The following is a 249,657-nucleotide window of genomic DNA, read 5'->3' as shown; positions in this document are numbered from 1 at the left end:
ATACTAACACTAGGTACAAAAGATACTTAACACTAGGTACATGACATACTTAACACTAACAAGTTGGATCTAACTCATACTGTTCATCTTCTTCAAGACTTGCCCTTGTACAGTATTCTGTGCCCACTCACCTTCAATCAACTCACAGTGTGGTTGCAGAACTATTCAGTTTCTTCCTCTTGAAGTTTCTCCTCAGAAATTCATACTCATCCATGGTTGCATTCATCTCCTACATTTCATCATGTTTATGATAGTAAAATGCCAAAGGATTTGCCATGAAGAAATGTTTGATTCTTCATGGCAAATCCTTTGGCATTTTACTCTAAAAATCCTTTCAACTATTTGGATCCTTTTTGTTTTACTGAAGCAATACATCAGGTCTCTGTGTGGTTTTATAACCTCCCATTTTCCTCAGGAGTTGGAACTTGGTCGCTTACTATAGTGATTTCCTGCTTGTTCTTATGTAGCAATAGTGATAAGAACGGAAGAAGTCTGTCAAGTTTTCGCTGATGTACTGATGTATGTATGTCTTCCGGAATGGAACAAATTGACTCAACTTTCTTGAATCTGTATTCTTCCTCAAAATAATTTTTCAGGAGGAAAAATTTCATGTTGCATTTACTGTGTCAGGGAATGAATTAAATAAATAGTTTCTATGGAAACATATATTTACTGTCAGTATGCCATTGTTCAAAAACCTTAAACCATTTACAATGGATAGATCAAGACTTCAATTAATTGTTATATATGTTTAAGCCAGATTTACTATAGAAGCAAAGGTATTTAAATTGAGCCTCCAAAACAGAGTTTACTGCTGTCAATTAGGGTCTATTGATTTATGACATAGGCCGATACCAACCTTTACATAATCAAGCCTAGCAGAAAGCTCTACTTTTCCTATACTCTAATATGAGCAATGTTTGCTTGTATGTATGTATGCTTGCTTGCACAAATATCTAGAAAATGGCTTCGACAATTTCCTTCAACCGTTAAGATAATTTATTTCTGGCCAAAAAACAAGTTTCATGCAGTTGAAACTGCCAACAAACATCTAATTACGTAAAAAAATGAAATTGAAAGTCAAACATGTTTTGAGTTTCAAATAAGGAACAGAGAGTTCAGTATAAAAAAAACCAGGAAAAAAACGTTCTCTTCTTTAGTTGAAAATGCTGTCAGTAACAGTGAAATATTAAATATTCCAACGTTTTGTGTATAGTGTAAAGTATTGTGTTTCTTGTGCCAGTTTAAACTCTTTCCCATTCAGGTAAGCCTGCTAATCACTAAAAAATTCTAAAAACCTAGACCCTTGTGCTCTATGTTATATACTTAACCTCAAAGTGTAAAGTTTTAGTGATTCTTGTGCACAGAAAAACACTTTTCCATTCAGGTAATCCTGTTTTACAAAACATTCTAGCAATTTATACTTATAGCACCAATCAAAATGTTAATGTTGGTTCCACTCTATACAAAATAATGTGATTTCCACTCTCAGTTTCCTAATGTAATACATCACTGCATTCTATTGTTTTTTCATAAAAAAAAATTAAAATCAATGAAGACAGATGCTTATGCGACTGGACACAACGTATTATGTTGGTATAAATAAGTAATTTAATGCTTGTTTTAAGGGTCAAGTTTTGTCCTGGCAATTTTTAATTTTGAACTTGGAAAACTTTTAATTGTCTTTGAATTTTATTTTGATGGGACGCTGGGCTTGCTAGTGGCGAAGTAGGTAAAATGAGAGTTGCCAAAGTTATTTTGCGTTATTAATAAAAATACCCAAAGATATATTAGATCTTAGATATATATTTGGTAGCTAATCAAAAAGCAGATATATAGATTGCAGGATTGAATTTAGGACTTTCAAATACTGTAGACCGTTTTAATGATATCAGCTACTGTACATTATGACATTGGAGTACTTATGCAAATATGTATCATCAGTGCAAATGCAACCAGCCGCCACATTTGTGCGATATCAGTCCATGGCACGAAACTAACTGTTACTTATGTGTCGCTGGTGTATATTAATAGAAAATTATTTGTTATCATGGTAAAAATATTGCAATTTCCTCAATATATCCCAGACATTTATTTTTTCTGCCACGCTCTGGTCCCCATAGTGACAGTTAATAGAGATTCCCCTGAATATAGTTTGTGTTTTGTATTTATTTTTATTGTAGTTATTATGTAACAAGTAGCCTGGTTTGTAAGGTATACATTACCCCGGAAGTGTCTAAAAAAAATCTAAAACATTTGATCCCAAAGTGAAAATTTCTAATTTCACCAACTACCATTTACTTTGTTCTTGAGTCAATTCTGCAATCCCTGGTTCAAATGGTGTGATTTAAACCCCCGGAGGATGGATATCCTTTAGACCAGTCAGTCAGTCTCTCTTGATAATTTGACAGTTTTGGTTCTGGAATGTCGGTGAATCAACTACACTAGTAGGTTAGGAGTTACTTTCATTTGATTTAACTTAAGGAGTCAAAAGAATCTATTTGTGTTCAAATTAAGTTTACAACCGTACTCTATACAAAAGTTCAAACATAAGAAACTAAATTGTTAGGCTATATACGTGCAAGGATTGTTTCCTTACATATGGCTTGGCTAGTTTATTTTTAACCTTGGGCAAATTAAATAACTACTAACAGATTTAATTACTTGCCATGTGAATTCATGCTGTTTATATTTCAAGGTTATAGCGAAATTCCCTGTAGGGAAGAAGCTAATATCGTTTGTGGCACAGAACGATATGCCCGGGACTGATTTACATTTTCATTTTGATGTCCAGTGCCCAAAACACTTCAAATTTATGTAGTGCCTTTATTTTATATACCTATCTCATCTGTATACATAGCAAGATAGATAGAAATGGGATGTTAACAGGAGTTTTAAATGATCAAAAACTGGTAAAAAAAATTTTTTTGACTTAAAACATTGAAATGCCCAATTTTTACATTAATCTATAATAATATGCAAAATACAATTTAAAAAATTCTGTTATTTGATTTTGTAAATAGATTTTTGTACCTATTAGTGCAAATTATTTACATACATTTCTGGAACTTGTTCAGATTAAGCTGACATTCCGATTACACTTGTTCGGGCTAGTGGGACACACAAGTGAAAAATGTCTCCTTGCTAATGATAAAGTGAAAAGTGAATTGATTAGCTATTTCCCCGTTTACAGGGAGACACAATTTACAGGAATTGGAACATCAAAATACGTTTTTTTACCTATTCTATCTTATAATTTAGTTGTGATATTTTAAACACCATGTGTGATTGGAATCATGACCTAATTTCAATAGAATACTTCATAGCGAGTTGTAATATTTTATTTAATAATAATTTGATCATCACTTGAGATTTTGCTTTTGTGTGTCACACATTTGTTTCCATTTGCTTATGTAACATATCTTGTATAACCACTAACTCCTCATTATTTTAAGCAGATGTTACGTTTTATCATATTGTACCTAGTTAGTATATAACGCCTTAGATTGATTGTTCAGCTTTTAAATCGTCAATTGAAAGATACAGCTCAGGAGGTCGGGGTCACTTATAAAAAATATCCTGAGTGGTTTAAGAAGGAAGTTGAAAAATCATTATAAGTTTTTGATTTAACAAAATTGTATAACTACAGTACTAGAACGGACAATGTTCAATTTGTAAAGAAAAAGTTACAATTTACCCAATAATTACTACTGTTTACTGTGTTGACTGCAAAATAGAATTAGAGACCGCGAATGGAAAGACACCAGATCCTGTTGCAACAGAAATCAAATTTCAATTTCGTCCAGATTTCTGATTACGACTTATTCATTGCGGAGTCCGATTACCGAGTGTGTCAGATGTTTTGAGTTAAACTTGTATTAAAAAAGTTTGCCATTTTAATATAACCATTTGAGTTGTCAAGTCTCCTAGAGATCAGATGTTTCTTAATATAAGCCAGGATAATTATCATTAGCCCCATAGTTAGTTGTACATATGCATTTTACCTCTTAATTTTACTTTGAAACCTGCTAACATCTGTGGAAATCTATGATATGGTAACCCAATTTATATGAAAACATTTATGAAGTTTGAACGAATAATTTATTGTTCATTCATTGATGGAATTAACTGTTGATTTTTACTTTTCAAATGTGAAAGTGATCTTTAAAAAAAAATATACAACATATTAGCTTTTATAATAATCAACTAGTGTTTTGGCTTTGTAATGTCACAGAAAAACACTGTGTTTTACATAAATGTGACCAGTTTGCCTTGAACCTCATGTTGTTTATTTACCATAAGCAGGGTATAGAGAGTTTAAAGGTTTTGGATTATGCTTTGGCAAGGATCTATATACTGACTTTAACCCTATGAGTGTACCTAACATCTGGAGTTATATTAGCTGTAACTTTATTACTTCGATCTTGGTTGAAGATAATCGGTGTATTATTTGTCATTGACTAAAATGTCTCACTAACTGAATGCTCATGGCAATCTCCACCTCCTTAGGAAAAACCTCGGCAACAATGTCATTGAAAATTTACAACAATAAAAAAGTCTGGATTATTTTTTGATTAAATGTAATTTTTTATAACAATATTTTGCATAAATGCATTTATGATTTCGTTTTCAACAGAACTTGTCTAAAATATTCACCTTGTGGTCAAATGTGTACCTGCTTACAACTCCTTACTGGTTATTATCCAACTATGAATAAATTGGTCTAATTAAAAATAATTTATCACAACATATTTTTGTTGAAATTTTTCAACACCCTTAAAGGACATCTAAAATATTACGTTGGATGTACATGTACAAAATGTTAAATGTGATGTTGATATTATAGAGATTGGAGAAGATTGTCCAATAACTGGGCAACAAGCGTTCCAAGAATGAGTCTTTCACAAATGAGATAATGTTCTCAGAAGGCAATAATGTGCTACAGTTGGCCTACTGGGAACTTACCATTTATATCTTTCTTGAAAGGAATGTTTAATCATTTTACTTGGGTCAAAGAAATGATTATAACCATTCATTTGATTAAATGTCATTCATTCACTAAAATCAAGTAGCCTAAGCTAATTAAGTAAAATTATACACCACTACTATGTATTTCTTTACTATCTTAGTACTAAGTAAAGGGTTCCGAATAAAACTATATTTCTACTAAAAATCTGTAAAATATTGTTCTTAATATTGTTATGAACTAAACTTAATTTTTGTGTAAAAATCTTAATCATCCTGCAAAGTATTGACTTCTTTTTGAAATTATATTGCAAATAATATTTTGCACCTCCAAAAATATTTTAAATTACTTTCTGAAAAATACAAAGTTTTAAAATATTTTAATATTTGATACTTGTGTTAAAATCACTGATGAATTTATTTAATGTGAAAGTGATGTAAATTTTTACTTAGTTTTTTCTTAGTTTTTCCAATTTGAAATCTAAGTTTAGTTTACCCAAAATTATTAAAATAAATATATAAACTAACTGTGTTAACGCAATCAGAAATAGAGCATAAAACCGTACCTCACTGCTATTAAATAAATTTTGTTATTCTAGGAGAAACATTTGTCAAAATTAACATGAAACAGTTATTTTATTTTATTGCTCTGTTAAAAGATTTGACAACTCAATTAATAAGCAGTTAGATGATTTAAAGCAAAGTTGTATTACACATTATCAACTTTAAAACCCAAAAAGCATTTGTAGCAAAGCCATCAATTCAGATTTTTCCAGGCAAACTTAAGAAGCAAGATCTTTAATTTGGTACGAGTTTCTAAAAAAATGTAATAGTATTTTTTACTATTCAAATTAGCTTTATAGGGTGAAAATAATAAACAGCGGTTTTTTTGTGTTTTAGTAACCAAAATAGATTATAAATGTGATAGGTATAACATTTTCCCCAATGTTAAATTTTTGGAGGATAAATTGATTGCTTTTAGATTGCTTGTTTATACAGAGTGTCCAGGTGTCAAACTCAAGGAAATGGTGCTATGACTCAATATAAAGAAAAAATCAAGGATAAAGCTTTTGAAAAAAGCTTCGTTTATCAGATATTTGCCATTTTGTATTTTTACAGAAACATTTTATCGACATTTTTAAACCAATCTTCTTGAAACTTGGTACTGTATCTATAATAAGGTTCTATATAATATTAGAATCTAATATCTAATAACAATCTATTTAAAAATATTAAACTTGGTCTAATTAAATATTTTGTATTGGCGTACATCTAAATATTTGTCATTGAAATGGGTGAAAAACGTTAAAAACTACAAAAATGTGTTTAGAAATTTTGTTTGAATACATCAATACAAATTACGAGAATCTGACAAAAAGAGACCCATTAAAAAGTGTGTTAAATGAAGCAAAATACAATTTTTTGTAAATTTCTTTAATCACAACAATGCAATTCAATAAATTTTATGTTTTCTATCACAATCAGCTGAATTAGCTGATCTTGTCTATTTATAGGTATTCATCACAAGTGGCTTTTTATGTACTTCTTAACACACATTTTGATGGACCCCAAATATTTTGTTGTCATATTCTCAATTTTTGGTATTGTTAAATTGAAAATAAAATTGTTTAATTACATTTTTGGCGTTTTTGACCACTTTTATCCATTTATTTAAACAAATTTAAAATTATCTTTTATACCTTAACATACATTAGGTACCCAGTTTATAGTATTAATGAATACAATACAATTTTGTAAATTAAATGAATAATTTTGCATAAATATTTTATCATAATCTTCAAAGATAAAAATGTTACGTATAAAATACAAAATGTTGGTAAACAGAGCTTTTTGAAACAAATCTTGATTTTCCCTTTAATTTGTCCTATAGAATCATTTCCTACGGTTTGGCACTCATGGGATATGTAGATGACAAATATATTCTGGTTTTAAGTGTATTCATAACAAGAATATTATTCATACCAGAAAATCTAAGTACAATCGTTGAGCCAATGTTATCTATACTGAATGTGCATCTAAAAGTAGGTTAAATTTATTTTATGCTACCTTTTTGAAGAAAACAGTCATCCAGTTGGCTTAATCTGCAGGTTAACTGTGACAGTTGTGTTTGTTTATGATTTTGAAGATTAACTTAATCTGTTTGGCATTACTATTTATTGTAAGGGGAGTTTGGCAGTCTACTACTATTTTACTCTAGTTGTCTAATAATAGAGCAACTCTACAGCCAAACTTGCCTCAGTCTGTTCCTACTTCTCAGAAGTGTTTGTGTAAATATACCTGATCGGATATCAAACAGTCAATGTAAGTTTAGTGTTCATTAAAACAAATCGCCATATTTAATTAATTATGTTTACTGCTTTAGAGCAGTTCCAAATTATGTAGTTTTCTTGTCAAGTTTACTATGTTTCATTATTTTAACAGTAATATTTGATTTAATTGAATGCATGCTAGTAGGTAAATAAAAAAGCTAGTTTTTCATAAACAATTAATGGATTAGTTTTTAATTGACAATGCAGTTTCAATTTATTATGTTACAAAATTGTCTCTACATTATTTTGACACATAATTTATGTTCTCAAGATCACTAGTGAATTCTAGTTTCAATATTGATCTAACTAGGGCATTGTCCTCATGGCCATTCAAAGATGATATGGCTAAGAGAAGTAACTATTGATTGGCCTTCTTGGCAAGAAAAATGATGGCTGCAATATTTATACAGTACAGCATTTACTTTGACAACAATTTGCAATTGAGTTTTGTTTTAAACTGCTTCACAGCTAATTTTAACTAATTAATTTGAGTATCTGGTTAAAACCAATAATTCCTTATGAGTCTTGAGGCCTTGAAATGCATCGAGATGTTCATTACTTTACACATTTTTACTTCTCAAAATATTTAAAATCAGGCCAATGATGAATAATTACAAAATCTGGACATAAAAAATCTCTAAAGTAGGCTTCACTTTTTAGATTCACTTTGTAAAACTTTATTATTTTTATTTTGCTTTACATTGAGTTATATTTACTGTAATTCCAAATCAGTATACTGTAACTACTAAACATGTCTACAGTAAAGGAAATTACTGAGTCAAAATTGTTTGAAAGTGAAGTTCCTGAAAAAAATTAACGTAGTGGTATAAAATAGCCAATACAAAGGATTTTTTAACTGGTGGCGTTTTGAGATAATATTTATTCTTATAAAACGTATGAATACAATATAGGTCTACTATTAAATTATTAATTCATAACTGCGAAACTAACTGTTGAATTTAATGACGTTTATTAACGCAAAATCCTAATTAAAATAGTGTTCTTAATAATGAAGTGTTTCCAATACATTTCTTATTTTATTGTATCATCACAATATGTATAATCGTACACAACTTTGAAAGCTCAATTTGGATTACGCAGGATTTCCACTTAAAGTTATGGCGTTGGCAACACGCTTTGGTTAATTATTGTCACTATCTGTGTCACACATTACTGACAATCGTTCTCAGAAATTGTTGTACTCAAATACATGATATGTCAACCACAGTGGAAATCTCGTAAATAACATAATTCAATATGAAACAGAGTATCCATCAATTCTCGTGCATTGCAAAATTGTCGTACATATAGTGTTTTTGTACGGAGGTTGGCATTCCGTTTTACCACGAATTTGTAGGCTTTGCAGTTCGAAAGGCCTCTGACGACCGCAATTAACTTCTCAATCAAAGCACGGAACCGATACACTACATGAATGAACTGGCCGTTATCGGTTCGGAAACAGTCGCAAATTTACGAATTACTGCTTTGAACAGTCCGTCGCTGCTACGGACTGAGTCACCGTCTCTCAAAAGTAAATAATCGTGTTTTTCTCACAATTATGGCACTCGTAAGTGTTGCGGTACGGTACGCATGGGAGATTATCGTGCGTGTTATGGTACATTTGCACCCCTGTTCCCCTCGCCACATTGATTAGATTGGGGTAGCTGCGCACGCGCCTGACCTGTGACGCGACGCTAGCTTGGCCTCATTGGGGTTGCAGTCTTGTCTATCGTCTCGACACCCCCGCCGTCTGATCTCGGTCGTGCATTTTTTCATTTATTTTCAGATATGACTCCCTCACCCCTGAATTGCCCGATTGGGTACGTATTTTGTCCATATTTCGCATGACTGTTAAAAGGTTTTTGTAAGTTCTGGGTTGGTGTTGTAAATGGATATAGGTTATACTCTCCAGTCTCCAATGGTATGGATTTTTATTTTTGGGGACATTGAAAATAATGTGACTTCCGTTCTTGGGTTGATGCAATGATGGCAAAATAATAGTGCTGTTAGGAATTAAAGTTTGTTTTAAATGTTAATGTCATAATGAAATCTTAATTAAATTTATTTCAATGGCCTGAAAAGTGTCAAACTTTACTATTAGTATGGTAGAACACCATATTTTAAAATCTAAGAGCCATAGGGTATTCAATATTTTACACAATTAGGTAGGCCTACTTACTTACATGTTTTCTATAAACACTTTCTTAATAATTTTAGTTTTAAACACTGACTTAAATTTAACCAATATTTAAACTGTTATCATCAATAAAATTATAGAAAATACACAGTTTTAAAGTCATAAAACACTGCCAGCTACTAGCACTTGCATTAAGTATAATTTATATACATTATTATGTTAGTAAAATAATATTTTAACTGTTACCTGTATTCTTTAGGCAGTTTTGAGCTATTTCATTTACTTAACAATTTTACCTGCAATGAACAGTTTTAAACACCTTGCATAACAATGTTTACTTGGATTTTTTTGTCTAGAAAACCAGTTGTGGGTCTATTATTTGTACTACAATTAATTGTACCCAACTTGTCAGAAGGGTTTTTAGATAGTGCTTGATTTCTATAAATCCAGGTACTTTTTTTTTGTTGCTCTAATAGAGCCCAAGCCATAAGTATTCATATTACTTATCACATGTTGTTTTATTTTGTCTGTAGTTAATTTAGTTCATGTAGCTCTTGTAGTCAAGTATGATAAAAAAATCTTACATGAGAGCAAATCCATGGACTTGGAAGTATTTTAGGTATTTGCCTACGCTGTATTCATTCAAAGTTTGTTAATTATTTTTAGGATAAAAGTTTATTTAAATCTGATTTTGCAGAAATTACAAACCAACAAATTAAGTACAACTGAATTGTATTGTAAATTAGTTTTTATACGTAAGGCAACCTTAGTTTTTGGGGTGTCTCTCCGTCAAAATTATTTATTTATGGCTGCTTAGTTAGTTCTTACCCTTAAGGATTCTTAAAAATACATTTTTTCTTGTTAGTTACTCTTAACTAGTACCATAGCACATAATTTAAAATAAGTGCTATCGTCATCATCATGCCAATTGATTGGTTAACATTTAACAATCATCACTGGTGCTGAATTCATCCAGTTGAACAATGATGTCAAATCTGAAATACAGTTGGCATTAGCCGACAGTAAAGGATTAAATTTAATTATATTAGATTCTCTTGAAAACCACCCAGGGAATGGATTAAAGGCGATTACTTTGGTAAACCATTCAAAGTGGCAAGTAATATTGGATTAACTAAAAGGATTAAGTTTGGGTTTCTCTTTCAACCCTCCAACTTTCTCGATGGTTAATGCTGTTACTTGCAATTACGTTTTGTACATCATTCTTTTGTAATTCATATTTATTTTTTAATTTTGTTTTTTAATTAATAAGTTGTGTTCTTCTAATGGCAATAATTGTAACGTAGGCCTACATAAAGATAAAAAATTAATGTCTGAAAATTTTATTTTTGTTTAGCACTATTGTTTTATAATAAGACAAAAAGTAGTACTGTAGGTTTATATTTTTTATTCATCTCGTCTCATTTACATAGTTCTTTAAACTTAAAGGAATACTGTGTTTGTTTTCTTATAATTTCTAAAATTCACAATAATAAAATAAAATACTACTAATTGTTAAATATATTATTCCTGATCAAACTGCAACTTGTGTTAAAATGGACACTATTGGCCCTTCATGTCCTAAGGAATTTTAATTGTAACTGGAACTATTTTCCTTTCATACTGTAACTCAACCTCGATCTATGCCAACTCATCTTCCAAAATCATAAATATTTTACTAGCAATCTTCTCTTGCTTTCAAAGACACCCTTATAAACTATTCATGAGTTTTAAAACTTGAACTAAAAGTCAAACTACTGTACATTCTTATTTATAGTCTGAGTTTTAATGGTCAGATAACTGTAAGTGGAACAAACTGGAAAGAATTTTACAAATATGTAGTTATTTTGAGTGATATTTTGCACATGTGAGTTTAATATAAATTAAACAAAAAATGTTAAGGAACATAAAAACTTCAATTCATAAACATATAATAAACAATATATCTTGATATTTTATTTGTTTTTACCTGGTTTGATCGTAACTTGCTTCAACTCATGGTTACTCAAAATTAATATTATGTTAATTCACTCTAACTATTTATCATTAATGTACATAAAATATTTATTGACCACACTTTGATGAATTGTGAGCTATAGCAACTGTTATGACCCTTCAACTTGGTCAGCAAGAAAAAATGAGGTAGAAAATGGAATTTTAGACACTAGCGCATTCTGTGATGAATAAAAAATTTGCGACAGCTGGTCCATATGGATGAGATTTCTACTTCAGTAACCAATTGTCAATTTCATAGATAAAACGTACTCCCATAGTAGATTTCTCATCATCATGGATCAGCTGAAGAAAATTGTATTGTCAATGTCTGGTGCACTGTAGAGGTCCTGTTTAGTTTACAAGATTTTGTTTCACAAAATTTCCGTAATTTAAAACCTCGTTTAGCCAAATAACGATCTAATCAAAAACAGTACCCTAGTTATAGGCTATAACTAAACAGTAAAGCACAAATCTTGAAATTCACCCTAAAATAATAGAAACAAACATTCTTCAACACTAACGATCAGTGTCACCTTGTCAATGCTAATACGCTCACACTTTTACAACCAATCGAAAGCTAATGCAGGTGAACTTCAAACGCTGTTGTTGTTTAGTCTCTAAACATTGTTAAATTCTGTTTGTTTAGTTAAATTGTAGTAAACACAGCCTGTTTGAGCACTTTATTGTTGTGATGCACCATAAAACCTGGCACTCAACTCACATTGACACATTGAAACACATGTTGCCAACTCCTGCAACGGAAATAACCACTAATGTCCGATGAACTGTGCATCGGACCGTCAAGAATTTTCTTTTTCCGACTTTGCTATTTCGTCTTTGTTTTATTTACGTGTTCTTTGTCCTATAAACTCGTGGTATATTTGTAGAGTTTAGTAAGCAAATCAAACTATATAGCAGAATTTTTTGTTGTGGTATTTTATTAGGTTTAATATTTATTCAATATGGTAGAAATGACTGAAGGTTTATGAAACAAGGAAATGTAAGTTTAATCAAAGCATATGCTATTATTTTAACAAACAAATCGCAAGTAAAAATGGCACAGTTTGAATATTTCTGTGTAGTTTTTTCCAAGCATGCATGTTATAATAGTGTTTTAGTAATTATTTGAAAGGAAGTAGCCTATATTTAGCTTACCTTTTCAGGAGGCTATTTACTCTTTTGATTTTTGTCAAATACTTGTTTGGTCAAGAGTCTGAAGAAATAATTGCATTCTAAACATATAAAACATATGAATTTATATAAATACCCGCACTGCAGCCAACCTCCAGACTAAGAAAAATTTTCATTTGTCTGATTATATTTTTACTAAAATATTTCCTTATTGGCAAAATTAAAAACAACTTGACATTTACTGATTGATAACTTTTGTGTATTTTTCTCCTTTGACATGGCTACTTGTGACCCTGTGTAGTAGTTTTGGTAGTCGCAAGTGTTGAGTCTCCGTCAGTAGATAATAGAAGCTACAGCTGTCAGAGTGTATTGATTTTCCCTTGTTGCCAAGGTAACTTCATCTCACTAACTTTAACATTAAGCTGCTCTCTGCTTATGTGTTCAAATATTTTTTTTTTAATGTTTTAGATCAACGACATTATAAGATGTGTAAAATTTATATATCTAATTTGTTTATCATGTTGGTCAGATGTTGGGAAGAACTGTACTAGTTTATTAATATGCAGTAAATTATATTCTGAATTATACACTATTTATATCTAATTATTTAAAGTGTATTAAAGAGTAGTAGCTTTTTCTATTACCAATTGAGATGGGGATGTCATCTAGGTGCATTTTGAACCCAAATATGAAGGATGATTTAAATATATACATATAAGTTTACTGTAGGTATATATTATAATCATTTATTATAAATATAGATATACAAAAAATATAGTTATTTATATTTAAATAAATAAAAAGTATCCAGACAGTTGTATGCATTTAAAATAATCTGTTATTAAATCACAGAAGTTAATAAATTGTGTAAAAATGTTATATTAGTATTTCATTGATAATTTACATATAAAAATATTATTAATATTATTCATTTAACATTCATCCTTCACTCATCTTCGCCAAAATTCCTCAAGGTGTGTCAACTTCAATATTTAATCAATTTATATATTATATTTATATTTTTTGTGTGTGTGTATATATGTGGTCTTGTATGTGTGAATTGGGAAGTAGATAGGTTATCCTTTTGGGGGTGGGTGATTGGGTGTTGGGAGGGGGGAAGGGTCTACTAATTGTCTAATATAGTATTACATTCACTTACCATTAAGTCCTCCAGCGTATCTATTATTCCAAAATCATTTTTTTCTTTTAAAATAACTTTTTTCCTTCCTCACTTAGTTTAAAAAAATTTATAAATATATATAATACGACTCTCTTCCACACACAGAGGTATTCCTTCTTTGTGGAAGATATGTCGCTAGTTTAAAAAGCTATTTTATATTTTTATGTTTATATTCGATTTTTATATTATTAAAAAACCAAACAATATTGTAAACATTTTTGTATGGGACTAACATGATGTAATTTGTAAATATTTTGGCGGAATAAATGCTATTTTGATTTGATTTTATAGTACTGTATTAGTAATGTAGGTAATCACAAAATTATGTTGTATAGTGGTTACATGTTTATATAATTTTACCATAGGCTATATACATATATTATATTTTATGTGAGTTTTAATCATTCTAATTCAGTAAAAAGTAAAAATATTAATGAAAATTCATAAGTTTTTGTCATCTGAAAAGTTACTTAGATTTAGAACACTGGTGTATTATTGATTTGACTAATGTAGCGGAACAAGCCTTGGAATCATTCCAGATGGCTTCTCAACTGGAATATGTTTTGCCTAAATAATATCTTTGCCAATCCTTCCCAGCTGGTTGGTTGTGATTCTGGTTGCCACATTCTATAAGTGTAATATTGAAATTGTTTCCTTTATACATTTTTCTGGATAAAATGAAGTAATAATTTGAACTTTAAGGTGTGAACAACCATCTGACCATATACAGTTGTGCATACTTAACAATTATATCTTTCTGCTTAACACTTTATAGTAACTTCAAAGTGTTTGTAGTTTTCTAGAACAGTTGACTTTTCAAACTGCCAGTAGACTTTTCTCCTATCGTAAATCTGAAACTTGTTTGGTGTGCGCTTTACTATACAATCAAAATACCACAGGACAAGCTGTAATTTATAGATATATCTTTCTATTTTCTAATAATTGTGAAATAAGTGAGACAAAAATTAAAAGAAAATATCAGTTACTGCACGAATGCCCTCAAGTGTTAACTGGGCATAAATATGGAAATTCTTTTCAGCTTATACAGTGATGATAGATAATCTATGATAAATTTTACAGAATTTTTCGGTGAAGTAACTGGGGCTCTATTAATTGTGCTATTTAAACTTATTTGTTTGCATTTTGAAAAACATTCTGATTGTTTAATCCAAAGTAAAAAATCTCTTTATTTACACAAATTATTACTATTAGTAATATATTCAATATGTAAATATTTATAGACAGTTAACTTTGGAATAAAGTAGTTCAACAAATATCCATTTATTTAAAGGAATTTGTGCCAATAAAAAAATCTTAGGCTGGGTTTCAGCTTTATCAACATTTTGTTTGAACTCAACTTTAACTCTTCTTGAAGGAGGTTCCGTGAAAAAAATTGACTCCAGTGTAATAATTAGGTTTTCATATAAAACAAACCTAGCAGCATTATTTATGTTGCAGAATGACTTGGGTATATCTCTCTCTGTCTGGTATTCCTATGTAAAACTTGTGAAGGTGGTGAGAAGATTTTTATTATTTCACTGATTTCCAACCTCTATGTTGCAGGGAGGTTACCCAGCCAAGCTCAAGAAGGTGCTTATAGTGACTGCCCCTCTGTGGTTTAGAGCTCCGTTTAAAATATTGCGACTGTTTGTACGGGAAAAGCTGCGAGATAGAGTATACACCGTCAGTGTTCCTCAGGTATGTACTTACCTTGCTGACAATGTAGTGTACCTTAAGGATACATTAAGTAGTCAGTGATAAATTAGTAGATTGATAACTAAGAAGTCAAAAGTGATGATTAGATGTAAAAATCCATAATGTAGCATGGAAAGCAACACCATAAAATGTAAAAAAAATATTTTAAATATAAGAAAAGTTGGTACTTTTCTGGTAAAGGGAACATTCATTATTATCGATGATTTTTTTTCGATATATCGATATTTTTGTTTAACGATCCATTGCATATTGACAACTGATCTTGTTTAGGCTAAAATAGTCTATTATATGGATTAAGAAATGAAACTGTTCTAAGCTAACCTAACATAACCAACCAAACTTGCTGTACTATTTAAAAATTCCTTTTGATAACAGAAAAGGCAAGCTAAACATGGAATGTTACACAGCAAGTTTGGTTAGTTATGTTAGGTTATTTTTTTTAGAACAGTTTCATTTCATTATTGTTTGTTGATACTGAACAATATTTATCGTAGTTGTCAGCTGATATGTTTCAATTTGTTAATATCGATATATCAAGAAAAAAAATCATCCATAATAATGAATGTTCCCTTTAACAGGAAAGTACTGAAAAGTTAATTAAGGAAAGCCTGTTATATTGTTGGGAAACAAATCCACCTTGGTTGTAAAGCAGTTCCTCAATAATTAAGACTGATTAGAAAGAGATATCAAAGTATTACCATAGTTTTTTTTTTTTAAAGAACCAGATTGTTGGAAGAGATTGGTTAGCTAGAAAGAACCAGCGATTTTATTGCATGTTAAGGAGAAAAACTTGGAATAATTAGTACTTGTAATGGTTGATTGATTGACTCCTTAGTCCTTAGTATTATTTAACGTGCAATGTAGAGATATAGTGCACAGTAGTTATTAATAAAACCCAGAACTACCTGTTATTACTGGAGAAATATCCGAAGATGACTCCTGCAAATCACATTTGTACAAGCGTACATAACTGAACAAGATCAAGGTAAACTGTGAGTCTAGAGACTGTTACTTCCTCAAATTAATTATTTTCAACAGTCTGATGGTACACGGTACAATTTTGTTTTTGTACATCCAGGGTATAAGTCTACAACTGGCAGACGATCTTTGACTTGTCCTCTAACTTCTATTTCACAAACTGCATCTCTGATGGAGGGAAATGAATGGTTTATTTCCCTCAATTCGGCAAAACTGTGTACGGAGTCTGTATAGATTGTCAGGCATAATGTTCTGGTGGCAATTTATAAGCAATCACCTTTCAAGTGCACCGTAGGCTATATGTTTGATGTGTAGTAGCTGACCAATACACGTTTGCAATAAACGCTGCAAAGTTTTATTTGTGTTTTGTTGGGTCTGACCTAGGGGAGGTACGAATGAGGCATTTAGTTCTAAATTCCTCCGTGCGTGAACAGCGCTGTAGTAGAGAGCACTTTGGCAATGAAGGTTTACTAATCGCAAAAATAGTTCTGTTCATAAAATAAAATTATAAATGCCTCAAATTCAATTTTATTATTTTTTAATTATAAAATTAAACTATCATAACCTAACCGAACTAACCAAATTTGCTGATAAAGAAATAATATAACAAAAGTTTAGTAATCGGAAAAATAATTCTGTTTATTAAATAAAACTAGAAGTTGCTCAATTAAAATTTTATAATGACTTAATAATAAAATTAAACTGTAATAACCGAACCAAACCAACCAAACTTGCTGATAATAAAAACATCTTGGACAAAAAGTTAATGCTACTAGCGGGATTCAAACCCAGGACCTACAGTATATCAGCCCAGTACGCTAACCATTAGACCACCGAGGCCGATGGCTATTGTCCGTTTTGTTACGGTAATGGCGTTCCCTCAGCTAATAAGAAGCCCACAGCTGTCATCGTAGCCTCTTCTATACCTCCCCTGAGTAAATACCATTCAATACATACCTCAAGCAAATTGAGTGGTACATCACTGTAAAACCTAATTGGCCTATGTTTAGTTAGATTTTGATCATTTACTCTTTTTCAATAGAGTTTTTATTTAATGGCTCATTGTGCATGCTACAGAATTAAGCATAGTATGTAGTGGGTTTTACAAAACATTTTTAAGGAGAACTCAAATCTATCGCCACCACTGATGCCTAAATCAAGGCATTAGGTAGAATAACTCTGCATGTTATGTAGCACGGACTTGACAATTTGCACTCAAAGAAACAGAGGAAAAGACAGATTTGAATGCCTACTTGTTGTTTAAAGTGATTGAGGACTTGTCTGTTACAGCTGTCCCTTCACATACCACGAGACTCTCTGCCCAAGCGGCTGGGGGGTACGCTGGAAGTGGCACATCATGATTGGCTGCTGCATTGTCACAAATCCATGGCCAATCACTGCCAGATCAACGGTCTGACCAACGCCCAGGTACGCACAACTATACAGCTTTGGTAGTATTGGATGTTTTTTTTCTTTCACAGTAGCAAATCTGAGTAGCATAGTCAACAATTGCTCCTGGTCTTGCAAGGATTGTTATCCAATACTGTACAAAGGAACGACGTTTTGAGTATCGACTATTCTGATATCATCCCATCAGTAAGATTCAGAATTCATGATGTAGTCCCTTAACTGTTTAATTATTCAAAAATAAGACAACTTTATGTCTACCGTTCAGATGTTGTAGTCAAATTCACTACGTGTTTCGCCTATTCAGGCATCGTCAGGTGATCTCCTAACAAGAATGTTTCATCCATTATAGAGTCGTCAAAAAACATTTAAGTAAATACACAAAATACATAACACACAAAACACATTTATCATTTAAAGTAGGTCTACTATAAACCGGTACGGAGGCAGACTGGACTTGCTGGAAATATGTAACACCAACCCCTTCTCCGTTATCAGTAATTGTACTACAAAGGTCAAACTGGTCAAATCTTAAGCTTAACTGAGCCAGATTGGTTATTGAAGTTGAATCAACAGTCAAAGGCCAAACTGAACTAAACTAACCTAACCACTGTAGGGCAGTGTGAAAGAGTCTTCTTGAATAGACCCTATGTCTTAAAATGTTCATATTTAATACTTATCTATAATATATAGTGTGAATATTTTACCGAATATAGTTATCCGAAATGATATTTTTGATTTATGATATTTATAACAAATGAACCCTCATCATTCTACGACATCTTTAGAAAGAAGTATTCATTACATGGGAATTAAATTGTTCAATAAACTTCCAAATCACTTAAAAAACACAGCAATGAGTCCAGCACAATTTGCAGATAACATTAAGAGTATTTTGATCAGAAAGGCCTATTATAAAGTTGACGATTTTCTAAATGACTCTCAAATGTTATAAGCAGGTCCTGTTACTTCCATAATATTTTATAGGGTAAAAAGTTCCTTCTCCGTGTTAATCTGGTTGATTTTTAAATGTTACATATTTTATATATATATCGTTTTTGTTGTGAAATTTTAAAGAAGACCTTGTTATTGACTAAAATTACATGTTTTGTACATTTTTTATGTTTTATTTATAATTAAATTCTATAAATCTTTTTATTTAGTTTTAAGCTTGACGTTATCTTTTTTATTGAAGTTCGTTCGCTACGCTCACTCACCTGTATGTTGGAGCTCGTTCGCTGCGCTCACTTTCCTTCAGGTTAGCTCGTTCGCTACGCTCACTTGCCTTCAGGTTAGCTCGTTCGCTACGCTCACTCGCCTCCAGGTTGCAAATTAGCTGTTGTCATAAATGTAAAAGAAATAATAGTGCTAGTGCTGCACCCTGTTGGTAATCCTTGTAACTTTAATGCTATTGAACATCACAGAACAGAACCAACTTGTTTAATTGAAACAGCTGTTAAGATTCAATAATTTCATTTCTCATAAGGTTAACATGGGCTTCCAGAAATTCCACGTCAAAAATCGACAAAAACTTGATTTTCAAGGGTTTACTGTTAAATATCTAACTGTCTCATATTCGATGAAATATGTCTAAAACCATCTCATATATGTATAGTATTTGGAAAATAAGTTTCAGGCGGGACAGTGCTATAGTTATTGAGGAGTAGTTGTAATAAAGTGCGTATTTTAGCGTTACCAAGAGAATGACAGATAGACAGACAGACAGACAGACAGACAGACAGACAGAAATTGAGATAAGGTTTGATTCGGTTTCTCTGACCTATGAAATGTAAAAATAACCAAAAAGTTCATTATTCTAAGCAATGTACAGACAAAACTCTAATTTTATTTATATAGATGAACCCTCATCATTCTACGACATCTTTAGAAAGAAGTATTCATTACATGGGAATTAAATTGTTCAATAAACTTCCAAATCACTTAAAAAACACAGCAATGAGTCCAGCACAATTTGCAGATAACATTAAGAGTATTTTGATCAGAAAGGCCTATTATAAAGTTGACGATTTTCTAAATGACTCTCAAATGTTATAAGCAGGTCCTGTTACTTCCATAATATTTTATAGGGTAAAAAGTTCCTTCTCCGTGTTAATCTGGTTGATTTTTAAATGTTACATATTTTATATATATATCGTTTTTGTTGTGAAATTTTAAAGAAGACCTTGTTATTGACTAAAATTACATGTTTTGTACATTTTTTATGTTTTATTTATAATTAAATTCTATAAATCTTTTTATTTAGTTTTAAGCTTGACGTTATCTTTTTTATTAAACCTTTTGACTAGTCTATTTAAAGAGTTCCTCAAATGTTAAAAAACTATTTTCTTTATTATTAATAAATACATTGTAAAAAAGGACATTATATAATATTAGACTATAAGAAGAATGACGAAGCACCTGTGCATTTATCTAAAACCTCTGTACGTTTATGTGCTAATAAACATGATTTGATGATTTGATTTGAACATTTTATCCAATTACATACATTCTCTGTGGAACTCAACCCAAAAAAATTGTTGGCATTTCCCCCCACAATTTCCACGATATCATAGTTACAGAAGGCACCTACTTGTGTGTGTCTTGTGACAGTGGGTTACAATGAGTGTGTGGTTATGTTGCAGGGAGAGAGCGGAGATGTCAACAGTGGATCACCAGTCGTGTCTGAGGAGGACGAGGAAGAATTGGAGATAACAGCACAAACCAACAACTCGTGGCAGCGAGGATCCAACCACAGTGGTAAGCTACAACTCACTTCTTCAAGACAATAATGGGTTTTAAAGCCTATATACCTCCGTCAAATAGTCCAACGATTAAGTTTATTTAGTAGCTTAAACGTTTTGTTGCGAAGACAACATTTACACTTTAAGTCTGCTACCAATGGGTTTTTTCCAACCGAGGGCCATGCCCAACTAATTTAGTATTATGAGCTCTATCTAAATGATTGTTTGTTCACACTGTTTTTATGTTCGTGTTGTGTTAGTTTTAATTTTGTTTTTGACGAGGTGCAATCTTTTGAAATTTCTTCTCAATGAAACATGTAAGCAACTGAGCAATATTAATGGTTTATCGGACTGATGTAAAACTTATTATTGTTCTAACAATATGGTCCAGGCGCCAGAAACATGAATTTTGCAACTTCTTCAAGTTTCAATGAAATGAATTAATGGAATTAAATAACTGCTTTATTGAGACTAAACATAGTAGGTCAGTTAGTTGTAGTGTCTTGGGCTGATAACGTCTGCATTGTCTTATCACTGTGGCCACCAGTGACTTGTCCATTTGACTTATGCTGTAACAGTTAAGAGTACTTCACTGTATTTAGATCAGTGTACATACCTGTAGTCCATTGTGTTGGCCAGTTGAGGTTTAAGCAATATATCAAACATAGAACCATAGACAAATAGAATAAATATATACCGTCAGCTGTGCTGCGGTTAGCATAAGTTATGTCGTCCACCGCTAGGTTTGCCGTGTAGTTACGGCGCACATCAATGCAGCGTCTGCTGGTCGCATGCAGCGGAGTGCGCCGTAACTACACGGAAATCCTAGCGGTGGGCACCGGAACCTTCTTTTGACAGTCTATATTAATTTTATTTGCCTATAGGTAAAAAAAAAATTAAAATGTAGCACGTTTCAAGTGTATCTTTAACATTTAGTCACACTTGCAGTCTCTGCTACTACCAAGCCTAATGGTTGCTCTCTGTTAAGAAAATCTTTCAGTGCCACTGTCAGTTAATATATTTTTTAGGGGTGTGTGATGCATTTTTCTATTCCATGCATCAAATCGCGATTCGATTCAGTGGTGGTCAAAAAACTTTGATTCATGTGGGAATCCAGTATCCATATACAAAAAACTTCTGCAGAAAATCAATGCAATACAGAAGCGTGTTGCTGTTGCGTTTCCTTTTTTGAAGGCGTTCTTATTTAATGAATTCTTTGCATGTAAATGTTGCTTTAATTGTTTTAATTTTTTATTTTGACATTGCAAATGATGAGAAGTTTTGTTAAGTGTAAGCAGTGTGAGACATGTTTTGCTACTGTAAACATAGTCAAAACAAGTCACTCCAAAATCATTCCAAAAATAACACAAGGCGCTTTTTGTATATTTTGTCCCTAGGGCCAAAAATGAGGTTTTGCTGGCTCGAGATAGTTTTTAAGTTCGAGACGAAGTCGATAACTTGTAACGATAGAGAGCTGCAAAACCATTTCGGTCGGTGGTACTCTATTTTTCACCACACTATTAGGCCTACCACAATTCACCACAATAATAATGCGCACTAACAGTCAACACAGCTACAACTTATGGTTATGTTAAGAAATTTGGGGAATCAGCAAAAATATTAATAAATAGTTGCTAGGGAGTGGTGACAATAAAACAACTTTATTGCAATGCTATGGATTATGTATTTAATATGCATTAATGTATTAAGAAATTAAAGCAACACTGAATTTCGGCCCTAGGAATGTAAAAACCTGCTCGGTCCCCAAATTACGACGACAGCTGGCATAGACAGCAATACGAAGTTTTCGGCCTCCAATAAACGTTTGTAAAACGGCTAAAAACATTTTAGTGTGGTGAAAATACATTAATCAAAGGGGGCAATTGCAGTAACAAACTTTTAAAAAAAATTAAATCATTGAAAGGTTCTTTTAAAGTTCGAAATCCAGCCATATATGCTCTTTTTGTCTTAGTCAAACTCAAAATATCAAAATTACTAATACATTTTAATTTACACATTTTACAAATTTTAACTGTTTTATTAACGTTTTTCAGTCTCAACAATAGTTGTGACAGATAAGCAACACACCATTTACTTATTTTTCTAGTGTCATCAAGGGCTGGAATAAAACTACTGGTCATGAATCAACATTTATGTTGCCGGTGAATCATGAAGGATCATTGGGAAATGATGTAGTTATTGCCTTATCAATGATAATTGTCAAACCAATATCCTCACTATCAGCAAATATCACAGAATGAGCTGGTGATAAGCAAATGATAAGTTATCTACCTCTTGCAGCCATTCCCTGTGACAGTTTCTCCTCCAATAGTGTGGGTTTTTGGCTTTGTCGTGTTTGTGCCTGTGTTTTTACTACAGAAAAGTTTCAGTGATAGTTCAAGGTTAATTGTTTGTTGTCTTATCAAAGCTTCATTTTGAGTTGACTTTGTTATTTCATTTAATAATGTGCATCTCAGTTCAACTACAATTCTATTTTCCTTAGTGGCAAACATAAAATAAACAAATGTAGTATCCGTAAAAGAAATATATGAGTAAAGCGGCAAATGTATTGACCTTGAAGGGGAATGCGCGACTTAGCCCGACTAAGAAGAAGAAGTCTTTTTGGGACTTGTTTTCTAAGAAAGTTTTAAAATGTCAACAGTATGATTTGGGTATGTAATTTTAGTTTTAAGCTTAAATCCATGGGACAATACAAGAAGTGTAATGTATTTTTCATAAATCGACCGATACTTGACAAATTGCCAATACAAATATCATTCTCAAGTCTCACTTGCAGGCGCACGTCATTTCGTCATTTGTTATCACCGGTTGTAATCAGTACAGTGGCCTGTTATCATGGCTCGTTTACGTTATTGCCTCATTCTCACTGTTACTTTTTTATTCATCGGGTTTTTCTTCAACTTTTACCAACTTGTCAACTATAATGGTAACAGTATTGTTTTGTATTAAATTGATTGTATGTGAGTAAACAATTTTTGTTCTCATGGTTAGCTTTGGTTTTGCTTTACTCAACATCTGTTTCAGTTAAAGATTCTAAATTTTTATTATTTTTTATGTTACATCTATGCAAACTACATATAAATCTCTTAACTTAATTCAAATTAGGTTTTATGTTTTTTCTTTCATTGGTCTAAAGTCTGAAATAAAATTATTTGTCAGGGCAGGTTTTTTTTTATGAAAATTATAACTTTCCCAATTATTTTATATTTCTAATTTCAACTTGGTGATCTCAGTTTTATGCTAAAAGTAATTTTACTATTATGAATGGTTATTTCTGTGCTTGGCAACTATTTGCAAAATTTCAGGCAGAAATTCGGAAAGTTAATTTTGATCAAATATCTCATTGTTTATGTTTGTTGTTTTGTAAATTACATTTCATTCAGCCTGCCATGGAAACATTCGACAATATAAATTTATTTGAGTTATACACACCACACACACAAAATAGGTATGAACAAACATAATCCAAAGAATCCATCTCAAAAAGGTACAACTCCAAATATGTTACGCCTAAAAAATATTTGGCTTCTATAATGCTAATATGCAGTACATACTGTTAGAACCCCGCTGTGAACTTAAATGATCCCAATAATAGCAAAACTTTGCAATAAACATAATTACGACCTTTACAAACTTACATTTTAAGACTTCTTCTAATGTTTGCTGAATTTAATGTGTTCTGCAAAAGCAAGGAGACTATTGATTAAAAAAAACTGTTCCTGACATCAGGGTAACACCTTTTCCAGGTTCAGGTCAAGTTGGAATTGTTGCTATTGTAATAAAATATTATAACTAAAAGTTGTTAAAACAATAATTAATATAAAGTAATAGTTATGCTCTACTTGGATGGACTTAACTTTACTTAAAAATTTTAGATTATTATCTCCCCATCTTTAAATTTTGCCTCTTAAGTATAAAGCACCATTCATTAGTCAAATTAGTCACAGTTTTTATATAATTAAACTAGTTCTGTTACACAGTTTTTGTTGCTTTACAATTTCAGCACTAATAGCTTCCGAGCCAAAGGTCAGTTGTAAATTGTGGCTTCGGGATGTTAAGCCAGTTATATAACACAGAGTTTAAAACATTAAATTCTGTACTTGGTAGCTTTGTCTTGTGACAGTTAATAATTAGGATAAAAGCTGAGTAACAATTGGGTTCTGAATCACAAAATTGTAGCCATCCCCAGCTATTTTTAGTTTGCAATCTTGTACTAATTGCATACACTTTTGTTAGGGACTGTTATACTGTATATCATTCTACTTAAACCGGTTGCAGTAAGTCCAGATAAGCCAATGGGTGTGATAACGAGGAAAATATGCTTATAACCCCATTTTAAATATGGTAAAACGTATTAAATAGATAAAAGTTTCTCTGGTGGCAAACCTTCACAAGGATTCAACTTATTCTTTGATAGAAACCACTAACCTTCGCGGTTTTGAAGCCATCGTCATGAATAACGTCAAAAATAACCTACGAAGCAAAAAACATTACAAGTGTAACTAAAATATAAGATAAAACCATTTAGCCCACTCCTCCGTTTTCACCAAGAGTAAGACGGGAGGGGTAGCAGAGAAGTATGTAGGTATAAGGAGAAGATAAACTTTGTAGTATGCCGTGCAATAAAAGAATCAGGAACAGCAGGTGCTTAAAACCTGGCTTGTATTTTCCAATTGCAGAATAAATATTAATAAAAAAATACACTCAGCTTTAAGATATAACTATTAACCTATGAAAGGTCGCATCCCTTAAAGATTTGAGAACCAAAAAAAGTAATTCCTATGTGTTAAATGATATAAGGAGAAATCCTGTGAATTTTAATTAGGTTCAATAGTTAACCCTTCCTGGAGGGGCGACTTTTATGGTCTAGGACGAGCAAAAATAAAACAAATAAACAAATTAGTTTTAGATATTTGTGTTTTTTATACCTGTTTACATTAAATAAACACAATCGAACATCTCATATTATCTAAATAATTTTTTACTTGTTTTTATGCACAAAATAAATGGTGGGTATAATCAGAAAAACGTCGGGTATATCCGCCGCGCCGCGTTTTTAAAAGTATGGTCTTGACAAAGAAAGGCAATAAATAAAGAACAATAAGTTATCACTATTTCATGCTAGACAGACAACAACTGTAGCTTTTAGCGACAACAAAGTCAACGTTGTGGTGCGCGTTTAACATCGTGGGGGTCGGGGCAGCGCAAGAAAGGGCGGCCGTGGTAGCCCGAGACATCTGGGTACTGCAAAAACAACAACCAGGCCGTCTGAACATAAGGCGGATATATCCGTCTCCCGTCCGAAACATAACAACCCATATGCGGATATATCCGACACCTGTCCGCGAAGGGTTAAGTTATAAACGGTGTAACCAACAAAACTTGAATTAAACTTGAATAATGAATTTATATGATTTTATTTACATTTGTATACACAGCTTCACTTATAGTTTATTGTTGTTGCAGGCGCTGTCTCGCCGTTGCCTCCACCCAGTTCCGCCAGTTCTGGGTTCTCGGACGATGACTCGCTTCATTGTGACGCACAAGGCCTCTCGATCGAGCAGTTCGTACAAACTGTTCAGACAAAAGGCAGGAGTGGGCTGATCGCCGAGTACCAGGAGATCAAGGCCAGACCTCCAGACGGAACTTTCAACCACGCAAAGTGAGTTAAACATATAGATGAAAAGCTTTTAGCCCCAGTAAGAATTTGACCAATTCCATTAGGATATGCCTATTTTCTTTCTCATTTATTTTATTTTGTATTGTTTAATGCCCTTTTAATGTTTTTTATATTTGGACTCAAAACTTAAAATTCTTCCTTCATAATTTGTTTTCATTTGCAGCAGTAGAATTGTTTATACATTTTTAGTTGTTGGGAATGGTCCAAACCCAATTCTTGTAACAATTTAACATTGACCTTTTGTTAGATTTCTTCAATAATTGTTAGCCCAATGACAAAGGACATTTGGTCCAAATTTAAGTTATGATTATATGTGGGATTGAACCAGCTACTTCTATATATGAGAGCGAGCACTTTAATCACTCAACTGTCCCATAAGACATTTTTGGTGGACTCACCACACACAACAAGGGTGCGTAGGCCAACTAAGTAATGTAATACCTAACATTGTGTAACTCATGAAGAACCCCACAGACAGGTGCTCTCCTCTTGAGTTGCAAACCAGATCTGACTTGCGCAAGATTTTTCAACCTATAGGGCTGTCTATTGGCTGGGGAACGATGTTATGTATCCCTCCAATATTGGTCTCACCTAATGACCTACACATTAACAACATTGTTAGACTGTTACTGTGAGAAATTGCCTGATTATATGAGACATGTGCATTAGTCCAACAGTAAATTCTATATTTAAATCCTGCTTGTTGGCAAACAAGGTTTTATACATTTTTATTTATCTAAAAAAAATACCTAAGGATGCCTGACGCCTAACTTCTGCACTTTTGTAAGAGCCCTATAATTCATTACTCCCTCTTGCACATTTTTTACTTACATTCACTCCATGGTGAAGTATATTGGGGGAGTGAGCTGGTCTAGTTGGTTAGAGCGTGGGACTTCGGTTCCTGAAGTACCGGGTTCAAATCCCACCAAATCACCAATGGATTTTATCTAAGTGATAATGCCGCAACCCCTAGGTCTAGCCTGAAGTAATGTGAAAAACAATCCCGGGCTTGTGCCTAGCAACCTTAGGAAAAAAAAATTGGTGAAGTATATTGATAGATGCTAATGTTGTGTTGTAGGTTACGTGCCAACCAGCCCAAGAACAGGTACACAGATGTTTTATGTTATGACCACAGTAGAGTGCTGCTGTCTCAGATTGACAGTGACCCCACGACTGATTACATCAATGCTAACTTTGTAGACGGGTACAAGCAGAAGAATGCCTTCATCTCCACACAAGGCAAGTGTTTCATTCTACTTAAGACAGATTAGGGGAGGTTTGATGGTGTAACACCTAATTCTAGAATGGTGTTTGCCAAACATTGTAACAACATTGGTGTGTAGTAGTAGCTGTTACTAATTTTAAATTATCCTTTAAGTAACATTTAACTAAATTTTTTGGGAAGGACACCGTTGTGGGAATTTAAAATAAACAGTATCAGCAATCTGACACATACTTTCTCCTATTCGCTTGTCAACAACCGCATTTAAGTAAGCGATGGGAGTAGGCCCTAACTATGACATTTATAGGAAAAATTGCAAAAGTTGCAATACCTTTTAAACCATAATTTTTACAGTAAGAAATGTGGGTTACATTTTGTTTAGAATTATAAGGACAAAAACATACTAATTTTAATCAGAACTGGCTTTATTTAAAAAATTCTGATTTCCCGTTATTTTATGAGTTTTTATGGGAAAATAACTTAAGTTACAATGACTTTTGAACCGTAATTTTTACAGTCTACCTTTTGTAATATTTTCGCTCATGGTTGTGTTATCTGTTACCAGGACCACTGCCCAAGACGACTGGGGACTTCTGGCGGATGGTGTGGGAGCAGCAGACGCTGGTCGTGGTGATGACTACAAGAGTGATGGAGAGAGGGAGGTGTAAGTGTGCGCAGTACTGGGCAGAGGAGGAGGGAGGCACTGCCACACACGGCAACTTCACTGTCACCACTCAGGCCATCGAGCAACACCCTGACTATGTCATCAGCTCACTGCTGCTGCATAACACACAGGTAAACTACTAAACTTTGTAGCTAAAAATAACACATGTAAATATTTTATCTGCAACAACTCTTTGGCCAGAACATTGACAGGTGTTTATGTACTCTGAGGTTGTTCTTCATCCCGGTGAGTGTGCAATACACATTAAGCTAACTAAATGTGTGGCTTAGATGATTGGAGGGCCAACCTCATTAGTATGAAAAGGGACCACCTCAAAAAATTGACAATGATCAATAAAGTAAAGTTAATAACACTACTCTAGAGAAAGAGTACCAACAAAAGTGTTTGGGTTTGAACTTTGATTACTTAGTTGGAATTGGAAGTCAAATGTCAAGAAAGTACTATTAATTGATTGTATGTTCACTTAAAGAATTAAGGGAATTTATGTGATCTGCCAATGTTAAAAATAGATTGTTATGATGTGATACATTTGCATTTCTACTTTAATATGCATATTTATAGAGCTACAAGTGCTAATAATTTAAATTAGATTATAAATTTTCAAAACAAATCAATCAAAATTATATAGAACCAGATAAATATAAAAAGAAAAAGGAATCAAGACAATTTTAGTCTTGTATAGTTGACGTTCTTCTCATGGAAACTTAATCACAAAACATGATTTATACTTGGAAGGAGCAGTAATTTGATCTAACATTGTAATTGGCTTTTGAGACGAGAGAATAGCCATCGCTTATGGGCCTGAACTGGCTAGTACCAGTGTATGAAGTAAAGGACACGGCGCTGATTTAAACTACCTTATTTTATTTTAGGGGTAGCTATTTGGAGACAAACTTACAGACAACCCTCGTATATGAGATAATGAACACAAAAAATGATCTGAACTTTTTGTTGAATTCAATAAGTAATGGGGTACAGTGTAGATAACTTGTTTTAATTAAACTGTTGCTGTATGAAATAAGTTTGATATACTAGGATTTCCGAGTTATACCTGGTTTGTGGATATATTTTTTTCTCTTTTTTTCACATTTTATATTGAAAAATGGCAAGTCAATCAAAGTACAGAGCTCATAAGATAAAATGTAGTGTCCCAAAGTGAGGGATCCTATTTTTGATTAATAAAGCAGCAACTATTTATTGCATCTCATTGTATTGTCATCTGCATTGCAGACGGAGGAGAGCCGAGATGTGAGCCACTATCAGTTCATCTCGTGGCCGGACTACGGAGTGCCGCTGTCAGCCATGGCCATGTTGGACTTCCTGCAGCGAGTGAGACTGTGTCAGGCATCAATGTTGGCAGCACTGGGAGATACGTGGGCGGGACATCCGCGCGGACCACCCATCATCGTACACTGCAGTGCAGGAATCGGCCGCACTGGTGAGTGTTAATCACTGGTTAAACACATACAACAATCCTTGGTATCTGAACCTGTAGATCTTGCTACATGTGTCTGGAAGGTTATTCAAAACCCATCATTAGACTAAAATACCCCCGCCGCAAAAAAATTACTCAAGTTATCGCGTTCACGACACATATATAACTCTATATACATTATAAAAACTAAGTACCCTTTTTATTAAAACTCATTTTATTGAACGACTAGTTTCAACAATAATGCCATAGTCATGTCATGTTGTTTCTATCTTTACATATACAAGAACTATAAACAACACCCAGAAAATTTACCTTACACAATAAACATTAAGAATCCTAATATAATATTTGGAAAAATCCTGCAGTTTAGTTAAATTAAGAAAGATAAATAGTATACACACCATTTAAAAGAGAAGAAATCTAAATTCATCAAAATCTATGAAGTCTGATGATTTTTATTTATTTATTTAACAAACATGTTTATTGTATTTGTTAAGATTAAACAACATGGCTATGGCATTACTGTTGAAACTAGTCGTTGTTCATTAAAATGAGTTTTAAAAAGGGTACTTAGTGTTTTAATAATGTATTTTTATATAAAAATAGTAGCCCTAATCACTAAGATTTTCATATATACATATATAAAAATTTTGAACTAATCGTGTTTTTGGCCTCTGGGGACATCAAAATAAAAAAAGTTAATCGGTCCCTGGCCTAGGTCTTTCCATGCCACCTACGGTAATAGCTACTTCCCTATAGGGAAATTCGCTAACAGTATCCATTTGTTAAGGTGTTTTTGGAATAAATTATAACACACAAACATGGTTTACACAAATCAATTCAAAAACAGAAACGCAAACGATCACAGAAAGAGATAGATCTATCAACTATGAACGAGTACATTGCCACAGGCAAGTCAAGAAGCAGACTGAGCTATGCTATTATTTACTCATATGCCCTCAGGATTGTTGTCTGTGTTAACAACAACGGACGCTCGTCTATTGCAGTGGAGGGAGGAGAATGTATAAAATTTTACCTACGACCGTTTTTTTTTAAGTAGCCGAAATTTTCTACTCGTGTCATTAACACTATCTTCCCGCAATCGCTACGCTAACTGCTATTATGTGATTGAATTAGTATTTTTGTTTTTAAAATATGTGCACTGTCTTTAATATAGTAGGAATCTACTTTAGATTCTACTCTTGAATTTAGGAAATTCCCTTTCTCATAGTAGTGTAACATTTTGAGACCATCATTAACATACACAATATCACGTTTATACAATTTACAATTTCTTACACAAATTAAGATTCTTATACCTGTAGTTTTGTGGCTGGTCGGTGACCTTTGTATCTAGCTTGAAAATCTAATTATGATACCCTACCTCAAGATAGGCTAGAAGTTTCTAGATCTCAAAGCGTTGTGAATCACCTGTTTTAGTAATGGTCAATGGAACTACTGTTGAAAATTGTTTCCAATAACCCTTAAATAACATGTAACAATACTTGTTTTTAAGAACGTTTTCCAATAGTTACCAACAAATCAACAAAGTAGGTTTTAGGGAGTGACAAAATTTCAGCTGGTATTTTTTTTTTTTTATTTAGCACACACACATGCAACTTTATTCAACAGAATACTAATATTTTGCCCTGCTGTTGCGCAGGTACATTCTGTACTCTAGACATCTGTATCTCACGACTGGAGGAGACAGGGACGGTGGACGTGCGGGGAGCCGTGGAGCGGATAAGGTCTCAGAGAGCGTTCTCCATACAGATGCCAGACCAGTACATCTTCTGTCACCTAGCGCTCATAGAGTACGCACTCAGTAAAGGACTCATCTCACAGCCTGACCTGTCAGCCTTCGACAACGGCCACAGCGAGGACTCTGAGTAAAGCACTTTAGTTGGAACATTACAGTTTTGTTATCTAAATATGACAGTAACAAATTATCTTGTTTGTTGATTGGTGAGTTCACTCGCTCATCGTGCTAATTATAATTAACTAATCCTGCTATGTGAAGCAAATCGACTGATTGATTTTATATTGATGGTTTTGTCTCATGGGACTATTTAAAGAAGCTGTAGTTTTTGAAAGAATCTTCGTTTTATATTTATAACAAAATAGGGATAGTAGATAATAGGTTAAATAATGACAAAGTACTTGAAGTATTCAATTGATTAAAAATAGATGAGAAGAATTATTTTATTTATCGAAAATTGTTATAGGTTCAAGGTTCATCATAACACAATACCTACAATACTGAGAAATTAAATTTAAAACAAAAAAATTAAATTTAAAAAATTCAACTTTGCTGCTACATTTTCTTGGTTGTGTTAGGTATGTGTTGCTGCTTAAACCAAAAAAATGTTAATGTGTTAAAAGCAAAAAATGATCCACACGTTTGAATTGTGTTGTATTCCAAATTAAATTTGGTAATTACAAAACTACATTTAAATTTCTTCAATGTTTAACATAGTTCCTAATGAAATGTTTTTTTTTTAATTGCTGTTAATAAGTATGTTTTGTATACCTTTTTCAAAAGAGCTCCTGCATATAACTGTCATTTTTGACAGGCTGTCAGCTTTAATACAGACTACGCCTTCCGAAATGATAACTCAACTGTGTGTCAACAGTGTTAGTGTTATTTTTATACAGCCGCAAAACCTGCTTCAGATATGTCTCTGATGTGCTAATACGTTGTGGCATTTAGCATTGTAGTGACGTGAATTTTTAAATGTAAAATAAAACAGCAGAGAATTTGAATAAACCGAAGTCTTTGTAAAACTTAACATTACTAGTTAAACAGACTGTAGAAGATTTTCTCAACATAGGTTTTGTACAGTTTTTGTCTTATTGATGTATGTGATACATTATTATTTATTGTTTGTTTTACTAATTTATAAAGAATAATATATTATAGGGTTAAGGATAAGTTATGCTTGTCATTTTATTATTTCCCAGCTTTAAATCATAATTTTGTATATAGGTTTCTAATATATGTTATTTTAAATAATTAGTCAATTTATTTTAATTTATTAATATTATAATCTCTTTTTTTACAATTACTGGGATGAGTTTCAGTTTATGTTAATTAATAAATACATCAGAACCTTCATAAAGAACTCTTAAGCGTAAATGATATTCATGCTGGGCTGTAAGGTTGTTCCAAGGGATACTTGTTATAAGGGAAATTCTTGTTTCAAAGGATTTTAGGTTTGTTAAACAAAAGCTTTCAGTTAAACTGATTTGAGGAGATGTAATTTTTTATTTTAAAGAAATTTTTTGTTTGATTGTTCTAGTAATCTGAGAAATTTTGAGATTATGTGATAAGCAAATTCAAAACTTGCTGATGCCAAAGAAATCCATTCATAGTGTCCAACATTTAAAATCATAGAATTAATTTTAGTTATTGAATTAATGATGACATATTGATATTACACAAGAACTGGTGAGGTTTCTTAAAGTGACTTAAACATACCAGTCAGTACATTAGGTTTTTTACAAGGTTATACATTGATTTTTATGTTTAAAACACAGCTGCAGAATTTCTTATGCAACTCTGCTCTCTTAAAATAGGCATAGGAATAAATGATTTAACAGAGAAAACCTGACAAGCTGTCAACATAGTTTTTTGTTGTTAAAACTAAGTATGGTTTACAGAATTTTATTGCTAAGTCATAATTCATTCATCATTTGTTCTTATACTTTATGTTTTAGAATATTACTAAATTCATATAACTCTTTAAAATAATAAAGACTATGATTTTTTTTTTGATTAAGCCTAACAGTTGTATAATGAAGATTTGTGTTTTTCAATTAAATATCAACTAGTAAGCATAATTATTGAACATAACTAATGTAGTGCCATTTGTGTCTGATAAAACCCTTAGTGTCATATAGAAAGGTTTCTGTTTAAAATAGTTTGTTAATTCACACCGACTTTTGTATAGGCCTGCAATTTTTGTATATTAAATGGTTAAGATTGATGACTAGTATCTAGACTGTAAAGAAGTTGTATCATACCAAGATTTGGTATTCAATTCATTATTACTTTAAAAAATATCACTTTAAAATTGTATATGTATTTGGCGAACTACTTTTTTATTAATGTCAGTGATATTTTTGTTTTTACAGATTTCATACTGATTGTAGAATTTGTCTAGGGTTTATTTTTTATGTAAATTGAAGTATTTACAGGTGGTAGATTCTGGTATTCAGGTGACAAGGATGAAGTAGTTGCCAACGTCTTGGATGTCTTCGGCAGTCACCTGAAAACCAGAATCTACCACCTTGAGGAATCGACTGTCAAAGCCTGACACAGAAAATGATGTGTTTTCAGCTTATTAAGTAAATCAGTTTCTTTAGTAAGATGAAGTGTACGACTTGTGGTTTGTTGTGGTGTTTGTTGTTCAATGGTTAAGCCCATGTTTCTCACTATCTCTTTCTCACTCAAGGAATTTGTTAGTGTCTAATTTGATTGTACACCAGGTATTAATTCTTTAATTTTGTCCATTTTCCATTCAATTCTGTGAAGTAGCGAGTAAGGAAAGAGTTATTCCAACTTAAGTCCTGTAACGTAAAACGGTGATGCAAACTAACTTTTTACGAAGAATGCTAGAGACTGGACAAAAACTGATTATTTTTGTACACTAAGTGTCATTAACTCCTTTGTGGGCTATGCCTGATTTGATATATTTGAACTCTATTTTTATATCTAAGATTCCTTATCGGGCATTTCATTGATGCTATGATTTATAAGCTATAAAAGTGCTATAACTACTTCCTATGTTATCAAAGACAGGATTATGCAATTAGTGAATACAAATTTAAAAAAAGAGTGAATACAAAAAGGAAAAGGCTTGCACTAGAATAGTTTAGGAGTTAACATTTTCTTCACAAATTATTTTCTATCTAGTTAATTCAACTTATACTAATAAATAGTTTTTGTAAAATATCTTTCTTTACCAATTGTGAAATTGAGGTATAGTCAATTTAAATGGAACACCATTGTAAATAAACCTTTTGTTTACTGTAAAGTACTGAGTTTGATCAATTACTATTTCTTACTAAAAGGCAGATTTTTTATCGCAGGGCTAGTTATTTTAAAAAAAGCTTTCAACTGTAGTTTTAGAAGTGATCTTGAAGCGATGTAAGTAATGAATTGTTAGGTTTGTCTGATTTCTAAACCCCAGAACTGTGTATACTTGGCCAGTTTATTATAGTTGTATATAACGTGTGCTGCCAGTGTAATATAAAGCTTCATTAATTTAAGGACGGTGTTTTATATACATAAAACTGTACTTTCATTTACCTTTTGTCTTTTATTACCCTATCACAGTTCAATTTCATGTTTATTGCCCTTTAATAAACGTAAATTGTATGTAGCATTTTTTATTTTTTTATTATAAAACAATGATAAGAAAAGGTGTTCCGTAAGAAATATTAAGGCGGAAATTTTGGAAAATGGCAGCATAAAAAAGTAATTGAATTCAAGCTCTCGACTTAATGTTTTCTCTAAATCTAATTATTTCTGAGAGACCTAATGGTGTTTTGCCTCTGGGAACATCAAAATGAAAAAGTAAATTGGTCCTGCCCTGAGTCTAAAGCTTACTATGAGACCTATGGTAATAACTTATTCCCTACATGGGCAATTTGGTAAAGAACAACTTCTTTAACTGAACTCAATTGTAAGCTACAGTACGGTCCATGAGAGTCTGCAGGGAGGAGGCTATTTACTATGTGACTTCAAAGCAGCCAATGAGGACAGTGCGGTGTTGCCAATTCTAATAATACCAGCTGATTTGAAAATATTGTTTAGTATATTTTAATGAGTGTTAAAAAGCAGTGAACGAGTAATGTTGCAACTTCGCGCTAGTCAAGTCTTGGTACTGGCTGACTCCAACTGCAGACTCTCGTCGTCCCTAGTACTGTATAAAACCATTGCTTCCTGCTCTCAACTAGTTCGAAGCCACCCTTCAGCTGAAGGTTCTGACAAATAAAGAAATTTTGTTTAAAGATAAAGATAGCTGCCTGAATTAAATTTATTTCTTTATGAAGAGCCATACAATAATAACTATCAGTAATTTTGCCCTTTGGGTACACCATATCCAGTATGGACCTTAAAAAAACGTTAAAATTTGTTTTTTAGTAATAAGTTTGTTCATTTTAAATGTAAATATAACATACTTAACATTCAATTTTTACTAAATCCTCTTCTTACTTTCCAATAATTAAGAAGTCATTGAAATAACTTAAAAATAAATGTGGTTTCTTACTCAATTTAATGGGGACCATTGGAACACATTCATATCTAAAACACTTCACCAAGGCTGTGTGATAAGAGTAGTCACCACCCACACAACAACCTGATTCTATCTGAAGCGAGTTGCAGACTTCCAGCAGTCCCACTTTAGTTGTGTTGGTGAGAGTGTTTCTTCTGCTTCCGTTATTTGTAGTGATTCTCAGCTGAAATGCATTTGAAAGGTGCCAATATAAATGAGGCAATCCCTTCTTTTTCCTTTGAAACATCGGTTCTCAAATTGATGTTAGAAGGAATGGAATGCAATGCAAACAGAGTAGCTCAGGTATGGTGGTAGGTAATATTTGAAAGCTTAATTTAATTGAAGTTTTAATTTAAAAAAAGTACAAATAGTCCTAAATAAAACTGTATTAGCCACTGTTTTTCTCCCTTTAATGCCAATATTTCATGTCGGAAATTCTAGTTATGTCGCTGATTTTACTACTTTCTTCTGGAAACCTTTGGAGAGGAGAAGTGTCAATTTTAACAAAACTATAACTTAAAAAAAATAGTTTTCTCTCTTAAAATAAGATAGAAAACTCCAGTCACAAAACTAGCACCGTTTGAATTGTCTAAATCAGTTAAAAAACACTTCTTAAGGCCAAATATTTTCAATTCAGTATTACTGTATTATGTTTATTGTGCTGAGGGGGTTCAGTTTAATTCCTAAACAATGCATTTAGTACTTTAGTAATAATACTTTAGCTTAACTTTCACTACCTGATAAGCTTAAGGGATCAAAATAATACAATTTTTTATTACCATGTTCAGAAAAATCTAAATCTTTATTCTTTCATATACGACGGTACACAATTAATTACTTCACAAAACAAAACACAAGTAAGTTTTGAATGGAATTATCAAGGTTGATTTTTGTGGATACTGTATTACATAAATTTAATCAAAGAAAAGAGTTATGGTAGGCAACTGGCAGCACTCTAGGAAAATTTTTGAGTGGAGCGAAGCGAAGCTCTTTGGGATCAACTTCAATGCAATCTTTATAATTCTTAATCCCAATTACGGCTGAACATATTTTAACTTAAGGTTGTTTTGTCAAATGTTTAAATGGTTTACACGTAACCAATTTCAATTTTTGATAATGCCTATATAATTTTAAACTTTAAAGTAACTCAAAGTTTTTAATATTTAAAATTGACCTTGGATTGCAATGTTGGTTAAAAAATAACAACGTTAATGTAAACAAAACAAAGAATCATAGCACCAAGCCATGACCCAAACACAGTAATAAAGGAAAAATTCGGATGATGACCACTGATAAAATAATTCACTGAAAAGTCTTAAGTTTACATTTAAGTTGCAGTTTGGAAAGACCACTGATCGAATAGGTAGATTCATAGGTAAAACATATTTTTTTAGATACAGTACGGTATGTAACAGATTTGATTTACATAGCTAATAGGGAGTGATGAAGGAAAGGACGTAATACAGGTGAGTAGTGCGGAGTGTGGGAAAAGTTTGTGGCATTTAGATAATTGTATGTAAAATACCAAAATGCTATGGGAAGGGGGGAAACAAGTCCATGACGTTGTGAAGGAAGTAGTAAAGGCTGGCAGTGCGGAGTGTGGGAACCATTTGTGGCAGTTATATTAATGTATCTGCAATCCTAAAAACCTATGGTAAGGGAGGGAAACAGGTCCAAGACATAGGAAGTGTTGAAGGAAGTAGTAAAGGCGAACAGTACAGAGTGTGGGAACGCTTTGGGGCAGTTAGATTAATGTATCTCAAATATTAAAATGCTATTGGAAGGGAGGGAAACAGGTCCACGAGGTAGGAAATGGTAAAGGAATTAGTAAAGGCTATAGCAGTGCGGAATAAGGGAACACTTTTGAATTGAATTGAACTTTGGAGCAGTTAGATTAAAGTATCTGCAATCCTAATATTCTATGGGAATGGAGGGAAACAGGTCCACGATGTAGGAAGTGGTGAAGCAGGGAGTAAAGGCTAGCAGTGCGGATTGTGGGAACGCTTTGGGGCAGTTAGATTAATGTATCTAAAATACTAAAATGCTATGGGAAGGAAAGGAAAAAGTTCCACGAAGTAGTAAAGGCTAGCAGTGCAGAGTGTGGGAACATTTGTATTTTGATTATATCTACAAACATTTTTTAATTTATTGCTTTATTAAAAACCATGAAACATGATTGCTCCGCTCAACTGAAACTATCAAAGCTCAGACAATCTGAAACTCATAAACTTAATCTTAATACAAATTAATTAAACATAATCTTCAAGGATATAAATAAAGGGGCAAGGAGTTAAGATTTCATTTGAATTAAAAAAGGTGTATACCTGCTAATACAAAATCCATACAATTGCAGAAGCAAACTAATTTGGGTTAGGGGCCATTTTAGGTGACTCAAAGACATTTTCTCATCTTTACATGTCAAATTTAACATTTGAAAATAAATATTTAAGGACAACACACGCATACACTACACATTTACGGTAGGTAAATTACTTTATAATGGACGCTAACCCATTGGATTTTTAAAGTGTAGACTTCTCATTTGAAGCATTATCTCAATAATCTCAATAAATTTAAATCAATATATAAGAGTTGGAAAAATATACAGCTCTGTGTCCTAAACTTTTTTACCTACGACCGTTTTTTAAAGTAGCCATGTCAGTTCAGTTCTTAGAATTGAAAAGTTCACTTAACAGCTGTTTACTTTCATATTAGCATAGTTTCATTTCATATCAGCATAGTTTTTCTCATATCAACACGGGTAACGGACCAATGAGGTTCAAGGATTGAGAGAAAAGAAGTACAATTGTAATACTTCGAAAATCAGCTGAGCTGATCAGTTGAGAATTTTAATTGTTGATCCGGCTTGTTCCTGTTGATACTCGTATTCTTAACCTAAGTTGGTGGAAGTTAAATGAACAATGAAGGTTGATTTTAAAATATCAGTTAGTGAAAGTGATGTTGACGAGATAGAAATGAGAGCTCAAACTGTTTGTGCTAATCTTTTGCCACCAAAATCAAAACAAATGTACCATATGCAATTACATACCAGCAATTCATTAAATGAACAAAACAAAATAAGGTTAAATTGATAAATGAAAATGTTCTTCTGGTTTATTTTGAGAACCTTTTAACCACTTTTTCACCCAACTCGTTGTGGACCACATATTCGATGCTGATATCTAACTGTAAATTAACTGTTTCACCATATTATTCAGTTGTCCAAAAATATATGCAATATTTCCCTAATTGTACCTGATACAGTATTTATGGTAAGAATGCTGCTAGCAGAACCTATTGCCTGAAAAAGTAACTATTATTTAACAAAGTTTTACAAACACGTAATTACATGAAATCAGCTGATTATACAATAAGTCGGTGCATCACTTTCAGTGACAATGACAATAAAACGAAAACATAACCTCTCTAGGAAGTTATGAGTAGTGATTGTTAGTAATAAAAACCCAGATTTTTAGTAATTAAAAAACGGTCCTAGGTAAAGTAGTGTACGCAACTCGCGTTAATTTTACGGCATTTAGGACATTTTACACATTTTAGGACAATTCTAGGACATTTACGACACTCGTAGAAGTTTTTAAAGTTGCGTAAACTACTATTGCCCTATTACTTTTCATTACTTATTTTTATACTTATTCTTATTACTTTTACCCTCCTTTTTTAATTTTTTTCCCTCGGTAGAAAAAGAGCTACACTAGACCCGAATGCATGTACTAAAAACAACAATTTTTGCTGGAGTATGACAAAAAAGAAAAGAAAACATAACAAAGGCTGAATAAAAATAAATGTAGGTAGCCTACGGTAGTCGTTCAATTTAGCAAAATAATAAACCATTCTATTTTCCTCAATAGTAAACCTTAGCTAAGACACCAATGAGACAAAAAAGTAATAAACATTATCAGCAAACTGACACATACTTTCTCTTAAATAAGCTTGTAAGATAAAGGTTGTTTACAACTTGTATACAACCTTTATCATGGTGGGAGTAGGTAACAATATTATAGGTTAGGTAATAATATTCTACAGGGATAGGTCACAAAAGCTGCAATAGCTTTTGAGCCGTAATTGTTACAGCAATTGCACTATTTTTGTTTAGAATTATAAGGACCATAACACATTAAATTTAATAAAAACCCGCCTTTTCCCTAAAACCCCATATTTTGTTATTTTCTGTTTTTTTTTATGGTAAGTAACATAAGTTACAATAAATTTTGGAACAGTTATTTTTTACGGCGGTGGAATTTTTACAATTTTGTTCAGAATTTAAAGGACTATAACATACTAATTTTTTTATCGAAATCGTTCAGGCCGTTTTAGAGAAAATGCGATTTTTCGGTTATTTTATGTGTATAGAATAATCACCATTAAAAATAAAAATGTTGAAAGAAAAAAATCGCCTGGAGATATAATGAATCAGTACATACATGCCAAATTTCATCAAAATCGGACGACAGGTGTGGTCAGTAGATCTGTACATATCCGCACACACACACACACACACAGACATCACTTCAAAAACAACTTCTTTGGGTTCAGGGGACCCAAAATGGATATATCCACTCAAAACTCAAACTTGAAAATTTTGACGAAACCAATACTTTCTCCATATACTATGTATAGGGGGAGAAAGTAAAAATGGTAAAAAAATGAAAAAAATGGTATAGAGGGAAAAAGTGACCCAAAAACGGATATATCCACTCGAAACTCTAGCTCGAAAATGTTTATGAAAACAATACTTTCTCCATATAGGCTACTATGTATAGGGGGAGAAAGTAAAAATTGTAAAAAAATTGTCTGACAACAGAGCATTCAATTTTAATCAAATCGTAAAAGTAAATATTACACTTCACTTCCCTGTTTGTAGAAATTATGCCAGAGGGAACAATACTACCTAATGAATTAGAAGTATTGCCAAAAAACAATATAATTTTTATGACAAGAGTAAGCTACAAGATTAATTTATCAAATAATCTTTTTTGTAATTGTTATTTTATTGCAATAATTTTATTTTACTTACTACTAATGTTTAATCTTTGAGATTTATATACACGGTACATTCACAGTCTTTGTTTTGTATTACTTCATCTTTGGTCTAAGTATATGTCCCTCCTAGTAACAATTTATTTGAGTTAGTAAAGTTCACATTTTTGTGATGAATCGTGTAAATTGGCTATTTATTTAGTGTTGTCAGGAGGTTGGTGTGAGCCATCTCAATCTGAGAGCCATCTAGATCCATTTAGATTACATAAACATCTATAGATTGTATCTCGATCTTACAGATTGAAGATTCTACGGGAAAGAAATTCACTTTTGCTGATATCCTTGCACAAAGCAAGGCAATCTCCACAGGACTCAGACAAACTGGCATCTCCCCAGGAGACTATGTTGTGCTTTGTTGCAGAAAAAGTTGTCTCGCCTTTGCCGTTGAACTGGGTGTCATGTTTACTGGGGCCATTCCAGTCTTGATTCATATAACATGTGAGTTGAAAATAATCAGTGCAGTTATTGTTCTAGTTTAATATTAGAATTTTCTGATGGCGTGGGGGTCTGGTGAATTTACATAATTACTTATACAATTGCTCAGCAAAAACTGGTCCAGTGCACTAATAAGTTCACAGATGCACTCCCAGTCCCAGTCTCATGCAAAATAGTGGAACAGCCAAAACCATTGTACGAATTAATTCAAAAAGAAACACACCAACAAGGGGAACAAGGGGAAATTGCTCAAAACCGCTTAAAGCCTATTTGGCACTAATTACTCCATTGACCATTACTGAAGTTCATCATTAACTTCCTAGAAATTTACAAGATTTTTTTAATGTCCGCAAGTTTATCATTCAAACATCAACTAATTATGATTTCAGCTGCCAGTGAGATTCACAAGTACACCTCTAAACACTACATAAAGGCAATTTTCTGTGACACTACAGATGTACAAGTAGTGGATCAATCAATAACAGAAATGAATCCAAAACCAATTTTGGTTGCCACAATCGATGTCAATCATTCCATTATGAAAACCTTACTTTCATCCAGTGGTAAATTCTCTGTTTATGAAGTAACGGATATCAAAAAGAAGGTAGTTTTGGTGTTGTTCACCAGTGGAACCACGTCCACTCCTAAGGGAGTTCAGATAACAGATTTGGGTCTCCAGCGAAATGCAAGTTCGTAAGTAATGCACTGATTCTTGTGTTAGCCTTCTTAATTTTTAAAAATTTCACCAAGATTCCATATGTTAATTAATTGATAGTAAGGTCTTACCTTAGCAATCCTATTTTGTTGATCCAAAATGAATTTCAGACCCGAAGGTCCATCATCTAGGTTTATGATCTAGGAGTCTAGGTTTATTAATACCAATAATACCTTACCATCAATTAATCTATCTATCTGTGCGTTTGTATGAGCTAAACTCAAAAACTACTAAACTGATTGGGCTAAACTCAACAAAAATAAAGTTACCGCTCCGAAGATAAATATAGCACTATTACCCCATCGATATTGACCTAGGACTCTGCCCCGCCGGCTTTCAAAATTCTGAGGCGAGGGATTTAAAAGTAAATATTGATTGGTCTCCATGGTAACAAAGCACAATCTCACAAAGTTTAAATGTAAACAAGCATACTGTCAAATAATTTTTTTATTATTTTTTTTTTTTTACAAGTACCTATTTCATTTACAATCTGTTCTATACTGGTACAATAATGTCACAATTCGTCCAGGGTATTCTCCACACAAAGAAGCTAAAGCTTGACCGAGATGCAGTCTAGGTCATAAAGAAATTGAATGCCAGAAATGGCGCGAGCCCCGAGTGCTTAGGTCACACTTCCCTATTATCGATGAGGTTGACTGCCTGGAAATTTAGATGATTTTCTAATTTTCTTTGATATTTTTCGCTTCGTTTCTTTATTTCTTCTCTGATAAATGGTAATTTTGTATCTTGTTGAATAACTTTATTAGACACATACCAAGGTGCTTGTAAAATTTTTCTTAGTGTTTTAGATTGAAATCTTTGAATTATTTCTATATTTGAGTTTGAAGAGGTAAAAGTAATTTGTTTTCAACAGATATTTTGAATTTCGACCAATAAGCCAATCTAGTTTGTTTGTTTTAAAATTTAAATGAAATATTTTGTTCCAAATGTGAGAATGTCATGTAAGTCTTCTATCGAGATGCATACCAAGGTACTTAACTTCGTTTGATTGTGGAAGCATGACAGGGTGATTGGTACCATAGCCATCTCTAATACATTGGTACTCAATATGACAAACATTTTTTGGTGTAAGTACAAAGTAAATGCAGTGCCTGTGATGATGCATATAAAAAGTTCCAAGTCTAAAAATTAGCTTTTCAAAGAATTATTTTATGTTTTTCAAAAATAACTATGTTTTTAAACTGAATACAGCTATTTCCCAATTACCTGTAAATGGATTTGAGTAGATAATGTCATTTTTGTGTTCTACATTAAATTTTGAATAAAAATAATATAAAATGACAGGGGGTCAGTTGTAAAAACTCCATTGTAAATAGATTCAAAGATAAAAATTAAGATGTTTGATAAAAATTTAAAATACTAATTTGATAATTTGATCTATTGCATTTGTTCACACCCTGTATACAAGAAAGTTTCCGAATATGGTAAAAACAGTGCCATTTTATAAGCTTTCCACGCTACACCATTGAGCTTTATGTCTTCATATGTACGCTTTACTGGTTTGAAGACTACAAAACATGGTGTCTTTAACGTTTAAAACATAGAAAGTCGGCATTTATCAAGCAAAAGTTGTATTTTTGTTTCAGCTTGAACAGTAAAAACATTAAAAAGTTCCCTTATTTCTGGTATTCAAACCACTAAAACAAACAAAAGAAAATCTAAACCTCAATTAGTGTAGCATATCGTTGGAAGCTTATAAAGTGGCAAAGTTTTTAACATATTCGGACACTTTCTTGTATACAGGGTGTGAGAAAATGCAATAGACCAATGTTTTTTAAATTTTTATCAAACATCTTAATTTTTATCTTTGAATCTATTTACAATGGAGTTTTTACAACTGATCCCCTGTTATTTTCTGTTATTCTTATTCAAAATTTAATGTAGAACAGGAAAATGACATTATCTACCCAAATCCATTCACAGGTAATTGAGAAATAGCTGTATTAAGTTTAAAAAAAACATCGTTATTTTTGAAAAACATAAAATAATTCTTTGGGAAGCTCATTTTTAGACTTGGAACCTTTTATATGCATCATCACACTGCATTTACTTTGTACTTACACCAAAAAATGTTTGTCACACTGAGTACCAATCACCCTGTATACCCTCAATATAATCAACCTAGCAATATTCAGGTTAAAAAACATAACAAGTGTACACTTAGTGTTTCCCAACCTTTTGTATATGTTCCATTAGTGGTATGGAGGAGCCACTTCAGTGATCTGTGGTGGAATTCTAAGAACAAGCATAGGAACTTGGGGCAAGAGTGCCGCTTAAAGTTTAACCCCCCCAACAAATAGGTTAATGATTAACAATTGAAAATATCGAATTGCCCAGACAGCACACTTTCTCCTCAGGACATCCCACGGATATTGCGACAGGATATGCAAGATATCCCATAGTGGTCCTATGGTCAACTTGGGATATCACAGGATATCCACAGGAATGCCTAATGTCCCCGCCCGGGGATGTCCTACGGATAAGCTCACACGCATATCCATGGGACATCCGAGGTCATCCCAGGGTAGTCCTCAGGACATTCTCAGGACATATGGGACTACTATGGGATGTCCCTGGGATAAAGTGTGGTCTGGGCCTGAACATAAAAAACACAATATAATATAGATTTAGTATGAAAAGCTTAATTATAAGTTTAGTAAATTGATTAAATAGTTAATAAACACAAATTTTGAAGAAAAAAACGAGAAAAAAGTTTTTGGCCCAGACGGGTTTCGAACCTGGTACCTTCGCCTTGTGAGCCTCTTACCTTACCTCCTGAGCTATCTGCGCTTGTTGATTATGGGTGTTTTCAAGTGGTTAAAGAGTAGCTGACAGTTGCAATGGTCGCAATACTTAAAATATTTTTGATACTACAGTATAGGCTATATATGATTCTGTTTAGACCTCAAGTAGTTGAATTGTTTTTCTGGTAGTTGGAGAGGATACTGGTATTTGAATATAGATTATTTAATCACCATTAGATTAGCACTGTAATAATTGATTGTTATATGATTAAAATTAGTTTTTTTTTGTTTTATTAATTTAAAGTTATAATTAAATTCACATTTCACACAACTATGATACAACTCTAGTTTTCCTGAACTCAGTGGTAGTAATATGTCAGTAAAGTAAAGTCAACCCTTGCTAGCCATAGTATTAACAAGACATATTTTCAATCTGGGAAACCTTAAACTTTTAAAATAAATTATAAAACCTCAACATCTTAATGCGTGGGAATCTTATTTTTAGAAAAAAAACAGACCAAAATTATTTGTTAAATAATGAAGACGGCCCAATTATAAATTCGGAATTACTGAAAATAATTACATCAAGAACAACACTGTAACATATCCAAAATTCAAAAGATTAATTTTTCTAATATTATTTTTTATTTTTCCAATATCCTTTAAATCATCTGTTTTAACTTTGTTTAAAATTAATTTATTAAGTAAATATTTACTTTTTGTACTAGTGTAAACACAGCCTGAAGATGGAAACCAAGTTTCTGAAAGCACCAGTGAAAAAAACAAATTATTATATATTGGCCTTGTTGAACATTTAAATTTAGATATACTGTACATTTCATCAGTGGTAGTATTTTTTTTCTTCAGTTTGTTCCCGGGACATTACGGTACATTACAGGATATCCAGTGGATTTTGTACATGTCCCGGGATGTCATGGGACATTCTGGGATATCCTATGGCATTCGTACATATCCCGGGACTTTACAGGATATCCTGAGGTTAACTTACAAATCCCGGGACATTACGGTATATTGTAGGATATCCTGTGGATTTCGTACTCGTCCCGGGATTTTGCGGGATATCCTGAGGATAGCGCACATATCCTGAGACATTCTCAGGACATATGGGACTACTATGGGATGTCCCTGGGATAAAGTGTGCTGTCTGGGTGAAAGTATCGATTAATAATCAATAGGCCTATTTTTAACTATATCAATTATAAAATTAAACTGTCATAACCTAAACTTGCAGATAAGTAAATGAAAAAATCGAATGAAGGTTTTTACTAATCAAATGGATAGTTTCAATCGATATTAGCATAGCCCAATTAAGAAACTGTACCCATAACCTAACTACATTTTATTTTTTCAATTATCATTACCGGTAATGTATCATTCAAAAAATAATAATGTTACAAAAAGTTACATTTGCAGACTCTTGCCCTGTATGTAGCGAAAGAGTGTGCATGTAATGGGGCAAAAGGACGCACATTGTTTAAAAAAGCACGCAAGACATACTGATACAGATTTAATTAGTAAAAACACTCATTCACTTAAATACTACAAAACAATTTAAGTTTAGCACGTTCTTAGCGACAATTAGTTCTTTTTAGCAGTAATCACAAGTGAATTTGCTCCCATCCCCATAAATTGAACAAGAGTCATTCACTTGCATGAAGTGCATTGAATCCAGTCCTCCTTTGGAGGTTCCCCTAGACAGATAGTTTTGGTACCTACTTGATGTCCTTGGTTGTTGAATTGTTTTTTTTTTACCTTTGGATTTCTTAAACGAGGTATGAACACTGAAATAACATGTTTGGGGCATGTGAACTCTTGCCCTAACCTTAATGCGTACTCTTACCCCATGTTCAAAGTTTTTACATGTAATGAGCTGCTGCTCACTGTGGCCATTAATGGAACTAAACTAACATGGCTATAATTAGAGCATTAAATGACCATTTAAAGTGTATAGGATTGAAACGATTGAATTAATTATTGGAATAACGTACATACTAATTCCCAAATTCTTAAATATTATATCAAAATAATGGTACGGTAGAATTATTTTACCTCATTGTGAGATGAACCATCAAACTATGGAGGAATGAAGAGGGTACTGTCTTGCACCGGATGAGACTTAGTGGTACCTCAGAGTAGTAAGTGGTACCAACTAACTCAAGCGCAAAGTAAAAATTTCCGCTTTGGGTACTCGATCTTACCCAGTGCGCACTCTTTCCCCGAGTCTACTTTGTATGGTCGCCATTTCATTGAACAGTACTCTATTATATGTAAGAAATTGTTAGGGCAAGTGTGTCAGCATTAGTTGACGGCCCATTGGCAACTGTGGTGTCAACGTCAACGGTGTTCATTCTTCACTCGGGAATTCATCAATTTTAAAAATACAACCCTCCAAGGGTTATACTGTGGTTGGAAGATGGGTTAGCCAGGTTAGCAAAATAATAAATACCGTACACATAGTCCATCCAAAATTACCTCCACATAACCAAGTGGTACGCACAATATTTTTTCTTTTAAAGCTGCACATCAAGAAAAAAGGTTGGGAAACAAAAATATTCAACACATCCAAAACACCAAACAATTAGTTAAACCAGTTTTACTTACTTTCAGTGCAAAAGGTGCGACGGTCAGAGTTAAGTCACATTTACTGACAAGTCCATTCTCATGGGTCAGCTGCACTATGTCCTTGGTGTCCAGCCTGCTCAAAGGATACTGTCTTGTCCTCAGTGAAGCAAAGGATCCTGCCTCTCAGTTCAAAGCCATTGAAAAATATAAAGTAAGCTTTTAAAAACTTACAACCATTGAGGCATATAGATAAACTGAAATAGCCTAATGTAAATTGATGGATTATGCTCAAACCATTGAATCACTTAAGAAGCTGAAACATCATAGTTATCAATCAAGGTTAAGGGCGTGACATAGAGCACAAGGGCCTAGGTTTTTAGGATTTTTTGAGAGGATAGCGCTTATCTGAATGGGATAGAGTCCAAACTGGCACAGGAAACACAAAACTTTACACTCTACACAATTAATATACGCAAAACTTTGCAGTTTTGTGTTTCCTGTGCCAGTCTGGACTCTTTCCCATTCAGGTAAGCCTTAGTTATCGATCAAATAGACTGCTTAGGCCCCGTTTATGCACCAAGAGCGGGAGTGGGGCGATAGCGGGCCCGCTCCCGCTGTGAAAATTTTGTCAAAATTGTGCAAGCGATAGCGGTAGCGGTTGGTCAACGGAGAATGGAAGGGGGACACAGTCTTGCCAACTCAAACTCTGCCAAATAATTAACACAACTATTTGTCCATTCAAAAAATTGTATCATTCAATTCAAGTGCACGTGCGCGTGGATCAAGTTGGCAACCCTAGCTGCAGCCGCTCCCACTCCCGCCGTGCATAAACAGTCTCATTTGACTCAATGTAGTTGAAAACCACTCTATCCCAAGCAACCGCTGCAATTTCTAACTACACAGCGGTCGAATTAGAAACCGCAGCGGGAGGTCAACCGCTACCGCTATCGCTCTTCGTGCATAAACAGCCCCATTTAACTCAATGGTGTTGAAAATCGCTCCCGCTGTCACTACCGCTCCCGCTCTTGGTGCATAAACGGGGCCTTAAAACCAGTTTGAGTTGTAACAGAACCAGCGTAGTTAGATCAGTACCGGTAACTATATTCTGCTAGCTGATTCACAATGTTCAATCTTTGACTATCGTTAAAGATAGAACTTAGAACTAAATCTTTTCTACGTTAAAGTTGCAACCATTTAAACAATTAAAATGCACATAATAGAATTGAGCCACTGACAGAATGGGCTGCTGTAAATTTATAATTTCTGCAAATTAACTAACACCAGGCCAAGCTGGTAGGCAAAGTTCTTGTAAGCTATAGCATATTGTAAGTGACATTAGCTGATATCACAACAAAAGCTAAAGGAGAAAATGGAGTTTTAGACTGTATCACACTGTGTGTGAGTAGCTTCAGCTTTGTTCTTTTTAATAATAATTTGGTCACAGCTAGCCCATTTATAGGAGTGATGGTTACTTCAAAGTCTTATAACTTACTGAAGGTGGCCAATATTCTACCAGTTTCCAACCCTGGGACTATTATAGTCTTAGTCTCTTTACGTTGTATGAAAACATTGTGAATCAAAATTATTGGTCTCAGTTGTCAACCAAACAGTTGAAAGGGTGAATGGAGCAAGGTATTTTGACTTAGAGAAAGTAAGGGGTGGATGTTCAGCTTTGTGCATTTTACGACGCAAATAGAGATATTTAAAATTAGTTTCTAACAAACGTTTAAACAACTCTAAGATGTAACTAGAATTACTCAAATTTAAGCATAACGTTTTCCTCGGATTTATGATTCATACTATGCGGCTCATTGAGCTACACGGGTTCTCTAGTACTGTAAATTGGCTGATACCTAAATGGTGACGTTTACATACATTGTTGTGCTACGCACCATAAAGCTTTCTATAGGCTATTCATTAACTTAGGCCTACAAAATTCCTTTGGCTACTAAGTTAGCCCACATTGAACTGAAAGTCATTTTTATTTCTTAATAAAGATAATTCCTAATTTGTGTTTTGTTTCTGTCTAATAAGGTAAGTCTTTGTCTTAATCTTATAATTATGAATTATTTTAAGAATAAATAGATTTGGTAAGTTACAATATAAAATTTATTAATGAAATACAAATATGAGATAAGTTATTGGTTGAATTTAGCTACAGGGTAAGTTAACAATGGTAAATTTTCAAAATGGTGGGGGTTCCAAGGTGGATCAAAAGATTCTAGGCTTATATTGGGCTGGTTTCTTCTAAAGTACACTAATTAATATTTAAATAGGCTATGAGCTCTTAATCCAGGGAGGGGTGGTCGTGCCGGTTCGAATGATATATTAGGCTTCTTTAAAATGCAAATAATTTAATTTAGTTATTGTTCTGAAATAAGTTAAGCTAGGTTCATGATGCTATTAATATAGGCTAATAATGTTAATGTCCAAAGAAAGATTCCAAATGGTTTCACTGAATTTAATGAAATAAAATAGAATTTGAAGATTAAATTTTGAATAAAAGTTCAATTTGAAATATGTATATCTTGATGAGTTGAGTTTTTGGGCCTAGTAGGCTGTACTGATTAAATGTCCAATGAAGATTAAATTTGTCCTTAGTTAAATAAGATGGATGATGGTTACCAAATTTGGAGTGTCTGTCTTCTTATAGCCTAAATTGGTACTCTTCAATGCACTTGTCCAATACTTTTGGATGATGAGAAATTTAAAATATAGGTTTTACTTTGGGATTATAAATTTTAGTTTAAATCAAACACAATTTCCAATAGAATGATGTTCACACTGTGAAGAGTTGGCAGGATCTGGGGAGAGGCAATGGTAGAAGCTCAGGAAGTCCATGTCCATTGTTGCAATGATGCACAGCTGGTTAAATTTACATGAATGACACTTGCCACAGTAATTTTGATTTTCTTTGGATAATTTTGAAAAGTAATACTATATTTAAGATGTTATTACTATATTGCAATTTTCTTACAATTATATATTATTCTAAATAAATGATTATTGTTGGTTTTTGATGAGTACTTAATAGGTATGGAGAGAATTTGCATAAATATTTTATTGTAACATGAAATAGGATGATGTTTCTGTGGGGTGATGGGATATTATATAACATTGAACAAAATTTGATAAAATAACACATTAACAAGGAGAAACATATTAAATAACTGATAATACATTATCAGGGGCATTAACAGACATTATGGGAGAAAATACACAAAATAATACAGAAATTAATGTTAATGATGAATGAATGACATGTAATATTACAGTTGTTAGTCAAAGTATCAGGGACGTATTTAACTATCTGCCACCTCTAGGCAGCAATGTTAGCCGCCCCCTCCCCCCACCATCGTCAGCGCGCTCACCGACCACAATAAGATTACCCCAATACATGCCCTGCCAGCTGTTTTTGAAGAAAAGTAATCGGCAATTGCATGCTGCATCAACAAATCTAATAACATTTTGAGCTTCTTTAACAGAAAATTTTGTTTCCCCGTTTGTGTTCTGAAACACGATTCTGTTTTGCATACATGGAATGCAATGTTGTATCCAATCAGAAAATTCAAAATCGTGTATTGCGGCGTGTAAACGGTACACAAAAACGTCCATATACAAGGGTTCTTATAACGTTTTTCATTGATCACTTTTAGTCAGATATACAATCACAAATACTTTTATTCACAAAACTGTTATATTTTAATACTAAATTAATCAAAACAAAAAAAAGTTTGTATAAAAAAGTAAGTGGATCTGACTAAAGGTGTTCAATATGAAAAGCGTTATAAGCATATCCATGACAGATCCTACTTAAAAAGAATAACATACATTTTGAATGAGTTAAGTTGGTAGTTGGTTCACACGTTTCTCCTTGATTTAAACCTAGAAAATAAATTAACAGTCCAAGTTAAGTCCAAGGAGTTCAGCAGTTACTTATTTATTTATTTATTATACATACCAACGGCAGAGCCATTTGATAAAAATCAACAAACAGTTTTCAACTTATAACACAAAATCAATGTGACAATCAATAGAACAATAGAAAAATCAACAATAAATAACAATATAAATAAATAACAATACCCGTAACAATAAATATGAAAATGAATATAATGAATCACAAAAAGTAAAAAATTGCGTAAGGCTGAATAACAACAAAAAATGAATGTTGGTGAGACAATACATCGACAAAAGTTCGATTAAGGAGTTGCATTTTGTTGCGCGCCAAGGACAGTGAGGAACTTTCTTCGAGCTAGTTTGAAGCAAGGTCGAAGAAGAAGTCCACTGCGCCTGACACCGTGTTTCCCAGGCGAAGAATCCTAGCGAGTGGACTGTTGGCGTCATAGGATGTTGACCTGAAGCGCCGGCCAAAAAATGCTCTGAAACGAGTTCTGCCTGAAACCCTGATGTCGATCTCCAGAAGAAGTTCGGGGCAACTGAGAATGCCATTCATAATCTTACTTCTTCAATATTAAGACTGCTAGTTAACAATGTCTTTCTTCAGAAGATTGGCTTCTTAAATAATATGTTGCCCTTTCAAGGCATGAAAATGATCTTTCTGGTGAGCATTTTTATGTAGCTGTGCTTGCAAATATCAATATCTACATAAACTGATTGAGGATCTTCTTCTCAAATTTCTTTAAAAAGCCTTCACAGATGGATTTTGTTAGGTTTTTTACTCGGACATTTGGCTTCAAGTTCGAGTTTAATATCATTTTTGTTCTCATCTTGGCTGGGGGTTTCTTTATTTTTCAAGTCTTGCCTTGACACTTCCAGTACAGGAAACTCATCAAAGAAGCAACATCTGATAAGTGTTGAGATTGATCACCAGCTTCTCTTAGTTTATGTCCATTTACAGATGAGCCTTTACAGATGATCTTTCATTTACAGATGTCAATGTCATACACGCCGCTGCGTAGTAACGTTAACGTAACAAACGATAGCAGGTAGGCCTACACTGTAGTGTAGTCACTTAAACTTAATAGATTTTTATTAATATCATTAATACATTTATGAATATTTAATACAATAATTTTTACTTCATATAATCCTTTACTTTCATTATATTCCTACAATCTACAATTGGCATATTACATTTGTACATAAATGGTTAACACGTTTCCCGGTCTCCCAGTGGTGGAACTGGATGTGTCATACAATTTATGGCTAGCTGACAGGAAAAAATATTACCTAATACATTTTAACTAATATATATGAATATCACTACAACTTTTCTTTACTAAAAAAATTTACATACAAAATTATTACTTTCTTCTATATCATCGTAATTCCTCATCTTTTTGCTAATTTCATTGCACAATAGACTCAATCTGCTAACGTTACTTACCAACTACTGCTAATTAGCCACCACCCCACAATGGGGGTCTGGCGAGCCAAAGGCGAGTCCTTTATAAGATACATTGACTAACAACAATGCATGTAAACGTTACTATTTACGTATCAGCCAATTTACAGTATTTGCTTTTTTGGAAATGCAGCATTGCTTTGTCATTTACATTATTTGTTACCAATGAAGCTGCAAGGTACCCGAATAAAAGCCAGCTTCACTACAAGTAAATTCTACTACACCTAACTTTCCGAAGAGAGATTATATTGACAGCTTTATGTAATTGATAAGGCTAAGACAACTGACATCCGCATGTCCAGGAATTCCAGCTTTAACAGTAACCCCACGACCAATTGCTCAAAACTGTGCTAGAGCATTATTCATTGCCACAAAAATATGCTAAGATGACCGATGTGACGAAGGAAAAAATCAAACTTACACAGCTTAAGGTTGGACTTCCCTTTGAAGTAAGAAAGTGCCGTCTCAACAAACAGATATTTTTTCTCAAATAAAAGCATTGATTTTATCTTCTTTACACTGATGAAATCGCGGAAGTGTTAACCACAAAAGATTCACCAATATACGATTTTAATACTACTTAAGGGTTCTTCCAAAAGAAGAGAAACCAGTTAACATAGTAATAATAACTCCGATAACGTGCGGTATGGGACATATGTTGTAACTAACGCAATAGTCATTATTGTTTTTTCAACGATTGTTCATTAAACAATGCGAAATGCTCAAAATTTGTAAAATTGTACTCTATTTATCGCAGTTAGATGAATGAGCTCAAGCCTTGAAAGTAACTGTCGATTTCGATGGGTTTTACCTAGTTATTTATATTTAGCGGGATTGTTGATTTCTTACACGGGATTTTTGTATATTGATGATGAGACTAAATCTATAAAGGGGAGCAGGTTAGAATAAATCAAAGTGGATAAAGTAAAGAAGACAACATATTCTCAGCCCTGTTTAAGCTCACTTGTCTCCTTGTCTCCTTGTCCAGGCGCTCAATCTTTATTTTTTGGATAGCCCTTTTATATTAATTTTTCTGCACTAACAATTAACTCTGTTATTCTAGGTCAATAGTTGGACTGTGCAATCTAGTATTTTGAATCTTTATGTTAAGGAACCTACACTTGCTTCAGTGGACCTCTCTTCACTCACAGTGGTTGTTGTTGGTGAGCAAAAAAGTCAAGTCATAACATAACCTAATTAGCATAAGTCAATTTTGTCTTAAATTACTTCCTCTGTGCACCTGCACCTTTTTTTCTTTTTTTTTCGAAGTTGAAGGAGGGAGGCCTCGTTGACTAACCCTCCCACACCAGCCAGGGAGGAACTGGCTCCTGGTGGAGACCTACATTACACGGTGTGGAAGACCCTAAATCGAATCAGGGTCGAGGTACCAAAATGCAAAACAAACATGCAGAAATGGGGTCTCTTAATCTTACAAGTTGAAGAAAACATCTTGTGTGCGAGTGGTGCTGTTCAGGATCCTGGCCATCTGCTGATCTGTCCACGCCTAGACCAGTCTTGCACATAGATGATCTTTTACAAGCGAATGACAATTAAAGCCATATCGGTAGCTAATTTTTGGAAAAGTGAAGTCTGATTTCCGGACACGAAAAGTAAGTACCTGCACCTTGATTTGGGTAAGTCTGTAGATTTCTTAAGGTGGGGCAAAGACTAGGAAGCTACAATATAATCTAACTTAGTATCCCATTTCCCAATAGTTACAGTGGAGTTCACTTTCTATAACTTAGAATAACAGTGATTCGATTGGTAGGTAAACAACGAGTACAAGAAACTAAGATGATTATTATTAGTGAATTTCCCATGCGGAATAAGCGATTATCGGTATCATGATATGAACTATAGACCCAGGACTGATTTACTTTTTTCATCCCTAGAGGACAAAAACAACATTTGATTGATCATTGAGCGTCCCCATCGCAATGATTGATAATTGATAATTGATATTTGTTCAAATATTTGTATATACACAGTGTATGTGTGTGTCCACTAACATGATAACTCGAGTAAATTTGGTTAATAAATAATAAGCTTTTGCCTTCTAGACACAGTAACAATAAACTTAAATTTATGATATAAATCAAATCAAATCAATTTATTCATCACAAGAATTCACAATAAAGAGGCTTAATATCAGGAATGAATATGTGACATGTTAGTACAAATCACACATTATAAATAGTTTACACATAAATAAATATATACAAATATTAAGATTACAGTTGATAGGATAAAAATGAATTCATGTCACAAAGTGCAATCAGTTTTTCTAAAAGTTTGTTTTAAAATTATTAAAGCTCAAAGACTGTTCCGTGAAATAAAAGGACAATTTGTTGTAGACTTGCATTGATAATAGGGCCCATGTGAAATAAAGCTAATTTATGGCTTGGAATTTCCAAAAGTTGTTTGTGTCTAGTTTCAATTATGAGTTTTTTACAGTTTTCAAATAAATTAAGGTTGTTTTTTATGAAAAGTGCCAAGTGTAAAATATAAAGAGCAGGAAGGGTCAAAAGTTTGAATTTCTTAAAACTGGATCTACGATTTTCTTGAGCTGTTGCCGGCAATATGACTCTGATGGCCTTGTTTTGTTGTTTAAAGATATATTTTCTAGAAGGTGAATTTGCCCAGCACAACAAACTGTAAGACATAATTGATAAGAAATAACCATGGTATACTAACATCACTGTCTTGTCATTGCAAATTCTTCTAATAATTCAGAGATTAAATATAGCTTTGTCTAGTTTAGCATATAAATGGTCACAGTGGTTATTCCATTTTAAATCTTGAACTGTTAGTCCCAGAAAATCTACTGATTTACATACAGGAAGGTCAATGTTGGTGTAGGGAACTGCAAAAATTAATTCTTTGGACCTGTTTGAGGAGGCGGAACATTCTAATATTTTAGTCTTGGCATGATTACCAACTTAGACCGTTCTTGCTCAACCAGAAACTGATGTTTTGAACAGAGGAAGAGATATTAAGTAATTAAGTGCCAATTCATTTTTGTCTTTACCTTTGACTATTGCTGTTGTGTCATCTGCAAATAAAATTAAATCTGAATTTACATTTCAAAACAAGTTGTTGACATAAACTAAGAACAAGAATGGCCCTACCTTTGGACCTTGGGGATCTCCTAAGTGTAGGTACTTTATTCCAATCAGAAAAAACTGAGTTTCCAATCATGGTATTAATCTTTACTTTTGTAAACCTATTTTGGAGATAGTTGCCAAACCACAGAACAACCTCCCTACTCATACCATAACATTCCAGCTTTTTCAACAAAATTAACAACAAAAAATAACAATAATATAATATTAAATAATATGTAACTTAGATTAATAATGTTGTCCATATAAATGATTTTGAATGATTTTACATGATCCTTTTAACACTTTAATCACTATTTATATTATATATAAAACTTTAATATGAGTTTGCAATCTAGCAAGAGCAGGTTGTGGAAACAAGTGTTATGGGTTTTGAAATTGTAAAAAAATTGCATTTGACACCGGCATGCCAGAGGGAGTGTATTTTAAGGCGAAGATGAATGAAGCCTTAGTTACTTTACTTGCTATTTAAGCTACTTCTGAGTGCATTTTAAATTTGAGAATGAAGAGGATTTGGAATTTACAGCAGGAGCCGTTGCGAGAAAGAGGACGATCAACGAGTTTGTATCACAAGTTTTGAAGGGTAGGATTGGAGTGTATGTGTTGTACGCAATGACAGAAACTGGATTCATTACAACATGGAATAAACACAATCTACTAGATCTGTCCAAAGCCGACTCTTCAGGCTACTTAGCCCCTGGGGTGGAAGTTAAGGTAGGATGTACCTATAGTTTATCACCAGGTAGTTTAGGTTCTATGTGTAAATCGTTCTATTTTCAGTTTTTGCTAGCAACTTATTACATTGTTTAACCAGATTACAGATGAAGAAGGCCGTCTTGTAGAGCCAGGAAGCATAGGAGAAGTAAGGGCCCGAACCCTCTCTACAACCCTGGGCTACTGGGGACAACCTGAACTGGATGCCCAGTCTTTTGACTCTGACGGATTCTTTAAGACTGGAGATGTTGGATATTTTGACAGTGAAGGATTCCTTTACATTTATGGAAGAGTGGGCGAGATTATAACCCTTGGAGAGTCCAAGGTTTGTAACAGAAAAATGCTTGAATCTGAAACCTAATGAAATTGATTGTTTGACACAGTATAAACAAATTATTAGTACATGAACAACACACTTTAGTTAGGGACCCAAAATTACTTATTTACTCTTCAGGCAAAAAAAGTGTTCTTTATAATATTGTTAACATTGTTAGTTAACAGTATGTACTCAAAACTACAACTGCACCAAGTATCACTCTGTCCTCCATCACCCACCAACATTTATCTTTCACTTTACCAAAATATGTGGCTACGGTAATGTCTGAGAAAGTATTTAGCCTTTCCAACAGCTCTTGCATTCCCTGGTGTTATGGCTTTTAGCGCTTATTTACTCCATCCAGAGGTGCTCATCCTCCCAAGTTCGGGAGCACAAATCCCCTCCCCATTTCATACTGCACGTACACGGTGAATTGAATTAAGAGCAATCTTGCGATCCTGAAGACATTGTGTTGTTGCGACAGACAAATGTTAGGTAATTAAGAATGGTCAAAATTGTGTTGCAAGTGTTAATAGAGTGTATGAAATGAAAAACACTATTTTGACTATTTGTAGGAACAATTTTATAATTCTCAATGGTGAAATGTAAAATAAAAATCCCCCCAAAATCGCAGTGGGGTAAGTGCACTGCTATCACCCCCCTTGGACACTTCAGACTCCATCACATTAATCTTATACATAGGGCAGACACAGTTTTAGTAACACTAAAGTCAGTATTTAATATTTATGTTGAACGAATGCTTGCTTAGGAAAGGAATGCTAAAATGTGCTATCTTTGCAGGTTTCAATATCTGAGATAGAAGACCTGTTGAAGACCCACTCTAAAGTGATAGATGCTGGAGTTGTAGCTAAACCCAAGTCTGACTCTTACAAACTGATTGTCTTCATTGTGGTCAAGTCAGGCTGTCAAGTCTCAGGAACAGAAATATCAGAGTATCTCTCAGGTTTGTGTCTTATTTCAGCACTTTATTGAAAATATTGTGTCTGAATAAATTACTGTGATAACTGGACGCGCAGTAGCAAGCCCTTCCATAACAAGATCAGTAACGTAACGGTCTAGTAAATCTGTCATTAATCCTAACTAAGGTTGAACCTGAAGTTCTAATCCAGGTTCATAAATGTCCAGATTGAATGAAATAATTTTATTGCAAAGAAAATCAGAGCTATCACAAGACCATGCTGACTACTCAATCATTGCCATGTGAACTAGCTCTAACCAGACATTAATGCTACAAATTGTCAAACACCAACATTGTTTTTAGCATAGCTATTGTTGAAAAAATCTTTTACAAATTAATCTAAGGCTTTATTTGAGTAAAAACCAACATTACAGAATAACACAAATAAATAAGTTAAATTTGCATAGTAACCAGGGCAGCTGATCAAAGTTGTAATATCAAGGATATTAGAAATCATGACATTCTCCCTTGGTTAAAATTGTGTACCTTGTAGGTATTTTGGAAGTCTTTTCTCCCTGATTGGTCTTTGATAAGTTAATGGTAAATTTGGTACCGTACAGATTGAGTCAAAGGAAAAGATTTACAACTGACCAAGGTTTGTATTTCGTCTGAAAAATTACGTACCCACTTGGAGTAATGGGCAAACATTCCCACAACACGCTTAAGAGATGTCGCATCTTTGGAAGGAGGCATCTCATGGTCTTAATACATATCAAATAACCTAACAGCTTTATTGAACTAAGACAATACTTGGACTTCTTATCGTTCAAAGTGAAATTATACTTTTTAGCTACCTGAAGAAACCTTTGTAAATTCTCGTCATGTTCTGCTTGAGAGCCGCCACAGATGGTTTTATCATCTAAATAAGCATACACACCTTTAAGGTTTTCTTTTGATATTATTATAGATTCTATCACTCTTTGAAAGCAGGCTACACCGTTGGTGACACCAAAGAGGATTCTAGTGAACTGGTTTAGCTTACCATCAGCTTTAAATGCTGTGAAAGGTCTTTCTTCTACAGAAATGGGGTTTTGATGATATGCTGATTTCAAGTCAATAGTAATGACTATGGCATAGCTAGCCACTTTACTTATAATGTCGTCAATCCGGGAGAGTGGGTAAGCATCAAGTAAAGTATATTTATTTATCGTTTGTGAATAGTCAATAACTAGACGTTTCTTATAGTTTTCATTCAGAGTGATTAGTGGCTGAGCTTGCCAGTGTAAAGAAAAAAAAGATTTATTTGTAAAGAAAAAAAGGAAGTTCTAACTAATATTACACATTTAAATATAAATATTCAAATATACTTTTCTCGTAAATACTCTCAAATGACTGGCTCTTTACAAATCTTGGTCTTCAGGCTATAAGAACTTGCATTTACTTCCTTTAACTTGAACTCCAAATTCCATAAGACGCTGTGACAATTTCTCCAATCTATAAAAGGCTTCCTCTCTCGTTGATCTGCTAACCAAAACATCATCTAAATAGGTTACAGTTCCTGGTGATCCGTTTATAATTTGATTGATTACAGCTTGAAATATAGCTGGAGCTGAAGAAAGTCCAGATGGCAGACGTCTTAGTCAAAAAAGACCCTTGTGAGTCGTTAACGTCAACAGAGGTTGTGAATCCTCCGCAACAGCTAATTGCTGATAAGCATTAGTGAGATCCACGACTGAAAAATATGTACAACCAGACAGAGAAGCAAATATATCCTCAGGTTGAGGTAATGGATAATGTTCCGTCTGTAACACCGGATTCAATGTTACTTTGAAGTCTGCGCACAATCGGACACCATTAGTCTTGGGCACTGTAACTAACGGAGTATCCCATTCTGAACTAGAAACTCTGTACGCTATACCATCCTCAACCAACCGATCTAATTCTTGTTCAAATTTTTCCCTTAACGAGTAAGGCACAGGCCTAAATTTGCAAAACTTAGGAACAGCATTGTCCTTGAGAGTGACTTGAGCCTTAACACCTTTTATTTCTCCTGGCCCCCCTTGAAACACTGCATTGTACTTTTTCTTTAACACCTCTACTTCAGCCTCAAGTTTAACACTAGGCAACACAACTTTACAATTAGGTTGCTTCAATTCACATGTTGTAACATTCACTGTATTATAATGTTATATTCACATATTATCATATGTTAAACGTATCATATGTTAGTTGGAGGTAAACAATATCAGTCATGTTGATGTTTCAGTCTTGAGTGGAATGGTAAATAAACTTCTGAGCTTTAAATGTTAAAGCTTCTAATTTTATTTATATTTTCTAACTAAAACATGGTGTCAGGTGTATTTTGAAACCTAGAAGAAATAATGGAAGTATCTGGATTGTTTAGGTTGCCTGAACCTATGAGTTTTGAAGGAAATGTGAGTGAAAATTGGAAAAGATTTCGTCAGAAGTTTGAACTGTACTTAATAGCAACTGGTCATGGTAAGAAACTTAAAGATGAAGTTAAGATTGCGCAGCTGCTTAATCTGTTAGGCGATGATGGCCTAGATGTATATAATACTTTTAAATTTGAAGATAATGACAAAGATAGTTTTGATTGCGTACTTGCTAAGTTTGAATCTTACTGTTGTCCTCTGAAAAATGTCATATTTGAGCGGTTTAAATTCTATAGAATGAAGCAGGAAGATGGTCAAGACTTCAGTAAGTTTGTTATGCAGTTAAAAATAGCAGCTAAATCATGCGAGTTTCTTGAACCTGACAATATGATTAGAGATAGAATTGTCTTAGGCATAAGAGATAAAAGTACTCAAGAGCGTCTATTAAGAGAACCAAAACTTGACTTGAAAAAAGCTATTGATTTCTGTATGATTGTAGAGAGTAGCAAGGATCAATGTAGGACTATTGTAGAGCACAATGAAACCAAGCTTTCGAGGACTAAGTCGGATCCATACAGTGTATGTGTTGTTAATAATGTACCAAATCAAGAACTTTCGCGGAGTGCTGCAAAAGAAAAACAGAATGATCTATGTAGCTTTTGCGGCTACAAACATGTACGGGGTAAATGTCCTGCATATGGCAAAACATGCTCGAAATGTGATGGTAAAAATCATTTTGCAAAGGTTTGTAGGAGCAAAACTATAAAATCTCATGCTGTTACAAACGAGGAACAACACGATGAAGACTCTTGTGTGAGCGATGTTAGTTTAGGCTCGGTAAGCTTAAACATTAGTGGAGTAAAAGGTCAAAGTGAAAAATCGTGGACGGAAAACTTGACTGTTGGTGGTACACAAGTTAAATTTAAACTAGATACAGGTGCAGAGATCAGTGTTTTACCTGCTAGTTATGTACGGAAAATGAACATTACACACGTAAAACGTAGTTCTTATGTACTCTCAGCCTGGGGAGATGAAAAATTCAAAATCAAACCTCTAGGTCTTGTGATATTACAATGTAAAACAATTACAGGTGTAACTGCAGATGTGAATTTTGCTGTAGTGAATGTCGAACATGAACTGCCAATTTTAGGACTGAAAGATTGTGTCAATTTAGGACTCATTAAGAGAGTGTCATCGATATGTTTGAATTTTAAGGATAAGGACGATGTTTTAACCGGCTATAAGCCAGCTTTTGAAGGATTGGGACAGTTTCCAAGCACTCATCATATTCAGCTTAAGGAGGGTGCTATCCCACAACGCAGGTGTAAAACAACGATCCCGGTCACTGAGGAACAGCTGAAACCAACGCTGAATGATGGAGTACAAGACAGGTTAAATACAAGACAACACCTACAGAAAAAATATTATGATCGGTCAGCCAAAGACTTAAGGGTTGTAAGGAATAACGAAAGAGTTGTCTTCAGAAATGAAGGAAGGTGGGAGCAGGGAAAGATTGTTAATCAAGGACCAACTCCAAGAAGTTACTGGGTAGAAGGTGACAATGGGGCTACATTAAGAAGAAATCGCCGCCATCTGAAACCATCACTCACTCAACAAAACAATTCCCAGTCAGTTCCAAGGCAAGACGAGCCAGTACGACTAAGACCTCGTAGAGAAATCAAGCTACCATCAAGATTTCAGAATACAATATAATGGTCTCAAAAGAAGGGAGAAGTTTGGTTGGTTATTGTTTTTAGTTAATTCTTTCAAATTTGTTTGCTGTTTTTTAAAGGGGAAAGATGTATTATAATGTTATATTCACATATTATCATATGTTAAACGTATCATATGTTAGTTGGAGGTAAACAATATCAGTCATGTTGATGTTTCAGTCTTGAGTGGAATGGTAAATAAACTTCTGAGCTTTAAATGTTAAAGCTTCTAATTTTATTTATATTTTCTAACTAAAACATTCACTGTAGACTTAGATTTAGTACCAGTAGTATCATACAAATACAGCATGCCAATCTAAATTTAATTTCGCTAACCATAGTTCCTTCCTAGCAAAATAGGCTGTCTACGACAAGCCTCAACAATCAACAGTAACACTCTAGTTTTTATGTAAAACTCTAACCTCAGCTTGACCTAGAACAGGCACTTCATCGCCTGTGTAAGTTCGCAAATTCATAGAAACAGGCTTTCTAATTCAATATGAGAAAAATGGTCATTAAAAACGTCTGAAGGACAAACTGATACAGCAATATGACCCGCTGTCAATTTCCATCTCCACCAGAACCTTCTCTATAGTTAGCCTTACCTTGTTAGCTGCCATACCACTGTTTAATTCAAAGTTGTACATACACACATTATTTGAAACTTAATTGCAGCTTGAGCTAAGCTCATTTACATTATCTTTGGAGATGTGATGGACTCTATTAGAACCTCTCTTGTTCTTCCTTCCAAGTTTTCTAACTTTACTTTGGTTTCGGCAAGCTTTTAGTAGATGCCCAACTATGTTGCACCCATTGCATTTATCATTTGCATATGGACATTCATTGGCCCTATGTTCAACTGAACAACATCTGTAACAGTTAAACGTAGCATTAATATTAGTCATACCAGCACCATAAGCTGAATTGAACTGACTACCAGTCGGCCTATTTTGATTCACATGTGAAAAATTGGGCTTGGAATTTAAATGACAAATTTTCTGTTTTGGACTGAACAAACTTTTCTGTTTTTCAGCCTGCCCTTTGAGCTCCAAACTATAAGCTTCATCAAATTCTTGATCCTCAGACAATTTTTGCCTTATGACCTCATTACTTATCCCTGTAATAAGCTTGTCTCTAAGGGCCTCTTTTAAGAATGTGCCAAATTTACATGAACTACCGGTACCTAGCTAAATGTTTAATCGCTACAACAAACTCTGAAATACTCTCACTAGATTTTTGCACACGAGAATAAAAAGTGTATCTCTCTGCTACCACCAATTTCTTTGGAGAAAAATAGTTCTCAATTACTTTAATTAACTCTTCATAACTTTTGCTATCTACAGCTACAGGTGAAACTAAGTAAGACTAAATCGTTAAAACTTTTTGGCCTGCAACAGAGTTATTAAAACAGACAGAAACTTTAGTCCTTTTTCTGGATGTTTAGATTTGTCTCCTTCAGGATCTGGTATATTAAAATTAAAAAGAAATAACTACTTTTACTGGACTCACTATCCCTCGGAACGGGGTCCTTTAACTCAACTGCACCATTGTGATATTTTAAAAGAACAAGATAAAATCTAGTGCATTCAACTTATTCTCCATTTCAATCACAACTCAATTATTGTTATTTAAACAAACTTAACAATCAGAACAAAACAAAAGTCTTTAACATTCGGAATTCAACCAACATTATCAAATCAAATGCTGCTTCTTACACAATTAATATAAACATATATTGCAACAACAAAACTGTTTAGCTTACAGTGGGTCAATCCTGACTCTATGTAATTTATATGAAATTTGGTCTAATGGTTGCTTGGATATAGCAAAGATGATTAAGTACGGGTCAGATTAATGAGAGGTTACTGTGTTTATGTGGTTGAATATGGCCTAACCGACGATTTCATCGTAGTTAAGACTTTAAATTGATAATTGTATGTAATTAAGCTTATTGATTGTTATCACTTTTAGAGCCAATATGAAAGTTTTAAAATTGTTAGTTATGCTCTGAATGTTCCCAGAACAAGCCGGAGATGCTTTAGGTCTAGAGGTTCATGAGGTTGAGACGATTCCTAAAACTCCAATCATCAAAGTCAACCGAGAGAAGCTACTCAGCATGGCTGATAAACTCTACACATAATATCATCACTGAATTATCAATATTATAAGTTTATACAGGACTAGCTGTTTGCATGCTCATTGTTCAGGTAAACTTGTATTTATTATTAAAATTTATTTATCACCTATAAAACAGAGTTTTTAAATACCCCTGCTGCAACAAACCTGCAGACAAAGCGAATTTCCTTGTATTCATGTTATGGAGGGAAATGTTAATACTTACAACCATGGAGATCAATCAATGGGGTTTAAAGAGTCTCCATGTAAAGCTACAATAAAATAGAGTTATTTAAAGTATTTTTGGTACACCCTGTCATTGATACACTAAACAAAGACATTATTTGCTATAACAATTTTATAATTTAGTGATGCGTTTGGACGTAAAACATCTACAATTTAAATTAAACATCACTCTTACTTAGATATACAATATACCAACATACTTTTTTATTGAGATATTTTATTACTAAGCAATCAAAAAATATAAAGGCAATTCTAGAACTTTACTTTATGTAAGAAAGAAGTGTAAACATGGACAAAAATCATATCCAAAACACTCACACCAACACCAAGTTTGTCAAGATTGTATGATAAGAATATTCAACACCTTCACAAAAGAGGCAACCTCGACTATGACGGGCTGTCAGCTGCGAACAATACGCTTAATTTGCTAGCATTACAAGCGAGTTGCAGACTTTCGGCAGTCGCAGTTTGGTTTTGTAGGTGAGAGTGGTTACATTCGTACAAGTGCTTCTCAGCTGAAATGCATTTGAAAGGTGCCGAGATCAATGAAGCAATTCCTCGTTTTTCCCTTGAAACATCGGTTCTCAAATTAATGATTGAAGCAATGGAATATAATGCAAACAAAGTAGCTCAGGTATGGCAATATTGTAACATTAGTTGGGTTGATGTAAAATGTTAGCACAACAAACCAATCTATGAATGTCGAGCTTTGTGTGATTAGATCTTTTTTTAACAAACCATCAATCTAAATTACCTACATATGATTGTTTTTCGTGCCATCATTTAAATTCTTATATCCCTTAAAAGGAATATAACTATTACAAATATTTTCTGAAGTGAAGATCACTTAGGATTAATTTCTGTGGAGAAATAAAGTAGGTATAGAAGTTTGATGTTATGCACACGTTAGTGTTGATCGATATATCGCCCCTCCAAGAACTCTGCCTTTAAAATAACAGAGTAGAATGTTACCTACGAACTGGCACCATTTTATTAGTCTAAATTAGTTGATACATTTTCACGTCAACAAATCTAGCACAATATATTTAATTTAATATTATAATTGATCGATTGTTCCCAGATTTCCTCATTCTTTATCAAATGCATTAATTAGGTAATTGATATTACTGTAGACTCTCGCTCATACCGCCTGAGCTGAAGGAGTTTAAGTAATTCAGACTTATGTCATCCCCTAACTGAATCTGAAAAATCTTACTTAAAGTTCAGTAGGTTTCATTTGACAGGTTGTAGTACAATGAATATAAAACTTAATATTCATTGCTTAGTACCAGGTGGTACACACCTCTGTTGAGAGAAGCACATGTGTTGGAGTGTGTGTATCAACAAAGTCTGTGATGTACAGTGGAATTAATACCAACCATAATTTATTGAAACTGTACATAGATATAAAACTGACATAGATATGAAACTGTACATACCTAGATGTACTTGAATAATAGATATTTCACAAATTTACATGTTTAGGATTAAACTAATGAACTAGTGAGTAATTATATAACTCATAAAAAGTGAATATTACACTTCAGTATTTACAGAAATAACACCAAGTAATAATATTTACAGAACCAACTATAAGTTATTTGCACAAACTACTAACTAGCTTAACCTGTCATTACTTTGCTCATGAAATGTTAAGTTAAACCATTGACTGGATTAATAGTCAAAGGTTAAACATAATAATGTGTCTACTTAAGTTAAACTAAGAGAGAACTTCTTAATTTACAACACTAACTGTCCATCAGGAGCTTCGGACTACTCACTCTGAAACCATCTACATCTATATAATATTTTTGGCCAGAAAACAATTCCCGCTGTATCTCATCATTGCACGTCACGTAGGATCACATGCTTAAACCTGATTTTCCAATAGTAGTACTGTCAGATATCCCATAACTTTATTGGAAAGTTGTATGCATCTTAAAGTACGGTAACATAAACGATAAACACCTTGCATGATGTTTTATTTATATTTAATTTTATGTGTCTCTATGGACTTATTTAAAGGTAAGCCTGCTTTCTTGTCAATTTCCTTAATAATTCCTGGCAAATGCCCTATCTTTTTATCAGATACAGTAATTTAATAATAAAAAATTTTAAAATAATTTTATGATTAAAAAATTAATTGTATAATTAAAACGTTAATTTTATAACTAAAAATTTCAATAAATTTAAATTTCCCGAGTTTGCGGGACTCTACTGTAATTTTATAATAAAAAATGTTTAAATTAATTTTATGATAAAAAAATTAATTTTATAATTAAAACGTTAATTTTATAACTAAAAATTTTAATAAATTTAAAGATTTTCAAATTGACGTGAGGGTTTCTCCCACAATCCCCCACTCCTTCGCAGAAAAGGTTCTCATCAGTTCCTGGAAGAGGAAAATGAGACGCCAGTAGGATAACATGGGAACTTTAGAGGCCACCTGGACAGAGCCCTGATGGAATTTCTTGAAAACGCTTCTCATTGCACATCTAGAGCTTAATTACAATCTCCATGCCAATTCCTGAGTTCCTATGGTTATAGTAGTTTTTGAGGTACAGTGATCAATGTCAGTGGTATTTGACTTTTATAATATGCACAAACAAATAACCAACAAAAACAATGTAACATGGGGAGAGGTGGGTGTATTAATTGTCTTAACTATTTTTATTTTGATTGCGATTTTATTGTCTGTCATAGTGCTTGATCACTTGTTATATTTTCTCCTTAAACTTTCAAAAATATCTGTTCAGATTTAATGGAATAAACAATTATATTACTTTTACTTTTTTACTGTTCATTATGTACTTAATCTTTGGTCATTATTGTTTGTTAAAGTTGTTTAGTAGTTGTTTGTAGCTGTACATAGTAGTTGGCTCGTCTCAGAAATATTTTAAAATCGTTGCAAGCCGTTTGGCTTTAGTTATCAGTTTGTCTTTAGTGTTGTCAGGAAGTTGGTGTGAGCCATCTTAATAAGACATTTTACATATACTCATTTTTATTCAGCATAACAGACGTCTATAGGCCTACATTGTATCTCAATCTTACAGATTGAAGATTCTACAGGCAAGACATTCACTTTTGCTGATATCCTTGCGCAAAGCAAGGCAATCTCCACAGGACTCAGACAAACTGGCATCTCTCCAGGAGACTATGTTGTGCTTTGTTGCAGAAAAAGTTGTCTCGCCTTTGCCGTTGAACTGGGTGTCATGTTTACTGGGGCCATTCCAGTCTTGGTTGATGTGAAATGTGAGTTAAATTTAATTGTTAGGGACCCAAACTACAAAGTTATTGGTTGGTTTCTGGTGATTCCTCTTACACGAGCTAAGGGAAAACTCGTCACTAGTACTTATTGTTTAACTTTGAACATTCTAACAGTTTTGCACTCAGAGCCTTGTACAGGATAATTTAAAGATAGAGTGTTCCTTTTTTGCCAAATTTTAATAATAGTTTCTCTGTACTCCCAAATTCAAACCCCAAAAGATATTCCTCATAAAAAAATATTATAACTCCACCGAGGGCCAAATTTTCCACAAGGCCTTTTAGATTCATGCCTACTGCTCAAAGGTTTAGTGTAAAAAGGTGGGACGTTACAAATAATTATAGCAACAACAAAATACAGGAAGAAACAAACAAAAATAATAGGTAAAATTAATTACCTTCAACAGCTTAGAACAAAAACTAAATCTGACCCTGATTTCATTTCTAATTTAATTAGATTAATTTAAAATAATAACATTCCCGAAAAATCAAGAGCCTTTCTCAATGACATCTAATTTAATAGCAAAAACTGCAGCTAATTATTATGTTTTCAGCTGCCAGTGAGATTCACAAGTACATCTCAAAACAAAACATTAAAGCAATTTTCTGTGACAAGACAGAGATACATCTAGTAAATCAATCAATAACAGAAATTAATCCAAAACCAATTTTGGTTGCCGCAATGGATGTCAATGGCACCACTATGAAAAAAATACTTTTGTCCAGTGATACATTTTCAGTTTACGAAGTAACCGATATCAAAAAGAAGGTAGTTTTGGTGTTGTTTACCAGTGGAACCACATCAAGTCCTAAGGGGGTTCAGATAACAGATTTGGGTCTCCAGCGACTTGCATACTCGTAAGTATTCAGTTGAATCTTACTTCTTTGATTGAGTTGATTCTTAACACTTCTCTAATAGACTACTGGTACATACTTAATTTTAAGAGTATCATGTGTAAAATTTGGAAACATCCTTTTCACCTGGACAAGCATGTCAAATAGCTTACATAACATCTTTAAAGACTCTAAAAATGTAGTTTATGAACAAATGTGTGCCAGATTTATAACTTAGATAAAATCCATTGATGAATTGGCGGGATTTTAACCAAGGACCTCAGGACCACTCTACCACTAGACCAGCTCCATGGTCTTATTGTTGGAGCACAGGTCTCCTGTTCCTTAAGGCTGGGTTCACCTCGCACAAATCACACAGTCTTTTATATATGAGATTGAATGACCCAGTGATACAGTGATGGTAGTCTGGCCATTTGACACTATTTGTGTATGTATTTACAATATGAATACATATTTTTGACTCTGATTCCAGTTCTGATACAAGCCATCTTAACTAGTTCCATCCGTCAAGGAAACAAATAAGTACTCGTCTGTCAGGATAGGACAATTTTCATTGTGTTGGAGAATCCCTTCAACTGAAAACCATATACTGATAATAGTTTTGTTCTCGTGCATTGTTCAATCGAATGGACACAAAATGAAAACAAACATGTAACTTTCTACCATTTTTCTACTCAATGATTAAAACATTGTACCTGTGATTTTCAGAAAATTCTCTCCAAGAAAGCACCATTGAAAAAATTTATGATTTAACAGATTTACTCACTTTCAGCTTGGGTGATGAATTTGTTGAGTCTTATTTACTGACAAGTCCATTCTCATGGATCAGCTGCACTATGTCCTTGGTGTCCAGCCTGCTCAAAGGATACTGTCTTGTCCTCAGTGAAGCAAAGGATCCTGCCTCTCAGTTCAAAACCATTGAAAAATATAAAGTAAGCATAAAAACATTTATAGTTATAAAAAAAAAATTAAAAACTTTCAGCAGGAGGGACATTAACACAATATTTTTTTTTCATTAGTTGTTTTAGGCTTTTGAAAGTAACATGAATTTTATATGGGAAAATGTAGTTTTTGGTTTATTACTCAAATACTGAAAGAAATATACATTAGGTGAAAGTGGAAAGTTGGTTATCTTAAGTTCTGTTTTCATCAAAATGTTGCTCTATACAAGACCTTTATAAAAATGTACAATGAGATATATGTTAACACAAGGAAATTTCGACATTCGAACCTGTGACCTTCAGTTCTGGAAAACCCTGTGCTTGGATCATGTTCTAAGTATTTTAAATGGATTGTGCTTTAGGGGGGAATAATTTTATTTCACGCCTCTAAGTGAAAACATACTCCCGTAATAGTATCGTACGGCTGGTCAGCCTCACCCTGTATTAACATGAACATGGGGAAATGATTTGTTAGCGAGTTACGGCTAACCAAACATTAATTTCTCTCAGAATTTGATACTTTAGCGTAAATGAGGGCTTAGAATTTCCTACACGTATGTCGAGAGGTTAGTTCTCTTGGTATGTGACTTAACACATTCAATGAAACAAGTTCCAAAACTCAGGGCCGCCCTGAGGGTAATAGGACGCCCGGGGCGAGATTTTAATTTTTGCACCCTCCCCAAAAAAGGTATTTGAGGGGTTTCAGGTCAATAGACCCAACGTCCGAAATATCGATATCGAACGTTTTGCAAGCATTTTTGTAAAAGTGGTAATAGCACGAGTTGTATATTAAATACCCACCGGTATTTATTTTATGAATAAAACGAAAGCTATAGATTGCTTTTTTTAAGGATAGTCATTGTCTTTGATTACATGTTTACGAGTTTCCCGTAAAATATTCGTTTGCGGTTTGGCAACGATACGTTGTTAAATGTTTTACCTTCCAAAGCCAAAACTGTTAGTTGACAAGTGTAACTATTATATTCAGAGATGATTAACTCTTCATAGGAAATATCAATAGCTATAGGGCCGAGTAATTTTAAACACCTATCTTTAGTGGTAAATTAAGGAGTGGAGAGTGTCTCTCCATATCTTTGGTTTACTCCCTTAAGTGGTTAAGCAAAGCAGGAGATCCAGAAAATGTGGGGTTTATGGAGCTAAATAAAAAATTCATTGATGTTGTAAAGAAGTTGTTAAATATATGATAATTGCACTACTATTTAATTCCTCTAGAATTAACAATTCTATTACATTAGGTCAATGGATGGACTGTATCTTCCAGCAGTATGAATCTTTATGTCAAGGAACCCACGCTATCTTCAGTGGACCTCTCATCACTAACAGTGATAAATGTTGGTGAGCAAATAAAAATGTTGTAGTCAAACTAGCATAAGTGAATATGTTATTGTATTTTGAATGAGAGTATTAATTAATACAGAAAAAAAACTAATAAAAAAGCAAGAATATGATTACGACCATTATGATCTTGTGAGACAGTCATGATGTTGCGGTGATCGCGGGAGATAATCACGTCGTTTGGTTATCTCAAGAGAGCAATGCATTTGACCACCATGATGATTCTGATGTTGTTGTGAAAATGTGGGATGGTCTAACATTAAATTCCCAGGTGAAATACATTTGCTACGTTTCCTTTGAAATTAGGCAATGACACACTCCCATTCAGAGCTGCATTTGTGCTATTTTTTTGATTGATTTCTAGTGGATCATCAGTTGAGTCAGGTGTGAAGGCTACAAAACCACACATATATATTTGAGAGCGGCAAATATAAAAAAATGGCGGTACGGGCTGTAAAATCTTAAAAATAAAAAGAGATGGGGCGTTCTTTTGGTTCCCGAAAAGGGCGGTTGCTTCTTTAGGGGGGCAAATTTTTAATTGAGACCAAAAAGCGGCAATTCGGAAAAGGATGGTTCCCTATACCAGTGTAGGTAGTCTTGTTTAACCACAAAAAGTGACAATAAGAAATTTGGTGTTTCTTTTGGAGATATAGCCTCTGGATCGTTGTTGAACATAATTAAATCTAAGGCTTACCTAACAATCCAATTTATATTGAGAAAAATAATTTGTATAAATTGGATCGTAAGGTAAGCCTTAGATTTAATTATGTTGGTGTTTCTATTTTTCCTCAAGATGGTCTTCTTTCAGGAGGCTCATTCAAACTAAAGGAAGATTCTCCACCGCCAACGCCCACCACGCCTTTGCCATATGATGCCGGATGAAGCCGATGTTTCACGCCTTTATGTTCCGCATGGTCCTTGAGCCGGCCCTGCCCATTAAGTTATGCCTAGTCAGGTTTCTCATGAGAAGCACACCTTACTTGACTTTGGTTGACAGGGTTAGATCTTTCTATCTAAGGTGCCTAGGAGAAAAGGTTGCAGCATATCAGCATTGACTTTTTGACTTTGACTTTATATCATTGACTTTATATCTGCACCTGTGGATATAAATTTATATCTACAGGTGTAGATATAAAGTCAATGATATCAGGAACAGCTATCAGCCATTTTTGCTGAGTTTTGCCCACATAAATAGTGTAATAGGTGAAGGTTCCTCGTGTACGATACATCAACTTTGGGGTTTAAAGAGTTATGTTACATTTTTCCTAAGTTACTTCTGAATGTATTTTAAATTATTTTCAATGATGACTTTGGAATTTGTAGGAGGAGCTGTTGTAAGAAAGAAGACGATTGAAAATTTTAATTCACAAGTTTTGAAGGGTAGGATCGGGGTGCAAGTCTTGTACGGGATGACAGAAATTGGAATCATTACAACATGGAACAAACACAATCTACTAGATCTTTCCAAAGCCGACTCTTCAGGCTACTTAGCTCCTGGAGTGGAAGTGAAGGTAGGGTTAACAGTTAATAGTTGTCTTGCTTTTAGTTTCTAATTCCAAATGTGAAGTTCATACTCATTTTTATATTTCTGCTAATGGCGTTTTATACGTTGTGAAAACAGATTACAGATGAAGAAGGCCACCTAGTAGAACCAGGAAGCGTAGGGGAAGTAAGGACTCGGTCTCTTTCTACAATGCTGGGCTACTGGGGACAACCTGATCTAAATCCTCTGTTGTTTGACTCTGACGGATTCTTCAAGACTGGAGATGCTGGTTATTTTGATAACGAAGGTTTCCTTTATATTTCTGGAAGAGTGAGCGATATTATAACCCAGGGAGCTTCCAAGGTTTGTAATAGAAAAAGGATTAAGTGCATAGGTCCCAGAGTCAAATAAAATTGATTGCCTGTTTCCATTTCAGACTCCTCATTAAAGAATTTGCCTTTTGCTGGTAAATAGAAAGAGTCAAAGAACACAGAATTATTTTCAAGTTAGCACTATCATGATGTACTATAGTAAAATATTTTATACATTCATTTTATAAAACTTGGTAAAAACAAAGTTTTTGGTACATATCATTATCATCATTGGGGGTGACCTTACAGGCGGAAGTTTGTCAGTCCCTCGGGCTGAACTGAACCCTTTGAAAAGACTAAAAACTTCACCTAATGTCTGAATGTGTAATAAACTTGTAGATCTCCTTAATTAGAGTGTCCTGAGGAATCTTCTCTCCCCTCTACAAAAGCAGCCAGCCTTTGATAACTAATCGAGGCCCTCTTTTGTTTAGAGTCTGAAAAATGAAATGCAAGTGAAATGTTCACATCAATATTTTGTAGTTTTTTTTAAATTTAATTTGAAATTTGTTTTGATACTTTTTACTGTGGCATTCATCTATATATTACATTCATTTTATACTTTTGTTAAGTGATCATTCATATCTTGATAATATTTTTATCCATGAAAACAGCTCCAACTTTTATCCCCTGACTTTACATGTAATTTCCCATGTATTTCTGCACTCAATTATTCACAATCATACTTACATTTTACAAAGAACATACACTGTATTAAGAGGGCGTAAGTTGGAATACAGTAGACTCCCTCTTATCCGGACTCCTCGGGACCGAGGCCAGTCCGGATAACGGTTTTTCCGGTTAAACCGACGTCCCCAAAAACTCAATAAAACGGACCGTTTAAATGCATACTGTATACAGTATTTGACTTAAATTTAGGAGATCATTCTATTTAGACATGTGATCACTGGTCATTTCCACGAGAACAGCTATTTCAGTACCGCCCTTTTTCTGCCGATCTAGTCCGGTTACACCGATGTGCTGATAAAACTTGTCCGGTTAAAGAGATGTCATTTCCCCCGAGTGCAGTCCGGTTAAACCGATGTCCGGTTAAAAGGTGTCCGGATAAGAGGGAGTCAACTGTACATGCAAATGTGTGGTATGTATCCAAGCCGACCCCTGTGTCGTTGTGACGTCACAGAAACATGGCAACATGGCAGTGGAATCATATGTTCAACGTGAGCCAGCCCCTGTATAAGCTAGCTCCGATTAGAAACACTGGATTTATGTAGCCAGTCTTATTGTTAAAATATTATTTTCTACGCCAAACAAATGTTTTTTCACAATTGCTAAATATAATTCTACCTTTCAGGTTTCAATATCTGAGATGGAAGACCTGCTAAAGACCCACTCTAAAGTGATAGATGCTGCAGTTGTAGCTAAACCCGACCCGAAGTCTGACTCTTACAAACTGATTGTCTTCATTATGGTCAAGTCAGGCTGTCAAGCCTCAGGAACAGAAATATCAGAGTATCTCTCAGGTTTGTGTCTTATTACCACTATTTTTTTACGATGGATTAATAAACTTAGCTTGAAAGTGTTACCTTTAATATTAAATTACCACGCTTATGAATGAAAAATATCAATTTTATATTAAAAAAATATATTTTACCTATAGCAATAAATTAATGAACAAACTGTGACAACTAATTGTGATTTTATGTAATGTAAATTATTTTCTACTACTTTAGTTTCAAAATTATTATTAGTGTTCTGAATGTTTCCAGAACAAACCGGAGGTGCAGTTAGTCTAGAGGTTCATGAGATTGAGACAATTCCTCGAACTCCGTCCAACAAAATTCACAGGGGCTTGCTGCTTAGCATGGCTGATAAGCTCTGCACATGATGTCATCAATCAAGGAGTTATAAATATTTGTCTTAAGTTTACATAAAAAAGTAATATAAAACATCAAAATAATAGGCTAAGAAAAAGAACTATCCCATGTTATAATAAAATATACCACCGTCACAGCAAAACTGAAGACTAAGAAAATTTCTAAAAAGTAAATCGGTTTCCGCGTTTAGGACTTACCATGAGACCTCCGAGGCTACGGTATTAGCTTATTCCCTGTATGGGAAATTCGCTAATATTCCCTATTGTCTTTCCTTGATTGGATAAGACAATGAACAAACACAAGTTTTCACTTTTTATCTCATAAATTTGCTATGGAAAAGAAAGCCAAACCGAACTTATTTTTAGTTTAACCCTATTTTAAATTCATATTGTTAACCAAATAAATAAATATTTCAAAATAACTTTAGCCACCCATTTTTGTTGGAATGAATTCCCTTTTATGTGCATTCAATAAGGCTGCATTTACGTTATCAAGCACAACTAGTTACCTGCACAACTTCACATTACGCTCTTTCCAATGACACCAAAAACATGTCAATTGGTTCAGTAGTTTCGGAAGAGAAATTGCCACAAAAACCTGCTTGTGTATCGTATAAGTATAGATATTTAAGTTTGAAGTACATGAACCTGCCTCATAATTTACAACAAATATTTTTCAAAATTGATTAAGACTATTTGTAATTAATTTACCTAACTGGTGTGGTGAAGAATTAAAAGGAGGCCGCCAAACAGATAACAGGGATTTATTTTTTATTTTGAAGACAATAAAACTGTATGGATGATGTTTGATATTTTTAGAATAATCAGCAGCTTCAAAATTATTTTAATAAATAATATGAGTAGTTCGCCAGTTTGTAGAAAAGTTGGAGGAAAATTATCAACTGATAGTGGATTTGTGGATGGCTCAGTGCTTAGGTGGAAGTTAATAAGAGGATTGATTCCTTGTGAGTTACATCTCCAATCAAGCATTCTTCCCACTTTTTGTTAATCCTTATTCATTGTGCCTTAAAAAATAATCAGTTTTCAAATAATTTGGATTTTTGTGTTCATATGAGGGGAACGTGATAAAAAATAGCCTTAGGCCTATTGAATCACTAAATAATCCATAGGTTCAAGGAAATTAAAAAGTCAATGAAAAATTTTGATGAAAAAGTTAAAACATGGTCCTACAGGTGTGGATGCTTTTGTCAGTGACTGAGTATTTTGAATTTATCACTTTTTGGCTTAAGTGATCATTCCAACCATAAAGGTTGAATAAATTGGAATTTTTTATATTAAAAATATTATCTGTTAAAAATTTGTCAGTTTTTCACCTCTGATTTAACTTATTATGATCAACATGTTAATTAGACATAAAAGGAAAATTACTTAAGCATTTTTTTCATTGAGTTTTGTATATTTTGAACCATTAAATAACATTGAAAATATTTACAAAAATAATAAACAATGTAAGTGGGTTCATTAGAACCTTTTACTAAAAATATGAATACAAATAGTACAATTAATCTCATATAAATTAAAAATCCTACCTAATAATCACAGATGTCAACAACATTGCACCATTTTTGTGCATTTTGTTATTATTTTGATTGATGCATTTATTGTTTTATTGGCACTTAAACATATAACAACATATAAATAAAGATTTAATAAAAGTTAAAGGTAAAATACTAAGTCTTTTTACATTATATTATGACTTAAAATAATGTACATTATTCACAAAGAGTTGCCCTGAAATATTTAAGTAAATTAAACTATGAAACTAAAGAATCTGTCAATTAAGTAAACATGCCGATAAATAAAACAAAATTTCATGTAAGGTATTAATTTGGAGGTAATCAAATTTAGGGTATTCTATTTCAGTAGATTGCACTTGTAGTGGACAATAATCTAGCTTAAGCCTAAATCAATATTTCAGGTATAAAATATACAATTTTAAATTATGACTAGTATTAAAGAGTCCAGTTTGTATTAAAATATTATTTCATGTAAGGCACTAATATTTATGCATTGAAAAATAACATACCAGAAGTGAGCATAAAACTGTATAATATATTAGTGATATTAGTAGCCATGAAGATGAAATAAAATATTTTTTTCCAATTTACTTTCGGTTCTTATCAGATACCGTACATAAGTCTGTGGTCAAAGAAATGTTTTAAACGATCATTAATTCATAATCATGCTTGTGGAACACCGGACTAAGTTTTAAAATATTTTACAACATTTAGGAATTTAGTACCGTCATGAGCACTAACCTAAAACATCACAAGGGATGGCTGTGAAAATGCTTAGCTGATTGTCTTGGACATAATAATTTAATTAAAAAACATTGTAATGCTCTTTTGACAGTTCATGTTTCAGTCCGTTTTGTACTTGTAACTTGCGTATCCTAGACTGCACGGATTCACACTTGACTTCACTACAGCGGGGGAACTTACTGCCATTGATGTGATGTGCCACTTCTCTGATCACTACTAGATTTCCATTTCTTTCTCGCATGAGCTCGAGTCCTACACACTTCTTGCCATTCAACGGTGTTGATGTTGTCGGATTTCCACCATTAAAAACAGTCAGAGATTTGCGTTGTTTGATGAATGCACCTTCCTTGACGTCCTCTGTTTGAGTAGCAAACCGAGACAGAGCCCTCGCGAAGGATCCGCTACATTCTCTCGGATAGAGCCTTGCCTGTGAACGTTGGTTCTTGGACGCTTCCCACACGTTGTAACACGAAGAGTAGTGTCGGCTATGACTTAATCCCTTGGAGAATTGAAAGTCAAAGGAGTCGTCAAGGGAAATTATACTAGATCTGTCACTCGATGAATCTATTGACATTTCACTAATAGTATCGCTGTTTGAGTCGCTGATGGAAGAATTTTCGGAACTCAGAGAACCATTGATGGACGGAGGAGGCGAGTGTTCTTCCATGTCATTGATTATAAAAACCCTTCTAAATTTATAAACAGACTCCCTGTCTACTTCACAGTTGTGAGAGAACAAGGACCTCTCGTTGCTGCTTCTGGTGAATCGCAGAAACCTTGAAACTGGCATGGTCTGCATTCCATTTGCTCGTGTCATACTTCTAAAGCTATCGCCTTTTGTCAATCTAACTTCACTCGGTTTTTCTCTAACTGTACTGTCGGTCTTCTTTGTGTCTTTTCCTTCACCGTCACTATCCAGTTTCTGCACCAAATTGTTCATACTTGCTTTGAAAGATTTACGTCTTTCGGCGCTCAGACCTTTGTTGATGTTGTCCTCCACAGATGGTTTGGCCGCAGGCAAACTTGTGCAGCTTTCTCTGACTGCTGTTGTTTCCTGACAGGGCTTTGTGTTAGCAACGTTGTCTGGTATGAAGTCTGTTGTCTCGTTGTTGTCAGCAGCTTCCTCGCAGGCTGGGATCGGCCTCTTGCTGGGTACTGGCGTTCTCGGCTTTGTCGGCTTGTTTTCCACAGAGAGGATGATGGAAGACTCACAGGCTTGTCTAGTGAACCACGGATGCTGAAGACACTTCTTAGCAGTCAGTCGGTTACTGTAAAATAATTTCATGATTACAATCAGTTTAAATATATTTTATGTTTGTATATTGCACACTTTAAAGAAGATGGACAATGACTTTACATTTAACTAATCCAAATCTTGTCAAACTTAATTTTTTTTATGTCTTTAAGTTTACATCATGAAACATATTAGGTATATCAGCAAGTTAATATTTTATTTTAAAATACGTTGTCTACCAGCCCTCACGCAGAGTTAAGCCCTCAGTTAAGCTAGTGAGCTCATACCCAACCTTTAAGACTCAGGAACATCATCAACATATTTGATGGAAGAACATCTTCTCTCAAGGTCATTCACATAAATCTCAATGATGACATCTCAAAAGTGTTTGCCACTAAGTTGACAGTAACAACAAAACAAACATAATCACATACCTTGGGTTTTTAACCATAAGCTTCTGCATGAAGTCTTTAGCATCCTCGGAAATATCTTCAAACAGATCATCAGGAAAGTCGAGCCGGCATTGCGCAATGTTGAGAAAGGTTTCTTGTTTGTCGTCGCCTCCGAAGGGAGAACATCCTGTCAGCAAAACGTAAACTAACACTCCAACCGACCTGGAAGCAACAAAGAAATTAACTCATTTACTCCCTCTCTATGAAGTTTACTGAATGAGCTGCATTTTTTCTTAGAAAATCTCACAAATCCTATTTCTTGCCTTTTCAACCATAAGTTACGTTTCCTAATCATGAATGTTTAAATCATGAATCCACTAATGATTCGTTAATTTATCATTTACTTTTCCTCTCTTTGTGTTTGTACAAATTTTATTCCAAATTTAGATTGTTTCAACACAAATGAATTTTGCTCTCTTTTGTTTTGACCCCAATGTACAAAGAAATAATTTAACTTTAAAAATAGATTGGATGGACATAGTAAAAAATACAAGCACAAAAATGGTTTTCGCTAAGGTGGACCAGTTTATAAGCAGTCTAACCTTTAGTCAATGGTCTAACTTACCACATATCTGTAGCCAGGCTGATAGGTTCGTAGTTGAGCACTTCAGGGGCTGAAACAAAATATCAAATGTTAAAATTTGTTCCTAAAAAATTGCTATTTGTGTATTATGAGCGCAAAGTATTGCCGCTCGAGAATTGTAGATGGGACATTTTGACATTCGTTTTAATAGCGGCAATGAATGTGCTCGTTTTCATAAGATTTTTCCTTCCAGTATAATAACCATAACATAACTTATGGATTAACTTTTTAATTGTATATAAAATATAATTTAGATTATGTTTGATCTCTTTTTTAGATTATGTTATTTAAGAACCTGTTATAAGAGTTGTTAATGGCTTATAGGATTAAATCTGTTCTTTGTGTTGGTTGTAACATCATATTGAACTTATTTTTAAACGCTTGATCAGTCCAAACACATTTAAAGTTTACCATTAGATGACTTAATCTAGAACTATAACATCATTTGTTTCAATAAATATAATACATTTTCAAAGATTGAATCAATCAATAATAATCTTTATCCAAGATTTTAGTTAAAATCCCAAATAATAAAGGTTTTTGCAGATTTGAGCAAATATCAATCGTAGGAATAATCTGGCTTATCTAACAACAGCATAATAAACACAAAAGTTACCTTCTTATTTACTTTGACTTTCACATTTACCATTACTGAAGGATATAAATTGAACGGAACTTACCAACATAGTCGGGAGTTCCGAGGATTTCCCGTACGTCTGCTCCCTGACTGAGGTACCGGGAGATCCCAAAGTCACAAAGTTTGACTTCGCAATCCGGGAACTCTCCGGTCAACACCAGGTTCTGAGGCTGCAGCAACAAAACAGATAACGTTATAATGATACAACTTCATAAAAAACAAACAAAAGTTAAAAAGTTTTAAAGAGGAATTTTCACAAAAATTATTAGTTACCCAGGAATTCTAAATTGATCAAACAAAATGATTTTGGTCTTGTTGATCACAGTAAAACCAGTAAACCCACCACAGCCGGGTAGGGTCAACCATGAGTCAGCTTGGACATTAACATAAACTCTCAATTGGGACACAAATCAGAGGGCAGGAAACATTGGGCAGGATGTTTGGGGTGAATGACCCCCTCCATCTACCATCCCACTCCCTTCTGTTGGCTTATAAACATCTGTCTGCATATCTTGAGTGTTGGATACTGTCACCCACTGTATATTAAGTAAATATTTGATCAATTCAAAGACTTTATTTTAATATTGCACAAATATTTTTTCAACCAAGTTATTTTTAAATAGAAAAATTAGCTATGCTGGTCCATATAGTTGGGATGTCTACTATGTAGCCAAAAGTCCAACGTAGTAAAACTACTGAAATCCATGATGCATAACTTTTATTTAAAACACATAATTTGTCAAGCGAGATTCATATAAGTTTTTTAGGTTAACAAGAAACCATCTTTTGATTGTTCCTTTGATTCCAATAGCCATAGCTACTACTATACTGTGCTTAAAGTATCAAAAGCCCAAAGCCCCCAGAAGTTCATAAAGATCACATTTACATGTTTACCCTCACCTATCATGGGTATACTCAGCTAACAATGTTTGATCATTCAAGTTTTATTTTTGAATTTGCAGAGCTGCAGGAAGATTATAACTTACCTTGATAACTTTAACACCTTAGACTCAAAAGATTAGAAAATAAAAGAATTTCTTTTTCCAAGAACATTTAAACAATTTTACCTAGCTACTGAGAGGTGCAACCTTGATGTATTATGTAGAGTGCGAGAATTATAAAAAAGGTGAAGTTCTAGTTTTGTAAAAATTCAAAATACTCTACCTTGATATCAAGATGCGCTACGTTGATGTCATGCAGATAGACGAGTCCATCAAGGATTTGCCTCATCAATCTCACGACTTCTCGCTCACTTGGAACTTCGTCTTTGTCTAACAGCATCTGGAGTTCTCCACCGCGAGCACTGAAAGAGTAAAAGATTTTAGAATATCTGTTCTCAAATACATTGAGGTGGTAAAATGAAATTTAATTGCTAGAAGATATTTTTTACAAAGAAAATCACTCACGTGGAGAAAAGTAGACTTGTATTTTATATCCATAAGGTGTAATGTTATCCATACAATTGGCTTTAAATTTATTTTCAAAATTATGTTAAATGTGTACAAACAACATAGGCTAGTTAAATCTCAGACACATCATTGACCACTGGACAAAATAAAATACAAAAACTTCAATGAATGACAATCAGTTCATTTATAGGATTTTACATGTTATCATTAGATATTATTCAATGCCTAATGGGTACCAAAATACAGTAAAGAGTTATACAGCAAGAACGTTGTCTACCATTGTGGTTTAGTTTATGGGAAATAAACTAAACCGCAGCTAAATGGATATATTTTTATAACATTAGGTAAATTTCACAAATTTTGCAACTACTTATTGAGTACTATGAGTAGCTCATTCAAAAAAAAATTGTACATTTTTATACAAATTGATTACAGCTTCATAAAGATTTACTTTATCATTTATTTCTATTTTTTTTATTTTTTATTTCTACTTTATCATCCAAAACAATCAGTGCCGACACTTACAGTTCAAGGAGCAGCACCATCTCATTGGTAGACTCGAAGACCTCATGTAGTCTGACTATCCTGGGAGAGTTCTTGCAAGCCTCCAGGACGGCGACCTCGTGTAGGATCTCCGGTCGCAGGTCGGCCGAGCGGCGCCTCTTGCGGAGGAACTTGGCCGCATACTGGCGACCGCTGCGGCGATCCCGGCACCTCCGCACGGTGGCGTACTTGCCTCTGGAACAACAATTGATTGTGAGATTTGACAGACTCTACAATAAAGATCTTATCAATATTTTTTTGTATTAGAATGCAATGAGGTGTTAGTACTAGTAGGTTAAATTACAAAATTATAACTAGACTTATTATTATTAGTTAACTTATTCCCTGTGGTCTGTGCTTAAAATCATTGTATGACCTAACAATCAGAAAGGTTGCTGGTAAGATCCCGAGAATATTCAGTAACATTTTGGTAGTTAAAAACTTAATCCAGCTGCCTTTTATAGTTGATCCTTTAAGAAAAGCAAAATTTTACTCAGTAAGTCAGTGTTGAAGCTACACATATTACATTTCTCCATTCACCAATGAACACAAACTTCATTAATTCTACTCTCCTCCCACATTTATTCAAATTAAAGGTTATAACACGGACGAGAACATAAATTTGTTCAAAATCCAACAATAAAAACCCGATCCTACACAAAACGTAACTACTGCTACAAAATGACCACCACCCAATAGTAGTGGTCTGGAAATAGTTTATAGGTTGAATAAAACACTTGATCCCAACATAAAGTCCCCATATAAAAGCTTAACGGTGTTTTATCTTTCCTCTAAATGATTTAGGAGCCTAGGTAAATGTGTAGCTTCTATTTGCGTGATTGCTCAATGCTACAGCACCCACATAAAGATTAAAGCACTTAAAGTTTATGGAACACTTAGCAGTGAAATGGGCCGTATTGTGACTTGCATCTATACATTTGATGTTTTAGAGTAGCATTAAGTGAGCAATCTAAATAGAGATGTAAAATCGTTCTTTCAAGTTTACGAATCGGGGAGCTTCAGAGCGTGAATTGGGTTCAATGTATAATGGAAAATGGATACAGGATAACCTTTACTAAATACTAAAAATATTCTTTAGAGCATCCAGTTCATCTTGCGTTTAAAACGAATAAGCACGTTGTTGACACGTGTTATTTTATGAAAACATCGTAGATATAATAGAAATCGTATTTTAACCTTACAGACACTGAAATAAGTTTCGAAGATTGTAAATTAACTTCTTAAGAAGTATTGAAATGTTTTTATTTAAAACATCAAACTATTTTACACGTGCAACGCGGAAGACAGTATCAAATAACTACAAGTAAACTAGTGGTATTTGATTTTTCCGCTTTCTAAACACTGTGTAAAAACCCTATAAGTAATTTGAGCTGGGCCCTCTCTTCTCTGTATCTGCATAAACCCGAATTAATAAGAGAAGCTAAGCAGGTGGTCCTAGTTCATGATTTGCCCTCTCAAATTAGAGAAAAAAACTCAGAAGCCAAAACAAGCTACTGGGTTACCCGTCGGACCGGTTCCCAAGCTAAGGACATTGGATAGTAAAACACTTCTCTGCTATAAAGGACATTTACATGATGTAAGGGTTGATGTTTTTTCAATCCACTCTATTAACTTTGTATTGGGAAATTATAAAATAGGACTGTTCTATTATTAGGACATTATGAACCCGTTATTATATTATTTAGCCGATCTTTGGCCGTTATGAGATTGGACAGAATGATACTCCAGTTTGGAAGATGAATGTAATATTGATTTTACTTAATCTACAGGAAGTGTATAGTAAACCCAACATTTAAATGTAAATACTCTTTTCTCGCAGCCACGTTTGAAGAAGAAAAGGCCTAAGCTTAATGGAAAGAATAAACCAAGCAACACCCTAAGTGTTTCCAGGATACAAAGCCAAATCCGTCAAGAAAAAAGGCAAACTTGTTAACAAAGAGCATCGCGGCTGCTTTGATATCTTGGTAGTAGAACAATGCAAACAGATCAGAGGAAAAGGTTAAATGTAATCAGCTGATAAGCGGCACGCCCGCGCCATAGAGCAATGCGGTGCAGGCACATTTGCATAGAGGAATGCAAGGTCATAGGTTAGGCGGGCACCCGGTGCCCTTGGCGGTAGTTGCCAGTCACTAGCGGATACGTCCGACATTGAATGATACGGGCGGCAAATTGCAAATTACAAGGTTAGATATGGTGGAAAACTCCATAATCTAATAAAGTAACGGAAAATACATTATTCATGATTACGAGAATAATATAGTTGATAGTTTTTCCCCGGGGTGTAATGTGAATAGATAACACATCGACGTAATGAAATGACTAAAGTAGGTGCGGTTTTTATGAATTATGTTAAGTAGTTTTTTACGTGATAGATAAGATATGATGTAGGTAAAGTTAAATGGTTTTAGCTGTGTGGTTGGATAGATCTGGAGGCATCAAGAGTCCTTGGAGCCTAGACATTTTAACTCATAAAACAATTTTAAAAAATACAATGCAATTTTTTTTATTTCAGTATACTAGGTATTACAACCACTTTAGTATTTGAACAAATGTTTTGAGGTGGTAAATAACTCTTCAGCGGCTGTTTAAAAATAACGAAATTGACATTGTTCCTATGGTGGGCAAATCCAAGATGGCCGTTGGCTTTCATGAACTCCCTTGGAAATCAATTCAAAACAACAAAGACAATTTTTAATCTCATAGTATACAAGATATTTAATTAAAATCCCTTTGGTGATTGAACAACTATTTTTGGATGAATATTAACTCTTCAGCAACTGTTTGAAATTATTCAAGATGGTCGCTAGCCTCCAAGGACTCTTAACTTTTTCTGCGGGGATTTTTGTCACCAAGCGTTTTAGTGCAACATTTCAGGTATCAAACACTTTCTACTTATATTGTAAGTTTGCTCACTCGTTACTACATACAACCCATAGTAACTATAAAAAATATCACACTTATAAAAAACCAAAAACCAAGATATATTTCCATTGTAGGTAATCCTTTCACAAACAAGGCAAGTCAGACTGCGAGTGACACCAGATCAAGGTCAATGGGCTCTCTTCGAACGTTTGTAGAAAGTAAAAGAACGAGTTGCTTATCTTTGCCAAAAAGGACGGAACCACTTTTGCTTGGTCTCGCCAAAGTCTCGCGATCGAGGAATACAACGTGCGACAGCGAGAGAGAACAAGTTTGGCGTAATTACAGTTTTTCACCTGCATCAGAACGCGGCAAGTTTCGCTTGTCAATTAAAAAACGAGTTTCTGACTGATAATTGACGAATCACCACAAGAGAGTAGGCATTGATCGCCGGTAAATTAAGAGCGATGTGCGAAAATTGTGAAATCTGAAAGAATTTTTTGAAATAATACCTACAATAATTACCACACACACAATAACCGTAGTATCAATATGTCAAACCTCAGTAAATATTGGATAGGCTAACAAGAATTTGTAACTTATGAGTTTTGTGCTATTACAGCATTGCTAAAACGCCATATAATTGCCGTTCACCTCCTCAAGGCAATAAGTTCTTTTGCTTCAATTTCTTTGACACTGCCATCTACGTCTTTCATTATAATACGTCTTTAATTTCTGGCTTTCCTTCTATACACGCAAGATTTCTTCAGATTATTTGCAATTAATTCTACGCTGTCTATAACTGTAACATCTTCAAGTCTTGCCTTTTCCTGCTTTCAGCTAACTACCGGTACACACAATTTATACAGATCCCTCAATTCCCTGTCGTTTAAATCCCTCTTTCATTTTTTATCAAGTTCAAATCAATGAACCTCAAGCTTACGTACCCTCGACCCTCACCAATTTCTTGGACATTTTTGCAAACCAATCTTTGGGGGTTTCAACTCCCCTTTCCTTCCATACACTTACAGACTCCACCAGGTGCGGCAGCGGCAAGGTCCCTGACTCCGCAGATGTCTCCACGCCCCAGGGATGATGGGCTATTTCCGCTCCCCGTGGCAAATCTGCTTCCCAGGACCAGCGGGGTGTGACGTCGTGACGCCACCGTGGCGGACTCCGGCGTCGCCGTCGTTACACTACCGGTGGGAGGATGATGGACACGGCGCTAAACCCGAAGAATGGTTCAATGCCATTTTTGGGCCATCTTCATTAGAATGATTTTAAAAACTAAGATTATTGATTTTACCTATACTGTACAAGTAGTGTTTCAAGAAGTCTTAAAAGTACTGAAGGACAAATATTCTATGTTCCCCATTTCCACTGGGAATTTAACAGGTAATGCAAAAGTTAAATTTATTCTAGATGGACGTTCTGAATCACGTCAATCTTGGTCAAGAGACCTCTAATTCGATCGTGAAAAATAACAAGTTTTCCAATTAGAAAAACGTAAGATTAAAAGATCCTTGCTTTGATTTTAAAAGGTATGCTTGCACCTGCATCGTGGTTTGTTCAGATAAATAAGATTTTGAAACGGCCACTAAAAGAACGGTAATCTGAATCATTCGCAGCGGTCCGCCAACATATAACGTTGATTTTATACAGTCTGCAACCGATTATTGCGACTGGCCGCAGCTGCGAGCCGAAGGTCAACCCAGAGATCCGCGATAGCGGGAATTGACCCGGCTTTGTTCCGAACATAACCTCAAAGTTCAATGCTAACCAATCGCAAGACGCTTGCATCAGAATTGCATCAGAATTTGCAAACAATACAGAAGCGAAGAAAACACGTTTTTCAAAGAACCTTACCGGGGAAATTACTTTTGATTCTATTAATTGGCGGTTTGTATTGTTCTCCTCGGCTGACTGCTTGGATTTTACTTACATTTACAAATGGATATTCTTCACACCAGAAAGGAGTTTCACTATTGTTGGGTAATTGGATATATGTTAAGCATATATTCCAATCTTTTGCAGATTGTTAGTTTTAGGCATTTGTTCCGTTCATTTTGAGGTGTAACAAAATGCTAAGTTAAACCCAGTAACAGTGATACTCAAACCATTGATTACGGGCACTATCTTTATCCCTCATTCGGACAAAACTATCCTCATTTGAAAATAAAATATCAATTAATGTATCTGTGTATGTAGGGACTACACTAGTCACTCGACACAAGTCGGCATCATAGTGTCCAAACCCATGTTTCTAAACGCTTGTATGCGAGTGGGTGTTGTCAAATGTCCACGTCAACTTTCGCCATCGACCACCCTTGACCTGTCACCCATCCAACTATCAACAATTGTTCTTCTTGATTGTAGATACTGCGGTAATTGGCTTCAATGGTCCATTACATCTAGTAGTTACCATTTACAAACCTAATCAGCAGTCAATCCACAACCAACTTCACTCGTTAAAGCTCCATCATCATTTGGCAACAGGTCAGTTTTTACCAGAGGTCACGTTGGACAACTTTCTAGCCGAGTAAGTTGGAATTTTCCAGGACAGATGCCGAGATGCGGAAAAATCTATTTTTTCCAAGGGATTTTGACTAATGAAGGTTCGTATTTCAATATATAATTTGAATAGGGAAGATTCAGTCAGGATTTGCTGATAATGCAAGCTGCTCAAGTTCTTAACTAGACAAACCAGTATAAAACTAGCAGTAATAAAATTGCTTCTAATTAGAAAAAGGTCTAACATAAAATTCTATGGTCAGTGCGATTCAATTTCATTCTCAATTTCGAAAGAACTTTTTCCATTCAATATAAAATACAAACAAACGGGCTATAAAACCAAATTTGACAACTAGTAGGCCAACATAGCAATCATAATTAAACACAACAAATGAATTAATAATTAAGGCACCTCATTATTTTTCTTCAATGCACCATAAACAAAGAAAATACGGCCAGAAATAAGAAGAATAGAGAGTGCATTGTAAACCAGAAGACATAAATTTAGATTAAGAAGTAAAAAATCAAACATAACTAGAATTAATTTCATACATTGACACTTTTCCTGCTAGAGTAAGGTTAGCTAACTTCTATTTCATCTAACTTGTCTCACTCCTTACTGATTCGCGAAACCAATTTATACACTCTCTACTATGCATACTCGTTAATTATCTTTTCCGTTTTGCACAGTTGGCGTCACTGCAGTTTGCAATCAGCTGATAAACAATGTTCCCGCGCTCAGCTGACCGGTAACTCCTGGGAATGCTTCTATAAACCACACTACATCAACATCATAGAAAGTGATTTCCTTTGGAACGAGTTTATTTCGAGGTTTCACTTACGTTGGCCTTGGGAATGATGAACAACTTGGCTGTTTTGATTTGATTTCACCTGTGGAAGAGAGGGTGCGAGTGATCTCCAGACGTTTGGTTCCTTGTAAAATACTCACTTGAAGCGACTGACAAATACAGACTGAAGCGAATGTGGTACCACAGCACAGCCACGAAGGTCCTCTTTCAGTTTTGTGTGATCATAGATTAAACATTTAAGTTTGCAAAAATGTGAAAATTGTTGAACATACTTTAATTGAGAATGTATAGCTTAGTAAATATTACATTAGGTCGATGTATTTATACTTTTTGTTGAAATATTAAGTCCAATACTTCACAACAATTATATGGTGATTCAAACCTGCCAGAGGGAAATCTTTTAGGCGGGTTTGATCATTCGCATTGACCCTTGACAATAAATTTGAATATCAGTTTCGATAATTATATCAGCCTTGGACCTAACCTAACATTTAAAGACAAATGTTAATTAATTCAGTAAACTTGATGCGCAATAATTATTGGTCCTGCGGGATGAAGATCTTCACTCTAACTTTGTTACGAAACATTTGAAGATTCTAAAATAATCTATCACTATTATTTGTTTGTGTAAATAAACATACCTCTATCTTTTGGAGGGACTATATTGGGTTGTTGTTTTGTTGATAATTTAAGATACATTCGGGGTGTTTTCAACCGTAACTTAACCAACAACAAAACCAAGATCTCAATCTGTGCTTTCAAATGTGGAATAAATTAGCAACTAGCCGTACACAAGGGAATTAACGTTTAAACTGCAGCCAACCCAGATAATAAGGTGTTTCCAAGAAATACACTTCTCAGGTGTGTTAGAACCGTTATTCCTCAGCATATTTGCAGCTTCAAATTCGTGTTATAGACAACGGGACCCAAAATTTGTTTATCACGAATGTAGCCTCTGGCAGTCACAGCGATGCTTAATAATCGCACATCCTCCAATAACAACACTGATCGTGGAATGTGATGGGCAATATCATCATTGCAGAGCCAATAGCATTATTGGATGGCCCATAACATTTAACGTATGTTCATCCTACCCTGGCCCATGCGGAGGTTAGATTTTATCATGTTAGATTTATGGGTACGGTATTGGTCATAGTTTACGGAAAATCTTCGTGCAAGATTGTCTCGGATACATTTTACGGGGTTTTCATGGTGATTTGATAAAGTTGTTGTAATGGCAGACTTCTAGGAAACTTTGACGTGGTTTATATTTTAGTTGCTGACAAACTCAAAGATCTCAACAAAGATTATGTTTTCTCAACATCTCAATGACTGACACCACATAATATATTGTCTGTACTGACACACAATCAAAACCAAGGGTACTATCCGCAATCGCTCACTTAATCATGTGTCCGCAATGTTTCATGTCCGCAATTGTCCATAAATCATGGTCACAATTGCTTTAGTTCTCAAGTTTGAGAGGTGAATGCTTACAAATACAACCTTGGAAGCCACCATCTACTGTTAAATATTGGTATGGATTTTTCCTAAAATAAACTCTGTGCTGTGGTCGTTGTATTCCCTTAAGTAGGTTTCCCTTATGGTATAAATACTACGCGTCAACGCAAACTGATCAATTGATCAAAAGACCACAAATCGACGATTAAATAAACGTGGTGAAAACTCACAAAGTGATTCGAACCCACTATCTCGATAACATATACTTCCTAAACAAATATTACGTCACGCTTGCCAACTTTTGACCAGCATTTTGCAAGTACCGGTTTAGCCTGGTACACTTGCGGCTTGATTTAACTCGCAATGCCTCATACTAATAGGACTACTTTCAAGTACCGCTACTGCAGTTGTGTGAATTAATGAGTAGTTGCAAGATTATTGCAACAAGCAGAATATGGAGCAGTGTGGGATGGCCACTGTTGAGTATCTGATGAAAAATTATATTATAGACTGAATATTGATAGTGTGTTTGCTTAATGATACGTTAGAGCTGCAATTATTACAATGGCCGTGTGGATTTATGATTATTCATATTAAAAGTTATTTTTGTCTGAGGTACTTTTTTGTTTTTTAGATACGTAAGCTTTCCGACGAGGAATTTATACCTTTAATTTACTATCGGATTATATCAGTTGGTGATTATCAGGAGTCGAACCCAAGGATAGAAGACCTTTGCTCAAACCCCCAGACCAGCCGTTTCCCAGAAAAGTGATTATTATTTCTGATACATCAATCCGATTGCTATACCAGATGAATTTAAATATTTTATTACATACGAAGTAAAGCTTCTTGGAAAAAGCATGTGGTTTCATAGTGCCTAGAATTAGTCATAATTTATCTGTGACTAATGTTAGACACTTGTTTAAACCATGGACTATGGAGACACACTGTTTATTTCTTTGTTCAATTTTATCTGCAAAAAATAAATCTGTAAATTTTTGTTGTTTAAAGTCATTTTAGTTAACCTTTTATTTTGAGCCACATTAAAATATAAATCCTTAAGAAATAATTTAACGCCAAGGGAAAGCTTGTGTACGCATTCAATACGGTAAAGTACATGCTTTTGTTCAAGTATTTTAAGTGCCCGCTAGTAACTTTAATTTTGAAAAAATCTTAACATTTTAAGAAAATCATTTGGGTGTGTAAACAACTGTACCAAAAGCTACCACAGAGTTAACGTGAAAATTTAGGATATTTAGCTTTACAAATTAAGCTATTCCTATGGCAGCAGACCTGTGTGGTGGCTGGGTGCAGTTAGTAGTTACAGCAGTCGGGGGCGGACAGTAGTCAGTAGCCCAGTCCTTACTCAACAAATCATGAATGACCTGGTTCACATATTGGAGGCCGTACTCTGGTATTCGCCATTTCATTATCTACTGTGTTATCATTTGTGAACAGGTCGGCAAAGCGTGGGTTGTTCACTCAACTTGCGTGCGGTGCGAAATTGTATATTATAAGTCCAGTGTTTTGCTGCTAAATCTATTTCTTTGTATACAGACTACAGAGACTAATAAAACTATTAAGTTTGCTAATGAACTAGAAACTTCTATTCACCAACTTGTATTGTAAACTTGTAACTTGTAACTTGTATTGTTCAGGTATATTTCAGACCGAAGTGGTTATGGTTACTAAGACAAAACACCATCAAATAAACTGATTATTTTGCCAATGGCCATATAAAATCAAATATTTAATAAGAACATCAGGGTCTTATAGTTCAGACAATTTACTTTTTCTGATCCAAAATATTTTCCTTTCAAATTATAGCGAGTGGATTTGTAATGTTTGTTTAAAATATTAACTGAACCAAGTAGCAAATGGCTTTAGATGGAGGAAATTATTCAATGGCAGAGATTCTTCTCATATGAGAGACGTATCTTTTTTGTTTTGTAAACAAAGATACGGTCAATTAGTGTTCAGAATCAACCGGAAAAATTCAAAATACAATGGTGATTTACGCTATTTGAACCCGTGGCGCCAATACAAAAGTTACAACACACTAAACACTAGGTCAACCGTGGTCACATTTATTGTGTTATCTCATAGTTCGTAACATAGATGCATAATCACGCCAGGATGACGTTGGAAGCAAGTTTCTGCGAGCTGGGGGTGTTGACTCTTCGCAGGACCAGCTTCCAGCTTCCAGTTTGCTTTCACCCACACAGGTAAAAGCGAGTTACAAATCTAACACGTTTTATTATAAAGATTATTCAACTGTTATTCGATGAAATTCCTAGACTCACTCTCACTTTCCGGGTTATCGAAAGTTTTCTAGTAACCACACGGATGAGTGTTTTAATCCCTAGTGGTGTAGGGACGAGAGTGTTTTAATCCCTAGTGGTTTAGGGAATAGGGATCCGAGAGTGTTTTAATCCGAACTATTGGTATTTCCATCTGGGGTTGGTAGTTTCACTGTGAAAAGGCTGGTGCGTGCAACTTTATCGGCCAAAGTTACAATGCTTAACTGTGATAAAGGCCAACCTTCAGAAGATAAGGGTTGTCATTCAAACATGAGACTCGTTGATTACCCCATGGATTTTGAGCTATAAATTAGGCTTATATTCTAATGACATGACTGTTCCCTATACCTAAAGTACCATTGGCGTTCGTATACATTATTGTTTTCCTTTCAAAATTCCTTTTAGGCAGTAAGACTTCCACCTTATTTTTTCTAGCGACGGGTTACTCAAGAATTTATGATCCCAAGTTGCGAATGCAGCCTTTGGCACAACGAGGTCAAGTGATATGCTATCAAGGATTGCACAGCGCCGGTCTGTCTGTTACCATTATGCCACTCAGCGGAGATAATATTCAATTACAACTTCGGCCCTTGTACTTTGCACACATAAATAATTAAGCTGTCGACGGTTTTTAATGCGCAGATTAAGATTGTGTTATCGGTTTAAATAGCTTAGTTGCGATTATAAACGATCGATCACCATAATTTATAATCTTACATATTTACAGGAGTGTGTAAACACATTAAACAGTGAATTGTGTTGTTTTGAAGTAAACTGTTAACGCAGAACGTAAAACATTATTGTATACCAAGAAGAATAATGTACAGTACAGTTATGGACAATATTTTCTTCCTTTTTGAAGGATGTTGTAATGAGTGGCTTAGGTACAAGAGTGAATCGCAATGGTTAGAAGTTCTATATTCATAAAATTACTATACGTAAGCATAATTACAATAGAAAAAGGCAGCAAACGTCATCACACGTTTCACATTTTCATACTTGATGTACTTTATTTTCATTCACAACTGCCCATTCACAGACTTACCTCACTTGAAACCCTTCCACAATATCTAGGGAAAAATTGTACAATAAACTGCCTGAAAATATTAAATCACTAGAATCGTTTGAAAAATACAAGAAAGAAGTTGCCAAATTGCTGGTTGACAGAGCGTATTATAAAGTAAATGATTTTTTAGGCGATGTATTTATTTGATTTTGTAGTTATTATAGTTTTATGTATGACCATTTCACCTGTTTCCCAGCTATGCTGGATTTGTAAACGTTATGTGAAAATAAATGATTGAATTGAATTGAATTTAATTAGTTTTTAATATACAAAGACATTTCTACGCTAAGAAAATCGATGTATTTTCCACCAAACTATCTGGCCGAAAGTTTTTAAACTAACTATTGTCAATATACTATTTTTGATTCTGTGTATGCATTCGAAGTTTATCCACCTGCGGCCACTAAATAATTGGATTGCGGTGCACATGTTCATTTTATCCGTATTTTCTCTTCCCTTTCATTATTTCACACCGCGGCTCAAGTCCCACGACGGCAATAATAACCCGCCATATGTCCACGAGCACCCGCCATCTCCGCTACGCACTCACGCTCGTCCTAGATACGCGCACGATACACATCCCGCGTGATTCCGCCATAACATAAACTCATAATAAAAGGCTGTGATCGTGCACCACTTTATATAGTGTATTGCGAGCGATTCTGCGACGATTTCTCCGCGATCTAGGCGGCAGTGGCAGTGGCGCAGTTGCAACACCAACACCGCGTATCACAAAGGCAGCGGGCACGACGAGATAGATCACCGATCATGTGATCACGTAGTCGTGCGCGGGCGCGGGAAAGGGGAATCCGTGTCACCTAACCTCACCTCATAGTCATTTGGTAGCAAAAACGGGAACACCAAACACATCGTGATATTGTGTCTCTTTTGGGGTCTAAACCTACACAAAAGGTTTCCCAGTATGGGATTATGAGACAAGCAAAGCCAATTCAAAACAACCATAGGAATTAAAACTAATGACGTTTGACTAATTGAAGAGCATTTAAAATACAAAAAATAGTTTAACAGTAGGCCATATTGTATAAGATGCTGTGTGTGGAAACAAATACTAAGTTTTTATTGTGTGTGTAGTAGTACGGGAAGCATACGGTATATTGAATATTTGGCAACCTACATGAATTTACCTTGGACCGAACATTTAACCTTAAGGTAAACAATATCGCGTCTTTCAAAGCACTACTCCTGTTTTCCACCAGAATTACAGCAAAAAACCTTATCTGTCAGTGTAATCTGTAATTTGTTGGCCTTGGCACCATAGGCGTACCTCAAGGTAGTTTTTTCGGACCGTACTTATCACGGTAGGCCTCGGAATTTGTAAAGAATGCAGCAAGGCGAAGTAGAGTAGACTAATAGGGTTTCACAACGAGTAGGAGGGGAAAATGTCAAAAGCCAAATTAAGGGGAGGGTAATTCGGGGCACGGGTGCCAAAGTAAGAGTTGTAAGTGATCAGCTCTGTAAGTGGGCTTGACTAGACCGCCAGCTATGTGCAAGATATGGTACACAGTTGGAAAATCGTGTACCATATCACTATGTGACAATTATTTGTAATGTAAAGAGAGCTAAAAAGAACCAGATAGGTTTGTTTACACTGTCCAGATATTATTAAAATCATCAATATACAATGGATACTTATCACAACACACATATAAACAATACCCTCTTGTCTTTTATCTTTACTTTATCTGAGCTCTTATTATAAATTAATTTTTTGTATACAGAGCAACTATCAAAATTGTTAACCAGAGTTTAAAATTATAATTTATTGGAAAGCAGATGAGTGTTGGAACGATAACCTAAAAGATATGAAAATTGTTTACATAAGTTATTTTACGCTAATCCGCGATCAACTTGAACTAGTAAACTAATTCAAAAGGATGATTAATTATTTATATTGTTTATATAGTTTAACATATTCTCTGTTTGAATTTTGAGTCTGAAAGAGTGGATGTATTTAAGCTAGATTCTTAGAATAGTTAGGATTAATTAAGCAGGAATAATATATATATGCGTAATAAGTAGGAATGTTGAGGTAAAGATAAAAAGTAAACAACGAGATGGTGACAGAAGAGGCAAGTCTGCCTGTAATAGGAAAACAGGAGTTGAAGTCCTTGAATCTATATATAACTCTGAAACACTTATAAGTCTCTTAGAGTGTTGCAAGTATATACAGTTGATAGGCATCGGATACCTTCAATGCGATGGCATGTACAATTTATAGATTTGACGGTATTTATTTTTAACATCTAGAATGGACGATTTGATCAAAATCCGCGTAAATATGAAATTACGATGTAGGATATTGTATGTCTTAACATTGAGAAAGTTCTACATAGAGATTTTAGGTTTTTACGTAAATATTGAATGGACATACACATAAATACGTAAACCTCTCGTTGAAGTTCAACGTGCGATTTCCATTTTAAATTGTAGTATTTACGTTCACTCTAAAATCTAAATACAATAGAGTTTTGAAAAACAAAATGAAAAATGTTCTCTACTAAACACTGGTTCTAATTCATCCATACCACATAATCCTTTATGAATTCAAGTTTAAATTAGTTTTTAATATTGGTTAAACCATTTTACTAAAATAATCCCTTAAAACATCAGAGAAGTCTACTCAACTCAACTAATTGTATGTCGTACTTTGCACCATCTCCAGCGGAACCGCAGCAATCTAACGGGTTTCCACCTAATTTCCGCGCAATCTCAGTGCGCAACCGACCGCGCATGACGCAAGACGCAAGTGCAGACGACAGTAGGGAGCAAACGTGATGCTTGACCCGTTGCCTCACCATGCCTCCTACATTACGTCACCGCTTCACATTCGAATCATTGATCTGTGGCGCCAATAAGTGATCCCATCTCCCGCCAAATGTTTAGGCTGGGTGGCCATATTGGATAATGAATCGTCCATAGTAGGCCTATGTAACGGGGACAAGGCCGGAGCAATTTCATGCCTGATATGGGATGCATGTTAAGTGATAAACAGATTATATATTCAAATAGATACATTGAGGATAGAATAAAATTGCATGTGAAATTCAGTAGTTCGTTTTATATTCAAAGATGCAGGGCTTCTAGTAGACTTGGCACTTCAGCCACTTGGAATTTGGCGCCTGTGGTATATGAAGAGGTCTGAAGACTGTAGAAGCAGGGATCTCGTGAACAATAGTCTTCTGAAGAACTCCTCGAACTCGAAGCAGATATTGAAAATTACCTATTTAGGTCCAATTTAGTTTATCGGTATTTACATTATTGTATAGCCTTCTCCCGATTATTTCATATACGATCGTTAAGTTGACACCCGATTTCAGGAAATTATAGTATGATAACGTCACAGAACAAGAGTAGACAACGCTAGAGTAAAGAGTGTATACTCTTCAACTTGTTTAACTCTCTTCTTAAACTTTACAAAACCTGTAAAGTGGAGTCTGTAGCCATCTAAAGTTCAAGCACATCGGAGTTAGGTCACTGAACCGCACAATAAAGTATCATCGACAATGTTGTTCCATAAGAGGGTAGAAATGATGGGGCTGAACCTGGGATCGATGAATTGGCGAGCGTCACCGTTATAGTAATAACACGTTTAGTGAGTGCAGACGCTGTACTGGGGTTTGCAAATTGGCGGTAAGATACGAGCTACGACCAGCTGGGATCCTTATTGGCGATCGACAATGGTTCTGAACACGTGGTTTAGCAGATCCAACATGTGAGATTATGTTTGGAGGATAAACGGAGATGATCCAAAATGATGTTCCATATCGGTAGCACGAAGTATAGACGTCCACTGTGTACGATAGTCATCAGTTCTACTTTGCAGCAGTTGGAAGATGATACAGTAGAATCATTGACTACACCTCTAGAAGTCAGATGAAGAGTATATGCTGTCAAACCACGGTTTATCGTAGTTGCATTCGACAGTTGAGAGCATCCCTAGTTAGTTACTGCTGGTTCTGTTTTTATTCTGAAGTGTTGGTGAATCAAAATCAGAATAACGAGAAATTTGGCAGAGGTAATTGATTCAAACATTTTTGCTTCGATTAAGATTTTTCATAAGTTCTGCATATAAAACATCTTTAAGGTTCTCACAGCACATATCAGTTACCCTAAAAACCATGCTTTGTACTGATCTTTGTTTACATTTCTCTTTTAAACATCTCACCTACATCAATGCCTATTCCATCTCACATTTGATTGCAAGTTTTCACTTCCTTCGTTCCAAATCATTAGCCAAGGACGACACATCAAATTACTGGGTCGAGCAGATTTTATCAACAATTCAACAGCTGTTCAAATCTGTGTCGGAAGTGACCTGAACAATTGTGAATGACAAAAACTGTTCCGGCTGAGACTGTGTCACTGCTTCCGACGACGGTCAATGCCTTGACTGTGACGCATCGGTCCTCCGTCATCACACCGCCATCTACGGCACCACGACAAACAAACAATGTGAACCTAACTGACCTTGAATTGTTTTGTACTTTTGTCAACTTTCTCCCTTGCTGCAGGCAATAGTTTAAGTTCCCATTGCTCAGAGTGATTTGACAAATGTTATTCATGTTTTGCTTCTTTCTCAGAAAATAACCCAAATGTAGATGTTAAAAGCACTTTTTGGCTGAAGAGAACGAAGTCCTAAAACAACCTAAGTCCAGTAGGGTTTCAGATAACTGGATTGGAACGTCACGAAGAAGAAGAAGAAGAAAACACTTTCGATTTTTCGCTTTACATCTTCAAAAATGTGGTTCTAGATACGAAATATTTTTGTAAAAAATCCTATTGTAAAAAAATACTATGGGTAATTTTTGTAAAACAATGAAGTGACAACATTATTCACTTTGTTCCACAGTAGAACCTTGATAAGAAGACCCTCATGGGATGATCAAATATGACTTTTTATCAAGGTTGACTCCTTATAGAGGTTTGCAATAACATGCATTTGAGGGAAATATAAAATCGAGGATATTTGAAAATGACACTTGTTATTGATGATCTTCTTATCAAGGTTCCACTGATAATAGACAAGCATTTAGCTCTAAAATGCTCAAACTTACAAAGCATGTTTATAAAAACTGTGTAGAAATCAGAAATCAAACACTTTCACAAAACCTGTTACACGTGCAAGCGTCAAATTATATTTTGGAACATTAAAACCGTGTAACGGTTAATCTAATTTAAATTACTTAATCAGTCTGAACACTAATTAATCGGTAAGAGTGTTGGGAGACGTGTAATGAAGATGGAGTTACAGCTCCCTAGGGCTGGGGAAACTCGCCAAGTCGCTTTCTTCGTTGCCCACACTCGTCTCTAGACTTGTGTGATCGTCATCTTTGGCCCACTGGCTTTCCTTTCTGACGCTGAAAATTAGCTTTCGTCTAATTGCTGGAGAGGTGATGTAAACTCACAAACTGAATAAGTTTGCTGTAATTTTACTTTCGCTTTTTAGGCTGTGCGTGTGGATAAAATATTCACGTATGAAGCTAAAGCGAAAGTGATATTGCACTTAAAAAGAGTTGTACTAAGTGCGTGTTTACACATTTCGTATGATGAACCTAAAAACTAACTGTGATAATTTAAAAATTAGACGTAACGTATTGGATTGGTTTTAACTTTGAAACAAAAGTTTTAGAGGATTCCAGAAACCTTTACACGTAGCACATAAGAGAAACCAAACCGTTGTGGGCTTAAAAATTCCCTGAAAGATTTCGATACAGGAATAGCTACTCAGAAAGGCTACAGGTCAAAAGAACATCAGAGTAAATCAAAACCATTTCGTAAGCAAGACTTGAGCCAAGTAATTGAAAACGAAGTGAACACGAGGTGTACACACACAGACACACGAATCCCAGGTGTACGAAGAGAGTGGCAAAATCTTTGGATCTAGGTGTTTTGAGAGATTCTCAGTTCAGTTGATTGTAACATAACACCTACGTTAACATACACTACAAAACACGTTGCTATCACGACGCACATCAAGTAGGCGATAGCGTGCAAGCATTTATCGATAACGTCGCCAATATGACAGATAAGTGTTCCCATGTTTGCTCTGTACTCAAGGGAAGGTCAGCCAATGACGTCATCACGTGTCATTGACGTCAGATGATCTGGTTCCACCATCCACCGTTGTACAGACTGCAGACTCCGGCTTCTGCTAACCTAGCGAATATCCGCTGACCGAATAATCCAAATGATATCACTCACTATCCAGAAGTCTGGTCTAGGGTCAGTTTCTATGAACGGAGTCCAAGTTCGTTCTCAGTACAGAAACAATGCGAGCCTAATTTCAATTCACAAACGATTGCGTTTTCTCAATTCAAGTGCAGAAAAGAAAACTTGTAAGAAACAAGCGAACAATACTCTTTGTTGTGTTACGGCGACGATTAGTCGGAGGAGAGCAGCCCATTGTTTGTGCACGACCTTGAACCATAAAGTCTCTGAATTGTCCCGTAAAATGGTCGGCAAATTCCTATCTTTATGTCTTCTACGTGGTCAACCTATGGTCTTCGTGGCGGCAATCTAATTCACAGTCTTTAGCGATACAATTGAATAATGGGGATTTTCACCCTTGTTTGTGGTAGGAAACGAAACTGAGCACCTTGGCAGTTTTAGTGTGGAAACATCTCTCCGAAATACATTACAATTAAATACGTAATAACGCAATGATCAACTAAGGCCTTACGTAGGTACACGCCCTTTTCCTTTAAGGCGGTGCCAATTTAATTCCCTGCGATTAGGCTATGCCTACAACGTTAGGTATGGGTCAAAATAGTAGTAAGCGTAAACCTAAGCGTCATTCACAAGTATGAGTGGGGACTAAGTTTGAAAATGTGTGAATTAGTATCAATTATCCGATAAATTTTTAGAACACTGTGAAATACACATAAACCTCGGGCCGGCCATCGCCCCGCGGCTGTCACATCTAATATATTGGCCGATAGTAGGCCTATGCGATGGCGATGTAGGCCTAAATTTAGTGTCGGCCTCCTTCATAAACCACAAGTCTTATCTGAGTCGGGAACATCGACAGGCCGCAGCGGGACTCCGCCCCCACGGGTCGACTTTAGCATCAGACCTTCCATTGGACTACTTTGAGTTCGACCTGCTATTAAACCCGTGGACCACCAACGTGAGGTGATCTGCTAAAAGGATCAATCGAAGTCTACATTATCAACATTCTGAACACCATAGTAGTTTAGTGTTGAGTGCGTCCAAAGACCGCCTAGTCCATTTCTCGCCAATCAAAATGTCTCTAAACATTGAATTTGAATGCTGATGTAGACAACCATTCATGAGTAGTCAATTTTTCATTTAAATAAAATGCAAAACGTGAGCTACAGTGTTAAATTAATTTTTCTCCCTTAGTTTTTGTTACTGAGATAGTAAATAGATAGTAGAAAATGATAAAGTTTACGAACAGTGTTTGGCAAGGTTAAATATTTGGCGTACTGTGTTCAAGAAAAATCACTAATTTAAATCAGTGCACTCTGTAGACAGCTTAATCCCAAATACGTTCATTTTATCCTAAAAGCGGTTTAATGTATACGATTGACTGTTTTACTAACCTTAGCAAAGTACGATATTGGATAGTTTAACATACGTTTTCTGCTGCTGTAAGTAAATACAAGTTATCGACTTGTCCTATAACAACATTCTACCTGTATCGCCAGCTAGCGGTCTCCGGTTTTTACTTTTTATTGTTGTAATGCGCTTAGTCATCTTCTCGGGTTACCGAACTTCGCAGTTATGTGGGGGTTATAAAGTAACACCACCGTTACTTCAACCTCCTGGGAAAAAGGCCAAGACTACCGAGCATTAAGATGTGGTAAAACGTCATAGGAAATCCAACAAAGTAGGAGAAGAAGTCTACACAAAATATTTGACCAAATCTACAGACTTATACAGTATGTACAGTATCATCTTATTTTAGTAATTTCTAGTTCGAAATAAAATATTTACAGTAGGGTCTACTACAAAGATATAGGACCCACAATATCAATAAATGGAGGCAGATATTGAAATCTGGACTCGTTATATTGTAACACAGAGAATAGCCCATTATTTTGACTCTGTTGTTCGTTTGAGTTCGGGTTTGCGGCATTGTATTTTACTTTAATTTGATGTGCAAATCAACCCGATTCTTAAGATTTTCTTTCGACTCCTTGTGGGCCGTCCCCCTGAAGTCGTAGCGGCTTAATGAAGTTGTAGGTTGTAGTGAAATAGTGTTTTATACCCAGTAACAGTGTACCAACTTGTATTGCTCCATCTTAACGGTCAAAAATATTAAGCCGTCCTGGGACTTTTCACCGCCCCTGAATATGTTTTCTTTAATTTTAATTGCCATTGCAAATGTGCATAAAACAAGCAATTATTTTTTTTTACATATTATCCATATCTAGCCAACACACCGAAAATAAAAAGGTTCTAATATGTTTATTTCCAAAATAAACTCAAACGAAGGTTCCTTTTGTTAATATTTTATTATTGTTAAGTTTTATAAATGTTATGTAAAAAAACTACCAATTCGTCTACATTAGGATTTTTCCACAATGGTAACGACAACGTACCGCTTTTGATAATTTGAATATCTTGGCAGGCAATAGGCGTAGATAAAAAATATAACTGACAAATTTTTTGTTCAAGCACAAATCAATCGCAAACAATGTTTTCTAATTTTGGATGGATCCCAAATGTTGGGGTACAACGCTTTTCACCCATAGTCAAATTATAATAGTTCGTAGCCTAAAGTATGTGTTGACGTGTTTGGTTTGACTTGAACCGACTTACAGTATATAAAATTTACAATGAAAACTATTAAATTTAATACCAACTGCTGTTTTTCATAATGTACTGTTATTAGCGGATTGAATAATAAGGTTTTATTTGGAAAGTCAATTACATTGGAAAAAATGTATGCGTACTCAAACCACGATTGTAATGTCATTAGGACAGTTACTTATAATTGTATGTCCTCATCAAATGTAAGCAACAACATGCACAGTTGCTATACTTACTAACTAACTGACCAATGCGGAGACATTCCACCTTAGACCACCCACCTGAAACCAAAAGAACAATTATTAGCATGTAATGAGGAGTTCATGAATATTCGACTTTGATTGCCGAGTCTCGGAGGTCAAACAGTCAAACTTCGAGACGCAAAACACAACTGGGAACTAATTGTACATATGTTGGGGATTGGAATAACGGTTTGGACACTGTTAAACGAAGAATGTCTGTGTGTGGGACATTGACATAGGTGTTTTGAGTAGAAATTTGTACATGACGTTTGTTAGGTTGATTTCTTTGATTTTTTAACTAGGATGTAAACCTCGCTTTGAAATCAGAAAGTGGCCGATTCGGTTCTGAGAATAGTTAGTAGCTCTTTGGTAGATTGAAACTTGGCTAAGCTGTCCTAGACCAATGAGCTTTTAGTATTTGATCCTGGTTAAAGAACCAGGTTATCCTAGTCAGTAACAACGCTTTTATCCCATAACGCTCAAATTTCACTAATCTTCACCTCTGGTTGGTGTCGTATAAAGGGTCGTATTTCCCTAACAGACAGAGCCGTAATTCCCTAACAGCTAGGAGCGTACTCCCTAACGGGCCGTATACAGATAATCTAATAATAGATTGACAAACACCAGAGAAACTAAGGTTTCCAAATTAGCGGTCTAGATATGGTCATGAACTGGACACAAATCTTAATTTTTGGAAAGGATTGGGAAATGGTTTGCAAATTAACAATATTTCAGCCAATTCAAGAAGGTGGTGTGCAGAAAGTATACGAGTGGATAACCTTACTTAACACCTGAACACAAATAAGAAAAATAAAGTAAGTTGTCATTATGACGGTGCCTAAACTAACATAATCAATAAATAAATCATTGATCATAATCATTGAGATTTAATGTAGCCAACGAGTTCTCGTGCGAGTCCAAAAATGTATACGTGCTCAAAGATTTGCTAGGGTAGCAACGGCAAACTTGTAGAATTTTTGCAAACAAAACAAATATGCAAATCCATAGCTGTTCAACTTTGCAGACCAAACCAAGCCCTATCGTTCAGCACCAGTTAACGCCCCCCCCCACATTTCAGACGGGGGTCAGGCCACAAATGCCTCGGGGGCCCCGCTTGGCCCATATCCGCCTCTTTGGGTCAGCACGAACCATTTTTGGATCTCCGTCGCCGTCTCAACGAATGCACGTTTGACCTACACTCACGCACTATCACAATGATTTACGGCATTTCTTTGTTTCTCTATGTTTAAATTTCTATCCGATATACGACGCTACGCCCATAGCTAGGGTCGATTCGGTCATATATTGTTTAGAAGTAATGAAAGGCTTGGGTTCCATGTGTGATTGTATGTTGGTGACAAACGAAACTGGCGGGTTTCTCACAGATTGTTTACCTGGTGACACATTTTGTGCCAAGTGGTATTTGTGTCAATGGACCTTGAGAAATGTGAAATGTGTTTTGACTAGTTCGGATACTTCCAGACAACTCACAGACACACAACATTTATCACATTCCTCCGTTTTTTCAACATACTGGACAGATTGACATTAATAGCAAAAATTGTAAAACGGTTCACCTACGACAGCAGAACTAAACCTAACACAATACGGTATCATTATGGAGCATAAAATTGAAAATGCACTTCTGACATTTCCAATACTTTCAACGAGGGTTACTCAAACTAATAAATAAATTATCACAGATAAATTATCCATTTACATGTTAACAAAATTATGATTCTATTCCTCAAGTAGTTTCCCAAGAAAAATAACCTCATATTTCCAAACAAAACGCCCAAGAAACCCTTCAGCCTTGACGGATATAGACATCTTGTTATCACCCTGCGGTCCGGTAACACCTTACATCATGGCTAAAGACGGTCGACGGACAGCCCGGCCCCGGCGGGTAAAAAGTGGCGCGAATCGCAAATTGTAAACAAATTGGTCACTGGCTTGGAAAAGGAGATTAGCGACTTGAGCGCTGAGCAGCGGAAGAGTGAGCTATTGAGTCGTGAGTCACCGTGGTCACTGGTCAAGGCAATGACAGTGATCTGATAGCTGTTGTGTTATGCAACTGACAACTACTGTGCGGCTGTTTACACAATGGGACGACCGAGCGATGTTTGGCGTATTGGGAACAATCTACTGTATTGGTTGTTGATTCAATTTAACTGATGGATGCTGCATGGATGTATTTGAGTGGAACGGAACTTATTGATAAACTTAACCGCCAAACTATGAGGAATCTTAGTACATTATAGCGACGAAATTGCGTATATCTGCAGTGAAGGTTGGTAAAATATTCAGATATCACTAGAAATATATTTACTGAGGTTTGTAATATGACCTTGTGTAGAAGATTAGAATACATAGACTTCTCGCAAAACGCCACTACATGAATGGCAATCAACCTTACTTTGTTTTAATCCTTTGCGACTGAGTCTAAACCTTCAAGATTAAAAACGTATTGAGCGTGTGTGAGTGCAGATATCAAGGAAACAACGTCAACGCCGACCTCATTGACTGCAGAGGATACTGTACCAAAGTGAAAGCGAGTATCCTTGCATAAGACGATTGTGTTATTATAATACTCCTCTCACCAGCATAGATACCGCGGTTTATGGTCATTTTTCCACAGTTCTGTTCAGTTACTTTCTGTTATGAATATTGAGGGACTTTCACGTCCTAGTCGAAGAGTAGATCGTAAACTCTGGAATATCGTTTCGCATTCGTAACTTCCACGCAGTGCCTAACCACTACTGGGAGGGAAAGACTAGGCTGAAATTACGCTGACGCCCATGCCATGTGCTGTATCAAAACAAAATACAGTACGCATTTAGTGCCTAGCATACACAATGTTAATTCCGTACGTGTCATTAAAACTACAACTAACTGTAAAACTTGACAATGCAGTACTAGTACCGTGAAAACCATAAATATGAAATTATAGAACAAATAGATTAGAGATTCCCTATTTCTACTACATGTTCTTAACGCGGTGGAACTCCACCTTGTCTTTACGCGTTCAATTATTCACTGATGTGATCTGACAGCAATTCCCCTATTTTTCTCATATATCACCTTGACACTTAAGATACATCTCGACACGTATCGGGCTTCGTCTCTTTAGATTTCTCAAGTTCTCATTCTCCTTGCAATACTCGAGCAGTAGCTATCACTGATCCTGCCACTTCTCATGAAGACAGTAGCCTGACAAATGATGCAATGAAGCCTTATCGTGATCACTCACAAGGTGAGGTAACGCCCCACTAACCGTCTCCCACGGTGGCAGTTGGCAGAACTGCTCCATTTCTGCCGTTCCCTTTTCCAAAGACGTGTAAGGTCGGAGATCATTATCCACCGCCTTGACAACGTCAGCATGCCCAATCAATGTTGCCAACGTATGCAATTTACAACACCCTCGCGTTGATTTAACGCTTCATTTTACGTGTCGGGTCGTGATAGGTTATTGCAGCTAATGGGTTGGCAGCCCTGCTCGCTATTTTGACCTTGCACGTTTCAGCTAATTACTTTATTAAAAGAAGTAATTGTTCACGCGCCTCAATCAGCTCCTAAGATCGTCTCCCGCCTCAAGCGGACTAAGCATTGAAAGTTGAAAGGGTTCAAGGGTGTTACAAGATTTGCTTGGTTACTGGTATTCACGTCAGACAATTATGTTATTAACCATAAAAGACAACAAACACTTCACAAGAACAAAACAAAATAATTAGGACTGTTTTAGCGAAAGCAGAATTTGACGTCAGTAGGGTCTACTACAAAAACCTCATCAGCTTATTAAGCCTTCTCCTGCTTGTATGTTTTGCTTGTAATAGCAATCAAATGCTGGAAAGTGAGCTCACCGTTCATGGCATCATACATGGGGTCATTCGTACTGTGAAACGCAATGGAGAGCATATAATTATTTCCAGTATTAGAAGGAAGTACACCCACTGCACTTTTTGGTTCACCCACATTTCACAATGCAAGGCCACTGCTTGTGAATAAGTGGGAATGAACTCTTTATGGAAGCTATGGGAATCCCAGTTTTCCCACAACCAGCATTACATCAGGGAATTATTGTTTTACATTGTTATTGTCCGACGTCTTTGACAATTGTTCATTACCTATCCTCCCACGACCTTGGCGTTACTTTCTCGTTTCATCCGATTCGCCTCAATTTGAGCTACTGTTTTGTATTATTTGGTTAGTAGCTTTTTCTTTAGAACGCTAACCTAAACCTCTATAAGAAGTGTCTATTGGATTACCCCAAGCACATAAGAAACAACTCGTCCTACGATGGCACCGACAGTAACTCTCAGTAGCCAAGAGCGAGCGGCGGCCTACGTTGCGACAATGTACTGTTTATCCACATAATTGACAGTTGTGACACTAGTTGTTCACAATGCCTCATAAATCCGAGGTAATACACTGAGTCCCACGCCGGGCGCCACAGCCCACTAGCGCATTCTAACGGCCACGCTCACAAACGTATTTATTAAGTACATCCTCTTCGATCAAAGGTTTGTGGTACTTGAGCTGATGCCAAGAAGTTTGGCTGAAATTGCCATAGGCAGAAGAATCCAGATGTTTTGACTGTCGTTCAGGTATCCGTATACATAAAGAAACCGTACATATTGTTTGATGATATATTAACTAACTATCTACTTGATTGTTGGTTGAAAGTCTTGAAAATCCTAGATACCTTACGATTGAGGTTGAGAGTTTTACGAAGGCGCAGCACAGTAGCTGCAGACACATAGCCGACGGAAGGGCTACAACCTGTGGATGGAATTCCTATGGTAATTTCGGTTAAGGCATACAGCTTAGAAGCGTGTAATTACGCCAGGAATACCGAGTTGAAACAAACACTAAGATATTCCGAAGTGTGAAAGAATGTTGGGTCGATAGGCTGCATGCACCTTCGCTCATTATGGTGATGAGACAAGGTCCTTGTACCATGTTTCCTTGTCAACAGCGTATCAAGTTATGTTCCGGCTTATATACAAATCTTTGAATTCCTAAGAGAGGACCTTAAAAAAATGCATCTGATAAACAGGATGGATCTGAAACTTGAAGCATGCACGATTGATAAGTTAATGTAATGCGTACATAAATTTAAAAAATGACTCTTTAATTAGGAAAAGAGACAATTACAACATTTTGTAAGTAGCTACGTGAAGGTGGGTCAGAAGAAAGAGAATGTCATCCAAGAGGAAGGATCTTTGAAGAGGAAAACGGCTTAAAGTCAATAAAAATAAGGAGCTCGAGGCAAAGCACGAACAGAGGACGCCGACAATTTTTAATTCGATGCAAAGGCTAATCCATGACCCTACGGTAGTATGTCTAGAAAGGAATGAATACTTAATATGGCACAGTACTTTCATAATGCGCTTGAATTATTGTGACTTTGAATTCTTAGCAATTCCCATTTGGGAGACCTTCCTTGGGATCGCAAATGAAAACAGTACCAACCCAACTACCGTTATGTCTTCAGCTTCCCAGGAAGCACCAGAGTCGTGTTCCACTTCATTACCTCGCGAATGTTTAATTGCTGCCAGTGACCCGCGGTTCTCACAGATTCTCGCGTCACTCTGCACGGATGTCGCTCGACTGGTCCGCATCTAGCGACATTTATCTCGCTCCCGTTATCCGCTACGTTATCCTCTCTTTCTCTCGTCTTCACCGTCACTATTCTGGATGTCGGCGAGAATGCGGCGGGATCGCGGAACTCGTTTTTGCTAACGATAAATCCCGGGGGATTTACTGCTGTGGAATGACGCGGTGTAAAAGAACTTCATCGGATGTAAACCGCTAGTGAAATTAGGTTGGCGTCGAGCTTAGAATGCGTCAGGAAATTACACTTACAGTTAGTAAAATTGTGGAATATGCTGTGTATCTAAACTACTTCGTGTTTTCAACTTATTAAGTTATCTAGGCTCCAGAAAAGTGTAACAGGTATCTCGAGACGTGGACAGATCGTTTGACATTAGACTCCGCCCGTTCCTGCGGTGACTTTTATCATTTGTCCTTGCCCGCCACTAGCCTTTCACCCCCTCCCGCACATATCCGATTATAAGTAGCAGATTACGTCTTATTATCCGTTGTAAACCGTGTCCCAGTTCTCCGCACACAAGAGGGCATTTTTAAATCGTCGATTTCCTAATCACAATTAGACCTCGGTCCTTCAGAAGGTGGAGGCCAACAGCACTCGAAGTCAAAAATAGATTAGTACAAACATTGGGCTATTAAGTCCTTCAATATAGTGTACCTTGAGTCATAGATACAATGTAATGTAGGCCAAGCAAGGGGTTTTCGGGTTGCATTCTGGCCTAACATCATGTTATCCCTGAAGAAATTGAGAGTGGCTCTCGAGATACATGTGATACACCATCAACACCATGAAACGCGTGTTGTACAATTCCTCTTATAACTTACCAGGTACCCGTAAATGGCTTACATTTCACTAAATGTGTGTGAAAATAGAGAAATTAAGTGACATTAAGTAATGCTATATACGATTCATCCATCCACATTTATAAGAAAACACAAACAGCAAACAAATTCACAATCTTCGAACGCATTTAACTCAAAAATGTAATCAGGACTGTAATTCTGATTCAACGAAGAGAAGGCACACAAATCAGGACATTCGAGAGGCGACTCAAGATGTAAATTCCTCGTTGCTACCAGTAAATGAATAATGCAGCCGCCCCAGGCGAGCGGCTAACCCAATTTCTCTTCTTTGTTGGCGAGGTTGACTGACGCAGGGCAGTTTGCTGGCTCCCCTGCTATTTCTCGTTCCAGTTTCATTTTCTAAGGCGAACCACGTCTAATATTTAATCCGTTTTGAGGTTATCTTTGTCTGAGATATTCCTCATTCAATACTTCAATTGTAAATGGAAATGAAACTGGTGTTTTGTTTCCGAGTCAGTTTTGGTCATTAAGGATTCTCTTTGCTAAAGAATATTATTGGATTAGTCAACTTTAGATTGCTGTCAAAATTACGTAATGATAATTAGGAGTTGATAAGTTGAAGTAATTGAACTGGTAAGCCCCAGACGAAAGATTATCTCAACAAATATCTCATGAGATAACTTGAGTGTTGCAAACTTCACTTATCACTTAGAAGATTGCTGAAACCTATCAGCGAAAATACACTATTAAACCGTTTGGATTTTATTCAAACATCACAACAACAAATGCGTAGTATCCAAATCTCACGGTAGTTGCCATGGCTAGCAAATCTGTCTACCAATTAGCTATCTTGGCGCCGATAGCTATTACGCGGTCAAGCCGTTCATGTTTATCTTCAGTCCCGAGTCTGGAATTTTAATGGCGATTTAATCAAATTTGTGTCAAATGATATCGCCAGACACTAAGCTCCGCTGATACTGACTCGGCCTTCCGGATTCCACGCTGATATAAAACATCTGTACAAGCGTTAATTTGGGTCATTCGTTTGGTTTTCTGTTTCTCTTGAACTTCTTTTGTGAACAATTATGGAGGTCAATCGCTAAATGGTGTAATTATAATTTAAAAGATAATCAGAAGTAGAATAATTTTCAATTTCAAAGTATAAGTTAATAACGAAATGTTTTAACATTCGATTAACGTGACTCTTTAATGAACCAGGGAAACTAGAGTGGTATTTTCCCATCGGTGAAAGAATACTAGAGCTTGCAATAGCAGCATTACCATCAAGGGCTCTAGTCGAGTCGAGCTCGTGAGTGTAGACTAATAAAACGCATATCCTCTTGTGCTTGTAGGTCGGGAAGGTCAATAGAGAACATAGCAAACGTGCACAAGCTTCAGCAATAGACCTACTTAACCCCCATAACAATCAATAGACGAGAGCATAACGTTTAACTACCACAAATCACTATGTTTATTCCCAGAGCGTGTGAGAGTACTCTGTATACGGGGTTGGATGGGATAATTGTACGTGATCGAACCAATGTTCCTTCGAGTACTTGGACCTATTGCCGTCTAATTAGGCAAAAATGCATTAGGAGGAGGGTAAAATATCTGGTTGAAAGGGACAAAGTAGGAGGTTCTTAAGCGAGCGCATTGCAAGAGCACGACTTTTTTTGTTTCGAATACAGTAGTTAAAACTGATACTGTATCGTTAATGTTGATAGATTGTTTACGCCTTATAAGTAAGTTAGCCAATTCGTGAGAATCCTGAATGGCAAGTTACCAGAAGGATCAAAGCTGCATATTGTATCTGGTTTTGCCTGCCATAATATTTTAGCTGCTTAAACTAGTTTTGTAGATATTGTAAATAGGTATTTGAGTGAATAAGCCACGAAGATACTGTACTACACGAAACTGAACCAAACGCAATTTAGCATGATGGGTGGCAACTTTCTCTTTGTTTACTTAGGTTAACCATTAGAAATACACTTTCCGTACTATTGGACCTAGACCCAGAAAGGTCGCTGTACCCAGACCAGCTTCTGAGAAGACAAGTTAATCTGGTGAACTGATGGAAGAGTGATCGCCCACTCGCACCCGCGGTGAACAAAGCGGCCGGGCGCGACCTTGGCAAGCTCAAGGTCAGCCAAGGGGCGCGGCACGCCCATGGGCGCTGTCACGTGGGCTCCTGGTCCAACCGAGCTGAATCACCCCTTGGAACCCCCCCTGTATGGGTACCAAAGTCCTGACATTACAGTATCATGGAGGGTTGTCAATGTCAGTGCGTTGAAACAGCCGTGGCACCTGACGGATTAGGAAACCCCATGGAGACCCTTGGGGTCTGCTATGATTTAGTGAGGTCTTCGGACTGGTGCGCGGCGATCGCCTCGTGCGGTCGCCGATGATGCCGGAAAGATGACCAAACTTGATCATTTAGAGGAAGTAAAAGTCGTAACAAGGTTTCCGTAGGTGAACCTGCGGAAGGATCATTACCAAGAAAGCGATGCACTGAAAGTGCACCTTTCAAATGATTGCAACGGGATTCAACTCTGTTTCGCCCCAGTGCGGGCAGAGCCATAATCTGACAGTTTGCAAAACGAACGCAAAAGCGAAACCGCAAAAGAAAACTGATGGAGGGATTCGCCGACGGCGAAGCCCGTGTTCACGGGATATGTACATATCCCGGGCGGCTAATAAGAACTGTCGGGGGTACCCGTACGATGACGCTAGAGGTGAAATTATCCCTCAGGTGCCACGGCTGTTTAAACGCACTGTAATTAACACCACGGTTCATACTACTTAACGACGTCTTATACATACTTGGCAACTTTGTGAAACTATACTTAAAGAGGTATGGTGTTCCCAAGATGTTTATCTTTTAGACACCAAAATAAGATGGAGAAAAATCCTTCCCCGATAAATGTTAAAACTGTCAGTTTAAAATGTGCTCATGTGCACCGACAAGGTACATAAATTCATTTGCTAAATCTCACCTGTGATTTTCCAAATTAAGCTGCAAAAGAGGACCAGAAAAGGGTCTAGGAATTACCAAGTTCGTATTAACAAAACCTTTACAACCGGGTAGGGAATAGAGTACAACATTGTAGGTGGCATGCGGTGATTATTACACGAATCTGACATAAACACAAAATTAACTGACGATTTCAATTCAGAACTTTGACCAAACACGTTCTACGTCATCTCTTTGGAACTCTTTTGTAAATACTGAAACTGTTGTCCAACATGTGCCACAGGCAAGCGAGAGTAGGTGGTAAAAGGGTAAAAGTTGTCCAATGAGCCAGCCAATCGGCGATTGTCATACTCAGATGACTCAGAAGTGCGGGGTGTGGACGAGTGAATCACCGAAGCCCTCAGACAGAGTCCCACTTACCAAGGCCTCTCGACATTCTGCCGGTCTTATTTGTTCTAGTTCGTCGACTTTGTCGAGTTGCCGCATTCCTCGCTGGTCCAGAACCACTTCTTCGTGCAAAAACCGGCAAAAAGTCGCAGGCCAATCCAAACACCGATTAAAATGTAGGTCGTGTTCCTGATGTCTGGTGTCAACCGACTGGGAAAAAACTTTGTGCGTCAGAGGATAATTAGAACAGGAGATTAAAAGCGTATCAGTCCACAAACTAAGTGGATTTTCTTTAGCTAATATGGGTTATAAGGTTTTAGCCTTCTTGTTCCATGTATACACATTCGTAGATGTTTAAGTTCAAAAGAAACCACCATGCTTCCGTTACCCGTGTTTGAATTCGCATAGCAATTGAACAAACCAAGTAGTTTCTTTTGTTTAGAGTTTAGACATTTTTTTTAAGTAACGAGTATAGTAGCATCAGCAACAGTAACTATTTCGACAGGTATAGATATAAATGGATTCGCCGTAACGTTTAACGTATAATCATTTGTAACTGACCGAAGTCCATTAGACTCTCAGATATTAAACTGCACGCCACTAAAATTACAAAAATGACAGTGAGAATTGAATTTGGAATGTCCAAAACCAAATTCCAAACATATTCTCTTGCTGGAGATTTATGGGTATGATAGAAGACTGTGTTAAAACCATCAATAACTTGAGGTTAACATATGACACAATCGGAGTTTTTTACCCGCTTTGATCGGCTGGCGGCTTCGACGTTCTGATGTTCCACTACATCCCCCGGAATGCCTTTGACGTCAGGGTCAGACAGGGTATAATTTACTGACCCTATCCTCAGGCCTTTCCCACGAACCTTAATTCTCCCTTCTGGCCACAACACCCTTCCCATCCTTTATTTTTCGAAATTTAATTTTGAGCTTTTAACACAACAGTTCGTTTTATTACTGCCAATGTTGCTTCAATATCGTAGCGTTTAGAATCGTATTCGTTTGTTTTTCTTGAGGAGCTTGTGTTACTTGACCTACGATACCCTTCTTGTGTATATTATTCTTCCTTTAAGATTTTTTACTTTATCGTACGTGACGCTCGTATTGATGGTTGCATAGTTCGTAGCATCATTCATTCATTCGCCGTTCTCGGTTCATCTCTTGCAGACACACAATTTACCAACGTTTTCATTCACCCAACACCTGTTATGGCAAAGCATAAATTGCCATGAGCTCATCTATCCGCGCCGTAATATTGCCAAGTTTATACGATAAACTGTCACAGTATTTATACACGAGGCGATGTCGCTATCTTATTTTGCCATAAAACAACGGGATATTCTCGTGAGTCTAAATTGTCGTAAATCTCAGGCTTTATTGCAACGCACCGAGCCTAGCCAACAAGACGACGTCACCGAAGTGCAAGGATATATAAATCAAGCGACATATTGTAAGAAATGCGTTGCCAAGATCGCCTTCGTAGGCGTCCTGCGTCTCGGAGAAATAATCAGTCTGGGTTATGATAATAAGATACGCCCTTTGGAGCCATAACACTTGAATTATAACTTCCAATTTACGGGTAGGATAATTAGAAAATAAACGGACGAAACGTATCGAAGATTACGGCACGATATCGCCTGTAAATTGATACTTGGGCCGACCTAACCTAAACAAAATGCCCAGTGGGCAATCATTTGAAAGTGGACCTCGGACGCATTTTCACCGTTACTGGGCTAGGACTGGTTGTGAAGCTGATGTATCGGTGAGGGTTTGAATGGATCTGTAGCTCATACCATTAGTTATTTTGTTGTATATAATATCCCCATATATTTCATGACTGATAGACTGTTGAGAAGTGGAAATATATTTGGAATGTAAATTCAAAAGAATACCCTTCCGCACCGAGGTTAGAAAAACCACAAGGTGTTAATAACAGGTTAATGAATGAGGGAAAACTTTGTAAATTAGAAACTGCAAACCTTACAAAACAAATCCCTCATCTCGACGATGCCGTATCACAGGCCGAGGAGGAAGAGCGGAGAGGACTTGAGATGCTGATGACCTAAAAGTGACCGGCAATGAATGAATCTCAGTCTCCCCTCCCTCGCAGTTTAACTAACGGTTCCGTTTCCGCCAGTCAGCTGTAAAATACGAGTTTATCAATTGTCGGCAGCAGCTGCTGCAGCTCGTCTGTGAATGTAAATATGGACTGCATCTCCGCCTCTCCATCCTTCTTCCCATGCTCCTGCACGGAATATCCCCTACGGTTGGAACATGTAAGAGACCTGTACTACGATCTGTCCTACACATGAGACCCAGAAGGAAGACAGTGATTCCAAAATGTTTATTGATAAAATGACTTTTTCGATTACTGTAACCCCTTATTTTTTTCGCACCGTACCATTTGCAGATGCTAAGGTTGATATTCTAAAAGAAAATGTTATGTTGATAGAAATGTTATCGGTGAGTATAAAAAATTAATTTTTTCAAATAAACGGTACCTTGGAAGAGGTAGTGTGTAAGTAGGATAAAGTATAGGTAGGGACCACGAAAGGTTCCCAATAACACAGAGTCACCACTAGACGCTGGTGGTGTGATATTAATCCCTCGGAAATTAATTGTTGAGATTATTGTGCAAAATAACAAAAGTGACGATGGCGGTGATGGTTCTTGTACTCTTGCCTCTAATTGACACTGTATGCCAATTGTAATCCAAAGCAACACTGAAGCTTATTTGCAAGACAGGACAAAAGAACATTGATACGCGCAGTTGTTATTAAGACGTTTGAACATTTCTTTGCTCGGCCTCTTTCTGAAAGGAAACCCCTCTTATTTACCAATTTAACGAGGGCTCGCCAAGGTAAAAACAGGAGGCAAATTGGTTTCAAATTAACCGCTCCAGCCGGGGGAGGACAAAAAGCGAGAGAGCGACTCTGAGGTTAGCAGCGCAGCTTGCGACCTGACACACTTGTACAGTTGCGCAACATCTACCTACTCTGTCCTGTGTAGGACTTGTGCGCAATATGTCTGAGGACCACTTTGTACCAAAGAGATCCTTTGTCCAAAGCTAAAACTGCCGATCCTGCATTTTGTCGTACTCAAAGATCGGCGTGGTTCTGACCTTTCAAGACGCTCCAAAAATCCTTCAGAAACGTTTAAATAATTACCCCAGTTAGAAGAGACTATATCCGATGGTCAGAAGAGCAACTCTTAAATATTTACCTCGCATCGAGGAATATCTCTCATATAAAAACTTAAAAGAGTAGAGCTTCAGGACTATAAAGTAGTGCTGTACTGTGTTCACGTTTTGTGAACATGTAGAATGGAGTAAGTTGATCTGTGTATCTTTATTAGCGTACTGACTAAAGTCTGCGTCTTCTTTAGCCAAAAGCAAAAATTAAATCCCCAATGATCAAGAACAACTGGATCACGAACCATCAAAGACCTACAGAATTATTTCACAATCAAACTGGCGATCTTATGATCGATAGCTGAGTACTGTAAGTACTCATCTTTGGGTCCATACAACAATGGAAAACTGGTCAGTGGACAAAGAAAATCAAGTGTTTTTGTTTATATCAATGGCATTTCGAACCAAAACAAAACTCATGGATAAGGGCTAAAATATAAGAAGATTGATCAAGATGGAGGAAAGATAATACCACAGATCGTACCAGATAAACTAATCATACAATACATTAACTAAACATTTTAACGAAATTGTTACGTTTAGCTATTGACGGCATTAAAATTCTACAAGAGCTGTCTATAGAGTCTGGACAGAGTTGTAATGTCATACTTGTAGGTCAAAGCTCTGTCAACCTATCTGAAGAAAGAAAAGGCTAGAATGGTACTCGCATTAAAAAAGACAAACAAATTAATTTCATATTTTTTCTTATAACCTTTCAATAGCTATCTTTTATTTTTTGCAATAGCCACCATTCTCTAACGGTTGTCAAATAGTTTTTTTTTTTATCGATCTGCTAATTCGCTAATCGGCAATCATTTACATCGCGCTCCCTCAAGGAAATGCTGGAACTGACTCAGGAAACAAAATCCAGTCGTACTTTCAGAAAGGCGAAAGATGAGTTGGATAAACAAATGTTAGTAGTTGTTGGGCGAAGTTTTCTCGCGCTATCAGATGGAATGTCGTGGCCCGTTACCGCGACCGCGCCGCGTGAAGGCCGCCATCATGCAACTTTCCCGCTAAACGTCAAACCTTGACATGTGCATCGGCTGCAACTCCCCCAACTTCTGAAATCTGAGCAGGAGTGACTCTTCGTCTGGTAACTAGAGGAATTGTGAGACTAAGTTGGTGGGCCTGCAGATGGTAAGAATATCAACAAGTAACCCTATGCACAAAATAAGTTTGACATCACCAATCATAAGAATATGTAAGGTCTAAGCGGTACCCTACTACAAGGAGGAGATTTGTAAGCTTTTAAGACACACTACAGCTTTTAAGCTCATAATATAAATTGACTAAAGTCTCCTAGAAGAGAGACCTAAAGGCAAGATATGCTGACGTTGAGAATGATAAGCCCCTTAGATTCTTTTATAATTTTTTTGATCAAAATCTCACCTTACCGTCCCCATATACTAGTGGTCTAAAGGACGTATATTACTATACAATATACGTCACATGGGCAATCTACGCAACAATGACTCGGGCGATTCAGGAGCCACTGAGTAACTTTACTGGTGGCTTGGTGACGGCATTGTATGTTATTAATTGTAAACTATTCTAATTAAAACAAAATAATAAAGTCTACTACCTTGACCGACAGCACTGCCGCGGTTAGCATATGTTCTGGCGTACACCGCTAGGAGCACCGTGTAGTTACGTAGCGCGTGCGCCTCAAATGCACGGCGCTCCTAGCGGTGGACGCCAGAACATATGCTAACCGCTGCACTGCTGTCGGTCATTATTTAATTCTTTTTGTCTATTCTAACACTAAATTCAGGAGGCAGTAGAGTACATGTTTTGGGGGTTTTAAATAATTCAACGCAAGCTCAAAGTTAAAATAACTCCCCTGTAGGCGGGAGGTAGGCTTCGTTGAGGAGGGTCTGGGACTATTTTGGGACAGAGCCTAAGGGAAAGCCGCCACAAAAGGAGGAATGTGGATGGAATGTCTATTGAGGGAGTGAACTGGTCAAATATCCGTCATAAATTATTATGCAGCCTGGCCTCAGTGCGGGTATGTACATAGGGCCACTTCATTATGTAAAGCTAGCTGAAAGGTAGACCAAAGAAAGGGGGATGATGAATATTTTTGTGAAAAAAAGTGTTACCTTAAAAACACTATGGATTGAAAACTCAGTACAATATGAAAACGATTGTATCTTAGATACTGTACTGTGAAGACAGGTTCTTCAGCAATTGGGATCTGACTTAAAATTATATGATCGTTATTCTTTTTCTTTGCAACATTTGTGCTTTGAAAACCTCCTCTTGTGTGTGTGTTTAAAATGCAATAAATTAAATGTAAACTTAAATCTACTGCTTACCAAGTGGAATGTTTTCGTGACATACCTGGAAAAAATAAAATAGAACATAAATAAAATATTTAAACTATAACAATTTGTACGAAAATAATAATTCTATATTGTATACTATGAAAGGGTTCTAAGGAAATAGTTTTTTGAGCTCCAAAAGACCATCATTTCTGGGAGAAATTGTTTTATTATACAACTGAATTGAACCCTCATTACTTAAACAGAAGACCTAATCTAGTCTATACTGGTACTAATGATGATATTTAAAATTTGGCGGGGAGATGATCACGTTGATTTGAATCAAAAGACATAACATATTTGTATCAGTTGAAAAACTCACATAACCCTTAGGTTGTAGATATGCATTTCATATTTTACTCCTGAATGTACTTATAAATTTCACCACCATTAAAAAATTACTAATTTGTCTAATTTAATTTCATAATTATAAAATTACCTATAACGTTACGATTAATTATTGAGACCTGTTTTGCACAACTTTATGGCCAGATTTTGTTTTTTATGAAATAAAAAACTACAAAAAAACTAATTACGAGACATGCGTTGCACTGAAGTATGCCTACAGGATTTACTTTCACTTTAATTCCCAGCTTGGTTCGTTAATACAAGCAATCCCGCTCTGAAGTAGCCATGGGCTAGACTAGACACACCTGTGTTCAGATATCAGTAGAGTAGAGGTACATAAATATCCTTAAAAACGTAAATACTACTTTCACCTAAGACTATGGGTCAAAGTAGGTAACATAAAATTCCCTATGATTAAACTTGGGGGGTATGAACATATTTAAATTGAGATTACGTCATAGAGTGTGATGTCATACAACATGTGTACACACGAAAACAGTAAATTAAAAATTATGGCGTTTTTTACTTCCCATAAACTATCTTTGGCCTTTGAAAAAAAAAACTACAACCAATGGAAATCTCGTGGACCACCCTCTATAAATAGCCACAATGGTTAAGCATATTTGCATTAAATTTTATCAGTGTTTACGCAAAAGACAAGCTTAAAATAGCTCTGGTCACACTCCTAAACATGACCTCCCCAACAAAGGCAGTTTAAACGTCTGAGGTTTTTTAACCGCCCGGAGTTTAGGACCAGATGTTCGCGAACAAGGGAGAAGGTCTAAGAATACCACCACATCCGGTATGACATCAACCCTGCATTGTTGCGTCATTCGATACATCGATTGTTGCTACTGGATGTTGCGATCGCGATTTATCGACCTGATGAATGTCTCCTTTGTTGACTCGTTGAGTACGTACCAGTTGAGTTATTGAATGATTGTTACCAATATTGGACAAGGATACTAGCATATTCCTAGGAACTAAAAAGGTCGGATGAATTTAATAAGAACAAGAAAGAGAAGTAAAGTTGTAGATTATCTTAAATAGCAATATTAAAATCTTTCAGCTTTGCCACAAACTGTAGGATGAAATCCAAGAAAACAGACAGAAAATGAAAACGTTCCATGCTATCTGGAAGAAAAGGAATGCACTAATCAACATGACATACCGTTACGTACAGAAAGATATCAGAAAGATAAGGAAGAACGAAAGTTGGCTTGACACAGGAAGAAGATGAAGTACAGTGGTTGAACTGCAGTTGGACCAAACCGATTATGCCAATCCGACGATGATGTTATTGTTGACGAGGAAAGAAGATGGCGATGATAATAGAGATGACGAAAGGATCCACAATCGATGATCGTGTCTAACACTGTGTATTCATTCAAACACTACGTAATCAGTCTTAATTGCCTTTTCTAGAATCCTCCACACACGAATTGCGCACTAAGTGCAAAACATTAGCTTACAAAGATGATAAAAGTATAATTCAACATCTTTGCTCTTCTCTGCTTTTCTGTCCATATCATTTCCCCACACTGTTTAAAAAAACTAATAACACGTACATTTAAAACATACAATGTAAGCACAGTTAACGAAGTCAATTTCACCTCGGCTCCCATTGTTATATTAATTCAACGAGCATAACCCATAACGCACGCACGCACACAGTCGAACTTCCGGTGTACTTTAATATTCTGTGCACAGCGGTGTACATGCAAGATGACGTCACATTGATGGAATCAGTTGATTTTTACAAATCATTGCTAAAATGTGTTTCAGGAACCAGGTGATTCCATTTTTAAGTAAACAAATTGAAAAATGAGCTGTATATCATTTTTTGTTGTTGCCGATGCATGTAACCGTTATGGAAAGCATACACATAATAAGATCCATTGCATTTCCTGAACAACTCTCCCACAGATGAATACATTATATCATGTGTAATGTCACTGATGATCCTGTAAAAGTAGCACCGCTTAAACATGTTATGAATAATACTTTAATGAACTATTGAGATGCAAATATTTTATGTTTATACTATTTCAGTTATATTTTAATGCTTTTTCAGACAAGTCCATTTGATTTATAAACAACGATTAAAAACTATTTCCACCGACGTGTCAATTATTCCAACAGTTAAGACACTCATAAATTATCGACTTTATCGCGAAGTTCGATGTCGGATAGTGTGTAAATCACACGCCGGGCGCTAAGATGTTCCCAGCGTATGGCGTATAGCGTATGTCGTATGTTTATAGCGTATAATACACGAGTTTACTGCACGCCACAGCTCTGTGTCTACGTCTAGGTGTAAATATCTCAGCAGGGTTCGCTGTGTACCTTGTAGGTGTCGGCGATTATATCGATACGATCGTTATAAACACAACCTCTAAGTCATCCCGATGGAAATAACATTCATTTTCTACGCAGTGTTTTATATGCGGTGATGCTGTGAAATTCTGCAACCTCGGACAAAAAGTCGGTCCAGTCCAGAGATAGGTTAGTAAACGTTACGTTTATTGGTTTAAGATTGTTATGTTTAAATTATCTTTCCACAAATAGATGAGTCATTAACGTAACAGTTTTGAGTCATCGTAGGATGTTTATGTTATTCTTATTATCAGTCTACCTTGAAGAATGGGAAATTTGTTGTTAACAGGGAGGATAGCCATCGTCTGAAGTGGATTTAGTTGAGATGTAATAGAATCGGGAAGGCTTCACACAATCATTTTCCCAAAATGTTGCAGTGGATATAAACATGTTTCTTTATACAGTTGAGACCACAGAAAATGAATTCTAAGATAAATTATAATATTTTGTTGTGTCTACATTGATAAGTGGACACACATTCATCTTTTGACCCACTCCAATCCATGATATATTTCAAATTAATCACAGCTTAAAGAGACGAATCCGACGATGATGGCATAAGAAACCACTGTTTATGCAATCTCTATAGTCTGCGCACACTAGCCTGAACCTCACAGACACAACACTTCCATCGATAAATATTATGTTGGAAATTCCAAAATGTATCGTATGGTGATTTTAAAAGCCCAAAACCCCTTATAAGGTTACAATGGCATATTTTTACCTCTTGTGACGCCAATTGTGGTGAGCAAAAGTTAACAGTGCAAACACTATGGTCGATTGCCTAAGAACTTGCCACTGCTGAGTCAAACATAATTTGCATATTGAGTACATAAAGCATTGTTGTTGAAATCGAGGAAATCCTAGGCTTTAAATGGATAAATCTTTCGTAATTACCAACCATGGCTTGAGACGTATCAGCGTAGATACCAAGAGTAAACTAGTAAAGAAATGCGCAACACTTGTTGGTCAAACAAAAACATGAATCGCAACAGATAAGGGAACTAGTAGACTTTGTGGCGAAAAACATTCACTGGAAGAATCACCAACTGCGTCAAACAAAACAATTACTTAGGTAAGTAGGTAAACCAAATGCATCAATTCTCTTCGAAGAATCCATCAGCGTGGGCGTAAACAATATAAATCGAATTTGCTAATGAGATAAGAAGCTAGACATTAACAGACCAGTAAATGTAACAGCTGATAAGATTGTAGTTACTGAGCTACCAGCTGTTTGCCAACAATACAGTGAATTATGAACTTGTTTAACAAACAATATCAATTATGTTTACTCATTTACTAGAATTTTGACCTTCACAACGAAATGTCAAACTGCATGTATGTATGTGTCTGTTGTTTAAGTTTGTGTACTCCACCATACTGCCATTTTCTGAATTAAATAATAATATTGTGTAAATAAATAGTGTGTTTTTTGCAACGAAAGAGTAAACTTACATCATTGATTGGGTACACGGATATAAATATAAAATGGCCTAGATCATGACATTGACTATATATAGTCAATAGTAATATACATCAATTTCCCCTAAACACACGATTAAACAATCACAACATGCGTTTTGTTTACCATTCCGCATCTATTTAAACTCATACACGCCATTGCATTTTGTACTTGTTTGAAAAAGAAAGGTCGAACTTTGTAAACCATGTCTTGTAATTAACCTATCATAGACCTTATGTGTTAGAAACATTATTTACCAATGACTTACTGAAAAAATATTTTTCTATTAATTTATACAAGCTACCCCCCCCCCCCCACAAAAAAAATGACAGCTACAAAAACATGCATAACAGCTAAACTTACATAAATGTAAATTACATTTACATTCGAATCGCCCACATAATCCTAAATACCCATCTGAACGGTAGCTACAGACCACATCTATTCTCTCAGTCGGTGATCACCTGTAATCACGATGCATTGTTCGGAGAAAGCTACTTCAGACTGTCAGATTTGTCTACGTAACTACCCGAGGATATTCCAATGTTTACAAACACCTGTCTGGGGTCCACAAAGAAGAGGCACATGTAATTACTCTGGTTTACATAACTGTGTACGGTTTCTGACAGTAGCACTTCTACACAGTGGCTACAGATTATGTAAGCACACATAACGTCCATGCTGATTTACTATGTGCCACTTATATAAAAGGGCGGAACTCCAGTTGCTCAATGAACTTAGTGAAAAGAATTTATCAGACAGCTTTTGGAACAGGAACCATGAAAATTAATGTGTCTCTAAGGTTTGAGTAAGTTTGAACAGTCATACTATACTGTTGACGTATGGTTTGGGTTAATTTTTTTATAATGTCACCAAGAGAAGATCTGTTCTCCTCCACATATAAAAAGCTAGGCAGCTGAGTGGTGTTCAAAATCCTGGATCACTGAGGTTTTTAATAAATGGTTCTGGATACCTAGATAAAGAACCAGCGGGTGTAGTCGGCAAAGCTAAAATCTCGTCGATTCCACATGCCTGCTTCACTAGAACTTGCCTTATAAAATACTCAATAATCTAATATAGACAAATGCACAAAATAACAATACTATCGTAAGAATATGTGTAAATTAGGATTATGAACACCCAGTTAGAATTTTCAAAACTACTGTCACAAAGTTCAAAATCGCTATGTAACCAATAGAAATTGTCTGAAGATATTATGTTATATTACATGCTGTTACGCAAGTACACACTTCTCACAGCATTCAGAACTTCAACCATAGAATTCGTTGAATGCAGCCGAAAGGTCATGGGAGGATTGGAATCGCATCATGAGTGTCGTCAAACGGGACTTGCCTCGGTAATCTTCGTACAATTTTTACTGCTCGCAAACTTAACTACTTCCCGCCGCTTTCTTTAGCGCCGGACCAGCGGACCCCGCCCAGCAATTACTCTGGCATTCGTCCTGTAATGGCACATGCATCATGGTACGTAACTGGCTCCACCGTAAACAAAGCGCCTTTCCCTTTCACGAACTAGAGTACGGAGTGCCTCAAGGACGCACATCGGGACCACTACTATTTCTCGGCACGGAACGAACGGTAAAGGTTCCAATAAAGCATCTCCCCCGACGATTTGACCTTTCGCCGATGTAGCATGAACCCGACCCACTTAGTGCAGTCGACACTAGATGTACGATAGCAGGACACGGCGTTCGCTGGCCGTAGTCATCGAGATAGGAGAGTATACGAGCCGCGAACGTCGGAGCGCTGGACGCTGGACAGTAGATAACATCGCACCAATCACAGGCTAGTGTCGCCCGTGGGCTTTGTGGTACTGACGTGATGCAAGAGATGAGTGCGTGAAATCAGCGTGGATACGTTAGGCCGAAGTATTGTATAGCTGGAATTGCTTATTACTGGATAGCACGTGTAAAGTAAGATCAGAGAAACAATAATTGCTAAATCTGACACCAACTCGAGCAAAATGCAAGATCGTGTAGACACCAGAGTTGTCAGAGAAAGGACTACGGAGAGGATCTTGAAACTATCTTTTCAATTTAAAAAAAAATCTATATTGGCTATTTTATCCCGTCTGAATTTGTAACAACAGAATTTTCCAAATCTCAATGTAAAATAAAACAACTTCATTGACCATACATGTGTGAATGGCATTATTTTGTGTCTAAGGTAAACAATTTGAAACATTTTTCTTTAACGAATCGCCTCTTATAAAAGTTTCGAGTCGAACGATCCAGATTTGAAATATATCTTTGATTAAGCTTATTACGGATACGCCATGCATATGCCATAGCATTTGCAACTGCGTTGTTCTTGTTTCATTTCGTGACAACACAAGGCAGCACCTCGTTTCCAGTCATTTGCATGTACTAAACGGCTATCGCATACGTAAACGGCACAATGGCTGTTGGCTGATCTTTAGACGTTGCGACAGCACATAGAGTGGCCCAGATAGCGGGCTAATTAAACATGGGGAAAGGCGGCACTTCCCACATTGGGAAACGAGCTGGCTATAGATGCTCGGCACGTAGCGATCCTTGGTAGCCGTGAGAACTTCGGTAGTCAACTATCGGTCTATCACCTCATTTATCACACGTGAGACCATAACTTCAAGGTCAGGCTCATCCTGAGGGAGAAAGTTATGATAACAGAGTGGAAAATGAGAACGTTGTTTTCGAAACACGAGATGAGATGATTCTGCAAAATTGACCAGAGAAAGTGATGTGACCGATGCTGTAGTGCGTGGCTCAAATAGCTTTGGAAGCAAGGATATTCAAGTTAGAGTATATGATTAACTTTGCGATCTTACAGTATGTTTACACGATCCCTACCCTAAGCCCATAATTTTTTTCATATTTTCAATGCCGAGTTGATATTAACCAGACATGCAGGACAAACGATTGGAGTGATACCAACACGATTGACCGATGATAAAAAGAAGAAACTCTGCAATTTCAGACGGGGTTTCCAAGTCTTAATGCTAAGCAGACAACAAAGTAGACCTCTTCATAATCCTTGACAGAGACACTGTCAGATTACTTAATCCTTAGTAGAATCAACCATTAGCAAACAGGTCCATCCTATAATCATGTACCAGAGAAGCATTCCAATGCGAAAACCCATAAACCTTTTTGCAAAAAATTAAGCCGCTGGGTTGGTACTGCTGAGGAATTTTAATCCACGATCAGATAAAAGGCAGATCCGTGGCGGGAATGACACATGCATCAATGAGATTTGCGGAGCAAAAACATCTCCAGCGGGCGATCCAGATATCGTTGATCCAGACGCGCCAAATCTTGAGACGCTCAAAAACCCGATCTGTCTTCATTAAGCTGCCAAACGGGCACTGATCTCTCTGCGGCCTTAGCAACAATGTTGCATGCTTACAAGTTTGAAACTATTCAGCCAATGTTTATGGTTGTAAATTTAAATTTATGACAAGCACTTTAGTCAAAGGAATTCCGTTGCAAGAAAATTTATGGCTTGTTTTAGAAGCACAGAACCGCAAAGAAAAGAACGCGTACGTACGCGTTTTTATGAAGATTCCCGAATGTATTTGACAACTTCAAGTTTCCAACCTGTATTCTTGTTTCATTTAACGTCAAATACGATCTACATAGTTTGCTGGTTGCCCAACTAATCTGAAGAGGTCTTTGGACTTTTCTTGAATTGTTTTCGTTAATAATAGGTGAATTAGAAACAAATTTATTTGGTTTGAAACCCTCATATCTATTGGCTCCTACTCTTCCTCATTTGCCGGTATGTTTTTATATATTTTATTATTTAGATTTATCTCGATGCAATTATTTTTTTAACACTGTGCGGATGACACTTTCCTCAGGTTCTCTTGTACTCATATACTTCAAACGCTCGTCCATCTCAATAGACATTGTTGTGTATGCCTATTTCTTTTATAGGCTACACCATTGTATATTTCATTTATATACCTTACATTATTACCTGGAACATGGTAGGTAAAATAATTGGATGTGCATCTTGTGATGGTTCAACATAGAAGGGTTTATTCATCGTAAGTTAAGTTACATTAGTTACAATAGTAGTGGTGGGGACCACGGCCTCATGAATCTAACTAACACCAAAGAGTATAGAACTGACATATCTTGATACATTACAGACATGAACATCGCTTTAAAGGGCTGTTGAGTAATTTTACATTCTGGTACGCCAGAGTGGCACACGCTGTTATTATCAAGCTTACATTATCTTTTCACGTGGTCTCTTATCAGTATTATAATTCCGCTTATCAGTATTGTAATAGGTGTCACAACATGGTTAAATCTTCTCGAAAGCTTGTTACAGTGACACAATGAATAAGTAGGTCTGTTGTGAAACAACGCGGAAACTCTACAACTCAACACAATCTTATGACAATTTAAACTATTTACAGTAGACCTATATGTTAATCTTCATTTTCTCCAGACAAAACCCACAAAGCATTTAGGACAGAAAATACCTCTTTTTGGTTATGTACTTTATCGAATGCCTCAACCTATGACGCTGTTATACCATTGAATTTTAGATACTGAAGTAGACATCTCTTTTATCAATTATAAATTATTTAAGATGGGGACGCCACTATGTGCGTATTTTAACCCAAATATGAGTGAAGGATGAGTGTAGGATGAGTGGCGCGATCTTGTAGTCTTGTTAGTGACTAAGGCCGACATGTTCCTTAGACACCGCTGTTAATTAATAGCCCATACAGCTAATGGCAACTAAGGGACCTACAGTTTATAGTGGAATCCGAAACAAATTTTTTTCCTTGTAATTTGTGAATTGGTCTAATTATCAGGATATTAGGCCTACTGCGGATAGTCGTAGTACTCACTAGTGCGGACGTTAATCCACACCAGGGAGCATCGCATCCACAGTGCATCCCTATAAATATCCACAATTCGTGACCTCCTAGTAGCTGGATTACAGGACGACGCCACCCGTCCCAGTCAGATATATGGAAAATGTAGCCTATTTTAAATTGAACACAGTTTATTGAGCCAGGGGGCCAGGCACATTGTATGCGCTGCTGTAACTATTCAATTTTCCGTTTGTTTGCAACAAGTTATGTGACTTTTCAGGAAGACTGCGTATTTGACAGAATTTAGTAATTAACTTCAGCTCACTCTAAGGGTTGTTCAATTCAATTACCACATTAATTTTCATTTAACAGGCCCAGACATACATGGGAGAGTTATCCTTACCTCCATTAATAGTCGAAGGTCATACCTCATTAAAAAGGTTTCTACGTCAATTTGATGAATGTTAGACATCCAAATGAGATTTTAAATTTTAGAATTACTTCACAATTTGATACATTTTTGTTACAAGATGAAATTTAACAGTATACAAAAAAAATTCAGATATTTTGGAAATACTGTATAGTCTTCCAAAATATCGCCCATTCACACCTGAGCATGGCATTTCAAACCTCCTGGAAGGGGAGAGTTATTTAAAAATGATCCAAAAGTAGCCCTTCCCCCGAGTGGCATTCATCGCCCTGTTGACATGTTTACACTCCCCCCACTTGAGGGGAGGAAATGTCCCGTTGGTATTACTTCCCCTCGCTTCCATCCCCAAATTCACTTCCGGTCGCCACTGCGGCAACCTCCTCACGCCCCCAGACTCCGAAAATCGATGGCACGCGTTCACAAAACGCCTCGTTCTCCGGGGCCACGTGCGAAGACTATTTATTATTTAACTGCTGCATACCGCAACCACACATTATTCACGTCTTTAGGGGAGACTTAAGAGATTTATGTTACATACGAGATTGTTCGGTCATACCTAAATATACCTAAAAAATTAAGGAAACACTACTTTAGGATCTTCCTAAAATAGATTTACCTGTTAAATCGCTTACAATGAAGAGGGGGGGGGGGAATGAGAAATTCTAAAAATATTGATACACAAAAACTGGAAATATTTATTAATGAAGTTTAGTATGCTCGCTTTTGTAAAGTATCCTACAGTACTTGGTTTCCATACATATTAAATACGCATTAACCACAGAATTTGTCACTCTTCTTTCTAAGATATAGGCTAACACAAACATGGTCATTTGTAAATAATTCTGAATACTGAGGATCCTGAAGGCACATGGTTGGCGAGGACAAGGACCTCCTAGGGTTTCAATAGTCACAGGAGTAGGAGTAAGTATAATTCTGAAATGACTTTTAAGTCACAGCAACTCAAGGTAGTTTTCCTGCAAAAGAGATCCAGCCGGGGAAAGGTGCAAGCAGAAGGTCGTGTTACTGATTACCGGCACACTTTGGAGGTCCGTCACATATTCATGCCTCATTACAGCTTTATTTGCGAACACCGAAACAAAAGACAGGCAAATTGGGCTGCGATAGTAGGCCCGCTGCGCCTACAAATTAATGGCCCCAACTTCCCACAGCCGTCGGCGCCATTATCTACCGCGATGGGACATTTCGGGGCCGGTTCCAGTTCTACTGGGGTAATTTATAGCCGATTAAACGATCATTGGGAATATATTGCCTCCTCCAATAAACAAGTTGTTCGGCTGCCGAATGTTTCCGAAATCGTATTTGTGGAGAATTCCGTCCGAGTCAACCCATTACAAATCGTTTCTAGATAAGTGATCGAACTGACAAGCAGTTCTGTGTGGCAAAATATGTTCAGGGTTTCACGTCCACTAAACACTGAACAAGTTGAACGCAGTCTTGGAAGAACTTGTAGATTTTTAGTCTCCAACGTATCATAGGCTACACACTCTTGATCCTCTTGGCTACACATTCTCCACAGTCACTAACAACAGACTCTTCCTTCAGCCCTTCTACATTGTGGCACATACAACAGGTAATTTCCATAACCAAGACGCGGGTCTTTGTGCTGACTGACGTCTGACAGCCGTCAGCAAACAAGCCTCAATGGGAGACGTACACGACTCGCGACTTGGACAAAGGTAGCCAAGAACTAGGAGTAGAATGTGACGTCAGATCCTGCACGAAGATCTAGAGATAGACAAGGAAGTACGGATACCATCCAGTACCGACGAACAATGAGGGCGTTACTTGCTGTGTAAGTTATGGTGTTCATGCTGCCGAGTTGGGAACATTTTGATCATAGGGAATCCACAAATACCCGGGTATAAATGAGAAATGCATGATGAGGAAAGGAGTATTTTGTTAAATCGCTATTTTGAGTTGGGTCGCATCTAAGGGGGGTTTTAATCGAAATGTAAATGGCAGATGAGATCAGAAAGATCCAGAAAGATGAGTCCAGGAAGATGAGTCCAGGAAGATATGATTTGTGCAGTCTTGTTACTGAAGATCATCATTTTCAGCTAACCATTTATCAAGAACAGCTGAGTTCAGTTAGAAACACTGAATTTTTCATATTCTGAATTTCTAGTCCAATAGAAACAATAGCGCACATTGTTACTTTATAGTTCCTCCAAGATAGTCCGTATACTTCCATCTTAAAGATTAAAATTGCAGTGAAAAGTCAATACGAAGCTGTTAACTAGACAATCTTGCGTTATTTATTTCCTTTATCGTTCCTTCAATGGTCCTAAATGGTCGTTTATTGCAATACAGTCTACCCCCAAGGGTACAACGTGCATACTCTGACAAAGCAGGTGCAAAAAAGGCAGCTGGAGGGAACAATCGACCACGTTCAAATTTGAAACCGCCTCATGAGTCATATCCCGCAACGGTAGGTAGGCCAGACGGTTGGGACCTTCATGTGGGAAGGCAGGAAAGGCCCGAGACGTTAAATATTTGACTGATGACGTCTAGCCGAGGTGACTCATGGAATGACAAGGTGGTATAAATAGTTGGATAGCGGTCAAAGGGATTGGCTCCAATAATGACGGGAACGGGTTTACCACAGTCACAGTAGAACTAGAAACAGAATCTAAGGATAGGATGTGGAGTACCAACTTCCACAGGCATTGCTATGGACGGTATGATAAAAAATCACAATATTCTTTGACGATTTCATATTAGTTTTCTATATCATTGACCGGATGGAAAAATCAATAAACGCAAAAGTTGGATCCTAACAGTTGTGTCCTAACAGTCAGCTTTGTGTAAAGCCTTCGTAATTTGTATCTTGAATTAGTTTATAGTGCAATTTTAACTGAATTTAAACCGTTTGAACACCGGTTTTTCAGAAACGCCTTCTTTCCTTTTTTAGTATGCCTCCTTGAGATATCTCTATGTGCGTTACAATTTATTTCAACAAAGAATATCAAACACATTCACCCAATTAAAGTGTACACTCACTTAATTTCTTAGCACGCAACATCCAGAAATTGTTTGTCAATGATTTACGATCACAAAAATGCCATTGGGTCATGTTAAATCATGAAAGCGAGTTGAGATTCAGTTTCGCCACCACTATCAAAATCACTCCCGCCAAACGAGAGCCTATTCCGATTCCAGTCAGCGATTTTGAATCACTCTCAATCGACGTCTGGCTGCTAGGCTGGCGCAACTTGATGGAAGAGGTGATCTTTGCCCGGGAGAGAAAGGGACAATAAACTTGCCGCTCATCGATGTGTTCCCCAGATCTGAGAAGTGGGTCGGTCTGACTGGAGGCGAACATTTCACCTTCAGAGTCCGGCTGAGCTGCTTCATCGGCTCATGAAATGAACAAAGGTGTAAACCATAGACTCCACACCTACCTTACTACCTAATTGCATTGTCTAACCTGACATTTTTGGAGAATTTGAAGAAGCACTGCGATATTTAATCGGTATTAAGAACCCCAACGGGTATTATTGTCAATATTGATCTTAGCGGTGTCTTTAAAGGTCAAGAAGGACATAGCTGCTGCAGGGATTCCACATCCTATCTGCAAACTCCCAGCTTCCTGAACGTTTGGAGACTTTGGAGAATCATTTGAACTATAACTAAGAACCTATAAGAGTAGCTAACGGTGTCATAAATAAAATGTCGAAAATACTGATACGAGAGTTTCAAACCCCAACTGGAGATTCTCAACTTGTGTTAAATTTCAAACCATGGACTTCTCTACAGACCGTACGTTGTCAACTTGAATACTGTTAATTAAATCATTGGAATACTTATTCATCGACAAGAACCACTATAATAACAGTTGTAACGGTGTCTTTCAAGGTCGCGAAGACATCTGCTGCAAGGGTTCCCCAGCTGGAGTTATCGGACTGCAGCAGAGCCAGGTGACAGGCCAGCTGTACAGTTGACCTTTCAGTGGACAGATGGCGCCCTACATCACCGCCCTTGGACACCCAACATCTTGCGACACCGCCCTACTATAGTGTTCACTATAGTAGGATTCTTATGACTTGGGGTCTACGACATTACTTCAGGTGACACTGCTCTGCTATAGTGTTCACTATCCTAGGAATCCTATGACTCTACTACGACATTACTTCAGGTGACACTGCCCTGCTATAGTGTCCACTATCCTAAGATTCTTATGACTTGGGGTCTACTACTAGGTGATACTGCCCTACTATAGTGTTAACTATCCTTGACTCTTATGACTTGGAGTCTACTCCGACATTACTTCAGATGACACTGCCATACACTAGAGTTCACTATCCTATAATATTGTAACTTTAATCCTGGGGTAAATTTACAACATAATAAAGACAGGGACTACCACCCTACTTAGGCTTTAACACAGCCGCCTTGTGTTGTTATTATAGTAAGAATTGTTTAAATTAAATCTGAAGCGACGTTACCTACTTAGTCGGATAGTGTCCACTATAATTGGAATCTAGTTTTTGTTGCTGAACTGAGACTACATTACTACGATAACACGGTTGTATTGTGGTGTTCACTATCTATGAGATCTCTTAAATTTAAATCGGAAGCGACATCATCAACAATGACTTCAACCTAACCTACTATTCACTATTGTGTTAACTGACCTGTTAATCTTATGTCTTTGAGTCATTGAGTCCAAGAAATATTAAAAAACAGGATATTTGAATGCGTGACTATTTAATGCGTTATGGGCCATCAGATTCACACCACATCTTGTTCCATCGCCATAAAACACCCTAAATTAAATTACAATCGGTCAAACAAAAAGGTTTGAATTGTTGCGAATCCGATTTATAACTTATGCAAAGTATACAGTGTTCATTTGGTCCAAATTTGAAACTAATGCCAACAAAGGGGTTTTCCCAATTACACATCTAATTACACAACACAATTAACTGTACAAATCTGTTGAATAACTCTATTCAGTTTCTTCCTAGTTACTGAGGAGTGAGGAGAGCAATGTTAACTGTTGAATGTTGGGTCATGAGAATGTTTCAACAGCCCCGTTTTTCACGTCAATTAGTGCAAGAGAGCAGTTAGCCGAGTGTATTGTTCTTCTTTCTTTCACACTCAGCTCTGATTGTTGTGTAACATTTTTTGCACGGAAACATTGGGTAAGCTTCACGTTTATGCATAACCATTGACTATTGTCTACCAAGGGTCACCTATCTTTATCATTTATCAAAATAAGAGGTGACGTGGAATAACCACTAGAAAACAAAATACTGTAGTAGTCCCAAAACATTAAACACTCTTTCTTTAGATTGTAGTTATTAATTAAATATCCAATGCACCACAATATGTAATAAGCCAACGGATTTTCCACAAATTATCCAATGCATAAAATTTGGAATTTTTATTTCTTTCTTGTTTGAACTTAGGTTTCGTATTTCGCAATTAGAAATTCATTACAATGTGTAATTACGAAATCCCTATCCATTCACGTTTGGGTAAACTAGATAAAATTAGATTAATTTTATCCCGTATTTTATCCCTCATACATAATAAGTTCATAATAAGTAGGCCTAATAAGTACGGATTCTTAAAAAAATAATGTTTTACACCAGTATTAGGCTGGTTCAGTAATAAAACTCCCTGTTCTCTCCAAGGAACCAAGGAACCGTTACAAATCGCAAACCCTTGCATCACCCAACATGAAATACGAACGACCAATCTCGCACGGCACAAAGAAGCCGGCCCGACAATGAAAAGTGATTTCGATAATTTCACACGAACCGTCGGGAAACTCGCGGAGAAATAATAGTTATCTTATCCCGGACACCGAATAACTACGAACAATTACTTTGGTCGGTGTTTTGCGATTGGTCGCAGCGTTTCAGTAGTATTGGCAAGGGGAACGAACTTTTGGACGGGGGTCACCGCCGAATCCTGACCGCACGTTTTATAGGCCCACTTCATTACGGTATAATTTTATATTTATATTAAATCACCGCGGAGGGCATAATGTAATAACGGGGGTGTGTTGGGAGTAAAATACTGTGGTTCTGGGCGCCAAACGCATAAAGGCTTGGAGCTCTCACGAATTTAAGTTTATGGTGTCCACCGTGAAGTGGGATTTGGAGGATCGTTAACTTCTCATATTGATGTACACTAATTTTAATCATATCCTAACAATGGTATTTGTTAATCCAGCAAAACTTCATATTCAAATTGGTTCGTACAATGTAGAAGAAAAAGCGCAATATGCATTTTAAAAGAGCGTAGTACTTTTTCTCTCGACTACAATAAAAGTAAATACATTTGCGCAACAATATTGTAGCCTATGGACCGTCTAAACTAAAACTACCAACAAACTATTCCTTCAAGGCAAGGAATCCCTATATTTAGATTCCAAACGACAAAACATTCAGGGTCAGCCCCAACAAGAATTGAAGAATCCTAAAAATTACATTGGAAACGTTCCGGCAGATTTGTGATGATCAAAGGGAAGGAATTCGTCAACCTTCCAAAGCCTATTCATTAGGCAACACAACACACACGCCCATTAGTGTGTGACATCCGTGCGTCTATTTGTCTTTCGTCGGCTTCCTACAGTTGTACAAACAGGACAGGACATAGACCTCCAAATACAGCAATGCACACTTGTTCGGAGGTCTTTGTGCGGGTGTATCCTCCATGACGAGTTTCAAGGAGTGATAGTACTGGCACCCACTTCCGTTCACAGATTGGTCTTTTTCCGGTTTTCCACCTTGGCTTGAAGAAATTGGGAATTGAAGCTTTCTCGTGGATGGGAGCATTTCTTTCCAAGCATCGCGAAAATAGCCAGATTCACAAATACAGAAGGAACATTATACAGTAATAGTAATTGGATTTAACTTTCTTGAATGAACACTGGTTTAAAGCGTAATTAATGGCATAGATAAAAGGAGTAGAGTGTCTATACTCCTGTTATCTATGCTAATGGTGAATTCAAAGCTATGTGACCTCATGTACAAGAGGGTTGCGCTGCGATCTTCAGAAATGTGAAATCCAGTTTTTTTCTTATCGTTCAAAAGTGGACGTCATCGATCATTGGGCTTATGTACATGGTCCTACCAGAGACCACAGAATATAATTTTTCATTTTCATATTTTATTCTGTGCTCTCTGAACTCTGGTACTGGCTAATACCACTAATACCTAGCTGATCTTTACAGTAGTAGGTAAGTAAAATCTATAACGGCAAGCTCGCTCCATTCTACACACTCGCACATTAATACTCTCTCGATTTATTAATTCTTTGCAGCTTAAATACAAGAAATACTACGCTGCCCTACAAACCATTTACAACCCCTACATCCCCTCAAATCATTTACCTTATTCCGATAAATCTATTTCTATTACCTAACCCATGTATTGACATTTTTTCTGATTTATATAATAAAATGATTTATATAATGTTATGATGATATAATATAATCATATAATTATATAATATAACGATTTATATAATATATAATGAAATATGTTTTCCGAGACTTCGTAACGACGTATTTTGATACTATATCCGGCGGTTCTCAATAAAATCTTACGACATCATACGATAACGGACTCAATAATAATTTAAGACGTGCATTCAATGCGGTTCTCGCAGGTTCTTGATATTTAAAAATGACAAAAAAATTCGACTGAAGAGATATTTGATTTCTTTAGAAAGCAGCTATGCCGGCTACCTCCCTTCTGAATGCCGGCCCATGTGTTGGAGGTCTATCTTTCTATAGGGTGGTTCGCGGAATTCTACACCTTTATAATCGCCTCTCCATTTCGTTGCACAAAACTGCTTCAGGAATCTCACAAATGTCTCATTTTCTCACGCGGATCTTCGTTCACTGTCTCACGATGAGAATTTCACGAATAATCCTCTAAAATATGTCGTGTTTCAACTAATTTTCCCTACTTTACACCCTACACTGAATACGTCATTAATAAATTCATACATAAATGTAATAACTTTGAATTTTAACAAACAATATACATTTTCATAACATATTGTACAGTAGTTTGTTTTTACTTTTGTCGACGTAGTTCACAATTTGGTATTGAACTAAACCCCCAAATTAGATAGGTACTGTAAATAAATTTGAGTTCAATCACTAAACGATGAGTAGAATTGTGGTTATAAGACCTTTTATACTTCATTATAGTATTATATTATACGTCTTTACTAGACAATAACTTACATAGTAAAAACTAATTATTGCAGTTTCATCGAGAGTAAACGATTAATTATACTATACGTTATATAAGTCAAGTGGGAGTTTTGAAAACACTGAGTGTGGAAAGTCAAAACATGCTTTTGCCTATGGGATTAAATGTCTCTCAAAAAGAGTTGTTACAAATTACAAACCCACTTTTACTGCTGTACCGCTGGCTCTAAAACTGTATATGTGTTATAAAACTTAAAACAATGCATTATACGCGGCTGAATGTGTATTCTATAGATACGGTATAGGCTGGATATTGAAAATCGTACCGCAATAAAAAAAAAGGTTTTACGAAAAGAACGATTTGTTTTATACATAATTTTAAAGTTGGTTAAGCAATATTTTTAAGATTTCCCCCCTGTATTATTTATTTGATAATTTACGCTTACCTTGCGAACGGCTGATCCTCCACCTCATAGTAATCCTCAATAGGCTCAGTTCTGATGAGTCGCTTGGCTTGTTCCGCAGATAGCTCCAGGTATCCTGGTTGGGACGACATCACCACAGGTGTCAGAGACACCACTTCCCGCATATCCTACAGTTCACACCCGCCACTGTCACTAGGCACTTCACGAACACGGTAGGAGCTGGTACATCCACTCTCCAAAGCGGTCGAGCCACGAATGACGCGTGAACGGCCTTGTAGTGAAAACTTACTATCGATAGTACTATCGATAGTATCGATAGTTTAAAAATATCGATAGTGGGTCGATAGTATTGGACTATCGATAGTTTTTGTTTAGGTTAAATTATGTAAAAAAATCCTTTTCTGTTACTCTCACATTTCATTGTTTGTCTGTTAATGCATACCTATTGTTAATATTATAGCCTAAGTTTTTTTTTTCAAAGTTTATTGTAAAAAGGACCTTCTTAAACATTTGAAAGAGGGGGCATTTGCTAATTCACTATTACCGGACTTATGGGTACATTTGCCTTATGGGTTTTAGCATGGATGGTGGGGTTTGGTATGGTGTAGAGTAGACACCGGTATACGGTAAAAAATTCTCTTGCCATTTTCTTTTTATTATTCATTTAACAAATTATTTTATACTCACATAGCATAAATATATAATATTTTTAGTGAATAATAAAAGAACATGGTAAAACTTATTGTTATTTTATACCAATGTTATAATATTTTGGAAAATAAAAAATCATAAAGGAGGCACCAGGACGTCACTCACAAATTGTTAAAATTAATAATCTGATACAGCTTTATCTTCGACTAGGTAGAAACCATTGATTAAACCCATTCAGGAAGGATATACAATATTATATGCATTAAAACTCCATTTGAGTAACTATCGATAGTACTATCGATAGTATCGATAGTTTTTAAAAAACTATCGAAAAATATCGATAGTGTGACTATCGATAGTAAGTTTTCACTACGGCCTTGCGGGTCGCGCGAGGTGAGGGAGAGGGAGGGGAGCGCGTGCAGTTCCATTGTTGCACAGCTGTCCTACCCCTCCCCCAGCTGACTGACAGCTGATTATTGACACTAGCTTTGTTGTCGCCGACGCAGAAATGTTATGATTACCGCGGCGTGCAGTGTCCATTTGTGTTAACGCGGTGTGTTTGATTTGTTGTATACTACGATTGTCCACGATTAATTGTATATTATTATATTTTTACGCACTACCTCTTCTCTTCAAAGGATGATTCTATATGAAATACAGTGGAACCTCGATGACAGGACTCTCGATATCAAATCACCCTTAATTAGAAGTATCATTTTCTCCTTGAATTTATTTTAGGACTACCCCTAATCTCATCAATAATATGATATTGCAAACCTTGTTAAGATGTCAACCTTGTCAACTCTAAATGAATTATCCTTTTGAGAGTCTTGTTATAGTTACATTTTCTAATTGTGCATGACAAGCAGTTTTGTAAGTGTTTGGGCGACCAACATATTTACCAAGAATATAATATCCTCATAAGAAATTCTTTAAAACAACGTCTTGTAGCAGTTAAGAATCAATAAAATTTGATTCCCTAAATAAATACAATTTTACACACTATCCCTTAGATTATAAAATATAATTTTGACAATATTTCCCATAGATTTATAGCACTACAGTACACTAATAATCATAGTGGGCGAAACTAATTCCTCATAAGTAATGTTCACTAAAGTTTTAAATATACATAGAATTAATATAATAAATAAATAATAGCGGCTTTATAAGGCAAACGTACATCAGATGCAAAGCGATTCTGTAATGAAAACTGTTTCCAAATACTTACAAATAAAAAAAATATAGAAATATTTACTTTACTGTCTATTTATTTTGTTGTATATTTTATAATTTAGTATAAGTAATGGGTTTCCTGGAAGTTTTTCGTGATAGCCTTTTATACAGTACAGTACAACAATTTACACCTGGAACCAGCGTGTGCATTTTAAATTAATAACAATTCTTTCAAGATTCTTTTTTTGACAATCTAATCTCGATAAATTTTAAAACCTCTGTTAACTTAACGGCTAACCCTGTATTGTAAGAACACAGAACAAAGGTCCATCATCTAACACACCGCTACAAGTGCCTACCATATGCATAAACCCACTCCAAGCGCTACAGCACTACCAAGGCAATCTACACTTGCAGTTCCGTTGCATTTCCCATTACACGCTCTCTCACATTGAACACATAAACTGTTGAAGACGTTCCATTGTAGTCACAGTTGCAGTAACGGAGTCCGGAATAACAGGTTCAACGGATCTGCAACGCACGCGATCTACCTACGCTACTTTGCACACGAATATACATGTTGATCGAGCATTCATTTGCAGAAAATAATATGTCTACGATAGTTTATAAAAGTATGCAATAGTCAAAGTTGGCCTTGTTATAAATTTTAAGATTTAGCATGGCAGATCAATTTCTCCAGTTACAAAGTCCAAAAACGTGCACGTGTTTTAAATACTGTTTGGTTCAACATTTTACTTAGTTACCTATCTAAAAAGGGTTCACCGTTGATCCGAAGGTGGCAAAGTACAAGGCTGTAGTTCAGACGCCATAGAATCCCAATATTTGTCAGTTCCTTTTAAATAAATTGGTATTCAGATCCAAAGTGCAAATAAAATATTGCATGCTATATAATGTTAAAATAACCGAATACTGTCATTGCACGTCTACATTTGTTAATATAATCGTAAGAAAAGCGTTTTTGCAGTTTTATAATTGTTGAAATTATTACTTCATGAAGTGGTAGGGTTATGTTTTTTCCTCTCCGTCTCAGTAAAATAGAAATACACTCAAAATACAATTTTGCTAATTAGAATATAAGTTTAAAAATACTATGCAAACGTTAATAATCTTCTATACACTATAAATTGTTGTATTACTTTTTTTACTTGACAAGACTGAAAATGGGTAATTCCTTTTTGTTGTTTGTTTATATTTAAAAAAAAAACATTTCTCCAAAGCTACTAAACAAAATGATGTAACCCATTTTAAAAAAAACCGCTATTAAAATTGATAACTGTGGTGCATACACATAGAGGAATTTTTTAACTATTGCTATACAACTTTGGTATGGTTTTATCATTGTTATGATTATAAACTATATCATTAGGAAGTGGCAGCATGTGATGGAAATGTACTCAATCAATGATGATGTATCTGTCGCACTTGATAACACGTCACCAACAACGAGAGAAATTCCAGAGGAAATGACTCTGCAGTGGGGAATCCTACCATAGTAACATCTACAGTACTTACAACAACTACGATGAGGGAGACCTGGAATTTTTATTTCATTTATTGGATAGTTATTGACATAGTCTACAGATAAAACACTAGAGTTACCCTCAATATCAATAACAATAATTAATTGTTAGAAAAATTGGGGTTTCCTTGAATTTCACAATCTTACAATCTAATAACTGTAATAATATGAATGATGTTTTTTACTTTTTTTATATAAACATTCCCAAAAATTCTAACAAGGCTGGTTTGTGATAATTATTTAAATATTAGTTCACAGGTGATATTTTATCTGGAATTACATTTAATACCGTCTTACATAGAGACTGGTAATTCCAGTTACTTCCCAGTAAGAAGATTCGCGAAACTGCGTAATTCATAAAATTTCTTCAAGATCAACTTAGGAGATGTTAAATTGGATTTATCATAAAAATACCATTGTTATTATGGAATTTAAATTCAGATTCCACCGATGATATATTTTCACTATTATGCTAACGTTCTGAACCTAGGTATTTAGAGAGAAAAATACTTCTAAATAAAAGAACCCCCTTTTCATAACAAATAGAGGACAATTGTATGGGGTTTCGTCTTGTAGCAACAGGTCATTCCTTTGTAGCGACTGACTTTGACTTTCTAATACCGTTACTTGACGTTCAAGTCAGGACCTGAAGTGCTAAATAGTCCGAAATTGGCCGCCTTAGGCCGGGGCCACACGTGGCGGATCGTCCGCGCGGCTTATGATCGTACGATCATAAGCCGCGCGACGATGTCCCGGCCACACGGAGCGGATGAACCGCTTCCGGTTGAGGTTTCCCAGCCTACGCACAAGTACTGTAAGACTAGAAAATTGTTTAATTCACTCGTTCTAGTTGTAGTCATGGACGAAACACTTATGTTAGTTTGTGCATGTGTGTTAAAACCATAGTTCGGAGTTTTTTTTTTCACTATCGCATGACCGCATATAACTTAGGAAGATACACTCATGAGAAATGTACAACATGAAATACAACATGATAAATCCCACATTGTCTTTAACAAGTTCTGTTAATTTGTCTGTATCGAACATTTTACACCTATAAACCGAAACGCACACTCAAACTCAAAACTCAAAAACTCAAAACACAACTCAAAAACTCAAAAAAACAACTACAAATGCTTAAAAATTAGCTCCAACCGCGCGGACAATCCGTATCGTGTGGCCACTCTCATAAGACTACGTGTGTCATCCCCTCCAACGCGGCTTATGATCGCGCGGACAATCCGCGACATGGCGCGGACAATCCGCCCGGGCGGCTTAGGATCGCCCCGTGTGGCCACTCTCATTTGATTCAATGTGTTGTCGGACCACGCGGATCATCCACGCGGACCGTCCGCGCGGATGATCCGCGTCGTGTGGCCCCGGCCTTAGTGTGAGTGACTCACGTATAATTCCCTGAAAAGACCCAATTGGAACTTCCTCAAGCTTGAAAATTGAAAATGTAAAACCGGTTTACGAATAGCATTAAAACTCAAACAAACTCCGAAACTCCATATGAACAGAAGGATTAGCTCGTAGCTCGTAGTTAAACCATGCATAGTCTGAACAATGGAAAATTTCGCAAAGGTTATAAGACACATTCTGCCTACAAATCGGCTCACGGCATTCTTTGTTTTTAGGCTGCCATACAAGTAATTTCGTTACGTGTTGTGTATGGTTGTAAATAGGGTGAAACAGACATTTTATGAATTATATTGTATTTGTTGTTATCAGGTTTGGATTGACTTGGTATAAAAAGCCTTTAAAAATCAGAAAAGTTGAACGGTTGCTTGGCGGGTTTTTGATCCATTTAAGTATCCTACTTTTCAGAGCAATTAAATTCTATCAAAACACTTTACAAATCTTCTACAAGGAACGGGAGACAAGAAAAAGAAGCATGAATGATATTGCACATTGATCTATTATAACGTACCTTCAAAGAAAATCTTTATTGGCATCCCTCGTAAAAAATTGTCCTGGATCCTTAGGGAATAAAATAACAACTGTAAGATTTTCCCAAACACATGAAATATGCCTGGCGAAACTAATTTGATCGACGATGGTACCTTTACTGGTTTCCCCCTACAATAACTAATAGTAAAATCCTTCAAAAATTTTCCATAATCAAAACAAACACGAATCCCACAGGTTTGTTGATGCCTATTCAAGCGTCCTCCTTGGGTTACCGAATACGAAGCAGGAACTAACGATTGACCTTGGGAACACCACGATTGTCTAGATTTCTCCTGATTTGTCACTCTAAAGACTTCCTAACCTCAAAAGTGACGCGGTGGCGCCATATTGCACAACCGACACGTCACTCGGCCTACATACGAAGGACTCGCCCGCGGCTGAGGACGTTACGCCGTAGGACGCTAGAGAGGTGATAGCTGCAGTGGTAGAAGAATCACCTACTTCACTTTTACTAGTCCTCGATAAAGATCGTCAAATGCATGCCACCTTAAATAACAATAATTGGGTCTTTTTCAGTAGAGGTCCACCACTATTTAACTGTGGAAAAACCACTGTTAGAGTTTTTGTGATTATTTCTGTTCAGTAAATAAAAAAACGTACGAGTAAAGTTAAAAACTTACTTAACCTGAACTTTGGGTTTTCCACAGTTCAAATAGTAGCGTCCCTCGTCTGAAAAAGACCCCAATAATTTAGAAGAACCCACTGACAGTCTGCGCATTAGACCTTTAGACTAAAGCTCATGTGCTGATTATTTTTCCTGCTATACTAAAACATAGGAAGCTGAGATTTTTCCTCTGTGTCATAAAGGTATGCTCAGTTCATTTGCCATTGAATGTGCGTGTTCCAGGCTTGCTTGGAAATGGACTTTTGGTATATAGTTTTACACTGAATAGATTGTAGGTGAGAAATAAAACAAACTAGGGAACGCATGCTGCTCCGCAGCGTTAAAATAAATCTTATCCCAGAATTAATCAAATCTATGATTTTTGATTGAGTAATAAAGTAGCTCAATTAAAACCTATAATTTACTGATTATTTTTAGTCTAAAACGTATAAAAAAAAAAACTAAAACAATACTGGAGCTATAGATTTTTAATCATAGAAAAACATTATAAAAAATAATATTTGTGTTGGTTGTTCACCTTGCGTTTGCTTGAAACTCGTCAGATTTGAATAACCAATAGCTTAAATGAAAGCCGGTATTATTTCACTGCTTAGACCAAATTATATTTTTATAGGATTTTATAATCAACTGGTGAAATACATCTGAAATTGTTGAAGTAAGAATTCGAAAATATGTCAAATTTATGTATTTTGGGTGACTAATACTACAGTAGATAAATATATGCATATGCTTGATGTGAAATCGGTGCGTGCAAACCTTCAATTTGAGACCTCAATCGTGAAAATCGGTCGGGTAGAAGAGCCTAACGAACTCGGAAAAGAAACCCCAAATGTTATCAATATATAAGATACTCATGATTTCATTTGAGAAACGATTTGATTGCTGTCTAAGCTTATGGTATGGATCGCCTATGGATCACTAGATTAATTGGAAATGGTATAGATCACCTACCCCATGTCGAGTTATTAGTATAGCACACTATACCATATTTAGCATTCATAAAGTATATCAATGACCTTGTTTTATATGTGAGATTTTTACAGACTTAAAAGATATACTGCATCAGCTAGATGACAAACCAATCGTATGACAATTGATGTCAAACGCTAGGGAAATCTTGAAACTAGGAGTGCTAACATGGATCATTCGTTAGAGCAGGCAATTAATAACGGAATTACATCCGTATATATATTTGACAGATTTATGTGGGTCACCAATCAAAAACAAAGAACAACATCAACAGTTTTTTTACTAGAATTCAAGTAGGCTATCGAATAGCTCTTATTTCACTTGGTTTCTTTCTCTTGACAAATTCCCTTTCTCCCGCACACAAAGCCAAGCCTTCTCTTTCGCTCTCGATGATATCCCCGTCGCAAGGTCAATGTTTAACCTTTCGATCACAATGGCTTGGCGATGTCTGACCCATATACTAGTTAACCTTCAACTTTATTGATCTTGGCTATCTTTGCCACACACCTTTAAGTGTTTTGAGATAACCAAGGTTTTCTATAAGTCATCTATTGTATAGGTAAGATGCCAGAAGTGTAGAGTTTGTAGTGAAGAGAATGAAGAATGGTAATGAAGAGAAAAAGATATTTAAATATCATAATTTAGCTGTTATTTCAGATTTTTGTCTTCGTAGCGTGTGCGAAGGGTGTATGAATTATATAGTATTAAAATTTGACGCTATCAATCCGTAACCACGGTCAAAGATAAAGAAGACAAGTATCAAGTATTTTAAATTTGAAACGATGCATTTTAAACAAATGAACTAGCCTAATTGTTTACATACCATACAAGCATAACTAAATTTAAATAAATATCTATAAATATCTATAGCTAAATCTATTATATTGAGCAGCAGGCTTGAGTGAGTCTCTGGCGCTGGTGTGAGGGGTTGTTGGCGGCTTGTGTGAATGGGATTTTTTTAGGATTATTTAACTTATTTTTTCATGTTTACAAATTTAATGTATTACTTTAGATTATTTAAATTTACTTATATAAGTGAATAAGTTTTTATTTATTTATGTTTTAGAGGTTAAGTGGTAGAGATGACTTGCAAGTCCTAACTTCGCCTCTTAAATAAAGACATTTTTCATTTAATTTCATAACAGTTTTATAAATTGTAACTATTGTTCTGTTTGTTTTTTTTATTTTCGTACCTATAAAAAGTTAATCAAAAAACAAATATTAAACACAAAACCTCTTCACGCAAACCGGACGGAACTAACCTCAAAATTGTCTTCAGTCTCCACAAGGAGGATTAAATGTAACAGTGTAATGCACCCCAAAGTCTTAAGATATTGTTGAATAATCAACCAAGATGTAAGCCGTATAAGGCGATATTCAATGTTTGTCTGAGCAGCAGTAGTAGGACAAAGAACGCAGAGAAGCGGGTCATCTGAGCATGTTATCACTAATGTTCGCAGCGGTCTACACGTGTATACGTGTGTAGTGTGGAGGACAAGAATAGAACCTCTGGTCCTTATGTCTGGCTAATCTGGGACTTGTCTAACGTGTCCTGGCTTGTGTCAGAAAATAAAATAGCAAAACGTTTAGTGACTACTATTAGTAAGAGAGGAATTCAGTATATTTACTGGGTACGTCGGTACGAATTCAGGAAATGTCCGTAGACTAGTTTCTTTAATTGCTTGCCAGTAAAACAGATATAGCTCTCTTACTGTATTATTCATCGATGAGTAGACCTTAGGTTGTGTTAGAAAAAGCTTGGTAATTAATTTATTAATCAAAAGATTTGTAAGTCCGTGAAAGGGAAGGCTATAAATTAATTAAGGTAAAAATACCTGTCTCTGCCGGCCGATCCTATTATATCCTTCACAGTTCACACCAAGCTACAGTACAAGGTGTACGTATTTTCCACACAGCCTAATTTTCTGTGTATACGTTCACACGTGCTTCTGCTGTTAAAGCTAAGGTATGGAATATGTAATATTATGGAATATGTTACGTGAACTTTTAATGCGTTTGAAAATTGTGAATTTTAAACTGAATGCAGTTTAAAATGAGTTAAGAATAGAGTGAGATACCTTGTATAGGGTATATATATTTTTTACCAAGATAAGCTTTTAATTTATCCAACCATTAACAGTCAAATGATCAATTTCAGGATTGATCCTCCGAGTTAGTGGTATTGATGACCGAAATATATTGCCTACTACAGGCTACATTTTACATTCTAGGTACACCGATATCATAAAATACCGTAATAACATAGTGATTCTACAACCTTCCTAAACAGATTTAAAAAATCACAATCTTCTTTGTAGATGTGTTCAATAAGTTTAACAAGTAATTATTGAGGTACCAGATTGTTATGCACGAAATGCGAAAAAGAAGAACAAGACTGCTGTTTGCTCTCGTGGAAAAGTTTGGTTGCGCCGACCAGTCTAAGCAATCAATCAAAACAGTTCTGAGAAAAGTTGATAAATCACAAATCGTCTGCGTGATACTGTACCGTGTCAACGATAAATTCCATTCATCTGTTGCTTCGTCTCACTGGTGATCAAACATTCCTCATTTGAAATTTCGGATTGGACCAAGACAATCTATTTTTATAACAACTCTTCTACCTTAACATTCATACTAAGGTTCATAAAGATCCGTTAGAATAATCTAAAGATAGAAATGTAAAAAATACTATGGCAGTTAAACTTATCTGGTTAACAAAGTTACTTTGGATAAAGTCTCATTCTTGATTTTCTTTTTATTCTGACTCATAAAACAATTTCCTTGAGTTTGGTTATTCACTTACTGGACAGTGGACCTGTCTATATCTGCGATAACTCGAGTAATTCGTCCGATTTTTATTAAATTTTGTATAAAGGTGTGTTGTAGGGCGGGATAATGTTGAATAGGGAAGTTCGCGCAACAGCAAGATCAGGTTGTGGGAACGGGGTATTGGGTTTTTTTAATTTTTAAAACCTGGAAATGCTGAAATTTTATTACAACCATTGTGTTGAGAAGTCTCCTAAATATGTAATCTGTGCACAACCATAAAACTGGATTATAGGATTGTGTATGCTACAATTCTATTTATTCTGTGTCTCGGTGGTTATTGAATCAGAAGTAGTACCATTTGTAACAAAAAATGCGAAAAAAGTATATTTGACCTTTTGAACCTTAAGGTCAATTAATAATGTAATAAAGTCAATAACAGTTAATTAATAATTATTTATTGATTAATTAAATAATTGAATTATGCATATTTTTAATAGCCATTCAGGGGGAGCGAGCTGGCGTAGTGGCTAGAGCGCGGGACTTCGGTCCGTGAGGTCCCGGGTTCAATCCCCGCCAAGTCACCAATGGATTTTATCTAAGTGATAATGCCGCAACCCCTAGGTCTAGCCTGAAGTAATGTGAAAAACAATCCCAGGCTCGTGCCTAGCGTCCTAGGACAAAAAAAAAAAAAAAAAAAAAATAGCCACTCTCATCTCAAGCCCACAAAACCCCTAAGGATGAATAAGTAGTAGAAATATTAATAAAAAATGAAAATTAAAAAATTAAAAAAGTGCATTATGCATTTTTGTATACTACTACTGTTTATTTTAGATGGACCTTTTTAACAAACCAGTGTAAGGAAGACAAGGGACTCAAACCATCGGTGCTGTCTTCAGACAATTTGTAATAATATTTTAAAAAGCTAAAAAATTCAAGTGCTTAACCAATAATCAGTGATAGAGCGAGAGCATGGGGTAGAAAGGTGACGCGCGTGAAAAGAGAGCGTCAAAGTCAACGTGATTCGCAGATCCGGTGAAGGACGTCTGAGAGACAGGACCAGGCTCAGATGTGGACTACATTCCTCAGTATCGCTTACATTGGACACTGGACATGCAGCCAGAGTCCTTGACTATAACTGCTTTGGCAAACATGCATTAGCGGAGGTCAGGCAGATATGCTAGATGAATATTGGTAGTGTGGCTGTGAATTTACTGCTAAAGGACTGAAGGAGTAATATAAATCTTCGGGGAGTCCTTCTGGTAATTCAGTTTGTACAGTTCCAAAATCAGCCAAACTATGTGGAGAAACTCAAACAATGAGTCAAAACGTGAACGATTGCCTTTGCGTGCATTTTAGGCTTAGTTCTACGGTTCTTATTTGAACCTCATGAAGTCATGAAGCACCACTAGGATTTTCTTTCACTAGGAATGGGAATCTGTTCATCAACTAGTTCTGTGTACAACAAGATAGTTGGTTCAATTTTGAATAGCAATAGAGTCCATAGAATTGTGCGAGAATGCTATTCATTATGCTGGGATTTTGATCCCAAAATGAGTAAAGAATCATAGCAACGTGACTTTGAACTACGTATAGTATATTGCAGTTTCCATAAATAATCAAAGAATTGTATACAGCCAACCTTGTTTGTACGAAACGAAGTAGTGGGAAGCTTGACTAACTAATTCGAAGACTTGATTTTGTTTGTGTTACAAAAGGAGGATTGACACTATCTTTTTAAAACCAGTGACAGGGTGGATTCTAATGAGGCTCATAAGTTACATTTAAGACCATTTGTGATAGACTAGGCAAAAAGAAAATTTTAATATGATGTTTTTTACAAAACGGCCATTCACTGGTGGTGGTCTTCGACAGGTGCACTCACCCTACATTAAAATGGTTGGGATTTTTTCGATGGGGGGATGGATTCAATCCCTTGCAAAATGAAGCCGTCCCTTAGTGTTTTAACAGGTCAAACGTGCACTTTATCTTTGCAAAGATGTGCCACTATGTTGTAAAACTCCTAAGGTAAAAACACACCACTGGGTTTTAATTCAATTTGCCTCCGTTCCACCGACCACAGTTTCCTCTAGCCCGAGGTAGGCCCCGGACTGATCACGAAGGCCCGAACTAGCCGGACATCGACCCACGGCACGCGAACTCTTGTCTTGTCGAGAGGAACTAATTGGAAGTGATTAAATAACAGACTCAAAAGCCTCTGAAGGAGCACCTAGGTCTTCCTCACTCTGAATGGAGTCTATTGGAGTTTCAGGTCTTCGTTTTGCATGGATATACTATATTTTATAGTTTATGTATCAACGAGGCATATGTCTTGATGTTTTAAATCTCAATTACTATCAAAATTTCTTACTCTGTGGAGGGACACAAAAATACTTATCAAAGTACCCACTAGTTTTTTAAACCTGACATGATTTTACCAGTAAGAACTTCTTTGCAAAGAAGATGTTGAGCTGTTGAGACAAGTATTCAATCATACATTACCTGAAGCTGGCAACAGTGTATTTTCAGAGGTGCACGATGGACGGGTTCCAGTCCCGGGGTCCCGGCACATACACATGGGTTTGAACCGTCATTCCTAAACACGTTATTTGAGTACATTGTACATTGTATCACCTATAAAAATAACACTAGAATAAAACACCAAGAAAAAGTATTATGTAGAACAAACATTTACTTAAATCTTTTTAAAATTAAGTCACTTCCGTGTTGAACTACTCATCGAATACATGTTTCAGCCAACAGATGCTATGAGACAGAATTGTAATACCTACGGACACAGTAAAAATATCCGTAAATTAAGGTGGACTTAAATTAAGTGAAATACAATAAGTGTAAAATAAAATCTCCCCTCATTGAGCCAAATCATAAACCACTGAAGTTCATCAAATTATATTGGGAAAACATTTAGTTGTTTCCACTACATAACAAATTGTAGGCCTATTATACCGTAATTGACTAACTCTTAACTGTAAATGGGGAAATGTTTATGCAATACATTTCTGTACTAGTTGAGCTGTCTCAAATCAGACTATGCTTTTTAGTATGTCACAGCTTTGTAAGACCTTTGACCTATGAACCTTTGACTATTTCCGATATACAAGAAAAGGTTAACATTCTCCCAACAAAATTGTAGCAGATAAGTTTTCGGTGGTGGATACACTCTCGGCAAGTTAGAATTAGAAGTATATGTGACTTCCTAAAATATATCACCGTCAAACGAGGATCCTCAAGATCACTGCCCACATCGATTCCAACATGGTCTTCGACGTCGCAATCCACATTGTCCTCGGCCACTTGTAGTTTATCGCACTCTGCCGTCTGATAGTCATCTATCTGTAGTGGGCGACTCCAAAACAAGAAATTCTCTTCCGTTTCCCAATTCGTTGAGGCCAGACAGTAAGGAAGTGGCGTATATGACATAGGCGCCGGAGAATAGAAATTATCTAATTGATCAAAGCTAAAAGCCTTTAGCCGTGGCATATTTATAAGTGGTTACGTCACAAGTGATAGCAGTCAACATACTATCCGAAATACTTTGTTGTGAGCTTGCAAATGCCCCTGAATGTAGCATTAACTTGCACCAAAATTGATGCTTTGTTGAAAAAATTAGAAATGGTTAACTTGATTAACGAAAAAATGATGCTCATAAAATTTACTGTTGTGACATGACAATAATCATGTCATTTCTACTGACTAGCTGGTTGAAAGAGCTTCAAACAGAAGTCACAGAACCAGAGAAGAAGTCCATAGAAGCTGGAGGCTCACCACCAACCCTCGCCTTTTCAAGCCGCTATCGTAAAAATAATTCGTTGTATTGTGGAAGAATTCATTAAATTAAAATTATAAGTTTAATTCCAAGAAATACAACCTTGAGTTTTTAGGTGAGGGTCCAGGTTTTTCTAGTGGGGCCTTGGTCCAGTATACCTAATAAATCTACTACGGCTTGTGTAAACTGTAAAGAAAATCAACACTAACATATTTTTCCCCATGTGTATTATCCATTCTTATAATGAGTCGCATTAAATGTGAGAAAAGCATGTTGAATCTAATTCAAAATAACCCTTAACATTTGTAATTTACAGTTATTTTAAAAAAATGCTTGGATTCAAAATACAGTATTTCAAAAGGTATAGTAGTTTCGTATATGTATATAACTGACAAGTTAAACCTAGGATCATTTTAGTAGGCCTAATATTTCCAGCTTATATAACCGGGAAATATCAGTTGAACCTAGATATTTCATGACCAACAACCCCAAATTTCCTTTAATTTTGGATCCATTATATTTTTGGGAAATAATAATACCGTAGTTTTATAAGATTGTAGAAATTATTTTAATTCAACACAGACCAATGGGCCAAAAACGTCTAGATGATGTTTCAACCCCAACGGTTCTACACGTTCCCACTCGAACCAGCAGGAAACAGCCACCACCAGTTTCAACGACTTCTATTAACCCGAGTGGTCCAACGAAACCAACGAAACCAATAGCCTAGTTATACGGGTAGATTAAATACGATGATCATATAGCCTAGCGTAAAATTCGACTGTACCAAACACAAAGCATCTTTAAGAAAAAATTGAACCGACGACACAAATCAAATTGCCCGCGACAAGCAAATCAACACTCGACCAAATCAACAAGGTCCCGCTGAGATAATGATGTCATTATGCGACGGTCATTGCGGGGGAGTTTGACCAGATGTTCCTGTCATTACGGGCGTCATTACGCATTACGGGTCCGCAGTCGAATCCGCGACTTCCTGGATTCCCGCAGCAGTAACGGCCGATTCGTGACCGATTCCGTTAGGCTTTGTCCAGGAGGCCGTCATCGTTCCGCGGCGTGGTCATGGGAGAGGCGCTTTACTGCCTGTCAAACCTGCAGCTGACGCCTTCATGATTAATAAACACCTTGAGCAAATCTGCAATCCTGGAATAATCACTTGGTGATTACTGGGAAGGAAGTACTGTTCGCTATGGTCCAAAGTTTGAAGTGTCTTAATCTCACTTTGAAGAATTTGACGTTTATCATTGGGATATCAATGAATGCTTTATCCTCAAAGGTCAACGGTAGGTACTAGACCTAGGTTGGATTGTTTCCTTTGAAAAATCACAATAAATGCAAATGCAGTGGGTTCGTGGACACGAAGAATGACAAATAAACTGAATAGCAGGTATAAGTTAGTGAATTGGAGTGTTATTGTACTATACATTATTTGTAAGGTTTCAGCTTACTGGTAAAGACCACGTAATGGGGGATAACATTGAAAATATAAATTTTCCTACAGTCACCTGACAAAGTGGCCTTCCTTGCACTGATTATAGCACAGAAAGCTGCTAATTAATTGCTGTATCTACTTACTTTTTCCGCACACTTTTTACTTTTGCCGCACAGTTTTTTTTTTTTTTGCCGCACACCAGTATTCCAACCAAACAACAAAAAACAACGTCATTTCATCAGGCACGTAATACGTATACGCTTGAAAATAAATAGATATTACGACTACGATCAGCTCGTGCAGCTTTCCCTATTTCGTTCAATATTTTGATTTAACCTAACCTAAAAACGTGTTGTACAGTATTTGAAAGACTAATTATTATAGTAACTGTAGGAAAAATTTAATGTGTAACGCGACATACTAGTTACACAAATAACTACCGTATCGAACATCGAAAATTAACAAGAACGCACACGCCTAGCCACGAACGATAGCTTTTCAAAGTAAGAGGCGAAATATCTTGCAGTAAAATTAAACTGACGACGTGGGGTTGTTGACATAGAAAATCATTATTTATCAATGACACCGGTCTCATAAGCCTACGAATGAAGAAAGCAAAATGTGCATTTGCCAATATTGAGGTGCAGACGGAATCATGAAGTTCTCAGAGCTTTGAATTGCAGCATCAAGTAATATTGCCTATTCCGGCAGATCGTGCAAGGCAAAACTTGGCAAATGTTCAATGTTCTTTAGCGTATGTAGGATGTTCAACAACCACACGAGAAAGAAGCTTTGACTTGCACAACATACTTACACCAGTACTCGTGAGACAAACTTGAGTGTTTAAGGTAATTGTGTATAGATATCATTGACACATAAGCCCAGGATTTATGATTGTCTGGTGTTTATCTTTATCTTAGTTGAAGTTCACTTGAGTAGGTGCGGAGATTACCCACAAACAAACGGCTTAGTATGTTTTCCGTCTTTCTTTGGCATACACCGTTTCCTTTACCTTCATAATAGCATTCCATCAAAGTTGATCAACCTTAAGTGGGCACCCTTTTGAGGAAAGAAAATCATTTTTATTTAGCTCCTATTAATTTTTTTAACTGTCTTTGTTTATTAATAACACTGGGCTAACATTTAAGAAAAGTTAACAATTTATTGATCATCTCTAAAAGTTCATTTTCACCAAGATTGGTCCACTGATCATCAACCAGCCAATCTTCCTACCGATCAGAATCTACTTGCGTCAACATTTTGCTTTACGTTTTAGCTCAACAATATCAGCTAACTTAGAAATGTTCAATGGGGGAATCACTAGTTCAACAATATAAGATAACTAAAATGTCCACCATATCAGAATTTAGTTAAGCCTTTCAATGCCTGATGGGGTTACAATGATTGAAGCCTAGAGCCCGAAGAATTTTGTGGAATAAAATGGGGGGTTTCAGTGTTTTCACAGTTCAATGTTACTAGTCCTTGTGTAGGTACAAAATAAGACATCTTTGATGACTATGTTATATTGCTCCATCATCCAGCAACTTTCGCAACAGCTGCTGCGGTCCGGCGTCGCACGTCGGTCGTTTGTGTCGCCGTCGCGGCGTTGCAACGTAGCAACCACATTTCGCATATCTCGCAAGGTCGGAGCCGGGACGCGATGTGTTCATCATACACAGTGGATTGAGCCATTACAGGAATGCTGCTCCGATCCTATGGACCAGTCTGCTAATTGCGCCTTTGTCACACTTCTCAGAAAACTATACTTGGACATGTTTCTTCTGTTAAAATAACTCTGAGATAATTGACTAGATGTCAAAAGCGAAAGATATTTCCCATTTGTACGCTGATTAACTGTACTATGCATTCAATAGATACCAGCTTTTTGGTTCGTTACATGTTTGGTCATAGTGCATTTTTAGACATAATGCAAATAATCGAATTGGCTATGATCATTGACTATACAGGGTGTCCCGCAAGTAAATAACCAAACAAAGGGAAAATCAAGTATATAATTTTTTCCAAAATTGCTTCGTTAACCAGATATCCGTCATTTTGTTTTTTCGCATAAACATTTTTATCTTAGAATTTCTTCAACCGATTATTATAATACTTGGTATGTATGTTGAGGTAAAAGAGACACACGTTAGGAAACAAAATTATCCTAACATATTTAAAAATTACAAAATGACGGTCATTTTGCAATTGCTAAAAAATGGCTAATTAAAAAAAGGTCAATACTTTAATTTAGCATTTTAAATTTCCTATCAAACGACACCAAGTTTAAAATAATGATGTTGCACAAGGCTAAGCTAATCAGGTTTGCCTCATTTTACAACTGAAAATCGTGACATTTCAGTTTTTTTTTTCGATCTTTTTGAACTTGGTGTCGTACTTTTACTCCATATATTTGTTGTGTATTGTTGTCGAATATTGTTCATGGCTTGATACGGCAACTGCACCAGTGCGGCAGATTGGAGACTGCGAGTGCAGGGGACGGGGAACGTCAAGGTCATCCTCTGCACTTGTCCCTAACAGGAGATGGAAAACACTGCGAGGCTATTAATACTACTGTATACATCTGCATACAATGGCTCATAATCAGCTGGCTGTAGCTGCTAGTGTCCACAGCAGCCGCAGTCATGACCTCTGGTGACCAACGCTACAAGAGTGAAAAGTTCAAGGTGTGTGTTTGAATTTTCAGTTAAGACACAAAATTATAGTATCGTTGCTTGAGGCGAGGTAACATCCTCAGATTGAATTAATGTTTTTTACGATTTTTTCATAATATTATGGTGTAACCATTAACTTTCAATGGTGAAGGTGTAACACTAGTTAAATAACTATTTCCAAATTGTGCCATTTCAAGAAGTCCTATAACATATATAATTAGTAGTATGATTAACAATGGTAAGCATACATGTGTATGCTTACGAAGGGGTTCCGCGGGCAATAATCCTAAACATCTTCTTTTCCGCCAATCTCGTGGGGGCGGATCGACACTGAGGAATCCGAGAAAAGGTCAGCGATGGCGAGGATGAGCAGCGATTATGAAGATAGCGACAATGTTACCGTAGCCGTGGTCACGGGGGTCAGGGGTCACGTGGTGTCGGGCACTGACCGCGGTGCTTGCTTGCGGCCGTCCTTCTGCATATACGGTGCGCGGCATTACTGCGAAAGGCATTAATCCGAAAAGCAATGTTCCGAAAAGGTCGCAAATGCAAGCAATTTTTCCGGAAGCATGTGCAGCGACGGTTATTATTCCAAAACGTGTCTATTTAGAAAGCAAATGCTAATAATTAATTGATTAATTAATTGAAGGTACAGCTGCTTCTTTAAGTTAGCCCTTTCAGAGGAACGCCTGGATCTTTGCATATGAGGTGACAGCGGCTTTTCCTCATCTCAGACCACAAGTTCTATATCCTTGATCCTTCCCAGACGATGTGTACTCCTCGTTAACATGAAAATGAAGATGCTCCCTGATTGACCTGATTTAACATACAGTCTTTACCAAGCCAGAAAACCCCACTTCCTAACATGCTAACATCCAAGATTTATCTACTACACATTGGCAAATTCGTCAGGAAACCCCTGAAAGATCTAGTTAAATGTCAAACACCATTATCAAGCCTCAACTCTCACATTTCACGTTTAACAGACCTTGTACATTCTCCAGTTGTGTATCTATCTGTATCACAGGGTTTTCAGTTCCAATTATAATAATTCACGCATACCCAGTTGCCTGCTGATGGCGCAAGCTGCAGTAGATTATACTAACTTATGAATTGCTACAAAAACACTGCGACCTTTCCGAGTATGTGGAGTAAGCGTGGAGTTGGCCCGAGGCGCTGTTGGTATTGCGCAACCGTTACGCCCCATCAGCGCTGCGCAGTGTTTCCTTTATAATCTGTTTAGATCCCTCATCAAGGGTTACAGTATTAATAAGATTAATACACTATGTGTTGGTTGATTCAATTTTATTCTTGACTCATTTTCCAAGTAAAGGCCTAGATTATGTGAAGACCTAAACGTACATAATCTCTCGAACACACGTGGTATGTTGTAATCATCGATGTATAATAACTCCACATCGATGGTTGAGTGAAGATTTGTGAACAAGAGACGCGTTTTCTACGGAAACTATTGCGGAAATTTATACTCGATGCATTTATAAGTTTACAACATATCTTAGCCTACTATCCATTTTCTTGTGACCATCATCAAAAAAGGATTCTTTATAAGAAAACTCATTATAAGAAATTTTTCAAAGGGCAAGGCAGTGAAACGGCAACTTAAAAGAACCTACATTTACATTTACATTACATTTACATTTACATTTGTTGTCATGAGAGCCGAAGCCCCCTGACTGCATACCCGGTACCTATCCTTTAGGACAAACCCGGGCCCCATGATGTAGGCCGAAGCTTACGCATCAACCTTTAGCACATCATGGGCGGATGACTTAAGGTCATCAGGCTCGCCGGCTGCCGAAGCAGACCCTTCGGAAAGAGGGTTGCCCCTCAATCCTAACCAGGGATTCCGGCTGCTTGTTTAAGCGTCACTCCACCTGGGTTCCACTAGGTCGGAACCTAGAGGTCCATGGTAGAGCGCCCCGACGCATTTATTGCAAGCAACACTCGGGACCTATCTAATCCCTGACAGGCAGAACCCGCCATCAATAGCCAGGAGGAAGGGGACCATCAGCACGCTGACGGGGGGAACCCCAGCCTCCCATTTACACCGCTGCCCGATCGAGGCCTTACCCATTGCTGGGAAACCAGAGATAACCAGAGCGATAGATCCCCAGATACCCCTGGCGGGCTCGGACCCAGCACCCGATCTACTTCGTTTGCCCGTAAGACCCAACATCACTGCCAGGCCATCAGGGTTTCCCAAAAGGAGGCAGGTATAGAAGTGGGACCCACCCGGATGAACCTATCCACCAGAGGTGGCGACACCCTTGACTCAATTGAGGTTCCGGGAAGAACCCCCCACACTCAAGATAACCATACCGTCCGTGCTCAGAGACAGGGATTGGTTTGCATAAGTACCTACAAACCGTTGCCCTCACACTGCGGAAAGTTACGTTGCCCTTGAGTGTCCCCGTGAGCTGCGGGTACTTGCCCGTTTTCACCTCCAGGAAAGGTTACTTCCAAAGTTGAGGATTTGCCCACTGAATGCTGGTCGCACACAACAAGCAGGCCGAAGCCCAAAGAACCACAGACACAGGTAGGTTAGAGATTATGATGTACTTCCATCTCTCCTAGAGCTAAACACCCCTCCATCCTGGATAAAGGAATGTCACTGGGACCCGATGCCCAGTCGTCCATGTCTGTGGCCAACTTGAAAATGCCGATACCAACACGGAGCATTTACCTCCCCTCTGGGGGCTAGGTATTTCACCTCCCAGGACGAGGCTACTTCCAAAGTCGAGGATATGCCTCACAAAATGCCAGTCGTACACGACAGGTAGGACTCAGTCACAACCACAGTTACAGGTAGATGAGGAGAGGCGGAATTAACGGCGTCACTGAGAGCTAAACACCCCCCCCCCCACCCTGAATGGAGGGAATGTCACTGGAGGCTCCCCCTAGGGGGCTGGCGCTTACCAGTCGTCCATAACTGTGGTGTACCTGAAGTGCCGGGTCTGACACCGGGCAGTTACCTCCCCTCTGGGAGAGCTAGGGTCCGCGTGGTCGCCCAGGCCACGAACCCACGCAAGCGTGAGCCCCCTGCGGTTAAAAGAACCTATAATGAATACAATTTGAAAGCAAGTCGAATTCTGGTTTTGAAGATGGGAAATAAATGATCTGAACAAATTAAATAAAAATAATCGCAATGTAATTTTGATGCACAATTCCTTTATTTTATTTCATTCCATTACAATTGGACAATATTCCATCGCATCTACCCCGTTCTCGAAAGTATAATGAATAACTTCCCTTGAAATGTTCATAGGAGTTTTTAATACTTTTTTAATTAAAAAGTAAAGAAATATTTAAGATTAGCCGCATTTTTGTAAAAGTTGGGAAACAGTCGTGGATGTTTTTTCTGCCATAAACCTCAGAATATAGAGAAATGCAGTGTCTTTAAGCATACTTTGTGACTGAACTAACAAAATTGTATAGCTTCCTGTATTTTTGTGTCAAAATAAACTTTTTTTACACCAAAAATGTATTCAAATTTCAAATTTAACTTTTAAAATTTACATCTCACCTTTTTACTCACTTTGTTAGCTACATTACTTACATTGAATTATTATTGTTGTTATGAAGTAGGATTCGATACAGACTTAAATTTGCGAGAGAAAGTAATAAATGGTAACGAATCACAACTTATATGTTACACATTGGAAATAAAGTTGTTCTGGTCCTATATGGCAAGCCTGAAGGTGTAACGCAGTGGTTACTGCGCACGCGTATTCATCATGAGAGCTACAGCTGTAGTGAGAGGGGAGCGATCAGCTGGTCATTATAGTGTAGTGGAGCAGCTGTTTTACTTGTTCTGGTGTAACATTATCGAGTATTTACCAACGACACTTATCGGGCGGCATACATACATAAACTAGTAATCGAGGCCAGTAGGTTTCTGTACCTACTGCTTCGACAAAATATTGTCATTACAGATACGGAGATAAGTAAAACAACGCCACGGGCATTTGCATTACATGTATATTGTCACCTATATTACATTTTGCAATAAATAGAATGTGAGATATCACAGAATGACTGTTAGGTTTCTATTGATGTAACTTAGCGCCCTTCTTAAGATCTTGAATAAGAAATGGTTTCGCGTAATTCCATCAGAGATGAAAATTATATTTTTATAAACATTAGAGGTGAAATGCACGTTTAGATTCATCATAAGAAGTCATCGTACATTTGGGTCTATTTGATAGACACAAATATAAACCATCATCACCATGGGTGCGCAATACATGTTTTAGTGAATGGTTAAATATGTGTAATGGTTATTAAGTGCTAGGTAGTCTCAATTAACCTTATCTACAAATCAAGACTTATACATTAAATGGACTGTCTTCGGCTATTTTTTATTATCCTTGGCTACAGATACACTAAAATAAGTTTAGACTTAAGGTTGTTGGGGGTTATAGAATATTAAATAACTTTTCTTGTGGTATAATGATGCAGATAGCAGTGGGATGCTTTAAAATTCAGCTTTTCTCCTTGTACACCTACTTTTAACCATGCCCAACAGTAAGACTAACTTAGTACAAACTAAATACAGTATTGTATTATTATCATCTTCCTCTAATATCTTTGTAAATGAGGAAATAGATTTCTAATATTACTACCATTGGAAGGCTCATTCAGCCATATTATCTCCAAGTAGAAATTTTGCCACATGTAGTCCATGTTGTCCATGTAGTCCAAGTAGAGTCCATCCCTAGTCCTTGTAGAGGGAATGTTCCCTGAAGTATCCAGCGTTACACAGTGAGGTGAATTAATATTTAATCAATAGTAAAATTAAGAGCCCTTGGATCCTAGACGTTATAGCTCATAAAACAATTATAAAAGTAGGAAGAAAATGTTCTAATCTCACAGTGCACTAGATATTTAAATTACAATCACTTTAGTATTTGATTTTAGCGAATTTCCCTATAGGGAAGTAGCTATTACCGTAGGTGGCACGGTAAGACCTAGACCCGGGACCGATTTACTTTTTCATTTTGATATCCCCAGAGGCCAAAAACACCATTCGTTCAAATTTTTATATATGTATATATATATATAGACATATATATATATATATATATATATATATATATACGTCCGTGAACGCGATAACTTGAGTAATTTTTGACCGATTTTGATGAAATTTGGTTTAAAGGTGTAAAGCGGGATAAACTTCAATGAGTTCGCGAACCAGCACGATCGGACCATGGGAACGGGGCTTTACGGGGGGTTTTATGGGGTAAAAATTGGTTTTTCTCACTTTTGACCCTCAAAACACAAAATTTCCCGATTTCTCTTTAAACCTTTTTAAAGAGCTTAAAAAAACAAATAATTTAGTATATAAAAGTATTTTTGTTCGATTATTAGTAACGGAGAAAATTAAAAAAATTGTAAATTTAAAATTCCCATGTTATTCTTATGGAGAATATTGTCAAATGTTGTAGTTTGCTTGTTTATGGATATATTTTGATCAAACTTGGCAAATTTATTTATTTTGTACTAAGCTATCAATATTTTACTCAAAAACACACTTTATTAGTTTCCTTGTAGCAGCAAACCTAGGTACTTGTTAAACCTAATGTTATTAAAATATATTTAACTGAAAATCAATTCAGACAAATGGAAATTCGCTTAGTCGGCAGGTTTGCTGCGGCGGGGGTATTTATATTTTGAGATGGTAAATTTTTGATCTCACAGTGCACTAGATATTTAAATTGCAATAGCTTTGGTATTTTAACAATATTTTAGGATATAAATAACCCTTCAATAGTGGTTTAAATAATCCAAAATGACCGCTACTCTCCAAGGACTATTAACCTTTTCAAGGTATTAAATTTGAGCCATAACAAAATCATTACAATTAATTCAAAGGTACGCGAATTGGAAACGTTAACGCCAAACAATAAATGTCTCATAGATTAAGTTGATATTCATTTGAGTTGCTTGGCTCGCCCCATTGAGCCATTGAGCTACAAAGTCACTGGAGTATCTAGTATCTGGAACAACGAGACCAGTCTCAGGAGAAACGCGTCCTTGTGAGGATCCTCAGTTTAGTGGTCTTTGAACTGTTATTATCCTGCGAGACGGGGCGAGGCGGTAACGGTTCGCGTCCTTGGCGTCCTTCGTCCTCAGGATCCTGCTCCTCTTGTAGTCACGTGACGGATTCAGCTCCAGTTGCATTTGCACCTTAATGTGCAGCCACTCTGAGGAATACAGGCAACACTTTGGGTTGTACATGTCTATGTAGTAGGATTTTCGATCCTTTGGTGAAATATAATCATTATTTAACTATCTTTGGGTCCTTCTTTTGGTGATGTAGTCAGGCCAAGATTCTGTCCAGTTGATTGCGCATCTTGCAGTAATTCTTTGAAATGCAAAAGAGTTAGGGGTTGTACGCATAATGTTACGGCGTCTATGTAGCAGAATTTCCCATCTTTTAGTGAAATATAATCATTATTCTACCATCTATTGATCCTTATTTTGATCCTGTAGTCACGTAAAAGATCCTGCTCCAGTTGCATAGGTATCTTGCAGAAATTCTTTGAAATACAGCAGTGTCGGGGGTTCTACATGAGGTCATGATGTCTATATAGTAAGACTTTGTACCTTTTAGTGAAATATGTTCATCGTTCATCCTTACTGGTCCTGAAATCGCTTGATTGGTCCAGCTCTAACTACATTCGCACCTCATTGCCCAGCCACTTTTGCAAATACACAATACATTTTGGATTATGTAACGTTACTGTATCTATGGTTAGATGTCCTATTCTTTGGCGTAAAATATTCATCCTTTGAATTAAACTCCTTGTATCGTTGCATTTGAACCTCACTGTGAAGCTTTTGAAAAGACACCAGAACAGATGACTTTGGTTATGCAACGTTAACTGTATCTACATTGAGCATCAAAGCATCAAATTAGCGTAATATACTCGTCCTTCTTTGGACAATGCTCCTGACCCTGTAGTACCGTGATGGATCCAGCTCCAGTTACGTTTGTACCTCACCACGCAACGACTCTTGGAAATACGACAAAGTCCTTGGGTTATTTTGGCCAAACGCAACTATCTATTTGTAAGGATATCCTTAGAAATATTGACGTTAGGAGACCAACAGTTGGGCCATCTTCTTGCCAAATAACGTAAAAATTGCGGGAAAACACGAATGAAAATACAAAATAAGCTGGTGTCTCGTCCAGACACAGACGGGTTGGCGTGGCTCCACCGCCGTGACCAGACCTCGCTTACCAATGTTTTCTGCTTTTAATTACTTTGAAATAAGAGTTACAGTTGTTTGCGGTATTCATTAACTTTATGGACTACATTGCTTCTGCGTTTACCGTAAGTAATACCACTGCCTTTGCGATTTCTGCACACGTCAAACGGGAGTTTTATGTGGAACTTGTTTTGCAAAATTTTGGATTAAAATGCTAATTGACTTTGGACATTGTAAAGCTTATGATTCAATTGGTGCGCAAAAATTTCCAATAGGGTTTTTTACCTTTTAGGTTAAATTAAATAGGTGCTCTTTGCCATTTTATTCTATAACTAGAGAACAATCAGTATTTTGCCATAATAGTTCATGTTACTGGATTTGATCATGCTTAAAAATCTTTCTACGGTTCGATTCAGGTCGTACAAGTTAGCCTCCATTTAATATAAGCAGAGATTGATTATGTCTTGGTGGAAAAGTTAAATATTACGATTACAATCTCATTTTCGTTAACCGAAACCTGTCAAAATGTTGTTGGTACTTTTGCATTATACGGAGCCCACCCTCAAAGTTAGGTTGGGTTATCATAAATAGAAAGTATGACTCATCTGGTATAGTTCGATTCATAACGAAACGACAAACGAGGAAAGTCCTACAAAGATAATTATGATAACCCAACCTAACATAACCGCCGCAGCACGCTGTAAAATAAGTGGCCTCCGTATAATACCAAAGTACCATTTTTGTTTAGCAGTTAGTTGAAACTACAGTGGATTATGCCTCTCCCTGCAGTGTGAGAATAAAAGTCAATTAACACTTCCAACAGTTTATTGGTACCCGTAGACGGAAGTGGAGGGCCAATCAGACGTTTCCGGTTCCACCACAACCTTCACATCACATCAACCCCTGGGGCTCAGGGTGGTAGATGGGAGTTGTATGAGATTGTCGTTTTGTCTCAACTTAGTGGAAAAGAATCAGTAGGCCTTGATGTAACATACTACAGACCTTGTTCATGTTGATATTGATAAACATGAAACCAACAACCTATACATATTTTTAGTTACTTCACTTATAAAATAGACTTGACATTTCAGCTTAGTGAAAACTGTTGTTTGAAGAACATAAAAAGTTGCAGTTAAATTCTAATGTATCCAAGAATAAAAGAAAAAAAATAAAGATATCTAGACGTAAGCATGTATAATTACATTAGCGTTCATGCCTCAAAAACGCTAATGTAATTTATGCCATTTCAATGAAAAATCTACTTTTGGTATCTAAGGGGATTTTTAAAGTAACTTTAAGTCAGTACAGTATAGGAACGTCAATATTTGTACCATCATATTACTATAATTTTCCTTTACACAAGAAATAGTTTCCTTATCACATTGGGTTTTATAATTTTAGTAAAATGTTAACTACTGTATTTCAATTTATTTAGAAGCCAGATTCTTGTAACTACTAACAATTGTAGCCTTATTATAGTCATAGCGTAACTAGAATGAACCTTAGAGGGGAGGGGGTCAGAGGGTCCTCCCCCGGAAAATATTTGAAAATTATACCTTTAAACTCGCATTTTAGGCAATTTAGAGTCATATAAAAGGGATTTTGAAGTATAGGAAAAACACTTTTAATCGTAAAAATCACGATTTAAGGTCAAGGGGGGGTTCAACCCCCTAAGCCCCGCCGGATACCCCAAGAAAATAGTAAACTCGCATTTTGGGCTACAATTTGGGAATTTTGAAGTACAGGCAAAATCTTTTGATTTTAAAAATCACGATTTAAGTCTAGGGGGGTTCAACCCCCTAAGCCCAAGAAAATAGTAAACTCGCATTTTGGGCTGTTTAGAGAAATATAAAAGGGATTTTGAAGTATAGGAAAAAACCTTTTAATCCTAAAAATCACGTTTTAAGGTCAAAGGGGGTTCAAACCACTAAACCCCCCCTGGATACCCCAAGAAAATAGTAAATGTAAACAAGACGTACATGTGACACGTTGGCTGTTACGTGACCTAGGATAATATACATCTCTAATTGCAATACTGCAACAAAGAAAACTTAAAGTCTGAATTTAAAATGCTGACCTTTCGCAACTGGAACTGCGCAACTGGCTGCAGCAGTGTCAAGTTGTGTCTGTTCGGGGCACTGACCACGGAGGTCTACAGTGGCCAGACCAGACTGTCCTCACGACCGCTCCGTGATGGAGGGATGTAGATGCGAATATTCCGCGAAACATCCAGCTAATGGCCATCACTCGGCAGCCATCCTGATAGCTTTCAATTCTCGGTCTATTGTAACTTTTTCGTTTTGACTTCTCGCCAAGGTCATTCTAATTGACATCCTGCGTTCCTGGAGATGCTAATGGGTGGGTTGCGAACGTTTTTCGGTTTTAATGTTTGCACGTGCGGGATTAAAGTTTTGTGTGGTTGTGATCTGGTAGGGAAATAACCACTTCTGTTCAGATAGATTGCAAAGGAAATTTGTTTGAGAATAGTTGAGGCTTATAAAATTAGAAAAATACTGCAGAATTGAGAATAAAACTGTTGTTGCACTGATTACTAATTGAAATAGTAAGTTTTGTCATAGGTAGAAGAGTTGATCGTTTGTCACAAAGTTTTAGCAGATTGTTACCTACAAATGTCCACTCATAGATGAGAGGAGATTAAAGAGCTTTATCATAATTCAATAACAATTTGTACCGCTGCAAAAAGATTTAAGAAAACTGGATAAGCAAATATTACTACCAACCATAATACCAACTAACATATTTCATGGAAAAATCACAATTACCAACAACTTATAACTAAGAGTGAACTGTGGAAATACCTTGTGGCGTATTCTGAAAAATATTTTGATAAATATAAGAACAGTCAAATACAATTATTTCCAAACAGTTGATGGTTTTGTTTCAAAGTACAATTAAAAACTTGAGATGCATTTTAATGCTTACTACGTACTTCATGTACAGGTTATTTATATTGTTAACTATTAGTTCACGAAATATTTGTCTTTTAAATTTCAAGCGATTAACAATAAATAAATGACGATTTAAAACTAATACACATCCGGATCAACGTGATGAAAGAATCACACTTTAGAACTTTCCTCATCCCCAATCTTTTTCGTGACCTTTCAGCCAGAGACTTTGGATTGAAGGTGTCAGACCCAAAACTGTCAGGGATTGGCCGATAAAGGTGAGTGCCATAAACCTCCAAACTTGACAGATTCATCCCACCGACACGACTGGAGCGCGCTCTACTTCTGAAGCTGTAATTTCCAATCTCCATTCTTCGTACAGCGGCGAGAGACGTTTAAATGGACAGGCGGGAGCGATGGGTTTAAACCACGCACTGAAGCGGTTAATAAAAGGTTCACTAATCCCATGGTGATTTTGCACAGTGGACCAAGCAAGTAGTTGTGCTGAGCAAAAGTGGTTTAAATTCTAAGCGTTTGAAGGGTCAGAAAAGGATCTAAATATTCCCTAACATGCAATGAGCAACCTTTTTCTTGCAGGTAGAGTTAAGGGTATGGACATGAAGTGGTCAACGTTCTAATTGTTTGAAGGGTCAGGAAAAGGCCCAATAATTCTCCCCAATAATTTTCCTTTTTAGCCAGTTAGAGGGGTTTGCACGCAAAATGGATCACTTTCTCGGGTGACGGGAGGCAAAGTGAGTTATCCTAATTCCATCCGATCAAACCTAAACTAACCTAAAATAGGCACTTCAACATTAGTTTTCATAAGAGCTAAATTTGGTCCAGTACCTCAGTCCTTTGTCCTTTTGAGCTGCTATGAAAATGTGGTCGATCACGTGCTGGGGAAATATCAACGGTTGTCAAATCACCCTGTGTGTGGTGAGGTTGTAGGTACAATGCCTTTCACATGATTTGAAACTCGACGCCGATAATCGAATAAAATATTAGACGGTATTCAGAAGTAATATTGGAGAATATGGCACTCTAGTAACATTGTTCATTTCCTGGAGTTTTTCTCAATAATTGCACTTCTATCGGTGGATGGACTCAAAAGATCAACTTGGAGAAGAGAAGCATAGAGGAGGATTAGTATTTTGTATAGAGTTACGGGTATGAGCATGAAGTGGTCAACGTTCTTATTGTTTGAAGGGCCAGAAAAGGCCCAAGAATTCCTTAGCATGTATGTAATGAATGAGCAACATTTTCCTTTTAGCCAGTTAGAGGGGTTTCCTCGCAAAATGGATTACTTTCTCGGGTGACGGGTGGAAGCCGTCTTCATTCTTGACTTGTAGGTGTCTGCAAGCAAGGTCATTTGTAGATCGCTGTTATTGCTCTGACCATCTACATGTCACCACACTATGTTCGTGAAGTGACACAGTTTAAACAGAAGACCACGATACAGTTGTGGCTGAAACCTTACTTCTAGAAGAAAGTTAAAAGTTCTACTTATCAGTTACAGTTTTACTTGTTTAATGAAATCAATTCCGTTCCACTGGTCCTAGAGATAGAAGAGTGGTTAGAAAACTATGTGTAAAGTGGCTTGCATCGATTTGATCGAGATTCAGCATCCGCGACCCACCTTCCTAAGTAATTCTTCCTAGAGATGTTCCGTTTGGATTTTCCTCCACTACCTGAAAATCCACGAGCCGGCAGAAGGCTGCAGTGGAAAGTATTTGCATAAGGTACAGGAAGCCCCAGTGCCGGTGACAGACAGCTGGTTGTTTGTTTGTTGTTTGCTGGTTGGTCATTACACCACGTAGCAGCAGACTGCATAGGTTACGTCATCACAAACATCATTTCCGCACTGGTGTGGGTGTATTAATTTGCATAACGTGTTTTGATTGTTTCTGTGTACATTCTAATTTATGAATGCTTAATGATTCGCACAAATGCAGTGTGAATAAAGATGAGCTTGAAAATACGTTTCATGATGAGACAAACTGAGTTAAAATGTCTATGTAACTATGTGTATGGCTAAAATGAAGTTTTGAATTGTAAATGCTTATGCTACATTTATATAAATAGGAGAATGTGCGAATGAGTATAATTGAATATTGTCTTGGACGTTTTGAATGGTCAGTGTTATTATTCTTTTTTAATAAGAGGATGTATAAATGAGTAAGAATGAAAATTGTTAGGTTGAACAGTTGATTATGATGCATCCTTCTCTAGCTTCGACAGCTTTCAACTTTTAAGAGATAGCCCTAATGATTCTATAATATATTGCAGCAAAAACCAACGTCTCCCTTTTCTATATTAAAAACTGATGATTTCTGAAGGAGATTTATTTGCCTGATTGCCAAAATCTAGGTAACTATTTGTAACCCTGCCAGGAGTCTTTCTCCAGAAACAAAAACCGAAGATCATGGCCCCCCTTTTCAAAATTAAAAAAAGATGTTTTCTTATGCAGATATTTTACCTGCTCGCCAAAATCTAGGTAACGGTGTGTAACCTTGCCAGGAGTCTGGAGAGAGTTTTCAGCAATGAAAACCAAAGATCGTGGCCCCCTTTTTAAATATTGAAAATTATGGTTTCTGATGGAGATTTTATTCGCCAGCTCGCCATTATATAGGTAACGGTGTGTAACCCCATCGCCTCTCCTGGTGTCGGATGTCTTGTGGCCAAGCCGGCTTCATGTGTCGTGTAGTAGAGCAAGAGCGGGCAGACCCCCCTCCCATCATCATGGCGACGGCCTTGGCAAGGTCGGTCGAACCTCAAGGGCACCGAGGACGTTCCCATCGCATACCTCTGGACCACTGAGCATTCAGCATCACATGCACTTCGCATACGACACATACAAAGCGTGGATTATGTGAGGGACACAGCATGGGTTAATAATTGGCAGTCAACGTTACAACGAAACCGGGAGAGAGGGATTTTGTTATAATCACATACTGTATGTAAAATATATGAAATGATATTAAAACACTTTATTTCAAGAAGAGGGACCTTTACTACAAAAACACAGTACACTGTAAAAATTTACCCAACGTAAATGAAGGTGATAGGTGTACTTACGGGGATACGTATCAAATTTACCAATCTAGCCTAACCTATTTCCTCCCCTCATAAAAGAATCTGTACTGTGTATCCTAATTTTTAATGCACAAGGTTGGTTTTAAAAGTGTTTAGGGTGTTGACACTATGTGTATAATATAGAAGATTTGTTTCTAACATTCATTAAGGAAAGATTTGTAGGTATTTAATGGTCGTAGATGAGGCTAGGAACTGAATTGGACTCGGTGATAACTAGCAATGTAATTTCTTAGCGTTATTTCCTATATTATCAATGTTAGGTTTTTAAATATTGTTATCATCCAAAACCAATAGACGACATCTCGATGATCTTGCATAAAAGTGAAAATTATGGAGACACTTTTTCCATAATATTTAATATTATATTTATTGTATTATTTATATATAATTAAATTAAAATACAAATTGTCTTAACAACCATCCTAAATCCTATGGCTGAATAAATCATCATAAATTCCTTATTTCTTTTTATAAAATTAAGGATTGCGGTTACTTTATTTTCTATTAAAATATCAAGGATGTAATGAGACTTTTCCATCCAATGACAAATATGTTGGTGTCATTTATGTGTTAAAATTTATATCCATCATTCATAAAAAATATATAAAAGTACGATCGTGAATATCGTGTTGACTTTTATTCAACAATGAATACAGAAGACTTTAGAATACAACCCCACACAAAGGTAAAGAAGTTTCGTCATCGTTTACTTTTACAATAATAAACCTGAGCATTCTTTTTTCCATCAGCTACAAACATTTGAGGCTAACTCAATTATTTTATTCATTATATCATATTTATGTTCAACTTTTTCTGTTGTGAGTAAAAAGGCTGACTTATCTCCATTAATCCTTGATGGATAAGTATTACCAACAGGATAGTGGGTTTCTTTCTTCAGTTTGTTCATTAAAATGTCATTATTAAATCTTAATTACTTATGCTGAATTTTAAAAACCCAAAACATCCTTTTCCCGACTTTCCTATGCCTTGAACAAAACTGTATCCTCTCAACCCTATAAATCATGTGCCTTTCATCACTAAAAGAAACACGGACGGATCGTGGTGAGTTTCCTTCCTTTTGTACTCGACATCATCTCAGTGGCTATTGAATGTTGACGCATGACATTGGCCACTGGAGGCAATTGAGAGATCATCATGACGAATCTTTGCCCACAACACGATGGCCAAGTCATTGCCCGACCTACGTGCTGCTATGTTGTATTTTTGTGGCCACCAAATCCGTTACGTGTCGCGGGTTCGATTAAGTTTTGACACAGCGATGAGTGAGTTGTCATATTCCGTTAGTGGATTGTCGTGGTCATCGCCTCTGTAGAGGTTTGAATATACCTTGCTGTTGTGATTGTTAGAGAGCAAAGAGAATGACGAAATCATTTGATTCAAAATAGTTTACAGTGATTTTTTACTGGCGTTGGAGCAAATATAAAATAAATAGTTAAAAGAAAAGGTATTTTGGCTCTTAGTATAATTAATATATGTTATGTGTTGGATTTAAACATTTTGCAGTAAACAAATACAGGTAAACTTATGCATTGAACGTAAAGAAAAAAAATCCTCTTCATCCTGTTATTCAGAATAATGCAACTCAATTAATTGCCTAATTAAATATAACCTATTAAAAAAATATAATGCAATTCAGACTGGTAAGTATTTTTCACCCGAATCTGAGAGAATATTTAGCGTCGATATGCCTTGTGTTGTTGAGTTACTGACTAAGATACGGTGTTTCTTTTGTCAGAATAATGTATTAGGAGCCCAATGATCAAGGACAGCCTATATCCTTAAAATTCCGTAAAATTTTTGATACATTTTTGATTCATCGAAAACTACTGACTTTTTACGAACTAATGACATATGAATGAATATTTGTTTACAAATAAGATTTACAAACATAAACATATTTTTCACATTACAAATAATCTTACTATCTTATCTTATCTTGCAGGGGGCTGAAGCCACAAAGCATTTCATCCGTATTCGTTAAATTTTTGCACACCTCCATAAGTTGTTTTATTGGTAGACCTACATACAAGCCAGTCTTCACAACTCAAAGTATATAGGGTGTCCCACGAAGAGGTTTAAACGTTTGATTTTATATTACGCGCCCATTCATGCACCGAACTTTTTGAAACTTTACACAGTTTACAAGGTAGGTTTTAAAAATATTCTGGAAAAATTTCAACTCCCTAACCTTAGTAGAAACAAAATGGCGGCTTATTGACAAATTTACCAAATGTGCTTTCTATAAAAACTACTTTCATGATTTATTATTAGTTAGTTATTTATTATTATTATTTATTAGTTATTTGATTAATTTTTAGTTTTCCATTTGGCTATGTTCTAATTTTTTCTTGTTTTAAAGTCATATTGCCCTGGAAAGTAACAATAAAAATATTTTATAAAACCAAAAATACCTTTTTTAATGTTTTAAAGTAACTTTTTCAATATGCCGCCATTTTGTTTCTACTAAGGTTAGGGAGTTGAAATTTTTCCAGAATATTTTTAAAACCTACCTTGTAAACTGTGTAAAGTTTCAAAAAGTTCGGTGCATGAATGGGCGCGTAATATAAAATCAAACGTTTAAACCCCTTCGTGGGACACCCTATATTTGAACGAGATAATGAATGAATCAGAGGTGTGTACTCCAACTCACTCCAGCTGCATTCCGACTGAATGACGTCATCGTGTTATCAGTGAGTCAGAAGGACGTGTGATAATAGAGATGGGTCCGAGTGATAACACAGTTACACCTTATCAGTCAACCCACGTACGTCAGCTGTCAAGGTCAAGGTGTGACTTTGATGTTTGTTAAATACACGTCCACACCTACAACTGTATTGATGTTTTAAACTGGGTTGTTGGCAATTTCTTTTAAATGTGTTTGTAGAATAGTTTAAAGGGGAGGAACATTGTGTTTTAGCAGGTGCGAATCACAGGTATTTGAACATAACTACAAAATAATTTAAGAACTATGAAGAGCCATAATAGATTGGTAAAAAATTCAGGATTTGACTAAAGAATATTAGGGACATTAAGGTTCTCTTGCTGGATAGTGAAGTGGGGGGAGTCGTAATAGTTAAAATAAAATACCACCGTTGCAGCAAACCTGCAGACTAAACGAATTCCCATTTACCTGATTCGACTCTCACTTAAATATTATTACATAGCATTAGGTTTAACGAGTACCTAGGTTTGCTGCTACGGGGGGGGGGGGTTAATAAAGTCTGTTTTTTGGAAAACTATCAATAGCTTAGTATAAAAATAAAGAAATGGACCAGGTTTGAACAACATTTGTCTAGAAATAAGCAAACTTTCACAGTTTACATATTCTCCATAATAATAACGGGAGAATTTTAAATTTACCATTTTTTAATTTTCTACGTAACCAATACAAATTTTATATACTAAATTATTTGTTTTTTTAAGCTCTCTAAAATTGGGTAATTGAGAAATTGGGTAATGTTGTGTTTTGAGGGCAAAAAAAATGAGAAAACTAAACTTATGCCACGTAAAGTCCCGTTCCAAAGGGCCAATTATCAAGTTTATCCCGCCTTAGATCTTCATGCGAAATTTCATCAAAATCGGACAACAATTACTCAAGTTATCGCGTTCATGGACGTATATATACTTATATACATATACAAATTTGAACGAAAGGTGTTTTTTTGTCTTTAGAGACATCAAAATGAAAAAAATGTATCGGTCCCGTGTCCAGGTCTTACCGTGCCACCTACGGTAATAGCTACTTCCCTATTGGGAAATTTGCTAATATGTCGAGGTTTATACAAGTTTTATTTATTTGTATATTTCCTTATTTATAACTGTATTTTAGGATTGCTTACATCACCTTCCATGATCATAACTTTTTTCTTTCAATGTATTTGTTGGTGTTTTTACTAATTCAATGAATCATAACATTTTAGATTAATAAAATTTTTATAACAGTTAGGCCTAAGGTCTTGAAGTACATCAGGTATTTAATAATAATTGATGATGAATGGCTATTTATAGTTTTATAGATTGTAATGTAACGTTTGTGTTTCAGTTTAATTTAAAAAACATATTTTTACGTTTTGAAAAAAAAGAAAAGAAAGCTTTAGAAAATGTATTAATTAGGTTTTTGCTCCTTTAGATCTTTGAAAGTATTGAATACATTTAATGGAATCCATAATCAGAGATGTTTCTTAGGTGCCCTATTTTTTCTTCGCTTTGTACTACAGTATATACATTATAGTAATTGGAATGGTATACCAATATAAATGCTGTGTTTACTTTGGAATGTACTACTTTTAATTGCATTACATTTTCACGTAAAATCTTCCAATTACGTATTCCGAATAAGGTTAATAATCTTTAAATAACCGGAGATTTTTCACCGAGAGGTTTTGTATTATCACGAATTTTATAAATATTACGAACACTGTACCTGATACATAGGGCTACGAACTAAACTATACGTGTATTTATATACTGGTTTTTTGTATCTACTTGATTTCCGATAAAATTTAAACAAAATTATTTAAATGCCCGCCATTAACTGTAAAATCTAACGTATATAGGCCTAGTATTCCTCGTGAAAACATTATAAAGCAAAACCTTAATTATTTCGTTTAGGCTGCAATGCAATTGTCTACAGTCTATACTGTACTTAGAAGATTCTAATTGGCCAAGGCCGTCACCGGAAGTGCAGTAACCACCGGAAGTCGTAGTTCACCGTGTCTCAGGCAGATTATCTCTATCATTTACAATTTTACTCTAACGGGTTGTGTTTGCGGCTGGGCGCAGTCCTAATGTATTCTCACGGTAGATGGTGTCGACAATTTGCCAATTTTAACTCCGTGGTTGGAACTTAAATGTATTAGAATATGAAATAATTTTGGCAAACCACTTGAAAGTAGTTTCCGCTTCCGCGGTAATGTACCGTTAGGGTGAAATGTGTTGAAATGCAAGATTGCACCATTTCACATGATAGTTGTATGTTCAAACCCCTTGAGGTTCGTTCTTGATTATTGAGTATAATAGGTCACGTATTGAGTACGAAGGTTATGTTAAATGTTGTTCATGCTTATTGTACAACTATTATAGCTTAAGTTGAGTATTTTTTCAAAAACTTATCCATTCGGTTGTTTGGTGGGATGAGGAAATCAAATTTAAAATAACTCCGTTCAATACATTGTCCCAAAGTTTGTACGAAAAAGTTTAATATACATATAAATTGGAAAGAGATCTTAGGGGTAGTTCTTTTAGGTTGAACCTATTATACCATAAACAATAGTTTTGGGTGGTTAAAAAATTCGATATCGAATTGGAATTACTATTGTGCTCACAAAATGGCCGACCGATTCCTGACAGGGATAGCTACATGTTCTACAGTATTTATGTTATGCAGTACCTTGTTCACGAAAGTTCTTACAACAAGTATTCGGATCTGTAATATCTAAAATCATCATAATTAATCAAATAAATAAAGAAATCGTGTGATCGAGAGAATATTACTGAAATATAAATATAAAATAAGATAGCACATAATAAAGCCTCATTAGTTCAGGAATAAACTAAATTAAACGTACTTATTACGTATATGACGAAAACCATAACGGAATAAACATTTGGCAGAAAGGCTAGGTTTTGATTAGTCCTATAAGGACAAGGTTTTAGGTTTTTAGTGGGCAAAGTTAATTGGTTGTTTTTTGGTGCTGAAGACTGTCTTGGTATCTCCGTCATCTTGTAGCGGACAGATGATGGGATGAGGTGATAAAGTTGACCTTTGCACACTCGTTAGTTCCAGTTTATCACATAGTTGGATCTCTGGATACATCTGAAGACTCAGCTACAAGGTCGTGTTAAAATGTCATATTGACCATTATTTTTAACAATATCAAGTATGTAGATTTTAACCTGCAAATAATGAAAACACAATACAATAGTGCACTGTGAGATTTTTCTTAATTATATTTCTACACTGAAATCGAATAATATATTTTTATCATTTCTATTCTTTCGTGGAGGTTAGTGAGTTGTCTCTTCTTACAATTGCCTCTCGTAAAAATAACACGATCATGTGAAAACTATGTAAAATCAACATAGCGGTTCCAAATGCTCAAACAATTAACTAACACAAGTCGTTTGTGGGTCTAACAGTTTTTGAAACCTGGATATCCATCCCTTTCAAAAGAAAGATTATTTATGAAAAAATGTTTGTTAATTTCAGAGATTCCAGAAACTATAAACTTGTCCAGAAATATACTAGTATAAAGGAATTCAGCAAATGATTATCTTGTAATATACATCAGTTTGTGTATCATATCTTCTCTTTAGGACACGATATAAAAAGTAAATATCTTACTTAAAAAAAAAGAAGAACCTTTGCAAATTTCACTTTCAATATACACTGTACTTTTAGATGACAATAATGTATAATAAGTTACAATGAATGACATTAAAATCTAATTCCTTATTTGACTTATATCCTACTACTATTAGCCTATAGGTGCTATTGAATAATAAACGACTGATAGCTATTGACAGTCTCGCACAAAGTTAATTTTACAATCAGCAAAAGCAATAAAACTATCAGTAGACATTCAACCCATGGAATATGGAAATTCCTCAAATACATTGCAATTAACAAAACCACCCTGGATGGGTTTACAGCAATTACTGTAAAGTTCGGTGTGGTCCACCACTACCTCGGGCTGCTACTTGGTAGGTCTAGCACAAATTGAAAATTATTACTGTACATTTAAAGACAATTACCTGATTGGCATAATCCTAATAGTGAAGGAGTAGAGAGGCAATAGCTTTACGATGAAATATGTACTTTGCTGTCTCTTTCTATTAACAAACAAAAACCGAACGAAGAAAATGTTTTTTAATGAAGTCTTAACACGTAAAAATTGAAATGTATCCTAAAATTTTTATCATTTAAATATAATTCAATGCTTTTGTGTTGGTTTACCGTTTAAATATACAAACATCTATTCATGATTTATGATTTTAGTATTTATTATTCACGGGCCTAAATACTGATTTCGGTTATATCCTCAGCAATTCCTTTAAATGCAACACGGTATATCTATGAGGCATTCTTGAAACTGGGTGAATAATAACAGAGACCATGATCGACACCAAGAAGATAAGAAGTATCGTTGACTAGTTATTTCTTAATAGTAAATTATAAAATATTGTTTTTACAGCACTTTCAAACATGATTGTGGGCACAATATTAATTCTTAAAATACCATATACAATCTGTTTGTGACATATCACCATTTAATCCAGCCTTCTATAAAGTATTCATAACGCAATACTGTTATAGCCGTATCCATATACCCATGTACCACTGTGTAGGCGCGCCCCCATTCATAATCACGGTTCGCAACCGGCTTAACAGCAAGTAATCTAGATGGCCTGCCAGTTTTAATTTCCTCCCGGATGAATCACCCAATAAAACTTTGATTACCTTCGGTTCTCGGGTAATTAACAATTCGGTGCGAAGGCGCGATCGCGAAACCGCGTCATATATTTTGGCGGCAAACACACCGCTTTTCCCGCGCAGGCGGTACAAGCACAGGAGCATTGTGTTTTGGCGAATGGCGATTGTATATCATAACTGATACATTTTGGCGCTGCTCGCCTGAGCTGTTAGCAATGGGCTATTTTAACCCACGCTCAACTTGAAGGATTGGGCTGGTCGCTTTTTTGCATGGCCTGATTTGCAAAACTCTAGGCCACTATGATTTACTAACGGAAGTAATCATTCACTGGGTTAACTGCGTTTGATAATTGCATGATATGATTACAGATAATGTGTAAGAAAAACGAAGATATGATACTCATGATTATTTTGCGAATGGCACATCAAAGTCTGTAATTTGACCATTTTACTGACTATAGAACGGCGACCTTTTAACGATGTTTTCATTCACAGTGTATTAAGAATAGTTCAATGCTTTATGAATGCAGGACAGTGAGCGTTAATCATCACTGTATTGTAGGAAATTTAAATTTATTACTATTATAAATGGAAAATAATGGATTGTGCGTTATCTATGTACCCTTCATATGTTTTCTAGTAAACATCGTCCCTACAAAGCCAAGCAAGATCTTATAATTTTCTAATATTTATAGATGAAGTTTCTTTTCTAGTTGCAACGAAAGCATAAATAAAAAACTAAAATAAAAAAATGTTCCGAAATGAGGTGTCTTATACTGTATGAACGAGTCTTCTAATGGAAATGGACGTGGTTGAATTGAACCGCCAACGACAGAGTAAATTACTAATTTCTGCAGAATACGCCAACTTTTTAACAATGGCAGATTTCATCCTACAATTAATGTTGTGCTAACACAATTTTGCTCTCTGTTTTATTTGTCTTTAATGTAATTGGGTTAAATACACGTATTTAATTTCATTTCATTTAATTTAACATTCATTTAACATTTAATATTTTTCATTTAACAAGTAAAACTGACACTTATTGTGAGCTATTGCATCTTTTTAACACCAACTATCTATATAAGTTATGTTATAAGTAGTAGAAACTAAGGGAGGGAATGGACATTTAAACTCTAGTACATAACACTTATTGACTGGCTCATCCAACTATGTGGATGAGCATATTAAAATAGGCTGCAGTATACAAAAGTCAATGCCTCTGATGGCGTGCGGGTCTTTTAAAGAAGTTTCGCCTCTATTAAAATTTGTCCTATGCAAGTTATGCCAGGCTCGGTTTAGGTTAAGTTAGGTTATTTAGAATGGATTAGGTTAAGTCAGGTTAGGTTAGATTAGATTAGGTTATGTTAGGTTAGCTTATGTTAGTTTACACCTTTTAATCATGTTCATATGGCAAATTTAATATTTAGGGTAGATTAGGTTCGTCTACACTTCTTAGTTATTTTCATAGGGTAAATCGTAAGAATGGCAGCTCTCTTCTTGGAAAGATTCCATTGTGCTGTTACTTATTCTGTTTCAGTTTTACACTCAGATAATGCTGATATTCCCAAAACTTTCTCACAGACAAGTAGGGCTCCAGGTGGCAGATTGGGACGACTTCCTCACGACCCATCCTCAGACATCTTGAGGTTGTGGCTGAGGTGACCTTGGACCACAAGGATGACGTCGGGACCTTTCTTTGACTGACATCCGCATTCCGCCAGCAATTAGGTTGATTAAGCATTAACCATAACCCCAAGGAGGACACAGCTAATAGGTAATGTTTACTCAAATCTGCAGACAAGAAAGTTTGACAATGCGAATAGAAATGGTGATTATGAGTTTTGGGAAATTATTAACTTTTGAATAGTGGAGTTGACATAAAATATATATTAGAAAATCCAATGTTTTACTAAAAAATAGGGAACTAGTTAACATAATTGAACGACTAACAGAATGTGCTTCAAGCAAAAATCTCACATTTCATATAAAGTATCATTTTCTAAAAGATTTTATCAGTAATTTACTTCAAAGTACTCTGTTGATATTCAGCTATATATATTTTTTTCAAACTGACTACAACAATAACAAAGGAATGAAATGCCCGTTGCTATTCATAGTCGAAGCTGAAGCAATTAATCTAGTTAAAAGGATAGTAAAGACTAAAGGCTACAATTTTACAAATCTTTCCTTGATATTATAGAAATATTCTTAGTCACGTTATAGAATAAAGACAGACACTTAGACTAAAACAAATTGTTTTGCCATAGTTTAATCCAATCAAGCGGAGGCGAACATTGATCAAAACAAACTTTACCAAGCAAAGAACCGTTTTACTCTACACCTGGAGACGAAATTATATTCTTCTTGTGGATTTTCTAGCACTTTAGCTTCTAGGCACTGGGAAAAAAATTAATATGCTAACTATAAACGATCCTAATTCGAGAAATTGAAATTATAACCGAACACCGACTTACTACCAAATTTAGATTGCTTACTAACATAACATACAAAGTAAAATCTGTACATTTCTATGTCACCACACCGGAAGTAAAGCAACAAGGATTTTCTTTAACCCTGGGAGGTTGATAAAGCGCCTATTGTGCTATAGCAGGTCGCCCGAGTAATTTATAGGTTATGATTACACTGTAGGTACAAAGTAGTGATCATAGGTTAGGACTGGAGTGACATGTACCTCGTCGTAATGTAATAAATAATAGCTTCAATGTCAAACATGTGCATATCAACCAACACACACGCACACATTGGTAGAATAAGTCTACAAGTACATCACTTCTAGCTTTGATTATAAATACACTTCCTCGAATTATACATTTATATAATGTGTAGTTTTAGAATAAAAAATATCATAAAAATATAAGAGTATAGAAGAAGAAGTAGCACTCTATGATGTTCGTTTAGCTTTGGTTTATTAAAGGGAACAATTAACAATTTGTTTATGTAGAAGGGGGGCATGTAACTACTTCAATTTTCAAGTTGATATTACTAGCAATCAACTATAGCAATTGCCCCTAGTTTCAATTACTGTATAGCAGTTAGATTCAAAACTGAAATCTATTGACTTATAAAGCTTAGCTATCTACACGTCATACTTACAACCTTTAGTTTAAACAATGTTAAACTCTATCTTAAATTTTGTAACTGAGCCACACGAAGGCTTTTCTCGATTTTTGAGATCCTTGATTTTACCCCGATACTTGCTATAAAATGCAAGTATCGTTATACCAGGTATCGTAGACAACAAAATAACTACACATTTTTAGTTATATCACCTCCTTTCTTCAAGCTAATTCATACATGAAACATGATTTTGTATATTGTTTACTTTTACAATTTAGGTCAGAACATGATTTATATAAGCGAGTAACTATTATTGAGGTAACTTTCGATTTGTTACAATTAAGTTAGTGTGGTGTATATAGTATAGAAGGACTATCTAAAACCATCGAGTAAAAACAATCCTTCTATAAATACAATTGATAATACTCTTGAATATTATATTTGTAGAATATTACTAGTTGACACTGATGCTCCATCTTATGTCTCCATCCCTCATCAACAAGTTATAAAAATAAGCAGAATATGAAAAAATAAAGTATACAAAAGCTTGAGAACAACGACATGCATAATTTACTCCCCTTGTCACAAGTGTTGATGGAATTTTTGGGAATGAATTCCAAATGTTTTTAAGGGTTATGGCTGAAAAATTATCAGAAAAATTGAAAAAACCATACAGTTTGGTAATTAATTGGATACGATCAAGAACAATTTGTACAGTTTTAAGGGTAACAGGTATGTATCTGATACGAACTAGAAAGAATTTGCGGTCAGCGAGGGAATTTGAAGATGGAGACGGAACTCCAAGTTTTTTTTTATAAAAAATTAATATTTGAATTCTGATTGTACTCAACTCTTTTTTATAAAATTCCCATTGTAATAAATTCTTATGTTAAATAAACCTCGTTTCACATGGTCCAAAATACTTTTGATAAATTAGAATGTTTAAATCAAAGTCTATAAGTGAGAAAACTATTTCTGGTGCCCCTCTTCTCTAAATAAAAAAAAAATCAAAATGTGAAAAGAATTACGTTAGTTCCTCAACGCAAGAGCCAACTTAAACAGTTTTCGTTGCAGTACGTCTAAAAGTTAAATTTTACCTATGTATCACCATCACACCACATCCCGAACTATTTTCTCCTGCGCACTTAACTCGTGCACGTGGTCTCAGCGATTGCGCCGGTTGCGCCGGTTGCGCCGATCATTCTGTCCCAACTCGTGACATTTACATTGCGTCACTTTCTTCTAATCTCAGCTAAATGACCGCCTCGTAATCCCTCCTAATGCTTCTCAAAAGCCTCACGATTGTCTCCGATACCGAGGTGTTTGTTTCCAATGTGTAGAAATATTTCTGAATCGTTTAAGTGTTTTAGGGGGATTACAAAATACAAGCGACGAAATAAGTGCATCCGTCTGAAAACTATTTTTAGATTACTTTTATCCATCCAAATCTGTTTGTAAATAGTATAATTCAATAGGTTAAGTACTTTTCACTGTGATCATGGCATGAATGGCCGAAACACTTGGAAGTGTTAAAAATAAAATGTTTTCAGGGTACTTTGGTATTTTAATTTACTTATAATATTTAAGGTAGCCCTCATTCCTCATTGGTGTAAATAATAACAAAAACATGGCTTACCAACCAAAGATTGTACACCAACTTCCATTTAGTACGCAACCTTATGGATTTCAACAGTAAAAGAAGATATTTGTTTCAATAAAAGATGTCTATGTGAAAATGTAACACCAATCTACGTTCAAAAAAAAGAAATATCAAGTCCGCTTGTAAATAATATAATTTAATAGGTTAAGTACTTTTCAGTGTTCATGGCATGAATAGGACGTGTAAGTGTTAAAAAATAAATGAATGAACAAAACAACATTGTCATCACTTAAGAATGAATGTGCCTGAGGCTTTAAATTCTACTACAAAATGAAATAATGCACCATATGAAGAAGAGAAAAGAAAACTACATTGCTTAAATTTACTCCAGCAGACACGCTGCATATTTCAAAGTTAAAAATTGTAAACGTTGGAAATAAAATTAAAAGAATACAAGGTCCTGATATACAGAAACCTCCAAAGAGGAAAAAGTTATATCAATAAGAAATCCTTTTCCCCATTGATAAAAGTGGCAGGGGGTCAAAACCTCCCCGAAATCCCAAAATGTAGTAGTAAAGATTAACACTAGGTTTAAAAAGTGCAAGTTAAATTATAAAATAGAAACCACAACAGAGGATTGTATTTTATGTTTTATTATGTTTTGCAGTAACTATTCATATTTCATATAATAATTCTATTAATACATCTGATATATTAAAGAGGTAATAAAACTATGAAGGTTCAACAAAAACACTTTACTCAAACAAAACAGATTAATCACCCTGCAGTATTTTACATATGTAACTATAATATAGTTGATATTATCAACATTTTAGAAATAAGAATGGGATTTTGTGTTTAAAAGTGATTAAACCTGGTATCCACAGTCATGACCTGACCCAGTGGCGGTTCCAAGGGAGGCTACATGGGCTAATAAAAAGAACCCAACTGTTTTAGGAGAATATAGCCGTAGCCTACAGTATGGTTAGAAATTTATGAATGCAATCGTCATAGTTTAAATTTGTAAATGTCTACTTGCTTATGACAAACAACATGTTAAATGGGATTTTAGGTGATAAAGTTTCCTTTAGAAATTCTCTAAACTACTTTAAAATATATAACATTTGGTCTGAAATGCAGTGACGCAGGCGATACACTAATCAAATTAAAAGAAAGTAGATTTAAATAAAAATCCATCACTTTTACATCAGTTTTTAACACTTTAATTCGAAGCATCTTTATAATAAACTGGCTATAGCAAACATTTAAAAAGTAAATTAAAAAAGGCGACACCTTAACAATTTCAACTACACATTAATTAAAAACCATAATTTACTTAAAGTTTCACAAAATTGAGCATTCCTATACACATAAAATTCAAAGCCAGGTAACCTAACTGAATCAGGTTTTTACGAGCGAGTAACAAAATATTTCCTCGAGCACACGTGAAGCAGAAGTAGCGGTCCCATCTTGTAATGTTCTGAGGTACGAGGTACAAGATGGCGAGATAAGTTGACGAGATGGTTATCTCTGGACACGACCCGTGCCCCTGCATGTTACAGGGTGTACCGCTACACGCTCCACGCTACACGCTACATGGCAGAGTGCCAACAACTGCAGACTGCTGAAGAATGGACTGCAGAACACCTGCAGAGTGCAGAAGTCGTACTGGACCGGGGTCACTCACTGTAAACTGAATTGAATTGACAACACTGCTTTTAGGGATTTTTGTTATGAATTTCTACTGTTCCTCATGATTGTTCACGTCTTCCATAGATGATTTTAGAATTGTTGAATATTGGAGATTAATTTATTTTATATATCATGTATCGTTTAGTACGACTGGTACGAGCTACACGATCTACTTAGTAGAATGGTGTAATAGTCCAAGAGGGTTTCTAATGTTAATAATGTATGGATTAACTATAGAACGTAGACAATCAAATATTGGTGTTTTCGAAAAAACTGAACTTAGCATGTTGAGATTTCGGGATTGATAAAAGATTTAAACTAAATGTAAATAACTTTCAAATTTTGTATATAGAATGAAACCTCAATCAAAGCAGGGCGTAGGTCTACGTTAAAGGCAAAACACATTATACAATGTAATGTGTATGCACTTAGTAGCCAACAGCATTGTACTTTGGGACATTGGACACTTATGAATGAGTTACCAAACATAAATAAATCTAGAAAACGCATTATAGTGATAGAAGCAGAAGCGTAGTATCTCGTAAATCGGAGTCGATGAACTGAATATGCGAAAAATCGCACACATAGAAATGTGCAAAGAAAGAACACAAGGATCAATATGACAGATTTGACAAAGGGTCACGTTACCTGGAGATAAATACCATCGATATATAATAACTCCCTTGAGTTGTTATTACTCCAGAGTTATTAACTCTTACTAATGTAGAGTTATTATACATCGATAATGAATACTTGGACAACCCAAACCCCAAAGTCAGAGATGGCATACTTTGTTTAGAAGAATCTTATATGTAGGATGTACATGACGATAGAGCTGAATTTAGCCAAAAATAAGAGGAAGAAAATTTACCTCGAGTCGGATAAGAAACTGGAAATAACTAAGAAGAAGTTTGTAGAAAATGGTAACATCAAAGCATTTTTGAAGACTATTTCATACCTACAAAATCTTGGCTAGAATTTCTGACACGAGGAGAATTTTAAAAAGTAAAGTTATTATTGACAAAGCAACACTTAAAAGACTTTTTACTACGTTGATAAGACTATAATTATATTTTAAAAGTTAACATTGTCGAAGCTATGCTCTAGCTGATTTTATACATGCCTAATGATTAAAAACTACTAGTGGCTTGTAGGGACATAAGTGCCTAAAAAGTTCAAATGTAACAAACTCAGCATCAAATTATCTTTGTCAAATGACACATTTAGCCAGTCCAAAACCTGGATAAAGTGTGATGGGAATCAGAAACTATCTACTTATACTGTTATTTTCTGTGGACATACTTATTTCTAAATAGATAGGGGCAGGATCCCTTTTGCAACTCCAAAGGATACTCTGCGCGATTTCTTCGCTAATCGCCTTCTTTGCGACACCGTCGAACTAAACCAGGGAAAACAATGTTTGTCACAGAGCATTCTACTACTGTAATCCGATTGACAGCTTTTAACTTTTCATCTCTATATAATATTTGTATTTTTTACACAGTTTTGTGCAGTGTTTGCAAAGTTTTGTGCACCATTGTACACGGCTCCTGTAATGTACACTGTACATGTACACAGCTTCGGCACGGTAGGTAGTGCGACGGTCAGTCAGGCGTGGCGCGGGTGGGAACTCTCTGGATCTCATCATTATATCGGATTTATGCTCCATTTTATACCAATTAAACAACACTTTCATTAGCATAGGTTGGCAACCTTGGGCTGGGCCAATGCCCGCCTCTTCCTCGACAAACTTCCGTTGTGTTACTTTAATTGCTTCTTTAAATGTTGCGAATTCATTCAGAGCCCTAAATATAGAATTTTGATAAATTACCATTCACTAGTGTGTCTGCGATAGATTAAGTAAACAAAAAGAAATATAGGCTTTTTTCTTCATACTTCTAACGATTTATGTGTTAACACAAAGAAGTAAGGTACCCTTAACTTTTTGTGGTGCAGTTTAGAAATTATTTAAAGCTGTGTTTCGCTAAACATTTTTAAAACTATACACCTTTAAAAATACATTAAATTTTATGTAATTTTTAAGTTAGTTAGCTTGGTTCTAAATTATGATACCGGGCCAGTATGGTCAGTGCATGGTCAGTATAAATCGCCTACAATCTGTTTGGCTAAAAATCACTAAATGAGTGCGGTTATAATCTTATAAGACAAAAGAATGATTATAATTAATATATAGTTTAGTTTTGGCCAAAACATATCTAAAAAATATACTTTAGTACTATAGTTTCTATAGTCCTATAGTTTAGTTTTGGAGTATCATCAAAAAACTAATTTTACTTAACACAAAGTTATTTTGCAGTCACACACTATCATATTTCATAATTTTTACCTACTTTATTCCGAACACGTTCCGAACGTGTTAAACGTTTGTTCCGATCGTTTAGAACGTTAATATTATTTCACCAATTCTTTTAGGTTCGGGCAATGTTACTGTCTCGTGAGCTTACTTTGGGGCGTTACCCATCGGTAAATTTGTAGCAAACATGTGATTTTCTTAGAAACCCAATATACTTATCCTTATAACATTTCTTAAAGGAAACGTGTCTTCTTATACATAAATGATCCAAACTTCATATATTTCCGTACTTTACTTCCTTAGTTATTTTAATATGTAATTTTTAGAAACCATACCAACAGGAAGAGAGTTAGCCCACAATTCTCACCCTATATGGAATTTTCTGCAAATTTGCAAATGACGACAAACAACTTTCTCGCCTAAACAAAGCAGTTTGCAGACTTGATGGGTACGAATTAGCGGGGTTGGGACCCAGCACTGTATGTGAGCAGAATATTTTGTAGGTGAAAGTGCAAGACGTCATAGCACAGAGGTTACGCCACCCAAATGTATTGTTCTTGGACCAGATACAAATCACAGTTACAACGGTTGCGCAACGGAATAGGTTCACCCCTGGAACAGGTTAATGGCTTTATGAAACCACTGTAGATGCTTGGATACCAATGGGATGCGAGTCATTGGAGATTTGTTTGTATATTGTACTTAAATGTTGAATGCAACAGTGGTATACATACTTTCAGGAGTTAACACATTATGACCCGGTTGCGAGCTGAATTTGCTCTTATAAATATAATTTTAGACTGCAACACACTTAAACTAAGCTCATTTTTTGAATAAAGAAATTAGCTACATATGGTTCATATAGATGGGTTGTCTTTTTCAGTACCTATTTAAATGTCAAAGAGTGATGATTCGGGATGTTTCAGTCAAAGGAACCAACACTCCACTGGACTGAGACTGTTCTAGGATCATGCATTTTTAGAGATGCACCAGAGGTAACCTGTGAGGTTTCAAATGTCTGGCACTTTAATGAAGAAGTACAATCAACAAAGAGATAAAATTGTTATATGTGGAAACGTTTTTACAATGCTTGAACAAATTAAAACTAGCCTACAATTGGTACGTCTTTGAATCAATCTAAACGGTCCACTCCTGTTTGACCCTATCATGTATTCAGTGGCAGAAGCAGTTATTGTGTACATTGCGTATTGTTCCACGGAACAATAAAGATGGGTTCACGATCGTCCAGGTTTGATCCACGGACGTGCCAGTGTACAATGGTTCATTGTAGAGATATACGGCGAATCACGACCAGCAGCTAGCATTGTCGGTCCCTATGGCGCCAGCGCCAGCGGTCAACGCCGCTTCAAGGAAGAACTCGCGGTCGGAACTGGTCATGAAGTCATGAAGCACGTAGATGGATTGCTCGTGGCTCTGATTGAGACATTAGGCATAAACCGTAGAGGAACCACAAAGTGTGTTGGTCCTTGTAGAGAAATTTCCAGCAAAATAGTGGGATTTCGTCACCTCAGATTGAAACCATGCAAAGACCGTCGCAAAGACAGGGTAAGTTGCACAGAAGCAACACCGATGGTTGTTCTCTTCAGAACTTGCTTTTGAATGCATTTAAGTTGATTTAATCATTTAACTGTTTTATAGTTTCATGTATTAGACTTCAGTATGCAAAGTTTTGATATTGGTAACAATCAACTCCAGTAGCATGGACTGTAGCACAAAGGAACCGTGAATGGTACAGTTTCAGACAACATGACCATGGCCATGACCACCATGGTAGTTTCCGTGATTAACATATTTGTATTTTTTACACAGTTTTGTGCAGTGTTTGCAAAGTTTTGAGCACAATTCCACACGGCTCCTGTACATGTACACTGCTGTACACAGCTTCGGCACAGTAGACAGTGCGACGGTCAGTCAGGCGTGGCGCCTTTATTGATATTTAGATGTTTAATGGGGAACCGTGTGTTTTAGGAGTTCTGGGTTGTACATAGAAAATACCAGATTTCCTGTCCAAGAACTTTGCACTTCTGCTGTGTAGTTCTTGACGATCTACGAATATTGCAACACAACCATGAGTTGAAAATCTGTGTAAAAAATTGCGGACATATATTACCTAACATACATATATTATTTGGACATATATTATTTGTGGATATTTTACAGGTAAAATATTTAAAAGGAATAAATTAAATTACATATCAGAAACCAAACCTTCATTTTAACATCATCCGTTTTCCTTAAGTGTATATCTAATGAAAAATGTTTCAGTAATGATCTAAAATTACTTTTTAGCTAGGTTTTTTAAACTGATTTTAAAGAATCCCTTTTTGGTGAACGTAATTTTGTCAAATATCACAGAAAAAAAAATTGGGTTTCGTCTATGAAAACTACACATCCCAAATTAATTATAGTTAAAATAAAATACAATTTGACGTATATCAAAGGGATTCAGCGGTTTACGCCAATGCGAAGTATTTTAATAGTTTTGTTAAGGCATCTGTAATCAACCAGTTGGAACTCCCAGATCTAAGTAGTTATCTGTAACGAGGCTACATTACGTAATGTCGAGGTAACTATGTAATGTGAAGCTCGTGCTATACATGTCTCTACATCGATTACAGTTTCCTGGAGCCTCCAGTAACTCCAGCTCCATCGTCTCCAGCGACCACCTAGCGAGCTTCTGGAAATGATCCCCAAGCCTTTTGTGGAATGCTCCAGCAGATTCTATGAAGCACGTAGTTCAACGAAAAACTTAGTGTTCACAATTAACATTTGTCTATCTTAAATTACAATACTGTTAAACACATCTTTGTGGACTCAATGAAAAAGTAGTGGTCACGTTTAAATTCAGACGAATCTTTGTCAATAGGAGGCTTAATATTATCTTTCATCCGTATATTATTTACAATTTAACATTTTATTTTTGTCCTAGGATGCTATGCTTGAACCCGGGATTTTTTTCACATTACTTCAGGCTAGACCTAGGGGTTGCGGTATTATCACTTAGATAAAATCCATTGGTGATTTGGTGGTATTTGAACCCATCGATGTATAATACTCTACAGTTATTATACATCGATGTTTGAACCCGGGACCTCAGGTAACGAAGTCCCGTTCTCTAACCACTAGACCAGCTCGCTCCCCCTACAATTTACCATGGACTGTAGTCAACAGTATTACTTACTACTAAGATTATGTTACAGATTTTTTCAATATGGCACGAAATTGAAAAGCTAAAACCTATGTAGTTAAATTATAACTCTGGCCTTACCCAACAAATTTATCCACAGTGTTCGTAAGTTAAAGTGTAACAAATAATGATTTAGATAAATGTTAGTTTCATAAACTATAAATATGGAGTTATTTCTTTGATATCATGGTAGAATGTTATAACTTCTGTATCCAAAAGTATATGGATATACTTTAAAATCCACATTACGGAATTCTAAAAGAAACTATCCAAAATGTCGAAAATATTTTTATCAATTAATTTTCCAAGTAAACTGAATCAGCCAAACATGGATGGTCAATTAAACAGGTCTGTAGCGAGGTGGTTAAAGTGTTTGCTCAGTCAAAGGCCACTGGTTCGATGCTAGTAAAGGTTAGTAGCTTTTGATGGATCAAAACTGGAACGAGCTGTCCTTGATAATTGGGCTTTTAATAAATGATCCTGGCTATAGAGACATACAAGAATTTTCTTAGCCAGCAACAATCCTAAGGCATCGCACTCAATTCTACAAACATCCTTCGCTCATTATTTAACCCGTAGGCTTACCTAACGTAACTGATGGAAATAGTAATAAAAGATATTCATAGTTTATAAATCATGCAATAGTAATTTTTATTTCATTTTGTTTTATGACATTGGATCATATTGACCTTTTGTCTCTATCCAAAGAGACTTGTGAACGTGAAATCAAGTAAGGGTTCAGTACTTTACATTACACGTAACATCCGAAGAATCTGTCTCTTGTCAATTTTTCTAATCGGACAGCGAAAGCACAAGGACCTTGGTTTGATGAGCGAAGTGAAGGGTTGACCCTTGACCTTGACCTCACAATCTGTCAGATGTTGACAGATCAAGTGAATGTAGGAATCTGTCAGCACCAATCAGATTATGTAAAGATTGTAAATAACCCTTGTTAATAGTAGATTTCAATGAGCTGTGGAACTTTTGTGATTGAAATATAGAGGGAGAGAAATCTATGAAGCATTGAAAACTTCTCCGAGGGATTGTAGACCATTGTGTAACTCCAACTATCGGTTCGGGTGACGTACAAAGGTGTCGAATTTGAAGTGTGTATTGAAGGTTATGTAAAGAGTTGATTGGTTTTGCTGGAGCCAATGACCTTTTTTAAAATGCTTTGTTGCTACATCACAGAGAAAAGTATACGTGACCTTTGTATGTTTTTTGGCAATAATGTAGTGACGTTTGTAAGGAGGCGCAAATGTATAAGGACGGAATTCAAGAAAGAAGTAATCTGTTAGGAAGCAATCCTATAATTTAAGATAAGCCACTAAAAATATTTGTTACAGCCCAGCACCATATCCTATTTGCTCATAACTTACAAACTGATACAAGAAAACACATACACACCAATAGCTTTGAAATTTATTATATTATTGGTATGGAAAAATGATGCAGGAAATCAAAATGAATAGAGGAGTCAACTAAGAAAAGAGCGTACCACACGGCATAGTTTTATAATTTTTTAAATACGTGAACAAAATCATCAGTAGAATTTTTCAGCAATTTTCTACCGAACATCCAACAAGCAAAAGAATTATCTGTTACACAAGATGATAAAAATCGGCGATCGAGTTTTTACCCTCTCTTCACTATACAGAGATGTTGGCTTCTTCTAGAAAGGAACAAGTTCATCAAAACAAGATATCAATAGAATGCCTGGTATAGATTTATTCACAAAATATGTATGTCTGCAAATTAAATCGTTCAACAAACAGCAAATCCATTAAAAACCCAGATTCGTGAGTAGGACAATGTACAAGGAGTGAGATGCACTTTGGAATCTTTGGCTGAAATTTAACTGTGATATCACGATTTTCACAGGGTTTACCTTCAGGTGATTTTATAGTCCTTGGAACCAAAATCAATCTGTGTCTAGACATTTTTGCTCATTAACTAATTTATGATAAAGTCTACATGACTTGTGTGCTTTAAAATCCAGAAAAGCGCCTGTAACTTAAACAAGAAACTATTCAACAAGAAAAAGTTTTCAACACACAATATCAATTTGAGTAGCTCGCTCGTCAAACGACATAGTTTACAATCTAATGTAAATCCTATTTCATCAGATCAATTGACCGACTCCTAATGTGGTCGACGTTCATCAAGGCGTTTAAAATAGTCTGTGAATTGCAAAAGAAGGCTTGTCACCCAGGAACAAGTTTCCAACCACACAATATCAGTTTGTGAACAGCTCGCTCGTCCTCTGACCTAGTTCACGAACGAATGTGTATACATTACATCAGATCAATCGGCCGACCAACTCTTAAACGTGATCGACTTCCATTTCCACTAGGCGTGAATTGCAACAGAAGAATTGTCACCCAGGAACAAGTTACCAACCACACAATATCAGTTTGTGAACAGCTCGCTCGTCCTCTGACCTAGTTCACGAACGAATGTGTATTACATTACATCAGATCAATCGGCTGATCGACTCAGCGCGTGATCGGCTCAGATGTGTGTCAGACGTAGAGGTTACATCAACTCGGCTCAATGTCGGTTACTGGGATTGAGAACGGCTCACTCGGATTAATCATCGTCGAGATCTGACTGAGGCAGATTGGTAGTCTGTAAATGGCAAATTGTGGTTCTCTGTGCAAGTGGGCGTCTTGCGTAAGACAGGTAGTCTAGGCAATCTGCAGTTGAAACGCCCACTGCGTGTGGATATCTAACTGTTCATTGTGTGGAAATACACGGTTTTAGTAAATACATGTTCCGGGCAAACGATTTCCTAGGAAATGGAACGGTGAGAAATATACAATAGCTTTTGTTTCTTCCTTTGCTAACTGTCGAAAATTGGTGAATTTATGTAGTAGTTCTGAAGACAATTTTTTAATGCAATAGAAACAAGAGACTGTATATCACTTGTACAAAATTTCAATTTTATCTTCAAAGAAATAAAAATAAATGAAAAAGTTAAAGGACTGTTAGTAGCTATTTTCTTAGAAGAGTGTATTAGTGTATTAACTGTGTTAACTGTTATTAACTGGTGCAAAATACAAAATATAATTAGCTTTTCCTGGAATGTCTTACGAAATAAAAACATATCGTTAAATTCAAGAAGCGGCTTAGGTTTATTCTGCTAATTCTAAAATCGTTGTCGTCCAGATTCACATCAATAAGTTTTATTCTTATTGTTATGGTATTAAGATGCGTCCTCTTCTGTGGCATTGATAAACACATTGATACACAGTTGTGGTAGATTCACTAATAATTTCACAAATGATATTCATAGAGGCCATGTGCCGTATCAATCACCCATTAATAAATAAATTAAATGCATTAATAATTTTGTAAAAGAGTATTTTTTGTAAGCCTGAACTCTGCATACATATTCTATCCTAAGACAAAGCAGGTTCGTTTATTAAATAAGTAGACAAGACTCTCTCAGTTCACAAAAAAATTAATGTAGTAATCAAACAAAATCACCATAGTAAATGTATTTATTATAGAAAATTATTTTTTAAATCTACAACTCCGGAAGAATTTTGAGCATTTGGATTAGGAGGTTCAGAATATATTTTGTTTTCGACCCTGTGGGATTCGGTACTACACGACCACATACTATCGTACAGATGTTGTATCATCACTACAGGTTGAGGGGTGATTGGTGGTTGAAAGCTATCACAGGATCTGAGCTCCACCCTTCTGCCCCACATAGCGGGTCAAAGGTCACACCTGCAGTCTGTCACATTAACATAGTTGGCAGCAATGACTGCAGTCCGTCAGATTAACATAGTTGGCAACATTGCAAGGCCGAAGTGAGGGCGGGCGGTTGCTGAAGTCGTTGCCGTTCACATTCACATTTGCATCACCTATAAATGTCAGTCAGTCATTCTCAGCCAATTGCAATTCTCAAAGACATTTCTCTTTTAATACTGATATGTCTGCAAGAACAAGAAATTAGCAATCTTGGACGGACATTAAGGTAGGTTCGATCATGTTAGGGGCAGAGGTGGCTGGTACTCCGTTTCCCTGTAAATCAGTGGCGTTTGATGATTCAAAACGGGACTCAGCTTCTCATTTGGCCTTTAATTGGTCTTGGCTAAGAAGGCAACTGATGTTAGACAGTAACAAAGCTACAAAATGGTATCACTCCATTCTACGTTTATAATCAGGTTAATAGAATTTGTCATGCCGATGCCGATGCCTCTCTTAATGAAGTGATGATTTATTTGGAAAACAACAGTTTTTGATCTTCAAGAAGAAATGATAATATTGGAATGATTACAATTTAAAATAAAAACATTACCAATATTTCATGAATTTTTAATTTTAAGAGGCATTTTGCTAGCTATGATAATGATCAGACACATCACAAAACATTTACATCATATCTGGCGAAAGGCCTAATAAAATTTAAAATTCATGAAATATTGGTGATGTTTTAATTTTAAACTGTAACAGTTTTTGAGTTTGGGGAGATCGCTCAAAAATATCTTCTGTTCATGGCACTCCCATTATACTGTATATATAGTTTTTCTCCCGCCTCTGAGGTTGATTGAAAAACCACTTATCAATGATTTTTTTAAATGATTATCATCTAAGTTTCATAATGATAATAGCCATTTGACGATCCACTAAATACTGTCAATCGAAAATCTACACAGTATTACACAAGGAAAACAAAAACATATTACTGTACAAACATAATAAAAAAATCAAAACAGTTTTGTAGGGTTGAATATGAGTTTCAAATGGTTAAATTTGTATATTTGGACAGTGATGCCGTTTGGTGTAATATTCTTTTGTATACTGCACTAGAGAACAGTGAGAAACAAATCAAATCACTGTCATTGACCTTGTATACTGCAACTAGATGTATCAACCAACTTTGAAATCTAAAGCTTGTTTTAAAATCCAAAGCTTGTTTTGAAATCCAAAGCATGTTTTGAAATTTAAAGATTGTTTTGACCGAAAGCTTTCAGTCTGGTGTTGTTTGAGTATATTTATATCGAATAATAAGTATATTATTTTTAAGTGTACCCTTAATGCAGACATACCAAGATACCAGTGGGGGTACATAAATTTGACACTGTCTATGTATCCTGGAAAACAAGTCTACGCTGTTACCATATAATACAAAACAATTTTGGGAGATTAAACATAATACAGTTTAATTTCAATAAGTTTGTAAACATATTTTGGATTAAACTAATAGTCCTGGTTTGAATTTTGATAAGAAATAACTGTATCCTATTGCATGTTAATATATAAATACTTGTAGAGAAAATCCAAGTAGTTGTAGTTGCATTACCATTGAAGTTGCCAAGATTATTTATTTGACAAATGCTCAGACCCTCCTACTATAGGCATTGAATTGGTTGTCAACGATAAGGTCTTAAAATGTATAAACTATAAATTCTAGTTTTGAATCCCACCCGATAAGTAGTAGACTATTGCTTGAAATTGAATGTGGCATTGTATAGGTTAAATATATTTATCATCCTCGAAATCTTTTAAGCATTACAGAATTTATCGTAGGTTGTAACGTTACAGAATGTGGGAAAACGAGCAAGGTGTTTGAGTCTGTAGCTGTTCTGAAGTTTAGATTTTTCGTTGTTGCAGCAATATAACATATTGAGTACTTTGTATAAATGTGTAGTAATGTTAGTAATTTTTTTGTGTTAGCAGTTCAAAGTTCATAAAAATAACTAACAAATTAAAACTATTGTACATATAACGTATACACGAATATAAGAGGGTTAAAGAAAGGTTTTGTATGGATTTGAAGTATATTTGATTGCTTCTTTTAAATTAACATTTCCCCGTCCACATGGTTTACAAAGACAGGTGCGTGGAACTTATCCAGCGAATCAAGCCATGAGCCGATATAATACAAGAATCATAGAGACAGGAACCTAACCTTGGGTTCCATTTTTACCGACTTGCCACATATTTTACGTAAACATAGACTATACATAAATAAACTAAATTTGAATTAATTAGTGAAAAGTAGTATACACGATCATATTTTGTAAATAATTTTTGGACAACATAGAGTAAATTGATTTTTTTGATAACATAAAGTAAATTTAAATTTTTATCCATCAATTTGTCCAATATACTTTAAAATTATCGCTAACCCGATTTCTTATTATTTTTTATTTCGACTCCGCAAATTTACATCCAGTTAATCTAAAATATTATGATGAAATAATCATTTAACCATATAACACATGACGTTAATATTAAAAGGAATTCCTATACGTGCTGTGTTGGTCCAATACTTTCAAGGTAAAAACCTCCTGTTTTTGTGCACGAAACATCCGTGCATTAGATAATAAATAACAGAGCAGGGTAGGTGGTCCAGGACAAGGGTAGACAGGGTATATTAATCAGGGTCGGGCGTGGTCTGGGATAAATAAGGGTGGTAGGTATGTGGAATGCTTTTTGTTGCTTTACAGGGGTTGGTTTTTAAAAAAGCTTTAATCTTTTAGAAAAAGAAAATGCGAGAAACATTAAATGTGATTACAAGAACGTTTTGTATACAAACAAGAAAAAGGAAATGCGAATGGATCACACCATTGATAACGTTGCGTTGGTGGTATTGAAAAGGGGAGAGATTTACACAGAATGTGAATTTTATTATTATATACCAGGTATTTAATAAGTCCATTAGATACAAATATCTATCATAATCCAAGACATTTGGACATAATTTACGCATGGGACATGTGTGATTCGTGTTTTTAGAGTAGGCCTACTTGAATTCTAATTTAAATCCAGGTGAACTTTACGTGGAATCGAAACAGTCTGATACTACAAACACAACAGTGAAAATCAAATCATAACAATAGAATTGTTCGAATAAATACTGTCGATGATATGATTTAAAATAAAATAAATCATAGAATTTCAAAAATTTGTAATTCACAATCAGTAAAAAAAATGTTATATAAGCACTTCATGTAGCTATGTAAAATATTATTTAATTATTACAAGTACAGTTATGTCATTTAAAATATAATAAAATTAAGTAACAAAAATATGAGGTTACCGGTCAAAGCCGAAATCGGCCAGTCATTTAGCGTACCTATAGCTAGTCAAACAATTTTGTCAACGGTACAAAACATAATTTATGAACTTAATTGACCATGCTTATCAAGAATTATTTGTTTCAACGTGTTTAGTCGTTATCTAGTCTAGCTGTATGCACGTACGTAATTTAAAGGTACTGTACACGTTTAAAGGTGGCATACTTAACGTTTAAGATAAGAAAATATAAGTGGGTGTGTTTACTCTTTTTTTTTAAACAGAATGTATCCGTCTTTTTTCCGATTGCTAAAATTAATTTCAAATCTTAGTTAAATATTTGCTATCGTAGAAGGCTTGGCACTGGCAAATGCAGTTGTAATAACCTAATACTGTAGTAATACTGTTTCTAGTTCTTTCTAGTCCTTCCTCCAGTGAAAGTGACGAATGCAGTATCTCTCAAAGAAACTAGTAAACGGACACCAGATTGGCAACGGTCTGACGTGTTCTATAGCGTCAAATCATTCTGTCAGAAATGTTTGGTGTAAAATACAACGGAAGGAGCATCAACGACTAGGTGATCTATCGGATCAGGACACTTTCGGTTGTGAAAGCTCGGGGAAAGTTGGCTTTGTGATGTAACGGACAATCAAACCTTTGTCCGCACTCGTCAACCGGGGGCAAACGTCGAACATTGAGTGTGGAGCGACAATGTCGTCTGCGCATGCGTAGAAACAGCGCAGAAGCGGGAACGACGCGTAGAGACTGCGCCGCGGGTGAAAGGTCGCGCGCAGAGACTAACTTACAGAGGTAGATGACAATTCACCCAACCACGAACGTCTCCAACTCGCAATTGTAGGCCTAATGAAGCTCTTTAATTACTCCCGCGCTTTTAAGTGTCCTGCTTTCTGGCGGGAAAGCATTGCGATTTGACGTTGGACACTATTAGTTGTCTGCACATGTAACGGAAGAAACAAATCTCGTTTAATTAACAGGTGTACAATTTATACCGATGTGTTCGTTTTATTTCATGCTACTGTTCATTATCACTTGAATGTCGTAGAAGTAGAAAGCTCGGTTCCCACATCGGGTACTCTTCAAACTGATTTAGTAGAGACTGTTCAATACAATGGGAAAGGTACAGAATCATGCTTGGTGAGTAAAAAGTATCTTGTTCTATAAGTATAAAACACAACTCGATTGCCATTAATTAGAATCTAATTAAAATTCATTTGTGTAAGACTAATTGCAATCGTACACTAGTGGTTTATTTAAAAGGCAATTTACAAAAAGGGGAATAGTAATTGGATACTTATTAAAATTTCTTAAGTCATACGGTGAAAGAGCTACAGCAGTGTATGAAAACGACATCCTCTATCTACAATTCTAGTTCACTGATTGCAAATAGAGTAATTAATTATTATTGACAGTACCGGGGGACCGAGCCTTGCTCACATTTTATACAAATAGTCTTATTACAAACCAAAAAACATTTCATCGCTGAGATAATATCAACTGTGTAATGTGTGTCTAATTCCACCGTTACATAGATCATAGCATTTAGATTATTTTCAGTACCGTGACTTAAATAATACAATTTCGTTTAAATATTAACTACTGATATAACTGTACACTTATATTAAACTGAAAGCTCATCGTTTTTTGATGTTTTGTATTAAATTTATAATGGACATCAACAATGAAATGATACGGAATAGTGTGTTTTATTGCTACATGTATGCTACGGGGAGTATAGGCCATCCCCACTCCTCGCGGATCAAACTGGATGTTTCAAGCAACCCCATTTTCTGCCTGCCAGATTTCTGGATCTGTTTGGATGTTTAAGAACTACCCTCTAACCGAGGGTGCATTAATGCCACGTCAAACGGTTCCAATCGTATCCAAAATCCGCTGAGATGGCGACTTTGGAGGTTTGAGGAATTGCAGTGCGCTGACGTTCTTCCAAAAAAACGTCGAGCAGCGATTCGTCGACACTCCTGCTCAAGATGACCGGTCTGTTGTTCATTATTTTGCACGGTCATAAGATCTTAAATTATTTATCTACTTTTATCCTTCGATGCGCGACTTGGACGAGGTTTTGAGACATTTGGTGGGATGTATCATCTGGTTGGAACTGGCTCGGTTGTAGACGAAGAGGTGAAATTTGTTTACTGACGATTAACTAATTGTAGCTTCTCTCCCTTTCGGATGATTCGTATTCGCTTCGGAGGTCTTCCGCGTTTCATTCTTAATCTTGTAACCTTGAAAACATTTAACAGTAACATTATATATGTAAGCCAAACTGAATAAAACTATTCTTTAAAACGTTTAGTCCAAACTAACCAATATTATCCAAACCAACCAGTTATTTTTGTTGACACCTAAATCAAAATGATGAAAAATAATCTGTATCACTGCTTTTGTTAACTTCACCTATAAAAAGGCATTGACAATAACATGGGCACTTTCAAGGGCTGTAGGACGGGAACTGGATTTTCCCCAGCCTTGTGACCAACTCCAATAATGTTTCGTGGTCAAATACCCTACATAAAAGAAAAAAATCAAAAATCCTCGGACCAAAAAAGTTTGCCCATGTATGCGCTTGTTTAGATTATAGGATCTTACTGTACAAAATGAACAAGACTAATAAAGTTTTTGTAATACAGTATCAGTTTTCTTATACTGATACACTATACAAAATTGATCGTGTCACTCTCCTATGTTAAACGTTGATTAAAAAAAAGACAAGAAGGAAAAATATAAATACAAGTACTCTTTTAGCTTTAATTGATATAAGTGATTAAAGGCCAAGTTAACGAAACAGATCAATAAACTTGTAATTTATTACCTAAAACATATTTTGTCATTCACAATTTGATGTTCAAAAGAATTGAGGGCTTTATATATGCGAAACAAGTTAAGCGATGTCCGTGTTTCAAATAGTTTGGGCGTGAGCAATTGATGATTCCTGCTTTACTTATGTGTAATGGTATTCGGTTAAACATCTAATGGTCTTTAAAGGTGGGTTGCGTCAAAGAGCAAGGAGTTTCACAAGTATCGCCATGGTCGTGACACAGAGGTTGCAAATCTGGGACTGGAACACACGACACACGGCAAGCTTCCGTAAACACCGACCTGGAGTGAGAGGTACAAGCACAATGAACTGTTGTAGATATGCAGAACTTTCATCGTACAATATTAATAAGTATATAGTGTATGGTTATACAGTGGAACCTTGATAACAAGACCCTCGACAACAAGCCACCCTTGATAACATGTTTTATTTTTAAATCCCCTAGAATTTATTTTACCCCTAATCACATGTGATTGCAAACCTTGATAAGAAGTCAATCTTGATAACAAGTATTATTTAATAATCCCCATGAGAGTCTTGTTATTAAGGTTCTACTGTATTTAATTAATTTTAGTTGATTTTGTATTAGATTGGCTAATGCCAAACAATGATACAAAAATTCTATAAAACAGGGTATTTTATACGTTGCCTGCAGTGCCAACACAAATTAATTACAGTAGAACTAGTGGCTTTTAGGGGCAATAGCCCCTATATATATATTATATATCCTGTCTCATGGGTTGAACCTTGAACCATTGGGTTGATCTCCATTGGGTCAACTTGAATTATCGTTTAACATTTTTGTATATTATAATATGTATTATTACATACCTGCATAATACATATTGTTGTCTGCACTGTTTAAAATAAAAGTTCCAAAAGACTGTTCATGCGGTATTATAAAAACTTTCTAATCATAAATACAACTAAAGAACATTTTTAATTATAATCTTCATGACAATCAATCAAATATATATAAATCTCTTTGAATATAGACAAATTCACTTAGATTAAACACATAGAGATAATGTCATCCTCCAGATTGTAAAATGCTAATTACAATGTCAGAAAAATGTATTTTGTATTTTGTATTTTGTTTATAAACAAAATCTCTCTGAAAACAACATTTGTTGCATGGTAGGCTATCCATTTTAGTCGATTCCTTCGTCTTTATTTGATTCTAGTACTATTTTAACATCATCTGGCCGCTTTACCTGGCTAAAAGCAACATAAAATTGACCATGGGTAAACACTGTTTTTTTTTTTTTTTTTTTTTTTTTTAAATCCGAGTTTTGTTAAGGTTTGGCCTTGTCCGTTGCTTTAATAATAAGTAATATTGAAAGCTAATCGAAATGATTGGGAATTGAATACTTGTAAACTTAAACTAATCAAGATCTATAGAAATTAGTTTTATTTTTGGCATGGAAAAATAAGTTCCCTTTGCCTACTCCAGTAATCACTTCTAACTTTACACTTTGTTCAGACATACCTAACACAACCAATCGTACTCCATTATCTAATCCAGACCCTTAAAATTGGGAAAACGTCTATTTCAAATTTATAATAAGTTAGTATGCATATTACAGTACATAATACATATCATATGCTTTAAATGAAGTTAAACCACATGTTTTAATGTAAACAAAGCAGACATGACCTAGATTCCCATCTATATATCTAATTCCGTAAGCCCAAAATTTTACAATGAAATTGTGAGCGAACGGGAGGACGTAGAAAGCTGGGAGAGGTCTCATTTTATAGGTCTCAGCATGAAATTTTGGGGAAAAATATACATTTTTCTTAATTATGCACCAAACTGTCGTTACGGAATAAAATAATTCACATTTAAATAACATGGGAATCTAGGTCATGTGCTTTGTTTACTTTAAAACATGTGGTTTAACTTTATTTAAAGCATATGATATGTAATATGTACTGTAATATGCATACTATTATAAATTTGAAATAGACTTTTCCCTAATTTTAAGGGTCTGGATTGTTTAATGGAGTACGATTTGTTGTGTTAGGTATGTCTGAACAAAGTGTAAAGTTAGAAGTGATTACTGGAGTAGGCAAAGGGGACTTATTTTTCCATGCCGAAAATAAAACTAATATCTATAGATCCTGATATGCCGTTTAAGTTTACAAGTATTCAATTCCCATTGCGATTAGCTTTCAATATTACTTATTATTAAAGCAAAGGACGAGGCCGAACCCGAACAAAAGTTGGCATTTATTTGAAGAAAAAAATAGTGTTTACCCATGGTCAACTTTATGTTAACCAGGTAAGGCGGCCAGATGATGTCAAAATAGTACTAGAATCAAATAAAGACGAAGGAATCAATTAAAATGGATACCATACAACAAAAATGTTGTTTTCAGAGAGATTTTGTTATAAACTAAATACAAAACACAATATTTTTCTGTCATTGTAATTAGCATTTTACAATCTGGAGGAAGACGTTATCTCTATGTGTTTAATCTAAGTGAATTTGTCTATATTCAAAGAGATTTATATATATATTTAATTAATAGTCATGAAGATTATAATTGAAAATTATCATTAGTTGTATTAATGATTAGACAGTTGTTTAATACCGGATGAACAGTCTTTTGGAACTGTTATTTTAAACAGAGCAGATAACAAAATGCATTATGCAGGCATGTAATAATTATTATACATATTGTATACAAAAATGTTAAACGATCGAGTTGACAAATGGAGATCAACCCAATGGTTCAAGGTTCAACCCATGAGACAAAATATTTATACATATATAGGGGCTATTGCCCCTAAAAGCCACTAGTGTTATTTAAATATGAATTATTTTATTCCGTAACAACGTTTTGGTGGATATTTAAGAAAAATTAATATTTTTCCCCAAAATTTCATGCCGAGACCTTTAAAATGAGACCTCCCCCAGCTTTCTACGTCCTCTCGTTCGCTCACAATTTCATTGTAAAATTTTGGGCTTACGGAATTAGATATATAGATGACTAGGCAAAGTATATATAATGAGCTGTATTTCATACTTTGCCTGTTTTAATTTAGACAATAAATGGAGTGCCTAGTGATTCTATAGAATTTATGTACTTTGCCTGTAACATGTATGTTTTTGGATTTATGATGGCATTTTGTAAATACTACAGCAAATCTTCGAAACTTTAATATTTTGGAGGCTTTTTGTCTAAAATGTCTTGTGTCCTATCTTGAACATGTGCCATGAGTCAAAGAGTATAAAACTGATGTAATTTAATTCTTCCAGCCTTTAAATAATACTAAGCATTTCCTTTCAAAAAGGATTTGCAACATTTAAAAGCCTCGGGTTAGTAAACCCTCTCATATTCGTGTTTACAGTTGTTGCACGGCAGAAGCATGCTAAACACACCCGGAAGAGTTAGCGGATGTTTGGGAGTCAACAGAAGTTTGAGTTGTTTGAGCTCGCGCCAGAACTGAGGCCTGTTTATAGTTAAGTAAGCTATAAAACTAGCGGACACTCGGTATACGGTAAAACCTCAATAAATTGAATCCTAAACGAGAAGGCAGCGTCTAAACTATTTTGTTTTGTCACTTTTGATGTTTATTTTGAGGGATAGTAATTGAAAAATGTTTTGAGTGTGTGATCATAATCTCACCCTATTTTCAGAAGTTAGACACATTGGGATTATGGAGTTTGAAATAATATATTTTATGTATTAGGTTTGGCAATCACAAGTCACAAGGCATTCGTCTATAGGCTTATGGAATGTAAAAGAAAGTGAGATGTAAAAAACCAAGGAAAGTTGGCTCAGCAACGTGGCTTGTGGCGACGTTTCTTTGTTTTGCTCTTGCCATCATCAGGTCTCATGACCTTGAGATATTAGGGTCAAGGTCACTAGCGCTCCGCCCCGGATAGAGCATCATTAATGTCATGAAGCTCGTCATCGTAGATAGGAAATCGGACAACTTTCAGCACGACGAAATGGAGTTTCCTGTACTTTCGACCCGCTGAGTTTTTGTCGATGGAATTGAAAAAAAAAAAAAAAAAAAAAAAAAACTCTTAAGTACGTTACAAATCTAATAAAGAAAAAGCATCTATCGAGTAAACAAAGACATCTTATGCAAATTCACAAAACAAAGCTTGTTATCACATTATGTCAAGTGAAAATACAAACATTAATTATATGGCTAAAAGTATATTGTAGATGTTATGCCGTTATTTGTATTTGAAAGTTAACTATGTTTTTGTTATACCATTAGGTCAATAAGTTAGTCTAAATAGATTCAGGAGGAAGAGGGATATTATAAACAAAAAACCCTATGTAGTGGTGGGGATTAGAAGAGGATTGAAAACTTCGAAAATCTACATTTCATTTTGTGGCTCGAAGGAGAAGAAGACTTGTTGAAAGCTTTCCTAACAACTGTTTCGAAATCAAGGAATCGAAAACGTTCGCCTTGGTGATAAGTTCAAGATGATAGCTGGCAGCCTCAGGGCTTAGTGAAAAGATTGCCAATAAATCAATGAAGAATCGAGCTTTGCAGTGTTGGAAACACATTCAGGCTAGTTACCTCATTTTGATCGAACATTTATCAATTTTGAATAATCTTTTGTAATAAAATACGTTTTGGGCTTTACCAAATACGCCTACACTTGCTCTGTACATCTCTGGCTATAGTTAATGCAAACACATTTTTGAAAAGTACTATCACTAATTTACTTGACATTGTATAACGTTATATTTTGTATTTTTTAAATTATTTTATATTTTCAGTAGTTATATTTTTACATAGTAGTTTAAAATGTTTAAATTTTTAATCCAGTACAACATGTACACCATCAAACTACGCTACACTTTTTTGTTGTAAAGTAATTTTGTTCAACAATTAGAATACTTCCAATTTACACACCTATTTAACCTTGTTGCTATTTTAACGTGAACGCTGGATTTCTCATTCAGCACGTCATTGGTTTACACGTGATGAATGTACAGCTATCACCACTCATCGTGAATCGTGGCTGTGACGTCATTAGACCTTGCAAGGACGTTGGAGTCATCACCGACAAGAGTAATACACCATGTCATCATATGTAGGATAAATTACATTATTTGTTGAATAGCTTTTAGTGTAATCGTATTGACTTCTGAAATGTATGGAAGCTTTCCACGCCTGAGATAAGTAATATTACTTTTACCATCTCAATAAAACGGGTCGCCGGAATTTTACCCCCCTGGAATTTTACCCCCTGGGCAAAGCTGACGTCACTATGACGTAGTAACCTGAGTGGCCAAAAGTTTGTTCGCGGCCGGAATTTTACCCCCGCGGATTTCGAAGTCTAATGAAAATAGTCAGAGCGTGATTAATTCAATTAGCGATAAAAACCGGAATTTTACCCCCTGTCTATATAACAAGTGTTTAGACAACTGAAATGTACGGGCCGGATTTTTACCCCCCGGAATTTTACCCCCCGGAATTTTACCCCCCGGAATTTTACCCCCCGGAATTTTACCCCCGGATTTTTACCCCCCGGAATTTTACCCCCTGGCCGATTTTAGAAATTGAATGATTGGTTTTATTATTTCTGTTTTTAATTAATTGTAAACATTTCATTATTTAGTGGCCTATCTTTATTTATTTATTTTGTAATCTCAACTAGGGTAAGTCAAACGAATTCGAAAAACAATGTATTGTTTGATAAAAACACGAAAAACAATGTTTTACCATGGTTGTATAATAAATCGTTAAAGAAATATTCGAAACAATTATCATTCAGTTGATTCATTACCACTGACCTTGAGAAAATCTTGCAGTTGTTAGCAGAACTGTATGTATGAAGCATACGTCATATTAACCAAAAGCTGGCTTCAAAGATCGAATCCTAATACTTGAATCTCAAAATTAAAATTAAAAACATGTTCGATTAGTTAATGTCACAAATAAATTAAGATAGGCTACTTAATAATAAAATGTTTACTATTAAATTAAAACAGAATGAAGATAATTAATCATTCTCACTAATTTTATATCTAGCCAGGGGGTAAAATTCCGGGGGTAAATATCCGGGGGGTAAAATTCCGGGGGTAAAATTCCGGGGGTAAAATTCCGGGGGTAAAATTCCGGGGGGTAAAATTCCGGGGGTAAAATTCCGGGGGGTAAAAATCCGGGCCGTACACTCTAGGTTTTTATAATTTGATGTGTTCTGATTAAATTCACAACCGTGAAAATATATTTTTAATTCAGCGTTTAATCCATCGAGCTGATGTCGCGAAACTCACAAGTTCGCGGCCGGAATTTTACCCCCTAGTTTGTGACGTCACGTTTGCCCAGGGGGTAAAATTCCAGGGGGATAAAAATCCGCTACCCCAATAAAACGTGTCGTAATTGCCTTACGCAGTTGATAAAATACATGGGATTAGCTGGATCTGAACCCGGTTAGGCATTACCGTTCAAATGTTGCAATGTCTCCATTTTTATTCTGTGATGAAGTGAGTGCAATGCTAATTCAGCAAAAAAAAAAAAGAAAAAAATAACAAAGCAGAACAATACTTGGAATATCTTAGACGAGCAGACGGTAATTATTATTTTCCATCAATAGAGGCATCAAAGTTGTAGGCCAATCAGGGTTTCTTCAATTTTAATTCTTAATTGGGTAAAGTAAGAAAAACGGATTGAATGACGCTCTAAGTTACTATTATAACTACACTATTTACATGGATTATAGTATTATATTACTTCATCTATGCTATTCATTGGGTTTTAGAATGCAAAATTGTCATGGAACTGCTAAGCCTATAACTACATGATGGTAATTTATGTTACATGTTACATCGAATAACAATATTTATTTGTCTCAACATTTCAACATTTAAAATCGCAAGTATAAATTACTTCAATTCGGATTCGTACGGATCCATCTCTTTGTCCTTACTTTCTACCATATTTCCCTTTCAACCTCTGATAAATCGTTTTTCTCTTTCGTTTTGGGTGAAAGCCAGAATTCCGGCGATTTCAGTCGTGCGAGGCCCCATTTGAAGTTATCACGACTAAAAACAAGAGTGCCGGACGTATTGGGGACGCGGCTGCGGCACTGGGTCGCACTCCCTTGTTATAATTTCTCGAGAGGTCAACACAGGTCAACTCCCTCAGGCTCGGCCGCTTCCGCCAAGAGTTCAGCCTCTGCTCCACAACACAACTCCTTCGGCTTGCAACAGAGCCAACGATTGCTCTGCCACAACTGTGAACTTCACTGGGGAGAGTTGGAGAGTAGTATTCTGAAATAAGTTTGTTTAAGTTTTAATCTAAAAAAATGGCCTTTTTCTTTCCAAAGTGTTACTAATTTTTGTCTAGTCACAGACAAAGAAGTAGAATACTCTTTTGTCTTTGTTCTAGATTTCCACAAACTGAGCATTATCAAACTAAACCATGGTTTTACAGAACCACCTCTGAACAAATATTAAAAATGTTATTTAATAATTTCAATACCTTCAACAATAATTATTAGGCCATACTATGTCGACGATTGAAATTGATTCGTTATATCCATTCATAAAACTCCTTGAATCGGTTTTGACACGTGAACTATCAATATTATTTTGTATCTAAGTATTAATCTGATATGTAGAGTTGAAAATCAAACAAGCTTATCACTTGATGACCATAATGGATTTACGCATATACACAAAGTAAAGCTACTTGATTGGATGAAAACCAACTTAAATTGCCAGACAAATATAAATTTGTTTCTCTTAGACACTTTAAAATATTTATCTACTGCTAGATGCGCTTTCAAGCATTGAATGTTGGTATTATTTGTCTAAGTGATAATAGTGCTGTATGTGCTTTATTTAAGGTGCTTTTGCTTCACTATTATGCTTTGATATTGAGTCAAAGATATAGGCAGTACGGAAAACGAGCGATACAACATATCGAGAAAGACAAATGTCAGTATTCTGTTGTTTGGAGGAAACAGTATGTTTTGGTATTGTTGTTTTCCTATTTTAAATGACAGATTAGTACATCTATTTTAAAATGGTCTGTGGACGTTCAGAGCATTGGTATTGCTTAAACAATTGGTTAATGTAAAGCAAGACATATCTAAACTACAGTTTACATATTGACAATATGTGGGCTATAAGCTTGCGTTGAACCATTGAGCAACGTAAGTGTATATTCAGGGATTTCACTGAATATATTACACATTTCACTATAGTTTCCCTCGCTTTTGTTATTGAGAAACAATCTTAAATTGCCTTAGCGATATATAACGTAAACTGCAATATCAAACAAAGTAAAGCTTTTTAGCATTTAAGTGTTGCACTTAGCATTACTTGCCTAACCGAGTGGGCAAAGTCGGCACGGAAGCAGCTTGTAGCAAATGTCAAGGGCGTGCGATACAACAGTTAACAGCTCCAGCGAGAGATTGCACAACGGGAACGGGACTAGTGGAGCGAATCACTCCACACTCCACACTTCACACCTAGTGGCGCAACAACTAGCAACGACCTAGCAACAGAACCTAGCAGCACAACTGATCAGCAGCAGAAATGTACCTTAGCAACAGAACTGAGCCAGCAACAGAACAAGCAAGCAAACCTAGCAGCAGAACCTAGCAGCACAACTGATCAGCAGCAGAACTGTACCTTAGCAACAGAACTGAGACAGCAACAGAACTGAGACAGCAACAGAACAAGCAAGCAAACCTAGCAGCAGAACCTAGCAGCACAACTGATCAGCAGCAGAACTGTACCTTAGCAACAGAACAAGCAAGCAAACCTAGCAGCAGAACCGAGCTAGCAATAGAACTAGGAACAGGAACCAATCCTAGCATTGGTGACATATCAAAAGAACCTTATGCTAGGTTGTAGCATAGAACGACCAAACAACAGCACCTACTGATAGAATTCAGAAACAGAACCTAGCAACAAAACCTAACAACAGAACCTACCGATAGGATCTAGAAACATAACCTAACAGCAGAAACTATCAACAGAACGTACTGATAGAATCTAGAATGATCGACCTAGCAACAGAATCAGCAACATCAACATACCATCATAACCTTATGATAGGCTGTTGCTCGACCGACCAAGCAACAGCACCAGCAGAATAAAGCAAAAGAATCTAGCAACATAACCCACAAGCAGAACCTTGCATCAGAGCTAAATCCAGCAACAGTACTAGCAACCGAACCATTCTTTTTGTAGCAACAGCGACCATCGATGTAAGTTATAATTCAGCGACTTGCCAACAGAAGCTAACGATAGATTCTAGCTAGATAGAGCAAGCAATAGCACCAACAACAAAGTCTAGAACCAGCACCTAGCAACAGAATATACCAATTGAACACATCCACAGAAACTAGCAACAGCGACCTGGCAATAGAATGTAGTGCCAGTACGATACTTGATAGTCTAAGAAACATCGAACTATTAACAGATCAACCTAGCAAAAGAATGATCCTACATAGCGACCTACTATCCTGACATCAAAACCTAGCAACAGAGCCTAGCGTAAAATATTGTAATACTGTACTTGTAATACTGACCGGATAGTTTGATCATTAAGAAATGGTCTGAGTGCTGATTTTATAAAGCACAGAAGTACATTTTCTTGACACATGTCAGATCAGGTGTATGCATACTAGAATATTGCTGCGCTGTGTCGTTTGGCCAATAGATCAGCTTTGCAAATCTGATCAAACATTTTGATCGCAAAGGAAAAATCAAGTTGAAACATGGACAGTGAACGAACAAAGAGAAGGATCTTATAATACCCACCCTACGATTATGGACCGTTTCTGCAGGATTGTGAGGGTTAAGATGGCCTTCGACTATTGATAGGTACAGACAAACGGAGAAAATATTTTACTTGAAGCACATATCAGACGAAGGCTTATGGTCGTACGACACTATGCTCCTTCGATAAATCCTTCTCAGGTGAGCTTGACTGTTCTGAAAATCATTGGCATCAAAGAACCAAGTGGAGCCCGTTCTTCTGACCTCTTCTTCGGGCGTTTTTAGTCTACAACTGTCTCAAACAGTATGTTACCACGTTTTCACAACCTGGGCAAGTTGATCTCACATGTTATTAATGATTATCATCTGCTGAAAAAGACTGCATATGTGATGACTTAAAATGTATCTTATGATCTGTTCTTGTAACATTTAGGCAACTGTTTTGGCTGCAATCCATTACGATGTGTTAGTATCCAGATACACTTCAATTGCCTAACATCCGAACCTAGAAACAGTGACCTAGCAACAGTGCCCTAGCAACAGAACGAGCCGAGATAGCGACCTAGCGGTGAGAATGAGACTGGCTATCTTAGGGCACGTAATTGATCGGATTATGGGAATGGCGCGATTGGTTTTCGAAATCGGCTCCCGTATAATCGGACCCGAATGACCACAGATTGCGGGTGAGGCAATTGGAAGCTACTGGAGCGAGCTGGAACCCGCAGTGAATTGGTGAGGTGGTTTGGGTAATGACGTCCAGAAGGTAACTGGTAAGGTCAGTGCTTGGTGAGAAAAAGAGCAAGTGGTTATCTGTAGTAGTGAACTACTGCACAAAGGATTTTACAGATACTGATTTCACAGAAAAGTTATTTTGATTTATCAATCAGGGACATATGGAACAACGATTCCAATGTACTGTACTGTATATACATGTCTAGTTGTATTAATAAGTCAAAGGTATTACTAAACCATGATATTACCAAAGGCATACGCTCGCCATGAACATTTTGGAAAAGTGCTCTATATGATACTGAAAAAGGGTTTTGTACGGTTACGAACGGTGATTATAGAACCTAAATATAAATTTGAATAATATAAAATGTATTGATTTTTACAAATTATTGTTTCAACACGGGTATTTAGGTTGGTTCATGGGTTTACCCATTTTGACCAACAAAACATGAAATGTCCCGATTTATTTTTATACAATTTTGTAGAGCCTGCAAACAAATAATTTAGTATCCTGAACCGTTGTTGTAAGCTTGTTACGGACAAAACTACGGAGGAAACTGTAAATTTTAAACCTAATTTAATTTTTTATAATTCGGTAATTATTTTTTTTATGATAAACCTAAATTAGAAAACGCTAGTAAAATGATTAAAAATCTAAAACATTTTGAGATTATCTCAGTCGATAGCCATTTAGTTCGCTTTTCGCTCATGGTAACCGAACACCCTTAAAGATCTCCTGATTTGAGCAGCTGAACTCCTAAACTCCACCACAACACAGACATCAGCTGAGCAGATGTTCAGAATCAGCTGTAGGACCGGAAGGCACGTGCCCAGGTGGTGCCATAGAGTAGCAAATCACAGCTTCAGCTGTATCCGCTCAGGGGAAAACAAGCAATAAAGAAACTACAGAAAAACTGCTACGCGCCCTCCCTGCTTAGTCAGTTCTGAGATACATTCAAACATAAGTACACTAGTCATTGCTGGTTTCTTGCAATGATCGCTATCAAGTATACTATTCAACATACCAGTTTAACTGTTAGATGTGTGTAGATTCAAGTACACCCCAAACACGATATCTTTTATTACAAGGTGACTCTTTTCAAATTTATGTTTTCGTTATCTAGATGCACCACGTATGTATTATTCTACCAACACGATGATGACTGAATCACATTCATAATAGTAAAATGAAAAAAAATCAATTTGCCAAATTGTATATGGTCCATGTGGGTGTTACTGTATTACAACGTACAACGTATTACTGTACTAATGCATACAACGTAGCACCACGGACAATATAATACTGTAATAGTGAAATCACCCCGCTGCAGCAAACCTGCAGACTAAGCAAATTTCCATTTGCCTAATTGGATTTACCCTAAAATGTCTCCTTAAAATTATCACATTTATTCCCTACTTAAATAGCATTTGTTTAACGAGTTCTCTAGGTTTGCTGCAACAGGGAGGGTGATTTTTTTTGTAAAATGTTAATAGTTTAGTATGAAATCCCCTTACGTTGTTTAAGCTGAAGCCAGTTTTAGATAACAAAATGTACACAGTTGAATTGAACTTCGCCATAGAAATAGTGCACAATTGTCAAAACAGCATTTTTTACCTAGCAAGCTGTAAGGATAACTTATACTATTTAGGGATAAGTTATTGTAAAACATCACATATTTCATTACACATAATCAACTGTAATGCAAATAACTAAGGAAGACAATACAAGTTTTCCAGCACTGTAATCTGTGAGTGCTTCATTTACCTATGTTTTTTTCTGAATACAAAGTTAGCTACAGCTGGTCCATATAGATGGGATGCCTCCTTCAGTGTTCAAAAGTCAACCAGTAAAGTAACTTGTTTGTTCCTACATTGGACCTGCAGGGACGAGCGAGTATATTCGGTGTCCTCGACAGCTCTGTATGACTCACTTCATCGTCTTCCCCGGCACGTCTGAGGACGACCCCGGCCCTCGGACACATCGTCGGCATCCATGGGAACATCCGCACAATGTCTTATGGTAATGGAGGGCTTCGAACCCGGCGGCACCTAGGTCGGGGATGTCCTCTGTAACTTGGGCTAGAGAACAGTAAGTGAGGACTTAGAAAATATAGGGTAACTTAATTTGATTAAAGTTTAAATAGTTAATAATTGTGTTAATAAAATAATAAACTACGCAGATTCAATCAGGAGTCACTTAAAAGGTACTGGAAACTTCGAAACTTAGATGTATATAGTTTTATATACATCGATGCGTCGAAACAACGTGACTTATATGGTTTCCCTATGCTACATAGTACATAGAGAACATTGATACACTGTTTTAGAGGTATAGCAAAAAGGTAGAAAGGCGTTTTTTACATGCGATGATAGCAATTATGTAGTGGATGCAGGAATACTGAGATTGTCAACATCGATACATTTTTAATTAGTAGGTGTATTGTAACTGATATAAAGCACAGATTAGATGGCTTTACGATGGATCCCAAACATTTGTATGTTGAAGTAGTGTCTTGCGATATACCAGAGATCGGTGGCTCACCTCAACCACATCCACTTTCTTGTCTATGTTACTTCATAGATCAATATTCAATCTTTGGTTTTAATGTTTCTAGAATCTAGATTGACCATCAGTTGAAGTAAAAAAAAAATGAAATGTACATTTTTCCGAAGAATTTTGTTGAATTGCACATACATACTTTCTTTGCCATATACCGTATAATTTCAGGTTTCAATTATCCCATGCGTGCGTTTCCGTATAGTTGGTAATGGTGATGTATGGCTCTGCAAGGTTGGTAATCATGTTGGAATTACAGCTGGTTAAATGAAAACCATTAATTGGTTGGAAGACAGGCTTTGTCGCGTGTGCTGCCGCCTGTCGGTCGAAAGATAAACAAACTCCGCCACTACCTCCGGTCCAGCACAGCCAACACATCGATACATACATATAATAGCCCATTCTGCTATTTACCAGCTTTCGCAACTGCATTAATAGCTTCATTGCGTCCTATACGTTGCATTGGAGTGAAACCGCGCCGTTTATGTAAGGCCCCGTTTATGCACCAAGTGCGGTAGCGGTAGCGACAGCGGGAGCGATTTCTAACACCATTGAGTTAAATGGGGCTGTTTATGCACCAAGAGCGATAGCGATAGCGGTTGACCTCCCGCTGCGATTTCTAATTCGCCCGCTGTGTAGTTAGGAATCGCAGCGGTTGCTTGGGCTGAAGCCAGGGTTGCCAACTTGACCCACGCGCACGTGCACTTAGGACAAATAGTTGTGTTAATTATTTGGCAGAGTTTGAGTTGGCAAGACTGCGACCCCCTTCCATTCTCCTTTAACCAACCGCTACCGCTATCGCTCTTCGTGCATAAACAGACTCATTTACAGCGGGAGCGGGCCCGCTATCGCACCGCTCCCGCACTTGGTGCATAAACGGGGCCTAAGGCCCCGTTTATGCACCAAGTGCGGTAGCGGTAGCGACAGCGGGAGCGATTTCTAACACCATTGAGTTAAATGGGGCTGTTTATGCACCAAGAGCGATAGCGATAGCGGTTGACCTCCCGCTGCGATTTCTAATTCGCCCGCTGTGTAGTTAGGAATCGCAGCGGTTGCTTGGGCTGAAGCCAGGGTTGCCAACTTGACCCACGCGCACGTGCACTTAGGACAAATAGTTGTGTTAATTATTTGGCAGAGTTTGAGTTGGCAAGACTGTGTCCCCCTTCTATTCTCCTTTAACCAACCGCTACCGCTATCGCTCTTCGTGCATAAACAGACTCATTTACAGCGGGAGCGGGCCCGCTATCGCACCGCTCCCGCACTTGGTGCATAAACGGGGCCTAAAGGCCCGTACACACCGGCGCGGGAACGGGAGCGGGAGCGGTAACGGTTCAGTTCCTGGAATTTTAGATGCGATTTTTGCGCGGGAAGATCGTGGCGGGAACTCGTGCTTCCACACAGGTGCGGCTACCAGACGGGAAGCGGGAGCCAGTACACCACAGTGAGTGGCCATGCCAAGGTGTGTAGTCCAGTGATTCGAGTCAAGTTTTGTGAAATATTGTAATAAGTTTTTATTTTATTTACTTACCATGTCATCGTCTGATGAAGAAGAAGCCCTACTTTTGCTTGCTGTATTAGAAGACGAACAGGCGAAAAAAACTTTGGGTGCATGACATAAATAAAGGAAGGCTAGCATTTGGAGAGTACCACACTCTCATGCCCCAATTGAGAAATGATGCTAAAAGGTTCTACATCTATTTTAGAATGACTCAAGAATGTTTTGATGAATTACTCAGTTTGATTGTTGACCTTATTGAAAAAGACAATTTGTATAAATCTTTAAATTGAGTATAAACATGGGTTTATAAGGGTGAAATTCAATAAACTACAGAACACATAGGCCTACATGCAGCACCCATTAAAACATCGACTACTATTGTACTTACCAGATGTATTTAGTGTCTTCCCAATGTCCTCCCAAATCTTGTCCTTCTTCCTAATATTCGTGTAGTCTTTGTGATTGAGGTCATACAACACAGGATACGTATATACAACTTCAAGCAAATGTTCAGTTATGCACGACATGGTGTTGTTGTTGTTGTTGTACCACACAGCAGGCAGGTGGAAACCGATTAGTTCAGTTTCTTTCCGCAATAATACTGGCGCGGGAAGCGCTGCAAACGCTGCATGCTGCGGGAAGCGCGGGAAACCGTAGTGTTCCCGTTCCCGCCTCGTGCCCGCTTCCCGCAGACCGCGCCGGTGTGATTGGTTTCATATCCCGCAATGGTACGCGCTGCCCGCGCGGGAAATTCTTGGAATTAAAATCGTTCCCGCTCCCGTTCCCGCGCCGGTGTGTACGGGCCTTTAAGGCCCCGGCCACACGAGGCGGTTTAACCGCGCGAAGTTAAGCCGCGCGAAGTTAAGGGCTTCGACAACACATTGAATCAAATGAGAGTGGCCACACGAGGCGAAGTTTAGCCGCATGTGCGGTTGAGCCGCAACATGTCGTCCCCCGACCGCGCGAAGTTAAGCCGCGTTGGAGGGGATGACACACGTAGTCTTATGAGAGTGGCCACACGATACGGTTCGACCGCGCGGCAGCCGCGCTCATTGGAGATATTCTTCGGACATTTCCAGTGGTATTTGAGTTTGTTTTGTGTATTTTTTACCGGTTGTGTGGTGTTCAAACAATGTTTGATACATATGAACTCCGAACTATGGTTTCGCATGTGCTCGTAAAAGGTTTGGATCACAAAAAATTGTTTTTCCGTTATGAAGGGATGGACCCAATGATTTATGTTTACGTTCCAGATCACCACACGCTTTTAATGCACAAACTAACATAAGTGTTTCGCCCATGACTAAAAAGAGTGAACTGAACTATGTTTTAATAAAGTACTGATACTGGGAAAACCCAACAGGAAGCGGTTTATCCGCCCTGTGTGGCCAGGTACTTCGCGCGGCTTAAATTCGCCTCGTGTGGCCGGGGCCTAAGGTTTCACCTCATATACAATAAGTGCGATAACAATAAACTGTTGCGCTTGCATGTTTCAACCTGCTTTTATCACGCAATGCTGAGGAATGTTCGCTTTGTAATTTACGTACGTAAGTAAAAGTCTTCGTACGGTGGTGCTAGGCTAATATTTCTCAAAAGACCAGCACAAGATTGACTATAAGATGTTAAATCAATCAAGTAATTCAGAACCCAGAGTAGACCTCTCATTATTCTACGGTCGTGGATTTTTTCAGAGAAAACTTTCATTGCATTTGGTTTACTTGTTATAACTGTAAAAAGGGTTCTCAGTTTTTGTTTTTATTATTTGTTTTTTATTAAATCATGTTGTCATTTGGGTTTAACTCTGGTTATGATGGGTTCGGTAACGTCAACTACACGTGTTCTTTTCTGAGTTCAAACTGTAAAGTGGTTGGTTTTAACACAAAAGAGGTTACGAATTATGGATATTTATAGGCATGCACTGTGGATGCGATACTCCCTGGTGTGGATAATGGGATAATGTCCGCACGAGTGAGTACTGCGACTCTCCGCAGTGCTATCCTGTAAATTAGACCAATTCGTATATACCAAGGCAAAAATGTGGTTCGGATTCCACTATAAACTGTAGGTCCCTTAGTTGCCATCAACTGTATAGGCTATTATAATTAATAGCTGTGTCTAAGGAATAAGTCGGCCTTAGTCACTAAAAAGACTACAAGATCGTACCACTCATCCTACACTCATCTCCAATGTTACTTGGCTTAAAAACACCTACTTTGTATGGTCGCCATGTCATTGAAAAGTATTAAAGTATTAAAAATACCATTTGAAATAACTTAACACATAGGCCTACCATTTTTATTTTATTCGTGTATTTACGTCTAGAGTTATGATCTATTGACCTGTTTGGAATAAATAAAAGTACTTTAAACCTCTTTATGTCCTTTGGTTTTGCCACACATTACAGTTGAAAATCCATGAAATGTGCTTAGAAATGTTGAACAGTGAACACATCGTATCTAACTTATCAAGTGACATTTATCTTTGTTTATTGATTTATTTGTAATAAGCGTTTAGGTATTTTTTTTTAGTCAATCACGTTACGTGTTTTAATATATGTCGTCCCACAGTGTGTGATTGATTTTGAGGTTTGAATTACTTTCATGAGAGGGCTCTTAGGATGATTTGTTCTTTTTTCATTCGAAAACTATGATAAATCATTGGGACTTAAAAAATTCCTAAATTTTATTTAAGTTGACTAATTAAGAAATGATTAAAACACGAATTCCCACGAAAGAATCCCGTGATTTGCAGCAGCATACTCTGTTGCCTAATTGCAGGCAACAGAGTCTTAATCAAATTGTCAAATCTTGTCTTAATCAAATTCTGCACTTTTCCATTCACTTCACTGTTTGCTGCTTCCTAATGGGAATAGTAATATCTAGTTGACAATAACGTATAATACGCTCATTGTGACTACTTATCCCATTTTTCCTACATTCCTATATCACACAAACAATTATTTTAATTCAATCGCATCCTAGTTGGATTCCCGCACATAACAAATTACAAAGTACGTGATTTTAAAAGCAAATAATTTGATTTTATGTTAAAAATGCCAACTTTAAATTTTTGTAAAATCTAAAATGTAGTGGTCAAAAAACATTTGCCAAACAATCATGTAAGTCAGTGAAGCGCAGCGTAATTCGTAAATTGCCAAATTCGAACTGTGGAACCTCCTACCGCGCACGTACATTGACCAGCAGAAGTAAGAACCGGGGGAGATTGTCGTTGCAGTTCAGCTGACACGAACGACTGTTTCCTCCGTCGGCACGGACTGTACGGCTTTGACGAAAATTGCTATAAAACTGTAAAAAAATCAAGCAAACCATTCCGGGCGGTCAGCTCCGTCTCCGTGGTCCACCAAGAGAGCATCACTCTCCGTAGTTTGCTTTACTGTTGGTTGTCAACGTATAAATAATGTAATCGTTAACATACAATAATATAAATAGTTTAATGTATTCCTGTAAACGCATCAGTAACCTATAACATCATCATACAAACTACGTAGAACCTAAGGTATGTTATCTCTACGCTGTGTGTGTTGAACAGCTATCTCGAGGTCGAAATTTTTATTAGTTTACTTTACATTTGTTTGCGAAATTGTTAGAATTCCATTCTCTGCTAAAGTAGTCCACATCAAACAATTCGTTATTATAATAGTTTTGTACATTGTACAAAGATTTTAGCTAAAATAAATATTATTTTCCGTGAAATTTGATTTGAGTTTTTCAAGACATACAGTATTGATAAAGTGCCAATTTATACTAATGTAGAATTCTTTTAAGCTTTAATGCCTTCTCGCTTCATTCAATCCTCTTAAGTTCCAGAACAAATTAATGCTAGAATATTGTTTCAACTATTTGACTAGTTCATCAAAACATAAGTTGTAATAATACAGGTTCCCAGTATGTTATCAGTTAAGCTGTTTGAGGTATTTTAGTGTGGTAAAGTAAAAAAAAAACAAAACAAAAAAACAGCATATTATACAAAAATGTTCGTATAGCTTTTAGTAGGGTAGTATTCCAATAAATAAACATTTCTTCACGAGAGACTCGTTTTCCCCTTATAGGTGGTTTTAAATTTTAAGGTAGATTCCGAACCATCGGTCACGGTATTATAACATAATTTAAAACATCGATAATTGGCTAGTTCTATACTGTAACTCCTATACCAGGTGCACACTAATTGTGCAAAATATAGTCACAATTTTAACCTAAAAATCTATTCTTTACATCTTGTCAACCATAGAGTAATATAAAAATGGGCTGACATAACCAGCATTACTGGAGAAATATACCAATATCCTGAACCAAAGCTATAGTTAAAAGAATAAATACATAAAAAAATTACAACCAAAAAAGCCAGTTAACAATTTCCCAGATTGCCAGTTTACTCTGATGAATGCTTCGTAGACTTCTATTAATTTCCTGGTATTGAGTGTTTTTTTTCAGTCGCAATATTTTCAACGTTCCTACAAACCAAGTTTTTCAGTCGCAAAGCGCCGGTACTGGATGGTTTAGTGATTTAATCGTTGATGTTTTGTACGTACTTCGACTATTCCTTTGGTATCGCCGCTAACTATTAGGAGAAATTTAAATTATCTTCCATGAAACTAGAATCGAGTTTTTCAACACTAAGTAACTCTTGTATAATACGTCTTTTATTGCTATTAGATTCATATTTCACAATAGGTATTAAACAGGTTTTATTGAGTGATTTGTGGATTGCAATTGATTTTCATATTGTTTTTTAGTTAAACATTGTAAATTCTATAGTACAATACAACTTTATTATTTTATTTCTCTTAATAATTAATATTTAATGTTTTAAATAAATATTCTCTTGTATACAATAGTAGATTTTGTATGGTATTTAATTTATCCATTTTCACCACATTTGTTATCTTTTTTATTTATAAATGAATCTAAGTTTGCAATGAGGGGAAAAAAAGATGGCGTATATTTTTGTTCTCATTAATCATCCATGTACGATTAATCCTTATTTAGTAGTTGTATGTACCGGTATGGCTATACAGTGGTATTATTTACATAATGCCTGCTAACATTGACTATACACGTGTATAATCAATGCTGCTAATAGTTTTAAGCTTTCCCATTATTCCTATTGATCCTAACTTTGGAAATTTGACGTGTTTACAGAAAATGTTTGAACTAGAATAGCATAAAGAACAAGCACATCGCATGACTTAAATCGAAACCAAGACTTAAGTGTAGCAAGTTACTGTTGCTACGATAAATTTATTAACTTTTCAACTAAATTATTAAAAGGTTGTATAAAATAGTGTTCTCTGTAGCAGTAACCATACTGTACATACAAGTTTTGGGGAACAACAAACATACTCCAATCTTTTAGGCTATACGGGCTGATTATAATTTTAAAATTTCGTTCATGAAAAATGTAGTTAATTTCTTTTAATTTGAACATTCCCCCATATTACGACATACAGTCAATACCCACAGTCAATCTGAGTTAGACATAATGCCCACATATAACATACAGCATAATAAGTTGCATAGTAACAGTTAGGCTTTTGTTAACTAATATTTACATACAAAGCAGACTTAATATTATATTTTACTTACACAAAGCAGCAGAGCAATACCGTCCTATCAAGCAAACAAATATATTGAAAGCGTTTTGCTAGAAAAAAATGCTGATCCATTGCATCATGGTAACAACCTTTACAATCTAACCTCAAATGTGTCGTAGGTCATTCACCTATGGTTATGGTCACGGTCTGTGAGCTATACTGGCTAGTGTAATAACATTGAATACAGTATATACTGTATATTAATATTGAATAGCTATTCTCACAGAGGCATAAATTATTTTAAAACGTATAATTTATTATATACGTTGGCATATTATTATATAGGTCTACTAGAGGTCGTCCAGTGGTCGTAAACTCGACCAAAAATATGAAATGTACAGACTTCTCTATTTTCAAACATCGATGTAAAAAACATGTGATTGGAATTTCTTCTAGTTGTTTTTATTTTCTTTTTACATTTCGTTGTTATTTCGTCACCAGCATGGCAACCCGTAAGGCCCATGTTTTTTTTGAAAATTTTTTGCTTATATTTTAGCAAATTGTAATGTATAAAGAGCTTCTATACATTTACAGGAAAATATCTTGCTAACAATATCCGTAGATTTTCCCCGCGGTGCACACAAGCTGAGGAAAAAGGTTTTCAAGAAACATGCTCGCTTATTAATTAATTATTACCAGAGGTCGTCCAGTGACCGAAATATGTATTGTAGAGACTTCTCTACTTTCACACCACGCTGTAAATAAAACATGTGATAGGAATTTCCTCACTTTTTAGATTTTCTGTTTATAATATGTTGTTATTTCGTCACCAGCATGACAACCCATATGGCCCATGTTAAAAAAGTCCAAAAATCTATTCCCTAACCTCTTTTCCCCCTAAGATATTTGATAAGGCATAAAATATGTATCTTACAATAAGTCTTGCTATCGGTTTGACATGTTAAAAAAGTTGTCGTATTGGATATAAATTAGTACTTTACATCAGGGCACCATATTGGTGGCTTCAACCATAGAAAAAAATTTAATATAGACCGTCAGCTGTTCTACGGGTAACATAGGTTCTGGCACACAACGCTGGGACTGCCATGTAGCTACTGAATACGTGCTACTTGTCTGTGGTGCTACGTAACTACACGGCGCTCCCAGTGGTGTGCGCCAGATTATATGGTAACCATAGTAACCACAGCACGACTGACAGTCTATGCTTTTGTCCATGCTTCAACTACGTCCATTTTGATTCTAAAACTGGTGACAATTTAAACATTTGGAGGGAATGTCTAGATATATCTACGTTAGATAGTAAAACGTCCAGGGTTTGCACTATTCCCGTACAAAACCTTTAATAAATTGCCACTGACGTAGAATAGACAATATACAAATAGAATTATTCGAAGGTGACACCATAGATTAAACATACGAGTATTTTTAATCTATGGTGACAGTCTATCAGAAACCAAGGCGCAGTTATGCAATCCACGCACAAACTGCCTGTATCAGAATTGCCTATGAGCGCCGTTACACTTTTAATCATAGATGATTAATCGTTTTCTCCCATCTATTCAACACCATTCAAGTGACTTTCTATTATTGAGCCTAGGAACATTTAATAGTTAGTTTGTAGTACTTTCAGTATTATGAATCGCTTTCGAAAAAAAGGAATGAAAATGTACAGAAATTAGGGCTGTCCACAACTACTGTATTTAACTTAAAAGGTTCAGTCTGATCCAGGTCAACTGAATTGTTACTGCTCAGTTAGTTACGAGAAAAGAAGTTAATCATAGCAAAAGCATAATGTTCAAACTTAAACCTAATTTTCATTTATCTTTCGTTACACACTTTCTTTCGTATAAGCGAGATAAATAATTCATAACAACTAGTAATCAAGTAACTTAACATTTTAATTAAATTCTCTACGATAAAATCTTTTTAACAATTTAAAAACTGCTGCTTTAAATGGTGACACAGTTGAAGCAGTATTGGAAAAAAAATTAATAAACGAACGAATGAATCAACCTCTATTAAAACTAAATTTTGCTAAAAATTTCAGTTGTGCTTAAACAACGCTGAGTTAAGACAGAGCTATACATTTTTCTACATCAGAAAATACTGATAGAGTACATTCATTTTTCTACACCAGAAAATACCAATAGAGTACATTACATCCGATGAAAGTTGTCTTAAATTTCACGGTTTCTCATTTGTTACCTAATTTACAGTTTTATTTTTTTTCTAGAAACATTCTGTATCAAAATTATTGCTACTGAAATGAAATTAGAAAGGAGTGAAATAGTACAATATATTGCCGCTTATTAGCAGTAGCTTACAATCGCTTTGGTTCAGTACTGTCAATTCTGTTTGGTGACGTAGTTGTAAGCCATTCCGCTAGGTTGCGGTATATACAGCGCTTTAGACGCAGGGTGTTCCCTGTATAGCCAAGCCACCGGTATTCGCATGTAACCATGAAAAAATCTAGAAATATTATTTTGCCCGTTGATAAAAGATGCAACTAGACTTTCATCTTCTTGTTACTGTTCTCATCTAAATGGACGTAGGCAAATTTAGCCACCGACAAATTGCGGAGATTTCTGTCGAATATGCGGACTTAAAATAAAACAAACAAATTATTTTTAAATTTCATTTTGTAGCCCCTGAACTGCTTAGTATAGACTAAATTAATACAAATTTGAAATGCAAGACGAGGTATGTTTTAATTTAGTCTAATTATTTTTGCTAAAAAACGAAAAGGCTAAAACAAAACCTATATAAAAACATATACATAACAAAATTGGCTGCGAACTAGTTTAAAATTGATGAAAAATAACTCATTTAAAGTTTATCTGATTGGACGTCATACTGCTAGCAACATCATCCTTTATGGAACGTAAACTATCTCTTTAAGTAACCAGTTAATTAAAAATAGGAAATAGAAAACAATAAAAAATAAAATCCTAAACACTATAATTGCGCTCCGTCACTGGCTCATTAAACTATTTTATTTTTAAATATGTAACATATAGATGGGATACCTTCGCTTGAGAATTTATAATTCATGCCTAAACAATACACGTTTTAGACCAATTTATACTCCAGAGCGGTTGTAAAAGTCACTACTTTTGAGGTGACTTTTACCGGTAAAATATAATAAAATAAATATCATAACCATGCACTTAGTGCGAAAGAAAACATCTTTAGTCTTATTGAGTTTACCATCTACTACCTTTTTAGCTAAACATAAAATATATTTGAACCTTCTGCCTCAGTGTCATCTTCATTCACAGATTAAAGATACATAGAGTATGATGATTTATGAATGCATGAATCATGGCACGCTGCATCTATCGGCGGGAATTATACTGAAAAAAATATCTAAATGGATATTGTTAAGTTATTCTTACATAAAGGATACCTAGCCCTTACATTTATCAATATAAAAATACTGTCAGATAAAAGTTTTAAAGATAAACCTTTTCATCAATTTACTGTACTCACATAATAACTATAATCTTTGACTTAGTCAATGCTATAATTTATTAATAATTTTTAATTAGAATTACCTTAATAAGCTGTAACAATTAATTATTGGACTATTTGAACTAGTATTCAAATATAAACATCTTGTGTCTACTAATTATTATGGAGCTCATTTCGTGAATAGAGCACGAAGAATAAATTACTGTTTATTTTAATTAACTATGAAAAATTGAAAAAGTATTGTTCTAGTAGGTCAAACACATTTTACATAAGTTAAGTTTAAAATAGACAAGGTGACACAACTAATTAATTTGCATTATGACGACGTTCACAAGCCCAAGTTTGTAAAATTAGTACAACTTTAAGGAGCACGGAAGAATGTCTGATTAATTAAAAAAAGTGTACTGTGTTTTTCGAATGTTACATGTTCTTAAAAACAAGCGTTGCACCAAGAGGAAGAAAACATATTCAAAGATCATCCATGTATTTGGTTAAGGTTTCCATTCTTGAGACTCTAGGATCAAACTGATTTGAATGACTACTCATCTTATATTCAAAAGTTTTGTATTTTCTTTCAACTTAAGAAGTTGTGGTAAAATTCTTTCGATGAAATATTAACTATTTGACGTGATTTAGACATGGTTTAAATCAAGTGGCATTGAAAGTACAAAAAATTTATTGGTTAAACAATATAGTGATTGATGATAAAAAAAGAATATTCAATTGGTATATCAAAAACCTGTTCAAATTCCAGTCGGAAATTCTCGTTTCATAAAAAGTAATATTCAAGACTTGCCCACATATTTACAAAAGCCAAACACGATATAGAGAGCTTTTAATTTCGTTTCTCTGTTGAGTTTTGACGTGTAGTGCTGTTTGATTTAAATTTCGCTTTGATAACAATTGTTTTTAGTCACAAATATTTCCTCCGCTTACAATTCCACAAAATAATAATTTAATTAAAGTAATGCTATTACGTTAGTAATTGGAATCATCACATTTTCACTTAGTGTTACCTGTTTAAGTAGAATCAGAGTATTATGTCGTTGTTGATTTTTCCTGGTTCAATTATTTGCAATAATACGCGTAATTATGATCCTAATATTTTCTATTTATTGGGAATACAGTTATTGCTCCAGAGAACGAAATACGGGCAGTGGAGTGCCTTCAATTTTGAGGCAGTAACTCACACACTTAATAGTTTGGATGTTGCCGTTTAGAGATTGAAGGCCCGACGTGGGGACATTTGAAAAATTAACCTTACAAGACTTTACAAGTATGTAATATGAAAGAGAATAGTTTTCTTACTAATCATTAAATCCAATAAAATACTTCCAAAATAAAATATAATATACTGAATATTTACTGTCCAACTGCTTAAGATTATCATAATCAAATTTTCTTGATTTCTTCCATTTTTTGAATATGCTTATCAATATTTCAGACGGTTCATATTATAGCTTATACGCAATCAAGTATTGGTATTTGATAATGATAAATTATATCAGTTAACACACTACTTAAGTTATGCCTCAAAGAAATGTTTACTGGCGTATTGGCAAACCTAACGTTCAAACAGCGTTGGATACGGGTAGTCCACATGATTGGCACACTACACAGTCTTAGTACAACAGGACATATTGGCCAGCAATTGTCGAAACACAGACCCACATCTATTTTGCATCTTATTGACTAGCTACAACCACACTACAAACAGACATGTTTATCTTTGTGTGTAAAGGTTTGTTGCCTAAACAGTTAAACTGCATTTGGATGTTGCAGTGATAATTTACACGGGGTTGGTTATATCTTGGTGGTAGGTGAAACATACATCGTTTTTTGGTAGTTTTGTTCTCCCTTTACTATGGCGCTACGCTCTAGCCCAGAATAGTTGAATACATTACTTCAAGATTGACTTACAACCTAGAGGGTTGCAGCGTCAAATAATAGCTGAACCCATTAGTGGTTGACGGGATTTGAACCCGGGACCTCAGTGACCAAAGCCTTTTACTCCACCACTAGACCAGCTTGCTCCCACAGACCCATAGTATAATATAGGGTAATACGAGGTGTATGCCAAACAAAAGACAAAATGTGATTACAAATTAAATAGCTTTCTGTTGTAAAAATACATGTATGTGATATAAAAACTCAATCATAAAAATGAGATAGTGTTGTAAGCATTAGATTATCTATTTATAGTGCCTAACTACCTGCGTTAGAATTAATTACTCGAGGAGTCATACGTTGTATAAAGTGTAATTGAAAAGTCCTGGAACGGTGTAATATATTTTATACTATTATAGATAAAGAAATGAAACTTGGTAAATCAATTAATTATTGGCATAAATGTCTTTTAAGGTAGTATTACTTTTTGGTCCCTTAAAGGGGACGGCCCACGGGGAGTCAGACGAAATTCTTAAATAGCAGCATAGTTTGGTATCAAATTCAAGGTCTCCGTTGGTAAAACATAATGCCCCTAACCCGAACTCAAACGGTCAAAGAAGTAAAAAATGACATTTGTTCAAAGATTCCTTGGATATCGAATGCATTTATACTGTGGGGCAACCGCTAGAAGTCGAAAGACAATCTTAAACGTAAGCAAAGGTCAATATAGGTCTTTATTAGTAGAATACAATGCCGCAAATTTGAGTTCAAAATAACAGCTAGGTAAAACTGGCAGCCGAAGATTGAAAATGGCAGATTCAAGAAATATTACAACGGCTACCATTTTTAAACCGGTAAACAGTATGAGTTCTGGTTTGCGGCAATGTAATTTACTAAATAAGACCTTCAATCTGATACCAAACTTGACCTATGGTATTATTTGAGAATTTTGTCTTACCCCTCGTAAGAGAAAAAAAGTAACACTAGCTTGAAAGACTAGACATTTATGATTATTATTGATAAACCAAGTTTTATTACTTTATCTCTAATAATAAAAAATATATCACCCGTTCCAGGACTTTTCAATCACACTGTATATTACGTAAACAATGCATTATCCAAGTAAAATATTGCCAAAGTAAATTATACATTTATAGATAATGAACAAATTGTTCGAAATTAATTAACGGGTCTAATCAACAGTTTGGCTGATTTGCATTGAATCAATCATCGTAATGGAGTAGATCAATCAAATCTACTCAATATTAACATCGTTCACCCAATAAATCGGTTGCTGAAGGGAAAATGAGGCTCAAAAGATTTATATGAATACAATTTTTAAGGATATTTACACTGTTAAATAGTCATAGTTAATGTAGCTGATTGGTTGTTATTAAATTAACAGTAACAACTTTAATTATAAAAGGAATTTATATTTTTAAACCCTGCTCATAAGGTTTTTGTGATATAAAATTAAATTGGGTGCTTGGTAAAATGATCGTAATACTTACTCTCTTTAATAAAGAAGCTCGTCAACAGTTATTAGATTTCACACTTGAACAAATTCATTGTAAGAAATATATTTTCCATCTCATAATTTTGTATAAACTGAAAGATTTCTTTACAATGCCTTATTCTCATTAGGCATAATTAAGAATCGTGCACAAACACATTTATAGAAACATATTAATTCCCTAGCCTATAATACGTTATAATAATTATTAGTGTTAGTTTCGAAATAGATTCATAATTGTTTTATTATTTGTGCATATCAGTGAACGTTTTACATTTTTAGTCTATTTCAACTGTCACTAAACATTAGACATGTAGGAACTGTATATAAAAGAGTAATATTTGCTCACAAATCTGGGAAACTCTATATATATTCTCATCAGTGCGTTGTCTTACAGCAACCTAAAATTTGCCTTTATTATACAGGGTGTTTCCAAATTGTCTCGAAATATTTTGTGTACTTGTTCCTTGGGCTAAGACAAAGATTTGAATTTAAATTCTCTATCTTTTTGATCTGAAAAACATTTAATTTGGCATAAAATAATGATTTTAAGTGGCCGCCATATTGAAATGGCTTGAGATATTGGAACGAAATTTTTTAAGCTCCTTTTACCTTTTAAACTACTTATTTATACCAATTTCTATCTTGAAAAATGCAGAAGATATAAAATAATTCTCTAAAATCTCAAACAGACCGAAAAAGAAATCTAGGCATTCTAGATCCATAGTTACATGGCATTGTTTTTCTTAGCCCAAGGAACAAGTCCACAAAATATGTCCAGACAATTTGGAAACACCCTGTATAACTTGTGCTATTAACATCAAGACTTTACGGGTTGATTCTTCATTGGTACTCATAACCTCAAAATTTAGTATACCTATCATAGTTACAGCCATGACGGAAAACCGATTGATTATCGTATTGATAGTTTACTATATATGAGTTCATTTATGTTTTTCAGATAACCAACAGTTAATACAAGTACTAGTTGAGCCACGATGCTTATAGCGAGCAATAGAATCCCCCGCAAGAGCCTACAGTTGTCTGTAAAATATTAGCTACAATAGTACGAAAATATTTTAGTTTTCACTTCCGTTAAATGCTCTCGGCAATGTTTTAATGTTCCTCACTATAAGTGGAGTATGCAAACACTACTACATTTTTATAGTTTTCACTTTACTGTTCTTGGAGTTGTATTGAAAAAGTTTTGGAATAAAATTGAGTTTAGAGTGCAAATGCGCTGAAGCAAAACTGAGCCGTACTTCCAATTTCTTTCAACTCAAACATAAATGCTTAAAGTTGCATAAAGTTTTCAAGTAAATTTAAGATTTTCATATTATTTATTATTACTTTATATATGTAAGATAAACGTCCACAGTATAGTGTAGAAAACAATATACATTCATTAGGTTTTCCACTAGCTGTATTGGGACCAAGAATAAACGATTGATTTACAATTTATAATGATCACACTTGACTTAATTGTATACAGACGTAGCCTGACATTACTTTGTTTGTTTGTGCAATAAAACAATTTTAAACTTGTATTTAGGTACATTGTATCTTAAAACGAATAGAAAATTATTTAATTAAGCATTTATTTCATACAAGAATGTCTTAAAACGGAATCTGCTCTCAATTGAGGAGGCAAAATTTAAATACCTTTCATCGCTGGCATTCCTTATGGGTCATTAAAATTCTTAATACTAAAAAAAAATTAAGAAAATAAAAATAGGTAGTGTGTTTTAATTAAAAACATTATATAAACAAATTTTTTAATTAGTTTCAATGAGGTGTGCATTTTTATTCAAAATCTGTTGAATAGTTTGGTTTAAAAATGATTGATAAACCCATACTTAATATATTGATATATTATATTGATTTATGAATATATTCTGTACATATATGCCGACGGAAATGTAGCTGGTTCCGTGTTATAGGAAAGAGGTAACTAAATAATAAATCTAATTATTAATGTCTGATAGTAAATAAAATGATTTATGCACATCACCTCATTTTTCAAGATAGGTATTCATTGAACGGTCAATTTGTTCAAGTCAAACTCAATTTAGTCAAATCAAATCAGTTCATGATTGATGTTTAAAACATAAATCATTCCGTTGGATGAATTATGTTGCTCGTTACGCTTCACATCATTGGCAGTTTCATATTTGAATTACTTTTCCAGGAAATCTTTTGAATAATTGATATTTCGCTGCAATTCTGCTGCATACGTTATGTGTTTCAGACTCTAACAAATGGAAATAATGAGTGAAACAATACTATATGTTTTGAATAGTTTACCATTCATAACTGATTCATTTATCAATAGAACCTCTAAAACAATAGTTAGAACCGAGTAAACGTCATAATTTTCCATTGATAAATATATCGTTGACTTTATCAAATGAAATATTATATTTTCAATACTATGCTGTGTTTAACAATCATTGGGGATGATTCAAAATCTAAATAGTTGTGTTTTTAAATATTAGTCCATAATATTAGTTTTTTAAATTAAAAAAATGTTGAAATTGTCATACAAATAACGGATACAAAGGTTTTTTAAGAAACGGGGGGTACGTATATTTTTTCTTAAGTAGATTTATAAAGCAAAATGATCCTTCCTTTAATTTTAAGCCCTTTTCAAAAAAACCTAATTAAAAAAAAAATATGATAATTTTGCATAATTGATATGACACTAAAATATATTCCTTTTTTAAAATAATTTAGTTGAGTTCTGGAAAATTGTATATCTATTACGTTAAGTTTTTTGTAATTGCAATTGATAATGTTCAAACTTACAACACGCTGATAACCCCTAAAAAGATTATAGTATCTACCTAAAAACTATTACAAGAATATCTGTGGTAATAAGTGAAAATCACTGACTTTAATATAAAGTCCTGTTACACTGTGTTTCGGTTATTATAATTTTACAGTATGTTAGTACTCATTATGCAACTTGTTTTCTTATACATTCCTAATATCGTTAGTTACTTGACATAGGCCGAGAGACACTTGAAAATCACCTTTGTGTATTTATACGCATTTAAAATAGTTTTGGAATTAAAGTTTTTTTAATTATACTATACATGTTACATGAAATACACAAATACTCTTTATTTCCCGTGAACTATAAATATGGAAAATTATACTTATTTGTGTATTTCTAGTTGTAAATTTACTTATAAAATATACAAAAATAACTAAATAACTAGCTATACGGACCCATAACTTATTCTAAGAGAACTTGTTTCCTGCAGTGCAGCGTACGCAATAATAACTTCAAGAACCTGCAACCTCTCCTGAACTCAATTTACAATATTGTTCATTTTAACATTAATAATGTTCAAACCTCTGCAGCGTTTCTGTAGAAGAAATTGTGTCGTTTTTTCACAGTTATGGTGATATGTTGTTTAATTTTTTACACGATCGCTCGTGTAAAAATATAACCGATTTAAACGTTTTCCCAGCAAGGTAATTGTAATTTACTTATTAATTTCCTGTATTAATAGCATTTTGTAGCATACGTTTTAATTCCTACGTACAAGTTTCAGTAAAAAATGTATTTTGTTTGTCTGTCTGTATGTAAAGCTTAGTTGTGCTCTACTTGTACACTTTGTGGTTTGCATGTTTGCAACATATTGTAATACTAAGTAAACAATATTTTTATATACATCCTAAAAATACAGGGCGTCTCAAGAAGATAAGTACAATTTCATACATTAGCTATACCGTTACTTTTACAGATGAACTAACTCGGACTATTAGGAATAAACAATATTAGAATGAGGGTAATACATAATAATTTATTTTTGTAAAAAAATACAACCGACTTCAAACGCTCTAAAAAGAATGAAATAATTTCAATAAAGTAAACTTTTGTATTAGGCAAGCTCACGTATTTTTAAGTCGGCGCGGCTCTATGATGATTTTTGATACAAAATTGAAAGAGGGTGTCCATATTGCAGGTGACTATCTATAACTAAAGGTGTTGATCTGCATGTCTTTTTCATAGTTATGCGTTAAGTGTTATTTTATTACCGTAATCAGAGATCGGCATTATAGTGGTATTAACGAGTATCTTTAAAAAAGATTATAACGCATTTAAATGTTTCTAACTTGGAAAATTAACGTTTTAATACTAAACTAGCTTCTTTTCCCTATCATAATATCAAACTAAATTATTTTCCTATTCATATAGAACATTTGTGTGTGTTATTTTCATAATGCATTTATTCCGAAGTAAACATAAAATACTAGAAAATATTTCTTTTAATATATAAACAAAACAGTTCAGTATGTTTTTTATATATTTATGTTATCCAGCTACAATTTATTGATTTTCAAAATACACACACAATATTTAATTTCAATCATATTTGCAGTTTGAGCCGCGCCGACTTGAAATACGTGAGCTTGCCTAATACAAAAGTTTACTTTATTGAAATTATTTCATTCTTTTTAGAGCGTTTGAAGTCGGTTGTATTTTTTTACAAAAATAAATTATTTCATGATTTTTAGTGACTGTATTATTTTTTATGTATTAATTACTTGAGGTTTTTTTGATAAGCAAAACTGTTTGAAACAATCAAAAGTACCGCAGAACAATCATTATTTTAAAACTGCTTGAGTCACCTGTTCAGGTTACATAATCAATGGGTATGAAAATAAACATTTTTATATATTCCTTAAGAAAGAAAGAGTTGTCCATTACATTAGGCCTAATGAAAAACTAATTGTCTTTTCTAGATACATTGAAATGTCAGACATCATCGTTTCCTGCAGTCGGTGTACTTCTACATTATAAAAAGAAATACAGTAACATCTCAAGCCTTTTGGAACAATATGAAAGTTATTCCTCAGCCACCAGCACTAAAAAATCTCTCAAAAGTGGAAAATTGGTCGTTAACACGTATAGTACCTTTGGAAAATATTATATGAAAGATTGGTTCAGCTAAAAGTGGTGTAAGTCATGTAGGGGGTTTTGTTTGCTCAAGATATAGCCTAGTCGAAATTGCAAATCATTTTCCTCTAGGACTTTCCGAAGCAAGCATAATAGTATTGATATGATATAGTAACTGGGTAGAGAATATCAATAAACATTCCATATCTGCAAATGCATGTTTAGTAATTAAAATATTTAACACTTTTAAGACAATTGACGATTATGCACTGTCACACTTCTTAGGTCGTGTAAGGAATAATTGCATTTAATTTATATTTAGACCTGTTTTACGAATGCTTTAGTTTTCACAATACACCTTTATTTGTCAATATCAGACAGCTATTTACTGAAACAGATATGTTTTTGTAAGTCAGAATATTCAATACTAATAAAAACAGAATTACTGTATACACAAATCAGGTCAAACGTTAAAATACATTTTTTATAGTAACCAAAACAAAATGCATTTTTCTCAATGTAATTCATTTAGGCTCCATGGCAAGAAATAGTTTATTGATCAATATGAAGCAACTGTTTTGTCTGTAGCTTCATTTAAAGGGTTTCAACTAACAGCTGTAGGAATATTATTATTATTTATTGCCTTCTCTGCACAAATGTAAACAATCTGCACAAATGTAAACAAAATAAATGTTGAATATTTAAGGTTTTCAGAATTTTTCACCGAAACAAATATTATACTTAAACATAATATATAAGGTACCAAATAGAAACTCTCCTGGTTATTTTGGTGGTGGAACCACACTGATCGGTAAAAGAATCACAGAGAAATTGGTGAACATACATAGAAAAAAAAAACATCGCCACAAACAAATTGAGAACCTCCTCCTTTTGTTGGTAGTGGGGAAGTCGGTTAAAAACAGGTAGATCATCATACGTTTAAATGTAACACAGTATGGCTATTGTATGAAATTGTAGGCCTAGTCATTTGTAAACACCCTGTAATGAATGCTAAATTTCCAAACTATAAAAAATGATTGCATGAGTACAAAAATATAATTAAATGATTGCATAAAAAGTTTCATTATTTCATTTTCATTATGTCGTGTTCATGAAATCTTGTTGTCTCCAATTTTTTCAACTACTTTTATACTGACCTTTTATATTTAGACCTGTTTTACGAATGCTTTAGTTTTCACAATACACCTTTATTTGTCAATATCAGACAGCTATTTACTGAAACAGATATGTTATTGTAAGTCAGAATATTCAATACTAATAAAAACAGAATTACTGTATACACAAATCAGGTCAAACGTTGTATTTTCTTGTAAAAATGGTGTATCCGTAAATAAACAAATAAAGGCCAAAAAGTTAATCCCTCTTCATTTTTTACATTTAGAGAATACGGATACTAATGGTTGGCATTACCCCTTTAAAATATTGTTCTGAACGGTGACTCGAAGTTTGTGTATTTAAAAATTAAAACTGATTGTACTAGAAAACCACAAGGAAAAACTTCAGAAAACATTTGTTGTAAACCTTCTTCAAAAGGCCAGACGAGGATATACTGTGGAATCGTGACCAGCTTACAGAGGTAACTGGTATATTGGTGTTGGCTAAATATATGTAGTTGTTATTGTAGTTTCAGCTTAACCCAATCAAGTAAAATAAAATGATCAAACGAATTCATGGGAAGGAGTGGTTTTGATACAGGATACAGGATAGTTAGTCATTTCCTCGTAAAAAGTATCCTTTTATAGTTTATAAACTTGTAACCGGACCTTCAGCTAAATGCGAGCTCCTAATCTATTTTTCAATTAACTGGAACCCCCTGGCTCCAGGACCGATTAACTAATAAACAAGTTGTAAAAACAATTAATTTTATAATTGTGTAGTCGCATTGTTATTAGAACAATTTGTCTAATCATCTGTTCTTTTAGAAATTCGTCGTATATGTAAAATAGTTTTACATGCAAGCATGCAAGTTGTTATACTCTCTTGTCGCAATATCATACAGAGTTTTCTTTACAAACATGAACATAGGGACTATGTTCAGAATTGTACACATACTGTAGCTAATATATGAATTTATAAACCTAAACTTCAGATTATATTTTTGTTCTTAAATATAACTCCTTTGACACTAGTCGACGATGCTTCGACAAAGATATGGTCCCAATTCGCTCATCAGTGAGACAATGTTAACATTGTCTCACTCTAATTGCTTTGTTTCTCTCCAGATTTGCAACGTGAAGGCACTTTTCTTTACCAATTTATTTATTTTATGGTAACTGTACGAAAAATATAATGTGCAACTCGAGAGCAAAGTGCAATCACCTCACTCTAGAAACCATTCCTCACTCGCCTACGGCTTGTGAGAAGGGATTTCTCTAGAGTGAGGCAATTGCTCACTTTGCTCACTAGTTGCACAAATAACTATTTCCGATCTTGCTACTTTGTCATCGATAAGTTTCACGCACAAGCTCTCACCAATGGTTATTGAGTGGTTTGAACTATTCACTTTGTACTATAACACGAATATAAAGGCAATACAGTTTGATAACACTGGAAGGCAAAGTGAGATATTTTCTAACGAGAGGACACAAGCCATTTAAAACAATGTCAATTATTGCCATACAAGTTATATTTTATAAATATTATCATTAATTACGCGTTTCTTATTTATGATAAAAGAAAATAACAGGAGACTAAATAAGGGCCCAGTTCCACAGAGAACCTGCGATATATTATCGGGTGAATAACAATAAATATCGATGTTTATCCGATTTACATCGATTACAAAATATTATTTATTTTCTTCCCGATGTGAACATAGAATTGAATTATTATTTGTTTAAGTTTTTATTCATATTGAATGAATACAACTATCAATATTTAACCAAAAACTGTTTTCAATTTTCAATACTGTTGAAATGGTAACTACATAGAAATTGAAAACTCATAACTTCTTCCATTTTTATTCTTGAATATTCAAAAATAAACTATTGATAAAACAAAGAAAAAGCTTTGAAAATTTTTTGTTACTGTTTTTATTTATATCCTATGGTGTTAAATACAATACGATATTAATATCGAATCAAATAAATATCAATATATTTATTATTATTCATTAGATATTATATCGCAGTTTTTCTCCTACACTGTTCCCTTTAATAAAATATACCAACCTTCGAAAGATCCACCTGTCTAAAGCACTGCCCCACTATCAAAACTTCATATTTATTTTGTCTACTTTACATAAATGAATATATAACCGGTAATGAGAAAGTTTTTCAATCAAACTTGAGCAAACAAATAATGTTGTTGTCTGATGCAACAAAACAAGAGGATATTGCCTTAGCGGGTGGCGAGAACGTCTTGCTGTGAAATGTCTTGAGATAATAAACAAAACTAGGTGAAACCCGTCGAAATCGACGGTTATTTTCAAGGATTACGCTAATTCATCTAACTGCGATAAATTGAGTGAAATTGTACATATTTTGAGCATTTAGCATTGTTTAAAGATTAATAAGTGTAAAAACAATAATGATAGTTACCAAATATGGTTGATCATTCAATGAATAAAATATCTCCCATACTGTACGTCATCAGAGTTATTAGTATATTATCTGGTATCTCATCGTTTGGATTGAACTTGAAATAGTATTAAAATCGTATTGGTGGATCTTTTGTAGTTAAACACTTCCGTGATTTCATCAGTGTAATGCAGATTAATCTATGGTTTTATTTTTAAAAAATATCTGTTTGTTGGGAAGACACATTCTAACTTCAAAGGGAGATATCCATTACAGTGTAAGTTTGATTTTTCCTTCGTCACGTCGCGTCTGTTCATATCGTACTTCTGTGCTAAAATGAATAACCTTCTATCACAGTTTTGAGAAATTTGTTGTGGGGTTACTGTTAAAGCTGGAATTCCTTGACATGGGGGATGTCAGTTAGTTGTCTCAGCCATATCGGGTACATAAAGTTGTCAATATAATCTCTCTACGGAATGTGAGTTGTAGTGGAATATACTTGAAGTGAAGTTGACTTTTATTCTTAAACTGTTAGGGGACTCCTCATTTATACGCAGCTTCATTGACAACAAATAATGCAAATGACATAGCAATGGGACATTTCCAAAAAGCAAAAATACTGTAAATTTGCTGTTACGTAAATATTGACGTTTACATGCATTGTTAATCAACGTATCTTATAAAGGATGATGTGATCTAGTTTAAAAGGAATATGACCTTTCTGTCATGACAGTAGCTGCTTAAATATTATTTACTCATTGGGCCATATTTACAGCCAAAATGTTGTGTTATTTTCAATAACATATGGGTAAAGTTACATAGATTTTTTTGCTGCTGATCAGTGCACTTTAAGAATATACCTATATTTTTGAGAATAATTAAATGGTTTTTGTTGCAGAGTAGCGCTAGTAAACATGCACAACTCTTTTCGTTAGTCTAATAACATTCAAAGGCTCTCTAAAAATTCAAGTTCTTATTTGTATAGGTGCATATCTATATTATGTTTTCACTAAGCTGAATGAATACATCGAAGTAACCTCTCTGTAAAGTCTGCAGTATATTGCAGTTTTCCAGCTTAATGACTTTATTTATCATGCAAATATTTCTATATAAATATTGTAAAATGTTTTATCCAGTTGCTGTCAACTACTATTAATTTAACAAAATATGGACATGGCTCAAATAGGCACCGTGCCCTTCTGCACTTGTAGGCTATTATTTTGTATTGTATTACACAATTTAATATTTTTCCAATGATTGAAAACATGTATGACAATAATCTCATGAACCTATGATGATCTCTCTAGAACAATATGATAAAAATAAAGACAAAAATGGTGAAAAGGGCAGTCACCAACCCGTAAAATAGATATAAGGTCAAAAATAAATAATTTTAAGAGTTACTGTGATAAAAGGATTTCCACTGATTTCGTCATGGTATATATTGCAAAACATAACATGATATAGAAAAAAATTAATTTTAAAATCAGAAAATTACATTGCAAATGCTTCTTTTGGACAATTCAGTAACTCCCAATTAATGTGTCTTGTTTAAAATACAATTTACAAATTAACAGCTGTTTCATTAAAAAGTATTATCCACATGGCCAAAATGTAAACAAATCTGTAGAGGGATCTTTAAAGGCTTCTGGGGCGGAGCCCTAAGGGAATTTCCTTTGTTTTTCTTTTGATAACATATCTACAGACCAAGACCTGTCTTTCGACACCCCTACCAAGTTTCTACGCCCAGCCGTTCTCTCAAATTAGTGGAGACAAAGTTTCCAATTAAATTTTTAGATTCCCCCATGTTAATCTTATGGGAGAAAATCCAACTTTGATGGAAGATCCTGCCCAAACTAATAAAGATATCAAAAAACGAAAAACACTTTGCAAAACTACAGATCAGGGCAATTCTTTTGACGTTTTAATCATCAAAATCGGTCCAAAAATGAGGGAGGAGTTCTGTTCACAAAAATCGGCTTAGCGTATTATATATATAGAATAGATAGATAGCATCAAGTAATATATACCTATAATTTACGGTTATTGGGTATAAATACCTTTAATAGAAAACTGATATAGGTTTAATTGTAAGAATATAAACTTCTTCAATATAAACCACATTTACCCATAGAAAACACAATCATATGTTCCTTCAACCGTTTTTGTGTGGCATTAAAGTAAAACGTGCCTCTGTAATAAAATTTAATATATACCAGTTAAATCTTACTTATCTCAGTTAAATAACACTTGATACATATATTTACACTTATACTGTTTGAGCTAATTATTTATGACATCTTATTAAAAATATGTCACTCTGAAAGCAGACTTTCCCTCATAGATTGTCAGTTCTCAACTGAGTATTTATTAACTTAATAACCTTTTATTAGAAAAACCGAAGGTTTATACGCGATGGTTATACGTTAGCGGACTCCTACAGATTTATTTATACATTTTGTCCGCACTACACACTTCATTCGTTATTTTCAATCAATTTGTGGGTGTAATAGTACTCTTCTGACATTTGAAAGCATCAAGTTGAAGTAAGAAGCAAGACGAGGAGAGAGCGCCACCTGGAGGTAGTTTACGATGGATATTCTGTACAGTAATGGCTACTCGCTGTCTTGCTGCATTATGTAGCATAGGATTCATGTCTGCGAAGTTTACCCGAACCCAGGTGAAGCTGCTCACAAACTTTTAAATTAGAACCCACATTATTGTTTAGAATTAGGTTTGTATAGTTTCAAAATTTACCTAACTCTTGATCTACCAGAGAGAAAAGGTCAATTGACGTTAAAAGCTGGACACTGGAGTTGACAACATGTTTACAACCTTTTTTGACAACGTTGATGCTCTTACATCAACAATATGTAAACGTGACATAAAACTAACGCTGTGAGTTTTGAAAAACTAAATATCTGGTGTAAATTCTGAAAAACAGTTGAAACTAGCTTTCTATGGGTTGTAAACTTTTATTGAAAACACCAGTTGCATACGTTGGTGTAGACACGAATGAAATGTTAAAAATGTCATTTGAAATTAGGTGTAAAAGAGTTAAATGTATTATTCCAAACTAGCAAGTTTTACTTACAAGCATATACATGAGTGGCACATCTTTACCATGCTTGTTTAACTATAAATTAAAATTCTGTCACCATGAATTGTTTACTATAAAACTAATACATCTGTAAAGGAATGTCAAATGAATTTTTAGTACGACATAATCTGTACACACTGAATAAGTCGAAGTATTTAACCATATAATTGGAGACTTGTACATTAAACGATTAAACCCTTCGTGTAATTAGAGCGGTTCTTACATTCTGCAAGCTCAACAATTATCTAAGCTTTTAATTTAAATTGTTCAAAAAGATCGGGGTAACGGGAGAAAAAAATCAACAAAGTACTGTAGCTTAAACTAATTACTAATCCAAGAACTGTTATAATCACAGACCAAAGAACTCATTTTAATGTTTGAAAATATTAAAAAAGTGTCATACTAGTCTATTTTAATAGCATACATCGTATTCACACCTATGTGTTAGGTTACGACGACAGTATTGTATAAATTACGGTAACTTAAACCTATATTAAAGGAGCCAAAAATACCTATTGACCCATTATATTTCCCTTTAACCACGTAACTGGGATAACATTTCTTTTTATTTAGAAATTTGTAGAAAACATACTCATCATAGGACATAATATTTCTTTTTATCATCAAAGAGATAGTATAAACTAACAAGATTATAGTATGCAGTTTACATTAGTCAAGAATTAAAAGTGACTCCCAGAAGGTTTTTAAGAAAGACGCGAAGCATTTCCTGTTAGAAAAAAGTGATTTATACAAAGTAAGCTAAGATGGTTGTTCGTTTCAACTTGATTGAGAATGTGAGTTCAGGTTCTCTTTTACATCTGAAGTATCTAAGAATAACTATTCATGCATGATGTATGATTTAGTTTTGAAATAACAAAAAACACTGATTTATTTAATTTAATTTATTAGTTAACCCAGTAGGATAGAAGAGTGTATTTACCAATAATGAGAAAAAAAATCAAAGCACGAACACAAAATACCCAAAATATATATTTCAAAACCAAACTGCTTTGCGTAAAGCAAATTTTGGAAGTAATTTTTTTCAAGTTGTAACGTGAATATTTATTATATTAGTCTTATCGTGATTTATAATGTGTTTATTTTTTAATATAATCAATTACTTTAAATATATGAAAGTTCAGACAGTTTCCAAAACAACAAAATTTTCGGTTGTTGTCAATTTAATAATTAAAAACTTGATAGTAAGAGTTGAAAGAAGTATATTATTAATTTAATAATCAAGGCATTTTCGTAATAGCGCTCTTTAGTTGAGAAGAAACAACCAATTTCTTTCCTCAAATTAAACGTTTGATACAGTTATAAGGAAATCTTAATTAAAAACAATGTAGCCCACTTTCAAAAGGAAACTTTACAAGAAACCAAATTTCGTTTTCCTTATTTTGTTAGAAAGAGCCAAGCAATATTCTTTGATTCTAAGAAAGATAAACTAGTTGTCATGTAAAGTAAGTAACATCATGTGTGCTATACCTAGATTTATTTGTGTCTAGCTTATAATAGTACAGAACATTACTAAAAGTTAAGTATTCTATAGTTGTTTTTTCGACTAGCCTGCCTCCAACATATGTTTTTGGGTTTTTCAATATTTACATATTATTATTGTTGTAAAAAAATAATAATGTTCTAAATATTAAAGAAATTCATCTAAGTTTTGTACTCATTCATTTTTACCTTCATTTTTTGGCGATTTTCTCAACCGTATTAAAGTATTTTAAGAAGTTATAAGGATTTTCTATCTCTTCAATAGTAATATATTTATTTAACCTCAAGTCAAGTAATCAAGATTATAAAGAATTAATTCAAGGTAAATTTATTCCTATTCCATTACTCAAGGCTAAAGCTAAATTCTCTCCTATCTAACTTCCAATTCCCTAATCATAAATATTATAAACATTAAGTAAATATAAACGTGCAATCCTTGCTTTTTAGCATTAACGGAATTATGACCCTTAAGAAATTAAATACAAAATGTGTGTGTTTGAAAAATTTAAAGAATTGATTTATTTGATATGATATGGAGAATTTAACATTCGGAAACATTTGTTTACTCTTCTACTGTTTAATGTGAAATATCAGTTATTCCAAGTATATGCAATAAAGATTTCAGTAACTTTACTACCAATTACATTTATTTACTGTGTCAAACCTTTGGAGCTGGTGTAACCTCTTTTTCACTATAAAAACATCAGTAAAACATTAAACAAGCCTAACATAATTTGTTTGAATATCATGTTTATATACAAATCTAATAACTAAGTCGTAAATACCATGTAGCTAAATATTAGAGAACCTTTATGTAACAAATCGCTTAGATCTTTACTGGACGCACACCCTACTGTGCAACAAATTAGCTATCACGAACAAAATCTATTAATTTTCTAAAATTATTTATGACCAGTAAAACAAAATAAACATTTCCTTACAGGAAACGGCTGAAAACGTGTTCGCAGCGTGATTAAGTTAAGATTTTGGGGGGGTTATTTAGGAGTGGTATTATAGGGTAAAAATGGACTTCTATTTTGACCCTCAAAACAATGCACTTTAAAATTTCGCTCTTAATAATTTAAGCGTTGTTAAACGGTTAATAGTTACGGAGGAAATTCCCAAAACTCTAAATTGAAGACGTCCATGTTAATTATTCTTACACATGAAATGTAAACGGTTGTTTGCTGGTTTAAGGATTTATATTGCTAACATTTGGTAAAGGGGTATATTTCATACTAAGCGATTGTCATTTTAGTAAAGAACTCACGTTAAAACCTTCCCTGTAGAAGCAAACCCAAGTACTCATAAACATTAGTGTTATTTAAAAGGCTGCTATTTTAAAGAAAAAAATATACTGATATACTGAAGCAGGCAAATGGGAAGTCACTTTGCTGTTGAGGTGGGGTATATTTTCTTTATCGTATAATTTGAAAATACTCAATCGATTTTTATTTAATTTTTTCTACAAATAAAAAATGTAACTATTTTTACGATAGCGTAAAATAGTATGGCCAAATCTTTTAGTAACAATATCAATTATGAATAAATTAACTAACGATATTATTTTAAAGCTCTCCACACAAAATATATTTATATTATTTCAAAATTTAACTTAAACGTATTTCACTTACACTCAGTTATCACCATGAAATTCAATCAATTTTGTTGACTGGAAATAGTGGTACAAACATTGCAATATTTAAAGCAAATAACAATGTGGCAAATACTGCTTTATAACATGCAATAAGTTAATTACTAACTAGCTGGTCTTTGTAGCTGATATTTGCTGTAGGCAAGCAGCTTTGAAAAAAAAAAACAACTACGACATTTATTGAAAAATATTTCGATTTAACACTCTGTTTCAACTTTCCATTAGGTGAATTGAAAAACAGTCAAGTAAACATTTTTGAACCGCATTTACCTATTGATTGCCTTCGGTGAAATATTATTTCTCTAGAGAAGCATCGTTATAATATATGTTAGCTAAATGCAGCCAAAACCACTATTAGGCACAAAGCGCTCCCTTTGAAGGCATGACTATTTTATTCAGCATTGGGCATTCGATCTTGAATTTAAATGAGACAATGAGAAATGAGAAATGAGAAATGAGAAATGAGAAATGAGAAATGAGAAATGAGAAATGAGAAATGAGAAATGAGAAATGAGAAATGAGAAATGAGAAATGAGAAATGAGAAATGAGAAATGAGAAATGAGAAATGAGAAATGAGAAATGAGAAATGAGAAATGAGAAATGAGAAATGAGATATGAGAAATGAGAAATGAGAAATGAGAAATGAGAAATGAGAAATGAGAAATGAGAAATGAGAAATGAGAAATGAGAAATGAGAAATGAGAAATGAGAAATGAGAAATGAGAAATGAGAAATGAGAAATGAGATATGAGAAATGAGAAATGAGAAATGAGAAATGAGAAATGAGAAATGAGAAATGAGAAATGAGAAATGAGTAATGAGAAATGAGAAATGAGATATGAAAAATGAGATATGAAAAATAGAAATGAGAAATGAGAAATGAGAAATGAGAAATGAGAAATGATTGACATTGAACATTGAAAACTTTAAACAGTGAACATTGAACATTGAAAATTAAACAGTGAACATTGAACATTGAACAATGAGAAATGAGAAATGAGAGTTGAGAAATGAGAAATGAGAAATGAGAAATGGAAAATGAGAAATGAGAATTGAGAATTATTGACATTGAGCATTGAAAATTGAACATTGAACATTGAACATTGAACACTGAACTGAACACTGAACACTGAACGCTGAACGCTGAACGCTGAACACTGAACATTGAACATTGAACATTGCACATGGAACATTGAACATTGAACAGATAACTCAGAACCGAGAAACGAAAACTGAGAACAATTAATCAACCGAGAACTGAATAAACCAATAACCGATAACCGAGAACCGAGGACTCAACCGAAAACCGAGAACCGAGAACTGAGAACTGAGAATGGAGAATCGAGAATCAATGACTTGGTCAATATGGAAGAGTTTTGCTCACATTTATTAATTGACTTAATGGCATATAAGATATTAAACAAATAATAATGTTACAGGATAGTTATCGACAATTATCGAGAATCGAGAATCACGAATCAAGACGATTATAGATTGTAGTTTATATATTATATATTATAGATTATAGATTTCTGTTTCTGAACGACACGTTTAGGCTAGGAGTTATTTATTCACGAAGATAATTGTGGGCTTCACTCACCTTTATTTTTGTCTGTGATGTCCGGGATTCGTCAAAACACACATAATCACACACATACACAGTATGTGTTTATGTGTGTTTTGACGAGTCACGGACATCACAGACAAAAATAGAGGTGAGTGAAGCCCACAATAATCTTCTTGAATAGATTATAGATTAAAGATAAATGACTATAGATTATGGACTATAGATTATAGATAAAATATTATAGATTAAAGATTATAGCTTATAGATGATAGATTATAGGTTATAGATGATATTTTATAGATTACAGATTATAGATTTTCAAAATTTTTGGTTATTGGTGTTTGGTTATTGGTGTTTATCATTGGTTATTCGTTTTCGGTGATTTTCCATTAGTTATTGGTGATTGGTTATAGATTATCAACTTGGTTAGTTTATTTGGAATATTGAACAATATTAGATATTTACTTACTAAAAATATAAATGTTGTAATCAAAACTCACAAATTAGGTTACACTGCTTCTCATGACCCTAATTAGGTTTCGGTTACAGCGCTTTCTGTACTGAAAGAGAAAGATAATTTAGAATTTATAAGTTACAGTAAAAAATGCCTTCGAAAATTTTAAGTCAAGAGGGACAAAAATGAAGGTGGCGACGCATAAAAAATAAACCTGTAAGATGCACGATCCGCTCTCTCGGGGGAGCTCTTCAAAACATTTGACCAGGATGCAACTCAATGCTGCTTCAAGGAATATCCACTTGGCTTGTCAAAATTTACCATTTATTTAGTGAAAATTGTGTTAAGTATAAACAATAATTTAATTTTATTAATTTATCGTATCATTTTTTATCTTTCATGTTTTTATTTGATGTTTTCACCATCTCCAGCCAGCACCTCATTGACACTTCTTGTTCAGAGTATTCAACGTCGGTTTTGTCAATTTTGGTTAACATATTAACCAATGTAGCTTTGACATTTTAATTTTGTTTCATTGAAAAGTATTATAACCTAGGAGTTTTAAGTTGTAATGTCAGATTGAATGTGCAATGTTAAACAAATCTCGTATTTATTGAAATACTAGCCAATTTTGCTAAAGCATGTAAATTACATTATGTTATTACGTATGTGATAAACAGATGTATGCTCCATCTGTTTAACGCCCAATAAGTAGAATAAAAGCCTTATTCTTCGAACAAAATGTTTTTTAGCACCCGATCCACAACATGGGTACAAGAATGTTATGATTTATTTTAATTTGATCTTTATTTAGTTACCACATATGCTATGTTAATCATAAACATTGTTTAACTCCACAAGCGTATTATTGGTTGATGGACCCTACTGTTCTATAGATTTATTTTCCACAGTAATTTCTTTTGAATAATATTGTGTAAATTGTTAACACTACTAAAATATACGACACGAGGTAAAACCTGCAATTAACGACGTCATGTGCTATGTTTTGTAAGGAGTCATAAATGAGGGTTTCGTACGAAAAACTGTAAGTCAGAAGAAAAGTCATTAAGTCAGAGACTGATAGATGTTGCCGCACGAAGCAGACAGATACAAATACTCTGAAACCCAAAGTGTCTTGTTTCTTAAGTAGGTATTTGCGGTACGTCCGACCAACAATTTAAGAGAACTTCATGGTATTTAGATTGTTTGCTTACCTCTTACTGGTACTTCTTACAGCTGAAAGAGCAGTAAAGATTTATAGGTGGTTAAAATTTAAAATACATGAAACTTTTTTTGGCTACTACCATTGACTATATATACCTATACGGCTACTACTTAATACTTAACTATTTCGCTAAACATATTTTAATCTATATAATTTGATTTCCTCAAAAAACAAAGTAAAAACAAGTAACTTAGGAAGTCTTAGTATGAGTTGCTTTTACTAGTACGCTACTACACACGCATAGAAACAAGATACTATTTCTTTATTACTTTTAAGTATAATACAAACAATTTGTCACCAAAAGGAATATATTACTTATCCAATCTCACTGATTTGGTAAAAGAAACAAGACAACCCTGAGAGTGAGGAATTTTACGAGGTATATTCCACAGTAATAGCCACTCTCTCTCTTGCTGCATTATGTATCATGGAACTCATTTCTGTGAAGTTTAGACGGTTTAAGCCTGCGGTTCATGAAATTTTAATTCAGTAAAATCTCAGGGCAGGCAGAAACTATGTCTTTCTCTGATATTATAATTATATTAAACTTCTTGACTTCAGCATGAGGTGATAAGTAGTGACTTAAATACTACTTGCAAATCAGTCTTTTAATGAAGGCAGTATAAAATATGTTTAACCAGAGACATTATTGTAATACTTTATTTGCAAAACATAGGCGTTAGTTAGTAACATGAAAGATTTTTCAAGAGCAGACAGCAAATAGCCTCAGTCAGCAAATAGGTCAGAAGCACAACGGACTAAGACAACGACCCACCAGTACTCGTAAATTTTATATCTGTCTTACAATTTAAAATGTTTATTTTGTTACAGAAATTTATCTTAAATACAAACCCGAACCAAAATCGATGTTTATGGTCCATATCAACTGATGAAATTGCGTTATATACATTATTTTGGTTCACTCACGAAAAACATTGAACATAGAAGCATTTGTGTTTGCAGTGCTAACAGCCTATCCGTTATAAGTAGAACCTGTTGTTTGTTTCACATCACGTTTCAGCAATAAATCGTGGTGTGCTTGCACTCGACACTTACAAGTCTAAATGTATGGTATATTACACTAACCTTCCATTAACGAACAACAAATATGCTTAAAATTATTATTGTTAGCGTTTAAACTACTTACCATAAAAAAGAGATTGAAATAAAACACGGGTTATTTGTAAAATAATAATTAAACATTTTAATGATAATTTTTGTTACCAGCTCAAAACACTATTTCTTATTTTTGGAATGAAAATTGCAAAAAATTAAAACAAGGATCAGGCGTATTTAAGCTCTCTTAAAAATATAATTGTGTTAAAATAGTTTAATGACATATGAGTACTCAGCTTTGTGTCATGCTGTGACCTTGTTATGATCTTGATATTGACAGTGGTTTATAATGTTGTCAGAGTTTTGCCTGGAGTTACATCAACACAAGGCATGGCACACATTATATGATGCCCCACAAGACATGCCATCAACACATAACATGTCTACTGCAAGTCATATCTCTGTGGTGCACAGAGGATTTCCCTATCAACCAATGTTGAACAATCTATCAATCAATGTAGTAATGATGGTGTGATGTTATTACATTGTCTACACTGCCAAACCATTATAAGAACACAACAAAAGAACATAAAAAGAAGGCTTCACCAGACATTGCTTGACCCTATATTTCTTATACATGTTAAATTATTTAACAACGGCAAGGCAAGTTGGCTTGTGTGGTTATGATGTTAGATGTCAAAGCTGTCAATTCTGAAATGACAGAAATCGAAGGCCGATGTCAGATTACAGAGGACATGTCATCATACATCAACACAAGACATGACATCGTAGTAGGCCTGCTACCGTACGCGCCATTGCAGTTAAATTATTAACTGAATATAAGTATGTTTAGCTAGTAAAACATATTGTAATAGTAAAAACCCCGGTTTTAATATAAAGTTAAAGCCATAGCCAAAGATCATTGATTTAAGACTTTGAAACTATAGGGTTCTCTGCCATTAATTAGGTAATGATAAATGTATGATAAATGATTAAAGTATCATAACTCAACAAAGATTTTGCACTAAAAGTCAGTGCAACGTTTGGAATCTACTTAAGCTCTTGAATAACAAGACAAAGAGCCCAATTTTCTCACAAGTATGCAATGCAGTTAATTAGTTTTCTTCGTTTGTTATCTTAACCAGAATGGTGTAACTTTTCATTATACACTACTATTTTGTGTAGATAAAATTACATAAAATATTCGATTGAAAAAAAAACTCTATTCATCAATATAGACAATTTTAGGAAATGTTGCCTCGAAACCCACAAACTCATTTGAACAAGTTATTGATATTAAGTATAACTCGTATCAGAATTGGTTGAACATTTTATCAAATTTCACAAGTTTTTACCACCATTCCCTGACATGAAAGTATCATTCCCTGACATGAAAGTATCATTCCCTGACATGAAAGTATCATTACCTGTTCTAGCTTCACTAAATCAAAAGATGGATACAAATATGTTTGCAGAATTTAAAAACCAATGAGGGAGAAAGAAAAACTGGACTATGTTTGTATCTTATCTTCTCATAAATCTATTAAAAATTTGATGAAACCTCCCAAACAAGTTTTGTCATAGAAACTCTAAAAGATTACCTACTTAAGCAAAGTTATTTCGCCCTAGTGCCTTAATAAAAGTAGAGAGTCAGTGCATTATAGGGGTGATTTTCACCACCTGCCTCAGTTTGGGCCTAAATGTAGTGACATCAGTTGTGGAAATGTTACACATACTGCTCTGGTGAGAAATTATTTCGTTTACAAAATTCTCTGAATCTTTTCGTTGCCATAAAAAAGTGACAATTGAAATTACAATTATTACAACAAAAGTTATGAAGCTACAATTTCTAAACATGATTACTTATAACTTGGTATGCTATATAATATTATCAGAAATATAATAACTCAATGTTCATTAGTGACAATAAATTTATAATTAACATTTTGCAAATTAATTCTTTAGAGCATACACGTAGACTTTTCCCCGCTGTTGTTTAAAAGAAATTTTCCTTCGGAACTTTGAAAATTGGATATTAGCTTTCACGTTAAATTAGAAGAGTAATATTTATTTTTTATTAGTGACCTAAATTGAACTTAAATGCACTGAAACCTTTCCATTTTAATTCATGCAAGATAAAAATATTTGAAATTTGATATAACAGATTTTCCAAAAGGTTTCCTTCTATCATGCTATCATGTATCTTGAAATCAAACAATTTTCTTTATATGCTTTTGGCACAATGTTCTTTTTCATCTGCCATCTTTTCGTATAAAGGGCTAATTGGTTTATTATTTATTTATAAAGCTTGGTTCATTCTTAGACTTTTGTAGAATAAAGATCCTAGTATTAGTTTAAATGGCTAAAGGTTTTATCACATTTTCAACAAAGGCACTGACACAGGAGGATTGCCACAGAAAAAATCAATCGGCTTGATCGCAGGAGCTGTTACACTTCTTACTACTTAAAATTCAAGATAAAGTCTATTGAAGTGGTCAGTAGCGCAACCGACTAAGACAACGGCCCACCAGTACTCTTCAATTTTATATAACGAATTGGTTCCCTTATATCGGGCTTAAGGAAGAGTTTTTGTCGCACAAAAAAAGTAAAAATTCAAGTAAAAATTTATACTTTGAATTTTTAACGTCAAGTCGATAGTTTGCTTACTTGAAAATAATAATATACACCCTCTTCCTAAAGTAACAGAGACACCACTAAGCGATGACAGTCTGTCTTCAAGTAGCTTCTTCTTCATTTCTATTTCCTTCCGCTTGGCTTCTTCCTCTACTCAGGCAAGTCTCTGCTTCCACTCTCTTGGCTAGGGCTGCTGCCTCTGTTTTCTCCGCCACCGCCTTTGATTTAGCACATGATATAACCACGAAAGTTTCTTCTTCCTTTATCCTAACCAGTTCGTCCACAGCCTCTAAAAAACTTTTATTTCTACTCCTACTTGAGCTGGTTTTATGAGTTTTACCAACATAGGAATACGCTTATCACTTACTGCCTCATAGTTTTTAACACCAAAATCCTGAGTTTTTATAGCATACTTTTTGACATTAGACCTTGTTAATGCTCCTGTAGGCAACAGTTGATCCGCAAAAGTTTCGGCACCAAAAAGTTATAAAATAGTAAAGTAAACATAACTATGTTCCTTGGTGAAACATAACAACCCAAAAAAACTTTATTTAATATTATAAACTGTAATACAAACGTATTTAAAGTATTAAGTATTTCTAATAGGATATAATCATGTGTTTAAAGACAAAATGAAGTACTGTACAATTGAACATTTAACTATTTATATAACACTAAGACTATTTTAATGTAAGAAAACATTTTATGCTCTCATCTATTGTTAGAATGATCTTTATTTTACAATTCGTGAAAGAATAGTATTTTCCAAAACAAAATGGTAAAAAAATCAGCCACAGTATTTTTCCATAACAGTTTAATAAAAGTTTATAGCCAGGCATTATGAGGGTCATTTTCACCACCCGACACACTTTGGGCCCAAAGTAGGGACATCAGCTGCGTAAATAAGCATATACGACGCTAAAACAGTTTATTAATTGACACCAATGGTTCTTTTTATAATATTGTTTTCTAAAATAAATTTTGGTTAATACACAAAATAACGTCTATTAGAGTGTGTAGTCACTGTAAAAAATTATGTTTAGTTGTCATCATAGTTAGTTTAATCAATCGTCAAAATAATTGATCCAAAAAGAATTTGAACCGATCCGATACACTGAAACAATACTCCCTTGGGCAATAGCTAGCTTAAATGAGGCAATTAGGTTGGTTAACTCGACAGCTGATTAGAGCCTGATTGGTAAACTATAACACGAACATTGCTAAATACAGTGAATAGAATAGGACAACAGTGTGCAACAAAAACAGTTGTTATTTAGTCATCGATTATCCAGTTTTATTATTTAATCGCAACTTTATTTTAAATTTTAGGCCATCATGGCATATGGATGCAATAACTATCAATAATAATTAATAATTATCAATCATTGTTATGGGGACGCCACCTCCTAGGTGCGTATTGTAACCCAAATAAGAGTGAAAGATGAGTTTAGAATGGTGTGAGATGATCTTTGTAGCTTCATCACTGACTAAGATAAGCTGTTTCATCAGTCACTATCATTTATTAAACCCCAATGATCAGGAACAGCTGGGTCCAGTTTCGAAGCACCAAAAAGTTACTGACCTTTCTCAGGATCGAACCAGGCACCTTTTGATTGTTGGTGAGCCCCTTTACCTCTCAGCCACCCTGAGGTTGAATTAAGAAGTAAATAATGGATCTGTCCCATTCTAGCAACCTTTTTCTCTTACTCGTATGATTTTTAAATACCAAAAATATCAATGTTTAGAAAGACAGTATTCCAAAAACTGTTTTGGATCTTAGGAGATTATCAAGCCAAAAAACTGCTCATAGATATATAAAATCAGTTTCCACCCTGTACTCGTACTGTCCTATTTGTTAAATGCATTATTATGTAAAAAACGCATCATATGAATTAAGGTACAATATATATTAATATTTTATGTAAAATATTTAACCCCAGAATAACAAAAGAGCTATTTTATTTACTTTATTCATCCATGGGTAATGACGATGTTTACATCGTGTCTCTTGATCACAGAGCCTAATCAAGAATTTATTAGTTTCCATGGTAAATCATTCAAACAACAGCGTATTGTTGCCATAGTCATAATTGAGTGTAAAACAAACAGCTGAAACATTTAACAGAAATAGCAGAACCACAGTGAGGTATTAATTATTCAATAGATTTCTCGGAATCAGTTATGCAAACAGACTGCCAATGACCTTTAGTAGAATGTAGCCAGTAAATAACGCAATTCATATGATGGAATGGTTTATAATGTTGTACCTTTAACATCAATCGTGCACTAATTGCATTTCGAGCTTTACAAATAATTAAATCGTTAAACACTCACCTGGTTAGAGTAAATTGTGTGGTTAATAAATCCATTACAGGTAAAAATTGCCGATTCCTTTATTATTTATTTTCAATGTTTTAGGGTACACACGATAGAAGTTGAAACCAGTCCGAAACTGAATGCATGTTAACTTGAAACCAATAATTTTTACTTTATTCTTAAAAACTTTAATTATATGTTCTAGAAGGAGATGCCTTTAAAGTTCTTTTATTAAGTCCACTCTTGGCTAAATTATTTGTTTATATTTTATAAGATTATATACAAAACAGGTTTGATAAGAATGATAAGAGCTCTAAACTAATAAACCTACTAGATAAATAGATCGATGGGCTTTCTCATATTTACTTTTTAACTAGCAAAGCTATATATTCAGATATTTTTATGTTATGACATTTTGATGTAAGTTACGAAATGAATTTTATCCTCTTCAATAAGTCATACAGATGAAAGCAAAAACAACAAAAAATATATTAAAAAACCCACGAAAAACAATGTATGGACCAATCAATATTTTTCCAGAAATACATAGCTAACAAAAAACACTTGTTGATCTGTAAACAGTCTGAAGAGTTTGACAGCGAGTAACAACTTGATTCTTTCACAGAACTTGCGGCGGAAAAACTATATAATCGATAGATCGTTGAAAGTTCATCCTTCTGTTGTTTTATTTATTTGTTTTAACATTTCATTAGCTTTCTCCAAACTGTTATTGGTATTCTAATTAATTGTGTTCTGGCTCAATTTATTTTAAAAATATATTTTTATTATTTTTAGCAAACATGACTAATATTTTAAATTTTGATTCAGATTAATTTTTACGATAATGATTTTATTTTAACATAATTATCGTAATGCATTGTAGGAGTTCAAAACTTTATTTAAGTCTAAGTCGTAATAAAGACTGTATTTATGATTGTTAATACAAAATCGCGGGAGTTCTCAGCTAAATCATAAAAGAGCCTTATGTAGGCTTTGTCAAACTATGCTTTAGTTAGTAGCGTTGTGTTAATTTTAAAAAGGGGTCTTAACTACGTATCATCAAAACTGTTTTCAAGACCACGATTTTATGGGTATACATTACTTTCCACTTTGCAATTTCAGTAAATGTCTGCTCCAGAGTTGAAAACAATCATAACTCACCTGTGATTATACTGACTTTTAAACCTTAAGCTTAACAAAGTAAGATTCTACTGTTTAAAACAAAAGATATCCGATATCTCTTAAAGACAAAATATTAATCTAAGTCCCAGAGGAGCGCTAACTGAAACTTACTTCTTAGTGAAAAATAGCTTCTCTGTCTTATCAAGAAAACACTTTACATCAAGTCGAAAGTCCCAAGCGAGTTTCGACATTTTCTAATCTTAGTCCTCAAAATTGTTCTCAAAAATATTAAAATGGGCGAGTAAACTTCAAAGGTGACATGTGTATTTAGAAAATTTATGAATATATAAAGGTCAACAAACAATTTATTAAATAAAAATAATAAAGGTAGATGTATACAACTCAAAGTAAGGTAGTTCACAAGAGGATTATACAATTTCATGCATTAGCCATACAAGCTATACTGGACCAATAATTGACTGTATTTGACATCATACGGGTTTCCTAGTTTTTTTCTACAACACCCAGTGCAAGTTCTCCTTAAAGGGCAAATAAAAGACAAAGTCTATAGGAAAGATCTCACTTCATAAACTAAGAGAAGAAATAATGGAACTTTTCACCAGAACTCCGATCATATGCTATTTCTATTTCGATCCCAGTGTTCGTTCATATTGTTACTAAAGCAATTTATTGTATTTGTAAAGATATTATCGAGATATGTAACTATTTTATGAATAATAACATGAACAAATTTACTACACCAAACAATTTTGACTGATATTTGTATCGGTATCAATAATAATCCATGGTAAATAGTAATTTTACTAAACTAACCCTATTTAAATATCAACTAACCCATTGATCTATTTATTTAGTAGGTTTATTAATTTAGAGCTCTTATTACATTAACAACTCTTAGCAAGCCGGATTTTAAGCCTAATATTATATAAAAAATAAAAAATTTTTAGACTTATTACAAATAATACTGGACTAGATAGAGGAACTTTAAAGGCATCTCCTTCTAGAACATATAATTAAAGTTTTTAAGAATAAAGTAAAAATTATTGGTTTCAAGTTAACATGCATTCAGTTTCAGACTGGTTTCAACTTCAATCGTGTGTACCCCAAAACATTGAAAAATCAATAATAAAGGAATCGGAAATTTTTACCTGTAACGAATTTATTGAAACACACAATATACTCTAACTAGGTGTTTGTTTAACGATTTAATTATAAGTAAAGCTCCAAATCCAATAGGGCACTATTGATGTTAAAGGTACAACATTATAAACCATTCCATCATATGAATAGCGTTATTTACTGGCTGCATTCTACTAAAGGTCATTGGTAGTCTGTTTGCATAACTGTTTCCGAGAAATCTATTGAATAATTAATACCTCACTGTGGCTCTGCTATTTCTGTTAAATGTTTCAGCTGTTTGTTTTACACTCAATTATGACTACGGCAACAATACGCTGTTGTTTGAATGATTTACCATGGAAACTAATAAATTCTTGATTAGGCTCTGTGATCAAGAGACACGATGTAAACATCGTCATTACACACGGCTGAATAAAGTAAATAAAATAGCTCTTTTGTTATTCTGGGATTAAATATCTTAAAGAAAATATTAAAATCTATTGTACATTAATTCATATGATGCGTTTTTTACATTATTATGCATTTAACAAATAGGACAGTACGAGTACAGTTTGGAAACTGATGTTATATATCTATGAGCAATTATTTGACTTGATAGATCGATGGGCTTTTTCATATTTACTATTTAACTAGCAAAGCTATATTCAGATATTTTTAGGGTATGAAATTTTGATGTAAGTTACAAAATTAATTTTATCCTCTTCAATAAGTCATACAGATGAAAGCAAAAACAAAAAAAAATATATAAAAAATCCATGAAAAAAAATTATGGACCAATCAATATTTTTCCAGAAATACATAGCTAACAAAAACACTTGTTGATCTGTAAACAGTCTTAAGAGTCTGGCAGTGAGTAACAACTTGATTCTTTCACAGAACTTGCGGCGGAAAAACTATTTAATCGATAGATCGTTGAAAATTCATCCTTCTGTTGTTTTATTTATTTGTTTTAACATGTGTTTTACGTTTCATTAGCTTTCTCCAAACTGTTATTGGTATTAAAATAAATTATGTTCAGGATATAAGCGGATTAATTAAATTTTTAATATTTATCATTGTTAATACAAAATTTCGAGAATTCTCAGTTAAATTATAAAAAAGTACCTTATTTAGGCTTTGTCAAACTATGCTTTGATTAGTAGCGTTGTGTTAATGTTTAAGAGGTGATCTAACTATGTACCATCAACACTGGTTTCAAGACCACGGTTTTATGGGTATACTATACTTTGCAGGTTTAGTAAATTTATACTCCAGAATTGTGAGAAATCATAACTCACCTGTTATACAGGGGTTTAAACCTCAAGCTTAACAAAGTGAGATTTTACAGTTTAAAACAAAAGAGATCCGATAT

General features: G+C 35.2%; 4 protein-coding genes across 8 annotated transcripts; 3 read left to right on the top strand and 1 right to left on the bottom strand.

The window, feature by feature from the left end:
- The first annotated feature begins 7,231 nt into the window (after nucleotides 1-7,231).
- LOC129002788 (tyrosine-protein phosphatase non-receptor type 9-like) lies at nucleotides 7,232-34,930 on the top strand. Of its 2 annotated transcripts, none has more exons than XM_054430841.1 (9): nucleotides 7,232-7,287; nucleotides 15,299-15,433; nucleotides 17,720-17,857; nucleotides 20,479-20,593; nucleotides 26,065-26,260; nucleotides 27,357-27,517; nucleotides 28,066-28,295; nucleotides 29,416-29,623; nucleotides 31,284-34,930. In XM_054430841.1, exons 3-9 carry the CDS (start codon nucleotides 17,816-17,818, stop codon nucleotides 31,511-31,513), a joined length of 1,182 nt encoding a protein of 393 aa, XP_054286816.1. In that variant the 5' UTR covers nucleotides 7,232-7,287; nucleotides 15,299-15,433; nucleotides 17,720-17,815; the 3' UTR covers nucleotides 31,514-34,930. The 2 variants fall into 2 exon arrangements, with proteins under 2 accessions (XP_054286816.1, XP_054286815.1); XM_054430840.1 differs by lacking the exon at nucleotides 7,232-7,287 and adding an exon at nucleotides 9,039-9,115.
- Nucleotides 34,931-36,033: 1,103 nt separating this feature from the next.
- LOC129004406 (uncharacterized) lies at nucleotides 36,034-64,238 on the top strand. Of its 2 annotated transcripts, none has more exons than XM_054432978.1 (9): nucleotides 36,034-36,204; nucleotides 41,199-41,397; nucleotides 41,784-42,087; nucleotides 47,503-47,668; nucleotides 53,889-53,988; nucleotides 56,474-56,661; nucleotides 56,762-56,986; nucleotides 57,779-57,941; nucleotides 64,023-64,238. In XM_054432978.1, the coding sequence occupies exons 1-9, from the start codon at nucleotides 36,091-36,093 to the stop codon at nucleotides 64,139-64,141; spliced, it is 1,578 nt and encodes a 525-aa protein (XP_054288953.1). In that variant the 5' UTR covers nucleotides 36,034-36,090; the 3' UTR covers nucleotides 64,142-64,238. The 2 variants fall into 2 exon arrangements, with proteins under 2 accessions (XP_054288953.1, XP_054288954.1); XM_054432979.1 differs by having other exon boundaries at nucleotides 36,034-36,212.
- A 592-nt stretch (nucleotides 64,239-64,830) lies between these two features.
- Nucleotides 64,831-75,326, top strand: LOC129004407 (uncharacterized). 3 transcript variants are annotated; one of them, XM_054432982.1, is made up of 9 exons: nucleotides 64,831-64,996; nucleotides 67,538-67,614; nucleotides 68,181-68,484; nucleotides 69,254-69,413; nucleotides 70,679-70,778; nucleotides 72,102-72,289; nucleotides 72,400-72,624; nucleotides 73,942-74,110; nucleotides 74,357-75,326. In XM_054432982.1, the coding sequence occupies exons 2-9, from the start codon at nucleotides 67,575-67,577 to the stop codon at nucleotides 74,473-74,475; spliced, it is 1,305 nt and encodes a 434-aa protein (XP_054288957.1). In that variant the 5' UTR covers nucleotides 64,831-64,996; nucleotides 67,538-67,574; the 3' UTR covers nucleotides 74,476-75,326. The 3 variants fall into 3 exon arrangements, with proteins under 3 accessions (XP_054288957.1, XP_054288955.1, XP_054288956.1); XM_054432980.1 differs by having other exon boundaries at nucleotides 67,416-67,614; XM_054432981.1 differs by lacking the exon at nucleotides 72,400-72,624 and having other exon boundaries at nucleotides 67,416-67,614.
- A 547-nt stretch (nucleotides 75,327-75,873) lies between these two features.
- LOC129003998 (calcium/calmodulin-dependent protein kinase type IV-like) lies at nucleotides 75,874-135,283 on the bottom strand. The gene is made up of 7 exons (XM_054432366.1): nucleotides 135,061-135,283; nucleotides 81,586-81,798; nucleotides 80,816-80,954; nucleotides 79,695-79,821; nucleotides 78,997-79,045; nucleotides 78,414-78,593; nucleotides 75,874-78,013 (listed from the first exon to the last, which is right to left on the bottom strand). Exons 1-7 carry the CDS (start codon nucleotides 135,201-135,203, stop codon nucleotides 76,807-76,809), a joined length of 2,058 nt encoding a protein of 685 aa, XP_054288341.1. The 5' UTR covers nucleotides 135,204-135,283; the 3' UTR covers nucleotides 75,874-76,806.
- Between the last annotated feature and the right edge of the window lie 114,374 nt (nucleotides 135,284-249,657).

The sequence above is a fragment of the Macrosteles quadrilineatus genome, unplaced genomic scaffold (genome assembly GCF_028750875.1).
Source record: "Macrosteles quadrilineatus isolate MER2022 unplaced genomic scaffold, UCM_ALF_1.0 Scaffold_9__3_contigs__length_116548681, whole genome shotgun sequence".
Classification (NCBI taxonomy): domain Eukaryota; kingdom Metazoa; phylum Arthropoda; class Insecta; order Hemiptera; family Cicadellidae; genus Macrosteles; species Macrosteles quadrilineatus.
This window is presented reverse-complemented; position numbering and strand designations above follow the sequence as displayed.

Excerpts from the sequence above, each read along its gene's own strand:
- LOC129004407 (XM_054432980.1), top strand. The coding sequence starts at position 64,883 with ATGCATTTGAAAGGTGCCGAGATCAATGAAGCAATTCCTCGTTTTTCC. Across the intron at positions 67,615-68,180 it reads AGTCTTGGTTGATGTGAAAT|CTGCCAGTGAGATTCACAAG; the intron begins GTGAGTTAAATT and ends TTATGTTTTCAG. Across the intron at positions 72,290-72,399 it reads CTCCTGGAGTGGAAGTGAAG|ATTACAGATGAAGAAGGCCA; the intron begins GTAGGGTTAACA and ends TTGTGAAAACAG.
- LOC129003998 (XM_054432366.1), bottom strand. The coding sequence starts at position 135,203 with ATGCGGGAAGTGGTGTCTCTGACACCTGTGGTGATGTCGTCCCAACCA. Across the intron at positions 81,799-135,060 it reads GAGGATCAGCCGTTCGCAAG|AGGCAAGTACGCCACCGTGC; the intron begins GTAAGCGTAAAT and ends TTGTTGTTCCAG. Across the intron at positions 80,955-81,585 it reads ATGGTGCTGCTCCTTGAACT|TGCTCGCGGTGGAGAACTCC; the intron begins GTAAGTGTCGGC and ends TTACTCTTTCAG.
- LOC129004406 (XM_054432978.1), top strand. The coding sequence starts at position 36,091 with ATGCATTTGAAAGGTGCCAATATAAATGAGGCAATCCCTTCTTTTTCC. Across the intron at positions 41,398-41,783 it reads AGTCTTGATTCATATAACAT|CTGCCAGTGAGATTCACAAG; the intron begins GTGAGTTGAAAA and ends TTATGATTTCAG. Across the intron at positions 57,942-64,022 it reads AATATCAGAGTATCTCTCAG|AACAAGCCGGAGATGCTTTA; the intron begins GTTTGTGTCTTA and ends GAATGTTCCCAG.
- LOC129002788 (XM_054430841.1), top strand. The coding sequence starts at position 17,816 with ATGGCCAATCACTGCCAGATCAACGGTCTGACCAACGCCCAG. Across the intron at positions 28,296-29,415 it reads TGCTGCTGCATAACACACAG|ACGGAGGAGAGCCGAGATGT; the intron begins GTAAACTACTAA and ends TCTGCATTGCAG. Across the intron at positions 29,624-31,283 it reads TGCAGGAATCGGCCGCACTG|GTACATTCTGTACTCTAGAC; the intron begins GTGAGTGTTAAT and ends GCTGTTGCGCAG.